This window comes from Cydia amplana, chromosome 8 (assembly GCF_948474715.1).
Source record: "Cydia amplana chromosome 8, ilCydAmpl1.1, whole genome shotgun sequence".
Taxonomy (NCBI): domain Eukaryota; kingdom Metazoa; phylum Arthropoda; class Insecta; order Lepidoptera; family Tortricidae; genus Cydia; species Cydia amplana.
In genome coordinates this window covers 1,655,637-1,908,766 of record NC_086076.1, presented here as the reverse complement: position 1 = coordinate 1,908,766, position 253,130 = coordinate 1,655,637, and the positions used below count along the sequence as shown (strand labels likewise).

Sequence of the window (253,130 nt, the reverse complement as noted above, 5' to 3'; positions counted from 1 at the left end):
GTGCTAAGTACGGAACCCTTAGGGCGCGAGTTTGCTTCGTTCTTGGCCGGATTTTATTTTTCATCATGCCAACTTTTATTTCATCGCATTATTCTTCATTAACCGTAACCGGAAAGTGGATATTGAAAAAAAAAACTACAATTTGCGTTAGGCCCTTCCTAAAGATCAAGGAAAAAATACAACATCGTGAGAACACGTAATGGTACGGAATGCTACGAGTGCGACTCCAATTCAGACTTGTCCGGTTTTTTAGAAATCGACGTTTAATGTCCCCTGCAGCTGCCTCCAATATATCTGCATTTTACGAACATTAGTTTCGCAGTTGGCAACGAGAGGTCCTATAAAGGTTATAAAGTGAGGACATAATGGGAAATTTATTGAACGCTTTGGATATTCGGAGTTCTAATAACGAAAAGTTTCATTTCGCTGCCGATTTTGAAATGAAATTTCGGGAAAAAATATATAGTAGCTTCCATTTAGTTCCGAATGTTCGTTCGTAGTTGTGTAACTTTTTACAGTGAATTTTAACGGGAGCCACTTTTGGGGGGTAAAAAAGTTAAAAAATAAAATTTTATACACTATATCGTGTTATATATCAAATGAAAATAATGAATGATGAATTTTGAGAATTTCGAATATATATTTTTTTATAATTTTATTTCCGAAACTTCTAGGTCTAAAATTTTGAATAAAAATACAAAAAATAGTTCTTTACATAGCTGACAGAAAAACTTATTAGAAATGTGCAGTCAAGCGTGAGTCGGACTTAATGTACGGAACCCTTGGAACGCGAGTCCGACTTGTAGTATGCCTGTTTTCCATTAATTATAATATATATACATTATGGTTGTACCCTTCAATTATTTTTAAGGTAAGCTTCATTCTAGATCCGTGTTTTTACAAACTTAATGTCGAGCCCTGTCTACTAGTGTGCCCCACCACCCACCACTCATAACAACATTAAGTATCATTAGAAAACTGTTTGAATTTGGAATTTACTGCACAAAAATACGGCAAACAATTGAAGGGATGTTTACAAAAACAACATAACTGCTTAGAGCGGTTGACACTTTTTTAAGAACATTGTTAATCGTTTCAGGTGTCAACCAGTGTAGTCAGTTATGTTGTTTTTGTAAACATCCCTTCAATTGAATTAATGTATGCAAGAGAAGTCTCGCCTTCATCTTGAAGATTGTTTGTTTCTCTAATTATGTTGTTTGCTAATAAAACAAACAATAGAATTGTGAATTTGTCACCGGTCCCAATTAAGCAGTCAATGCTAATTTTGATATCTTGGTTTGAATAATAGCTTTCTGAACAAAATATAAATCAAAGGCTACTTTAAAAATATTTTTTCTACTCCAGTACATTTATTTGTCATTTAAAGGGTCGTGCACACACCTATAAAACCCTACTTTATAGTTGTCAAGACAAGTCTTTAGTCTATTCTCCAAAAAAGTATTTGAGAATGCACGCAGTACCTTTATGGCACTTTTTCGATACTTCTTCGTGTAATTACCACTTAAAAAATATTGAATGAAATACATTGTTGCCAACCTTACTTTAAATGTCATCTCTGACAAATAAGTGAACGATAGACATGTTTTTTTAATTTCATTCGTTCTTTTTCCGCCCGTACCCTCCATTTTTGCTACTTCTTGAATGAAAAATATTTGTTAAATTTACAATTTTATTTCAAAGTAAGTGCTTGGTCGTAGAAAAAGTATTGTATGCAACGTTGTTTAACTGAGTCAAAAAATACTCGTGGCGTCTTTATTAAAAATTTTCGGCTTCGCCTCAAATTGTTACTCACGCCACTCGCCTTTTTTGACAACGGTTGCATAAAATACTATTGAAGAGTAGACATTCATAAATGATTTATAGTTAATATCTACATATAAGTTACGTATTAAATATAAGGTTCTTATTGTCTGCAGTCCCTAAAATTAATTCATATAAGTAAAATTATTTCAATAATTTCATTTTAGTACACTCTAAGAATATGCAAGTTTAAATTATAGAACCTTACAGTCAGCGGATCAGACAACGCGAAATATATGAAACCTTTATACTTTGTGTACTGTAGCACGGTAGCAAACAATAATACGGCCCGACTGATGCTAAGTATTCACCGTAGCCTATAAACACCTGCAACATCAGAGTTGTTACATGCGCGTTACCCTTTAAAAACCTGTAAGTACACTTCTTTTTTGAAGAACCCCATACCGCAGGCCCTCGGGATAACCTCAGAATATTGTATCATAGGTGTTCAACCGTGTGTTATTAATACTTCATTAACATCTCATTAAAAGCGCTTACAATGCCTGTCTTTTCCAGGGCATGATTCGCCATATAGCTTAATGGCATAATTTTGTTCTAAAGCGTTTTAGATTAGCATAATTATAGGGGATCGTGTTTTTGCCTTTGAATTCATAATGTTGGACTGTAAATTTATACATTCGATTAGTATCAAACATAAGAGGATGGTAATGGACAAACATCGGATTATTGAGGGCAACATTAAATGTCAGGGAGCTTTTATTAATAGAATGAGACGTTCGCTGTAATGGCACTACTAGGCATATAACTACTAATAGAATTGAAAACGAGTGGTCAGTACCACTCGATTCTAAATTTCTATCACTCGTATTTTAAAAATTAGCATTTCGCCGTTTTCCACCGATTTTCGAGTGACGAAATCGGGCGGTCGAAATTCAAAAATCGGCCCCCTGAAGTCAGAACTTCAGAGCCCTTATTTATAAATTTTGAAAAGCTTAGACTGTTGAAAGTGGTGTTTTTGTATTATTTATATCATGTCGTTTATCTTTAATAGACTATATATTTGTGTTATAATATGATATTGAACAAGAGTAAATTAAAGTTAGACTAAATCAATTTTCACCAGAAATTACTTCAAAACAAGTGGCAATTTCTCGTGAAAATCGACTCAATTTCAACGTAATTTTGATACTTAGACAATGAACAACATTTCTTAAAACTGTTATTATAAAAAATTTTGTATAATTCAGCACCAAACATTTTTGATGAATTTTTAAAAACTGCCCCTTTTCGTCATATATTACCGGTGACGCACGCTCGCGACCGCATTACTAAAAGGCAAGATGAGAAGACGTGTTAAAAGAAACCAAAACTTTTTATTTAGATATCGCAAGCACGGACTTCTGGCCGAAGGGTGTGGTGTTTCGACGGTTTCGGGGCAGCCTGCCGAACCCTACACCAAGTCAGACGACGCAACGGAGCCACGCTGTTATGTCGTCGACCAAATTTAACATTTAATTTGTTTTTCTTGTATTCTTGTTTTGTAGTTTCACAGTGCATTGGTTTTACTGTAATGCTGTGTCACTTATTTGAGTAATAAATAATAATTACGTAACAAAAGGTGTTTTCAACGACTAAATCTGTCAAATTTACATTTTTGCTCTAAAATCGATAACGGGCTCTTAAGTACGTTTAGGTAATGTTATTAATTACTAAAAGAAATTAAAAACTAGCTTAAATCTAAAATAGGCCCTTGAGGCATTGTACCAAGGATGCTGGCGACATTTCCTCGCTGTATCGCAATGCTGATACGTTGTGCGAGGTAGCCGCCAGCTCTTCGGTCACCAGTTACGTCAACCAGACGCTTCGCGATTTCTGCGAACAACTTATGCGCGCTGGGACCCCATGGACCTAGAGTTTCAACTCCAAATGGTACAAAATGGTACTCTCTACCGAGGCTCTTATATTTGTTACGTTTTAAAATTTCGGCGCTTTCCGCCGCCCCGCCCGCTTTTACATTAGTCCGTTGGAGGTGGGACGGTGCCAGCGTGTCTACGCAGGTAGCATCCCACACTAACATCCGTCCCAAGCTCCAAGGAACTAAGGACACCCCATCGGGCCTCTTGCCATCGTCTCTGAAAATGCCAGTCGGCTCAAGAAGAGCAGGCACATTGATGGTGGCAAGAGACCGATGGATTATGTCATTAAGCGACGCATGTCTCGAAAAGCGTCCTGCACATTTTTGACAAGATAATCCATGGTGTCCTAGTCGGTCTACGTCCGTGCCACAAGAGCATATGTGTGGCGTACACACCGAAACCCCAAGTCGCAAACCAGTCGCCAGTCTAAGGGAGGCCGGATCCAACCTGGTACTTACCAGTATTGGGCGAAGGATGGGCATGTAGCCAGTAACCGGCTTCCCGGGCTCCGACCGCCAATACTCTTTGACATCCCCTTGTCACCTTTTTGTGATGGCAAAAAATCCTTAGTATTTTATAAAATCAACATGGTTTTCCCTTAAAGGATTCAATCTAAGTATTTATATTTGAAAAAGTAAATATAAAAAGGATTTCCATTTTCAGTTATTCATAGAAATATTCGTGTGTTCCTTTGAATAAAGCGGCAATTTATCTTCAAGCGCGTCATGAAGGGATCAGATGTAAATAGAGAAGTCAATTGTGTCTTAGAAATTTGATAAGGTTTTGATACAACTTGAGGCTGCATTAAACGATTATGATTACTTAATTGCGACCGAGATGCCTTTATGAGACGACACCTGATTGCATTTCGTCAGCACTGTAGGTACCTAAGTAAGTATATCGTCTAGGTAGGTACCTATACCTATATCATGAGCACTGTAAAAGTAGCATAGTTTACGTTGTCACTTTTTCTTTAATATATTTATGACATTAATTTCAGTTTTTAATCTTATCGAATTCTCGAAACAGAATTGGCCCCCGGATGTAAATAAAGTCATTCAATCGTTTATCTCTATTTGCCGTCACGTCATATTTGTAGTGTTTATAATGTCAATATACTTCACAATACGGAATAAATTCAGTTAAAAGTGTTTGTTTTTTATGCCTAAACTAGCGCCCCGCCCCGGCTTCGCACGGATTAACAAATTATACACAAACGTTTCTCTTGAATCACTCTATCTATTTAAAAAAACCGCATCAAACCCGTTGCGTAGTTTTAAAGATCTAAGCATACATATGGACAGACAGACCGCGGGAAGCGACTTTGTTTTATATCTCACAATAGATACAGAATAAAATATCTGGTAACCGTACGAAGAAATTTTTCAGTTAAGCTGGAGGCGTATTCTGATTGTTAAAAGGTTATGAATTTGATTCGGGTTTGTTATGGATATTATGTTCTGTCATTGTCAAAAGTGACGTTTCTGGTTGAATTTATTTGGTGACGACCTAATTTGTCAAAGAAAGCTGGACTGACTCCCCAAGTCAGGGGTCTTTTTTATTGGAATAGGTGTTATTATTTTTATTTTTATTTTATTTATTAGGCACACAAAACAGATAACATTTGTTACATGAAATAATTATTTTCAGTACAGGTTTTGGTTGGGAATGCCATCCAAAGCATGTATGCACATCATGAAAACATATTGGAGCGAAAACTACAACTATGCTAAGGCTACAGCTAACTAACTTAATTACACAGTAAAGCAATTTTTGACACAAAACATAATAATTCACATCAAGAAAAGAGTGAAAATAAAGCAAAGAACTTTAGTATAAACACACATTAAAGGCAATAGAAAATTAAAAAGTGATTAACGAAACTTAACCTAAAGGTGTTCAATGGCAAAGAACTTCCATAACCTGCTTCCGAAAGATTGCAAAATTCGAGTTGAATATATCAATATGGCTATGCTTAGATACTAGGTCGTTGTACAGACGGCACATTCTTACAATGGGGTTGAAAAATGAAGTATTATTTCTATATACTTGAAGAGCAAACGTCTTTGGGGCACGGGACCTGAACCGGGGGGTATTAAATGTAACGAGGGACAATATATTCGGGGATACAATTTTGGAGTGGAGAACTTTGTGGAGAAATAGCATGTCATGAAGAAGACGACGCGATTCAAGGGAGTAAACATTGAGTGCACGCAATCGTTCTACATAATCCTTGCGTATAAGATCACGGTTGTAACGGTATGACAGAAGCTTGAGACATCTCTTCTGAACTTTCTCGATATTATTGGAGTGCAATGCGTAGTACGGTGACCACACATTGCACCCGTATTCAAGAACGCTACGGACAAGACTTTGAAACAGTGTTAGCAAGCTTTTTGGTTTTTTAAAGTCTTTGGTGATCCGGAGAATAAATCCAAGCATTTGGTTAGCTTTTTTTGTAATGTACTCGTAATGATATTTAAAGTTTAACTGTTCGTCAAACCAAATACCGAGATCTTTAGCTAACTCTCTACGTGAAAGTTTTTGATCGGCTATGGTGTAATCGTAGTATATTTTTTGTTTTTTCTTCGAAAAAGTTATCGCGAAGCATTTATCCACATTTAGAACCATACGATTATTAGCGCACCAGTTGGAAATAACATTTAAGTCGTCCTGCAGCAGTAAACAGTCTGTGGTGCTGTTTATTGTTTTGTATATTTTCAGATCATCTGCGTATAATAGAGAGGGGCAAGACAATAGTTCTGTCAGATCATTTATAAAAACAATAAACAGCAACGGCCCCAAGTGTGAGCCTTGAGGTACTCCTGAGGTTAAAGGCACAGGAGCAGATAAAGATCCGTTGACAGCTACAAGTTGGCTCCTGTTATTCAAGTAGGAACACATCCACCTGAACAAATTACCATGTATACCGTATAGTGCGAGCTTGTGACAAAGGATATTATGGTCCACTTTATCAAAAGCTTTAGAAAAATCCGTATATATGGTATCAACCTGACCTCTATCCGCAAAGCTAGTACATAGATAATTTTTGTATTCCAATAAATTTGTTACTGTAGACTTATTTTTTACGAACCCGTGTTGCTTATCAGATATGACTGTTCTAAAGTGGCTATATAAGTTTACATAGACAATGGATTCAAAGAGCTTAGCCATACACGAAAGAATACTAATGGGCCTATAGTTTTCACAACACGACTTGTCTCCCGATTTGTGAATTGGAACGATATAAGCAGTCTTCCACACTAGAGGAAAAGTACCTAATTGTAAAGATTTGTTAAATATTAAAGACAGTGGTAAACAGAGCTCCCTGCAGCAAGATTTTACAAACGAGGGGGGTATGCCATCTGGGCCCGAACCCTTATTGCCATCCAGCAACTTAATTTTCTCAGCAATTATATCAGTGGAAATAGAAACATTATTTAAACATTCGTTACTTAGTATATTATTGCTTAAAGATGAGGCAACAGCACCAGGAAACAATGCTGTAGGGGGCTCAAACACTGATCCAAAATAAGACGAAAACAGATTACAAATGCCCGACGGTATTAGAACCAATGACCTTTTAGAACTCTATATTTTTTTCACAGTAACTTGTGCAGTTTCTTTCAGGAAAAGATATTTGGTCAAATGAATGATGAAAGATATACACTGTTTCGTGAAAATTTTGATTATTTGTTATTTTACTAAAAATAGCAAAGCTAAGTTCACCGATGACGCCATTTTTAACAAAATTATCAATTATTTCAAGATTTCGTCAGAAAACTTTCGTTATTCCTTGGGACTAAAGTACCTACTGAAGGACTTTTTACGTAGTTCCAACACCCAATACCTGTGAATTATTTTAATTGGGTACCTAATGTACCTATTCACTGGTTCTGAAGGTAAATAATATCTATCTTTATGTTAATTTGGGTCCCGTTTACAGGATATTGAGTGTAAATAATGATGTCAATGTATATAAGTCCTCCAGTAAATGGAATGAAAGCCAGCCTAATGAGTTCCGTGCCTAGAACCTTCTAACCTTAATAAAACCTATTTTTTAGAAAGAAAGAAAATACATTTATTTAACGCCACAACATATTACATATAGAAATGAAAACATACAGGCATAAAAAAAACATTGGACGCTAAAATAGGACCCCCACTCAGAATAATGCCGCGGCAATCCGTGGCGCTGGTTTTCAGTGGGGGCCTGACTTAAAACTATGAGACGACACATAGGCCAACGACACTCAAAAAAACAGACATAAAAAGAGTAAGTAGAGTTTTAAAACTTCCTTTATGTTGCTAAAAAAATGGAAGTAATTTTGCAATATTTGTGGAATAAGAAAGGAAAATCGGTAACTTATAATATAATTTAAGAATAGAAGCCTCTGACAGAGATTAATGTCCGACCAAAACCGAAATATTTATTTTTTTCAGCTTAGAGAGCTTTTACTCTTCTAAATTTATTTTTCCTATAATTATTACTGAGTAGGGTACTATTATATGTCAAGTCGTTGTGCAGGTGATAGAAAAATATTTATAATTCCACAGGCCCCAATACATAGCTTTTATAGATTACAAAAAAGTTTTCGACTCAATATCACATAAAAGCATATGGAAAGCTTTGGAATCCCTAAACATGAAAAAAAAGTATACATAGCTGGTCAACCAAATCTTGTCAGTAAAAAAAGGCGCGAAATTCAAATTTTCTATGGGACGATATCCCTTTGCGCCTACATTTTTCAAATTTGCCGCCTTTTTCTACTGTTAAGATCTGGTTGACCAAGTATAGGTATTGAATAATATTTACAGCAACAGTACAATTAGAGTCAAACTAGATAGAGTTGGTATATTCTGTGTTTTTTCTGAAGTCCTTTATATCGTCTCCATGTTAAAGCCTTCTTGCAGAATAATTGTTCCTATTTTGTTTACTTAAACAAGTAAGTGTTTACGAGTCCAGCGGTATCAAGTACTTGTAATTAATCTCAATTAAACCCCCAGGCCACGACCCTCCCGTAAGGAGTATTACACAAATTGAATTAAGTGTTACAATAAAAGAAGCCTCGGTCAAAGTTATCCGAGATGTCTTTTTACCAAAATAATACAGTCAAATACAGACCTTACTATTTAAACAAGAAGATTCAAATTATAATGGCAGTGTTCGGAAAATTTCTTCATCTCAAAAAAATCAGGCAAACAATCCAGCCAACAAGTCTTAAGTTTTTTTTGCCTGAAATTTAATAAAGACTTCAAAAGCGGGATTGTGTCGGATTTCTGGTTTATTTTTAAGTCTTTTGCAATTTGCTTTGAGTTGTTACTTGCAAATTTCTTTTTGGTTCAATTTAAGGTTTGGGTTACAGTCTTTTGATTGATAATTTTCGGGTTCTTTATCAAGGAAGTAAATAGGTACGATTTGTTTGTGACAGCCAATTCGTTCCAACAATCACGTTTGTGGTTATATAACGCGTGACTGCAGGAAATCTTCATATGGTGTTTTACACTAAAAAGCCTCCAAATAAACATACCGAATTATAATTAATTATTATATTTCCAAGGGTCATACATGGATTGATTGTAATGTAGGTACTTTTTCCGTACCGATAATTTGTAAACATTGGTAAAAAAATGTTGACAAATTTTGTGTAGGTATATCCAAAACTTAAATCTCGAAACTGAAACGTACCTACATAAACGTACATTTCTATGGGAGGAAACTATTAAAAAGGCATTTTTCAGGCTTCGAATCTGGGACGGTCAATACTGAGATAGATTGCCAGGCTTACATTGCCGTAATTCAACACCGTGACACTGATAAGTAAATTTACCTATTCTGAAAGACATTTGTACACTTTTAACAGGCGGATTTTAGAGAACGTTCCTATTAAGATATTTTTTCTACTCCAGCACTTAAATGTGTCAATTAAATGACTGACAGTGATATCTAAAGCAATGTCATTTGAATGATTTGTCTATAGGCTCATAAGATGACTGCTAGCAGTCATCTTATGAGTATAATACAACTGCTTTATTTTTTTTAAAGATACAAGTTCCGATCATCTTGATTGAAAGAGGTATGTTTTCATTTACAATAATAACTCTTTTTTTTTAAATAATAACTCAATTTTTTTTAAATAATAACTCTTTTTTTTTAATAATAACTCTTTTTTTTTGCTGCAGCTGTCATAGAAAAAGTAATGTATGCAACAGCTCATAATTGGTTCTTAAAATTCTCGGGTCTTTTTTTACAAAACTCGACTACGTCTCGTTTTGTAACTTCGACCCTTGAATTTTAAGAACCCTTATTATATCACTGTTGCATAAACTACTATTAAAGATGCCTGAGTGGTAGGATTGGAGAACTAAAAAAAAAACTTTTGGCACCGGATGAGTTTTACGAAACATAGTGGATAAATCTATGTTGTTTTTAGGGTTCCGTACCCAAAGGGTAAAAATGGGACCCTATTACTAAGACTCCGCTGTCCGTCCGTCCGTCCGTCCGTCCGTCTGTCACCAGGCTGTATCTCACGAACCGTGATAGCTAGACAGTTGAAATTTTCACAGATGATGTATTTCTGTTGCCGCTATAACAACAAATAATAAAAACAGAATAAAATAAAGATTTAAGTGGGGCTCGTGATTTTTGACCGAAGTTAAGCAACGTCAGGCGGGGTCAGTACTTGGATGGGTGACCGTTTTTTTGCTTGTTTTGCTCTATTTTTTGTTGATGGTACGGAACCCTCCGTGCGCGAGTCCGACTCGCACTTGGCCGGTTTTTTTTTATAATTCGACATTTAGAGACTTTATACATCTCTATGTAATACTTTAGTTTGTTTTGATATTTGCGGCTTAGATGTACCTATTTTATAATTGCTGATGTTTTTTTTTGCTTGTATGTAAATTCCATGTTGACGTGTAAAAGTGCCCTAGTGGCCTGTTTGCTAAATAAATGTTAATGTTTGATGTTTGAATTGACAGTCTGGTAGAATTTATATGTATATGTACGGTGGAAAAAAAGCAAGATATCAATTGTATATCAATAAACGCTAAATGAAAAGAAAAATGTCCCTTTAATATTTATTTATAGATAAATAAAGTTTCGATTGGTGTTTCTTTGAACGATTATTTTCTTGGCTAGGCCCCCAGACGTGTTTCCGGATAGATCTCTTGCAGATATTTATATCACTAGATTTTGTATGGTAAACTATAGTGAAAGGTATATAAGAAACTATTCTATAGAGCTGTAATTGAAATAAGAAAAATGCTGCATAAAATACACAAAGTCTATGAATATGATTACGTAGAATGTAGATACGAAATAGGTTGCTAGAAAAAATACGTAGGTTTTTCTTTGAACTCCCTCTAGGCTTAGATACTTCAACAACATCTATTAGACAATACAAATAGGTATGTATAACAAGAAAAACAGAATAAACTTACGGTTCACAAAGGAAATCCTTATAATCTACAAAACACAAAATTCTAACTTAAATCCCTAACTCACACTATCTAACCCCTAACATTCCTATTTAGGAAAATAACTTTGAATTGTCCTAATTCGCGCCCGTGTTAAGAAAACTTAAGAGAAATGATACGAGTACGGAAATTGTGGTATTTACACTCGAGCTCGGGGGAGACAACTTACGCTACGCTTGTTTGAACGGGCATGCGTGAAATACTAGGTTTGGAATTACACGAGTATTTTGTAACAGTGACTTGCACTTATTTAAACGGGCATGGTGCGTGAAGTACTAGGTTAGAATACAGTAAATTTATACATTTAGCATTTGCGTCAAATCCGGTAGTTCTGATATTTTGCAGACTTGTATGCAGACTTATTATGTTGGCTTAATGAATAATCCAAGTTATAGATTTCGAGTGCCGAACGCAACTTTGTCAAAAATCGAAGAAACCGCGAAATTTTCGGGTATATTTTAGTTTTGGGCGATTCTGGAACTATACGAGTATTTTGTAACAGTGATATCAGTGATATGTAATGATGGTGATACGAAATTTTTGGAAAGCCATCAAGAAAGTTGAAGTCAAGAAGTATGACCAGAATGGCTTTGAGTAAAGGATGGTATGATCGAGCCTCTCTGTTTTGCTCGATTTGGCAGATATAAATGTTGAAAAAGAAAACCTGTTTTTAGTGTTAGAGCTATACATTTTGAAATATGAAATATGAATATTTATTTATCACAGGAATCGACCTAAGTATTTAGTCCTACAGTAAGTTCAACAACGCTTAAGACTACGATAACGTTACCTAAATTATAGCTATAATTAATGTATTTATTAGTGGAAACGTAGATAAAGTAAACTTTCTAGTACTCGACATATTAATGCCCAATACATGACAATGTGCTGACCTTTTAGTTTTGTACTGTTTCTTTAAATAAAAAATATCTGGGTAACCGAGCTTCGGAAAACGTATAAAAAACTCGAAAATGCGCGTTTTCCCAGAGATAAGACCTAGCTAGATCGATTTTTCGCCCCCGAAAACCCCCATATAGCAAATTTCATTGAAATCGTTAGAGCCGTTTCCGAGATCCCCGAAATATATATATATATATATATATATATATATATATAAATAAATAAATAAATAAATAAACAAGAATTGCTCGTTTAAAGGTATTAGATACCGAGTATTTGTTCCACACCAGCACACCACAATAGCAGGATAAGCATCACCTACCCTATATTTACGGACTAATAAACTAAGTACTTATCTGCGCACATTTAACATAAAATTGCACTTAGCCAAGTAAATTACTAGGAGTATGTAGTACATCTTACAAACGACTTTAGTTTACAAACTTGTTACAGCCGGCTTTGCTTTCACGACTTAATTTACACTTCTTATTACAAAGATGCTTTAAGTCATACTTACATACAACACAGTTACAAATATATAATACAGAGTTAGCGTCGAGTTTCTTTTTAGTAGTTTATGGTTTGGCCAGATATAATGCACCTACTATTTTTAGAATACCAATGACCAAAAAAAGTCCCGTTTTTAACATTGATAGATAATTCTAATTTTTAACAAGCAGAAACGTCTGCGAACGATGCTATTAAGCTTAGAATAAATTTAAAAGTGGAAAAATGACTGTCTTGGGTGAGACTTGAACTCACGGCCTCTGGTCGCAGACGTTTCTGCTTGTTAAAATTAAAAAAATAGTATTCTGACCCTCACTAACTAGTTCTTTCGGTTCAGCCCATGGTTGACTTGACTGGTAGAGAATGCCTTCTGGCATTAAGTCCGCCATTTGTACTCTTCGTGTATTGTGCAATGAAGTTTAAATAAATAAATAGAGATTAAGTAAAAGAATAACTCCTTTTCCCCATATAACATAGGTATATAGGTTGTCTGGAAGAGATCGCTCTTTAACGATAAGACCGCCTGATGTTACCTCTGTCTTTATGTATTATGTGTGTCTCTCTGTAAATGTTTTATTGAGGTTGCGCAATAAAGAGGATTTGTATTGTATTGTAACATAATTTTGCCCTAATACGTTACCAAAACAAACAAACACAAGTTATCGAATATCACACACCTACACACTACGTAAGAACAGAAACAATCAATTATATTAACCAAAACTAGGTGATCCGTGCATTGGGGTTCAGTAGGCACGAAATTAGAGCCGCCCGCGCGGAACCCCCATGAGTGCGATTGTTATTCCACAAAGGAATCTCGGGATCGCCAAATATTGTAGGGCTCTATTTTCACAAACGCGAAATCTAACAGAAATATTTTGGTTAACTACGGACTTTAGGACAGATACCCGAGACAGAGGCAGACCAAAAATGAGATGGCGAAACAACCTGGACTCATTTTGTGGCGACTGGCTAGCATGCACAAAGCCGTGACGAGTGGCGAAAGACAGGGGAGGCCTTTGCCCAGCAGTGGGGACACAATATAGGCTATAAAAAAAAGGATTTTAGGAAGCTATATAATCACAATACCACCAAGCAAGCTATACACAACAACTAAAAGCAAAGGCAAATGTCGTGTCTTACAGGGACCTAAAGAACCTGGCCGAGGACAAAGAAAACTGGCGCATACTCAACCAACAAGAGCCATGCATTAAATTATGATGATGATAATCACAATATCATGATATAAAGGTATTTATAAAAAAATTGGCATCATAAAATAAATTAAAAACAAGTAACTGTCATTAAAAAAAATACACCATTTTATTGCTGACTTCTTTTCATTTGGATGTCAATCGACTTCTTAAGATCTTTCTAATGAGTCTTGATGTGTTTGTGTTCTTCCATCGAGGAGTTCCTTCGGGTACCTTCCGACTGCGTGACGTTGACGCTTTTATAATGGATTAAATATATATAGACTATTAGCGACCCGCCTCGGCTTCGCACGGGTTAACAAACTATACATAAACCTTCCTCTTGAATCACTATCTATTAAAAAAAACCGCATCAAAATGCGTTGCGTAGCTTTAAAGATCTAAGCATACATAGGGACAGACAGACAGCGGGAAGCGACTTTGTTTTATACTATGATGATATGAAGTGATTGTTTATTTGTCCGTAGATTTGTGTGTGTGAATAGAAGCCCCGATCGACTCCAAATATCTGGGAATACCCGCGTTATGGCAAAATACCGATGTAAGACAAACTATTGTTAGTCCCGCACTTCACTTGGCCGTACTTGTCGACTATTGGTATCGGATTCCTTTCTTCCCATAGAGAGTAAAACAGAAGATGTTTGCCACATATTTCTGAAGTGCGTGCCTGGGGTATTGTGTGTTCTTGACAAAGAAAGTGTGGAATTGCAATACAAATAAATGGAAATCTACGAAATCTTGGGACGCCAACGGTCTATGAAATTTCCCATGTGTATGCTTAAATTTGCAGATAGGTTTTTATAATATGGTTTGTTACACTTAGTATATGGTATTTGAGTTTGCTGATGACATTACAGAGTCATGTACCTACTTAATTTGTGTTTTAACCCTTTATGTTTTTTTCCCAATACATACCTAAGTGAAAATTGGCTACTTTCCTACTAGTCAAATCTGCAGCTTCTCTTTTAGAACTGTCAAAACGATTTGCTAATTTTTATTAGACCATGGCTAATATAGAATTTATATGAAAACGTGTGTAGTGACGTCACAGTCAACTCACCTACTTTACTTCCATCCGATTTATTAAATAGATATTGTGTTTAAAAATAACTGCTATCTATGTTTTTCTTATAATTATCTGGTGCTTTATTTCGTGCACGGTGTGAAATAATTTATTTTAAGTAGAGGAAAGTATAAGAAGTTATGTAGGTAATAACATTGCATTTTCTGGTCTAAAACGTGTTTAGCCAAAGCAAGCTAGTAATCTAAAAAAATATATCAGTGTGCACGTTGTGTGCTATTCTTCTTAGTTTCCACCATAATCCTACAATCCTTATAATAAACTCGTTCCTGAGCCGGCATCTAAGCATAGTGTTGTAGGAACTAAAGTCTTTTAAATCCTTTGAGGAACTCGACTCGTTTTCCGAGTCTTTTAAGTCCCAAGTCTTTTATTAAGTCTTTTAAGCGCAATTTATAAGGACTCGAGCCTTCGAATTAGGTAATGCCCCCGGTACTGAGTTTGTATGGCGAGAACCGGGAATTCCCGGTTCCGGTACTTCATTTGTATAGAAAACCAGTATCGGGAGCACTTCCTACTTCGAATGAAGACTTCGTCAAACATTTTATAGGTTTTATTAAAGGAAGACTAAGCGCCACTAGCACCATTCCACTAACCCGGGGTTAACCGGTTTTAAACCTGGAGTTATCATTGTTACCAGTATAATTTGACACTGGGTTAACGGTTTAAACGCTTAACCCCGGATTACTGGGATGGTGCAAGTAGCGCTTAGTCCAATGCGTTTTAGAAAACATTTGTACCTTATTCGAGAGTTCTCTTTTGTTGATATAGGGGGCAAACGAGGCGACGAATTGTCTGATGGTAAGCGATTACCGTCGCCCATGGACACCCGCAACACCAGAGGGGTTGTAAGTACCCTGCCGGATTTAAGATGGGAGTACCTATTTTCTTGAAGATTTGAAGGTCATACGGGCCGGTAATACCAGTTTAGTTTAAATAACTCAAGTCTTTACAAAATAACTTAAGTTTCGGCTTCATGACTAGAGTACGTATGAAAAACTAAGTCGAGTCTTAAAGCAGAGCCTTAACCAACACTACTGACACATCGCGGCTATACATCAGGAGTTTAACTCAAACAAACGCAAGGCAATTTTATATCGTAAGGTGGTAGTCACTTCTCTTTATAAATACTAGTGTATTTTTTTCAGTCTAGTAGAAATTAAGTGCTGGAGCGCTAGCCAAGTGAGAATCGTTTATAGACAACACCAATTAAAAAAAAGAACATAAAATGTTGATACTTATTTAAATTATATTCTTATTACTTGCTCATGCTCAAGTAATAGTATTTTATACAATCGTGATATAATGGAGAGCTTTTCAGTCGAGTACCGTGTTTAGGCAACGAAGCTTGCTGAGTTGCCTAAGGAAGGTACGAGATTGAAAAGCTTGATTATATCACTATTGTATACAATACTTTTTCTACGAGTCAACAAAAAAAATACTTAAAAGTAGTAGAAGAATCATATATGTAGGTAAAAAAACCAAAAGTATACAGCTAAGATGCGCGAGCAGCCGCGATACCTTCATAGGCGGATTAGACTCTCGCGCGAGCCACGAGACGAGCCGCGAGCCGCGCCACGAGACGCGAGTGTAAGCGGTGGGCTCGCGGCTCGTCTCGTGGCTCGCAAGCTCGTCGAGCTAATATAATTTAAACACTAACGGCACGGCATAAGGTTTATAACCGAATGACAAGCCGAACGCGAGTGTAAGCGGTGGACTCGCGTCTCGTGGCGCGGCTCACGGCTCGTCTCGTGGCTCGCGCGAGAGTCTAATCCGCGTATCATACTCGTACGCGACCCGGCCCCCGCGCCCCGCGCCCTCCGGCCGGTTGGTCAACGACACCTTCTCGTAACTCATGAGGCCCTGGTACTTGCTCCGCGCTTTCGATTGGTCGAAATCGAGACTGCAATGTTTTTAACTTTTTAATTTTTTGAATGACCATAAACTACGCACTTCGCGACCTGTTTTTTAACCGGCAACCTCGACTTTGCCGTCCATTTTTGAGAAAATATTCTTTATTGTGCACCATACAGTTAAAAATACACAGAAAATGAAATACAGTTAAAATATAGGTAACAACAGGCTATCTTATCGCTAAAAAGCGGTTTCTTTCAGACAACCTTAACTTAGGCTTGAGAAAATAAAATTATTCATGACATAAGAACATACATTTTGCTTAAAATTTACTTACTTACACGACACGCTGCTAAAGCCAAATGCAAAATGGCTGGCAAATATGGGAATTCCTATCGTTGCCATCAACAATCTCATCTCGCCTGGAGTATGCGATGCAACTTAGGAAAATATGGAGTAGAATAAATAGCGAAATTGTTGAGATTTTCCAGTATAAAATGATATGAATTGCTGGGTACACTACTGGAGCGTTAAGGATGACACGCTAGACCGGGTTGGGGCCGGGCCGGAGCTACCGGCGCTTCGTTTTCTATGGAAAGCACCACGTGATAGCCAATCATCCATCATAGAAAATGACATGTCGGACGCGTCGGCCCGGGCACGGCCCGGTCTAACGTGAGTAGGTCCGTTATGCGATAACCGGTTATACATGTACCAACTATTTGTACGATAACCGGTTATACATGTACCAACTATTTGGTAGTTACAGAAATGTTTATTTATTCTTACAGACATAATCATGTGTTGCCTCATGATCCTATGTAACATCTATACACCCATCTCGTTCTGTCGCATAAGCACCTTTTTAGGGTTCCGTACCACAAATGGAAAAACTGAACCCTTATAGGATCACTCGTGCGTCTGTCTATCTGTCCCCTTTATCTCCGAAACTGCTGGGTCTAAAATTTTGAAAAAAAAAACATAATAGTTCTTTACCTATAGATGACAGGAAAACCTATTAGAAATGTGCAGTCAAGCGTGAGTCGGACTTAATGTACGGAACCCTTGGAGCGCGAGTCCCACTCGCACTTGGCCGTTTTTTTATCCATCATAAAGAAAGTTCACTTAAATACCGAAAGGCATATATAATTGAACTTGAAATAACCTCCACCAAGGCGTGAAAGTCGTTACATTATGTTCAAAGTACCTTTATAAATTCAATATACGGCGTAGTGCCTTTATTGGAGCCTAGACGTGATGAGACTGAGAGAAACGTAGCTCGTAGCCGTAGCCGTAGCCGTAGCCGTAGCCGTAGGACCAGACACGTAAAGCTGGGTCTAAAAAAGCCACGTGCCACGTAGGTACTTAGCTAAAAACAGCATATAGTCATCGATAAGAGCGTCGGTTACTAACTTTATTTTCTTTTTAGGGTTCCGTACCCAAAGGGTAAAAACGGGACCCTATTGAAGATAAAGATAAAACATACCTAGTTTATTCAAGTATAGGCATATTGCAATGCGCTTATGAACGTTAAATAAAGCTACACCGACACAACAAATCAAAGTTATTACAAAGACTCAGCTGTCCGTCTGTCTGTCTGTCCGTCTGTCCGTCTGTCCGTCTGTCTCTCTGTGTTTCTGTTTGTCACCAGGCTGTAACTCATGAACCGTGATAGCTAGACAGTTGAAATTTCCACAGTTGATGTATTTCTGTTGCCGCTATAACAACAAATACTTAAAACAAAATAAAATAAATATTTAAGTGGGGCTCCCACACAACAAACGTACGTACGTTTTTTGCCGTTCTTGCGTAATGGTACGGAACCCTTCGTGCGCGTTCCGACTCGCAAAAATTGGTCGGTTTTATTTTGAAATATTTTTTTGATCTTGTCTTTCATTTGTGGTGCAGTAAACAATATTTACACGTGTCTTTCAGTATCGTAGGTAACACAAATTTCCCTTTGAAATTATAATGAATTGTTTATTAGTCATTGTGTATACACGGAACGTGTAGGCAAAAGCGGAAGTCAATTAGAAGTATTAATTAGAGATAAGTTGCAGCAACAAGTTTCAGATCTTGTTTGATTAGTTTCAGAAGTGTGTTATAAGAAGTGTTAGTATAAGAAGTGAGGGATAATAGTTATTTTCGATACAAGTGCGTAAAAGAGGAAATTCGAAACGAGTGGCGATAAATTAAAACACGACCGAAGGGAGTGTTTTAAATCGACACGAGTTGCGAATTACCTATTCGCACGTGTATCGAACAACGTTTTACAGTACATATGGCACTTTAAAGTTTCGACATACGCACGAAAAGTGCTATTTTACGCACTAGTGCGGAAAAGTAGCCCCATATGTACTGTAAAGAACTTTACACGCTTTGTTCGATACACGTGCGAATAGGTAATTCGCAACTCGTGTCGATTTAAAACACTCCCTTCGGTCGTGTTTTAATTTATCGCCACTCGTTTCGAATTTCCTCTTTTTCGCACTTGTATCGAAAATAACTATTATAACTTTATCGTTTACGGAGAAAATATACAGATCGCCAATTATTATTTTGACGAGTTAACCATAAACACATTACGATACAAGTGCGAAAAATAGGAAATTCGCAACGAATGGCGATAAATTAAAACACGACCGAAGGGAGTGTTCTAAATCGACACGAGTAGTGTGTAAAGGGGCCCACTGATTACCAGTCCGCCGGACGATGTCGGCCTGTCAGTTGTTCGGAACTGTCAACTTTTTGTTCTAACTGGCAGGTTCTATCGTCCGGCGGACTGTTAATCAGTGGGCCCCTTAAAACTGTAGCATGCATGCATGCATGCAAGTATACCTGACAATTAAACACACCTAATTCAAACTGTAAAACATCTAAAGTGTACTTTTTTCTTCAAAAACAACCTACAATTGTAAAAAAGTAATCAAATAAAAATTTTACATTAGTTTTATCAGTGAACCTAGCTTTGATCAGCAATAGGGCGTTTTTTTTGTTGTCCCCCCTACACTTTTTTTCAAATTTGGGATTTTTTATGTTATTTATACTCAGAATCACGAGCTCTTTCAATCCTAATAGGAGAAAAAAAGTGTCCCAAAATTTCCATACATTTATCGATCTTTCCATTCCGCGGCCGCCATACAGTCTATGAAAAATGGTGACGTAATGGAAATAAAAACCTTAGGACACTTTTTTTTTCCTATTAGGATAGAAAGAGCTCGTGATTCTGAGTAGAAATAACATAAAAAATCCCAAATTTGAAAAAAAAGTGTAGGGGACAACAAAAAAAAAACGCCCAATAACGCGTTTGCCGACATCTAAACACGTGTAAATTTAATTCGATAGCGTGCCGTGACGTACGCGTTTGCGTTAAGTGTCATTTTATATAGGATTTTGGGTTCCCAAAACGTCCCGCTTGGCGCGCTGTTCAAAATCCCACACAAAAATAGACATAACGCAAACGCGAACGCTCGTCACGCTATCGAATGAAATTTACACTAGGGGTTCAGGCGGCCTAGCCAAGGTGACGATCGCTTGCGCTTCGCTATCGAATCGCTTTGTCTTTATCACTCATCCATATTAGTGCGACAGCGACAGTTGCGTTTCGATCGTTACGGAGTGTAAGCGATTGGCATGTTGGCTACGGACTGGCATTTAGCCGGTGCTATCCGTCGAAATGCCAGCTTGCTTTAAATTAATTACCCCGTCTAATGGCGTCATGGTGACTCGATTGGATGTTTTATGCGATTGATGTGATGCGTTCAAATCATTTAATTTCGGTACCATTTTGTACCTTTTCACAGTCACAATCAAAATGAAAGTCGCTAGGTCATACTATTGTCACTGTGACAAGGTACGAAATGGTACTGATCACAGAACAAGTAGAATGGCGATGCGAGCAGGGTACGTGTCGCCGCCGGTTATGAGCAAACGCTCGCATGCTAGTACTCGCCTGCGCTGACCGAAAAACGTAAACATGCCTTTTGCGCCACAATAACGTTCAGATTAAGAAGCCAGACATCAAATCTGTCTAAAGGGGGCGTATCCATTCACCAGGCACACAAGTTTTTACTACCGTTGCGCGAGAAATGTGGAAATGTGGAGAGGAACGAGCGGCGACACCGGTTCCGATACTAACTGCGCGCGATAGCCATTCTAACCTCTTTAATATGTTCTGTGGTACTGATATCAAATTCCTTAACCGTACGTTGTATGTACATATGTGATGTACCATAGAAAACATTGTCTATTAAGCCGAATTGTATGAACCACATTTTGTATCGCATAAGCCAACAGGTACCTATATTATATTATAATAATAATAATAATAAAAAGCCTCTTTATTTTCTTATCAACTACTTACAAACGTATCATTTAGGTACATAGAATAAATGAAAAATTTAATTCATTAATATAACTACTTCTAAGTATGTACTATGTTTACCTTTTTATTTTAACTTATTTTAATTATACTTAATTTAATGTTTATGCGTTTAATAATTAAATGTTGATAGGAACCCCATTTTATTGGGTATAGGCCTCCTCCAATTTGTTCCATTCGTCTCTGTCTTTTGCCTTATTTAGCCATTTTTGACTATATTATATTATTAATTTTTAACAAGCAGAAACGTCTGCGATCGATGCTATTAGGTATATTATATGTTATAGGTATCATTTATATGTTGCTAGTTTTTAGTCAGTTCCTTCAGTTATAAATGACAGGAAAACCTAGAAGAAATGTGCAGTCAAGTGTGAGTCGGACTTAATGTACGGAACCCTTAGAACGCGAGTCCGTCTCGCACTTGGCCGGTTTTTTTAAATTCTGCGTTTGTGTTTTTATTGTTCGATAAATAGTTTACTTAATATGTTTATGTCTAGTTAATAAGTAGTAACCTAAAAATTATTAAATATTTTATTTTATTAGGTTACCCATTGTTACTAACATAATATACCTAAATATATATTTATTTTTTAGTTGTCCTAGAATGATTTAATCCTAACTTTTCTAATCATATTCTGATAACATAGGAGGAAGGCCCATAACTACGGACGGCATATAGTGCCGGACACGCGTCCTATTATTTTTGCTGAATGTCGTAAAAAAATATGTGACGTTATCTATGAAAAGGGACCTTGTTGTCAATGGCGCTTACGCCATAATTAACGATGCTCCGATATAAATAGGCGGCCACGCGACGCCGTGCGGCGTAAGCGCCATCGACAATAAGGTCCCTTTTCATAGATAATGCCCCATATTACGCCTTGTGATGTTTGTGGAGCGGCCAAGATGCTCACAAATATCTGAAGACACCTCTATTTACAAAGCGTTAAAGAACGTTAAAGTGCATGTTCCGATATTTTTGAGCACTTTGGCCGCTTCGATATATCTGATGGCGACTGTACCTACTTAGAGCGTGAGATTGTCGGGAAAATGTGTCACGAGACTTGAGAACTTGAGACTCGAGTAAATAAAAATATAGTACATTCCTTTCCTCTTATATTTTTAAATTTTCTTTTATAACGCCTTACCAAGAAAAGCACTTACAATAGCGGCTGACATTAATATCATACACAAGGAAAATTCATATTTTTCAAGCTTACATCTCTAAGAAAAAATGATTGACTGCCTGTCACCTCTGGGTCACAATTTTATTACGCCTTATTAGGTACTCGTATTAAATTTAAGGTCGCAACTCGTGGTTATAATAGGTAGGTAATATTTTCTTATCTGCTATATGTTTATTTTTTTGGTATAATAAAAAAAAGCGGTGGTGGCCGAGTGGATATGACGCAATATACTTTCAATCCCCAGGTCGCGGATTCAAATCCTGGCTCGTACCAATGAGTTTTTCGGAACTTATGTACGGAATATCATTTGATATTTACCACGAGCTTTTCGGTGAAGAAAAACATCGTGAGGAAACCTGCATACATCTGAGAAGAAATTCAAAAGGTGTATGTGAAGTCCCCAATCCGCATTGGGCTAGCGGGGTCTATATCTGAATCCCTAAAGTCTTTTCTCCTATCTTTGCATTCCCTAATATTGTTTGTCATAATGATCAGTTGTCCTGACACTAAAAACCCTAATTTTGGTTTTCCTAATTGTTGATTGCTTATCCTAATGTTATTAAGCATATTTTCATTTTTACGAGGGTCGGCGTTTCTAACCCTAACCTAACCCACTTTTAAGGCAGTAAGTTCTAAAACCTAACCATTTTTCAGAACCTTACATTATGGAAAATAATCGTTATGACAATTTATCGTTAGGGCATGTGCCCATTAGGACAAACCAGTTAGGGCAAGTGACTTTAGGACAAACGTTGTTAGGGATTCAGAATGACACCCGGGCTAGCGTATGAGAGAATATTAGGGAATGCAAAGATAGGAGAAAAGACTTTAGGGATTCAGATATAGATCCGAGGCTTGTGCCCAGCAGTGGGACGTATATAGGCTGAATTATTATACAGTCATGTAACTGAACGAAAAGCAATTACTGAAACCCGTTAATGTTTAGGTCATACTAAGCAACTTTTACTTTTACTACCCCGAAATCGCGAATAAAAAATTGTTTCAGCATAGTAAATTTCAACATCAGACCAGCAAAATGTATGAAACATCCAAATTTTACTCCGCGCTTTCGGGGTGGGACCCATAGTAAAAGTTGCTCAGTATGACCTAAACATTAACGGGTTTGAGTAATTGCTTTTCGTTCTGTTACATATTGTACCTATACTATATTAAAAAAAAACAAGTATGTACATTCAAAATACATGAACAATTTCTTAATACATATCTAAAATTTCAATCTATAACTTTAAAATGATTATTAAAATTTTAGTGGCTATTTTTAGCTCCTTGCACTACTATTAACTCACATTTATTCTAAAGCGTAATTTATTTATTTAGCCGCGACCATGACCAGTGAAACCTGTGTCCAAACGTCGGTAAATAAAGGTATGTGAATAAATTTCGCGTTAGACCCGTCTATAAATGTGAGTTAATATGTGTTCAAAACGCGAAAGTTTTAAATATTATCCTTGCACTACTGTTGACTTTTGACATGGTTCATTTCTTAATTCCCCGATTCCCAAAGATTATTTGGAAGAGAACGCTCATAGTGATAAGACCACCTGTTGTTACATATGTAGTTATATTTTACATGTGAAATGTATTGTTATTGGTGCAATAAATAATATTTACTAACGTACTTATTATAACTCCCGAGAGAGTCGAAAATACATTATTTTTGAACATGTTATCGCTTTATTTTAATACCTACTTTAGGTAAAGTTGTACAAATATTTACCTATGTTCAACATCAAAGGTACCTATTACTTACCTACTTAAATTAATATTTGATTTTGCCTTTAAAACGACATATACACGATTGATAAAATATTGTATGTAGGTAAGTATCTACCTATATTGCAAACCTCTTCAAATTTTAGGGTAATTTGTAGACTTAAATTCGGTGAATCCTGGTTAATTGGGACCTGGATAAATAAAAAGCCTCAAAAATGGTCAAAGGATGACTCGACCTAGACCGGACCGTGCCCGGGCCGAAGCGTCTGACATGTCATTTTCTATGACAGCTGATCGGTGATCACGTGGCGCTTTCTATAGAAAACGAAGCGCCGGAAGCTCCGGCCCGGCCCCGGCCCGGTCTAGCGTGAGTCATCCATAAATGAGAGACCTCAATGCAATGGTCCGGTCCCGGTCTCTTGGTAACAATCATGGATGTAATCAAAATTATGAAACCTCCTTAAATGAACCACATTTTTTTGTGCTTTTATCAATTTTGACATTGTATTTAAACACATCGCATCCAAGACCCTTACAATAAAACAACCGTTATTTTAGTAATTTTTACTACCAATATATTTTATGACTCTTCTCTTAACGCTCAGACTCTAATGAGAACTTCTATTATTGAGACATATTTATTTTATCCTGGTTATTTGATATGTACTTATTGTACCAACCTGTAGGGCTAAGATGGCCGGCTCTTTATCACTTGTCACCATGGCTGTCACGTTCTAACAAATATGTAAGTGCGAAAGTGACGCATGGCATGACAGGTGATAAACATGCGACCATAATAGCTGGTCTGGATAACTGACACAAAACTGCCGGTCCCTTGAAATTTCAATTATCCAGGTTTCCCTTTATTTCCCGTTTAAACTGTCAAATGATCACAATTAATAGCGAGTGGGGTCCGACAGCTGATTGGGATCCTGGGGTTTGAAGGATCACGAATAAGTGCCGATTGAATTGAACCAAAACCCTCTTGGATGTCAATTAAAAACTAAAAATAGATTTAAAAAAAAACTAGTGAACAAAAGCTGTTTGAGGACACTCGTTGATGAATCATAATTTTTTTTAGATGTTGATAAACATAAATACAGTGAAACCTGGATAAGTGAAACTTCAAGGGACGAGCAGATTTGTCTCACTTAAAGAGGTATTTCACTTACCCAGGCTCTCAGTTAGCCAGGTACAAATAAATGTCTGTCTCATTTACAGAGGGTCCCATTAATAGAGGTGAGAATAGAGGATATAATTTCAGTTATAGAGGTGGTTAATAAGTTATTTTGTAATTATCTTTAAAAATAAATAAGGTAAAATAATCCTTGTCCCTAAATATTTTTTAAGTCTGTTTAAATATTTCTTTGAATTTATTTTGAATGATTCTCCAAAGGACAGATTTTTTCAATTAAATTTGATACGGACTTCATTGCGTCTTAGAAATGTATTAAATGAAAATCTGTTTATTCGTGTTACTTATCGAAATTTCAGCTTTCGTTTTGATAGTTTTAACTACATAAAGTAACTAAATTAAACTTGAAGTCGTTTAGACACAATTAAGCAAATGCGGAATTTGTGCATAGACTAAGAGTTAGTAAGAATACGGAAATTGATCAATAAAGTCCAAGTTAGAGAGGTCATAGATTGACGTTATCTCAGATACAGAGGTCAATTCCTATACAATTCTAAAAAAACAATTAGGAAAATGTAATCTTATAAATATAGTCTCAGTAAAAGAGGTAAAATACACTCTCTGTCTCACTTATAGAGGTAAATGTGACTATAAAATCACAACAGCTAATCCCAGTTATAGAGGTTCGTTTTATCTCACTAACAGAGGTAATTCAGTGCTAAAGTGTCGGGACCGCACCATGAGTCCCAGCTATAGAGGTTTCTCACTTATCCAGGTCCCACTTAACCAGGTTTCACTGTAGTTGGCAATATTAAAGAGATTGCCAAAAATAATCGAACATGCGTTTAACAGCGTTTGCGTTTAGAATATTGTTAATAAATGCGTTACTCATTGTGGTTGTTAATTATTTGGTTATATTGATCAATATTTTATGAAAATAATCCTCGTGTGAAATTTTTTAAACTTAAAAATTAACTGAGGGTACACGTACGTCAATTTTTGGGATTAATTGCCATGCGGACCCCAGGCTCCTATGAGCCGTGGTAAAAAGTCGGGATCACGCAAGGAAGATGATGAAAAATAAATGAGGGTACATAAAATATTTAACTACCTACTTAATTGCTACATTTAACGTTGCGTTAATCGACCATAATAAAAAAATAAACAAAACCCGGACACCTAATTTAACAAGTACTTACAAAATGAGGAAGGTTTATTTTTACACAAGTTCCCCATTATCCAAGATTTAGAGCTTAACTTCAGACCAAAAGGGTATCACAATATTCTGGATCATTACCTTTTCATTATTTGCTGCTTTTGTCTGCGGTCAAATTGCTGGCTATAAATATCACTCCAGCTATGTATATTCTGAAATGCGAATTTGACGTAACCAAATGATATCCAAAATGGGTTGGTTGGTGCGTGCGGTCGCACCCGCTAGGCACTATTAGCACAGTCGCCATCAGATATATCGGAGCATCCTAGTGCTTACTAATAGCTGAACACACCTCTATTGTCAAGGCATTAGTGTGCGTGTTTAGATATTTTTGAGCACCTCAGCCGCTCCTGTATATCTGAAGGTAACTACACGCGTATCCTTGAAGCTTTAGTGATTATACAATGACATTTACAATACCTAGGACAAAGGACTAAATTCACAAGAAATTGACAGAGGATTTATAGCCTTGGTTGTAACCAAAGCTAGGTATATAATTAAGCTAGACAAATTTTGACGGACATTGAAAAAGGAGTCGCTACTACAAGAAAAAAATCACAGTCTGGTTGTAGTATTAAACCTTTTTACTTGTTTTTACGTGTAAATATGTCTTACGTTTATCTCATTGCCGAGCAAAGATTACATTTTGATGTGATAACGTCTTATAAATCGATGAACACAAAAAGTGTCACGTTGTGGACAGATCTCCATGGTAACGTATAAAAGTACTTACCTATGCAATTTTTCATCAATGTTTTCTTATGACGTTATCACGTAAAATTATCGTCCGTAAACCGACTTTACAGACAACCATATTTTTTTCTATTCCAGAATCGCTTCGTCTTTCAGATAACTTTCCACATTGAATTGATATAAGATGGTAATTCAATTTAGATTTCGGAACACGAATCGGTATGTTGTTGCCAAGCGATGCTATCGTAGAATGAATACTTGAAATATTTGTCTCAACGTGAATTTTTGTAAGTAATAAAATAATTTTCTTATCCGTTGTCTGGATACTTTGTAGTTTTGGCAACGACTATGGGTTTTTAATTGGCTTGTTCCTTAGTTCTAAAGTTTATATGAAGAAAAATGTTTGTAAACAGAATAGAACGTATATTCTAGCCAATCCATTTTTTTGGATAGGTACATAGCAGAATGTCCAAGTCGCAAAATGAGCACTAGTGCAAATCGCAGAAGGTGTAGGTAGTAAAACGTGCAGATCGTAAAACGAGCAGGTCGCGAAAAGTGCAAATAGTACAAAGTGCAGGTCGCGAAATGTGCAAATCGTAAAAAGTGCAGGCCGCATAATGTGCAAATCATAAAAAGCGCAGGTCGCCAAATGTGCAAATCGTAAAAAGTGCAGGTCGCGAAAGGTGCATATCGTAATGTCGTTTGCTTTGTGTGTCGTTCCTAACTGCTTAACTGCTTGGTAGAAAGGCCGACGGGCATATTTCAAAGCTCTGCCTCATAAATTATTTGCTCATAAAACAAGGTATCAAAATAATAAAAAAGATACCAGGTTTGTTTCAAAATATTTTAACATTCGGTAATCAACAAAAGCCTTATTGGCAACGATTACGCTTTTCGGACCTGTAGAATACGAGCTCTATTTCAAAATCTACACATTTGCGACCTGCTCATTATGCGATCTACTTGCACATTTTGCGATCTGCTCATTTTACGTAGCCTGCACATTTTGCGACTTGGACATTCCGCTATGTATCCATTCTTTTGACTAAACTTAGACAGGCAATAAGAAATTGTTAGTACGTATTTAATTTTAGTTAACTTTAGTAATTCAACTTGCGTTAAAAAAATATCTTTAAAAAAAGTTAAACCGACTTGAAAAAGGATAAAATAGAAAATATTATCCCGTTTTGTATATGCTAGCAACTGAAACGTTTGAAGCCGGTGTCAAGCCAAATATGTAGTTACAATACTGGTTATATAATGGTTCTTTCTTTCTTATCAAACTACACCAGTAGGGCTATGATGGTCGGCTCTTTATCATTTGTCATCATGCCTGTCACGTTCTAACAAATATATAAGTACGAAAGTGACGCATGACAGGTGATAAAAATGCGACCGTGACAACGCTGCAGGGTGTGTTGACGCTTTTAAAATTTCGCATCCATCTATTTCAGTTTATGATTATAAATATTGTTAATTGTGGCGTGGCCTTTATACATCGTCTGTAAGTCATATCTGTATAAAATATACGATTGCCAGACAGTATCAGTAAATCTTTGGTCGTGAAGAGGTGATAAATTGCACTCAAATGCATCTTACTAGAATGAAATTCCTTTTGTATGGAAAGGTGACATTATATGTACGCTTGTTTGATGCAAATAAACATTCCCTCATTCATTCATTCATGCATTCATTCGGCCGAGCTTGCTGCGGAGTGCGGACTCTTAAACCGTATAATTAGCTTAATGTTGGTATAACTCACGACATCATCATCTTCCCGTTGTCCCGACATTTTGCCACGGCTCACGGGAGCCTGGGGTCCGCTTGACAACTAATCCCAGGAATTGGCGTGGGCACTTTACGAAAGCAACTACCATCTGACCTTCCAACCCAGTTAAACTAGGCCTTATTGGGATTAGTCCGGTTTCCTCACGATGTTTTCCTTCACCGAAAAGTGACTGATAAATTTCGTACATAAATTACGAAAAACTCATTGGTACGAGCCGGGGTTAAAATAACCCGCGACCTCCGAATTGCAAGTCGCACGCTCTTACCGCTAGGCCACCAGCGCTTGAACCCCTTGAAGTTTAAATTAAATAATACCTACTTATACCTATTCGTTGAAAGCAAGCCTATCTTACATCTTACCCTATACCTAATGTCATAATATATTTTAACCTCACAGACTGATGGACATAATGGCTTTCCATTCACCCTTTGGTCCCATCTAGATTGAAGCAGCTTTTCTTCTGAATAGCTTTAATAGTGGTTTTCATTCATTCGCACGCCGCCCTAGACGAATTTGTTAAATTAAATTTGCTACTTTTGGAATATACTAAGGAGTTCTCTACGCAATATATAATATATATACTGTGTAGAGAACATTATTATCTATGTCTCTATACTCTATATCTACGTATCTGTGCTCTCCACAGTTATCTTAGTGGGTATTAGTCTGTTTATTAAAACTATGAAGTATTGCCCGTAGGAAATACGATAGTATATGGGAACACTCATTTGTTTCTTGCAAGGAAAATCTATGACGTGGTACTATATTGATACACAAGCAAACAAGCAACAACGGTTGCACTCCGGGAGTGCCGATAGAAGTGAAAACTCACCTCACTATGTTACCGACGCCCGGTAACAAGATACATACGTTTAGCGGAGGTATTCTATTTATTTATTATCTAATACCTTTAAACGAGCAATTCTTGTTTATTTATATATTTATTTATTTATATATAGATATATATTTCGGGGATCTCGGAAACGGCTCTAACGATTTCGATGAAATTTACTATATGGGGGTTTTCGGGGGCGAGAAATCGATCTAGCTAGGTCTTATCTCTGGGAAAACGCGCATTTTCGAGTTTTTATATGTTTTCCGAGCGAAAACATGTGTGTTTTTTATCATTCTCAAATAAGATCACACTTTTTCATTGACATGTTTATTTACATACTGCCATGACAACGTCAAATTATTTGAACATAGGTAGAGTCTTGAAAAGGAGTCCGCAGTCCGCAACATAAATGTCAAATAACATTGAGTTTTTCTTTGTTGATTTGAATGCCATCTAAATTATGAGTGGCCACCTTACGCCCCTTACGGTCACGTGATCGCCTTACGCGGTCTCGAGTTTATCATTTTTTCCCCACCTCAAAAAGTGCCCAGCGCCGTTAAAGAAGTTTTCATTTCAAAAATTTCAAAATACATAACCTCGAAACGGAATCTTGAGCATTGCGAGGTTTTCAAGGCACGACCGGTTAAGCAAACATTACCGCTGAGTAGGGTTTGCACGACGGATCCGAAATGTATGGGAGTATCCGCGGATCCGGATCCAGATCCGGATAATATCATACATTCCGGATCCGGGTTGTAAACCCTACCGCTGAGTGAAACACAAAAACTGTTCACCACACCAACGTGAGGAAACTTATTATAAAACATTACAAATTAAATCCAAAAGAACGATATTTAAATATTTATCATTCAGAATCATCACTTAAAAAGTAAATTCTACTAGCCAAAACGAGAAAACAACTCAGAATTAACTTGCACCAAATTAGGTACTTTGCCACTCTTGTGTATAAAATGCAACTTTCACGTCAGGTTTTGAAGGATAAAGAGATCCTTTACCAGCTGAGGCGGTGAAAACATTATAATTGTATTGTGGATTTTTTAGTTTTCTTGAATTTGAATTAAATTATCCTGTTTGCTTCGTCTTCTAGATTAGAAATAAACACAATGTAGTTTCAGAATTTGGGAAAATGAAAAAAAAAAAAAAAACGTATATTGACATGTGACATGACCATCATTCACAATGTTCAGTGCTAAACCTGTACACACGTTCTATAATAAACAGTTTTATTTTTCAGCTAGAAATACATTTTATTACTAACCAATCATAACGTACAATGGGTTTATTTATTTATAATCTATTCGACGAAGAAACTCGGATAATTTTGATAGATCTTCACATAACTTAGTTCGTTTAATTATTAATTCATAATCTCAAGAGACACGAAGGGTTTGCAAGTTTATACTGAAGTGCGAGTAAATTATATTGACGATCATAATAAAAAATCGCGTAGATTAGTTAAGGATAATTCATTTTGTTTATAACTCTATATGCAGAAAAATCACGTGCTAAAAATTCAGGAAAAAATGTAATAAAATCATAATTTTAAATACTTTACTTATATGTAAGTATTCCAACATTTTTATACTACTAAAATAATTCCGTTCAAGTATATCCTAATTAAATTATAGAATTAATACGATTGTTCCTTACCAATTCCATTTCGATATGTTTATAAATATTCATAAATTCAAAAACCACCTATTTCATAGTTTTTATTTACTTATTGTTTAGGCATAAAATTGATATACATATAATGATGTTTTACTGATATTATTATGACGATTATTCCTGCCAACATTTTTAATAAAACATAATATAGCCTACGGCCATATAGTTCCAGCAGTTACTCACTTGCGTCAAAACTTTTTTAATCTTCGCCTTCCGTAAGAGAAGTTTCACAGCAGTCCAAACATCACTAATCGTCTTACCAAGTCACTTACCACTTTATCTCAAACTGTAGTCCGTTAATAAACCGTCATATTTAAAATTGGAACTGTTTTTCCGAACAGCGAACTTCGAAATTCGAAATAAAAGACGATCGTTGCCGAAACGAAAGCGTCTCTCGTGAAAGTCGGGCGATCACTGGCGCGCTGAAAAGCGCTGGGTACAGTCAGCAGCAATAGGTGCTGAGCGGGCGAGGTGTCCAAAATGATCTTGACGCGACTTTATTGTTAAGAGAATAAGAGCGCGTCAAGGTAATTTTGAACACCTTGCCCGCTCACCAACTTCTGCTGCTGACTGTACTGGAAAATGTAACCATGCGATAATATGTTATACACAATGTTTGATTGTTAATGTCGATATATCACTGGGTTCGAATCCCCTTAATGGAAATTATTTGTAGGTTTATCAGGAAGAGGTGGAGTTGGCACTCGTTGGGTTTTTAGACGGTAGTAGGTCTCGCCCTTTAGTCCGTCATACCCGTCTTGCTCCCCTCGAGACGGGATGCATAAAAGCATTTTCCCAACGTAAAAAAAAAAAAAAAGGTCGATCTGTGTAAGATTTCCCCCAAATAAAATAAAAACATATAGGATGTTTTTTTAATTTGTTCCCGTGTGTTATTTATTGATGTCATGCATGTAGTAAAGTATTTATCCGGAGATTCCTATACGTTCCTAATATAAATAGCTTATTGCGGGACTGTATTGATTTGTGTAAGATTGTTCCATAGGTAAAATTTATGTATTTATTTATAACCAAAGGGATGTTTATGTATCTTTGGCATAGTATACAATATAACTTTACTTTTGCACTAATGTCTCTGACGCATGCTAACGAAATTACAACTAAGCCGAGAATATTTCAATTTGTCAAAGAATCTGTGGTGAAAATTGAATGAGTTTAAAAATACCTTCCTATCTAACAAAAAACCAGTCAAGTGCGAGTCTGAGTCGCGTTCCAAGGGTTCCGTACATTATCCAATTTTCAACAATGTATTTTTTATGTGGAACGTGAATAAAAAGTCTTTAAAAAACCCGTATGGGTCGGATCAAAAACTACGTAATTAAGTCCGATTCACGCTTGACTGCACATTTCTAATAGCTTTTCCTGACATCTATAGGTAGAGAATTATTTTGTGTATTTTATTCAAAATTTTAGACCCAGAAGTTTCGGAGATAACGAGGGGGGGGGGGGGCACGAGTGATCTTATTCCGTTTTTCCTTTTGAGGAACGGAACCCTAAAAAAAGCTTAAAAACAAACATAGAGTGAACTTATACCTAGATTATTGTTTTATCAATTTTACATTTTATTTCTCTTCACTCAAAATCCGCTTCATAACATCACTGTTCAGAAACATCTGGACTCCAATTCAAATCAATGTGACAAAGTCCTATCCGCCTCACACTGTTCGTGAGTTGAAACTTTGTATCAGTGGATGAAATGCTAATTGATCCCCGTCTGAACCTGATTGGATTCTGATTTAATTACGAGTGATAAAGATTAAGCTGTCAGGGTGTTGCATTTAGTTGGCGAGAATGTGTCTATATCAGACCATATATGGATCTACCTGCCAGCCTAGCCAAAGTGACAATCGCTATCGCTTCGACAACGAAACGCTTTCTGCCTCTTTATCACTGTTTCGTATTAGTGAGACAGTGACAGTTGCGTTTCGATCGCTACGGAGCGTAAGTGATTGGCATCTTGGCTACGTGGCCTGTTCTTAGCCTCCTAAGGGTGGAATCACATCTGTCAGCATCGAGCCGCATTTTATATATGAGAAATCGCTCGTTAGTATGAAGATGCGTATGCATCGGAAAGCTGAAAGCATGCGTACGCATCTTCATACTAACGAGCAATTTCTCATATATAAAATGCGGCTCGATGCTGACAGATGTGATTCCACACTAAGCCTGCTTTTCCACTGACGGCTTTCCGTTGGCTTGTTGGGTGCACCACATTCGGAAGATTTGAGTCACTTCAGGGGCCCATTTGTCGATCGGTATTAGACTAATATTATTATAGTCCACGAACTGTCCAGTCGTACATCAATGAGTTACCATGGCAACACACTCATAATACCAGTCTAATACCGTTCGAGAAATGGGCCCCTGGAGTAAGACTAGCTGCGGACCGGGACAAGTGGCGTAAACTAGAAGTGAGGTCTATGCTCAGCATTGGGCTTTAAGAGCCAACAGGAGTGGTAATTTCTCCATACAAACGTACTCGACTGTTTCCTCCGTGGGTTTTGAAGCTAGAGCAATTGTTTTTTCAACACAGATTAATATTGTCAATACCTGTGTCGGACCGTTTTGCTTTTTTTGATATTTTTGTTTTTTAAGGCGCTAGAGCCCTTCAAAAATGGCCAAAATGGCCTAATTGACTATGCCGCAATGAGAGGCGTGCTATTCAAAACTGACATCAATTAGTCAAAAAAGCAAAAGGGTCCGACATAGATAATGTCATAATCATTTAGATTTCCAAATTTGGTTACGATTGGTTAAGTTTTGGAGGAAGAAACAGTCGAGTACGAAACCTCGATTTTTGATATTTTTACGCAGGATTTTTCGCCTTGTCCTTATCGCACTAGTTTTAGGAGCCGCTTCCGTTAGCGAGACGGGTATATTTACCTAAAATATTTAAATCTTAGCTCCTGTTGGCTCTTATGAATGTTTTTCTGAACTTTTGGTTGGATAATAAAAAGGTGTCCAAGCATCTTTCCTCTTCCATCCGAGAGCTCGCTCAGCGATATATTTAACATCCTTGGACATTGGAAATTGTTTCCTTAAGCTGTTTTGTCTTAATTCCTAAAACGGCATATGTCTGAAGGAGATCTACAGCCAACTATTCTTTTTATTGCAGTCGTATCTTTGTTTAGACAGTTATATTTAGAAACAGTTGGAGACAGTAGGTATTTAGATTATTTTTATCTCCCAGTTGCAATTGAATGCTGGGCATTCAAAAATGCGGCATTCGATTTAACAAATAAAAGTTATTAGTAAGTAATAACACTGATAGTATAAAACAAAAAAAAAATTGAGTGGTTCAAGAGAAAGGTTTATGTATGTATGTATGTATGTAGGGGGCGGGTCGCTAGTAAGTAATAAAAAAAAAAGATTATTGTGAACGTGATAAATGATAAATCTGAGTCATAATTTTACGTTACGTAATTGTTATTAAAGGGATAGCGGTCTATTTTGTTATTGGGTCTCTAAAATATTGCTAAAATGGAGATTAATTGGAATTTATATTGCAAACGGCTTACGAAATTCAGCAGAAATGATAAATACACTAAAATGTCTACAAAATAAAGGAATGTAATAATTTGGGACGCAGCTTAATTAATTAAAGATACCGTAGAACCTCGATAGCTTGAATCTCAAGGGAAACTTCAAAAAGTCCATCTTATTGAGGTCTCGACTTAGAAAAGTTTCACAGGTTTCTGTTCGTCTTAAAGATATTTCGAGTTATGGGGGTAAAATGAATGCAGCATTCTCGGAGGTAAGATCGCCAAGGTTACTCGTATATAAAAACCAGATCAAAAACATAACAAATTGTTGAATTGGAATCGAGCTGCGGTAGAAATTTCCTCATAGCTATTAAAAAGCTTTTCATCTCAAAAATTATTTAACCACAACTTTAACCTTCAGAATCTTGAAGGTCAACCAAATTTCTGTCTTTTCTTAGCCCTTATTCGGTAAAGTGCCTACTTGAGCTGCACTGATTAAAGTGTCACGAGTCGCGAGTTATCTAAATGAAATAGGGCCCGTATCACGAGATTCGACAATGATTTGATGGCTTTTGCTAACAGCTTTAATTTTAAACTGAAATGGATGTCATATATTAAAGAAAAAGTGACGAAGCCCTCCAGTGGTGAAGGCCGGAGTGGTATATAGTAGTGTGACTACTTGAACAAAAACACAAATCAAAATATTTAAATAGTAAAATAAGTAAGTGTAACAATTATTAATCTAATACGATCATTTATACCTATTCTTCAGCTTTCATAAACAATAGTTACTGATTTTCAAAAAGCGTTTTTCAATTAAAAGTAATTCTAATATATATTTATTACATTAAATAATACAAATAATACAACACGGTGGAAAGAAGAGAAATCTAATCTTCAAGGATGGGTATTCCACAGCCGTCTTCAGATCCAAATCTTTCTATCCTTCTTCTTGTTCCTCTAATTCTTAGAGAGACCGCTCTGATGATTGATATTTGTATTTTGACTTTGAAAATAAGTAAGCTATTTTTTCCCGTGTTTGAGATCGAGCATGTGAAAGGTTTCTATACTTACTTACCTACTTTTAGAAGCGCGATCATATTGACCTCGCAGCAAAATCTAATTTTGCTCATTGTTTTTAAGCTCCAAAGCTGCTGAAGTCAAAAGAATATATTTTCGAAAATATTTTTCACCTCAGCAGCTCGAACTTACGAGGGTACTTTGATTCTTAAAAACAGTGAGCAAAATCGCATTTTGCTCACTGAGTGAGACAAAATGACATTCAAGTGACCTTTATAGTCAAATGTCATTTCAACATGCAGGGTCTAATAAAAGTTCGAAATACTTGGGTTCTATTATCTTTGTCCCTTTCACACTGTTAGCAAAAAGAAACAGACAAAAAAAAGTTAAAACGACATTCAACAGTATATTCACGGTTTATAATAGACCCCCGAAAAGTTCAGACCGCATCGTTCCAAACCACGTACCAGTATGAATTCTTAATAATTAATAAATAAAAATAAAGTTTAAGATTTGATAAAAACTGATAAAATACTATATTTTAGGTATGTTATTGTAAGTACAATTAAAATAACGAACTCAAAAAATACACAGATCATCACGCAAAATTAATTATTTTACTTTTAAGAATTTCTACCATAGTTGACAAATAGTACGTATGCGCAATTCGGACCGTATCTTACAAAGATTTTTTTTTTAAAGTTGTCGATTGAAGTGTCAGTTAATGTTTGTTATTTCTATATTATTTTAATTGAATTTATTATTACGTTTTGTTTTTGTGTTCCATTGCGGTAATTAAACTTAATTGTTTGTATATCTTAAGAAAACATGAGTGCAGGTATTAAGTGATGAAGAAGGATTACATTTTTCAAGTTGTCTAATAGGTATGTTCTCACTGCGCTGAGGTGAAAAATGTTGTGTACTACACGAGATCAAAGTTATTTACATCTCGTGCGCTTTGGAGTCCCTTACTACGCTCAAGATTCTATAGAATCTTTCGCTTGCACGGGACTCAAAATAAGCACTCGAAGAAATATCAAACTTTGATCACTTGTTGTACAAATAACTATTGCATAGGTAGCGTAGAACCAAGGTTAGGTTAAGTTTCTTTGAGGTTAGGTTAGAAATGTTAATAGTTTCAGCACAACAGCAATATGCGAAATGAGTTTTATGCGTAACATTACATTAGGAAAATCAATTATTATGCGACCCGATATGGACCCTAAATAAAGGCATTGAGAAATAAGGACCCCTTACATCATTATGTAAATAATATTCCGCAATTTCAAGGCCGGAAAACCAATTTCTCCGCAATACGCAGCCATGCATGCTTCAATACTAGGGTGTCCTTTATTCTACGAGTTTTAGAAATCAAACCTTTGAACGCCACGTCTAGAGTCTGTCCGGAAAGAGAAGAGTCGTGGAATGTATGGGGCCCAATACATTCCACGACTCTTCTCTTTCCGAACAGACTCTATCGTGTGCGGCGCGCCATCGTGAACCTTGTCGGAATGCATGAAGGTTGATATTGGGCTGAAGCCGCGCGTGTCAGTTGAGGTCTTTAATTGGCAGTCAAAGGGTAAAGCGCCCCCCTAAATAGGTTTTGATTACCCCAAGATAGTGTGAAAATATATTTCAGAACATTTCTCTTCTTCTTTCTCCGTGCCTCTTCCCATTTCATTTGGGGTCGGCCCTCTGAATATGCTTCCGCCATTTGGCTCTGTCATAGTAGGTTGCTGGTATTTTTAGCGACTGTTTCTCCAGGTTTCTCCACCAGGTGGCTTTTGGGCGTCCTGATAGTTGTTTGCCTATGTCAATTTCAAGAGCAATTTTTACCGGGTGATCTTTTTCTCGACGCATTAGGTACATGTCCGTACCATCGGAGTTGGCTTTCGTGGAGTTTGTCTGAGATTGGCGTGACTTTAAAACTGCCTCTAACATGTACATTTTTAATTCTATCTAGCCTGGTGACTCCGCCAGCCCATCTGAGCATTTTCATCTCAGCGGCATGCATATTGGCCTCGTGCGCACAAGTCGTAGTCCAACACTCTGCGCCGTAAAGTAATACAGGTCTGACACAGGTTTTGTACACTTTTCCCTTGGTTCTAATGGGCATTCTACGGTCGCAGGGGACACCTGACAAAGATCGCCATTTCATCCAACCGGCATTTACTCTGTGCAGTACATCGGCGTCGCATTTGGCAGTTTCGTGCAGAATGGAACCATCAAGATATTTAAATTTCAGAACATTCCTGTAACTGCAAATTCGATTCTCCCGGCTGTCATGCGATTCACCCATACAATGTATGAAAAAGTCAATTTTTTTTTCATATCGACTGAATATACTACTTACTGCTGTATAATAGTATTTTATACAATCTTGATATAATGGAGAGCTTTTCAGTCGAGTACCGTGCCTAAGTAAGGTACGAGATTGAAAGGATTGATTATATCACTATTGTATACAATATACTTTTTCTACGAGTCAACAAAAAAAATACTTAAAACTAGTAGAAAAATCATATAAATAAACCAAAAGTATACAGCTAAGATGCGCGAGCAGCCGCGATACCTTCATACTCATACGCGACCCGGCCCCGCGCCCCGCGCCCCCGGCCGGTTGGTCAACGACACCTTCTCGTAACTTATGAGGCCCTGGTACTTGCTCCGCGCTTTCGATTGGTCAATTTCATTATAGTTGACATCGAAATTAATATTATATTATCGAAAAAGAGGAAATTTGAAACGAGTAGCGATAAATTAAAACACGACCGAAGGGAGTGTTTTAAATCCACACGAGTTGCGAATTACCTATTCGCACGTGTATCGAAGAACGTTTTACAGTAGGTACATATGGCACTTTAAAGTTTCGACATCGCACGAAAAGTGCTATTTTACGCACTAGTGCGGAAAAGTAGCCCCATATGTACTGTAATGAATATTATAGTTGAGTTGGGGTCCCATAGTCAAAAAAGTATGCGATTTCACTTTGGTATACGAAGTCTTAATTCAAGCATTGCAGTCGACGAGTAGAAAAACAATATTTCACAAAAAATCTCGATGCGAACTGAAAATGAAATATTTTTCGGGCTGTTTTTCGATAGTAAATTATCAGTAATATATTGAAGGGCGACCACGATGTAAAATATTACAATCGCAAAATAAGGGACACCCTATATACAAACACGAGTGTACTTTATATAGCCTTTATACAGCTAAATATGTTCTATTAGTTGCGGTGAAATAAGCTCAGTATTTCTTGTGTCGGAATGGGATAATTAGAACGTATTGTAAACTACAAAGCTGTTATTCCGCTAAAGTAAGCCTTTTGGTATTTCTCCTGCTCTGGAGAGGGTTTTAGGTTATGAAATACAATGTCGCGGTTAACTTAACGGAGTGCCGACTTGGGAGCTACGATCGCAAAGCTTTTGCTCACAGAAGCTTATGAAAAATGTGATGTTGAGAGCTTCCGTCAAATTAGTGGTGAAAGTTTTATAACTGGTGACTTATTCAGATCTCCCTTTAGTGTGATAACCGCCTTGAAATCGATCTAGAGACATCTGACACAATTTGTATTGAAATAGCAGGTTATTTGGCGCATTTTTTGCGCAAACACTCGGCCTCACTGCGCAGTGGGGGAACGCGGCCAGTGTCCTGAGGGGCTACCGGGAAAACCGAAATTCGCAAATTGCGGAGATCTTTCTCTTTTACTCCAATGAAGGCGTAATAAGAGTGACAGAGGAAAATACCCGCAATTTGCGGAACTTCTATTTTCGCGGTATTAACCCTGGGAACAATGCGTCAGGCAAATTTAGGTTTAGACTTATGATCATTTTTAGGGTTCCGTACCCAAAGGGTAAAAACGGGACCCTATTACTAAGACTCCGCTATCCGTCCGTCCGTCCGTCCGTCCGTCCGTCACCAGGCTGTATCTCACGAACCGTGATAGCTAGACAGCTGAAATTTTCACAGATGATGTATTTCTATTGCCGCTATAACAACAAATACTAAAAACTGAATAAAATAAAGATTTAAGTGGGGCTCCCATACAACAAACGTGACCGAAGTTAAGCAACCTCGGGCGGGGTCAGTACTTGGATGGGTGACCGTTTTTTTGCTTGTTTTGCTCTATTTTTTGTTGATGGTGCGGAACCCTCCGTGCGCGAGTCCGACTCGCACTTGGCCGGTTTTTTATTTAATCTCTGTTCTAATAAATAAATCATTTCATTAAGAGGAAAATAAATAGTAGGTAAATTTAGAAGACCGAAAACGTCTGTACAATACAAAATCTCGTAATCGTGCATCGTGGACACTAACACGGTGTTAGGCTTCGTTCGATTAAGATTATTAATGCAGTCGGCTGCATTACTGCAGGCAGTGTTGCAGCGCGACGCTGCTGACTGTTTTACTGCCGCAAATGTACCTAAATTCGATTTTGGTGATCGGATTTTTGACAATTGCAATACAGTCTGAGTTCGACCGATACCTTTACTGGATTTCCGATGTCACATACGGTTGTTATGAATCGCAGTGCCCAGCATAATGAACATATAAAAGATGGTGATGTGATATGATGAATATCACTAACTAGGTTACCTACGTAAGTACTAATCTTGAAAACTTAATAAAAACGGGATAGCACCAAACCAAATAAATGAAACATTGCTCTCATTCAGTTTTAAGACGTAATAAACCAAAGTTCATCTTGTAAGACAATAGAAAGTTTATTGAGAGGGGTTTTAACTTTTACTGGTCTGTTGACCGGCAATCCTGATTTCCTGGACTATGTTAGTATCATTGTAACAGAGTAAAAATAAAATGTGTGTCGTTAAGTAAATAAATTTTTGGTAGATAAGTATACAAGATTTTCTCGCTGATTGTACTGAATTCTAAAAACGTCAAACACAATATTAGGTTGCGTTGTTTCATCATAGATTTCCTATGGCCGCCAAAGCATTTATGTCCAGCTGGACAAAAATGCTTTTGTACCTATGTCCGGATGTTCTCTTCTAAAGTGTCATTCTATAGAACTTGCTAACTATGTAAACAAACCGCCATATAGAAACTGACAAAAAACATGAATTTACTAGTGAATTTTGTTTACCTACATATTTGCCAGTTCCATAAAATGACACTTTACGGGTCGCAATTCTCAACTGATTCTCGTGAAAGTTTGCGAGCAGGTTCGATGATTAAATAGATTTTTTTGTCGATTCTACTATTTTAATTTTTTTCAAAATGGCGAAACCATCAGGGTTCGCGAGGTCTACAGCTCACAGAGAGTCACTAGCTGAACATAATTCAATGGGGTTGGCAACTGTCAAATGTTTCCATAGATGGCACCATCATAGCTTGCCCCTTTTATTACGAGATTTGGCTTAAAGGGCTGGCATGATGGCATCCAGGGCATTAAAAAAACAAAAATTTGACACAATTCTATTCTAGCAAGCTATGATGGCGCCATCTGCTAAATAGTTCGACCGGCCAACCCCATTGGAACCTATGTATGAAATGTAGGTACTGGATCCAATAAGCTCCCGTTTCTACTGACCGAGCAATAGCCTCCGGGCTCGCTCGGTCGCTACCAATATTAAATTTCCACGGAGCTGAGGGGCTGCCGCGAAAACCAAAATTTGTAATTGCGGGGATCTTTCTCTCTTACTCCAATATTTATTGACAAATCCTTAGAGTGACAGAGAAAAATCCCCGCAATTTGCGAATTTCGATTTTCGCGGTTATAACCCTGATTGCAAACCTAAACCCTATCGAAGAAAAGAAAACTCGTCCAAGTGCGAGTTGGACTCGCGCACGAAGGGTTCCGTACCATTACGCAAAAACGGCAGAAAAATCACGTTTGTTGTATAGGAGCCCCACTTAAATATTTATTTTATTCTGTTTTGAGTATTTTGTTGCTATAGCGGCAACAGAGATACATCATCTGTGAAAATTTGAACGGAAAGAAAATTTCGAGTTGTCACGGTTCATGAGATACAGCCTGGTGACAGATAGACAGACAGACAGACGGACAGTGGAGTCTTACAGCCATATTCGAACTTTAAGATACGTCAAATATAAGTTATATAAGATATTGAAACGATATGGATCGGATATGCCGTATTGTGTGTCAAACAATAAGTGTCAAAAGTGACTTTCTTGAAACAAATACGTTTTTACCCTTTGGGTACCTACGGGACCCGTTTTTAACCTTTGAGTACGGAAACCTAAAAATGAATGTAACATATAATAAATTTTACAAACTGGCGTAAGTATTAACTAAAACACATTGAGCGGAAATTCCAATATTCCGTTTACAAAAAGTATACAGACTAAAACAGAGAGTCGACTGAAGCCAACGCATAAACACTTATTCAACAGAGCCGCACAGAGACATTCCATGTAATGGAACATCGAGCATATGCCAATAATGCTGGAAAAGAAACAAGGAAAAGATTACCATCCATTAGATTCTGCATTATCAAATAACATATTTAATATACTCGTAGGTAAAGAAACCCGACGTAGAAAATAAGTTTCTACTCGTATGCAGGGGGGTAAATTATATCTGTAGTTTACTGTACAAATGTCATTTTTATTTATTGAATTTTAATTGGACAATTTAAGAAAGTACCTACAAACGGCGGACTACTCGTACGTGCCTTTGTGCTTGAGTTTCTTGCACCGGTATCATCTCGGGGCTGTGATGTGGAGTTAAAACCGGTATTCGTTTTTGACATAGATCTTACATTAATTTATTTTCATGTATCTGTGTTTTTTTTATATTATTATTATAGTTTTTTTTTATGTAATTCGACATTAAAGACCTCATATATCTCTAAGTAATTGTAATACGTTAGTCTAGTTCGATTTGGTAGTTGCAGTTAGTTGTATTTTATAATTGTTGATGTTTTTTTTTGCTTGTATGTAATTGTTAATTCAATGTTGACGTATAAAAGTGCCCTAGTGGCCTATTCGCTGAATAAATGTTGAAGTTGTAGTTGAAGTTGAATTCAAAAGTGTATTGTAATGTGTCTAAATTGAAGAATAAAGACTTTCACTTCCACTAAGTTATAAACGCGACTATAATATTTTATATGTTCTACCTAGTAGCAAGTAATCTCTGAAATAAGCAAAGCAAATGCATTAGATGACGTCACGGTTGCCGGCTAAATTCAAAAAGCGGTACGGTTATCATTTTCTGAGACGCAGACTGTCTTTTCCTGTAGACGGTACTATGATAACGAGTAATATCTGTTCCTTACATGGGAGGTATTATGTATAATAGATGATCTAGCTAGGTTTGATCAGTAATCTTGTAATACCTACTCAGAAGCTAGAAAACATTTTGAATGTATAAGGTGGTATAAGTAACCAGTGACCCGCTCCGGTCGCACGGGTTAACAAATTATACATGAACCTTCCTCTTGGCATCTATCAAAAAAAAACCACATCAAAATCCGTTGCGTAGTTTTAAATATATAAGCATACATAGGGACAGATTAACAGCGGGAAGCGACTTTGTTTGATGTACTAGGTATGTACGAGGGGCGTTCAAAATATTCTCGGTATTGATATCTTACGACCTCTTCTAAAATTTCTTTCGTTACTGGCCGCTAAGGTTTATTCATTGACATTAAAAAAAAGTATAATTCGAACCGAGATAGTCTTTTGTTTTTCTGCAATTGCTGAACAAACATGAACATCCTGTGCGAATTGACAATGTTAACTAAATTAGAACATCGATGCGTGATAAAATTCTTGACAAAACAGGGTAAAAATCAAAAAACCATAAAAGAGGAAATGGATTGTGTTTACCGTGAGTCTGCTCCTTCTTTATCTACCATTCAAAAGTGGTCAAGCGAGTTTAAACGCGGAAGGGAGAGTATTGAAGATGACCCTAGACCTGGCCGGCCTGTAGTAGCTACTTCACAAGAAAATATTGATAAAGTGGAAAAACTTATATTGGAAGATGGTCGAGTGAAGGTAAAATCTATAGCACAAGTAACCAATCTCTCTATTGGTACCGTACATGATATTATACATGACCATCTTAATATGTCAAAAGTAAGTGCAAGATGGGTTCCGCGAATGCTGACTCGGCTTCAAAAAGACATGCGTGTAGCTTGTTGTTTCGATTTTATTGACCTGTGCGGTGAAAATCCTGATGAGGTGCTGCAAAGAATAGTTACTGGAGATGAAACCTGGGTTCATCATTATGACCCAGAGAGTAAACAAGAGTCCATGCAGTGGCACATTAAGGGTTCAGCTCATCCCAAGAAGTTGAAGGTCATCCCTTCAGCTGGCAAGGTCATGGCCACGATATTTTGGGATTGTGAAGGAGTATTACTAATCGATTATAAAGAAAAAGGTGTAAATATCACAAGACAGTACTACGCTAACATTCTACGTCAATTAAAGGATGTAATTAAAGAAAAGAGGCGAGGAAAGTTAACCAAAGGTATTCTGCTTCTGCATGACAACGCCCCCGTCCATACTGCTCATATTGCCAAGGCAGCTATTGTTGAACGTGGGTTTAAAACTGTTACTCACCCACCGTATAGTCCGGACTTAGCCCCCAGCGACTTCTTTTTGCTCCCCAATCTTAAAAAGGATCTGCGTGGAAATAAATTTTCTGACGATGAAGCATTGAAGGCGGCAGTGGAGGAGCATTTTTACACGAAAGATAAAAAATATTTTTACGAGGGATTAAAAAAAATAATTGATCGATCTTTTAAGTGTATGAACATAGGGGGGGAGTATATTGAAAAATAAAAATATCAAACTTTTCGTACTTGTTTGTTTTCATTCTCATACCGAGAATATTTTGAATACCCCTCGTAGTGATGTGTCGTATTTTCGAGCCTACCTAGGGATAGAAACATCCTTTTTAGGGTTCCGTAGCCAAAGGGTAAAAACGCGACTTTATTATTAACACTCCTCTGTCCATCTGTCTGTCTGTCACCAACCGTGTCAACCGTGATAGCCAGACAGTTGAAATTTTCATAGATGATATGATGTATTATTTCTGTTGCCGCTATAACAATAAATATAATAGGTACCTAGGTACTAAAAACAGAATAAAATAAATATTTAAGTGAAGCACCCATACAACAAACGTGATTTTTTTGCCGTTTTTTTGCGTAATGGTACGGAACCCTTCGTGCGCGAGTCCGACTCGCACTTGGCCGGTTTTCCAGTATTGTAAGTAAATCGGCTAACAGATAAACTATTTACTTTGAAACTACTTTATTTTAGTACAGTCGCCATCAAATACATTGTAGCGGCCAAGGCGCTCACAGATATCTGAACACGTATCTATTGTCAAAGCGTTAGAGTGCGTGTTCATATATTTTCGAGCACTTTTGCCGCTCCGATATATCTGATGGCGACTGTCTGTACCTACATACTGCCACCATAATAAAAGCGGCAACTTTTATAGGTATGTTCCACTTTGTCCCAAAAGCTCGATAAACTTGCCATTTCTGTCAGTTATAATGCGAATGCGGGTGTCATAAAATACGTCATGACCATGACAAAGGGTTCACTGACCCCTAATAGTCATGACAAACGAATAGACGTGATAACTGCCGTTTTATTGACAGTGCGAGTGCGTGTTGCATTCGTAATGCTAGTTTTATGACGGACTTTGACATTTGAGATCATTTTGATTGTTCAAGTGGATAGAAGGCATCTATATGTGCATACATAATAATATATTAGGTATAATAACGCCTATTACTCGGGACGTAGGTAGAAATCACGGATTAATAATTGTCGAGCTTTGTAACACGTCTAAGGTCAATATAGGCACAGTACACTAAGAACAGTAGTGAGTCTAAGGCCGCTCGGCAAGTTATTTACCTACTCTTGCGTTGGCGCTTAGGGTTGTCACTTTTATTTTTAGTTAAATATTATTTGCGTATGTAGCACTAGGTTTCTATTTATATAATATAATGAAATGTTCTATCAATTCATAAATGAGGTATAAATTAAGGCCGGCAAGAGCAGGCAAATGCGAGCGTACTCGAATGCGCACGATCACAGCCGCGGTACGGACGGCCCACACTGCCGCCACCGTATTCCCCCGTATATTATGCGAATGTGTGCGTGGCAGCGCGTGCGTACACGGCGCCCGGCGCGCACACACACATTCAAGCCGGCAGCGGCACATTTCTATGAGGATTCACTACTGTTCTTGTACTGTGATATAGGTAAGTGTGGCATAGTGGCAAGGATGACTCACGTTAGACCGGGCCGTGTCCGGGCCGGAGCTTCCAGCGCTTCGTTTTCTATGGAAAGCATCACGTGATCACCGGTCGTCTGTCATAGAAAAGTAAGCGCCGGAAGCTCCGGCCCGGACACGGCCCGGTCGGCCCGGTCTAAAGTGAGTCACCCTTGTGTGGCCAGCGAGTTCATATGGTCATTTGCTACTTGCTAATTGCGTTTAGTGGAAAATGTATGAACTCGAAATAAAAACAAATCAATTTGTAAACTGTCCCCAATGCGAAGGCCAGCCACACTTACCTGCAGCCACACTTATTCATTTACTAGCTTTTGCCCGCGACTTCGTCTGCGTGGAGTTAGTAATTTGGGTAGCTTATTTTTACCCAATCTGCTTTTTAATGATTCCCCATACAAACTTCCACCCCCATTTTCAACCCCTTAAAGGGAGATTTTGGGATAAAAACTACCCTATGATCTTCCCCGGGACTCAAGCTATCTTCATACCAAATTTCAACTAAATCGGTTCAGCGGTTTAAGCGTGAAGAGGTAACAGACAGACAGACAGACAGACAGACACACTTTCGCATTTATAATATTAAGTATGGATTAAAACGTACATTTGGCGCAAACATAAATAACAAGGAAAATGCAGCTATATGCATTAAGGGAGCTTTCTTTTTCGTGTCACCAACACATTTCCCGTCGACACTGTATTTTATACCGGAAAAATGTTAGATTACAACGAATATAACACGAGTGCATGCGAAAATGAACTCTATTTTCAGCGTGTGTAGGGACTTCATGTGTGCTGATATATTTTGGCGTTCATCGCTCACATTGGTCGTCACTTAGTCGTGAGTTGTTAAAAGTTTGATTTATTATTTTGGGTTTATAATAAAAACAACGTGTGTATTTCTTTCTTCAATTTCAGATAAATGGATTTAATAACGCAAATAATTATTTTAAGTAAAGTATTGTTCTTACCATTTCTGTACGACAGTTTATTTCATATGTTGAGACACTTGAGACTTACTAACTCAAATGAACCTCAATAAGAAGATTCACTGGCGTAGAGCGCGCTGCGGTAGCTTAGTTGATTCAAAAGCTACCCTTAGGCCCGAGATACACTTGTAATTTTTACTCGTGTAAGTAGGGATAAAGCTATTTGTTAGATAGTTGTGTCCCTACGTGTATCTCAGGCCTAATAAGCTATAGCTTATGGTAAATATACCGTTAACAAAAATAATTAGAGCATGGCTATTTAGTAAGTACCTATTAGTTATAATTTATCATTTAATCTGCGTAGCTTAACCAAAATTATGTCTATTTTTCTCCATATATCAACAAACTTATAATATTCAAACCCAAACACATTCACATTTCATCTAAAACATTCCTTTACGCCAGTCACTCGGATTATAATTGTCATTATTAACCCACCATCATAACACGACACCTCCCATTCTATTCAACTTACTAAATTTATAAGTCCGAAAAGAAAACCGAGAGGTCTTCTAGAGCCGGTTGGCTGTACGAACTTGTAGCTATATTTGGCCCGTTTCCAACAAAACAGTGCTGCCACAACACAATTTATTGTACGGAAAGTAAAGTACCGTCATTTATACAGTAATTTGATATGATTGTTGGTGGGAAGTTGACAACATTCGTCGGTATTAGTTTGGGTGTAAGGGACCTTTTACTTAACCTGAATTTAGGTCATGTCATCTAATCTATACTTGGTCAAGAAAAACTTGTAAGTAGAAAAAGGCGGTAAATTTGAAAAATCGCGGGTTATTAGCAACACTACGTTTGAATTGTTCGAAAATCGCGTGTCATTTGTATCTTATTTGTGGAACTGTTTTGTTTACATTTCATCGTTATTCGATGTGCATTGCTGTTTTTTTTTTGGTTTCCTAAGGATACCATACTTTAGTTTGCTTTACATTGCTACTGACATATCCACCTTGACAGACTATATATAAGTCATTTTGTTAAGGCACCAAATATTTGAGGGATGATTTCTGTGATTAAAACTGTCCTATTTCATTCATTCATGTGATCAGGCGGACCCAGGATATATTTTTGCATAGGTAAATGAAATAAGAAATAAGTATTACGGTATCGTAGCTTTCAGTAAGTACAAGTTTTTAAAGAGTCGGCAACGCGTATGTAACATCCCTGGAGTTACAATCGTCCATACGCTACGGTGACCACTTACGATCAGGTGGGCCGTAAGCTTGTTTGCCAGCGATGTGGTAAAAAAAGCGTTGTAAGGATAGCTACGTATTAAATGAACTCTCTAAATTGACTCCGTTCTCTATAGAAACAAGTATTAAACCTATTTTTTGCTGAAAACAATCTTGCCAAGACTGGCTTGGCTTTAAATCTGCCTAATGACCCGTGGGACGGTCTTTGCGTTTATTTTTACAGTACATTAATTTGATTTTATAACGTTCGTTATTAAACTTTTGGCTACAAGTACCTACCTTGCATTATAAATTTAATCTATAGGTACTTAATATTATTTATAATAAATAAACTAGCGACCCGCCCCGGCTTCGCACGGGTTAACAAATTATACATAAGCCTTCCCCTTGAATCACTCTATCTATATAAAAACCGCGTCAAACTCCGTTGCGTAGTTTTAAAGATCTAAGCATAATACATACATAGGGACAGACTGACAGCGAGAAACGACTTTGTTTTATACTATATAGTGATGAGAAAGCAACTCTGTCTGTCTGTTACCTCTTCCAATTAAACTGCTGAACTGATTTAGATGAAATTTGGTACACATACACACACACACACATACAGACACCCCAATTCCAACAGAATTTCTGATAGAAACATCTTTATTGCAGATAAAGCATAAGGACCCTTTTCTTTGAAAATCCACATATTTTCATCATTCCTGATTCCATAATTAATAGCAGGCTTACGTAGTGATCCAAAGTAATATCTACAAAAATAATGAGCGTCGTTGAATGAAGATTATCAATTTTTACTTTCCTTTGAATAAGTAGTTAGGTATCAATCAAAAAAATAATTTTTCCGGGAACTTTTAGAAACCATCTAGCATAGCTTCCATAATAATACAGCTACGTACATAAAATTCTAAAAGAAAAAGAGTAGGTATACTAAGTTTGATTGTGATTGATTCGATCGCAAATCTAGAATCCGTCACAAAATAAGAAATCTAAAGCTTTCCCTGTAATGCGACCTAAAGATTTATCATGGATTGTATCGGCGCGCCAAAATGTGAGACATTGCCACCCACCGTTTTCTGGTTGGTTCCACTTGATTTCTTTTATTTTCGTTACGAATGCTATCTCCAGAAATGTTTCAATTGCTTGACGTGACATGTGCTCTTCGACGTCGATACATTTTTACAAAATTTCGATTTATTGGATCGTCTACCGCTCCCCTTGTCACGCCTTTTCCTATCTCTTTAACACGTACCTAACGTCACATTTGCTATGACCCCAAAACTGTTGCTGTGACGTAATATGAGGATAAACCCTTCTAGATAGTAAAAAGCCTACCATCACTCAAAATTTGTAAGAGGACAATATTACTGAATGAAACCTTCTAGCGAATGAAACGTCTCACACAACATTACAGCTCACTGGTACTCTCCAATCGTCCGCTCTCGAACACTTTTCAATATTTTTTTTAGTTTTTTCACCTAACTGCGACTTATTTGCCGACAAACATCATAAACTTTATAAAGATTTTTTACGTTTTTGTGAATCAACATAGTCATCTATAGCTTAATTAATTGTCATATTCATCATATAAATTTATTAATTTAGCTTTACTATCTATAATATATTTAATTTTACAGCGCCTGGCTGTAATGCTGTAAAATTACCCCTGAATAAATATCAATATCAATATCAATTACTGACCTACCACCACACAGCTGTGATACTGATTACCATTGGAACAGTCTATTTGACTTTGTAATTTGCTTTGAGAGAATATTGTTCGACACTTTCAGGACATCTAAATTTCTAAACTGGTTCCGTGGAGGCAAGTGATCCGTACAATATGAACAGTCCAGTTTTATGTATTCCTAGGGCTCCGATCGTAAGCCAGGCAACAATTTTGACAATACGCTGCCGTTATTGCTTTTGCTGGAATTGGAATTTTCTGTATCAAAACATTTTTTCAATGAAAACTGATAACAAGATTGGAGTCAATGGATTGGAATTTAATTGAGTTGATATTTCTTGTTGAGCTTAAAAATAGACTTACTTCGTTAACTTTCTGACTGTTATCCTTCTTAGGTATTACGTAGGTCTACTATCTACTTAACTCAGATGGTTTGTGTAAAATATTACGCGTATGTTGTATCGATACCAAATTTCTATAAATGTATTAGGCTCAAAAGTAAAAGCCATAATGCAATTAATGCATATGCGAGTGCGTAAAATATATTGGAGATGCACCCGCACATATCACGCAAACGGTGTGCCATCCCTCTTAAGGATCTGGTATATTACAACGCGCACAGTGTAGGCGTTTGTACTTTATACTGCACAATTTTCTTTGTGGATAGATAAAAGCTAACAAAAGCCATAAACCAGTGACATTTAAACTGTAACAGGATGACTAAAATAAACTTTTATCACCAAACTTCAGAAAAACATCCAAACATAACCTAAAAACTTATGTCACCGCACACTCAAAGACTAAGAGCTAACAGTCCAACAACGATTTACCAAGCACTTTAGACGGAACCGGCCGCATAAAACACGTTTTACTGTCCAACTTTCCTTACTTAATCCAACTAGGTACTAAAGTATTGTTAATCCTAGCATCTAGTCACAATGTGTGGTTAGTACACACCGTTGTGCTAGGAAGGTCGCAGTTACAATCCTATTTTGTGCTAATGGGTTTTCGGAATTATGGTAAATAGGTAGCTGGGGATATACTTAGAGACGTATCCTTTAGAATAGCTCTTAAAGAGCAATATATTTTGCAATTTGGTATTAACTACGTAAATATACTTAGGTAAGTACCTTTACTTATTTAAGCTGGTTTCATTTGATACGCCACATGTCTATGTGCGTTACATAGTTTGGATGCAATATTGACTTTCGCACGCCGGCATTTTGATGACGTCATTACGCGGGAGCCTCGCTATTGTTTCCCGGCAGTTTAAAGAATCCCAACATTATGCCCAACAACATACTGGTAGTCTGTGCGGAAAGAGAAGAGTCGTGAAATTTATTAGTTCCCGTATATTCTCTTTTCTTATCTTCTCTAAAGATAATGATGGTTACCGTATCTGAACTATATCTTCGACCATTTCCCGAAAGGCAAAAGACTGTTGCTTGACCGATGATGATACAAATCTACACCAAACTGACATCGCATCTCAGCAAATTGCATCAGAATAACAACCCCCTATCTTATTGAAACGGTCTTGCTTATAGGAAAAGTCGTTTTTCCCTAACCCTAAGGAAGAGCGCAGTAAAAAGGGCATAAAACCTGTTGGTTGACTTTGATAGGAAGTCAAGGGCGCCCAAGGTCAGCTTGAGGCGGTCGGTAAACAGCGGCGTTGGGACGGTTTTATGTGGGCATGGACCCGGGAACAGATAAGCAGAGGTACTTATAGATTTGTTAGGTTTGTAAATATGATATATAGCCATTTTGGTAAAACTTTTTTTTTTGTTGCTATTTAACTCCTTTTTTAAAAATGGACCTCGTGGTTGAGAAAGAATTTTCCTTTTCCGGGAACAGATAAGCAGAGGTACTTATAGATTTGTTAGGTTTGTGAATATGATTAATAGCCATTTTGGTAAAACTTTTTTTTTGTTGATAACTAACTCCTTTTTTAAAAATGGACCTCGTGGTTGAGAAATAATTTTCCTCGACCGAAACGATTTTATTTAAATATTTAGATAAAAAAACAAACACCTTTAACCTATTTCTTTATTAATGAGCACGAAAAAGCCTTTGACGTGGTTATTTGATCTGCATGACGTGAACAACCGGAAGTGATTAAATTTTCCATAATGAATAAGATTAAAGACTTCACTTTTAGCCATCGTTAATGACGTCAAAATTTTCATTTACGCATTTTACAGGGGAAAATCCAAGGCAAACGAAAACGTGGAAGAAGACATACCTCGTGGCTCAAAACCCTCAGGTGCTGGTTCAAGATCAGCACCAGATCGCTGTTTCGAGCTGCAGCGTCTAAAGTGAAAATACCCCTAATGATAGCCAACCTCCGGTAGGAGACGGCACTATAAGAAGAAGAAGAAGAATAATAAGACATTTTGACACAAATAGACTACCACCACACTATTATGTTCATTAGGATTGAAGAATGTAAGAAGGAGATTAGTATTTCTATAGTCAATATTTAAGAGTTACTCCGACCAGCCAAAATGCCGCTCCCATACAATTGAAGTTACGCTCTGGCGATCAGCAGCTAGGTTTTTGTGACCCTTTAGCGTTAAAATGATGCCATTTATCTGAAACACATTATTTATTTTACAAATTTAAATAATCTTTAACAAGCTGTTCGTTTTAACCACTTAATCCAAATACAAAAGTGGGACTTTGCTTCTTAAATATCATATATATGTATTCTTTTTACTGGTTTGTAACTGGTTATGAGAAAAGAGTAAATTTTCTTATTTTGTATCTGGTTACAAAACTCGGTTACATACGCGGCCGAAAGGGGCCGGGCCATAATATCTATCATGCTATAACATAGCTACACAAATTTAATACCTTTTAGGGCTGTAATAAAGATCTCATTAATTTAACAACTACCAACCCCTATTCTCCTAATCTCTATAAAAGCCAACATGTGTAACGTGTCTCAAAGACAAAAAGCTTTGTCCCAAGTAACATTATTATTAGATAACAATAGCAGTTATTTCAAGCTAAATTGTGGGACACCTTCATTCCGACATTAGCGGGCGTAGGATAAAGCCCTTACAAACATATTTATGTGCCTATATACGAGGGGGTTTTTGTTATGTCTGACGGGCAGACGAACCGCGTAATAAAAAAACAACGGGTGCACTCCAGTACGGATATGATGGTCGTTCTTGTCTACGTGACAGCGTGATAAAACGGTGTCCGTCACTTTCTTTCCCACGGTGTTAAACAGTGACAGTTATTTTATCACGTGGATAAAGATGGATAAAGCTATCCATAATAGGCTGGCAGGAGTGCCGACAGAAGTGAAAACTCAATGACTAGTCCAAAATGTCTGCGGCACTATGTATAATTGACCCATCCTCCTTTCTATTGAAAAACTTTAGTTCCGAAAATGCTGGCCAGTGACTCCAGTGAGCTTAAACTTGTAGCGTTAATTGTTTAAAATTCGAATAGAAATTGTAAAGTTACCTTGCAGACCTCGCATCAAAATATATTTGGTCATGATATTTTGAGTTTTATTCACCAGTACTAGAGTTCACTTTTATTAGCGATTTCATCAAGATGTAGCTTTATTGAATTATATTAGAGTGATATAATTATAAAGTTAGAATGTAACTGTGAGATCCTCGTATTTCAGCCCGTACAAGATTAGAACATTGAGCTTTATTGCTTAATATAAAAGTCCAGTTTTAAATAATTGACCTGATTATGATACGATATGACTAAAGTTCTTTGATGAATAAAAACGAAACATCAGGCTCAGGCATACATTTTTGCCGCGCGGTAGAAAGAGAGGGTTACGTCTTACGTCTTACGCTGTCTCGAGTTTAACATTTTTCCCCACCTCAAAAAGTGCACAGCGCCACTAAAGAAGTTTTCACTTCAAAAAAATATTATAGGACATTATCACACAAATTGACTGTCCCACAGTAAGCTCAATAAAGCTTGTGTTGTATTCAGTCACAGGCATAGACCAGTGATACAATATGGTTTAAGGTGCGTTGGGGTAAGTTGGAAAGGGTTTTTCATGAGGGGTAAGACAAAACATCGTCCGTATGCCGAAGCGTTACAGGCGACTTTTTTTACCCCTCATGAAAAACCCATTCAATCTTATCTCAACGTACCTTAATTAATCTAACGCACGACGTGTGGTTACTCGTGCGTATCGTATACAGGCTGTGGTTAAACCCGACCTGAGTAATTATACAGGGTGTATCTTTGTGTCAAGCCTTTCAATAAGTGTAAATGGCGCACCTAATAGAATACGACTTTGTCGCATGTCAGTAGGGTGTTGAATAATAGTGCCGTATAAATATTGCTTAATAGACTAACAGCGTTATTCATAAACGTCTGCTAAGTTAATCAACTGATGATCGTCGTTTGTCCCCTTTTGTCCCTCTCTATGGCATAACGACAGATAGGGACAAACGACGATCGTTAGCAGCCGTTTATGAATAACGCCATTATAGTTTAAGTGAGCTATTTAGGAGATGTTCAAAGATTCTACGCGCCATTTACTTGTCATAAGTATTAGGGCGCGTGTACACGGTGCCGCCTCCGCGACGCCGCCGCACCTTCGCGCCCGGTGCGCGGCGGCGGGCTATACGTGTCTCGTGTACATAGCGCAAAGGTGCGGCGGCGGCGCGGAGGCGGCACCGTATACACGCGCCCTAATGTTCTTCTAATTTACGGTTATAGACGCTTTATTCTCATAAGAATCACAAATTCTTGGTATGAACAAGGGCTTTTATGAGCTTAGATCGGAAAATTAGTGTAAACACAACTTCAAACTAGAATACAACGAATATCATTTATTACGTGTGTTTCACATCTAGCATGAAGATAGATTATTGCATGGTATGTATAGTAGCCTGGTATTAAAACGCGAACACGTAGTACCCTGCTGGCGCCGCATTGCATAACACCATTCCCTTATCCAACCTAAAGCAAACCAGTATACGCTTGGACCTTTATTACATACCATTGTAACGATGAGAGAGCTCACATTTAAAGTGGTTTTATAAATTCTTAGTGATGTAAAAATCCAGTATATCTTGGTCTGTGATTACGCATAGTTTTAATAGATGTAGAGGTCAAATTAAATTGGTGTTTCATTGTTGTACAAGAGGACTAATATTGCGAATGTAAGACGCGTCCCCATTCGTCGGTGGCGTGAAGGAAATATTTAAATGCTGGTTCACTTTTGCATATCCGTGGAAGTGCAATTTTATAGCTATAAGGAAATGAATAAGTAATAGAGTCAATTCAATTATAAACGTGAACTTCGCTTTACTGGAGCAAAACTTGTAAAATGCCGTTTTCATAATGAGTACAGAAAATTAGGCTCACCTATAATAATTGCCGACTACTTATTCCCAAACTAATGTAAGTTAAGAGAATACTTCTTCTCCATACAGACATAATCCCAATTTTTCTCCCTATTAAAAAATCTAAAAAAATCAAACATAGGGTGCATAGTTTTGACGACCGGTTTGGCCTAGTGGGTAGTGACCCTGCCTGTGAAGCCGCGGTCCTGGGTTCGAATCCCAGTAAGGGCATTTATTTGTGTGATGAGCACAGATATTTGTTCCCGAGTCATGGTTGTTTTCTATGTATTTAAGTACTCGTATTTGTACATTGTATATATCGTTGCTGAGTACCCACAACACAAGCTTTCTTGAGCTTACCGTGGGACTTAGTCAATTTGTGTATAATAATGTCCTATAATATTTATTTATTTATTTATTATTATTTATAGTTGTGAATAATATTCATCAATCACTGACAGATGTTTTTCATTTTATTACCTACTGTCAAATTTAATTTATATGTATATTAGACATAATTCGTTTTTTAAACCATATCAGCACGTGGTGGCAAACAACTCGCGAACATTAATCTGAACATTTTCACCGCCAGCGACCGCTAGGCGGGTTCCCTTCTCTGTCCGGCGCTTTTCGCTACATACGGGTTTTCCTGTTATCGGCTACGCTCGTAGCGCGTAGCTCGCGCTGGCACTGACAGCCGTATTCGAACTTTAAGATTCGACAAGAGTTAAAACTGGCGTTTCTTCAAACAAAAAAGTCACTTTTGACACTTGTTTGACATTGATAAATCCGATCCATATCGTTTCTATATCTAATAATTGATGTATCTTAAAGTTCTAATATGGCTGTGAGTGTGTTAAAAAAAATCTTGCAGTGGTCGTAAACCTTGACAATTAATATAGCCGGCCATATTACTGTTAATAAAGTTCAGCGTCGAGATCTTAGCGTTGCGGCAAATCTCCTAAGTGTAAGAGAACCAGCGAAATTTTTATAGACTCGTAAAAGTTCAGTAATAAATCGCCCAAGTTCACTGCTCTGTAATTTATTAACAACTTTACGGCTGAACCATATTTTTGGCCTCATTATCGTTGTCATTAAACGTAATGAAACAGCTGCGCGAGATTAAACTATGCTATAGCACAGGGCGGACACGCCATACATCAAAAATGATTTGCGTTTATATGTGTGCGCGGCACGTCTGTACACGCGTCATTGTGTATCTGACGGACTTCTGGCATGCTCTAAGTAGAGCGACTTAGGCACACATTCATGTCGCGGCCAGCCGCGGGGCGAGGTAATCCGAGTCAGGGTGGGGCGGTGCGTGTCCGTTCTGTATGATAATACTATTACTTATTCTGTGGCTATAGTTTCTTGTTAAAGAAAAAATAATACTCTAAGAGCCACTTGCACGATTCACTAACCCGGTGTTAACCGGTTAAACCTGGATTCACCATGGTTACCAGACCCCGTAGACAACATGCCAATCGCTAACGCTCCGTAGCGAACGAAACGCAACTGTCACTGTCACACTAATATGGAAGAGTGATAGAGAGGCAAAGCGATTCGATGGCGAAGCGATAGCGATTGTCACTTTGGCTAGGCCGCCAGTACAATTTGACACTGGGTTAACGGTTTAACCGGTTAACCCCAGGTTAGTGGGTGGTTCAAGTGGCGCTAAAACATATAGCTAGGAATGTGGACGACATGCTAAAAAATAATCTTAGCATTTTCAGGCTTGACATTGTAACAGCGAGAAAAACCAACAATTATCTAATATACTTAAAGCTAACTAGGTTATTAAAACTCAAAACAGTAATTTCAAACTATTTACGTAACTACTTAGATGTTGGCAATCAGCTTTTAATTAAATTTAAAACTAATTTCTATTCGTAACTGAAAATTCATCAAAGCTGTTTAATTTGTGTCAACCACGTAGTTATCTCACACGTATTATAAATTGGAGAGTTGCGAATTAATGAAACTGAATAGGGTCCTATTTAGTATTAGACCGAGCGTTAGCGAAGGTCTCAGCTTGGGAAACAAAATGCTTTCGTATACTATCCGGATGTTATCTACAGGTCGCAATTTTCAACCAATTCTCGTGAAATTTTGTGGGCAGTTTCGATGATTAAATAGATTTTTTCGTCTATTCAGTTTATGGAAAATATCCTTCAAAACGTCGTAGAGTTGCACTATTAAGAAAGGATATTTTAAAATTAAATCTCTAAGAATAAGGAAAAAAAAAGAAAAGAAAAAAGGAATAAGAAAGGAAAGAAAGAAATAAGGTTTAAAGTTTTTGGGTACTTCTACGCAAACAAAGTCGCAGGCGGAATCTAGTTTAAGGGTATAATATTCCAAAGCTTGTACACACGTGGACATACTGGACATGTAAACCTACGGAGATTCCGAATAGGTACAGGGCAGCTTCGGATGTCGTCCTGAATAATTCATGTTCTGGATTTTGTTACTGCCAGTCCGACTTACAGGTTATCTACCCGTATTTAATGAGCAGTTTCTGTGGTTTCCTAAGATTATTTACCTGGAAAATATAAAAAAGTAATTTACTGTCGCAAAGAAAACTTAAAACAACAATTAAAAAAAAAACAATGGATTGCACTTAGGGAGTGCAGACAGAAGTGAAAACTCAACCACTATTGCAAAATGTCTGCAGCACTATGTATAATTGAGGTTAACGCCATCTAGCGTTATTTCGTCGCATTACTTGAAACCCCTAAGCACATCACTGTTAGTACTCGAGTTATATTAATACCAGTTAGAGCGAAACTCACTAGATGGCATTTAAATCAATAAAGAAAAACTCAATGACATTGAAGTATTAACAGTTTTTCGATCAGGTCACGTGTCCGTCTTACGGTCACGTGACACCTCTCGCGAGTTTAACATTTTTCCCCATCACAAAAAATGCACAGCGCCGCTAAAGAAGTTTTCACTTCAAAAAGAAAAAAGAAACAATAAGCACTTATAGGTTTTAAGTCGAATTAAATAGGGTTGTGTTTTGATACAGTTGCTCAAACATACCTACCTACCAATTTTATTTCTCTGTACGTATCTGTTTAGGTTTTGTTTTTATATGAGCCTAAGACTGCTGGATGAAGGCCTCATCCCTTTCCACGTATCGTCGGTGCGAATAAAAAAATCGCTACGTGTTTTTTTACGATTTTTTGATTTTCGCATATACTAATTCCTTTTTTAATTTCCCGTCGACCTATATCAATATTTTTTTATATCTATATTAGTTTTGAAAATAACTAACAAAATTTGTACAAAAAAATAGCTATGTGATTTTTATTGCACATAACGAAATTAAATGCCTTGTTTTCCGTCGAGGGTGATGGCGATAATATTGCACATGGCGATTTATTGACTCTAAATCCGCTATGTATCATTTCTCGTGCTACTTTGGCAACAAATCGCTATGTGTAAACATGCCGATTTTAATTGAACCAAATTTAAGTCGCTATGTAGCAAAATTCTGGTTAAAATAATTTATATTGTAAAAATTTACGAAAAAAACTGTTTATTTTCTGCATAAGTATCATGTAAAAACCATTGATCTACCAAAAAAAAAATACAGGTGCAACAAATATATTACAAACAGGAAAATAAACAGTTTTTTTTTGTCTCCTGTAAAGTAGCTAAAAAATACATGTCGATTTTTTTATTCGCACCGACGGTATCCCGGTCTTGACCCGCTCCCATACCTGTCAAAGGCGTCGAGGTCATCTCGCCAACCCCGTCGAGGTTTCCCGCGACCTCGGGTTCGATTTTGTGGGGCCCAATTGGTGATTGATTTAGCCCACAAGTCATCTGGCATACGGAAAACGTGTCCCGCCCAGTCCCACTGCAGTTTTTTTTTAATCATAGGGTTCCTATGACCATCTCTTGTATCCATCAGTAGATCAGCGCGATGCTAATATTCGAGTTAATGCATTATCCCAACTTACATACGTGAAGTTTTAGCTCAATCGTAATGTAGCTTGCAAGTTTTGACCCAAACATACATAATTAGGTATTAGTACATTGCTTGACATTTAATATATTATTTTCGGTTGACATCATATTATAATTAGTGCATGGTCCATCTCTTCTGATTTTATATTTGTATGCCAAATGGCAAAACATAGTGGAACGTAAGCTATTGTATAAGATCTTTATTTAACCTATGTTTACAAATAAATAAATTTTGATTTGATTTTGATTTTGATTTTAGTTAAATACAAACATGTAAATTTAGGCTTACAAAGCCTTTAACTTTAGGGTAAATCTACAATAGAAACGTGCAACCCTCATATCTTTACAGAACCCTAGTGTACAGTACTTTACAGAACGTGCGTTCGCGTTTGCATCATGTCTATTTTTGTATAGGATTTTGAACAGCGCGCCAAGCGGGACGTTTTGGAAACTCAAAATCCCATACAAAATTACACTTAACGCAAACGCGTACGTCACATCACGCTATCGGATGAAATTTACACTAGGGGTACACAATAGTTAAAGTAACCCTTCTTCCTCGCGTTATCCCGGCATTTTGCCACGGCTCATGGGAGCCTGGGGTCCGCTTAACAACTGATCCCAAGAATTAACGTAGGTTCTAGTTTTTACGAAAGCGACTGTCATCTAACCTTCCAACCCAGAGGGGACACTAGGCCTTATTGAGATTAGTCCGGTTTCCTCACGATGTTTTCCTTCACCGAAAAGCAACTGGTAAATATCAAATGATATTTCGTAGGTACATAAGTTCCGAAAAACTCATTGGTACGAGCCGGGGTTTGAACCCCCGACCTCCGGATTGAAAGTCGCACGCTCTTACCGCTAGGCCACCAGAGCTTAGTAGTTAAAGTTAACCGTTAACATTTTTTTATCGTCCGACGTCTATTTTCCACTCTATCACTCCTCCATAAACTTTTCCCTTCAATTACCGCCGACGCGTCACTTTAACGGCTCCTTCATTAACTCGCCAATCAAACTACTTAATAAAAACTTTACGAGCCTTGTTAACCGGTAATATTTCGCTTCCCCCCCTAGGAGGAAAAGACTTACTTTACTACTTTATTTATATCAAATACGGCGTTTTCACGTTACGGTTCCTACGTGTCATAATATCGGTGGTTAACCCCGATTGGCTCAATAAAGGGCGGCCGACACGTGACGATGGCTTGAAGCGCCGTTTGGCCCACAAACTCTCTACGTAGGCCATGTGAAAGAGCCATTTCTGGGACTAAATGTGTCATAGCTCAGCAAGTCCTAAAAGTCTGAACTTTGGGGAAATTTAAGTACATATACTCGTAATGCCAGAGACAGAGACATATAGTCGTTTGTTTAAAATTCTTTGTCTACTATATATCATATATAATTCCCTTTCAAACTATCTGCATCCTAAATTTTCCCCGTATTATGTACCTACCTACTTGTTTTGTGCAATAAAGTGTTTACTACAGGTCACATACCTCCAACAAGATAGAATGACATTAAAAAGATTGCCCACTCTGAAGGGGAGAAGCAGCAAATCGGGCTACTTGGAGGAGATTTTGAGAGGCGTATGCCCAACAGTGGACGCATACTCGCTGAGGAAGAAGAAGAAAAGACTACTAAATTTTATCTTCATCGGTTCAGCAACTATAGCGTGAAGAGTTAACAGACAAGACTTAAGTACAGATAACCACTAGAAACAGTACAAATTCCCACACTACGTGGTACTTCTAATAACCATGTCACAGCGAATAGCGGAACTATGCGAGACATCGATAACGGGAGGTAGCTCTAATCTCATATTTGTGAGTTTGTGAATAGGCTTAGGTACTCTTTTAACCTCAATTCGGAAGAGCTTTGCTTGGTACCCTTAGCACGGTCGTGTCTAGGGTTTGCACGACGGATCCGAAATGTATGGGAAGATCTGCGGATCCGGATCCAGATGCGGATAATTTCATACATTTCGGATCCGGATTGCAAACCCTAGTCGTGTCATAAGTTTTTTTCTGCCATAAAATATATTTGTTATCTTTATAGTTCTTTGGTTTTGTTCCTCAAGACGCGTAAAAGATTGACAAATATGTATAATATTACCTATAAATATCAAGAAACGTAGTGATTCTACTTAAAGTTACACGAATCATAATATTTATCAAAATATACTTTGATTTATTTCCTACCGAGCTCCTATTGACCGACCGAAAGGTTCGGATAGACAGAAAATTTGAGAATACGAACTTTACTGTATTGTTATAATACATAAAAACTATGTTTTCAAATAAAATGAATAACATAAAACTAAATAGTAAACACAATCTTCTTATTTATCTTAATGCAAAGAATTAAACCTTCAAAATACACCCATTAAAATATTCTATTCGTGTTTATACACAAGTAAACACCAAGTCGTAAAATTCATACAAAGCCACAGATTTATCTTTAACATCATGTTTCAAGTCGTAAAAGTCACAAAACATTAAAATAAGTTTAAAATTAAAGATTATCAGACGTTATTAAATAGTTTGTCAAGTCGACAGCGAGACGAAATTTATCTTTTCCCAGACAGTCTTTTTGCTAAATTTTCTAGAACCTGATTCTCATTTAACAATTTGATAAGTATTTCACCCTATTTTGATACGACCTTGACCTTGATCACAAATCAGCGTTAGCGGCTCACTCTGCTGATTGGTGATAACGAAATGCATAAGGCTAGTTTTAGTGTCACGCGGACCGTCCGTGCGGATCGCTCCGCACCGTCAAATTCTCCCTGAACTTAATACATATTGGTCTGGTGCGGAGCGATCCGCACGGACGGTCCGCGTGACACTAAAACCAGCCATAAGGGTTCGTCTCTTAACCTCTTGGGGTTCAATGTCCTAATACGTCAGCCACTTGCGAGCACACCAGAGACAGCAACGGAGTTGAAGCAGTCGCCGTGGCCAAATCGGCCGTGGAGTCATTATTATTATTAGTAAATAAATGGAACAGAGTTGTTTTCGTTTTGTTTCGTCAACGTTATTAATATAGAATCGGCCCCCTAGACATTTGAATATCTACAATTTGTGTAGACTAGGATCACAGACTTGTTGAAGGGATAAACTGGCTAAGACTCGCATAATAATAAATTTGACTTGTAGGAAGTGGAATAAAAAGTTTTTCATAGGCCTTTTGCGAAGTTTAGTTGCTTTTCAAAACATAAATGGATTCTCGAGAGACGATTTACTTTGTTAAAGTAACTTTAATACTCATACATTTTATTAGAATGTGATGATAAACTTAGGAAAATATGAAAAACATTTTTACTATCTTCTGAAAGACCTGAGCCCGTACCATGAGTCACTGACAGTGTCAAAACTGACATTTACGCTATCGAGAACGTATTTTACTTTCTATACATCTCGTTTGCACTAATATGCCAGTACGAGTGAGATGTATAGAAAGTAAATTACGTTCTCGACGGCGTTTATGTCAGTGACAAACTAATGGTAGCCGTACTGTTGTAAATTGTATATTTAATGCAAAACAGCGATAACAACCATTTGAAAACAAGTTCTAGAATTTAAAATTTACTAGCGACCCGCCCCGGCATCGCAGGGGTTAACAAATTATACATAAACCTTCCTCTCGAATCACTCTATCTATTAAAAAGACCGCATCAAAATCCGTTGCGTAGTTTTAAAGATCTTAGCATACATAGGGACAGACAGACAGCGGGAAGCGACTTTATAGTAGTGATTCCACGAAAATATTGCGATTGGCATCATAAAAGTATTTCGAACGATGGTTAATCGCATCATTACTTATAACTCCCCACAAGACTGTATCTTTCATACCGTAAAATGGGGTGAGTAGGGTCAAAACTGAAATTCAAACCTCGATAACATTATATTTTTACATATGAAAACTGAATGGTGTATATAATAAGTGTTCCGGACGTTTGTATTTTAGTTTTTATTTTATTTTGGGTAGTTCCATTTCAAGAGGAAAAACCACCTCACCCCGTAGTACCTCGTATTTGAGGTGAGAGGGGTTTTCATACAAAGGTGATTTTGGAAGATTGTTGGATCGATTTTCTTTTATTATGCGTATTACTATTGCTCCATTTTAAATTGAAATACATTATTTTTGTAGCAGTAGGCTTAATCCCTTCTCACCCCCCTCTCAAACCTTCTCTCCCCATTCATAACCCACCTCTCCCCGCGAAACCTACTCACCCCGTTTTACGGTACCCGACAAATAATTATAGCGGATGTATCTTCGGAATTAATGATCCATCAAGATATCAATATTCATATTGCTCGCATATGCGATTATCTATAAATACATTTTTGCAAGAAATACTTCAGTAGGTAGTGATGGGATGATTGACTGGGCTAATATTTTTACACAACTTTATTTATAAAGTCCGTCTAAGCTAACTGTGCACCGATTTGAAAAACAAAGTTGGGAGTGTCATTAAAAACGTAATATTTTCATTATAAAACCGGCCAAGTGCGAGTCGGAATCGCGTTCCAAGGGTTCCGTACATTGAGCAGGACATGAATAAAGTATAATTTGAACTTTAAACTTTAAGTCCAACTCACGCTTGACTGCACATTTGTAATGGGTGTTCCTGTCATCTATAGGTAAAGAACTGTGTATTGTATTCAAAATTTTAGATAGAGTTGTTACGGAAATAAAGGAGGAGGGGGGGGGGTTCGGACAGACAGACAGACACAGACAGACAGGCAGACGCACGAGTGATCCTATAAGGGTTCCGTTTTTTCCTTTTGAGGTACGGAAGCCTAAAACATGATAAATTTCGATTAATACGTCTGTAACACTGTTTGGCGTGACGCCAGCGTTTGGTGTTTGGGGCCTGTAGATATGTTACCTATTCTGGTTCTTTATTAATAAAAATTTTCAAGAACCTACTGATAACTGGACGGAAATTCATATCTTAATAAGTTGATTTGATAGGTATTATTACTTGCAGGTATTTAATACATTTACAACCCGAGCCAATCAAACCTAACAGTCAAGTGTAAGCATACCTACTTAAAAACACTTACTATGGAATATATGTGACGTTATCTATGAAAAAGCCCTTATTGTCAATGGCGCTTACTAACCTTTTTACACTTGACTATACGAGCGAAGTCCACTGATACTAATATCAAATCGAATTTTTGAACAGTTTCTAGATTATTACGTTTTTTTTTACCCATTCCTTACCATAACGCCATAACGGCGCTGAAAATGAAACCCTCGAAAGTCACGGAACCATAACCGATCTGTAATTCTGACTTGGCCAACTTTCTAACACACAAATACTTAATGTTTATGTGCAATTACGTCAGAATTATGGCCACTGGCTGCATTTTTTCCACATAGAAATATCAAATAATCCCTTGTTAGTGTGGTGTAAATTATAGTTTCGTTATTTTATGAGGTGACGAATAGTTCCTTTTATCTTTTTATAGTTTTTCTTTTTTCTTAAGTAGTTTTTGATATATGTTATTATGTTCCTCATAAGTGTGTCTTTAGTTGTCATAAATCATTCTTTTCCTTGCTTGCTACTTTTTTTTTAAATATCTCTGACCGGATTTTTATGAAGAATGTTTTACTTGTCTTCTTTGTATACATATAGAAAAGTATGTACTTCCCTAGCTATGCTATTCTCATATTAAAATTATACTGCATACCATATTACTATAAAATATGTAGGTACTTAGTTATATAGCCGAAGGAGCATGCGATTGAATTGAAATGATTTTCATTTATTTTAATAAAAGTTATATTTCGATCGAGGAGGAACTTATTATAAAAAATCTCAAGGTTATTTCACCCTTGTTCGTTTTGAAAACAACTTGCTTGCGCTCGTGTGAACAATAACCAGTAGGTATAATTTATTACCTGGGCCTATTCGAACCTACATTTTGATGATAATTTGATTTCATTCATCATATTTAAGGAACTTTCCAAAAGAATAGCAGACGCCGCCGGTGATCGTACAGCTGGCAGCTTCATTGCACATGAAATAAATCAAGAATTATCACATGGATCTAGGTAACATTCGGATTAATACGTCACTGCTGCAGTATTGCGGCACGACATTGCCAATAGGCTACATGACTAATTTTTTTTTATGGTATCAATCGATCGGGTTTGTTTTTAGGATCAAATGTCTATATGGGACCCATTGCATTAAAGTAACACAAAAGTCAGAAATTGTAGTCAAAGGCCGACAGTCGCACTTCACTCGCGAAACGCCCTATACAAAACGGCCAGAGGCCGTGACGTCATCGCCCATCTTGTAGTATGGACAAAACAAGAAAATTGCGTTTTTGTCGGTGAAATATTGCGTTTATGTATATAGTTGCTATACAATATTTTATTGCATGAAATGTAAAGAATCGAATGGTACCCTTACTTTTATCGTTTTTGGAAGTTAAAAAAAACTGAAATTTTGAAACTTTCAGGTCCTGTATTTTTGTAATTTTTCAATATTTTATTTTAAAATCCACATTATTGTGATAAATTGCTCGTTTGCTATCTATTTTACTAGATTTTGTTATAAAATTCAACATGTGTCATCATCCCTATTGCGGCAAGGAAACGTTAAAGTCAATTTTATCGAGACATTTACCTGCAGTAAGGTCCTGAGGTCGGCTGCAGTACTGCGGTGCGACGTTGTTGCCAACTGCATTGCCACAGCAAATGTTCACATCGCGAGTAATGAGAAAATATCTGGGAGACCGAGCTTTGCTCGGAAAACATATAAAATTTCAAAAATTTGCGTTTTCCCAGAGATAAGACCTAGCTAGATCGATTTTTCGCCCCCGAAACCACCATACCAAATTTCATCGAAATCGTTAGAGCCGTTTCCGAGATCCCCGAAATATATTTGCTATATGGGGGTTTTCGGGGGCGAAAAATTGATCTAGCTAGGTCTTATCTCTGGGAAAACGCGCATTTTCGAGTTTTTATGTGTTTTCCGAGCGAAGCTCGGTCACCCAGATATAAATAAATATACAAGAATTGCTCGTTTAAAGGTATTAGATGTTCGTGAGTAATAAATATCCATACCAAATCAATGACAGATTCTTATTACAGTCGAAAGCCACTGTTTATTTTCGTAGTCTGATTTTTCTGGAGTGCCTATCAACTTATACAAGCTTATTAACATTCTTGGAATAATGCTCCTATTTCTCAGAATTTCTTTGATGTCTGTGCGTAGACGACTTATATTAATACCTACTTATATTTGTGTGTGTGTGCGGAAACCTGTGTAATTTCTTTCATGTGTAGATTTTATATGAAAGTGTATAAATTAGGTTAGATCCTTATATGGGTCAGTGACGGCGGCGACTAATGTCATTATTTATTTAATAAAGAAATACATTTTAAAAATAATTTATTTTTACATCAATACCTGAATGAAAGATGTTTTTTAACCGCAACAACCTGAACGCTTTGATGCATAAAAACTCGAGCCCAAGTAGGTACTCGTTTCTTTAGTCTTGAATAAATACTAAATAAATGACCATATAATCTTCGACGTATATGTATAACAAATTGCCTCGGATATAATGGTTGCCCTTGTTATACCGTACAAGTCTAAAACTTTGAAGAAAGTGTAACTGTATTCTGTAACTACTTTTAAGTATTTCACATTTACTGAACTGTGACGCGGTGGGCAAAGTTATGTTAAAGGGCAAGTAGTATTGCTCTCTAGTTTCAAAATGTTGTCAGTCTACTTTCCTTTCTGGATATCACTGTGTATTACCTATATAAACGTTATAAATTCTGTTTTCAAACTAATAATATACCTAATATATCTCGAGTGGAATAGTTTCGAGTCTGCGATATACCCAGCTGTCAGCACGTACCAGTTATTTATAGGAATCCACTTTATTGCGGACGTTAAAACTTTACAATGGAATAAGTTTAGTAATTTAATATGAATTTTCTGGGCCGCCACTGGTATTATAAAATTGTAGACAAGGATGACTTACGTTAGACCGGGCCGTGTCTGGGCCGGAGCTTCCGGCGCTTACTTTTCTATGACAGATGACAGGTGATCACGTGATGCTTTCCATAGAAAACGAAGCTCCGGAAGCTCCGGCCCGGACACGGCCCGGTCTAACGTGATCCTTTAAACCAGCATTTGAAGATTAAGAATGGGCTTGCATTTGGATATTGATTTGACGTTAGTGCAGCTGGCTTGTATAAATATATTCCTACTAATATATAATATTATAAATGCGAAAATGTGTATGTCTGTCTGTTACATCTTCACGCTTAAATCGCTGAACCGATTTTGTTGAAATTTGGTACATAATAGTATGAGTCCCGGGGAATGACATAATTTTTTTTATCCCGAAAATCATCCATTAAGGGGGGGGGGGGGGGGGAAATCATCTCACTTCTATCCCGAAAGTGAGATAATGTATGCATCGCCTGATAATTACATTTTATCAAGACGTTATTATTATTGTCTGACAAATAAGGTAGTTTGTATAGGGAATCAATAGGAAGCAGATTGGATAAAAAATAAGCTACATAAATTACTAATTCCACGTAGACGAAGTCGCGGGCAAAAGCTAGCAAGCTAGCTAGTTACTAAACTCTGTCTATCTGTCTGTTCCCTCTTCACGCTGACACCGCTGAACCGATTTAGATGACAGGACCATCGGTTTTACAGGCAGGGTCACTATGGGTAGGCCAGACCGGTCGTCAAATCTATACAGTTCGCGTTCAAATGTATCTTAGGTACCTAGTCTAATCAAAATTATTTATTAAACCAACATAACAATAACAGCATAGGTACCTTCAGATCCACAGCGCAGGCTTCGTCATCATACAGAAAGCTCATCCACCTCGGGTTTCGTCAAAATAAAATGCACTTTTTCACATATGTCATCCGCAACACGCATCGTCAAATTATAAAGGAAAATTGTTCTAGTCTAATTGTTCTACATATAGAGACATATATCTTTATGTTAAGCTATTAGAGAATGGTAGGTACTTTAGACTCGTAGTCAGATCTTTTTATGCTGACTGTAAGTCGTGCAATATGGTTAAATGGTTGCCCGCGGCGTCGCGATATCGCGTAAGCGCTTTGGGTCGCGCAAGGTCAAGATCCCGTAGATACTGCGTAGTTTTGGTGCACATACTTTGATTGTATTTAGGAATTGGCTTAGTATTTTGAAATGAAAATATTCCAAGTTTAAGTTGTCTCATAATAGGGTAATATCTGGGAGACCGAGCTTTGCTCGGAAAACATGTAAAAACTCAAAAATGCGCGTTTTCCCAGAGATAAGACCTAGCTAGATCGACATCGAAATCGTTAGAGCCGTTTCCGAAATATATAAATTAAATATAATATATACCTACATAAACACACATAAACACACATATACAGCTTTGTAGTCGTTTTAAGATTTTTGCTTGCTAGTACAACCTGTATAGTACAAATAGCAGAATAAGCAACCAATTGTCACTTACCACCTAAGACACTATTGTACCTACTTATTCTTTGCAAATAAATACTTACTTACTTACTTACTTAAATAAATAAATCAACAAACAAGAATTGCTCGTTTAAAGGTATTAGATTTGACCACTAGTCAAATCAGTTTCTTTTTTCAAACTGTCAAAACGATTTTGCTAATATGGAATTTATATGAAACACTAGTAGGTACGTGACGTCACAATCAAAATAACCTACTTACGCTTTTCAGTTTTATACGGGTTATAAAATATAAATTGTGTCTAAAAATAACTGCTGTCTACGTTTCTGTATTAATCTTCTGGTACTTTATTTCATGCATGGTGGAAAATAATTTATTTTAAATACAGTCAAATACAATACAATACAAATACTCTTTATTGCACACCTCATTACAGAAAACAATACAAAGAATACAGAAAAGAAGAGGGTAAACAACAGGCGGTCTTATCGCTAAAATGCGATCTCTTCCAGACAACCTTTAGGTGTTTAGGTATACCCTATTGTGAGCGAGTGATGTGAGACTGATTGTCACGGAAAAAGGCACTAAGCGCCACTTGCACCTTGCACCATCCTACTAACCCGTGGTTAACCAGTTAAACCTAGCTGGAGCTACCATCATTACCATCCCACTAACCCGGGGTTAAGCGATTAAACCGTTAACCCAGTGTCAAATTGTACTGGTAACGGTTAATGAAATGGTGCAAGAGGCCCTAAGACAGTCGCCATCAGATACATCAGAGCGGCCAAGGCGTTCACAATATCTGAACAAGCACTCTAACGCCTTGACAATAGAGGTGTGCTCAGATATTTGTGAGCGCCTTGGCCGCTCCGATATATCTGATGGCGACTGTACGAACCCACAAAACAATATCCCAATTTGGCAATAACCGAACTCGTAATATCGAATGTAGGGTCACAAGTAAGATCAGGAGCTTATCGTTTGTCTCAAACAAATAAGTGATATGGGTCCGTTGAGGTCAATGCCCTGGCTTAAGGGTGATAGGGGTTCAGTGGACTATAGTTGTATTTGAACTCTAAGTCTAAGGCCTGAGTGGACGCTCCGAGCGGAGCGTTCGGCGGGGCGTGCAGCGTAGCGTCGGGCTTACAAGTGATTTGAGCAGCGTGCACTAAGGCCGCTCCTATACGTTTGCATTTGTTTAACATGCACGCTGCACGCCCCGCCCCGCTGCACGCCCAACTCGAGCGTCCACTCAGGCCTTACACTAATACTACGGCTGTAGACTCGAGTCTTTTGAGTCCTCTGCTTTAACAGCCATATTTTAACTTTAAGATACGTCAAATATTACTTATTATCTTGTTTGTAAATAAATGATTTTATTTCATAAAAAAAAATTAGATACCTATCTATTAGACATCACCAAGATATATCAGTGTCAAATAAGTGTCAAAAGTGACGTTTCTTCAAACAAATACGTCACTATTGACACTTGTTTGACACTGAAATATCTTGGTGATGTCTAATAGATATCTAATAGATATATACATGTATTATCTAGTTCACAATCCGAATCGGGCCCCAAGACTCGACTCAGTTATTCAGACTCTTATAATAAAGTCTAAACACGAGTTCTTTTCAATTTGATAGGGCTCTGAGTCTTTTGTAGAGACTTGAGTCCTTTTCAGACAACTTTACTTGAAAATAAAAATTATCCAGTCTTCAAATGGTACTCTAGTCAAATTAATGTTGTTAAGTGGGGCGATGCAATGTCTGATGAATATGGCCTTGACTGTGGGGTGAGACAGGGGGGGTTAAGTTCCCCTAAATTGTTTAACATATATATAAATGCACTTATCGAGAGGCTCAGCAGCATGCATGTTGGTTGTCGCATACAAGACACTAGTTTCAATAACATTAGCTATGCGGACGATATGGTGCTGCTGAGCCCCTCGGTAGGAGGGCTTAGGAAACTGCTGAGTGTATGTGAGCATTATGCTGCTAGTCATGGCCTTAAGTATAACTGTACCAAAAGTGAATTTATAATTTTTAAGCCTAGTAATAAATTTTATATTAAAGGAAAAAATGGAAAAATTATGCTTCCGGCAGGACTTGAACCCGCAACCTCCGCAATCCGTGCGTTAGTTCTGCCAATTGAGCTACGGAAGCCTACCAGAATCTTGCGAATTTTTCCATTCCTTCCCTCATGCACACGCCTTTGGGGTGGCGTATAGCGACATCTACCGAAAAACGATTACATCTTTTTATCGGCACCGGAGTCTCAAGTTGCATTGAGAATTCACCAGTGACAATGTGCTAACCCGTACTAAATCAATTTTTAACATGCAGATTACGTCTGCGAGCGATATTCCAAATTTTATATTAAAGGATGTCGCTATACGCCACCCCAAAGGCGTGTGCATGAGGGAAGGAATGGAAAAATTCGCAAGATTCTGGTAGGCTTCCGTAGCTCAATTGGCAGAGCTAACGCACGGATTGCGGAGGTTGCGGGTTCAAGTCCTGCCGGAAGCGTAATTTTTCCATTTTTTCCTTTAATATAAAATTTGGAATATCGCTCGCAGACGTAATCTGCATGTTAAAAATTGATCTAGTAATAAATGTTCAGATGACTTTCCCCCAGTATTGCTTAATGGCGTGCCTTTAAAACGGGTGTCTGTATTTAAGTACCTAGGACATGTAGTGTGTGATAACATGAGGGATGACGAGGATATAAAAAGGGAGCGTAGGGCGTTGGCGACTAGAGCGAATATGCTGGCACATAGATTTAGGCGCTGCACCACGCCGGTAAAGATAACCTTGTTTCGAGCCTTTTGCACGACTTTCTATGCATGTGCACTATGGACCAGCTATACGCAAAGGTCGCTAAACGACCTACGCATCCAATACAACAATGCCTTCAGGGCACTGTTGCGGCTGCCTCGCTGGTGCAGCGCGTCCGGGATGTTCGCGGATGCGCGCGTGAACCGGGAACCCGGCCATCATGCGCGCGCGCTGCGCGGCTGCACTACGGCGCCTGCGGGACAGTCGCAACAGTCTCCTGACTGTTATAGCGGACAGGATGGACAGTCAGCTTCTTGCACACTGGGCCGGGGTACACTCGGTGGTGGCTACATACACATGAGTGTATGTAGTTACTAGCTGTTGCCCGCGACTTCGTACGCGTGGATTTGTATATTGGTGGTTATATATTCTACATTAGCTTAGAACATTATGCAGCAAGAGATTGCGGTAGGACGGTTAATCATTTGTTAATTATTAATATTATACAACGCATGAGACTTTGTCTTTCACAACCTACGAAGTTTCAAGCCCCTAACTGAATAAAATTGTCCTCGATATAATTCCTCTAAACCCCCTTAGAAGATTTTCATGTCCTCTATTTAATAAAACCTACTACCTAACTACCTATTTACGAAGTTTGAAGTTCCTAGCTTTAAATAAAATTTGAACCCTATACAAACTTTCAACCCCTTTTTAACCATTTTAGGGGATGATTTATTAAAAGCTGAAATTATTTTTCTTGTATTCTAATAATATGCCTTTATACAACGATTCAAGTCCCGCAACTAAGAAAATGTTTGGCCTCCATACAAATTTTCAACCCCTTTTTCACCACCTCGGGGGATGAATTATCAAAATCTCTGACATTCGTTTTCTTCTCTTTTGATAAAATACATTTTTACGAAGTTTCAAGTGTGTAGCTTTATTAAATGAAATTTGAACCCTATACAAACTTTCAACCCCCTTTTTAACCCTGTTAGGGGATGAATTTTACAAAACGCTAAAATAACTTTTCCTGTCTTCTAATAATATCCCCAAATAGAAAGATTCAAGTCGCGCGTTCGAAACAATGTTTGATATCCATACAAATTTCCAACCCCTTTTTCACCACCTTAGGGGATAATCAGAAATCAGAAATCAGAAATATTTATTGTAAATGATTATGATTGATAAATTTTCAAAAACGCTGAAATTAGTTTTCTTGTATCTTAATTTAATACCTGTTTGCAAAGTTTCAAGTTCCTAGCTTAAAATAAAATTTGCACCCCAGGACAAAGTTTCATCCCCTTTTTTACCCCCTTAGGGGTTGAATTACCTAAAACGTCGCAATTCCTTTTTTTTGTCATCGGCTATTATGTCTTTCTAAGAAGTTTCAAAGCATTTGTAATGGATTCAAACGTTCAACCCCTTTTTAACCCTGTTAGGGGATGAATTTTCAAAAACGCTGAAATTACTTTTCCCGTCTTATAATAATATCCCCATATACAAAGTTTCAAGTCCAACACTCACAAAAATATTTGATCTCCATACAAACTTTCAACCCCTTTTTCACTACCTTGGGGGATGAATTTTCGAAAACGCAGAAATTAGTTTTCTTGTTTTTTAATATAGTACATTTTTACAAAGTTTCAAATTCCTAGCTTAAAATAAAACTTGCACCCCATACAACCTTTCATCCCCTTTTTAACCCCCTTAGGGGTTGAATTTTTCAAAATCGCTTCTTATCTCTTGTACACTTTATAAATTTAACCTAGTGTGCAAATTTCAACTTTCTAGCTTTTGTAGTTTCGGCTCTGCGTTGATGAATCAGTCAGTCAGTCAGTCAGGACACTTGCATTTATATATATAGATAGATTACCGGTGTATGTGCCTGGCTCCTGTCAAACACTATTTATAGTCTAGCTCATATTATTAGTGTTCCGTACAAAACTTTGTTTTTAAGTTAAATTTAGTTTGTAGTTAGTTGTAAGTGTATGGACTCAAGGTCTGAAATAAATGATTTTTATTTTTATTTTATTTTTTATTTTTTTAAATGTAATTATCAAATGTAAGTAAATTTCGTCCGGATTTATTTACCAATTTTATCTTTAAATTTCGTTTAATCAAACATCAACATTTATTCAGCAAATAGGCCACAAGGGCACTTTTACACGTCAACATGGAATTTAAACCAAGCAATTGTGAACTTTAAATAAATGTCATATACTAAGAAAAAGTGACCAAGGCCTCCAGTGCCCCAGGCTGGAATCGAACTGGAGGCCTTGGTCACTTTTTCTTAGTATATGACATTTATTTAAAGTTTATAATTTATATAGTAGTGTGTCTAGTTGAAATAAAAACAAATTAAAATATTTTCTGAAAATAATAACAAGCAATTGTGGTTAAATCTAGAAAGAAATAAAGAAAATACGTAATAACATTAAGTTAATAATGAAATAAATCTCCCATCTTTCCTACGTATAAAAAATCACCCTGGAAATCAATGCCTTATATATAACCTCAAATTATGTTAACTTGAACAATTTAGGAAAATTGCGCCCTTATAAAAACGGAGATGAAATTGTCGACTCCTTGACACAAATCGTATTTTATTGCAAAATGAGATTTTTGCTTAAGACGGAAAATTACTTAAGTAACTTTGGCTTTGGGGAAATGCTTCATACCAATTTGAGGTTAATATGGAAATATTGAAGATATTTTAACGGGTCACTCACGCAACTTTGTGTTTCACTTGATAGTTGATACAATGTTTATGAAAATAACTTGAGTGACCACAATGATTCATAAGTCAAGATAGCCCTTATCTTGTCACAAATTGTACAAGTTGCTTTTATTCGCAGCTGGGCAAGCGAGAAATGTGCACGAGCTAACTAGCTCCGGCACACCCAAAGAGAAAGACACAAGCTTACGTTTAACAACGAGTATGACAAATTGGACCCGGGTATGTCCTTAAACTACGTCCAAAAGAGAGGTATGGGCATGGTGAGTGTCATCTCGCTTTGTGTGGTAGGGCGCAGCACAGCGGATGTTATTCCAGATCTAGAGCAGAGCCCAACTGGGGAAGTACCTCCACCTTACAGAAAACCGCAGCCAAATAACACTAGACCCTACTCTTGTGTTGTGTTCCTGCTGGTGAGTAAGGTTGCCAGAGCTCAACGAGGGTGCCGTGTGTTGACGACGGGGGACCTACGGAACTCACGGTACTGTCATTGGTCTGTGTGGACGCGGAGTACAGGTGCGGCTATCAGGGAGACCCGGTGAAACGGCTGTCCGCTGGCCGCCCGCAGGTCAGTAGGGTTCCCGAACCCAGGGATTACTTAATCTCCGCCCTGGGAGGCTGAACCACCAACCTCGCGTAAAATCCTTGATGTAGTAGTCGTGCCGGAGAAGGAGACCGGAGTGGACCCGGCTGCTACACCAGGGGGGGACCGGGGGCCCTTCCGTACGCCGTGCCTGTAAACCGCACTACCCTACATATCCCTTTGGCAGATCTGTTCCGTTCTATTGTCCCTTAAGCCGTCAACACCCCGAACCCTCTTTGTACACTCAACAACACATGGCAAATAAGAGTAGAGAAAGAAATGGTTTCTCGGCGGCATCCCCTTCCACGCAAGTGGACTTCTGCAATATCAGGGGACTGCACTCAAATTTGAGCGCAGTGCATTACCACCTGGAATCTGCGCAGCCGACCATCCTATTTCTAACGGAGACGCAGATATCCTGCCCGGCGGACACTGCATACCTACTATATCCCGGCTATACACTTGAACACAAGTTCATGAGACACGCTGGTGTATGCATGTATGCGCGGCAGGAGGTCTGCTGTCGCCGCCTCCATGCCTTTGAAGACAGGGACCTATCAGTTCTGTGGGTGCGTGTAGACTACAGCGGCCACACTCGTGTCTATGCGTGCCTATACAGGTCTCATAGCGGAAACACGGAGACAACCCGGCTTTTCGAGCACCTACAATTGACGGCTGACAAACTTCTAGAACAGTACCCTTCCGCAGAGCTGGTGATTTTAGGGGACTTCAACGCCCACCACGTTGAGTGGCTTGGTTCCCGGTCCACCGACCACGCGGGGAGGTCTGCTCATGAATTTTCTCTGGCCTATGGACTCTCGCAACTGGTACATTCTCCCACGAGAATACCAGACATTGAGAATCATACGAGCTCTTTACTGGACCTCCTGCTGACCACACGTCCGGACGGATATTCCGTTTCAGTGAATGCTCCTCTCGGTTCGTCCGATCACTGTCTCGTCCGGACTCAGGCACCATGCGCGCGGCCCGATCCACCACGGCCAACTAGCTCGCGACGCGTGTGGCAATATAAGTCAGCAGATTGGGACGGACTGCGTGAATTCTACGCTTCGTACCCGTGGAGGCAGCTCTGCTTCACATCAGAAGATCCTGATCCCTGCGCAGCGAATGTTGCCGAGACAATACTGCTGGGAATGGATTGTTTCATTCCCAACTCGGTAATAGCTGCGGGAGCAAAGCGACGTCCTTGGTTTAATCGGCCCTGTAAAGAAGCTACGATTCGTAAGCAAGCCGCTTACAGGGCTTGGACCAAGGCCGTAGCTAATAACGATCCGAAAGTATCTGATGTGAAACGCAAATTAAACGCTGCCTCGAGGTTCAGTAAAAAAGCCATTGCCAGGGCCAAATACGATTTCGTCGGCAGAATTGGTGAGAAACTAGCGGGTTACCCCACTGGGAGTCGCGCGTTCTGGTCGCTCGCCAAAGCTGCCGAGGGAAATTTTTGTCAGTCGTCTCTACCACCACTGCGGAAAGCTGATGGTGATCTGGCCCACAGTGCAAAAGAGAAAGCCGATCTGCTTGGTACTCTTTTTGCCTCGAACTCGACCCTGAACGACGACGGTAGCGCCGTGCCGCCCACCATCCCGCGGTACGCATACTCCATGCCAGAAATCTCATTCACGCAGAGGGATATTCGGCGGGAGTTGCTATCTCTGAACGTCCATAAGTCGAGCGGGCCAGACGGCATACCAGCTCTTGTGCTTAAGCGGTGTGCTCCTGAGTTGTGTCCCGTGTTGGCGCGTCTTTTCACACTCTCTAGCGACAAACGGCATGTTCCATCTTCGTGGAAGACGGCCCTTGTGCACCCTGTGCCTAAAAAGGGCGATAGATCGGACCCATCGAATTACAGGCCTATCGCTATTACCTCCCTTCTCTCCAAGGTCATGGAGCGTATAATTAACGCAAAGCTCCTGAGATACCTAGAAGAACACGATCTGATCAGCGACCGCCAGTATGGTTTTCGCCACGGTCGCTCGACTGGTGATCTTCTAGTGTATCTCACACACCGCTGGGCTTCGGCCATTGAGAGTCAAGGCGAGGCATTGGCAGTCAGCCTAGATATAGCGAAGGCATTCGATCGGGTCTGGCATCGGGGTCTCCTGTCGAAGTTACCATGTTATGGATTGCCGGAGGGACTGTGCAAGTGGATCGCTAGCTTTTTGTCCGGCAGACGCATACGAGCTGTAGTAGACGGAAGCTGCTCCGATAGCATGGGCATTAACGCTGGCGTCCCGCAAGGTTCTGTGCTATCCCCAACGCTGTTCTTGCTGCACATCAATGACATGTTGTCTATCGACGACATTCATTGCTATGCGGACGACAGTACTGGGGATGCCTTTTACACAGGCCGTGCCAACATCCCTCGTTCTGTGGTGCTTGAGAGTCGTGAAAAGCTTGTGTCGGACATTGAGAACACTCTATCCAGAGTTTCGGTGTGGGGTCGGGACAATTTAGTCCGATTCAACCCCACCAAGACACAAGTTTGCGCCTTCACCGCTAAGAAAACCCCATTTACTGTGGTCCCACAATTCCAAGGCACAGCCCTTACCATGTCAGGGAGTATTGGGATCCTTGGTGTCGACATCTCCAGTGACGTCCAATTCCGTAGCCACCTGGAAGGTAAGGCTAAGCTGGCATCGAAAAAACTCGGTGTGCTCAATAAAGCGAGGCGATACTTTACTCCGGGGCAAAGACTGCTGCTTTATAAATCGCAAGTCAGACCCCATATGGAGTACTGCTGTCACCTTTGGGCAGGAGCACCTGGATGCCAGCTTGGACCCTTCGACTCAATCCAAAGGCGCGCTGTACGAATCGTCGATGATCCCAAACTCACAAGCGGTATTGAACCTTTAAGTCTGAGGAGAGACCTTGCCTCCTTATGTGTGTTCTACCGCTTGTACAATGGGCTGTGCTCTGAAGAATTGTTTGACATGATGCCAACGGCAGCTTTCTATCACCGCACCGCTCGCCATCGGCAGAGTGTTCATCCACACACCCTAGAACCTAAATGGTCGCGTACTGTGCGGTTTAAGAGGAATTTCCTCCCGCGGACGCTCCGGCTGTGGAATGAGCTCCCTTCCGAGGTTTTCCCGAGGGTCTACGATATGGGGTTCTTCAAAAAAGGAGTGTACAGGTTTTTAAAAAAAGGTCGGCAACGCGCATGTAACACCTCTGGAGTTGCAGGCGTCCATAGGCTACGGTGACTGCTTACCATCAGGCGGCCCGTATGCTTGTTTGCCACCTATGTGGTATAAAAAAAAAAAAAAAAAAAAAAAATGGATGGAATGCTAAAATGAATCAAAAATAACAGATTTCTTCGTAGGTACCGAATTAAATATGGAAGTATTTTTTGTGCTCCTCAGGTATGAGTATAACCTTTCTATCCATACTAATATTATAAATGGGAAAGTGTGTCTGTCTGTCTGTCTGTCTGTTACCTCTTCGGGCCCAGCCCGGTCTAACGTGAGTCATCCTTAACTCAAGCTTCGTAAATTACAAATGCAGAATTAAATGGAATATTGCCTAGGGATTAATATTTTAATACTGACCCCTACCTCTCGCCTCTCTTAGAATATTCAATGTTGCCAACGACATAATATATTAGACGACGCTCTCAGTACATTATTATTGTCTTCTAAAAACGGCCCGTATGACTGGCACAAGTATCTGACACATATCACTAAAAGTTATCCTTTCTTATTCATATTTTTTTAGGAATCTAAATTTATACAACATATTAGAACATTTCTCACAAAAGCGGTATCACCGATCCAAGCTTTCTTTGTCATTTAAAAAAATATGTCTGCCGTCTAAGAGGGTATTTGACTGTATTTAAAATAAATTATTTTACCATGCATGAAATAAAGCATCAGAAGATTAATAGAGAAACGTGGACAGCAGTTATTTTTAGACACGATTTCTATTTTAAAACTCATATAAAACTATAAAGAGTAGGTAATTTCATTGTGACGTCACGTTTCGTTGTGTGTTTCGTTAGTGTTTCATTTAAATTCCATAGTAGCAAAATCGTTTTGACAGTTCGAAAAAAGAAACTGATTTGACTAGTAGTGAAATACCCTATTTGCCACGACCCATTCAAAATGTATGAAAGGTGTCGTGACCAACCGCAAACATATTCTAAGAGTATTACCCTTTTAACCTATTATTTATAACTGTGATATTTTTTAAATTTATTTATATTAAAATTCATTGTATTAAACGCAACATTTTCGAAATGTTCACCTCAAAGTGAGATAGGAAGACGGGGCGCGAAAACCTCATTTCCTGAGGCGAAAATTAAAAACCACTTCGGGAGCTCTTTGTACTTAATAGAATCTTAAAGGCTTTATTCAGTTTCTACCGAATTTTCCTGTAAATTCAGGAACAGGGTGATAAGAAAATAAGGTAAATTATTTAAGGTTAAGTATAGCGTACTACACAAATATTTATATAGTGAAACCTTGATAACTGGGACATCGAGGGACCAGCTTTGTCTCACTTAAAGAACAACACTGTGCAGTACTAAAGTAACTAGGTAAGTGACTGTGACTGTGTGTGTGAGTGAGTGGCATCCTGGCAGGGTCGCCATGTGATGTGGGACGTTGAGTGAAACAAGTAGGTTCGAGTAAAGACGTATAATGACTTAAATAACACGTACGCATGTACGCATGTACCCACACACAAGCATAGGCTTAACATATATAAGTGCATACTTATATATGTTAAGCCTATGCTTGTGTGTGGGTGAGGCATAGCGCACACTACATGACTTTATGTTACCTCTTTATGGTAACTGCGGTGTGGATGTACCTTAAGATGGCCGCGGGTTCATAAGTTTCCCTATTTTCAAAATTTCATGCTTTTATTAAGTATAGCGACCCGCCCCGGCTCCGCATGGGTTAACAAATTATACATAAACCTTACTCTTGAATCACTGGAAACCGCATCAAAATCCGTTGCGTAGTTTTAAAGATCTAAGCATACATAGGATAGACAACGGGAAGCGACTTTGTTTTATACTATGTAGTGAAGAAAGAGTTAAAAGTTTAAAACTGTGCGTCCATTTTCGACAATACAATAGACGAAACTGCAAAATCATATTAAAAATAAGAAATAAAAATAACGATGGGCCTTCTTAAGAATGACTCACGTTAGACCGGGCCGTGTCTGGGCCGGAGCTTCGTTTTCTATGGAAAGCATCACGTGATCACCGGTCATCTGTCATAGAAAAGTAAATGCCGGAGCTCCGGCCCGGACACGGCCCGGTCTAACGTGAGTCATCCTTTATGCGCAGCTACCTGGGGCCCGTTTCTCAAAAGCTTGTAACTTGTAATACAAGCTGATGACACTTTTTGACAGCTTTTGTTAGAAAGGGACTTCTACTTAAATAAATATATATTACAGGACATTCTTACACAGATTGACTAAGTGACTGAAACTGTAAGCTTACATTGTGTTCAATAAATAATAATAATAATAAGTCCCACAGTAAGCTCAAGAAGGCTTGTGTTGTGAGTACTTAGACAACGATATATACTCGTATAATATACAATATACATAAATACATAGAAAACACCCAAGACTCAGGAGCAAATATCTGTGCTCATCACACAAATAAATGCCCTTACCGGGGATTCGAACCCAGGACCGCGGATTCACAGGCAGGGTAGACCAGTCGTCACAAGCTTGTATTACAAGTTACAAGCTTTTAAGAAACGGGCCCCTGTACGCGATATAATAAGTTTTAATTAGCTTCACGAGTTATCACAATCAATTAATTTCGGGTTTACTCTTTAATTAAATATTCGACGGTTTCACTCGTTAATACCGTCGCTAGCAAGTACACTCGGCCGAAGTTGAGGGCGACCAACTCAAGAATTTCAATTAAAGTGCACACCTCCTTGGGAGCCGCAGAGTACGTAACGGAAGATGGTGCACTTGGGAATCATTGTACTATAGCGTTTGTAAAGTCCAAAGAAAAATAATAACGGCGTTATTCATAAACGTCTGCTAAGTTAATCAGCTGATGATCGTCGTTTGTCCGTCTCTGTGGCATAACGACAGATACGGATAAACGACGATTATATCAACTTGAGTTGAGGGCGATCAACTCAGGAAATTCAATTAAAGTGTAGTTAGTACCCCTAGACTTGGGAGTCGCAAATCCGTTGCGTAGTTTTAAAGATCTAAGCATACAGACAGACAGGCAGACAGGGAAGCGACTTTGTTTTATACTATGTAGTGATATAGCGTTTGAAGAGTCCAAAGAAAAATAATGAGAGTATTTTGTGTTTTATTTTAATTCATTGATAGTTTTAGTATTTCATCAAGATAGCATAAAAATTTATAACCAGAAACACCCATGTTCATCCATTTTATTTTATACCAAAACCTATATTAAAGTTAACTCCCGGGTCATATGTTTTCTTTCATCAATTATCACTACACCTGTACACCTTATAAAAAAAAGTCTCCCGCCGCGTCTGTCTGTCTGTATGTTCTAGATAAACTCAAAACATATACTGAACGGATTTTCATGCGGTTTAGTTACAACTCGGTGGGGGACTTTGTTTTATAAGCGCATTGTAATTATGCCTACTTGAATAAACTATCTTTTATCTTTATCTTATCTCATCTTAAGGAGTAGTGATAGTGATTCTGTGAACATACGTTAGTGAATTAATGTTTCCAAGTGACTTATCTTCTAATTCCTTGTCTACTCGTATTACTAGCAGACTGTGGAGCTTAAAGCGCCAGACAAGTTTAAATCGCGGTAATATCGCGGCATCCGAATCATTACGCTGAAAATTAATACGCTATTCAAGGTATTTTCTGCAGGCGGCATTCGAAATTTGAGAATTTGATTTAGTCACAGAATAAGTAATAGTATCATCATACAGAACGGTCACGCACCGCCCCGCCCCGACTCGCATTACCTCGCCCCGCGACTGGCCGCGACATGAATCTGGTGGACTTCTGGCGTCCTCTCAGTACAGCGACTTACCCACACATACACAATGACGTGTGTACAGACGTGCCGCGCACACATATAAACGCAAATGATTTTTGATGTATGGCGTGTCCGCCCTGTGATTTAGTTAGTTTTTTACTGGGCATTTTCCACAAGTCGACAGCCATTGTGCCTATTTTGCGTGAAAAACGAGGTAGCTCTACTCTAGGTACCCCAGCTCCTCCATGAAACCTAGCAGTGTCTTCAGGTTGCTAACTGCCTCCTTCAGTGTGAACGGAGTCCCTAGATATTTGCTCCCGTTTACTTCTCCTGTTTACAGTGTAGTGTTTTGCTGTTTCCTCTTCTTCCATGCACGCTCTGTACATGGGGACGTCTGTTTTACCCATATTATGTAGGTGTTTGTTTAGTGTCTTATGTCCTGTAATTAATCTACTATTTTAGAATTGGATTGGACTTTTTTTTGTTGTCGATGTGGGAATGCTGTTACGCATGGTCCCCCTGGCCCCGACGTGGGCCCATAATGGGGGGGTATGTGGGACTCGCACCTCCCAGCTCTTTTCAGTTATGAAAAGAGGGGAGGAGCCTACCCACTAAACCCACACCGGCGTTTCCCACAATATGCCGTTTGGGGAGGCGTCCTGGGATCGCGAACATTCTACCAGGACGCAATTGGATTTACTACTAATTTATTTTATTTATTGGCTTTCTTTTGCTGCAATTTCGTCTGCGTAGAATTAGTAATTTAGATGTTCAACTCAACTGAATTAAACAACGAATTTAATACCTAATGATTAATGATTAAGACACTAAGTTACGAATACATTATAAATAAGTAGAAACAAGTCAAGCATCTATACCTACTCGTAATATATATCTTTTTTTGTATCGATATCAAAATAAAAGCCCTTAATTATTTCATTAAACCTAAATTAATGAGATCCTCAATTTTCCATTCTTTGTCCTATTAATAAAAGCTTTGCACTGTTTACCATAATTCCCCAGTTACTTTCAAAAGCTCATATTTACAAGAATTAAATATCAACTTTAACTTCAAAAGGATAAGGTTGTATTTACAGAGGTGTCCAAGGATTATACGAGGATTATGTAATATTTATACGAATTAGGAAAATAAAGCTGTTGATAACGTGCGCAGCGGTACCTAGCGTGGCGCAATAATTATATGTGACGTTATCTATGAAAAGGGACCTTATTGTCGATGGCGCCTACGCCATTATTAAAGATGCTACGATATAAATATAATGCCGCGCGACGCTGTGCGGCGTAAGCGCCATTGACAATAAGGTCCCTTTTCATAGATAATGCCCCATATTTATTTAATTAAAATTAAGCGCCATATTTCTAATGTTTAATGCGTGTTTGTCATTGTTTGATTTTACAGCTTAATGAACGCAGATATTGAGAATGATTTTAAAACCCGTCCAATTTGAAATAAGGGTATTTGACTACTAGTAAAATCAGTTTCTTTTTTCGAACTGTCAACGATTTTGCTACTATGGAATTTATATGAAACACTAGCATGTGACGTCACAATCAAATTACCTAATCTTTATAGTTTTATATAAGTTTTAAAATAGAAGTTGTGTCTAAAAATAACTGCAGTGTACGTTATTCTATTAATCTTCTGGTGCTTTATTTCATGCATGGTGTAAAATCATTTATTTTAAATACAGGCAAATGTCCTATTACCAGAGATCGGACAAATTTGCGACATTGCTCGCAATAATGTGGACATGACTTCAAAATTGACTAAATAATTAATCATTTAATTATTTTCTTACCTGAGGTTTAATTTTGATTCCTAATCAATAAATAACACAAAGAGTTCTTATAATGTAAATTTATTTAAAAAATAATCAGTATATTTTCCAAATTTTCTGTAGGTACTTATTTTTTAATATCAAAAATATATTTAAGTGCTATTTATTGACTAGGGAACAAAATTAAATCTCAGGTAAAAAATTAATTAAATGATTAATTATTTAATCAAATTTGGAGTCATGTCCACATTATTGCGAGCAATGTCGCAAATTTGTCCGATCTCTGCCTGTTACATAAAGGTATTGTAGAAGAATTGAATTTCGCGCGTTTTTCTATTGCCAAAGTTTGTTTGCCAGAGTACGATTATTAAGTTATATACTTAAGTGGATACGAAAAATTAAGAAGTCCCATAAACGATCCGCCAGAAAACGCCCCAACTGAGAATATACAAAAGTGCTTAAATGGATTGGCCATAATTTTTGCCGTAAATCCGTCCCCGTCATTAAACTTGGAAACTAAACGTGAGGGTTTTTGCTCGTTAAATGGGGCTGGACTCTGCAATAAATTCAATATATAAGTATAATCATCTTGTCCATGTGTAGGTATGTTGATCCTCTTACCGCTGCCCTGACGCGATTTCAATAGGGAATATTACGCGAAACTCAGACGCGAAACGAGCCGAAAGACAAGATTTATTCAATTTTACCAAAACTATAATTTATGTCCTAAACGACCAAAATCTGGTGCTGAAACTTTAGTTTAAAAACTTTGGATTCAAGTTTTCAGATGGCTGAATAAATTTGTCTTTTTTACTACTAAATATAGGTTCCCTTTGAATGCCTTTCGAGTAAAATCATGTAAAATAAACTGCCTGGTAAATCTATCTACCTATCATAGGTGGGTATTTTTACCATATTTCGTTAATTTGTAAGTAGTTTTAATTTTAATGTTTGTTTAGTTTATAGACAGTTTTAATGTTTTTTGTATATATATATATATTAATTTTACGACATAATGTAATAGTCTCAGTCAAGTCTCCAAATACGCCATCATCCCGAAATGTTTTTTGGTAAATTCCGAACACGACAACAAACGTTGACACTACTGACCCAAAGACCTCGCTATCTCCACAAGGAGATCCTATTTAATGGATAATAAGTCTACATTAGTCTAATGGTGCTTGTGGGGCCGGTTATGCCTCGTTTGCAGGGTCGCGTTCAGATTTTACTAAACATGATACCAAAATGACACTCCAGTCTAAAGGGGCCCACTGATTACCAGTCCGCCGGACGATATCGGCCTGTCAGTTGACAGTTCCGAACAACTGACAGGCCTATATCGTCCGGCGGGAACAGTCACACGAGCCTCACGGTCATAAGGGAAAGACCAGCGGCCGTAACACGGTCGCATTTTTATCACCTGTCATCATGCCTGTCACGTTCAAACATGTATGTAAGTGACAGGCATAGTGACAGGCGATAAACGGAACCATGCTGCCACCGCTGAGAGAGATAGAGTCTGTGCGGAAAGAGAAGAACAATAAAATGTATCGTTCCATTATATTCCACGATTCTTCTCTTTCCGCAGACTCTCCTATCATAAAAAAAATATTCTAACATACCAGTCTGTAGATACCATGGCCCGCACTGAGGCCTAGCCTAGCGCGAACACCGCAGTTCGCAAATTGCGGGCATCTTTCACTTTTACTCCACTTAAGGCGTAGTTAGAGTGATAAAGAAAAATGTTCACAATTTGCGAACTTCGGTGTAAGCGGTAGGCCCTCTGTTAACTGTCCACCGGGGGACCTTATTACAAAAGGCATAAGGTTCACCGATGGACAATTAAGAGTGTTGCTGTTTGTACGTATTGCTCTTACTAAGTACTTAATTTTAATTAATTTGGACCAAGGGGCTGCATTCGTGCAACCACCGAAATGGACACACGCAGTCCGCTAATTTTTAAACACGGTTTAAAATGGCCAGCAACATTATACGAAATATGTTTTGTTGTTTACGTTGTTTTTATTTGATATTATTTTATTTTGATAACAGGTGTGCAAAGAATAATCAAATGTGTGGATACTTACTAAAAGTTTTACCTCAGTAGTCGTAGGAATAAATTTCGTATTTTTTTTTAAATCCATATATAATAAAGTCTATTTTTTTTTCATAGACTGAAATGACAGTTTGTATGAACATAAAATGTCATTTCATACTATGAAATGTCATTTTAGTCTACCGAATAAAAAATAGACTTTAGACTAGCTAGTCTGACGACTCTGACGTGCATATGGAAGGATTCAGGTTGATATCAAGTTGGTATAATATTGATGAAATCTGAATATGCCTCCTGTTTTTAAGCCCTCATGGCACCCGATTTTCATTAATTTATGATAGAACATTTATTAACCATGAAAATCGAACCCAGGAAGTAGGTTGACTTAGAAAAGGTTTCCGAGATTTGAGAACTCGCCATTCATTCTGTAATAGGCTACGGTGACTGTTTACCATCTGGCGGGCAGTAGGTATACTTGTTTGCCACCGACGTGGTATTAAAAATAAAAACCGGCCAAGTGCGAGTAGGTAGGACTCGCGTTCCAGGGTTCCGTACATTAAGCCCGACTCACGCTTGACTGCACATTTCTAATAGGTTTTCCTGTCATCTATAGGTAAAGAACTATTTTGTGTATTTTTTCAAAATTTTAGGCCCAGTAGTTTCGGAGATAAAGGGAGGGAAAATGGTCAGACAAACAGACAGACAGACGCACGAGCGATCCTATAAGGGTTCCGTTTTTTCCGATAATATATATTATATAGGTACTATTACAAAAACACGATAATACAAAAACAACGCTCTTAAATAAATTGCAACAGAGGTTTTTCAAAAATCGGAGATGTTTTAGACTTTCTAGAGGATAGGTAATTTATTTTTTGTACGTTTTAGTAATGCCAGATAAAAATCAAAAACTGGGTGGTTTAGAAATATTTTATTCAAGGTGTAACAAAAATAGTGGGGGATCCGTCTAAGGGTAGGTATTCGGTATCGTGTTCTGATTAAGAAAAATTAGAAGAAATGTTTTTTTAATGCGAAACTTTTTTGGCCTTTGTATGAAGGGCTAGCCGACTCTTTTTTTTTCGCGTGAAAATATAACCATACAACTTTTAATAAGTAAAAGGTTGAAACATGCCTAACCCTTTACCGCATACGTAGCCGTATATGGCAGTTATAAATTTCAACTATATTGACAGCCATTAAAGTTCAAATTTAAACGCATATTTTTAAGACATGAACTGATAGGCTAGATTTAAGGGTCCGATTATACATATGTATGTCCTTCGGATATGCGCAACCTTAAGATACAATTTGTTGCTCAATGTTTAGATAAATACTTACCTACTTACTCCATATACCTAAGATGGACTAATTACCTACCTAACCCTTATATTATACCTAAGAACTGATGTAAAAAGTAATGAAATAAATGCATCTGTATTTGTATTTGTACAAAAAATTGACCCAAATATGTATAAGTATGTCAATCTATCATAATTTAATAAATGACTGGCAAGGGACAGATTGTATCTGGCATAATGTTGCTTACTTATTTTATGAGTTTTTGTCAACACAATTATTTTGGCTCACGTAGACCTAATATAACTCTCGTATGTCACGTGGTAAACACCGTTTGGATTTGTACTTTATCGCGGTAGAATACGGTATAGAATCGTATGAGTTTATCAATATAACATACGGCTTTTTGTGGCAGCCTGTACAGTCAAATGTATTATTAATATCGTGAACGTAATAGTGAGCTAGTAAATTGATGAAATGAGTGTCGAGTGGTAACACCCTAAATAATCCTTAAATTTATTTTGGTAGGCCATTGGTCCATACATTTACAACTGAAATGGTTTTAATCATCGTAATAGTTGCACCAAATACTTTATTTATAGGTAACGTCATACAACGTATTTTCTCGAAAACATTCGTATTTTTCATGCTACTTCAGTCAACCTCAGTACTTTTTGTACCGAGACTGACTGAAATAAGAAGACACGTTCGTACGTTTCCGTGAAAATACGGAGGAAAACAATTATGCACTACATACTGCCGTATTCGAACTTCAAGATATTAACAAGAGACGACACGTACTAGATCCATTCTAGATACGTTATAGTTTAGATTTCAACTAGTTCTCTTTTGCAGCGCAATTCGGGCAACCAATGTCACTTTTACGATAGATCGTGTTAGATATATATTAGATGTGAATTAGATCTCTAAGTAATATCTTGTGGAAATCGTTCAAGAGTATCTTCAGAATCGCGGAAATGTCAAATTTGACAGGTTAGAGCTTAAACAAATCGTTATCGTATCTTGGCGATGTCTAATAGATGTTTATTACAAAATCCGAATCGGGCCCCTAGTCTGTATATTTTTTTATTCTGTAAGTTTTGAATTGTTTCATATTTTTCGATAAAAAAAAATGTCTTGAATGGTTCATTATTTCATAGTGTCACTATTCTCAAGGAGCGATTGTACCTATTTCTATATGTAAAAGTTTTTGAAGATGGCTGATACATTTAGTGAGTTGTTCTATCCTGTATCCGCTACTTCCGATGATGATTTTACGTATAAGTTTAATAGCCTTCACTGTAAGTAATAAAGGGCCGGCAAGCTTAGTTATTATATAAGGGCGCATTATATTAGCATAAAAGGGTCTCTTATGAAAGCGTTTTTAACAGGAACGAGATGCCTTTCGCCAATGTTTGATAGCCTGTATATTGTTGACCGAACAGAAGATAAGATATTGTTTAAGAAGGTTATATTTTTCGCTTACTCGGGACTTGAATCAGTCTTCGAAGTGCAAGTGTTATTTAAAACCTCAAACTTCTATGAAATTATGACGTATAAATAACACATGCACTGCGTGTGCTATCAAAATCGTTGCAGACTTATCTTGGTCGTAACTCTATTGCTGTCTTGTTGGAATAAATAACCAATGGTTTTCTGGGCGATGCGGTACGTGTATCAACAGACAGAACCATCAAATCACGCTTTCAGTTTTATTTGTGACGTTATCAATGAAAAGGGACCTTATTGTCGATGGCGTTTACGCCATTATTAACGATGCGCCGATATAAATACAATGCCGCGCGACGCTGTGCGGCGTAAGCGCCATCGACAATAAGGTCCCTTTTCATAGATAATGCCCCATTTTATCCTTCCAAACAAACGGATAACAAAACACATTAAAGTTACACTTTCAGACCCTTTTTCAACGAACGCCTCTGGCATAAAAGCCTTCTTTTTACAACGACTAAACATCAGTGAAACCTTCACATACATATAACGTTTTTCTATAGATATTTCAATATAATTTACCTAAAAACCCTTTTAATTATTTCCGAACCCCTGTCCAGGCGTGACGCGTTTCAACTGTTTATTTCCATGAACATATTTCACCCGATTTTTGAACAAATTTGGCATTTGTGGAGCTGTATTTAGAGCTTCTTTTACACTGACTTGTGTTGGTTACAAGATTGAATAATCAGGGTAAAGATTGTATTAATCAGGATTTGAGTGGAAATCACGTAGTGCTTCAAACATATGCGACCCTCTTTCATCCCATATTGTGACAGGAACAATACTGTTGTAATATGTACAAACATATATGTAAACAAGTACTCACATCTTTCATTGTAAGTAGTTATTTGCTGCATAAAATAGACTAGACGACAAGTTTATATAATTGGCATCAGTCGATCAGCCCTAGTAGCACGGTAGCATTTTTATCGTTTATCACCATGCCTGTCACGTTCTAACAAGTATGTAAGTGCGAAAGTGACGGGAATAGTGATAGTCGATAAAAATGGAAACGTGCTGAGCCCGGAGGTTTTTTTTTAGGATCCAATGTATCGTGGAATGGGTTTCCAAGCAACAGAAATGACAGTCAAAGTCTGACAATCGCGAAACGCCCCTCACTAAATGGTACTTGGTCGTGACCTCGTGACGTCACGATCAAGATGAAACCAAGAAGAAGATGCTGGTTTAATTTTGGACTATTTGCTCGGATATTTAATATTTAGCAAGAAGCGTTAAACAACAACTTTGCCCCCTTGTGAAACAAATATTTCAAATCACTACACCTTATAAAACACAGTCCCCCGCCCCGCGACTGTCTGTTTGTGTCTTTGTGTGTTTGTATGTTCGCGATAATCTCAAAAACTACTGAACGGATTTTCATGCGGCTTTCACTTATCGTAGATTCTTGAGGAAGGTTTGTGTATACTTTGTTAACCCGTGCGAAGGCGAATCCGGGGCGGAACACTACTTATAGTTATAACTATTACAACTATTGCAAATGCAAAGCAGCATTTACGAGTAAATTAGATATTTCAGTCTTCTTTAAATGAAATCACTCGTCATGAAAAGTTGTTTGAAACGTTTTTGCTTCCTGTTTACGTTAAAAATTAGATATCGATAAAATCGAGGAAGTTCTGATATCGGAATGATATACGATGTTTAGTTTAGCCGAGTAATGGTGTAAATGAATGTTTCTCGAACTCTCCTAGCTACATTCAACAATATTCCACCGATACTCATAACCATTCCTATTTTTTATTAGTATTTCAACTGTAACAACAAGCGTTAAGGTACTTTTTTGTAAGACAAATTTGGGTGAGAAGCGAGGTTTTGAGAGTGTCTCTGATGATAATATCATCAGAGACACTCTCAAAACCTACAATACAGAGAAGATTGATGGCCATAAACTGTGGGAGGTGGAAGTGGAACGAAAACATCTGAAATATTTGTTTAAAGTTGATCACTACATTGGTAAGGAAAATGCGCAGGCCTAGAATGTATAAGATTTCCTGTCAAATATCAAAAATATTTTTATACCTAAGGACAATGTGGCTAATTCCGTCATAGGGCCTATTCCGTCTACTAGCGTTTTTCTCTAACAACGATCAAAATTGATAATTTCATCGTCCAAGCAGCCATTACTTTTAGTTTCAACAATCAAAAGTAGATGGGTTGTTTTTCCTGCGATTGAAAATCAAAGAAATATACTCTCATGTACCTAAGTATTTAATTCTGCAATAAATAATTAGTGGTCGCGTAAATTATTTGCTTTTTTAACATTACTACAGTTCGAAATTATAATCACCCACCTACCACCAAAAGTATATTTTTTGCGAAATTCGTGTTTAAAAAAACGTTCGGTAAATTCAGCGTCTTTTCTGTGGACATTACAAAAACTAGCAATTCGGATATATATTTTTAAGACTTTCATTAAATAAATTTAAGTTTAAATTTTTAAATAAATCGCCAATATCACCAATACGGACAAAGGATAACGATTAGGATTTTAACTCCGTTTATTTATGATCTCCACAGAAGCCTCAAAACCATAACTCATACTAAAAAAAGACGGCCAAGTGCGAGTCGGACTCGCGTTCCAAGGGTTTCGTACATTAAGTCCGACTCACGCTTCACTGCACATTTCTAATAGGTTTTCCTGTCATCTATAAGTAAATAACTATTTAGTGTATTTTTTTCTTAATTTTAGACCCAGTGGTTTCGGAGATAAAGGGGCGGAAAATGGTAGGACAGACAGACAGACGCACGAGTGATCCTATAAGGGTTCCGTTTTTTCCTTTTGAGGTACGGAACCCTAAAAAGTTTTTGACCCATATTATTTTACGATTTTTTCGTATTTTGGTAAATTCTTAAATTCCGGTCACTTCATTTAAGGGTCAGGGTGTAGGTAATTCAATTTCGCCAATATCGGCATCCGACGAAATACATTTTCCGTTTCCCTGATTCTGCACAACATCTGTCGCGGCATTCGGAATTTGAAAATCTAATTTTGATCCGTACTGGGGCTTTACTATGATGTCCTCCTTATTACGATTCTGTTTAGGGCCTAAACGGAGTTATGCGACTCAGTTTAGGTCATCAGGACATCATTCTTCTGATTTGATATTATTCTGAGTGCAGCTCGCTTTCAACATATGCAACATTTATACGATTAAAAATACTTATATGTTTTTTTTTCTACTTTCATTTATTCCTAGGCTACGCTCGCTACGTCGTAGCCGATGGCATAATTTTTACAATACGTAGCGAAAACGTGATTTACGAATTGTGGTCCCACAATTAAAACTAAACTAAATCTGAATAATAGAGTTATATATTACTGTCTATTAGGTAGTTAGTCGTAAGTCTATTTGGTTTAAGTAACTAACCCCTGGAGCGCCCCAGAATTACCGTAGTATGGAACTCCTATACTAGTTACTAGCACACGTGTCTTGTTAGGGCGCTCCACGGGCTAATTATGGTCAAAATGGGTAAGATATATAAAATTGTTGGCTAGGAAAGCTATCATAGGGCAAGAACTTTTATATTTGTATGAATACCTACGTACTCTCCGCTCAGACATAGTCAGAACGTGCAGTATGTGATCAACGTAAGAGATTATTATAGACGGTCTTATCTAACAGACGATCTTCCCACATTGGCAGTATAACCTTGCAGTAATACACGTTAAAAACCGTGCACAAGTGCGCGCATGATGGGCGAGTTAAATCAAGATCATATTTTTGAATCTCGAATGTCTCTCCGCAATGGGATTTGTTTCACACCCATGTCACCATGTCTTTTACAAATCGAATACAAAAAATAACCGTCTATGTATCAAATCAAATCACATTTATGAAGTTCGAAGGCCGCTTCTGATCTTCCGCTATGGGATTTGTTTCACACCCATATCACCATGTCTTTTACAAATCGAATACAAAAAATAACCGTCTATGTATCAAATCAAATCACATTTATGAAGTTCGAAGGCCGCTTCTGATGTTCCGCTATGGGATTTGTTTCACACCCATGTCACAATGTCTTTTACAAATCGAATACAAAAAAATAACCGTCTATGTATCAAATCAAATCACATTTATGAAGTTCGAAGGCCGCTTCTGATCTTCCGCTATGGGATTTGTTTCACACCCATGTCACAATGTCTTTTACAAATCGAATACAAAAAAATAACCGTCTATGTATCAAATCAAATCACATTTATGAAGTTCGAAGGCCGCTTCTGATCTTCCGCTATGGGATTTGTTTCACACCCATGTCACCATGTCTTTTACAAATTGAATACAATATTCATTTACCTGTAGGCGATCCTGTGTTCCTTATTACAATATTTGTATGTATCGAATTTCCTGTTTTTCAAGGCGGTTTAATAAGTTCTCCTGTGATTTTACGGTTTCAAAATGTTTATTTGGAATATATCCGAGGCAAAAAAGTAAAAAATGGCTATATCTTCATAACTTTCAGTAGTTTCAGTTTCGTTTAGAAAATGTATATAGGTAAAACCAGAAAACTCTAGTAAAAGTCAGTAATTTGGGTAATTCGACGTAATTTTCTGCAGGTGGTGCGGTCACAGATCTACAATAGGGAATATTTCGCGAAAGTCTGCGTAGGGGGCGCCACTCCCACAATAAGTCACAATCTAAGGGTCTACCGCAAACGAGAGAGTCAAAATTTTGTTATCTAACCCCTCTATCACTCTTGAATACTCGAGCGATAAAGAGGCAGATAGCTGAGTTTCGATTTCGCGTGTCCCGGGTAGGCCCTTTGTAAACAAGCCGCCTTGATGTATCAATGTCATATTTTATTGTCTGTGAAAACTTGTCAAAAACAGTTTATGGTACAGTGTGTATAAATTACTCCATGGTATACTTAAGTCGCGAGTGCTGCACTCTGGCGGCAAAACATTGCAGTAATACTCCCTATTGTACCTAAAAGATTGCCTGTCAAATATCAAAAGTGTGACCAAAATCGAAATGATGGCAACTGTCACCGAAAGTATTGAATTCAGAAATAGTGATTGCGTACTTAATTATTTGCTTAGGGAGCAGTTATTCTAAGATATAATAAAATGTGACGTTCCACGGCAAAAGGTACCTTATGGCACTTGGCGCTTACGTCGCATAGCGCCGCAATAATAATAGCGCGCGGCGGCGGAGCGGCGTTAATTGACCGCAGCGTAGCGTTTAGTTTGTACTCGAGAATGAGTAGCCGAATTTCGTCAGCTTAGCTAAGAACTATCATGGCGCATTTTGTAAACAATCGCTTTTTTTGTTTGCACACAGAAAGTCTGGGTTCGATCCCCAGTAAGACATAACCTTTTGTATTTTATTTTTCACTTAAACTTCGTATTTTTTTTTAATAAATTAAAATCTTTGTATTGTTGATTGATCAAACCGCTGTGTGGCGCTGTCATCGTGCACGGTCCCAATAAGCTATGCTCGCGAGGTCTACAGCTCACAGAGCCACTAGTAATAGCGTAAGGGCCAACGGCCATAAGGTACCTTTACCCGTGGGACGTCACAAATGATTAATAAAGTCCCAAATAAAATGGACTGAAAATATTCGGTTGTAAAAAAAGTAGGTTTGTACAGAGGGAAAAATCTAGATTTCGTATTCTACTCCAACAACTAATAAATGGACCGTATAATGTTTTATTCCAAATAAATCGTAACAACTATCGCATAAATGTACTAAATAAAACGCGTTCATGCGTAACAAGGCTTAATGGAGGCTGTTCCTGGACCGGAAATTGGCCATTTTAGGCACGAATCGTTTGCCCACAGATTTTAGGGCTAACAACGAGTAATATACGGGTACCTAATAGCAAAGAGAAGAGAGTCAATAGAGAGTTACTGTCATGGTAAATTATGTAGCTCCAGTATATTTACTGCCATCTTTGGACAAAAGATTAAAACTGTTAGAACGCCATTTGACTTCATTCATTAATCTTTCACTGATATGCGTTAATTTGTTAAAAATTGAATTTACTGTGGTATGTAGCCACTTACTTTGACAATCCGGCTCTATTTCAAATACTCTTAGCTGATAGCAAAGTAAGTTGCTGCCAAAAATGTCATTTTTAAAAACACACTTACTTATTTTATTTATTAAACTTACGAGCTGATAAATCGCCTGATGATAACCAATTATCGTTGCCCATGGACAACTGCAACCACAGAGGGTTTAAAAATGCGTTGCTGGCCTTTAAGATGCGAGTACGCTCTTTTCATGAAGGTTTGAACGTCACGTATCGGTCCGGAAATACCACAGGCGTCAGTTCATTCCACGGATACTTTCCCTCGCATATGTAAATAACATTATCTACCTATATCTATATACTTATATACCAATAAGACCGCTAGAACGACGCAAGCATTTACATACGTGAAAAAACTGGCCAAGTGCGAATTGGACTCGCGTTCCAAGGGTTCCGTACATTAAGTCCGACTCACTCTGGACTGCACATTTCTAATAGGTTTTCCTGTCATTTATAGGTAAAAACAATTTTTTTTTTCAGAAAAAGAACTATTTTGTCTATTTTTTTCAAAATTTTAGACGCGGTAGTTTCGGAGATAAAGGAAGGGGGGGCATGGTCGGGCAGACAGACACACGAGTGATCCTATAAGGGTTCCGTTTTTTCCTTTTGAGGTACGGAACCCTAAAAAGCGTGAATATATTATGTATTTACACAATTTCCTCTGTATTCAAATGATTCACAGTTGTCTGTTGCAAAAGAAGTATGAAGCGCGAAAGTCTCGAGTCTTATTATAAAGAATTCGGCTTCTATGCATCTCCTGACCCATCTACATACACATTAAAAGTGTTAATAAACGTAATGTCATCCAAATGCAAATGAAGGGTTACATAATCTTCTAATTAATTCTGTTTTCCGGGTTTCACATGTTAATTTTATCTTTTCTACTCGCCATTAGACGCTTTACAGTGATCACCAGCAAAATTTTGCATTTAGAAGAAGAGATAAGGATCATAATCATAATTATGTACAGGTACCTACGGATAAGACTCATTGCTCTACGCGACAGCATTTCCATCTTCAACACTTAGATCTTAGTTAGATGGTTGGCATTCCTCACCTGTGTGTTCCTCCAGAAACTTCCTGCCTCACACAACTTAACACATTCATTGCCACCCAACCAAACAAGGCATCCGGGCCAGGCCACAATTTCTTCATTTCTTCATATAAAGCTGTAGTACCACGATCCCGACTAACGGGGCGTCCGGCCTGGGAACGAAATCATAAAAAAAATAAAAAAAATACCCGATAGTCGGGTTTTTAGCACTGAATGTGTTAACTGTGGAATGATCTGTCGCCTGCGGTATTTTCGGACCATCAAACCTTCAAGAAAAGAGCTTACTCCCATCTTATAACCGGCAACGCACTAACAACCCCTCTGGTGTAACAAATGGTATGATGTAGGTATATCTAATATCATATAAAAAATATATCAGGGTGATGCCCTCTAGTAAGAAGACTCTAAAATGTAAGCTAAGAGGCACAACCGAATTTCAGTTTCATACGGTCCGTAGATAGGTTTCTTTGGTTCTCAACAGATGGCGTTTCAAAGTAATCTTTAAAATTAATTACATTTGTTTACTGTTTGAGTTTTTTTCATATTGTGGGGAAGGATGTGATAGCATTAGGGATTTCTAAATTTAATGGAAGTTAACAAACATTTTATGTAGCGAATTTTATAAATATAATCATTGTTTGTTACATGAATCTAGTATTAAACTGGATTGGGCATGAGTGGTGGGGATAACTGACAGAACGGGATAGTCTTATGTATCTTTCAGTAGGAGTAGCAGCGAAAGCGCTATTATTGTTTGTCCTTGTCACAGTCTCACTTTTTTTTTTATTCCCCCCCGTAAATTAGAATGCATGATTGGTCGAATTGATTTGTTGCCCACCATAACAAATAAATTCGACCAATCATAGCGTCGCATTGCGTATATTTTGTCCCTCACGGAGGCACGCGTAGACCACTTCTATTCTATAGGATGCTACCTTCTATGGTTTGTTAGTTATACAAAAAAGGATCATTTCCTTGTTCTGTACGGATATGATGGTCGTTCTTGTCTACGTGACAGCGTGATAAAACGGTGTCCGTCACTTTCTTTCCCACGGTGTTAAACAGTGACAGTTATTTTATCACGTGGATAAAGATGGATAAAGCTATCCATAATAGGCTGGCTGCGGCGATATCATGGTCGCATTTTTATCACTTGTCATGCGTCACTTTCGCACTTACATACTTGATGATGTTGACAGATGATAAAAAACCGACCATCTTAGCCCTACTGGTTGAATAAAAAACAATTATACACATGTTTTAAACATTTTTATTCCGAAACACATATGATTTTACTATGATAATTTTATGAATACGATTTTTATAAATTACTTTAAATACAATGTTAAATATGTACAATTTCTGATGTTCGTACAAAAATATTAGACGGCTTCTTTATCTCTCTTTATTTAGGCATCTACCAGAAATAATTTTATTTCTAAACTTAAATTATATTTATTTTACGTAGGCGAATTCCTTTTCCGTCAGATGTCGATAAAATTTAGATGATTAGCGTTACAGTAGCATAAGTGTTGTGTTGCTAAAGTAAGATGTGCCTCTGGTTTTATAAAATATTTGACATTTTCAAAATTAACCCGCTTTTGAAGTTATTATTATAAGACCTTAGGTCACGTATTTATTTTCATGTATACAATTAACAATAAACATTAGAACAGGGGCCCGTTTCTCAAAAGCTTGTAACTTGTAATACAAGTGGAAGTCCCTTTCTATCAAAAGCTGTCAAAAAGTGACATCCGCTTGTATTACAAGTTACAAGCTTTTGAGAAACGGGCCCTAGAAATTAGGTAAACATAAGTAGAATAACATTTTCCAGCTAAACTAAGTATAACGATTTTTTTTTATTTGATCATAGCTAGAACCTTAAGGTTTACAATCATAAATCACAATAAATAATTACATAGATTATTTTAACTAGTTTATAAATACAATAAATAAATGCCGTGTTGACTAGCGATAACCATGTAAAAATAAATTATTTTTTTCCCCATTGAAGATCAAAAATTGCCAATTATTCTCATATAAACATTTGTTTTTTTTGCAAATTTTATATATTTAAATTTAGACCTGATATATCAGATCAAGATACATACATACAGTATCATGGAAGCCACTATTTATATGTTTATTTTTTATATATCTCTCATTTTCATCTTTGGTAGAAAATGTATACCAATTAGGTATAATTATTATAAGGTGCCACCTGTTTAGGGTGGTTTTCTACAATTCCGTAAATTTATAGGCTATTATTGTGTTCATTCATTAAAATTAAATTATGATAGACAATGTATTATCTACATTAATGTAATTTTAGTAAACGTAAATTAAATTAATATAGATAACAATTTATCCGTTTTTTCATATAAGTATAGTAAACTAAATATTATGACGCATTACTTATAACACAATCTTGAAAACTAACTGAGAAATTAATTCAAAACTTATATAATTTTACAAGTATTTAGTAGTTTATCTTCAAAATAATGAAAATAGACTGGCACTTAAAAATAATTTTATTTAACCAATAAACAAGGTGTAACTTCATAGAGATTAGATAAATTAAAATTATTAGAACTACATACAATAATGACTGGGTATAATTCTTAATAGGATTAATTATTAATCAATCTTTATTGAATAAATAATTAGTTTTACATTTATATAAAAAAGTACATCGACAAACAACCATAGTATAAAATAATATGAATTTAATGTTCGTTGATAACATATTATTTTTATTTACTATAATAATATGCATTCACATAAGATATGGCAGTCTTACAATGTATTATTTTAGGACATATCTACAAATATTCTTATTTTCAAAATAAATAATTTTTGTATTGTATTACTTATCTAGTGAGACCACAGACAAGACATCCTCTAGACTGAGCATAGTAACGCAACCCCCTCTGCCATTATATACGGTAGTTTTACTCCATCTTCGAGTCAAAGTGTCAGAATCCCGTGCCGTGATTGGTCCGTGTCTTTGAACGGACCAATCACGGCACGGGATTCGCTCACCTCGTCCCTCCGCATCCCGGTATTTTTGGCAGCATCGGTTTCATGAAATAATTGCTCTAAACTCAGTCTAGAGGATTCCTAGTCTATGAGTGAGACTAATATTTTATCCTTTGTTTTTTTTTTTGTTGTCATTACCAAAGGATAGTAAATAGAAAAGACTGGCAACCCCGCTTAGCTAAAGCCGCAAGAATCGTCAATGTTTTAGATGATGCTTCCTAATATTATTTGTACATTTGAGATATTTGTGTATGAATATTGTGTCTAATGACAGCACTGTTGGCGACTGGCTGGCGTGCGACCTCTTTTATACCTTTATAATTTGTATTTTCTAATTCGAATCCTTGTCGATGGCAGTCTGCCTGTCACCGTGATACCGATATCATCTTTGTGTTTGGTTTTATTTTTTTAAATACTCAATTATATATCAATCTACGAGTTACCATCATCTCCATCAATACAGTCCACCCCAGTAGCTATCAAGCACGTTACTGCTTTTTTTTAAATTTCTAAACGTAAATACTGTTTTTTTTCTGGATTTTATGGCCTGTTTACTGACTTGCATGACCGCTGTCATAAGCACAAACACAATATATATTTTTTGCCATTTTTTTAATGCTCCTATTTAGATTTTCTTTTTCTTCTCTAACATCTTTCATTACTCACAAAAGTAAAAATACGAGTTTGCTGTACTATATAAATGAATACATGTCATACCCACTACCTTTTTATGCAGTTCTTAAGTATTATAATGTAGTATTTAAATTTCTAAATAAATAAAATAATTCATTGTTAGTCTAAAACAATACGAAACTTTTTGAAAATTGCAACAGGCGTGTGTGTTTTAAATACATTTTTACATGTTCGAGCATTAAAATGAAAATATTAAATTTTTCGCTTAATTAAAAAAAAATGTAGTATCGTTACCGTATGTCTACCTGCTTGTAAAAAAATATTTTAGATCAGGATTTGTTATGGATATTATTAGTTGATTAGTGTCAAAAGAGAGGTTTCTAATTGAAATGTCACTTTTGACACTGACAGATAATACATTGCAGCTTACTACATAATGTTATCTACAGCATGACGTCATCCGTGTCGGTTAGTCGTCAGTCGCGCACGGTTGTCAGGACGAGCAGCTGCGTGCGCCGGTCGCTGTGGATCGCGCGGGACACGCTACTGCTGCGCGTGCGGTTCAGCGACTGAAACGTCAAATTATTGCAAATCAATCCACAATGTTTGTTTTTAAGCTGCATTCACACCGCCAGTTAACTTTGATGGAGCAACACCGTGCAACAGTAAGTATAGTCCGTAGATTTGAAGCTGGCCTCGAACGGCTAACGGCTTTGTCTATTGTGTAATGTGTTAAGTAAAATGGATGGACACGCTACTGCTGCGCGTGCGGTTCAGCGACTGAAACGTCAAATTATTGCAAATAAATCAAATCAATCCACTATGTTTGTTTTAAGCTGCATTTACACCGCCAGTTAACTTTGATGGAGCAACACCGTGCAACAGTAAGTATAGTTCGTATATTTGAAGCTGGCCCCAAACGGCTTATCCTTTGTCTATTGTTAAGTAAATCGGCACATGCCACTCCCTGCATAAGAAATGGTTCAGTCACTTTAACTGGTTATTGAATTACAAGTCCTGTGGAAATTGCAATAAGATTCAAAATGAACAAAATGGAAAAATAATTTGCAATTTCTTGTGTGGCAGGGCCCACTGAATGCCGGCGAGTCGAACGCTGCAGAACCAGTCTAAAATGTGTTATCGAGATGCGTAACAAAGACGCGTTATCGGAGAGCTCACATATACAGGCTTGTTGAGCGTTGGACTAGCCCGCGCTCAGGTGCCACGTACGATTTTACTTAACACAATAGACAAAGGATTAGCCGTTCGGGGCCAGCTTCAAATCTACGGATTATAACTAGGTAAGTTACCTAATATTACAGTTTTACGCAACATACCTACTAAACTGCACATTTAATTTACTTGCCTTTATAATAACACTTTTATGCAAGTCAAAAAAATATATTTGTTAACAGCTGTTCTTTAGATAACTCTTCCTAATTCTTGATATCAGTATATATTTACTCGCACCATAGCAATAGACTGCGATCTAGGGCCTTGTAATACAAGTGGAAGCCCCCTTCTAACAAAGGCTGTCAAAAAGTGACATCCGCTTGTATTACAAGTTACAAGCTTTTGAGAAACGGGCCCCTCTTCGCATGCGTCGAATGGCTAAGTAGGTCCAATTGGCCATGGAGCCGGACCGTGATCGCAACGTGCGGCGTCCGCGCCGACGACAAGATACAAAGTTGCTCGGAAATTAAATTACTAAGATTTCATTTCACTTGCGATACAGAGAGGTAACGCCGCCAGTGTCATGGGATTCATGCCGCAGACAGATTTGTTGGATGGGGTTTTCTTTTTATAATTGGTTTATAGGTAGTTTGTGTTTTATTTTATTTCATAGGTAGTTTGTGTTTTTTATTTTATTTCTAGTTATCTTATAATTGTAATGTGTTTGTTAGTTTAATAACCTTTTAGTACTTAAATATGTAACTTTATTCATTAAATGATAAGTTACTAAAATTACTAAGAAGTTATTGCCAGTGTACTTGCCATAGCAACAGACTGCGATCTCCTCGCATGCGTCGAATGGCTGAGCAGGTCCGAGTTGGCCGTGGAGTCGGACCGTGATCGCAACGTGCGGCGTCCGCGCCGACGACAAGATACAAAGTTGCTCGGAAATCAAATTACTAAGAAGTTATATTGCCAGTGTACTTTCCATAGCAACAGACTGCGATCTCCTCGCATGCGTCGAATGGCTGAGCAGGTCCGAGTTGGCCGTGGAGTCGGACCGTGATCGCAACGTGCGGCGTCCGCGCCGACGACAAGATACAAAGTTGCTCGGAAATCAAATTACTAAGAAGTTATTGCCAGTGTACTTGCCATAGCAACAGACTGCGATCTCCTCGCATGCGTCGAATGGCTGAGCAGGTCCGAGTTGGCCGTGGAGTCGGACCGTAATCGCAACGTGCGGCGTCCGCGCCGACGACAAGATACAAAGTTGCTCGGAAATCAAATTACTAAGAAGTTATTGCCAGTGTACTTGCCATAGCAACAGACTGCGATCTCCTCGCATGCGTCGAATGGCTGAGCAGGTCCGAGTTGGCCGTGGAGTCGGACCGTGATCGCAACGTGCGGCGTCCGCGCCGACGACAAGATACAAAGTTGCTCGGAAATCAAATTACTAAGAAGTTATTGCCAGTGTACTTGCCATAGCAACAGACTGCGATCTCCTCGCATGCGTCGAATGGCTGAGCAGGTCCGAGTTGGCCGTGGAGTCGGACCGTGATCGCAACGTGCCGCGTCCGCGTCGGCGCCGGCGGCGGCTGCACCACAGCCATTTGTACGGCGGCACCCGTCTGGAATATCGTTGTAATAGGGATGATGACACATGTTGAATTTTATAACAAAATCTAGTAAAATAGAGAGCAAACGAGCAATTTATCACAATAATGTGGATATTAAAATAAAATATTGAAAAATTACAAAAATACAGGACCTGAAAATTTCAAAATTTAAGTTTTTTTTAACTTCCAAAAACGATAAAAGTAAGGGTACCATTCGATTCCTTACATTTCATGCAATAAAATATTGTATAGCAACTATATACATAAACGCAATATTTCACCGACAAAAACGCAATTTTCTTGTTTTGTCCATACTACAAGATGGGCGATGACGTCACGGCCCTTGGCCGTTTTGTATAGGGCGTTTCGCGAGTGAAGTGCGACTTTCGGCCTTTGACTACAATTTCTGACTTTTGTGTTACTTTAATGCAATGGGTCCCATATAGATATTTGATCCTAAAAACAAACCCGATCGATTGATACCATAAAAAAATTAGTCATGTAGCCTATTTGTGATACATGTGCGGAAAGAAAGAAAAATATTAATGGATTAATGATTTAATTTGTAATACAAACAAAATACCTATATTAACTTTAAAGTATTTCATTACAGATAGATATTTATCACTTCAGAAGTTTTTATTCACATAGTTTAGGTATATGTATGTGTCATAATTTACATACAAATTTTAAGAAGTAATATTACGACAATGTACTTAAATAGCTTTATTGGATATTATAGGTACATTTTACACTTAAAATCCATTGTTGGAACAGGGCCGAACTAAATTTAATCATATTATATTAATCCTCGCTAATTAATTTTATTAATTGTAATTGACTGGGTACACATTGAACACACCCTCAAACTTTGCACAAAATTGAATCAATATAGCACAAAGTGAATTGGTAATACACAGATTAATTTAAATACAATTTCCAATTTCATTGTTCCATTTTGAACCCAAAACCATAATACGTAAAGACTAAAGACCAATATTACTTATTCACTTTCTATTCTTGATACCTTTTTGCAATAAGGAGAATGTGATGCTCCTATCCCTGTCTTCAAAGATTTTTAGTAAAACACGCGTTTGACTCGATTTCTAATGAAATTTTCTCTTTCTACTACAAAGTATCAGAAATGGGGAGTATTTTAACCGTTTTTCAAAAGTATAGTGGCGGAAAAGGTTGGCACGTTTCGTGGCATGTTGAAGTTGACAAGTAATTCTGTCAACTTCAACATTTAAAAGCGGGCGGGGCGGCGGAAAGCGCCGAAACTTTAAAACGTAACATATATAAGAACCTCAGTAGAGAGTACCATTTTGTAACATTTGGAGTTGAAACTCTAGGTCCATGGGGTCCCAGCGCGCATAAGTTGTTCGCAGAAATCGCGAAGCGTCTGGTTGACGTAACTGGTGACCGAAGAGCTAACGGCTACCTCGCACAACGTATCAGCATTGCGATACAGCGAGAAAATGTCGCCAGCATCCTTGGTACAATGTCTCAAGGGCCTATTTTAGATTTAAGCTATAGTTTTTAATTTATTTTAGTAATACCACTGTATAATAAAATTATGACAATAAAATGGGTTGTATTACGAAACCACTAGCATAATATTCAGATTTGTGTAGGATGTCCCATAAAAAAATAAATAATAGTACTATAGAGGCCGGCATCCCCGTTTCTCGTCCGAGATTTGTATAGTGCTTTTCTCAAACTTGCAATGAAATATCCATAGGCTACGGTGGCCAAAATCGAGAAAAATCTGTCTAAAAATGTTATTTAGCACTACCCAAGTACCAGGGCCTCATGAGTTACGAGAAGGTGTCGTTGACCAACCCGCCGGGATGCGTACGAGTATGAGAGTATCGCGGGCCGCGACTGCCGTTAAAAACAAAAGAAGGTTGCTTTACATTACAGGCTTAGGTGTGTAAGGCTGTATGAAATTTCTTTACATACTCGTATCATCTTCACTCATCACACCGGATACGTAGTATTTCCGGACCCTATTTGAAGTAAGTCACGTCAACATTTCTTTGCAAGTTTGAGAAAAAGTAGATAATATATCTCCAACTAGCTTACCTAAGGCTCATGTAGATGTGAGGCGAAAACATGCAGCATATCAATGGATTGGCGGCTGAGTTAAGTGGCGCCAAGCTCTGGATCAGCGTGGCGATGGCCATGCTGGTCTGAGTCTGCGGGATGAAGTGGTACACCTGCAGCAGGTCGAAGCCGATGTACGGGAGCCAGCAGAGGACGAACACTGAAAGAAGATATTAATACTAAAACTCGTAATATTTAATAAATATTAAATGCAACTGCTGCCAATTTTCAACCGGTAAAACACAGGAAACTATAAAAAGCGAATTGGCAAACTTTAAAAAAACAGACTATCTCGTTAAAGTATCAAGAGGAAGCACTTAAAATGTTGTCATGGGTGAAACCAGAACCCCTTAGTTTACATTTCATAACATAGCGTGACGTGCGTTCGCGTTTGCGTTATGACTATTTTTGTACGGGATTTTGAACAGCGCACCAAGCGAGACGTTTTGGTAACTCAAAATCCTGTACAAAATTACATTTAACGCAAAGCGTCCGTCCGTCACGCTATCGAATGAAATTTACATTAGGGGTACAGATCCAGATACCAATAAAAAGTAAACGTTATTAGATTTTTTTTTTTGGCTTTGGCTTTTTTAAATTTTTCAAGGTTTTGTAATTTATATTTAGCACTAATTTTATTGGGTTTACTGTTGCTTAGAGTTTCGACCGAGAGTTCGATCAATCAGATCTGCCTGCCTGTCAATGAACTCGCTGAATGTCATGAACTGTAAGAATGTATCTCCTTAGTAAAGTTAACTTGACAAAACGTATGGGCCATTATTTTCACATCAGTTCAGTATAAACAGTCAGCCAGCAATATAAGTAGCAATTAGCAAATGAGCTGACGAGCCGTCTGATGGAAAGCGGTCACCGTCGCCCACGGACAAATGGAGGAGCCTTTTATGTGTGGCCGACCCTTGAGAACTCTAAATACAGCGGGTATTGAAAAATTCCATGTTGTAAATTTTTGAGATATGGGATTAAACCCCAAAAAATCATATAGGTATTTGTAAAGACATAAGATCCTCACCTCACAAGAGGCATAAGAATGTCACTACAGGAGCTTACACATCTCTGCTTCGCTGACGACATCGTGCTAGTTGCCGAAACAGCGAGAAATCTGCAGTACATGATCTCATCACTAAGTACAGCTAGCAAACAAATTGGTCTGGAACTCAATTTACAAAAAACAAAATTGATGACAAACTTCAAGGAAACACCGATTATCATAGAAAACACAGAGATTGAATACGTAAAAAGCTTCGTGTACTTAGGTAAATAATTATCTTTCAACGCATCAAACAACTTAGAAGAGATAGATCGAAGAATTAAGAAAACTTGGAATATGTTTCGGAGTAAAAAAGAAGTTCTAAAGAGCAGTCTCCCACTTAAATTGAAAAAGGTAGTAATAGACTCTTGCCTACTCCCAACTATGACATACGGCAGTCAAACATGGAAATACACCGAAGAAGCAAAAAACAATATTAGATGTTGCCAAAGGGCTATCAACGCAAAATTCTGAAAATAAAACTAAAGGAGAAGATAAGACATAGTGTTATTAGAGATAGGACCAAAATAATAGATGCGTTAGAATACAGTCTAAAGTCCAAATGGAAATGGGCCGGCCATGTAGCTAGAATGCCCGCCAAAAGATGGACAAAAGTGGCCACTTTGTGGAAAGGGCCAGACGGCAAAAGAAGACACGGCAAACCAAACGCCAGGTGGTCAGATGAACTCCGCGACATAGATAAGGATTGGCCCAACACTGCACAAGACAGAAAAAGATGGCAAGAGCTGGAGGAGGCTTTTACCCGTGAGGGGTCCTAACCAAATTTTATAGTTTAGGTATAAATACTAGGTTAAGCGTACAAAATGATTTACTTAAAATATATTTTAATTTACCTACCTTTAAGTTGATATGTTAAGTTAATTAAAATTTTTTTTGGTAATGGAATAAATGGGCTTTTTATTTATTTCTTTATTATTATTATTAAGATCCTCACCGAACACGATGACGAAGGTCATCTTGACGCTTTTAATCTTGGCTCTGGGTATGAGGCCTCGTGAGCTGGCGCGCCTGGAGTCTGGGTCACCTTCCGCATGCCCTGGAAATATAATACAGATATTAAATTGAGTAGAAGCAAAGACATATATATGTAAGTCCGTATAAGATGAATAAAGTCTAAGGAAAAAACGTGCCTCGGAAATAAAAAAAAAGTCATTCTCGGATAGATGGCGCACACACCTTTAGCATGCGGCACCTCGGCTAGATGGCCGTTCATATTTAACAATTTTAACACATAGGTAGGTATCAGTGAAAGAACATGGGTCGAAATGATATAAAATAATAAAATCATTTATCCATTGAATAATTTTACGGTTTAGACTCACTTGTTTTAAGTCACTCGCGCGACATGTTTCGGAGAGCCTAGGTCTCCTTTCTCAAGCACTAACAGTGCGAGCAGCGTGCACTAATAGTGAGTTCGTGCTGTGTATCGCTACAAGTGTTAGGTGACCAAAGCCCAAACACACCACTATGCCCGCCTACAATGACAGCTGAAGACCTCCCCCAACCGGTTTACTCGGCGCGCGCGCAGCGTGCGACGCGGCGGCGTGCCGCAGTACACGATACACGGCCGTCGTGAACGCTGCTCACACTGTTAGTGCTTGAGAAAGGAGACCTAGGCTCTCCGAAACATGTCGCGCGAGTGACTTAAAACAAGTGAGTCTAAACCGTAAAATTATTCAATGTTAGTATGTCTCACAATAGTTTAAATTCGATCATTTATCCATATTATATACATTCTTTATAAAGTTTTAGGTATACATTTTCATTTTGAGTTTTAATCGTGTGTCGATAGATGGCAGTAAATTTACTGTGACTACAAAATTTACTATGACAGGACCCCTCTATACTATCTATTCTCTTTGGTAAAAGTAAACAAACGATTCGGCATAGGTACTAGTTCGAGAGATTGGGTATGAATCAATAAAATATTTTTGAGCTTGCAATGTCGGTCCAAGACCCATTTACCACCAGGAAACCCAAAGGTTCGTAAATTCAGTAGGTAATTACATTTATTTGCGTTAAGGAAACGAAAATAAGTACTCCATTTTTTGTTTCCGTTAAACCCATTTTGTAATAATCTTCCAGACTTCATTATCTGACGTACTTATCCTATTTTCTTTGAGTGCTACAGATAATATCATTCTTTTTAAAGGTGAATTGGGGTTATTGCGTCACATGATAATTCCGACTTTCAAAAAATCTACATTAATCTACATAACTGAAATATATGTCGTAAACGAGAGTAGAAAATTACCAAAACCTCAAGTGCTCTGGGCTGGGATCGAACCAGCGTTAAAATAATGTACAGAGTGGAAAAGTTAAAAATCCGGAAAAAAATGTGATTGTTTCACTATAATACAATGTTTAAATATAATATATTGATCACACTATCTATATGCATAGTAGTGTGACTATTTAGAAAACACAAATCAAAATATATTTAATTAAAAAAGCTACTTAAATTGAGGAACTTAAAAAATGGTACAAGTTTTAAGGACAAAATCATAACTTTTGAGACTAATCGCAAACATTATTCTCGCACAAAAACTTATCGCAATAACCCCAATATGTACCATAAATATTTTGTGGCATGTTAATAAACAGTGTTGATAGTTTTACGACAATGAGATTTAGAAAGAGTTTAATGGTGTAATTGTTGATTTAAATGTTATTGAATAAATAGGTCATAACAGTTGTTTGATCTTGATCTACGAAGAATGTGTATTTACTGCATACCAAAGCAGAAGTGTTACAAGAGAAATACAACTCATATTTAATGGAAAATAACGAATCGGTCTAATTCTACATACTTAATGATTTAAAAGTTAGTAAAATTATACCTAGTTTAAAGATTGGATAACAAAATCTAGCGCTCCTGACAAACTATATAGCCAAATCAAAATACCGATCTGTATTTTATAAAGAAATGCGTGTATGCATAAAAATAAACACACATACATTTATCATAGATATAAATGTGTGTATTTTTTATTTTAATAACTTGTAATTCAATTGAAATCATATCGATTTGTGTGTCCTTAGAAGTATGATCGAAAGCGTCTAGTAAAAGATTGCATATAATGATAACGGGTGTCGTCCCCGTTACAGCGTCTGCCGTGAATGCAGATCCTTAATCGATCCCAGCCTTGATTACTTTTTCTTTCCTATATTTCACTTTATCACTTACCATTATTCATAGTTTTCGTCCTCCTAGAGCTGACAGGGGGACTCGTGACGACCGCTTTGCTCTTCGTCCAGATGGTCATGACTATAACAGCGTAGCACGCCGCTATAGCCAGGGCGGGGAATACGAAGATACTACTACTCACCATTATTCATAGTTTTCGTCCTCCTAGAGCTGACAGGGGGACTCATGACGACCGCTTTGCTCTTCGTCCATATGGTCATGACTATAATAGCGTAGCACGCCGCTATAGCCAGGGCGGGGAACACAAAGATACGACTAACTCACCATTATTCATAGTTTTCGTCCTCCTAGAGCTGACAGGGGGACTCATGACCACCGCTTTGCTCTTCGTCCAGATGGTCATGACTATAACAGCGTAGCACGCCGCTATAGCCAGGGCGGGGAACACGAAAATCATGACAGAGACCAGGGTCATCCAGATCTGCCATCTCTCGGACGAGCCGAGGTCTATCCAGCATTGTTGTTGCCCTATAATTGACAGGAAAGTATTTATAAGTGGTTCCGTTGAAGACAAAGGTCCAGAAAAACTAGTGTTATCTAATTGTACCTACTCGTAATCGATCAGTCAAATATAATTATGGTCTGCATAAAAAAACTTATTTTTATTTATTAAAGATTAAAACAAGTAACAAATAATAAAAACCCTTAAAATAAAAATGATAAATAAAATCAAAAACTAAGCCTAAACTACAAATAAAAAAATTGCCCTAAATCGCCGCCTGTAATGCATAAAAGGTTTTGTTAGGATTAATGATTTTTAAGAATTTAACCAAATTAGCTTATGTCTCATAGATTTCAGATTTCAGATTTCAGATTTTTATTGGTAAAAAAATACAGATTTTTACACGTCATAATACAACATAATTTAATTTAAGTCATAATACCGATTAATCCTGACAACTTTTTCATAAGATAAGAATCGTTCAACCATGTTTATGAGGGCTTTGATTACAAAATAGTATAATAACATTTTGAAAAATACAGCGACTTTTTCAACTTCAGGATAAGGAGTAGATTTAAAAACCGGCCAAGTGCGAGTCGGACTCGCGCACGGAGGGTTCCGCACCATCAACAAAAAATACAGCAAAACAAGCAAAAAAACAGTCACCCATCCAAGTACTGACCCCGCCCGACGTTGCTTAACTTCGGTCAAAAATCACGTTTGTTGTATGGGAGCCCCACTTAAATCTTTATTTTATTCTGTTTTTAGTATTTGTTGTTATAGCGGCAACAGGAATACATCATCTGTGAAAATTTCTACTGTCTTGCTATCACGGTTCGTGAGATACAGCTTGGTGACAGACGGACGGACGGACGGACGGACAGTGGAGTCTTAGTAATAGGGTCCCGTTTTTACCCTTTGGGTACGGAACCCTAAAAACAGTCAACAACGTGCAACGCTTGTTTGCCACTGACGTGGTATTATAACCTCTAGCCGCCCATACGTCAAATTTTGCTTGGGCAAAATGAAATTTTATTTTGTCAACACAAAGTTCAAATTAGAATGGAACAGGAGACGGCTAGAGCTTAAGAAAAGCTTTAGGTACCTTGTACTTCTTTAATTTCGTACAATATCAGAAGTGGGATTGAAAACACAATGCTGATGATCCATGCTGAGGCAATGAGGCCCCTCGCTCGGTTCCCTGAAACAATAAAATAATAATAGTTAAAGTAAACAAATACATAGATATAACCATAGAGAGCCTTGATGTTCATTGTTGTAAGTTATTGGTTTCCTGCTACCCAAAGGTTGTCTGGAAGAGATCGCTTGTCTCGCGATGTCTGTTTTTTTGAGTGTACTTATTTTTTTTCATTATGTGGTGCACAATAAATAATATATTATTATTATTATATTAAAAACAAATGAATTCATAGGTAATGTTGCTAACCCGCGATATTTCAAAGCCGCCCTTTTTGACGGACAAGATTTGCTTGACCAACAAATCTACATAGAAAATTGACCCAAAACTTATTAGCACATTATTGTCGGGGTTCGGAACTTAGCTACTTGCAGGCTGAGGATTCGTTTTAAACGGACGACCTTGGGAGTCCGTTCAATTGAATCCGAAGCCAGCAAGTAGCCTTCCAGCCGAGTCATAATTATATAGTGCTTTTCTCAAAAATGGTGCAAGAAATAGAAATATTTTACAGGAACAACGTTCTAATTTTCACAGAAAAAAGTAAAACCATTAAAAAGATTTGCTTGCCGCCTTTTAAAAAAAAACAGAAGTGTATTTTCTGCTGAAAATACGCCAACGTATTTGAGACACCTAAATAGTCGCGGTACCAACATTATAATAATAAGTGCTGATCATCTGTTTGGCTGTTTAATGGACCTATGCCCTCATTTGATATTGCCATTTTAAAGTTTTAAACAGTTTGGAACTCGTTAAATAATGAAATTTGTAAGCAACATTGCAGTCCCGAAATCGAGTCTGCAATGTTTTTAACTTTTTAATTTTTTGAACGACCATAAACTACGCACTTCGCGACCTATTTTTTAACCGGCAACGTCGACGTTGCCGTCCATTTTTGAGAAAAATATCAAACATTTTCAAGGTTTCAGTGAATATGTAACTAATGAGTGTAAGTACTCTATTCAAATATATTTAAGAAGGCGTGGCTGATATCATAAATATAACATACAATTGAAAAGAAACTGTTCACAAATTGAATAAGCACTAGACTCAAAGAATTTGAAGTATTTTTACATTCTAATTTGTCAAAGAAATACACGTGTAGACGTTTTCTATAATAATATTTCTTACACGTTCTACTTAAAAATGAATGACAAAAAAGATTCGACCTATATACTGTAATTACTGTATACATTGGGATGTAAAAAATAAAATATAGTTGGGAAACTTTTTAGACATTTTGTAAATAACAAAATGGTGAAAGGTTTTCACGAAGGCTTTAATTAAGAGGCTTTGGAAAAGCATTGAATTGTTGACGATCAAAATTTTTAGAAACCTTATTACTATAATAAAATTCTAATACTTTTTTCAAGGAACTACGGATATCAAGCGCGATTGTTTCAAAGTACTTAAATAAAGTGTTGAAGAGAAAATGTAGTACCTATCGAAAGGCTCTTTCTCGTTCATCCTTAAATTGGCCACATAAAATACATACAACCTTACAACAAAATATAAGTGATTTCGACATTAACAACATTCTTACGTATTCTTTGCTTGCCCTTTATACGGACAATTTCATCCATTGATGTACGCAATTTATGGTTGACCCAAAACTTTTGTATTACATTTAGGGACTTATTGTACGATTTGTACCTTCATAAAGTCAGACTTACGGTAATGTTTATTGAAGTAAAAAGAAAATAAGAAAGAAAATACTTAGTAAGAATGAAAAATCTGTTTACAACAAAAATAATAGACCTAAGTATTTTTACTTTATATGTTTTCGGTGAAGGAAAACATCGTGAGGAAACAGGACTAATCCTAATAAGGTCTTCCACATACTGTTTGTGACATTGATTTATGATACCTACCGACGATCGTTCGCGTTTATTTCGGTGGGAGCGAAAGCACTGGAGTGGTGCAATTAGGCAACTCGCGCGCACCAGTAAGTGCGAGTCGTTTCAATTATCATAATTCATAACAATATCATACTTTCAACAAATATTTTAATCTTAATACGCAGTATAAAACAAAGTCGCTTCCCGCTGTCTGTCTGTCCCTATGTATGCTTAGATCTTTAAAACTACGCAACGGATTTTGATGCGGTTTGTGATTCAAGAGGAAGGTTTATGTATAATTTGTTAACCCGTGCGAATCCAGGGAGGGTCGACTGTAATAATAAAATTTAATTTCAATTCGCAAATACTAATACTTCATCGTGGTATTTACTTTTTAGTTTTTTGTAAAGACAACTAATTCCTTATTATGATGAAATGAGTTTGATGAAAAGTCAGCAGCAATAGTTGCGACTTTATTGTTAAGAGAGTAAGAGCGCATCAAGGTAATTTTGGACACCTCGCCCGCTTAGCAACTTCTGCTGCAGACTGTACATGTTTGGTTTCTGATGTCATTTGTGTATCACTGCCCTAAATAATTGGCTCACAGAATATAATTAAATTAATTATTACTCGTGTGTTAATTCACAAGGGAAGTCACCCGTCACGCAAAGGATATTTGACGTCACTTGTCACGAGTGTATACGAGTACCTACGTACAATAATTACAGCAGCGGCAGAAAGAAGAAATAGTTGAATTAAAATAGTAGTTTATGTAACTGCTACATAACGAAATGCATTTAGTGTAGGTTTATGAAACGAGCTAAAAGCGAGCTTCATTAAAAACATCACACGAGTGTTGTAATGCCGAATTTTGTACAGTTACATACACTGCTGACGTGTCCACGAATCGCATGTTACGACCGCCATTGCGGCATTTTATCACAATCAACTTTTAGTGCCGATGACGTCAAACCACACGTACAATGATTTCAAATCATATTTTCGTAAACAATAACTACTTATCAACATCTTTAATTAAACAATATCGCCACTTGAAATGAGCAGTAAGTACCTACATAGTTATGTAGTTACATAACGTCATTTTTGACATTTGACTGACATTGTCATTTAGATTAACAATAAAATTATACTTGTAGGTCCTCGCTGTCAGTACGGGCGGCCTACAACTATCCAACGATATTTTGAGAATCTGCTAAGATAATAGGACAGGGTCACAGAATAAATAATAGTACCTACTAGGTACAGAAGATTCACTCTCTAACAAAACGCGTCTATTACGACAGATATGACCGCTAGGTGGTGCAAGCGCGAGCAGGCGTCAGTTCCGTAGCGGTGCGCTGCAACTGCTATGGCTAGACACCAAAATTGGTGTGGGCCGCATGTATTTGTAGCGACACGACGAAATCGCGGAGTGAGCCACGCCTGACGGTATTATAGTGTCTAAGATGTATGTAGGAAACGAATGGCTTTACTCACAACTGCCTGAGAAGTTCATGGGATTGGTGATGGCGTCACACCGGTCTATGCTCAGTGCGACTAGCACGTACGTGGACGCATACATAACCACGGCCTGCAACAAAAAAAAAAATGGAGAAACACTGTTAAAGTGCCGTGCTCATTCAGACTGCACCAGCGTTACTGCTACGCGCGCTATATCCTCCTAAGACCCAGGTACCTATAGTACTTCTTCAGTTCGATGAAATTTAAACCATATTCAATTGGAACAGAGTTGCATTTCTTATGTTCCGTTATTTCAGACAAATAAAAACCAACTCTATTCCCTGCACTATAGGCTCGAATTTTAGTGGCAAATTTTGGGTTTTGGATTTGTATGGCTGGGCCTTAGCAGGATATTACTGCCGACTGCAGGAAATGACTTGGAACTCCGGTAGCCGTTTAAGAAGTGTAACGCTCTTATGGTAGATGTCGCTAGGGTCCCCTAGACCCATAGGTTGAAAAAATCGCTGGCTTAGGGTGAGATGATCTTGGTGGCTCAGTTGGCAGAGTGCTGGAATATCGATTCTGAGGGCCTACCGCGAACCACGTTCGACGTGTTAACTCCCTGTCACACTTACGTACGAATTTACAAGTGCGACAGAGAGGCAACACATCGAACGTGGTTCGCGGTAGGCGCTCAGAGACCGTGAGTTCAAGTCTCGCTCAAGGCAGTAATTTTTCAATTTATTCTAAACTTAATAGCACCGTTTGCAAACGTTTCTGCTTGTTAACAATTAATTTGCAGGAAAAACCTTTGATCATATTATCATTGCAAGCGTGTTCAATAGAGTTATCCTACCGACAGCGCCAGTCACGTTCACGTCAATGCGGAAATCAGGTTTTTGTCATTTGTGTATCACTTTTGACACTGACAGATCGATATCGTACCGATGTGACTTCTTATATTATAAGAATGTTTGAATCGGGCCGTTAAACTATATAAAGTTAACGTTCGGACTAGAGACTGCAGTCGGTGCTCCAGTCCAGTGAAGATCCTCAAAAACGGATCGGATCGGACTTAATTTGAATTTGGTTTAGAAATATGACCGATGGAAAACTTTCTTACCTGCAGAAATTTAACGAATTTGCACATAAACTCCCCGGCGAGCCACGCTATTGTGTGTTTCTGAACGATGTCTGCAAATACCAGCACGAGGCCCACGAATAGATCTGAGGACAAATAAACATTGTGTAAATTATAAATAAATTAATAAATAAGTATTACAGGAGTATTATTAAGTATTAAATAAATAAATAAAATAAATAATATAATAATTATCCATAAAACAAATCTAAATAAATAAATTTTAAAATTATTTATTTGATAAAAATAATAAAAAATATTCTTACACAGATTGACTAAGTCCCACAGTAAGCTCAAGAAGGCTTGTGTTGTGGTTACTCAGACAACGATGTACGAGTATATAATATACAAATACATAAATACATAGAAGACACCCAAGACTCAAAAACAAATATCTGTGCTCATCACACAAATAAATGCCCTTACCGGGATTTGAACCCAGGACCGCGGGTCACTACCCACTAGGTCAGACCAGTCGTCAATTATAATAGTTTATGACTGCTATATAATGGAACCCCCCCCCCCCCCCTGAGGAACAATTATTGAACTGCGATCCCCAACCCGCATGCCCAGCGTGGGGATTATGCGCATTACCCCCAATGAGTAGACACGCCAAACAAAAATGGCCCCCAGTTCCCGGCCGCCTCGCTATTCCTGGCCATGGCAGCGGCTACGGTAACGACGGGGCAGGGGGTGCTAAGAATCCCCGGGCTACATTAGGCTGCCACTCAGTACAAAATTTGACCCTGGCTAGGTTTAACGGTCGCACTCTGACCGCAATGCTTGAAAACAAAAGTTTTCAATCAGTGCATCCTACCCGTCATGACCTACGGACCCGAGACATGGACTCTCACAGTAGGGTTGGTCCACCAGTTCAAAGTCGCTCAGCGAGCTATGGAGAGAGCTGTGCTCGGGGTTTCTCTGAAGGATAGGATTCGTAACGAATACATCCGACAGAGAACCATAGTTACCGACATAGCTCAAAGAATTAGCAAGCTAAAGTGGCAGTGAGCTGGCCATATCTCACGAAGAACCGACAACCGCTGGGGTAAACGTGTTCTTGAGTGGAGACCGCGACTCGGCAAACGTAGTGTAGGACGCCCTCCGACCAGGTGGGATGACGATCTGCGAAAGACTGCAGGCAGATGCTGGATGCGGCAAGCTGAAGACAGGGCGCTTTGGCGCTCTTTAGGGGAGGGCTATGTCCAGCAGTGGACTAATATAGCCTGATGATGATGATGATGATGATATAATGAAAGGCATTACGAGTAAAATAGGGGTGGGATTATGAATCGAGCTGCAAGCGAGTTTCATAAAAACATCACACGTGTGTTCTAATACGGTTACACGGTTTAATATGTAGCTACACGAGTAAAAGTTTTTTATGTAGAACTTCTAATCGCTCAAATGTATTTTTATTACAGTTTAATTCTAGCATTGAAAACTAAACTAATACCAGACGTATTTAACGCAAATAAAGCTTTACTTAACTTTACTTAGCTTTGCTTTTTTTATAATAATATGTATGCTAGTTTTAAGGTATTTATCTATGGGCCAATAGTTGCCTGAAAATAAAGTTTTACATTTCATTTCATTTTCACTTTACTTTATGTTTTACGTTAAGTTCATGCCACGTTTCATATAATTTAAGCATGTTGTTTGAATATGAGAGCGCAGCTCCGATTGTGGAGCTTTTTGGCGGCTGGTTAGTATCATTAACTCTTAAAAAAGATGAGTTAACTCTCTTATTTTACAAATTATCGTACGAGATGAATGAAATAAGTTTTTGGCAAAAATTTCATTTTTGGTACAGGCTTTTATCGCTGACTGTACTTTTCTTACGACAGACAACTAAAGGTGACAGTCCATTTGCAACCGCAGCTGCACTACTATTCATTTTACTATGGAAATTGACAGTAACAGCGACGCGCTCTAATACTCATCGAGACAATTCTAAAAACCCCTAACACAATTAGGTTGCGTTGTTTCTGTCACCTCCTGTCTCCATCATCAGATCAGTTCGATGGTACAGTCACCAGCAAAAATATATGACTGTGGGCAGCCGTGCAAAAATATCTGATGCTCCATTGGAGGCATAAGTATATGACGACACTACCTCGGTAAAAATATGTGCTGCTTTGTGGCCGGTAAAAACATCGTTAGTCTGTATCCGCATAAATATCGGATCGGGTGGCTTAAAAATATTTGACGACTCATAAAAATTAAAATTATGTGATTACTCTCATCTGGCATAAATATCTTTCCACTGTGAATGCAAATACATGGGATGGCAGACGGGCCGCCTATATATCTGACACGAAATTATGAAATATGTATGTCATCAATCGGCAAAAACGAACCATACCTGGATAGCATAGAGCCTTAAATTGTATGAAGTGATTTGACAATTCACGAAAAGAGTGCAGACTTGTCATTGCATATGTCTGTCTCACGTATTTCATTTCCAATTTTAAATTGTGACATAATTCAGGTAGACTTTTAATAGAAGATGTGTAATAAAACTTATAAACCTCCTTCTTACATAAAAAAGAATGATAAAGAAGTCAACTTGTGGACTATGACAAGGACAAACAATAATAGCGCTTTCGCTGCCACTCCTACTGAATGATACATAAGACTATCCCGTTCGGTCATTTCCCCCACCCCTCATGCCAGATCCAGTTATATACTAGATTCATGATATGATTGCAATACGTTCAAATTTACAAAAAAATTATATCCATTTTATTCCGTCAAATCGATGATAGACCATAATGTGAGACAGACATATACAATAACAAGTCTGCACTCTTTTCGTGAATTGTCAAATCACTTCATACAATTTACGGCTCTATACCAAACATGTATGGTTCGTTTTTGTAGGTCGATAACATATTTATGATTTTCCAATGTGTCAGATATTATAATAGGCGGTCCGTCGTCCATCCGATGTATTTGCTTTCACAGTGGAGAGATATTTATGCCAGATGAGAGCAATCAGATAATTTTGATTTTTATGAGTAATCAAATATTTTTAAGTGACCCGATCCGATATTTATGCGGATACAGACTAACGATATTTTTGCCGGCCACAAAGCATCACATATTTTTACCGAGGTAGTGTCGTCATATACTTATGCCTCCAATGGAGCATCAGATATTTTTGCACGGCTGCCCATAGTAATATATTTATGCTGGTGACTGTACCATAATATTGCATTGTCACCCGACTTACATGTGTATGCAAAATTTCAGCTCAATTCGAAACCGGGAAGTGGATCAAATTTAACTTGCAAGATTTGATTACAGACAGACAACGGGACAGGTGAAACTACATAAAAGCTTGTAAAATACAGGTGTAGTTAAATGTTCATAATTTACTCTTGGATCGACCGTAATTAAACTTTATGAACACGGGTAAGTACAGTCATCAGCAGAAGTTGCTAAGCGGGCGAGGTGTTCAACACTTCAACATGATCTTGACGCGACTTTATTGTTAAGAGTATAAAAGCGTGTCAAGGTAATTTTAAACACCTCGCCCGCTTAGCAACTTTTGCCGTTGACTGTACTGTAATATCCTCTTTATTTTGTTTGCCATTCTTACAAAATTATACACTAACTTTTGTCGTAAACCTTGTAAAAAATAATTCGAGTTTTAACCAAGAATGTCCTTAAATTCTTTACTTTTAAGCCTTTGGCATAAAAATAACCAGAAAATTTATAAAGTTTATTTTGTAGCATGAAAAATAATCTTTCAACAAATATCATTGTTAACTTGCTGTTCGCAGTATCGCTGCATTTGGGCCATTTTTTATTTCACTGTCTTTTTTTTCTCTTCAGAATTAGATAAACTTTGGTGGATATAAAGAGTTCCCTATACTATACAACAGCATTTCCCAAACTATGGTTCGCGTCGCGACCTATGGCCTATTTAAAATCAACGCCACTAGGTAATGACCCGTATAAAAGAAGAAGAATAACGTCGTAAGCCTCTCTCTTCTAGGGACAATTTCTTAACACTGTATTTTTACATGTACCTGTCACCAACGTAAAAATTAGTAGTCTCTGTGCGGAAAGAGACTCCTGAAATGTATAAGGCCCAATACATTCCACGACACTTTCTCTTTCCGAACAGACTACCCTATAAACCTTCCTGCATTTTAAAATATTTATTTTCCTTCTCCGTTGAAATCTCAATCTTATTATGTTATTATACGATACCAAAATCTTAAAGGTTTCAAAGATGGGTGAAAGGGTGGCTGACATATTTTTCCTTTCATCTTATATGTAACAAAGGGCCTTATTAAAACGAAAAGGTTTTGTATTTAATTTATAACCGAAAGCATTGATGTACGTAAAGTAATGTGTGTGTATATCGTACATGTATACATATACATACATACAATGTGCAGTATATACATTCAGGCAACAATAGATTTCCAAATAACAGACTCCGCATCAAGAAACTAAGCTTTTACTGCGCCCGCAGTACCGTAAAATGGGGTGAGTAGAATTCGCGGGGAGAGTTGGGTTATGAATGGGGAGAGAAGGGATGAAAGGGAGTGAGATGGGTTTTTAAGGCTACTGCTACAAAAATAATGTATTCCAATTTAAAATGGAGGTATAGTAATACCTACTCATAATAAAAAAAAATCGATCCAACAATCTTCCAAAATCACCTTTGTATGAAAACTATTGAAAATCTATCTCACCCCAATTACGAGGGACTACGGGGTGAGGTGGGATTTCCTGTTTATCGTCAAAGTTATGAAATGGAACTACCCAAAATAAAAAAAAAACTAAATACCAACGTCCGGAACACTTATTATATACAGCATTCAGTTTGCATATGTAAAAATAAAATGTTATCGAGGTTTAAATGTCAGTTTTGCGCCTACTTCTACCTTTACGGTAACGAACTAGACCGTCTCACTATAGACGTCTCACTAGAACTCAAAAAGACCCCCCGGGAAATGAGCTGCGAGCGACTTAACTGTACTGAGGGGCTACCGCGAAAACCGAATTTCGCAAATTGCGGGGATCTTTCTCTTTTACTCCAATGACCGTAATTAGAATGACAGAGAAAAATGCCCGCAATTTGTAATTCCGCGCTAGAGGAGGAGGTTGACATAATTATATTAAATTATTTTAGTCAGTCAAAACTTTTTTGAGATCGAAAGAGCTCGTGGTTCTGAGTAAATATCATTAAAAAATCCCAAATTATAAAAAAGTTTAGTATAAAACTTTAAATAAAATTGTCCCATCCAATAAGTAATCTATAATTGAGGTATACCAAATACTTTCAAAAAGAAAATGGAGTCCGCCGGAACCCGATTCTGACGCGAACTTTTGATGTGTGACTCAATTGAGTCTCAGGAATGAATCCATTAATCTTATCTTATCGTACGAATTATTTTTTTTTCTTTTTTTTAATACGAGCTCTTATATTCATTTAAAAAAATGTTTACATGACCTTACAGCAGTCTGTAACGTCTGTATCCAATGCGCCATTAAACTTAACATTCACATATAGCAAACAGGTACATATAACTACTCGTATTATAAATAACAATCAGGTACAAACAAACAATTACAAATAATACAATAACAAATCCACAATTACACCTTAACGGATGTAGGCCTCGCATCCATCACCTCACAGAATCTCCGGCATTCATTTCTCACAGACACCCAACGCCAAAACAGGTCGCACTCGGGTGCTGACGGCGTTTTTTTTTTGTTGTCCCCTACACTTTTTTTCAAATACGGGATTTTTTATGTTATTTCTACTCAGAATCACGAGCTCTTTCTATCCTAATAGGAGAAAAAAAGTGTACCAAAAATTCCATACATTTTTCGATCTTTCCATTTCGCGACCGCCGTACAAAGTCTATGAAAAAAGCGGCCAAGTGCGAGTCGGACTCGCTCATGAAGGGTTCCGTATTTAGGGGATTTATGACGTATTCAAAAAAACTACTTACTAGATCTCGTTCAAACCAATTTTCGGTGGAAGTTTGCATGGTAATGTACATCATATATTTTTTTAAGTTTTATCATTCTCTTATTTTAGAAGTTACAGGGGGGGGGGACTCACATTTTACCACTTTGGAAGTGTCTCTCGCGCAAACTATTCAGTTTAGAAAAAAATTATATTAGAAACCTCAATATCATTTTTGAAGACCTATCCATAGATACCCCACATGTATGGGTTTGATGAAAAAAAAAATTGAGTTTCATTTCTAAGTATGGGGATCCCCCAAAATGTATTGTTTTTTTTTTCTATTTTTGTGTGAAAATCTTAATGCGGTTCACAGAATACATCTTCTTACCAAGTTTCAACAGTATAGTTCTTATAGTTTCGGAGAAAAGTGGCTGTGACATACGGACGGACAGACAGACGGACAGACAGACAGACAGACAGACAGACAGACAGACAGACAGACAGACAGACAGACAGACAGACAGACAGACAGACATGTCGAATCCATAAGGGTTCCGTTTTTTGCCATTTGGCTACGGAACTCTAAAAATGGTGACGTAATGGAAATAAAAACCTTAGACACTTTTTTCTCCTATTAGGATAGAAAGAGCTCGTGATTCTGAGTAGAAATAACATAAAAAATCCCAAATTTGAAAAAAAAATGTAGGGGACAACAAAAAACAAACGCCCAGATGCCAAGAGTGCATTCAACTTATTACTTTATCCATAAACAAGCGACCCGCCCCGGCTTCGCACTGGTTAACAAATTATACATAAACCTCTTGAATCACTCTATTTTCAAAAAAACGTATCAAAACACCAACAATACTGGCCTAACCTAGGCACCTGCAGGCAGGCGAAGGAAGCCCTCCCGACACTCAACCCCAATCTGTCACGCAGGCTGCGACAGCTGAAGAGACCACAGCTCCGGCTTATAGCTGGGGTTATAACCGGCCATGCCTCATTTAACAAACACCTACTAACCCTACGTGTTACAGATAGCCCCCTCTGCAGGGCGTGCATGGAGGCAGAGGAGACAGCCGCCCACGTCATTCTCGAATGCCCAGGGGTGGCAGAATACCGGGCACAACACCTCGGCTCACCGGGGTCGCTCCCAGAAGTCGTCGGCAACGTCAAGGGTCTGCTAGGCTTCCTGGTAGAGCTGGGTTGGCAGGAATAGGCCGCCAACCCATCACGCAAAATAGGCGCAATAATATGACGTTGAGTTGCGGAAACCAAGCCCGCGAATACCTATAACCTATATATAACGTATCAAAATCCGTTGCGTTAAGTTTTAAAGATCTAAGCTTAAATACAAACAGAGAGAAAGGGAAGCGACTTTGTTTTATACTATGTAGTGAAGCCGTTATAAAAAAAAATCTATGCAGTAGATAGAACCTCGATAGCACGGAGCTCAAGGAATACGCCAAATATTTCGTGTTAACGAGTTTTCGTGTTATTAGAGGCTAAGTATAACTAAGAGATGTCCTTATAGGTTTTTATTAGAATGAAAGAGATTTATAGTTACAAAGGTAAAACAAATGAATAAATTTATATTAACGAGTTTTCAAAACGTCACGCTTGGCGCGCTGTTCAACATACATAACGCAAACGCGTACGTCACGTCACGCTATCGAATGAAATTTAAGTACACTAGGGGTTCTTAATATAAGTAGTTGACGTAATGATTATTTACATACCGGTTTTAGTTTCTCTTTCCTGTTGACGTCTTGTGTTCTTCCAAACATTATAAAACTCTCATCGCGTAGCACCGCTTCTAAACAATACGTTTATCATAACAAACATGGTACCTATTTTAGTTGTAGAGTATTATTTATAGTTCCTTCCGATAAAAAATTTCAAGAAGTATTTTAGGTTAACGGGACGACTAAGGGCCCGATTCGGATTTTGAACTAGACATCTATTAGATATCTATTAGACATCACCAAGATACGACAACGATATTTTTAAAGATCTAGCCTGTCAACTTTGACATTTCCGCGATTCTGGAGATACTCTTGAATGATTTCCACAATGTCTAAGACGTCTCGTTATGTATTTTTAGATCTCAAAACGATTTTGAAATGATCTTAATACGATAATTTAACGTAAAAGTGACTTTGATTGCCCGAATTGAGCTGCAAAAGATATCTAGTGGAAATCTAAACTAGCAGGTATCTAGTACATATCGTATCGTTCTCTTCTCTAGAACGGATCTTGTTTTCCGAATACCGTGGTAAGAGCACGTTAGAACACGCATAATGGAGAGTTGTGTCAGTTGTGTGACATACGAATGGCAGTAGCAGTAAAGATAAATTGTTTTTGCGGCGTTTTTGTAGCTGACGTTTTTGGTTAAAGAAATGACGCCTTTGACACTGACAGATCAGATCCACTAATCCTGTTACAGATCTAATTCATAACCTATTATTAAAATCAGAATACGCCTCTAGGTAGGACGATTTGGGTGAGATTGTATCCTTATATTTTTATGATAATTATGATCTACTTCGGGTTAACAAATTATACATAAACCTTCCTCTTGAATCACTCTATCTATTTAAAATCCGTTGCGCATCAAAATCCGTTGCGTAGTTTAAAGATCTAAGCATACATAGGGACAGACAGACAGCGTGAAGCGACTTTGTTTTATACTATGTAGATTGCTATGTAGTGATACTATATATACAGATCGCAAGGCGTGTTCGATTATAAAAAAGTTGGTATTTTGTAGATATTCATGGCAGTACCTATACGTATTTATTTAACAATATACTTATTTTATGTTATATCTTTAGGTGTTATAATCTTATAAATATGGCATTGTATCTATTATGCTTGTCAAGCTTTTAAAATAAACCAAGTACCTACCTGAAAAAGTTTTGTATCATTTAGCGCCGAGTATAAACACTTTTATCATCATCACAGTTAATAACACTGTATCATTAAAGTGCAAGTGGGTATCTTAAGAATATTTTTTATTCAAAACACCAACGGAGAATAGCACTTTCTCTCAAAACCCGAAACAACAATGATCCTCCTAACTCCTAAGCCTGTAATTTTAGCAGTGAACTTCCTAATAATATCACTTAGCAGCCTTGAAACTGCCTTCTATTTATATTAGGTGCAAATGGTCAAAGTTAGAAGATGTTGGCCGCAATCAGAGTGGGTTGTTTTCAAGAACAATATGATGGCTGGACGGAACAAAAGTGGGGTCTCATCTTAAAAGTTATCCGATTAAAAATTGTGATTGATTCGGTACTGATATTTATTTTAGGTATTATCATAGAGAAATATAGAGTGCTTCCTGTAACAGGAGCAATAAATTAAACTGTAGGCTGTACTCCTCAAACTGACCAACATTTGTTCAGCAACTTTTGAAAATAACTCGTGTTTTGATTTTTATTACACTTTAAAGTTTATTCTAAGACGCAATGTATTGCAAATTTTGTTATGATTAAAGCGTGACAAGCAACGTCAAACACACTGATGTCAGCGTACATTGAAGGCAATATTTATTTTGTATGAAAAAGAGGAAGTCTAAAGAATTCATAATTTTTAAAAGTTGCTGAACAAATGTTGGTCAGTTTGAGGAGTACAGCCTTTAGTTTAATTTATTGCTCCTGTTACAGGAAGCACCCTGTATAGTAAGAATAGAGTGCTAACTGCATACATCAGTTTTTGCACCAAAAAGACTATTATTTTCATAGTCGACATCTAGCATCGAATAGCGGAATTATCAGTAACCGCTACTTGATACTAGATGTCTCGTGAGTTGCGACTAACGAAAAGTGTATTGAACAACAATTTACCACTACTTAATATTAAACAGAAGGAGTAAAATAAAGTTCCGGCTAATTCGGTTATATTATTAGCTGAAAATTGTTGAGAATTTGACCTTAGGGTCGGTGCAACATCTATTGTCAAGTAGCAGTATTATTATGATTATGATTATGCAGCACTGATAATTCCGCTACTCGATGCTAGATGTCGACTATGAAAATAATAGTCTTTTTGGTACCTAAACTGGTGTATGGAGTGAGCACTCTATGTATTTTTTTCTCTATGGTATTATACAAATAAGTAACACATCATTACAGTTAAACTAAGGCACTGTGAAAGTACGGGGAAAATATTATTGCGTCTACCATACGTCTAGTTGCGTATTTCTAGTCCATTTTCTTCTAACAATATGAATAATAAATCACTCACACGTATAAGCTACGACTATTTCAAACTTTACGAACATTTTAACAACATGTTTAGCGTTGCTATAATGTATCGCATTCTCGTATTTATGAGAAAGTTCATATGTTTTGAAGTATCCGTCGCTCCACCCGCTATTTTTAGGATCACGCGAAAAATGTTAGATTTGAACCAGGGAATAGAATTACTATTTTGCACTGAAGATAAATGGTAGCTCCTAGCTAATAGCTAGTATTGCTGACTGTGCGTTGGTAAAAACCGTTCTTTTTTGTAAAAGTAAAATGTGGTTCCTATATTTGAGTGATATATGTACCTAGTTGTTGCGTTATATGTTATTATAATTATGTTAGTTCTCGGGACCAAAATAACTCGACTATATTTTAATATAATAGCCAGTTCAGTGCTCAGCTTTCACAAGCACTTTGAATGATTAGTTCGCAAAATATCTATTGAAAATCCATAGAAATTAGATTTGATACATCATTTAGTTAGATGAATTAGGTAACCACAATCATAGTAATAGCTTAAGTAAATATATTTATTACCCAAGTAATTTATTTTTGCCTACGTCGCATTATCGTACATTTCTCATTATGATTAAGCCGCGCTTATATATATTACGCTTGGCTGCTAATAATAAGCTTTATTCCGTTCAGTTAACCAGCTAAAATTATTATTATCAATATTATCAAATCGTGATGTCGTGATACATATTTTTATTATCAAGAAAATTGAACTAAATACGTATTTCGAAATAACTAATCACAAACAATTTTTATTAGGTTATCTAGAACAGATCGCTTTTGTAGCATATTCTCTGTTTTTTTTTATTGAGGTATGCATTAATAGATTATTTGTATTGTATTTGTATTCGAACGCATGTCGGACTACTACCTACTTAATTAACAAGCTTTTATTAGGCCGACCTGTATGTAACTATGTAATGGAATCTAAGGTAACTAATTTAACCATCTTCCAAGGATCGTAGCGTCATGAAAATTGGCAGCTGTAGGTATGTATTGTATTATACTTACTGTATTAGGTTTCAAGTAAATAAAGATTATTATTATTATTAAAGATTATTATGTAGTTCTGATGACAGTACAATAATATGGTACTGTCGAACTGATCTGATGATGGAGACAGGAGGTGGCCATAGGAACTCTGTGATGAAACAACGCAACCTAATTGTGTTAGGGGTTTTTAGAATTGTCTCGATGAGTATTAGTTAGTTGTCTGTCGTAAGAAAAGTACAGTCAGCGATAAAAGCTTGTACCAAAAATAAAATTTTTGTCAAAAACTTATTATACCTACAATTTATTTATATTCAAGAAAAAAATAACAAATCGCAATCACCGTTTTGGGCTAGACTCGAACTTGTGATCTTTCGGAACACCGGTCCGATCGCTCTTAACCAACTGAGCTACCAAAGCTTGCCAGAAGCGTGCTAATCTTTAATTCCTTTCTTTTACACGCAACTAAGTAATTATTACTTCACCTCTAACGGCCCAGACATAAAAACTTGCCAAAACAAAAGCAATTTTAATTTGTCAAAGCAAAGATTCAAAATGGAATGGGAGATTTTTATAGGCCTCTGGGCAGCTAGAAGATAAATGATTCCTATAATCACTATTTATTTGGTAGGCTGTTTGGTACAAACGAATAAGTATACTAATAAATATTGTATAAGAATTATATAAGTAATATCATTTGGGCCATAAGATAATATTGCCTTATTTGCTGTATCAATAAGAATGCCAGGAAATTATTAATACTTTCCTAACATTTATTACTTTCCTTGTCCCTTTATCTTCCGCCATTGTTGTTATACTTAGTATGTATTATATTATACATATTATAATGTATTATTATGATATGAGGATTATACATGTGTATGTGTCGTAGTCAGATCGTATAATCCGCCGTATTACATTACGCATTTCAAAACGCCCCTGAGCGCCTACCGCGAACCACGTTCGACGTGTTGCCTCTCTGTCGCACTTGTAAATTCTTACGTAAGTGTGACAGGGAGGTAACACGTCGAACGTGGTTCGCGGTAGGCCCTCTGTTTTGTAAAACGGCTAGCCGTAATGTAATACGGCGGATTATACGATCCGACTGCGACATATGTACCTGGAGCAAATACTCTTTCAAAAGAATATTAATAATTCGGGCTATATATGTCCAATAAACCTTAGAATTTCTTCACAGATGTATGTAGATTTCCTCACGATGTTTTCCTTCACCGAAAAGCTAGTGGTAGTAACTAAATATCAAATGAAATTAATTGGTATGAGCCAAGATTTGAACCCGCTACTCCGGATTGAAAGTCGGAAGTCAGATCCACTAGGCCATCACCGCTATAACCGAATTCATGGTAAGGGACGTAAAAGTACCTAAATATGTCATATTGTTCATCTATAGGCATACCTACCTAGGTATAAATATGCACCAATAATCAAAATCGAACGTTTGTTGTCCCATGACCCACTTAAATCAAAGTTGTCTAAAATTTGCTATTCTAGTAATGTCTTTAACAATAAACAGAATATTTAAATATTTTGCCAGCTTTTGTCAAGCCGCGAAAGTTTTGCTTTGTAAGTGATGCTTCAAGTTCAGTCAGTTAAGTAGTTTTCAAAGGAATCCTTAATGAGTTACACTTGGTTGACTAAGACTGGTAAACTACAACACCTTTGGGTATTAAATTTACTGCTATGAATGATAATATTAGGACAATGTACTGCTGTGAATGATAATATTAGGACAATGTTAATAGCATTTAAGTATATTTGCTAAGTCAGTTGTTTTAAAGATTATTTCTTTGTTGAGTGATAAAGAAAACCTCTAGGCCATTTTTGCCCTAATTTATATTATACAATGCCTACATTTATATTTATTTCGTGACGCTTGTATTTCCATAATGACATTAATAACTGTTGTGAGCTTAAGTAACCTGATCTGGGCTGAAAAACAGCGCTGCGGTGTCACTCATGCTGAGTTGATGCTGTCACAGCAATGATGAAGAAGTTCATCCTGCTCTTCCTGGCGTTGGTGCAGAGGAGTGCTGCTATAACTGACGCGTTCAAGACCACTATTGATATAAAGAGTACCCACATCACTGTGAACTACTCCTGGGGACATTGGTGCAAAGGAGTGCTGCTATGACTGACGCGTTCAGGACCACTATTGATATGAAGAGTACCCACATCACTGTGAACTGCTCCTGGGCACAAAGTGTACTTACCGGCAATAGCCAGCTGCATGATGAAGAAGTTCATCCTGCTCTTCCTGGCGTTGGTGCAAAGGAGTGCTGCTATGACTGACGCGTTCAGGACCACTATTGATATGAAGAGTACCCACATCACTGTGAACTGCTCCTGGGCACAAAGTGTACTTACCGGCAATAGCTAGCTGCATGATGAAGAAGTTCATCCTGCTCTTCCTGGCGTTGGTGCAAAGGAGTGCTGCTATGACTGACGCGTTCAGGACCACTATTGATATGAAGAGTACCCACATAACTGTGAACTGCGCCACCTGGGGACAATATACGGCGTTACGAAATAATCAAAGTTTGTTTTAGTAAGTATAGGTGTCGCTGTCGGCAGGGGAGTTGAGGTAAACATTTCGATAGCTTATAGTGTAACTCCCTTATTCATAAACGCGCTACAAACCTCAATTAGCTAATAATCTGTCATTTTGACTTATGTATTTGTAAGAAAGCGATAAAACATATTGAACTAAATTAGGCCCGTAAAGTTTTATGAATAAGGGGGTAAATATCTAGTCTAAATCTAAAGAAACTTTTTGGTGGTACGAAAAAAGAACACTGACTTCATATACCCATTACATTATACCCGACCTCAACTAGTGCCGACATCTGTATATTATATCCAAATCTACTCATATATGTTTTTTCCTTGTGAAAACGTAATTAGTATATTTATTTTGTGTAGGTTTATTTTACTGCCTAGAACGCTAAAACGTAAGCAGGTAATTATGTACCTACTTCAAACTGATAAAAATGACAAAACATAGGTACACTGAAATCAGTATTGTACATATTGTCCTAGTCCTAGCCCTAAGTATACGATTAAATTATGCCTGAATGAAATGATTATTTTATTTTATTTAAAAACTAAAGTACTGCATTAACAATATTTTGTGTAAATAGAAAATGAAGTAAGCATCTTCGAAACAATTTGCTTTCGTAACTTTATTAAATATTCCAAAAGTCTAAAGTTACTTGACATCTAAACAATAATTGGCGATGGTCCCGGAAGCTGCCGTCATTTTGAGCTTTAAATGTTTTATGAGGATCCAAATACTGAGCAAAGTTCAGTCGCCGTCAGATATATCGGAGCGGCCAAGGTGCTCACAAATATCTTAACCCGCCTCTGTTGTCAAGGCGTTAGAGTGCGTGTTCAGATATTTTTGAGCGCCTTGGCCGCTCCAATATATCTGATGGCGACTGTTCATTCGGCTTATTAGTAAATAATGAAATAATGATCCATGATGAGGATTCTCAAACTGTCTGAAAGTTTTGAACTTAGGTAAGTACTAAGTATAACTTAGGTAACCTTGCACGTTAAATATTTATGGCCATTAAATTATTTTGAATTCATTAAACATAATGTGCTTAATTATCTCGAAACTTGTCTTTTAAAGTTACATAACTCTTAGTGTAAATTTCATTCGTTATCGTGAGGTGGCGTAGGTAGGTACGCGTTTGCTAGTCGGCAGGACATCCCTACTACACATCCACCTTAAGGTCTCTGCCCACTACACCGTATCATACCATGACCGTAATAGGAACATGTCAGGCTAAAAAATATTCTTTGTATTAAAAAGTATGAGACTATGCCCCCTAGCCCGTTCCGTCACCGACCAGCACCGTAGCGTGCCATGCACGGACCGTCAAAAATTGTCGGCGAGGATATTTTGCCGGTGCCGAAACGCTCCGCGCATGGCACGCAACGTTGACAGAACGGTGCGTGCAGGCGGCGAAACGGTGAGCATACGGGTTATAACCGCGTATGGTGACCGTTCTAAGCCCGTTATAAACGCGTTGCCTAATCTGTTCCTCGCTCTTGCCAGTATGATAACCAATCGCTCGCTCTTTCTGACGAGTCTGGCTCTCGCGAATAAAACGCGGGTACTAAGGAGATGAAATGCGGAAGCTACGGGGATTATAGGCGGATGCTATGGGGATGATACGCGGTTACTACGGGCACTAAACCCGATATGTACGGCTATGAAACAATGTCGACACGGTGTAGTGGGCATAGTAGTCCGTATCGCGTTACATTCCGTGCCTGATACATTCATACACGGTCATGGTATGATACGGTGTAGTGGGCAGAGGCCTTTCGTGTAATTTTGTACCGTATACATCATTCAATGGAAAACTATTTCTTGGTTGTTAGAGCAATTAAAATTTGGTATTGTTTCAACTGTCTCCACGAGGGTGGGGTTAGCCTATAGTGTGGCGGTGATAGGTTAAAACAATCCTATGCATTTTTGTTAAATAAATAAAAATTACATAACACTTTAAACTACCGCGTTTTGTACACATATTAAATTACATAAACGGGTTTACCGCGATATAGTTTCAACATTTCAGCTGAGTTGCACCAGCCTGTGGTCGCGGAAAGACTGACGTCCCAGCAAATGTCAACGGAGATATATAACACTATATCGCGATAGACCCGTGTGTGTAATTAAATATAAACATTTTTTTAAATAATATTTTACTTGGGCGAAGTTGGAGACCAACGACGAAGTTAGGGTTCCCTACGTTGTATATTGCCAACCCTGATTTCCAACGAATTAAGGCATTGATAACGAAGTTTGTTAATTAATCAACACATGTCTTCATATCAACTGTCCAAATTTCAGTAGTAGTAAAAGCCTTTCAATCACGATAACCTATCTATATCCTAAAGTTATCACGTATCTACTATGTCCTACAGTTATCGCGAAACTATGTTAAGTGTCCATTACTCGATTAAACCTTTCATGGTTTACGCCGGTGACGCTTTTGGGAGTGTTAGGTGTGTCGATTTCACGCCGCATCTATCTAATGTCTGTCCTTCGTCATTTCATCGAACGTTAGGGACTTGTCACACGTAATTCATCAACAAATATTTAATTTTATTTATCACATATAGGTGTATGATCATGATCAATTGATCACCTATGTCACAGAATAAATAATAGTACTAAGTACAGAAGACTCACTCTCTAACAAAACGTGTCTGTTACGATCAGCACAGATATGGCCGCTAGGTGGCGACAGCGCCACGCGCGGCTTATGGCTTTCCCCAAAATTGGGGTGGAACGAATGTACTTTTAGCTACCTGTAGCAAAGCGACGAAATCGCGGAGTGAGCCACGCCTGCCTATGTATAGACATAGGGTGCTCACTCCATACATCAGTTTTGTTACCAAAACATGTGTACATTCTCGTTATTTTCTTAACAAATAATAAAACGATTATTATTCTCGTAGTCGACGTCTAGCATCAAGTAGCGGATTTATCAGTACGGCTACTTGACACTAGATGTCACGTGTGTCGCGACACTCGCGACTGACGCAAATTGTAGGTATTGCCATTGAGAAAAAAATACATAGAGTGCTCACTCCATACATCAGTTTTAGTACCAAAAAGACTATTAGCATCTAGCATCGAGTAGCGGAACTATCAGTACTGCTACTTGACAATAGATGTAGCACCGACCGGAAAGTCTTATGCTGTTGATATAAGACTTTCCGGTCGGTGCTACATCTATTGTCAAGTAGCAGTACTGATAGTTCCGCTACTCGATGCTAGATGTAGACACTGAAATTAATAGTCTGAACTGATGTATGGAGTGAGCACTCTTGTCTTACTATATTTCTCTATGGTATTGGTCAACAATGTACAACTAATATTAGCAGAAGCAGTTGAAAATAGAGTTCCGGTTAATCCGGTTAAATTATATTAGCTGAAAATTATTGAGCATTACACTTTTCGTTCGTCGCGACATCTGTTGTCGAGTATACTGATAAATCTACGAAAATAATAAGTGTTTTGGTAACGAAACTGATTTATGGATTGAGCACTCTATGCGTACCTACTTATTTATCTATGGTATGATTCACATGACTATCAAAATTAACATAATAACCGAGTAAGAATAGTTACCTATCGAGCATGTAATTTCTATTTACCAAAATTAACCTGAAAAGTGATATTTACTTGAGCGCAGTGTGTACTAATAGTTTGCGAAGTTGCAAACTAGGACACATTCAGTTCGGCGTTGACTACTTGACTAGGTTAGAGCATTTCTAGATATCATATCGCAAAGTTAGGTTAGAGTTTCAAAACTATATCATTGCCTGGATCTCATTCAGAACTATAATAGTTATTTTCGATACAAGTGCGAAAAGGGGAAATTCACAAAAAAAACACGACCGAAGGGAGTGTTTTAAATCGACACGAGTTGCGAATTACCTTTTCGCAAGTGTATCGAACAACGTTTTACAGTACATATGGCACTTTAAAGTTTCGACATACGCACGAAAAGTGCTATTTTACGCACTAGTGCGGAAAAGTAGCCCTGTAAATATAATTTCGGTGTTACATTCTCTAGAGGTTTTTATTGAATTGTTTTTATTAAAGACACACAAATACACATGGAACATTAAATAAAATAATAATATAAATATAAACTATCTATAAATAAAAAACGGCCTCCAAGTCACTGCCGATGGGCAACGTGCCTAGAAGGCTGGCCGCATTGCCACGTTGAATCGCAATGCTAATGCGTTGAGCAAAATATTGGCCAGCCCTCTGGTCCCTTGTGGTTTTTATTTGGGCCATTCTACTTTTCGTTGTACATACGTTTTTGACACTTTTTCGTAAAATGCATATTTTAGAATAATAAAATATAAATAAAATAAATTCTGTTTGTGGTGGATAAAAGACGGAGCCTCCGTTACGCTATCGATCCCTATAGCTTTGTTCAATAAATACTGAAACTATTCTTAATCACAGTAACTCTGTGGTCCTCGATTGTCTCCCGGTTATGTATAAATATGTATGTAATGTACCCTCACTACTATCATGTAAAGTATCAAAAAAAATTGCCAAGTGCGGGTCGGACTCGCGCACGAAGGGTCCCGTACAATTACGCAAAAAACGGCAAAAAAATCAGGTTTAGAACAAACCTTAAATATTTATTAATTCTGTTTTTAGTATTAGTTGTTATAGCGGCAACAAAAATACATCATCTGCGAAAACGTGAACTGCCTAGCTATCACGGTTAAGAGTTACAACTTGGTGACAGACAGACGGACGGACGGACAGACGGACAGCGGAGTCTTAGTAATAGGGTCTCGTTTTTACGGAACCCTAAAAATTGACGGAGAACAATTACCCAGTGGGGAGCAAAGCAGGCACATTCTACGGTACAGTCACCATCAGATATATCGGAGCGGCTGAGACGCTCAAATATATCTGAACACGCACTCTAAAGCCTTGACAATAGAGGCGTCTTCAGATATTTGTGAGCACCTCTGAATTCTATAGTAATTTAAATTGTATTTTTTCCCTTATTTTCTCGTAATGCATGTTAATTATAAGATGTAATTATTTTTGAAAAGATGTGTCCCGCCGAGTTTGTTGCCGGTCCCATATTGGGATACCCTCCTCCAATTGAGGGGGGATTTAAATCTTCTCGGGGCAGAGGTGTAGGGTTGGAGCCGGTCTACCTAGCTTTATTTGACGTTCATAAGCGCATTGTAATTATGCCTACTTGAATAAACTATCTTTTATCTTTATCTTTATCACCTTAGCCACTCCGATATATCTGAAGACGACTGTACTTGAAAAGGTTGATTATATCGTAACCCCTCACCTCATAGAAATAATAATAGTTGATGTCAGTAGCGTTGGTGGTGTTAAATGTCCTGTTGTCGCTCGATAGTACCAGGACCCCAGGAGTGGAGGAGTCCATCTCCTCCATAACCTGCTCTGGATCCATGTTCCTGCAAAAGAAGACTATGTTTTATTTCTGTTAAATAGGGTAGATAATTCGGCAGTAACTGGCCTCCCTAAACTAAAAATGAATTCTATTCACCTATAAACAAATTTCATTTTAGTAGGTATAAGGCGGCTAATTATTGAAGGCTGAAACCTTCAGTCGACTCTTGTTAATTCAAACCTGCGATAATTCGAACCTCTCTATAATTCGAAGTTATCACGAGTTCCCTAGAATATCTCTTTATATTTCGAAATAAATCAATACATTTTTAAGCTCTTGGTAATTCGAACAAAAATAATCAACGCTAAGTAACAAAACGACGCGTTAATTCGAACTCATAGGCGTCAAACATTCTACAATTCGAAGTTATCAGATTGCAAACCTCACAGAGGTAATAATACTTTATAATAGACCGCACATTTTGAGACAAGTTCAAGTTCGTCGTTGCACTGTTTCGTTGGTTATGTGTATCTACATATTAGTGTTAGTTACGAGTCCTAAAAAGTATAAATGTTTGACGATTGCTGAAAAGAAGGAGTTAATCGAAAAAGTGGAGGTAGGTGGGAAGACAAGTGATGTTGCAAAATAATTTTCAGATCAGTGTCAGCAATGTGCATTAAAGTAAACTCATGTTTCAGAGTTCTTCCGAAACTAAGCTTTTATATAGTAAAAAAAATTGCAGTTAATCAGTATTTGAACCTACCTACTCAATCATTCGAACTTTCATATTTTATCTCTCAAAAATTTCGAACCATTTGATATTTCAAACTCTCGATAATTCGTAATATTTTAAAAGTCATTTGAGTTTCGAATTAACGAGAGTCGACTGTACTAAAATGAATTCTGTTTAAATAGGTGAATAGAATTCATTTGGTGGCCAATTACCCTACTAGGATGTTTAATAGTTGATGGCCCGATTGTCATCCTCATCTGCATTACTAAGTTTGTATTGATATGCGGTAGTTCACTATCCTCCTAAACCAGAAAAGGATATTCTTAGCTTTCGGGAATAGAAAAAAAAAACCTTTTTTTTCTCTTCATGGCATTATACCTACGCATGCATTAGGCTTAGCACGCACTGCGGTTTTTTTCTTGCGGTTGCGGTCAAAATGTAGCAAGTTGCGTGCGTGCGCTTATATAGAATGCAGTACGTTACATTTTTTGCGGTAGCGGAACCGCTTTTTAAAAACCGCAGTGCGTGCTAAGCCTAAATGGAGAGCAATTTTGAGTAAGTTGTGCCTAAAATAATATTATTTTGAATGGATAAATCATATTTTTTACGGTGCATATTCAAAAATGATCTCTAGACAACCTCTGGTGAGAAAAACTCTCGAAAAACTTTAGCTGCAACGTTCAACTTGTTAACCTGACTGAAGCTAAAGTAGGTATCTAGTTCTCTCATCTATCAATGTCTTAGGACTCTATTTAGGTCGTGTTTCCAGACAGTTAAAGAAACTTTAACACTAAGCTAGCTTGGCTGTCTGCGTCTCTTAATATAATTATTTTCTTGAATTGTGCCTCCCTCGGAGCATTCGCTATTTTCACTTAAGTACATAAAAATATTCCGTTTTTTTTTTGTTGAAGTATATTTTGGGCCATTTTGTATTATATAGTTGTACTAGCGACCCGCCCCGGCTTCGCATGGGTTAACAAATTATACATAAACCTTCCTCTTGAATCACTCTCTCTATTAAAAATAAACCGCATCTAAATCTGTTGCGTAGTTTAAAAGATCTAAGCATACATACAGACAGACAGACAGCGGGAAGCGACTTTGTTTTATACTATGTAGTGATTGTGTATTTTTTAAGAACCGTTGAAAGAAGCCTATTATTATATAAAATACCGTTAACATGAGTCAATGTGGTTTATAAATAACATGCTTTGTCACAGCGATTAGTGTTAATGTGATGTCATTCTTAAGAGCCAGTGTAAGCTTTGAAAGTGATCATAGTTATAAATGACTTGGCCTGTTAACTAATAGGGTAGACCGAGGCGTATCGGATCACAGGGTGAATTGGATCATGATGAAAAATCCGTTGATATTTGAAATATTGAATTGATAAGTGCACTAAAACACCGCTGTACAGTCAAGTGTAACAAATGAGTGTAGACTCAAAACTTACTCAATTAATATGACAAGCATATTTTTGAGATGATTGGTGCACCTATATTTTTACACTTGACTGTACATGTCTATGACTCCAGTCATAATCAATATTTTCAATATCAATTTTCTTTATTTTGTCCCGCTTTGCCCTGTGATCCTATTTGTATCGATCTTAGTAAGGTCAAGTGAGGTAAATGCAACTATGGGATTATTGCGTCTCTCCGTTCTTTCTCGAATACGATTGGTCGAAACGCCTTCTATTATGCAACGTTTCATTTCCAAGTAGCTCAGGCATGAAACGTTGCATAGTAGAGGGCGTTTCGACCAATCGTATTCGAGAAAGAACGGAGAGACGCAATAATCCCATAGTTGCATTTACCTCACTTGACCTTACATACCTACATAATATAGACGTAGGTAGATGGTCTGTCTAAATAAGTGATGGTTAAGCTTAAGACTCAACTCTCGAGTCCTTTGAATCCTCTGCTTTAAGACTCGACTCAGTTATTCAGTATAACAGCCATATTCGAACTTTAAGAAACGTCAAATACTAGAGATTTAAACGATATGGATTGGTTATGTCAGTGTCAAACATGTGTCAAAAGTACTCAAAAGTGACGCGTTTGTTTGAAGAAACGTCACGTTTGACACTTGTTTGACACTGACATAGGTATCCATTCCATATCGTTCCAATCTCTAGTATTTGACGTATCTTAAAGTTCGAATATGGCCGTAAGAGTCTGAATTAGGTATGATCTTATTTTGTATTGATACGACCTTGAAGGTTTCTCTGGCTGATTGGTACATGCTAAATAAAGTGAAAGCTGTGCGTGACAATTCAGCACTATAACAAATTGTTAAATTAGAATCGACCTAACGGAAATGCTCAAACACAACACCCTTCGGCGAAAACTTGGTCCCCCACGGTCCATATAAATTCAAAACAACATCGCTAACTAGGGTACAAAGTCAAAGTCGAAGTGAGCGTTAAAGCCATTTGGGACAGCAACGGAAAGCGGACTTTGAAAACGCATTAATTCATTTGGGTTTATTGATGGCATTCTTTATTTTCCTTTGGTGAAGTTGAAATGTGAAAGACTATTTCCGGCGGCGCAGAGAAAGGAACGGAGTGGTTTATTGTGTAAACATTTGAATTAAAAGTTTTTTAAATATACCTGATTCTTTAGTGAAATCCTAAGTTTAAAAACAGATTGTTTAATCTAGTAATATTCAAGTTAACTAACGAGTTAAGCCTTCTTCTTCCATTCATGTACGTAGATTTAGGTTCTAATTAACTTTCCTTTTTTGGTCCCGCTTTTTTTCATAGCAGCTGTGGCCGATATAAGTCGCAATCGTGATTAAGACTCCACAATAGTGCTGATATTAAAAATAATTTGGATGTAACTAGAAAAATATTTAAAATTATGGACCGATTTGTATAGAAAATAGTGAAGATGTTCAAAATTATAAGCAGTATAAAATATTGAAACAGTGGACTCTACGAATATTTCTGTTCCTGTACTTGGCTTCGGTTTTCACATAGATGTCTGAGATTAAAGTGAAAGTAATCCGATCCAAATCAAATTCTAATTGAATTAATCGAATCAATTCTAATTATTTCTCTATTGTAGGTACCTACCTACATCACAATGTCAATTTAATCAACATTGGTCAATTTAATCAACATTGGATCAGTCGTGCCTAGCGGTGTCACCTGAGACAAAAGTGCATAATATCGCTAAATAAATTCGATTATTCAATGCATATCGCTTCATAAGTAAATGTCTACATTCACTTTTTTTTTTTTTACTTTATTAGGTACACTAAACAGACATCGTACAATATCATGGGTAATACAATTGGACATTATGGCTTAAATCTAGCACGAGATCCAAAACAAGTGTACACAGCATGTGTACACTTCTCCCAATAACACATACATGGTATAAAAAAACTGGCCAAGTGCGAGTCGGACTTGCCCACGGAGGGTTCCGTACCGTTACGCAAAAAACGGCAAAAAAATCACGTTTGTTGTATGGGAGCCTAACTAAAATACTTATTTTATTTTGTTTTTAGTACCTATTTGCTGTTATATCGGCATCATCTGTGAAAATTTCAACTACTAGATAGTTCACAGTTCATAAGTTACAGCCTGATGACAGACAGACGGATGGACAGACGGACAGCTGAGTCTTAGTAATAGGGTCCCGTTTTTACCCTCTGGGTACGGAACCCTAAAATATACGAACCGACTTTTCCATTTAAGCACGGTTCAATATCAGATAAAAACGTTACGGATAATGAAAAACAGGTTTTCTTAACCCTTTATTAAATCGTAGACCCTTTTGCTAGGTACAAAAACGATCGTAGAAAATTGGCTGTTAGCGTGATGACATCTTATCTTTTACTGTGATTTTTCCCTTTGGAGATAAGATCAAATTGTACTGCCAGTTTTCCGGTGAGCTAATATAGGATATTGCCTATTTTGGTAAGATAGGATAAAAAACGGATACCTAAGCGCTACAGCATCGTAGTTCTATGGAACTATCGCCATGTCTACTTAGCCAGATTTTTTTAGTCATTTGGTAGTTTTTCGCTGTTGTTGATTCACGCGAATACCGGTGGTGATGGTTACCAAGAAGGATGGTAGTGTCAGGTTTTGCGTGGTCTTCAAACTGATCCGAAGAAATTAGAAGCTTTTAGGGATTACCGGTCTGTATCATATCGAGTTTATCTTTGGTTCCAAACTATGTATAATAATTATAAATGATATCGAAATAATAATAACAAACTTTTAACTTTTAACGAACTTTTTTGGGGCTCTGTACACGTTGCTACATTAAAATACCCGACCATATTGTAAATATGTCAGAAAACAATTTAAAAACTATAATAAAAGATACTTCAGTACGGATATGATGGTCGTTCTTGTCTACGTGACAGCGTGATAAAACGGTGTCCGTCACTTTCTTTCCCACGGTGTTAAACAGTGACAGTTATTTTATCACGTGGATAAAGATGGATAAAGCTATCCATAATAGGCTGGCTGTAAAGAAAGGCTATTATAGAATAGACGATTATTTAACAGACAAACACGTATGGTCGGATACCTTATCTACAGTCAAGCGTGGCATTATATTAAGTTATCATTTTAATACACATATATTATATATTCGATGTAAATTATTTTTAATTATTCTCTACAATTTTTTTATCAATCTCTACATGTTCTGTAAGAATCTCTTTTGAATAAAAATATTACGATTATGATAAACAGAGTGTGACTTGTAATTTTGTATTTCTCATGCTTTTTAGGGTTCCGTACCTCAAAAGGAAAAAAAGGATCAGTCGTCTGTCTTTCCGTCCGTCTGTCACAGCCTATTTTCTCCGAAACTACTGGACCAATTAAGTTGAAATTTGGCACACATATGTAAGTTTATGACCCAAAGATGGACGTGTAACGTAAATAAATGAATTTTAAATATGGAGGCCATTTTGGGGGGTAAATGAGGGTATTTACCTATATATGACAGGAAACCCTATTAGAAATGTGCAGTCAAGTCGGACTTAATGCACGGAACCCTTGGAACCCCTATCAGTTATCTAACCTTGTTGTGGTTATAAACAAAACCAGATGGCAAATCCAATAAGATTCTTCGCAATGAATTTCTCTCCAGTTCAGGAAAAAGGTTGAGGCTTATTTGAATAAATAACCAATAAAGTACTGTTGCAATACCGAAATTAAAGAAAATAAGTAGCTTTATTTAGATCAACGTAATATATTTTTGTGTTCGTTTTTTTTTTTACTTGTTTGTATAGGTATTTGATTTCAACTGAAATTCGTTAAAAATAATAACTCTAGAAAACACCAGTGGACAATATTATAATTATATAAGTTAACGACTTTGGTACACATGTGTCCCGTTTTTTATATTTGCGTTTCAAGTACAGATAAAATTGATACAGCCTGTAAAGTTGTAGCGTATAAAATAGCTTTAGATTTCCTTAACTTTGCTATGTCTACAGGAAAGACGCGAACGAGTTAATCAAAATTTAAAATGTGTAAGACCCAGAACTCAAAACTAGAGCAAATTATATTAAAGCACCTGTCTACCAGTCAACATCAAAATAATATATACAATACAATACAAATCCTCTTTATTGCACAACCCTCACCTCTGTCCCTCTTTACCTCTGTCTTCATGTGTTATTTGTGTTTCCATGTACATTTATTCTGAAATAAATGTACATGGAAACACAAATAACACATGAAGACAGAGGTAAACAGGCGGCCTTATCGCTAAAGAGCGATCTCTTCCAGACACCCTATAACCAGAAAATATGTGTTAAGTAATATGTGTAAAATAATTGAAAGATGTATCTCTAAAAGCCTATGGTTTTTAACATCACGTAAGTACATCGGGTCATTTACGTGGCAATCCCGTTCTCGTTCTTAACATTGATATCTTAGAGCCCGATTCACATTTAAAACTCATTATGGTTTTGATAATTCAATTTCACCCGTGAGGTGAGATTGAAGACCAGTGGCTGAACCTAACATAATGGCGGAGTCTAAAGCTCACAGACTCCGTTGGTCGGGCCATCTTGAGAGAATGGATGAAGATCCCGATGAAGGGCCCAGCAGTCCTATCGGACGCCCCAGCCAGCCTATTATGGATAGCTTTATCCATCTTTATCCACGTGATAAAATAACTGTCACTGTTTAACACCGTGGGAAAGAAAGTGACGGACACCGTTTTATCACGCTGTCACGTAGACAAGAACGACCATCATATCCGTACAGGTATCGCTGGTGCGACATGGTGGAGGCGATCCCGGCGAACTTCGGGTCAACAATTGGCGAGAGGTCACACAGGACCGTGAAAAGTGGCGCTGTATAATAGTGTCGGAGGCAAAGTCTCCAACGGAGTAAGTAAGTACGTATAAGTATGGTTTTGATACGACCTTGACAATATTCTTGTTGAATTTCACTTCATTTCAATCCAATCAGCGTGAGCGAACTTCAAGGTCGTATCAAAACAGTTCAAAACCGTTTAAAGTTTTTAAGTCTGAACAGGGCTCCCGTACCCGTACTTAACGTTGATATCCCAAAAAGGTCCGAGCCACGAATAATTGAGTACACTAAGATGTTTCGTATCTTATTTATGAAACTGTCTACGTTTCTGTGGTCATAGCTACTCTATTTATTTTGTACCTTAAGCATTTTTTGGTCTGTCTGGTCTGGCCGCAAGTTAAGTATTACAAAATACATTTGAGGCAACGAGGCATAAGCTGCTATGTTCTTTAAAAGTATTAGAAATATTATTTCATCCATACAAAGCAAATGTATTGTATTGTATAAAGCGGTATTGTACATATAATTTAAGTTTTGATGTAATCCGATTTAATTTTATTGAATTTACTGCAGTTAATGCATGTTAGACACTAAGTAATGTAATGCCAATTAGCACGTAAGGTTTATCTGTAAGTGCTGATTGATTGGATTGAATAAATGAAATGAAAAATGTAGAAATAAATACGTTTAAATAGAAATAAGTTACTTGTTAAATAAAAGAAATAAAATAAATTATCTCTCACTGTTTTAGATCGTGAATTCATCTTGCCCCCCTGTCCCGTTTCAGAGGTCCTTCCTTATATAGTTATAGCTTGGCAAAAAAAGTTAGTCCCGTTTTTCTTAAATTGATTTGAAAGGGACGACATTACAGTATTGCCACTTTTTAATTTCTACTCTAGTTTGCCAGACTGTATGTTATACGATTTGTTAAATGTAAGAATTTGTACGTAATAATTGAGCTAAAGTCCCGAAATAAAGAAAATTAACTAGAGGATGTGTTTATTAAACATGTGGTTTATCCAAATTAACTTTTTGATTGTGTTTAATTTAGGTAAGTACTAAATGAATAACCTACTTAGTTTGTTTAAGAATTGTGGGAGGAATTTATAAAAGTCTGTAATTATTTTGCTAAAATGTTGAAGCCGCTCTATTTCCATTGTCTTTAGGGTTAATTAACTTTTCATGATCATTAAGTGTGATTAAGATAAATTATTTTACGGGAGATAGGTATATTTTGCATTTCAGCATTTGTCGTAGACGCATAAAATATTATAGGTACATAACGAATAATGTCAATGTATTATTTGTTACACTTTTGATTTTGCTTCAATTTAGCACAGAAACAGTTTATGACTCAGCGCAAAACAAAGTCACAGGCAAAATTTAATATTTTGCAACTTGTGTTAATATCCAGAGAGTAAAATGGGGATTACGTTTGTACAGTCGCCATCAGATATATCAGAGCGGCCGAGGTGCTCAAAAATATCTGAACACGCACTCTATAGTCTTGTGGGATGCGTAGCAATGCAGTAATTGTCCTCACTTATCCACTTACTTGCCAACAGTGGCGTGTTCAGATATTTGTGAGCACCTTGACCGCTCCGATATATCTGTTGGCGACTGTATGTAGAAGCGGTGAAGTGACGTGGTCCCTTTTCGCCGTAATGGTTTTAAAGGAACTGTTTTGTTGAGCCAAACCATGTAATGCCTAATCTAATCTTAGTATATTTAATTAACAAGAAACTTTCCCAGTGAACTGCTAGCTATCTTAGTCGGCTCGTATCGGTGGCTCGTAAACATATTTTGACACTCGCCGTTTACTAAACTAAACCAGTGACTGTGAGATGTAGACCTCGCGAATTTTCATTATGTCCCCGCCATAAGGGTCTACCTGGCGGTTTTAATCGATTTTTGACAAGTTTTGAATCGTATCTCCTACATTTGCACTACAGATAGATTTATAAGATAATCGGCTATCGGTTCTTCAATCTTTTATCTCCATTTTTGTCTATCGGATTTTGAAAGAAATGAATACTTACCTACTTATTTTTTTATGATTTTTTTAAACATTGTCTAAAAAACACTTTTTTCGTAACTAGATTGCTGTGAAGGATCTTTATATACGAAATCTACAAATTTGCGTTCGTATTTGACGTCTCGAAAAACTTGTCTACGATTTTAATTTTAAAGTAATTAACATAAAATGTATGGCCAGAAAACCTGTTTTTTTGGCTTACAATTTTACAATTTAGATGCCAAATATCACGAAAACTATGAACTTTGAAGAAAATATGCGATACTATATTGCTTAAGAGTGCTATTACATTTCGGGGATGAGCGAGTTTAGGTATTTTACGCGCTGCGGCAGGCCTCGCGATCTCAGGTCGCCGAACCCTTCCACCGCATTTTCCCTCGGTCGCACTACAATGATGGATTAAACATTCTTGATCCGATCGTGAAGCACATTGAAATCAATCATAACAACACTAACCGTACTTTAATATCAAAGTCCTAAAAATGTTATTTGGTACGAAAATACTAAATCCAGTGCAAATATACATACTTATGTAGGTCATTATTACTAGAAAGAAATTATACGTACTTACTTCGGTACTCGCTTATTTTCATTTTTCGTCATTGCATATGGTATAGGTTGTATAGTGAAACTATTTTAGCTATATAATAAAACCTTTAATTTGTATCTTAAGTTTAGAAACGAGCTGATACTAAGCATCTGATGATGAAGCCTGATGATGATGATGAAGGTGGTCACGGATACCAATCAACCATGTAGTAACATGATTAGGCTCGTTTGATTCGTCTCAACAAGATCTTTGGCACTAGGTGACACTCAGGGTCTGATAATGGAGCTGGAAGGTGGCCACTGTTACCAGTCAACTATGCAATTAAACCACTTCGTGTTTGAGCTCGTTTGATTCGTCTCAACAAGATCTTTGGCACTAGGTGATACTCAGGGTCTGATGATGGAGCTGGAAGGTGGTCACCGGTACCATTCAACCATGCAACTAAACCACTTCGTGTTTGGGCTCGTTTGATTCATTTCAACAAGATTTTTGACATAAGATATGACTCAGGGTCTGATGATGGAGCTGGAAGGTGGTCACCGGTACCAGTCAACCATGCAACTAAACCACTTCGTGTTTGAGCTCGTTTGATTCGTCTCAACAACATCTTGGACACTAGGTGATATTCAGGGTCTGATGATAGAGCTGGAAGGTGCTCACCGGTACCAGTAAACCATGCAACTAAACCACTTCGTGTTTGGGCTCGTTTTATTCATTTCAACAAGATCTTTGACACAAGATAGGACTCAGGGTCTGATGATGAAGCTGGAAGGTGGTCACCGGTACCAGTCAACCATGCAACTAAACCACTTCGTGTTTGAGCTCGTTTGATTCGTCTCAACAAGATCTTTGACACTAGGTGATACTCAGGGTCTGATGATGGAGCTGGAAGATGGTCACCGGTACCAGTCAACCATACAACTAAACCACTTCGTGTTTGTGCTCGTTTGATTCGTCTCAACAAGATCTTGGACACTAGGTGATACTCAGGGTCTGATGATGGAGCTGAATGGTGGTCACCGGTACCAGTCAACCATGCAACTAAACCACTTCGTGTCTGGGATGACAACCTTCCAGCTGCACATCAGACCCTGAGACTTTCCCGAATGAAGGTTGAGGGAGGCGATGGCTGAGATACGCGTCGTACTCGTGAACGGGTGCTGTTTGTGGAGACGGGTCTGTTTAAGCTAACACGAATATATTTAGTAACTTTATTTTTTAATTTAATTGCAGTGAGACGCCTCATTCGGTTCTCGTATGTTTTTTTTTTTCTCGTAATGTGTTAATCATACAGGATTGTGACTCTTGGAGACCCTATACATCTCTAAGGATAATTTGATAAACTATGTTATTTTTTAGTTCTGACACTTAGAGACATTTACACCTCTAAATAAGTTTAGATTTTTTTTCCATGTATCTGTTTTGTTTTTATTTTAATATTATTATTATAGTTTTTTTATGTAATTCGACATTAAGAGACCTTATACATCTCTAAGTAATTGTATTACGTTAGTTTGATTTGGTAGTTGTAGTTGTATTTAATAATTGTTGATGTATAATTATTATTATTTTGCTTTTATGTAAATTCAATGTTGACGTGTAAAAGTGCCCTTGTGGCCTATTTGCTGAATAAATGTTGAAGTTGAAGAAGTTGAAGTTGTGAGTACTATGTTGTGTCAAAGATCTGGTTGAGACAAATCAAACGAGCCCAAACACGAAGTGGTTTAGTTGCATGATTGACTGGTACCAGTGACCACCTTCCAGCTCCATCATCAGACCCTCAGTACTATCTTGTGTCAAAGATCTCATTGAGAGGAATCAAACGATCCCAAACACGAAGTAGTTTAGTTGCATGGTTGACTGGTACTGGTGACCACCGTCCAGCTCCATCATCAGACCCTCAGTACTATCTTGTGTCAAAGATCTTGTTGAGACGAATCAAACGAGCCGAAACACGAAGTGGTTTAGTGGCATGGTTGACTGGTACCGGTGACCACCTTCCAGCTCCATCATCAGACCCTGAGTCCTATCTTGTGACAAAGATCTTGTTGAGACGAATCAAACGAGCCGAAACACGAAGTGGTTTAGTTGCATGGTTGACTGGTACCGTTGACCACCTTCCAGCTCCATCATCAGACCCTCAGTACTATCTTGTGTCAAAGATCTCGTTGAGAGGAATCAAACGAGCCCAAACACAAAGTGGTTTAGTTGCATGGTTGACTGGTACTGGTGACCACCGTCCAGCTCCATCATCAGACCCTCAGTACTATCTTGTGTCAAAGATCTTGTTGAGATGAATCAAACGAGCCCAAACACGAAGTAGTTTAGGTGCATGGTTGACTGGTACCGTTGACCACGTTCCAGCTTCATCGTCAGACCCTGAGTTCTATCTTGTGTCAAAGATCTCGTTGAGAGGAATAAAACGAGCCCAAACACGAAGTGGTTTAGTTGCGTGGTTGACTGGTACCGGTGCCAACCTTCCAGCCCCATCATCAGACCCTCAGTACTATCTTGTGTCAAAGATCTTGTTGAGACGAATCAAACGAGCCGAAACACGAAGTGGTTTAGTTGCATGGTTGACTGGTACCGTTGACCACCTTCCAGCTCCATCATCAGACCCTGAGTCCTATCTTGTGACAAAGATCTTGTTGAGATTGAGACGAATCAAACGAGCCGAAACACGAAGTGGTTTAGTTGCATGGTTGACTGGTACCGTTGACCACCTTCCAGCTCCATCATCAGACCCTCAGTACTATCTTGTGTCAAAGTTCTTGTTGAGACGAATCAAACGAGCCGAAACACGAAGTGGTTTAGTTGCATGGTTGACTGGTACCGTTGACCACCTTCCAGCTTCATCATCAGACCCTGAGTTCTATCTTGTGTCAAAGATCTCGTTGAGAGGAATCAAACGAGCCCAAACACGAAGTGGTTTAGTTGCGTGGTTGACTGGTACCGGTGACCACCTTCCAGCTCCATCATCAGACCCTGAGTCCTATCTTGTGTCAAAGATCTTGTTGAGACGAATCAAACGAGCCGAAACACGAAGTGGTTTAGTTGCATGGTTGACTGGTACCGTTGACCTCCTTCCAGCTCCATCATCAGACCCTGAGTTCTATCTTGTGTCAAAGATCTCGTTGAGAGGAATCAAACGAGCCCAAACACGAAGTGGTTTAGTTGCGTGGTTGACTGGTACCGGTGACCACCTTCCAGCTCCATCATCAGACCCTCAGTACTATCTTGTGTCAAATATCTTGTTGAGACAAATCAAACGAGCCCAAACACGAAGTGGTTTAGTTGCATGGTTGACTGGTACTGGTGACCACCTTCCAGCTCCATCATCAGACCCTCAGTACTATCTTGTGTCAAAGATCTTGTTGAGACGAATCAAACGAGCCCAAACACGAAGTGGTTTAGTTGCGTGGTTGACTGGTACCGGTGCCAACCTTCCAGCTCCATCATCAGACCCTCAGTACTATCTTGTGTCAAAGATCTTGTTGAGACGAATCAAACGAGCCGAAACACGAAGTGGTTTAGTGGCATGGTTGACTGGTACCGTTGACCACCTTCCAGCTTCATCATCAGACCCTGAGTTCTATCTTGTGTCAAAGATCTCGTTGAGAGGAATCAAACGAGCCCAAACACGAAGTGGATTAGTTGCATAGTTGACTGGTACTGGTGACCACCTTCCAGCTTCATCATCAGACCCTGAGTTCTATCTTGTGTCAAAGATCTCGTTGAGAGGAATCAAACGAGCCCAAACACGAAGTGGTTTTGTTGCATGGTTGACTGGTACTGGTGACCACCTTCCAGCTCCATCATCAGACCCTCAGTACTATCTTGTGTCAAAGATCTTGTTAAGACGAATCAAACGAGCCCAAACACGAAGTGGTTTAGGTGCATGGTTGACTGGTACCGTTGACCACGTTCCAGCTTCATCGTCAGACCCTGAGTTCTATCTTGTGTCAAAGATCTCGTTGAGAGGAATAAAACGAGCCCAAACACGAAGTGGTTTAGTTGCGTGGTTGACTGGTACCGGTGCCAACCTTCCAGCTCCATCATCAGACCCTCAGTAATATCTTGTGTCAAAGATCTTGTTGAGACGAATCAAACGAGCCGAAACACGAAGTGGTTTAGTTACATGGTTGACTGGTACCGTTGACCACCTTCCAGCTTCATCATCAGACCCTGAGTTCTATCTTGTGTCAAAGATCTCGTTAAGAGGAATCAAACGAGCCCAAACACGAAGTGGTTTAGTTGCGTGGTTGACTGGTACCGGTGACCACCTTCCAGCTCCATCATCAGACCCTGAGTCCTATCTTGTGTCAAAGATCTTGTTGAGACGAATCAAACGAGCCTAAACACGAAGTGGTTTAGTTGCGTGGTTGACTGGTACCGGTGACCACCTTCCAGCTCCATCATCAGACCCTGAGTCCTATCTTGTGTCAAAGATCTTGTTGAGACGAATCAAACGAGCCGAAACACGAAGTGGTTTAGTTGCATGGTTGATTGGTACCGGTGACCACCTCCCAGCTCCATCATCAGACCTATATATTCTGATTCTGACATGTCATCAAAAGCATTTGTATTCAGCCATTTTTTTATTTAGTACCAATAAAATATCAGATCATTTCAAATATCTTTAATGCTGTCCGGTAGTTACATACTATACTATAAAACCAAATACACAGTACTAGGATCAAAGTTTCTCAGTCGCCGTTTACACGCACACAGTATAGCATTTTACACGGCGCCTGCCGCACACAATGATAAAAAACCTCGTCGTCGCCGTTGAAAACGTGCGGAGCCGACCGACACACGTCCTACCTCTACAAGCTCTGCCGCGGCACTGAGCTCACGACCGCGCGTCATCGGTAATATTAGAGTCGTTTTCAAAAAATTGCCAAAAAATTATAGTAGAATTTCATAAACACTAATGTATACCATCAGTATAAGCAAACGCTGCAGATTGCTTGAGTATGAAAATGACTTCGATATTAAGTAGAATTTCGTAGGAATTGACACTTGTTTCGGAGAGAAAATTGAGTTTGTTTTTCTTCGATTTTCTCTTTCTCAAAGGTATTTAGGAAAAATGTCAAAAGTAATTCCTAATGTACAGGGTATTAGTAATACAAAATAGCCAGCTTTACCAGAGTAAACTTCTCAACATTTCCAAATACGAGCTCACAATTTAGTGCTTCACGTGGTTTTTCGGAAACAACCATCAGAAAAAAAATCATTACTAATTTAATAAGCCCTTTTTCCAATATTTAAAAAGTAATTCCTAAAGATAAGAAGACGCTTTTACCGTAACAAGTACTCATTGTTTCTAATAATGACCCTAAAGTACTGAATGTCATCGAGGAATATCATCAATTTTGCATTATTTTGACTTTTCTTGTTGGAGCGCTCTTAAAACCGTTGCTGTTAATATGATGATAAGCAACAAAAACACTTGAAAACTAAGGGATTCAGATCGAAGATCATTGGCGTGGGGAAGATTTCCAAAAACACATTTATTATCACTTATATAAATACACATTTCATAAAATCAGTTTGGGCCTTTCGTTTTTTTTTGTGCCTGTTATATTTTTATCACTTAAATATTTGTTTAAATTTAAACTTTAATATAATTTCAATAGAGTTCAGTGTTATAACTGCCATTTAAGGCTTCGTATGAACTAGAGTAGCGGTCGGCAACCTTTTAGAGTGTTAACAGACGTCTCAATTCGCCGGGTTATTTTTTACAATAGAACAAAAGCTATCAGACAGCAATCAAATAAAGTACCTACAGAAGGAGTGAAGGAGAAAATCCATGAAACATCATTGTCTATTGACATAAAGCTTAAATTCGTCTGGCTAGTAATAATGTTTACACTCTAACTTATATCGGGATCGGGACTTGATCCTTTTCAAACATTCCGCCGATTCATTCCTCGAACAATCAAGGGATGATTGCCTAACATATTTCAACTTCTTTGTCTTGCCCCTGCACCATTCACTAACTCGGGGTTAACGGGTTAAACCTGGAGTTTCCATGTACAAGTAGAATTTGACACTGGATTAACAGTTTAACCGGTTAACCCGGTTAGTGGGATGGTGCAATTGGCGCTAAGTGTAAGCGGATCTTGTAGGACATTTTTGTAAAAACGTGGGACACTGTCATCACGAAACATGTGTCGACGTTAACCATGTATTGACAGATAAATTGTAATTTTCCATTATTCTCTGGATTGATTTTTGTACTTTGAATATCTTGTTTGTATTGTGGCAAACAAAGAAATGGATTATCTATCTTTTTAACTATCATAAAGTTATCTCGTACATATGCATTTAATTCCGTTATCTACTTTAACTACAGATGTGCAAGTTGCGGAAAGTTTCCATAAAATTCTTTAAATTCTCGGAAATTTCATGAAACTTTCACTAGAAAATATGGGAACTTTAAATTTAAAATTGGAAAGTTTCAATTCTCATACAAAAATGTAAGAAATTTTCCGAATTTTTCCTACGTTAAATTTCCGAAACATTTCGCAATTTTGGAACGTTTCCTTAGGCACATCAGTAACTTTAACCCCATGCATATTCGGTCTACGCCATTGTTGCCAAGGTGCCGGAGTTAACCGAGGCGCATCGCTGTTCTAAATTTGAATAGAAATTTAATAGCGAACACGAGTTACTCGTGTCTTTTGTAGACCTTTAACCTTTAGCGTTTCTGATAGAAAAGATACAGGGAATACATTGTGCATCTGACTGATTAGTATATAGGTAATATATTAAGTATGTACATAAATAACTAGTGGTTCTGTGAGCTGTAGACCTCGCGATTAACATTGATAAGCTTAAAACATGTAAAAACAAAAAATACTTCGCTGCGTTATTATCACAGTGTACTCACAATGGTCTTAAGTGCCATAATAGGTCTTAAGTGACCTTTTGAACATTTTCCAAAAACCGAAACGACAGAAAAATTCTATGACGGGTCAATTTGTTATGATGGTTAACTGATTTTGAATTTTGATACGACCTTGACGATCGTCGTGATGATTGGCGCGCATCTCACGCACGACTTTCACTTCATTTCGTATGCACCAATCAGCGTGAGCGATCTTCAACGGCGTATCAAAATAAGATCAAAAACTTACCAAATTGTTCAATCTGAATCGAGCAGGTCGTTAAACTACAGGCTTGTCTGAGCTTACTCACACACAGTCAAGGACTAATTTATTTGCTCAATATAGCCTGTGGAAACTTAGTACAACGCCTAATGTAGGTACTCTCCTATAATTGTGCCTATGTTTACCTTTGAAACACTAAAGGCTCATTTAGACGGTGCGAGAACTCGCATGCGAGTTTCATTACATTGCGTCATTTGATCGGTCGGCTGAATTGATGTCACTTCAATTGTCCGCAAAGTAACTAAAACCGTATACGAGATACGAGTTCGCGCGCCGTCTAAATGAGTCCTAAGTGTTAGGGCCCTCGCACATGAAACACGTCAGGTGCTTCGGTATATTATTGCTGGCCCCGTAGATTCGTGTTCTTCTCTCATTCTCACTGAGCTTTAGCGTGAGCGAGATCCATGTGCGTGCTCGAGACCGCAGATATCATGTTTTTGAATTTTAATTTGTTGTAAATGTTAATAAATGTTCGCGCATCTTACGCACGGCTGTCCATTCATTCCACATGCACCAATCAGCGTGAACGATGCTCAAGGTCATGTCAAAATAAGATCAAAACTGTAACAAGTTTTTAAATCAGAATTGCCTCCTGGCCTTTAAGCGATAAGCAGAGCGAGTACCCGACATGGGCACTACAAAATCTACAAATAATGTGCGGCCAGCCTTAGACGTGTACGTAGGTTTCATATGTTTCAGCCAAGTTTCAAAAGCAAATGTTTGTAAATACAATGTAGTTAATTGGGTCGACCAAGGTGTGTTGCCTCCGAGGTAGTTTCCAATTGTATACAATATATACAATTCTACTGTCGTTAATAGAAACTTTTGTTTAATTTTGTAGTTAGCAGAGCTAATGAGAATTACAATGTTATAAAATGGGTCTCCAAACTTTTTTACCTCGCTTTGGGTGTCGGCGGGCCGAATTGGAACGCATCGCGGGCCGCATTTGGCCCGCGGGCCGGGGTTTGGAGAGCCCTGTTATAAATAAAGGAATAAAGACTCAGGCGACGCGCGTGTAAGCTCATATAGAACAATTGTAGGGAAATGTAACACTCATGTACACCTTCGGAGTAGCCATTTAGCAGGCGTTCCCCTCTGTCGAAAATAGGCGACCTATTGTCATACACAATGTATGGTCTGACGTTTATCTGACATAGCTATTTTTACGTTACTTATACATCGGCAAAAATCGGTAGACTGTTATGTACAGAAAATTACTGACAAAGCGTCTCCGTTGTGTTATATCCTCCAAGGCTTGTACCGCCGAAACGACCGTTTACGGACAAAAAAAAACGCTAGTCTATAACCGCCCTAAATACTTGCTAGTGACGAGTAGCTTGGTAGCTTATTTGGTTCATGTTTCCGGGGTCAGTTCAGTCATGACCGAGGCAGTTATTTTTAAATTTTTTGCCATAATTATCTTACAACTGGTCTGGCCTAGTGGGTAGTGATAGTGACCCTGTCTGTGAAGCCGCGGTCCTAGGTTCGAATCCCGGTAAGGGCATTTATTTGTGTGATGAGCACAGACATTAGGTACTGAGTCATGGATGTTTTAAATGTATTTAAGTATTTATATATTATTTATATCGTTGTCTGAGTACCCACAACAAGCCTTCTTGAGGGGGTGGGGCTTAGTCAATTTGTGTAAAAATGTCCTATAATATTTATTTATTTATATTGCATAAAACCAGAGATGTACAAAATGGTTTTAAAAAAGCATTTAAATACAAAATGCAAAATACTTTTCAGATTTACTATTTCAAATGCAAAATACCAAATAGTTTTGCGTTTTGTATTTCAAATGCTAAATGCAAAATAGGTATTTTCAAAATGCTTTTTCAAAATAAAATACCTTTTGAAGTTTTGACCAAATCTCAGATATTTTTGTTTATTTTAGGTATTTATCATGAGAATAGCCATAGAATAGATAATGTTTGTCATTTTCGTTTCACATTGACACTAGTCAGACATAATAGTCGGTTTAGACTCTCGTGGCTCGCAAGCTCGTCGAGCTAATATAATTTAAACACTAACGGCACGGCATAAGGTTTATAACCGAATGACAAGCCGAATGCGAGTGTGTCGAGGCGAGCCACGAGCTTTGAGTATATAGCCTAAGGAGATGTGATACACGGGCGACCCCCTCCGGCAAAGTACATTGGTCAACTGTTCAAACACGTTATATAAAACTACTTGAAGTCGCTTCACCGCCATTTTGCATCGTTCCGTGTCGCGAGACGTTTCTCTTAAAAAATGATGACTTGTGCAGTATTATCGTGTAAAAGGCGATCTGATAGCTCAAATTCGCAACAAGATCGCGTTTCCTATCATATATAAGTATTTATACTAACTATAAATGTATATTGAAGTTCAATCTCCATTTAAAGAAAAAACCGTTGCGATACATAAACGACAGAAAAATGTAAACATGAATACAGTGGTACGGGGACGAATCGGTCTTAAGGGATGTGACAAAGTCAAAAAAGCGACTCAACATTTGAATGATTGAATGAATCATTCATTCATTCAATCACTGCAGTTTGTTTAATTTAGCTGATCAAGCAAATAATGTCAGTAAAAAAAAGACGCGAAATTCAAATTTTCTATGGGACGATATCTTTACCTATGTATCAGCCCGGAAAACCCGCGGGCGACAGTTCATTCCACAGTTTAGCTGTGCGTGCTGGCTAAGACACAAAGACACATAAATACAGACAGCCATACATACAAACAATCATTTTATTGGCTACCTAATATCTTCAATGTACAGAATTTTCACTTTTACAATTTTATAATAAATAGTAGTAGTATAAGACAATTCAGTTCATTCATCAAACTGATTTGACTCATTCTTCAGATGTGACCCATCACTATCATGTTCGTATGTATGCTGCATAGTTATGTGAAAACTCTGTCTGTGTGCGTGTAATTTTTGATGTGTTGAACTTTTTTGTAGTGTGCGTTTGTCGCAACAGCATAATCTGTGTCTGTTGAGTTACTTATCTTTTGGTGGTGTGCTGTAGGTGTTTACCTCGCCCCCCGCTAAAAGTGGTGAAAAAATTTGTTCGAAGAGTTTACGTTATCACATCTCCTTAGGCTATATACTCAAAGGCCACGAGACGCGCCGCGAGCCGAGCCGCGAGTCTAAACGGCTATAAGGCGCGCACTCTGACCAAAGAAAAAAAAAGGGCGCGCATGGCTAGCAGACGCCTCTATCGGTCAAATTCGGCAATGCAAGCGTCATTCGTTCATTTCATTTTGTTTGACTGGTAATGTTGGCTAAACTTAATCACAAAGTATTTTGCATTTTGAAATGAATATTAAAAATGCAAAATACATCTCGAAAAGTATTTAAAATAAAATACAAAATGTTTTTTACTAAAAGGCATTTAAATGCAAAATACAAAATAGGTATTTTGCATTTTGTATTTGCATTTTAAATAGAAGTATTTCAAATAAATCGCATCTCTGCATAAAACTCACCTCATTTTATAACTTTAACGTTAATCAGAAGATTCAGAAGTAAACGAACTGACGATGTAGGTTAATAAGACTACTACGCATGAATTTGGTACATGTCCGATCTCATTTCGGTAACGCCTGAACAAAATCAGGTAAGTTCTTTTTTTTTAATTTTTGTTATAGGTTTCATACTTTCGAAATAGTTATCTCATGTTTTCAGCCAAGGAACAAAAGATTTAATTTAACAAGATTTTTTAGTAAAAATTCAGCTTCACTCCGTGTCAGGCAAAGCTCATTGATCACTTCAAATATTTTTAAGAAGAATTTAAAATTGTAACTTTTTTAATGAGATTATGTTTATGTTGGTTGTGTTAATATGTTTTTGTTGAGAAAGGAGACCTAGGCTCTCCGAAACATGTCTCGCGAGTGACTTAAAATAAGTGAGTCTAAACCGTAAAATTATTCAATGTTAGTATGTTTCACAACAGTTTAAATTCGATTATGTTTAAAGTTTACTACAGCTGCTATAGAAAATAACTATAATAAGTTATAAAGAGTATTAGGTTAGCGTGGTATATGGGCATATAATGAGGAGGGATGAATGACATATAAGCAAAAATGTTAGGACTTATGGATGAATGTTGATGGACCTAGCGGATGGTAGACCCAAAAAACGATGGATTGTGTGTAAGAGGATATGAGAAAGAAACAAGTGAGTGCTGAGATCACGCAAGATACAGGAGAATGGAAGAGAAAAACATGTTGTGCCGACCCCATATAACATGGGATAATGATGATGATGACGATAAGAACAAATCATAGACATTACTATAAACTTTCAGATGTACGCCATCAATTGATAAATTGTCAGTTTAAAGCCCAATTGATAAATGCTCTAATCACTTACAAGCGTAACGTTTTGCGTAAACAAAACGCCAGTCATCCGCAACTGTCAAAACTAATCCGACCTCGCAAAACTCAGATTTAGTACAAATTGAGTTATAGAATTTTGATCCGACCGCATTTTACGATCATGTAAATCAGTTGAAAGAATCCGGTGATAGCTGTCTGGTGTTTCAGTTCGTACGAGAATTGTTTTTAAATCGACTGCGAGACTGAAATAGGATTTTAAAATTGGAATGCAGTAATTTGGCAGTGTACTGGTCGATTTACACGAAGTAAGCAGTTTTGATACGTCTTAGTAAAGCAGTTGGTATCTATACGGAAATGGATGATAGGAGTTTTAATAGTATTTCGTGACTAAAATGAGTCATTTATCGTTTTACCGAATAGACGTGAAATTTGTTTATAAAAGTTTAATTTAAACCTAAACGCGATATCATAATACCTTGTATCTTTCCAGATCTCATTTGCACAGTGTAATTTTAACAGAAATAAATATATTTTTCCTCAGTCACCCGTTTACCACGAATGCTGTAAATGGTTCGAATCGTCGGGATGTATTTTAAATTCGTTACCTCTGACCCGATATAATCCGTCTAAATAGTTTTATTTTATATGATTAATAACTATCGCGGTAACCGTAGAAAATATTAAAAACAAAAGTCAACATTCTATTGTAAAACAGATTAAAGCTAGGTAAAGAATTTGGGCCTATACTTAGGTACTTTTTTTCAAACTCGATGGGTAGGGTGACTCCACTTTCCTTTTAAGACAACTTATGTAAATCTCGCTCATTACTCTTACTCGCATTATCATGTATATCACGTATCGGTGTCCCACACGGGTTCTCACGCCACTTTGCATCCCAAATGTTACAGATTTACTTTAAACAAGTCTCATTAGCGTAAAAGTGGTGAAGTTTTACTTGAAAACGATGTTATCTGGAGACGGAGCTTGCCTAAAACTCTTTATCTGATTTCGCAGTTTGAAAATGCCTGTGTAAATAAGTTAGTAATGTTTATAAAATAAAATACTTAAATAAAACCGACTGTTAAACGTATCGCAAGGGAGTTGAGGTTCATTATTAAGTATATTGATCGTACTAGGGACACAGTAGTACACACTGCTAGCTACCTCTACATACCTACTAGGGATTGCAAATATTCGAAACTTTCATGTATTCGAATATTCGACTTTTTCTGGCGACATATACGAATATTCGAATAATTATTCGAATATTATAAAAAATAAGAAAAGGAACGAGAAATCTATTTATTATCGTTTTATTCAAAAGTTTTTTCACATACCTATTGCTAAAACTAATGATATTTTGCAGAAATCCACTTAATTGACTAGATTTTTTCATCCTATGACTATGAAATTAAATTAAATTAAATTAAATTAAAATTTATTTCAGGAAAATACCCATATGTGTTAGTATACATTATTATTATACATTATTCAATCAAATTCGGTTAGTACATAGGAATATAAATATAAATTAAATTAAAAATTAAATAACAGTTACAATAACAAAAAACGAATACAACATTAATATTACAAATAAATTAAATTAAATTACATTACATTGTCCTCTGTCTTATCACTAACTATCATAATTTACAAAGCTGGAGTGCAGACCGATCCACCTACGCATCATCGGTGAGTCCCACCTCCCGGCAAATACCTTCAGGATGCCGCTCGGACTCCCCAGCAGCCTATCGAGCAAGGAGGCACAGCGTTTCCTTATAATCGCATGGAAGCCATCAACACTTGCCTCCGCAAACATGCCCGATGCACTACACCTCCTTCTAAAACCGAGCAACATCCTGAAGGCATCATTATATTGCACTCGAAGAGCGCTGTACGTCCTCTGCGTAAAATTGACCCATAGGTTACATGTGTAGAAGCACTGGCAGTATGCCCTGAATAGAGTTATTTTGACTTCCTTAGTGCACCCTGCAAACCTACGTGCCAACATATTGCAGCAGACGGACAGCGCCCGTCTCTCCCTCTCGATGTCCATGTTGTCACAGAGATCATCAGTTACCCAGTGACCCAGATATTTGAAGTGCCTGACTCTGTTCAGGTTTGTGCCACATAGAGTAATCGGTGGCAGGACCTCATACGTTTTAGCACCCGCTTTGAAAAGTAAGAATTCGCTTTTCTTGGCATTATATTTGAGTCCATGGGTTCCTGCGTATCTCTCACAGACACCGATTAGGGTTTGCAAAGCACCCAGAGATGGCGCCAGCAACACCATGTCGTCTGCATAGCTGAAGTTGTTCATAAAAACACCGTCAACCGAGCATCCGACACTGGCGTTGCTCAGCTCCTCAATCAGTCCGTTGATGTACAGGTTGAATAGCCGAGGAGACGAAATCCCCCCCTGTCTCACGCCGCACTCCAACCTGTACTCCTCCGAACACACACCGACCCATCTCACGCTGTTCTTCTGAGTATGGTACCAGTATTTAATAAGGGAGGTTACCTCACAAGGAAGACCGGCAACTTGCTGCATTTTCCGCCAGAGAACTTTATAGGACACTAGGTCGAAGGCCTTAGATAGATCTAGAAAGCATGCAAATACCGGTGTTTTCCTGGAGGTATAGTACTGGACAGTCTGCTTGAGGCAGAGAACAGCACTTTCCGTGGACAGGCCCGGCCTAAAGCCAAATTGCGCATCGTGTAGACGAACATGCCTGTCGAAATGCCCACATTTTATAAAAACAAGTAAAACGCCAAAATTAGATGTATTAAATATTTCTAGATTTTATTATAAATGCGTCGTTGCGAAAAATAATATAACTTTAACCATCCAAACACCTAGGTATGTAAGATTTTTTTTATTAGGTAATTATTTTCCGATTTAAATTAACTTGTAGTCACTCAGAGGCCTGTAAAAAGGCCTTTAATTCCATTGTATTTTGAATCTTTATTGACTTTATTTGTTTTGGCAAGTTTTTATTCCTAATGGTCGGCTAATTATATAATATTGGAATATTTAAGGGAAACGTTAGTTGACTACTGGGTGGATTATTCGCCAGCTAAAGGTGCATGGTTAGATTACCTAGTTGGACAGGTTTGGTATGATCAAATTTGAGAATTGCGATAAGTGGCAAGGTTTAGACTTAAAAAATTGAATAAACAGAATGACCGTTTAACTTAAAACTTACGCACCGTAAAAATAACATACTTTTAGATTTCGTTTTCTTTCAAATTGAGTTAGGTTTCACTGTATTCACGAAGTCTATCGATAGGAATACAGTAAAAATATTATTTCCTTCGTATTTGGGTACCTACCGTTCCTCATTCACTGTAAATACCCGGAAAACACACAGAAACTGTAACTACAGCGGATAAAATAGATTTTATATTAGTAATAAAAAATATTCGAATATTCGAAACCTGAGCGGCCGAATATTCGAATATCAAAACAGGTCGAATATTCGACAAATTCGAATATTCGAATATTCGAATTGCAAGCCCTAATACCTACACATATTTAATTACACAAACGGGTCTACCGCGATATAGTTTCATTGTTTTTACCTTAAAAGCTGTGTGTGTATGTGCAACTGTGGTCTTTCCGTGACCACAGCTGGTGCAACTCAGCTAAAACGTCGAAATTTAAGGTAAAAACAATGAAACTGTGTCGCAGTAGACCCGTTTGTGTAATTAAATACAAGCCTTATTGAGCTTACTGAGCTGCCACTAAAAAAGCTTAACGCCTTTCTTCGTTGCTTAGAAGAATATTTTTAATATAAGTTCCTGTTGCTGAATGCTCTTTTTTGCTCTCGAAGATGGGGAATAATTTTCTATATCGCTGCAAGCCTTTGTGATCTTTGTGTGCGTAACAATGGAGATTGAAAAAATATTATTAATTAAAAGAAACCACTTCATAAACCAGTTGAAAAAATCACACTTTAGGCATCCTTAAAGAGGGTTTGCAGGGCTACTTAAGCTCAAAAATAATTTAGACATTATCACAAAATCAATAGACAATTACCCTCCAAGTAATATAACTTGCATAAACATAATCTAAGCGACCTTGCGTTTAACAACTCATAATATAACACTTACGCAAAGACTACTCTCACTCACTCCAACACATTCCCTGATTCGTATGAGCGAGACGTAGACCTCAGTGGAACGTGCCTCGGGACTTGATTGGGTTATTAACTTCGCCGCTAGTTAACATAATTATAATCACTTTCGATGCTTATGAAGCGAGGATGGGTGGTGTGTTCAAGCAGATAATAGATGTCGGCTGCTTCGAAAAATTAGGGGCGAAAATATGTAAACGGCCTATACACATACAGGGAGTATTTTTGATGCGACAACAATATCATAATATATCCTATGGGTATAGTATTTTTCAAACTCTATGGGTACGCTGACATGTGTAATTTCACTGCAATATTGCGAAAATTGGCGTTTTTAGGTTATAAATTATATCTGCAGCTGCAGATATTTTGGACTAGTCATTGAGTTTTCACTTCTGTCGGCACTCCCGGAGTACAACCCGTTGTTTTTTTAAATTTATACATTAAGATGGCAACTACAGCTGCATTAAGTTGACATTCGGATGGCAACTGAAGCTGCATTAACGCTGTCACTTCCTTAATAAAATGAGTGACAGATTGAACGTTCTATTTGCGAGAACATGAATATTTTCTCAAAAAACTTGTTAGTGACAACGCCCACGAAATTGAGCAGTTGCGATCCGAATGTCCCCTTAATGCATCCCCCCATGCATGCCATGCATGTCCCCTTAGCTGCAGCTACAGTTGCCATTTGAATCTCACCTTAAGATTACTGATCCTTTGTTGGTCTTTAGTGATGGGTAGGACATCAATTTAAAATGAGTTTGTATGAGTACCTCATTTTCTAAAATGAGGTGTTACAATGTCTTACTTCAAATGAGGTGAGGTACTAGCATATTTTCAGCGTCGACTATTCCATTAATTCCAACGGCGACAAAAATATTTAATGTATATACATATTTATGTATTCATCACTTCCTTTATAAATAAATAAATAGTAACATTTAATTGGAGTGCAATTCTGGAGGTTAAGAATAGAACTTTTAGGAGAAAGATAATTTTAGAATCAAGTAAAATGAATAGAGGAGTGAAGTAAGACATTTTTTCGGTACGAAGTACTGCGACAAATTAACAAAATGAGTGGTACAAATGAGGTGCCTCACGAGTGAGCGACTCAACACTATTGGTCTTGAACAAATAATTAAATTTATTTATTTTTTAATACCTACTACGAATTAATTACGAATATTTGGGCGCTTAAATCCAGTTGGAGACGATTTTTTTACGTTACCTATGTTACGGGTAAATAGATTCAGAGTCAACTTTGAACTACGGATAAAAACCTCCATACACAAAAACTAAATTATTAATGCATTTCGGTTCGCCCACAGATCCCGTTAGACCCGTATGGGTGGGTATCTTTTATATATAAAAAGATCCTTATTGTCGCTCATTCAGAATGTATCCGTCTAAGTTTTGTATTCTGAGGCAAGTGCTACTCAGCAGGGTATGCTGGTAGAGGCAGACTGGCCGACTGACAGCGATCAGCGAGGATCGACTAGCGAATATATGGGCAATTTTATTTACCTAAAGTTATACACAAGTTTTTTTTATGTTACTTCTAATCTAAGAGCTTTTTCAATCGTAATAGGAGAAAAAAAGTTTCTCAATTTTTTATTTGTCGTTATAATTTTTCATAGAATTTGTATGACGGTAACGGAATGGAAGGAATCAAATATGTAGTCTGTGTGGAAAGAAAAGAGTCGTGGAATATATGGGGCCCAATACAATACATTCCACGATTCTTCCCTTTCCGCACCTTAGACGCTACGTAAATTTTGTGATATTTTTTTTTCTTTTATTTATACTTGGTATGCCATTGTGTCTATGCAAGTCAAAAATAGTTCTTCGAGAAGTCGGGAAATATGCAAAGAAAAATTAAGATAAAATATTGAGAAGTTCAAGAACTTGATGCTGGTTAAAGGATGACTCACGTTAGACCGGGCAGTGTCCGGGCCGGAGCTTGCGCAGCTTCGTTTTCTATGGAAAGCATCACGTAACCATCTGTCATAGAAAAGTAAGCGCCGGAAGCTCTGCCCCGGACACGCCCCGGTCACAGCCCGGTCTAACGTGAGTCATCCTTAATTCGATCTCTCGCCGCTGTTTGCCAACAGTCGGACGGCTCCTAAAACACCCATCTCTAAATGATAAGAGGGTCGCTAGTTGAAGGAAGTGGTCGCTCGTGCTCCCGAAAATAAAACTAGGATCTCATTTTTCCGACTACGTAAAAGCCGAAAGGCATCTCCCTTTCCTCCCATTTAGAGCCTGCGTATTTATGTAGGTTGGTTACCTAGGTATATACTTCCGAAGAATTTGGTTCAAATATTTCATTAGCCCAAAACGTTTAATTTCAAAAACCGTCGAGATCAGGGTACCTACAACTAATTTTATATCGACTGTATTTTGGGCATTCTGGCTATAAAATAATAATTTTTGTATTGGAATAAAAACCGTCCGTTTTTGTTAGGACGGTGTACGAGTATTATTATAACTTCATTTCAACTTTGAAATCCATTTAGTTTAGTACTACTTTATATAAGTTATATGGTTTATATTTATGTATATTCTAATTAAGGATACTGTAGGTCTATAAGTTTGATAACCCTTCATTGTAATAATTTATTACTATACCAGACTGTTTATTGTTTCTAAATAAAGAAATAAATAAATAATAGTACCTAGTTTATGTGACTGCTACATAATGAGAGGCATTAAAATACGAGTGTGGGTTTAAGAAACGAACGCTAGTGAGTTTCTTAATAGGATCACACGAGTGTTTAATGCCTAATTATGTACAGTTACATACACTACTTTATCTAAACACATACTTAAAACTAAATTAAAAGATAAACTATGCGTCAAATGGCTGTGAATGAAAACTTTTTTCACGCATGTCACGCATCCGTAGTTTTTTTTAATTCCTAAACAAACGAATGAAGTCCCTATTCTCATGTAACTCGAGATCAAATATCGTGCGGTTTATATTTAAAAAAAAACTGATTTGACGTTTCGTATCGATAACTGTTTTAATATCTATGGATACTAGAATACAGACCCACTTGAGTTTTGACTGCTGTTCCAAATTTAAACTCATAACGTTACAAAAAATCTGTAACGTTATAACATTAAAGTACAGATTTTATCTACTGCCACAGATAAGAAAGTTCTCATAGTAAAATTGGTTGTAATAAAGCTGGTAATTTCCTGCGGTTTCTGAACGTATTATAGAGCACTAATAACATGTGATTAGAAAAATAAATAAAAAGTACAGTCTGCGATAATAGTGCGTACCGAATATAAAAAGTACCTATGAAAAAATAGTCAAAATTTCGATTCTCAATTTGTATTCAAGCCTATGTTCTATTTACTTATAATAGAAATATAAATCTTCTTGCACGAGACTAGTTAGGCTGATCAAAACTGCGAGGCGCATACTAATATTACTAATACAAACCGATAAAGGCCGTGATTTATTGCACTGTATCATTAAAAACGCCTCAAATTCTCCCATCACCAATGCTTTAAAATTCTTATCCATTCCAGATCGATTTCTTAAATTTAAACTTTACGTCAACACAGGAAGAATGATTTTGCAATAGCGTAGTTCAATTAGATAAGAGTTTGTTAAAGCTATTATTTGGTAACGAGAGTTCTAACTTCTAAGTTGGGCTGTTTTATTATTCGACTTTGGGATCCGTTAGTTTGTATTAGCAATGGTAATTTTGCGTTAAAGCGTTCCATAATGATGTTGGATTGAGAATATTGAGATCGTTATTAGCAAAGGATCGTATGAGTAGGTATTTGGAAAATTACTATAGACACCGAATAAATAATAGTACTAAGTACTATCGATTGGTGTAGTGTTTCGTTTATTAACACCACTTAACTATACAAGCCATCCGCGCCAAGCCACAAAAATTTCGTCGTATAAAGCTGTAGTCCCACGATCCCGACTATCGGGTCGTCCGGCCTGGGAACGAAATCGGGTTTTCGGCACTGAATGTGTTAAAAGGGGGCGGCATCGGTGGCAAGCGTGCAATCGTGCATAATCTTCAAACCTAAATATGTATAACCCATTCTGGATTTCTAACAACATAATAAATAAGTCTCAAATAGGTACAGTCAGCAGCAGAAGTTCCTGAGCGGGCGAGGTGTTCAAAATTACTTTAACGCGCTCTTATTCTCCTAACAATAAAGTTGCTTCAAGATCATTTTGAACACCTCGCCCGCTTAGCAACTATTGCTGCTGACTGCAGCATAAAATTTGCAGAGAAGAACCTAATATAATATTCTCAACCGTCAGGAACGTCTATCCACAAAAATGAACTGAAATATTTGAGACGAGTTTAAAATGTCAGTGAGAAACATTCTACTTATCCAATAGAAAATGTTTTTCAATGCCTAAGTAGATTGTAACAATTATATTTTTATAAATATTTAAAACAATATTAATCAAGGTATCATTAGCTTCTCTAGGTTCATAAACCTAATACTTAAAGTTTATTTTTAAAGTATACCAATGCGAGGACAATTCTAAGAGTAAAAAAAAAACCAAATGAAGTTGTCAAAATGATCATATAAAAGTCAATTCTACTAGCCAGCATAAGAAAACAACTCAAAATTTGCATCAGATTATTTTTCTCACATGTGGATAAAATGCTACTTTCTTACCTATCAGTTTTTGAACAACCAAGAGAGCCTTTACCCGTTGGTGTGGTGAAAAATAATTTATGTGCCTATTGACAACCCTAAGTAATATACATTGACAAATATTGATTGAAACGTAGATAATACCTAAGTGTGAAACCAATTTCAACACTTAAACTGAACACTTCATTCTTAATTGATTGCCAAAAACTTAAGCTTCAGTGTCTTTCAGGACTCAATTTGACGATTCATTAAACTCTGGTGACACTTTTTGAAAGGATTTTAAAACTTTTAAATATTCTGATGCCTAATGGACGTCTTATTTGTTTTAAATATTACGGAGAAGTATAATATTTTAACAGCTAGGTACAGTCATCAGCAGAAGTTACTAAGCGGGCGAGGTGTTCAAAATTACCTTAATGCACTCTTATTCTCTTAACCCTTATCTTGGCATTGTAACACCCGTGATACATGGAACTTTAAAAAATCTAGCAGGTCAACTTTATTACCTAACTAAATAATTCTGCCATAAATATGTCGAGCTACCCTCCTTTATTATAGAAAAAAATAATGGAGACAAGTGTCATTGTAAATTAATTAGTAATAATTAACATGGCACCGCGGAAAAAACAAATTTCGTTTCATATTGGATGTTTTGCACTTATTTCTTAGATTAATATGTATTTTCCCATAATCTACATTTTGATGCATTCACTATCCGTTAGTGCATAAATATTTCCATTGCGGTCGAATTTTAAAACATTTAATACACAGAATCTTACATGAAACTGTTATGTATTATATTTGATACATTGCCAAGAACTCAGAAATGTACATGTCAAAAAGATTGTATTACATTTAATACATTGCCAAGTTGTCATCAAAAGAGGTTTACATGTTTTTAAATATTTTTTATATTTGTGGGGTTACAAAACATGTTTCAAATATGTCATATTAGTTATCGTATTATTTAGTTACTGAACTTTGATTTTTTTATAGTACTAGATAAACATCTAAACTTAACTTAAAAAACTTTAACTGTATATTCGTACGCTGTAGCATTATTGCTACGCCGTAGCTCGTAGCGCGGAAAATTTTGTAAATGCCCAAAAATGCCCCCTAAGTAAAAAAAAATGCTTTTTTTAGCTTTTATTTATTTGTTTACTTTTCCTTTTTTACACAACGACTTTTTTGAAACTCTACGGGATCAAATTTTTCTCCCATGTTTTCAGGAATTCGAAGATATAATTTTTTTTTACAGGTGTAATAGTTATCTGATGCTTTAGATTGCGTTTAATAAGCAATAAATGACGATTTCTGTTGCACTACATGTTTTATTTTTATTGAAATCCACATTTTTTTTTTAAAGTAGGTAACTGGTTTGTCGAGGGATTGGCATTGTATCAAATTTTCCGAAACTGGGAAAACTTGGATTTTTTTCCTTATTTTTTTGTAATCTAGTATGCTCAATAGGTGACCAAAATCTAAAAAAAATATTATATTTGAGATATTTTGAGCCTTGCCAAGATAAGGGTTAACAATGCGTGCGTTTGTTCCGTACCTATTTGCCACCTTATGTAACAATTATTATTTAGTTACTGAACTTTGATTTTTTTATAGTACTAGATAAACATCTAAACTTAACTTAAAAAACTTTAACTGTATATTCGTACGCTGTAGCATTATTGCTACGCCGTAGCTCGTAGCGCGGAAAATTTTGTAAATGCCCAAAAATGCCCCCTAAGTAAAAAAAAATGCTTTTTTTAGCTTTTATTTATTTGTTTACTTTTCCTTTTTTACACAACGACTTTTTTGAAACTCTACGGGATCAAATTTTTCTCCCATGTTTTCAGGAATTCGAAGATATAATTTTTTTTTACAGGTGTAATAGTTATCTGATGCTTTAGATTGCGTTTAATAAGCAATAAATGACGATTTCTGTTGCACTACATGTTTTATTTTTATTGAAATCCACATTTTTTTTTTTAAAGTAGGTAACTGGTTTGTCGAGGGATTGGCATTGTATCAAATTTTCCGAAACTGGGAAAACTTGGATTTTTTTCCTTATTTTTTTGTAATCTAGTATGCTCAATAGGTGACCAAAATCTAAAAAAAATATTATATTTGAGATATTTTGAGCCTTGCCAAGATAAGGGTTAACAATGCGTGCGTTTGTTCCGTACCTATTTGCCACCTTATGTAACAATGAAATTACTGCACGAGTAAATATTAATGTAATACTTCTAAAAATAAATTACTTTACGACAAAAATCAATAAAATAAAAAAATACCACAGTTGTTTTTATACCTACCACGTCCGTGACAAAGCAAGCATATGGCTCAACCGGTGGTAAGTGGTCGCCGTAGCCAATGAAGGACTTGAACTTTAGAGGTTACCTGTGCTTTTTCGACCCAATAGAAACCAGTAGGTTTTTTTTAATACACTAAGTACTTTTTTGAAAAATCCCATACTTTTAGTCTCTCGAAAAAGAATCGAGATAATAGATACAGTCGACATCAAAAATACCTACCGTTCCTAATAGCTGAACAAAATAGTAGTTTATGCAACAGTGATATAATAAGGGTTCTTAAAATTCAAGGGTCGAAGTTACAAAACGAGACGTAGTCGAGTTTTGTAAAAAAAGACCCGAGAATTTTAAGAACCAATTATGAGCTGTTGCATACATTACTTTTTCTATGACAGCTGCAGCAAAAAAAAAAAAAAAAAAAAATATTATTAAAAAAAAAGAGTTATTATTTAAAAAAAATTGAGTTATTATTTAAAAAAAAAAGAGTTATTATTGTAAATGAAAACATACCTCTTTCAATCAAGATGATCGGAACTTGTATCTTTAAAAAAAATAAAGCAGTTGTATTATACTCATAGGATGACTGCTAGCAGTCATCTTATGAGCCTATAGACAAATCATTCAAATGACATTGCTTTAGATATCACTGTCAGTCATTTAATTGACACATTTAAGTGCTGGAGTAGAAAAATATATTAAATCCTGTATCTAGAACAAATACTTTAAAACGCGAACTGTAGACATATAGACTTAGAATTTTAAAAGTGGAAAGATGACTGTCTTGGCCATAAAAATGACTGTCTTAATTATTGTCTGTTTGTTTTAAAATTAGTGTCTTGTTTATCCAGAGGCCGTGAGTTGAAGTCTAACCCAAGACAGTATTTTTTCCACTTTTAAATTATTTTAAGCTTAATAGCATCGGTCATCATCGCAGACGTTTCTTCTAGTTAAAAATTATATTTGTAGGCATATAATATACATCTATTTGGAAGACTATTCCAGGGTGGCACTATGGCAGATACTTTTGGAGCATTGTTACATCCGCTACTATTGATGCTGACTATACCTATTATTATACTATTCAAGTATTTTTGAATAATAACAATGTGCTTATTCATGCATAATAGTTGCTGTTCATCAATATAATCACTGAAACGAATGAATCAAAATCATTCTGAATAATACCTATACAAATTTAGCGTTTACGCCAATTAAGCCCGACCAATAACGTAAGGGATTTGATTTGCATAGGCTGATCAATTATTTAATTGCTATATACTTGTGTTAATGGGAAATTTGCTTACTCAACTATCACTACATAGTAGTATAAAACGAAGTCGCTTCCCGCTGTCTGTCTGTCCCTACGTATGCTTAGATCTTTAAAACTACGCAACGGATTAGTGATTCAAGTTTATGTATAATTTGTTAACCCGTGCGAAGCCGGGGCGGGTCGCTAGTAATAGTTATCCTACACTAAAGAAAAAGTCCTTTTTAAAGGAGTGGCCAGACATAGCACTGGACAGAGATTTGTGGAGAAATTGGGGGGAGGCCTTTGCCCAGCAGTGGGACACGACAGGCTCCAAATAATAATAATAATAATAACTGCGGCCCTGACCACCGCAGCTTGGGCCTTGTCCCGCTGCTGGCGGCACCCTAGGTTAGGTTTTTTTATAATATGTGTATAATATTTTTATATTGTTTTTGTAAGTGTTTTTATATTTTAATTTTATATCCATATTGTAATAAAACCTAACTTAAGACGAAAAATGAATAAAGAGAATAATAATAATAAAGAAAAAGTGACCTAGTCCACCGATCGACCGAGTCACAATTTGATTGGTTCCCTAGTTGGAGACATAGATTTTAGTGCTATGAAACGATTCTCAAAGATTTTTTCACCACACCAAAGTTGGTAAATACTCTCTTGTTCAAAAACTGATAGCAAAGTTGCATTTTATTCACATGTGAGGCAAAGTAATCAAATGCAAATTTTGAGTTGTTTTCTTATGTTTGCTGGTACAATTTACTTTTAAATGATGATTTTGTTTGATTTTTTACAGTTAATATTTTCTTCGGGTTGGTGTGGTGAAAATATTTTTATTTTATTTACTCTTAACCATCATAGCATAATTCTAATTTTGAAATAATTGAGAGCTGTAATAATGTATTTCGTAAATCGTGAACATTTGTGACAGTGACGCTGATGTCATTTGTGTAAGTGCGTTTTGACTTAAAACTAAGTAACTACATAGTGATACATTGTGACACGTCACACATAGTGACAGTGACACATAGTGAATTGCTCGCTGAATTATTTATAAGGCAAAGAAAACGCCTTATTTTTTATAAATCCAGAAGTGTGTGTTCACTGAAGCCTGAAACTAACTTCCTTAAGCTTATACGTTCGTATCAAAAATACAGGCTGTTTTCAAATGATAATGGTTTCAGCCAGCAGAGTTTTAGAAAAATTGTGACGCTTTTTTAGATCATAATACGGTTGCAAAAAAATATGAATAGCAAATTTGAGGCCTTCCTCTAGTAACTTCATCGGTTCGAAATCTGATCAAACCACTTTCGCCCAATAAAAAAAAATCATGTAAAAAGGTCTAAATCGCACCTTTAAAACTTTGTAACTACTTTTGCACAAAAGTTAAGAATAGGAAGATTGCTTTTAGAAATGTGCAATTTTATTTTGTATGTTAGTGTGATTGTATTTTGTATGTTATAATAACTTCTTTATTCATTTTTAAATTTTACTTGTATTTTTTTCAGTTGTGTTGTGTCTGAAATTGGATTTATTTTTGATTCAACTAAAAATTCTAAACAATGATGAGTAGAATTTTTGTATAAAAAGCTTCTACACGCTCTAATTTCTTTGCACAATTTCTAGTAAGGTAAATGTGGCTAATTCCGTCATAGGGACTATTCCGTCCACGAGCGTATATTTCTTTGATTTTCAATCGTAGTAAAAAAAACTATTTGCTATTGATTGCTATATATATAAACTAAACGTAATCGTTGCTTTTTGGATGAATTTATCAATTTTGGTCGTTGTTCGAGAAAAACGCTATTGGACGGAATAGCCCTATGACGGAATTAGCCACATACCTTACCTAATGAACAGAAATAGGTAATGGTAGGTACCTACCTGAATGTTTACATCAAATTTCATGTTTAACTAAAATGTAGTTTTTAAATGACAACATAACTTCGACTGTATGGCGGCTAGTTCCTGTGTCAGTTAAAATAGATGTGTTTCATTTAAATACAATAGTAACAATCCATTAGCATTTACTGAATAATATACAGGATTTACGCAACTCTAAATGTGAATCATCTTGTATATTCAATATTTAACTACCCAATGAATGGCACAGTTACAGCTCAATAACAGTAAAAGCCGTTTTACCGCTTGGTTCGCAATAATCTACTCGTTAATTTGGTTTAGTGGTATTCACTAACACCTCATACCTTGATCATTCAGTATAGGTAGTGCTGGCTTAAATATTCGAGTCTATGAGTCTACTTATACTCGTTTCAGATTTGTGAAAGTCTTGAGTCTCGGTGCTTAAAAGTCTTGAGTCTTTTTCCGAGTAATACTTACATCATTTTTTGCATTTAGTTACATTATATATCATAACTTGTGCCCGATCGGATTAATAAAAACTCAGACTCGGATAACAAAATCACTAAATATGCATAGTTTAAGATTTGATAATAATTTCGCAACAAAACAGCACCTATTCCCGCGGGGTTCCCGCTTTAGGCTGCTTTCCCCTACTTACGAGCACGAATATGACATTTCGTCGTTCGTCGTGTCGTTTATGAACTCGAAATAATGGTCGTCGTCAAATATGTGATATATGGCTTTTTTATTTCCTGCCCGAGGTATGTTAAGTACCTATTTTTCTTTTTGACGGAGCCAGAAAGCGGCAGGCTTCGTTCAGCACACCGTGCAGATAGTTGATGCTTTCTGGATGGAGAATAGAAAAAGACTACTACATATATCAGTGTATTCTTAAATAAATACCTACTTTTTAGGGTTCCGTACCCAAAGGGTAAAAACGGGACCCTATTACTAAGACTCCGCTGTCCGTCCGTCCGTCCGTCCGTCCGTCTGTCACCAGGCTGTATCTCACGAACCGTGACAGTTGAAATTTTCACAGATGATGTATTTCTGTTGCCGCTATAACAACAAATACTAAAAACAGAATAAAATAAAGATTTAAGTGGGGCTCCCATACAACAAACGTGATTTTTGTCCGAAGTTAAGCAACGTCGGGCGGGGTCAGTACTTGGATGGGTGACCGTTTTTTTGCTTGTTTTGCTCTATTTTTTGTTGATGGTGCGGAACCCTCCGTGCGCGAGTCCGACTCACACTTGGCCGGTTTTTATTGATATAATAGCTAAGCACAAATCGCATTGTTACAAAATATCGGGTCTCTATTGTTTCCCAAATAGTTTTAAGCCATAATGTATTGTTTGCCCGCATTTTCGTTAGTCATAATTCATTTGGTTCAGAAACGCGTTACTTTTCAGGATTGCCATAAAACAAACCTAACCTAACCTATCTATAGGATAACCTAACGAAAATCCTGAAATTTTAACGGTTTCAGTTTTATGACTAATGATAATATGACAAACATACATTATGACTTTTATGGGAAACAACGGGACCCCCAAAATATCACATCATTATCAAATTAAACAAAAGATCCTTACGTGTTAAATTTCTATAATACTATTATTACAATTAAAAAAAACTAAAAATACACATTACATATACTTATTTAAAACTAACTTAACGAAAACCCGTTCTAAAAATTCTTAAATTGAGATTTCTTTTATTCTTAAATTGAGTCTCAAAGGTAATTTAAATATTCGAGTCTTTAGCTATCCCAGCACTATGCTTCAGACTTCCCGCCGCTAAGCTGTTAAGCCGAACATCAAAGGGTTGTTCCGGGCCCGTATAGAAACAATAAATAGTTAACTATCAATAACGCGTCGGCCTTTCTCATTCCCTTACCGTTATTTCTCATTCCCTTGTCATGAATTTCATTACATTGTCGTTCTTTGGGGTTCCGTACCCAAAGGGTAAAAACGGGACCCTATTATTTACAGCCATATTCGAACTTTAAGATACGTCAAATATTAGATGTCTATTAGACATCACCAACCAAGATGATATATGTCTTGTCTTGTCTTGGTGTCGTGTATAATATATGTCTTGGTGTTGGTTGTCATATCTTGGTGATGTCTAATAGATATGTAGTTCAAAATCCGAATCGGGCCCTAAGACTCCATTGTCCGTCTGTCTGTCACCATGTATCTCATGAACCGTGATAGACGGTTTTAATTTTCACAAGTGATGTATTTCTGTTGCCGCTATAACAAAAAATTCTAAAAAAGTACGGAAACCTCGGTGGGCGAGTTCGAATCGCACTTGTCCGTTTTTTAGGGTTCCGTACCCAAAGGGTAAAAACGGGACCCTATTACTAAGACTCCGCTGTCCGTCCTTCCGTCCGTCCGTCCGTCCGTCTGTCACCAGGCTGTATCTAACGAACCGTGATAGCTAGACAGTTGAAATTTTCACAGATGATGTATTTCTGTTGCCGCTATAACAACAAATACTAAAAACAAAATAAAATAAAGATTTAAGTGGGGCTCCCATACAACAAACGTGATTTTTGACCGAAGTTAAGCAACGTCGGGCGGGGTCAGTACTTGGATGGGTGACCGTTTTTTTGCTTGTTTTGCTCTATTTTTTGTTGATGGTGCGGAACCCTCCGTGCGCGAGTCCGACTCGCACTTGGCCGGTTTTTTTTTCATTCCTCTTGTTGATTTTATCATTGTGTGATAAAATAGAACAGAAGTGATGTCTATATGCGCAGCAAAAAGTCGCCTTATAGACCTAGAACGACCTCAACGTGCTCTGTTAAAAGTCATGTTTTTCAAAAAAATTACATTTCCCACAGACTTATTATTCCAAACCACTGGCCTACTTTCGGTCAGGAAGTTATACATACTACAAATAACACTAAAAACACACAAATTATTACCATATAACCCTAACTACAACTTCACGTACAAGATCGCATTTTGCAAGGTCGCAATTTAACGCAAAGTTTGCCTATTTATATAATAAAATAAATAAAGAATTAGACATCCACTCAAAGTCACACCGAGATATTGCAAAACGCTCCTTACTAAGTGGCTAAAAACGAAATCATACGAGGAAACGGAAAAACTACTAATCTTAGAATACTAAAAAAAGAAATTAAAATAAAATAAAATAATTAAATAATACAATTGGACAGAATAGTCTATCTGTCATATATATATATATATATATATATATATATATATATATATATATATATATACACACACATACACACACACACACACACACCACACACACACACACACTTACATGTTTTTTATACATTTACATTTATTATTATATTTAAGTTACTTACGATAAAATAAGTCTGTTAAAATTTAACACCTAATTATAAGCATGTATCGTGTAAAGCTAATATGTTTCAGTTATTTATGTTTTAAATAAATAGTTGTTAACCTAGGGAAGAGCGGTGCCTCCCAACAGAGGCAATTATTTGCTTACCGGGCGGCTCCATCCCCTAAACCATGGCCATGTGTATTTTAAATAAATAAAGAATTTTGTATTTGTATATACAATAGCTAATTACCAATAATATCTCGGAGCCCGATTCGGAATTAACAACTTGTTATGGTCCAACCTGAGACAATCCAGTTAGAAGGTCGAACCATACTGTTCTACCTTAGAGGTGGCCAGGGGGCGCCATAAGCCTTCAGTATGAAGTGCATATACTTGGAAAAATTCGACCTATGCCGCTGTGGCCCGGTGGCCGAGTGGCAACAGGCACCTGCCGCGTTAGCAGAGGACGCTGGTTCGATTCCAGCCTGGGGCACTGGAGGCTTGGGTCACTTTTTCTTAGTACATATATGACATTTATTTCAGTTTATAACTTGTTATGGTTTTGATCTTATTTTGATACGACCTTGAACGTCGCTCACGCTGATCGGTGCATGCGACGTTATTGCAATGATATAAAACATTTATGATGCTTTAAATGTAATGCAATGCACTTAGTTACAAATTGATCCTCGAGTTAATACATATTTGAACATAGTACGTATAGCTGGTCAACCAAATCTTGTCAGTAAAAAAAGGCGCGAAATTAAAATTTTCTATGGGACGATATCCCTGCGCGCCTACATTTTTCAAATTTGCCGCCTTTTTCTACTGTCAAGATCTGGTTGACCAAGTATATTTTACGTATTTACTATTTACACAACGACGACGTTTTTGAAGTGGAAACTTCTTTAGCGGCGCTGAGCACTTTTAGAGGTGGGGAAAAAATGATAAACTCGAGACAGCGTAAGGCGATCACGTGACCGTAAGGGGCGTAAGGTTTAGATGGCCACTCATAATATAGACGGCATTTAAATCAATAAAGAAAAACTCAATGTTATTTGACATTTATGTTGCGGAATCCTTTTCAAGACTCTTTATACCCATTTTCAAATAATTTGACGTTGTCATGGCAGTATGTAAATAAACATGTCAATGAAAAAGTGTGATCTTATTTGAGAATGATAATAATATATAATAAATAAATAGAATACCTCCGCTAAACGCATGTATCGTGTGGGCGTCGGTAACATAGTGAGGTGAGTTTTCACTTCTATCGGCACTCCCGGAGTGCAACCGTTGTTGCTTGTTTTTGAGATATCATAATTACCTAAGCATATCTTTCTCCATCAAAACTGTCACGATAAAATTACTTTTAGCAAACAAAAATCGGGTACCGTAAATATTCGTCATAAGCTGTTTATGACAGTGAGACACGCTATGTTAATAAACCAGTAATATATCTTCTGATGCGACATTATAATTTGTTAAAGTGCCGTAAACGCGCTTTAGCGTATCGCGGTAAAACATTTTTCAGCGCATATACTGAAAAAAAAAGCCTTATAGGCTAAAGAAACTTCATTTCACATAACAGACTAGAATATTTGAGAATCAGAGATTCGATTCGAAAATTGTTAATAAAGACGCCACGAGTATTTTTTGACTCAGTTAAACAACGTTGCATACAATACTGTTTCTACGACCAAACATTTACTTTGAAAACTAAATAATAGTAAATCAACAGTTATTCCATTGCTTACCGGTGAAATGTTATTCCATCCCTTTTATTATATTTTCTTGTGCTATTGTTGCAACTTTTTAACACGCACGAAGCCATTTTTTTTTTTTAATTTCTGTACACGTATGGCATCTCGTCAGTGGTCGGTGACGTAAGTACTAAAAGCAACAAGTGCATGCACTTCTCTGAGGTGCGGAAACATTTTGTTCGAGATGTCGTCTCTTGTATATACCTCATGGTAGTTGTAGGCCTAGCAACAAGCACGTAAGAATAGTACCTACTTCCAAATACTGTTATAAGTAATCGATGTCAAACTTTTTCTAAACCCTAAGGAATACCCTTTGCCTTAAACTTACTATAAGATAATTGCAATAGATAAGTATGTAAAAAAGCTGAATATCTTATCTGTGGCTGTCCTAGTGAAGTGACTGGGGTCCTACACTATTTAGTTGCTTAGCGAAAATATTGAAACACATGATGAATATTTGTTTTAACTATTTTACAGTTTATTACCTGGAATCAAACTGGCGCTGGTTTTTAAACTGAAAACCTGAAATGAAAAGAAAACCAATATAGGTATTAATTATATAAAAACATTGTCAATTTATTTCGAAATATAATCATCATTAAATACAACTTAAAAGCTAAATTTAAAAATAATGAATACTAAACTTAAAATCATAGAACAAGTAGAATGGCGATGCGAGCAGTGTACGTGTCGCCGCGGGGTTTTGAGCAAACGCTCGCATGCTACTCGCCCGCGCTGACCGAAAATGAAGTAAACATGCCTTTTTGCGCCACAATAACGTTCGGATTAAGAAGCCAGACGTCAAATCTATTTAAAGGAGGCGTATCCATTCACACGCATACAAGGCGCGATACTTCGTGAATTTAAAGTACCCTTATTAAATATGTACCCGTTGCACAAAATACTGTTATTTGTTATTTAACTTTCGACGTCCTCTGCTGAAATTAAGGTTAAAACAGCTTTGCTTTTGAATTTTTCAATCAAGGTTTTAGGATCGTGTCGGTGTAGGATTTCAAATGGAATCTAAAAAGTGCCATTCCGTTTCGTAAAGGAATGTTTCATTATGCTGAACTTCATTGCATTGAAAAACAGTCATTGTTAAATTTTCCTGATACGTTTGTGTTCATTGTGTTTGTGACAATTTTGGAAGAATTACTTGATATAAAAATTTGTGAACTGACTTTTTTTTTAATTATGAATATTTTAATATTTCGGGACAATCTTACACCAAATAGACCTAGTCCTACAGTAAGCTCAATAAGGCTAGTGTTACTTGTGGGTACTGGATGACGGTATAAACACTCATGGACAAATTTTGAGGATAGCAAAAAAAGTTTAATTATTAATTTTGAAATTACTTTAGGTGCTGTAATCCAGTATTTTTTGGTTTCTTATTTTGTCCATGAGTAAGTAAAATATATGTATAATACATATATATGTAAAACATACATATGTATCGGTAAACATTTAAATACATACAAAATATCCATAACTCAGGAGCAAATATTCGAGATAACACACAAATGAATGCCCCTAATGGGATTCGAACCTGATACCTCCTTCTTCGTCATACTCAGGGTCCGATATACCGATCATATACCGACTAGGCTACGGAGACCATTTAACAAAGCATACAGTAGTAGCAGGTTACAGTAGCTAATTAGTAGATTAACCGTACGCTTATTTGCCACAGACGCGCCAAACAAAGTAATTTTATTTTTAAAAGATCTAATCTTCATGTCGTGACCTTTTCCCCTTTCTTTCAGTTAAAACAAACAGAAATACTATTACACTAACGTCTTGAGCCCCACGAACGTGAAATCGCGGGCGAAATGGCTAACAAAATTCAGTTCTAAATGTAAAACCAGAAGATCGTTTGTTGACTGGCAAATTTAGACTAGGCAGCGACTCCAGGGGTTTTAAACGGTCAAATTACACGAAATGAGCATTCACTCAGAATAATTGTTTTTAATTAAAACGAACCGTTTCCGCGCACTTAAGGCGGTTATGTCCAAATTGAGTTTGGCTTAGCCAACTCAGGTCCAAACGCAGATAAATTAGACAATTTACAAACGGCACTTGGCCGTAAATACTTGAAGTTATGCAGGGTTTACACGAGGTTAGTAACTGCCTTGTCACACCATCGATGTAGAATTGTTGGAGCAGGTTGCCATGGGAACTCTGTGATAAAAAAAAACGTAATCTAACTTTGTTTGGGGTTTTTTAGAATTATCTTGCCTGTGGTTACAACAGTCAGCGCTAAAACCTTGTAGCAAAAATGAACAGTGTTTCAACAGTGAAAAAATTGAAATGAATGGACGGCGAAACAAAACCATGCCAAATGTATATACTCGTATTAATAGAACTAAATAGTCGATTAATCGTTGCCGACCACATTATATTCGATGAAAAGTTTATCGACAAAACAAGGAGATACCAAGGCTCGAGTAAACTTAGCTTTAAGTAGTTGTCGAGAATGCGGCAAACTTAATGACTGTGAACTTAGTCGTTAGTTAGTTTTCGCTACACTCTGGTACCATTGTAAATTGTCTGAACAACTACAACGGGAAACAACGGAAGACAACTAGTAGTTTTAATGAAAGAGTTCTTATGATTGAGAGAAAATTACGAGTATTGGCTTCATCGGGAAACCGTATTTTGATAATTGAAAGGGCAATTTAATGGTAAGTTGTCTAACTATTTAAATTTAAGTCAACGTAAAGAGAGACCGAAGCCCTAGGCGTATAATAAGCCCTCTTAGGATAACTCACGTGAGACCGGGCCGGGTCCGGGCCGGAGCTTCCGGCGCTTCGTTTTCAATAGAAAGCGTCACGTGATCACTCTCATCTGTTATGACAGATAAGTAAGAGACGGAAGTTCCGTTTCGGACCCGGGCCGGTCTTACGTGAGTCCTTTAGCATGGTTATCGGAATTACGAAACTACTCAAAATTTAAACGGAATCAGATAAGGTCAATACGGTAAGTGTGGTTGCGGGTTGAGTGACTGGCCTTCACAATGAGTCTGTTTACAGATTGATTAGTATTTATTGCGAGTTCATACATTAGCCACTAAACGCAAGTAACCCTAAGCTAAATAAAGTGTGTAAAAATATCATGAAGTTTCCAAGTGAAAAAACCGATACGTCTAAGTTTCCGTAAAATTTTATTTTCTTTGAAATCCCTCAGCACTGTTTACCCTTACTGTTTGTGTCACATTTACGTAATAACATTTCTTTAACTTTATTAACATTCATTTTATTTTAGTCTTATTCTTGGGAAGCATCTGTTTCAAATGAGGAAAAAGTCTTAAATCCCCGTGGGAGCGGACGAACGGCAAAAATGTGTGGCAGTTTTTTTATATTTTCAGTTATTCAATAGTCGGTGTATAAGTTTATGAAATAAATAAGAATCTACCTGTTATTTCGAATAAAATAATAATTCGAGGATAACAGAATAAAATCAATAGTCGGTGTACAAGTTTATGAATTTTAAAATAATCTAGGTACTTGTTATTTCGAATAAAAGAATAATTCGAGGATAACAGAAAAAATTGGTGAAGCGCATCAAGCACATGTAAGACCGAGTACAATGAAGATTGAATAACATGAATGTTATGAACACAGAACAACCTCTTTAATATGTTCTGTGGTTATGAATGAAGAAGTTTCTTATCTTGACGGGCGAAGAAAACCTAAGACAAAAGCGTGCAGACAATGAGCACGCTATTATTTATGCTAAAAATATTATTTCACATGTAGTTATAACGTTTATATTTTTGAATGAAAACTTCTTTAGCGGCGCTATGCACTTTTTGAGGTGGGGAAAAAATGTTAAACTCGCAAGAGATGACGTGACCGTAAGAAGATCACGTGACCATAAGACGGTCACGTAACCTGATCGAAAAACTGTTACATGTACTGTCATTGAGTTTTTCTTTATTGATTTAAATGCCATCTAGTGAGTTTCGCTCTAACTGGTATTAATGTAACTCGAGTACTAATAGTGATGTGCTTAGGGGTTTCAAGTAATGCGACGAAACAACGCTAGATGGCGTTATCCTCAATTATACATAGTGCATTTTGCACTAGTCATTGAGTTTTCACTTCTGCCGGCACCCCCTGAGTGCAACCCGATGTTTTTTTAAGCGGTCATCGTCGCCTATGGACATAAGCAACATCACAGGAGCCACTTGCGTTGCCGACCCTTGAGAACCTAAATACTTTCTTGAAGAATCCCATGTCGTAGTGCAAAGGAAATACCTCAGGAGGCAACTCATTCCACATATATTTACTTGAAAGGAATATCAATATAACTTTTATCACACTGATTTAAACTTTCACGATTTTTACACAGTATTAAATTGTAAAACGGGACTTAGTCGCGTATTTAAGTTTTAAGATTTACCTCCGACGTTTCGAGGACGGCGTTGTCCCTGTGGTCTCGGAGAAGACTGGCTAAAGTTGACGTCAACATCTTCTAGCCACGCGAGTTTTTCGAACTACCCGCACTAATTACTACTACGCACTATTTACTTTGTTTTATTACCTTCACAGTGTCACGAAGAATATTTAGAAATGTTATATTTCTTGTGGTTGTTCTTGAAAATAACTATAAAACCTGTCATTTCAATAAATAGGCAGTCAAAAACGTTCTGACTTCTTAGCAGTACTTTGCAAAACTGCACTTGCAAATTTAATAATTATGTTCTAGTTTTCGTGTGAATTTTCCCATAGCAAATTAACAATTATACTACTATTTCGTATTAGAGGTAATGAGGAAAATAGCGGTTTTCCTAGTGTGGTATTTACCAACAGTTAACTGCAGCTATTAGGAACACATAAGGCGTTTATCGGAGGCATGGGGTCGTTAACTAAACGCGGAGCCTTAAGTGGCTATTGACCTTCCATAGGGTTCTATTGGAACGGGATCAAACGCCGGAATATTTTAACATTGTGGGTCATGGGAGGCCGAGAAAAGAGGTATACTTACTTAGTATTCTAGGTATTTTGGATATTTTTAGGAAACATATATTACACATGTTTTTTGTATATTCTACTGTAAATTTTGAATATGATTGTATTCCCATACTTAAATCTGTCTTAGGGCCGGTACAGACGGATCCCCGACTGCAACTTGAATGGGAACTGCTCGCCGACGTTTTCAGTTGGTGTGCAGTCGGCATGCAGTTCCCATACAAAATGCAGTCGGGTTGCAGTCCATCTGTTTCGGCCCTTAAGTTAAAACGATTTTTATCTAAAAACTAGCGACCCGCCCCGGCTTCGCCCGGGTTAACAAATTATACATAAACTTTCTCGAATCACTCTTAAGATCTATTAAAAAAAGCGGCCAAGTGCGAGTCGGACTCGCCCATGAAGGGTTCCGTATTTAGGCGATTTATGACGTATAAAAAAAAACTACTTACTAGATCTCGTTCAAACCAATTTTCGGTGGAAGTTTACATGGTAATGTACATCATATATTTTTTTTAGTTTTATCATTCTCTTATTTTAGAAGTTACAGGGGGGGGGACACACATTTTACCACTTTGGAAGTGTCTCTCGCGCAAACTATCCAGTTTAGAAAAAAATGATATTAGAAACCTCAATATCATTTTTGAAGACCTATCCATAGATACCCCACACGTATGGGTTTGATGAAAAAAAAATTTTTGAGTTTCAGTTCGAAGTATGGGGAACCCCAAAAATGTATTGTTTGTTTTCTATTTTTGTGTGAAAATCTTAATGCGGTTCACAGAATACATCTACTTACCAAGTTTCAACAGTATAGTTCTTATAGTTTCGGAGAAAAGTGGCTGTGACATACGGACGGACAGACAGACGGACAGACGGACAGACGGACAGACAGACAGACAGACATGACGAATCTATAAGGGTTCCGTTTTTTGCCATTTGGCTACGGAACCCTAAAAACCGCATCAAAATCCGTTGCGTGGTTTTAAAGATCTAAGGCTATCTAAGCATACATAGGGACAGACGCGGCTTTGTTTTATACTATGTAGTGATAGGTACCTACTACCTACAGGAGTTTTTTTTTCAGTCAAAACTAATTTTTGCTCATATGGTGATCTGTGCATTTTACTATTGCAAAAGGTACTAAAACTAGACGATTTATATAAATTTTATGGCATGAATATAAAATTCTCACAAAAAAGGCAGACTCGAATTTTATAAAGCATTTCCTCACAGTCCCCCGAGCAAAATAGATAAAATTGTAGGCGATATGGCGTATATAGTTATTATGAAGATTGCACTGATTTCAGGCAAATATATTTGTGTATTTTTTTCGGTCAATACCTTTCAAGAAATAAAGAAAGTACTTACTTTAATTATGTATTTTCTTAATAGATAAAAATAAATATACTAGTGTTTCTATGAGCTGTAACCTAGACCTCATGAACCTAAATGGCTCCAACATTTAAAAAAAATGAATCATAATAAAAAATCTATATAACTATTGAACATCACGAGAATCGGTTCTAAAATGTGATCTGCAGACGTGAACATCTACTAGAAAAAATGTTTGCCCAAGCTGAAACGAAGACCTTAGCTTTCGCTCAGTCAAAAGAAATATACACTTCCCGTATTTACCTATTTATACTAGCCTCTTCATAAAATATACCGCCATCTTTATTTCCACGGACTTCATATTATATTAACAATCTTTTTCCCTTAGCTGAAGTCAATAACCTGAATAACCTTATAAAACACCTCACGTCCCTACTCAACGTAGCACCCGCCAGTAATACGGCACCTCGTTCTCAATTTGCTAGATTTACTAGCATATCCTAGGCTATAAATCTTCCTTTGCTCCTTATTTGATTCGTGGCCTGCCAGGGACTAGTAAATATTCTAGACAGACATACAATAGGATATTAAAATTTGACTGTATTTAAAATAAATTATTTTACACCATGCATGAAACAAAGCACCAGGAGATTAATAGAAAAACGTAGACATCAGTTATTTTTAAAAACGATTTCTATTTTAAAACCCGTATAAAACTATAAAGAGTAGGTAATTTGATTGTGACGTCACATGCTAATAATTCATATACGAGGGGTATTCAAAATATTCTCGGTATGAGAATGAAAACAAACAAGTACGAAAAGTTTGATATTTTTATTTTTCAGTATACTCCCCCCCTATGTTCATACACTTAAAAGATCGATCAATTATTTTTTTTAATCCCTCGTAAAAATATTTTTTATCTTTCGTGTAAAAATGCTCCTCCACTGCCGCCTTCAATGCTTCATCGTCAGAAAATTTATTTCCACGCAGATCCTTTTTAAGATTGGGGAGCAAAAAGAAGTCGCTGGGGGCTAAGTCCGGACTATACGGTGGGTGAGTAACAGTTTTAAACCCACGTTCAACAATAGCTGCCTTGGCAATATGAGCAGTATGGACGGGGGCGTTGTCATGCAGAAGCAGAATACCTTTGGTTAACTTTCCTCGCCTCTTTTCTTTAATTACATCCTTTAATTGACGTAGAATGTTAGCGTAGTACTGTCCTGTGATATTTACACCTTTTTCTTTATAATCGATTAGTAATACTCCTTCACAATCCCAAAATATCGTGGCCATGACCTTGCCAGCTGAAGGGATGACCTTCAACTTCTTGGGATGAGCTGAACCCTTAATGTGCCACTGCATGGACTCTTGTTTACTCTCTGGGTCATAATGATGAACCCAGGTTTCATCTCCAGTAACTATTCTTTGCAGCACCTCATCAGGATTTTCACCGCACAGGTCAATAAAATCGGAACAACAAGCTACACGCATGTCTTTTTGAAGCCGAGTCAGCATTCGCGGAACCCATCTTGCACTTACTTTTGACATATTAAGATGGTCATGTATAATATCATGTACGGTACCAATAGAGAGATTGGTTACTTGTGCTATAGATTTTACCTTCACTCGACCATCTTCCAATATAAGTTTTTCCACTTTGTCAATATTTTCTTGTGAAGTAGCTACTACAGGCCGGCCAGGTCTAGGGTCATCTTCAATACTCTCCCTTCCGCGTTTAAACTCGCTTGACCACTTTTGAATGGTAGATAAAGAAGGAGCAGACTCACGGTAAACACAATCCATTTCCTCTTTTATGGTTTTTTGATTTTTACCCTGTTTTGTCAAGAATTTTATCACGCATCGATGTTCTAATTTAGTTAACATTGTCAATTCGCACAGGATGTTCATGTTTGTTCAGCAATTGCAGAAAAACAAAAGACTATCTCGGTTTGAATTATACTTTTTTTTAATGTCAATGAATAAACCTTAGCGGCCAGTAACGAAAGAAATTTTAGAAGAGGTCGTAAGATATCAATACCGAGAATATTTTGAACGCCCCTCGTAAATTCCATAGTAGATAGCATCGGTCGCAGACGTTTCTGCTTGTTAAAAATTAAATTAGGTGATACCTACTTTTTAAATGCCAATAACTAAAATCTAAAATATATAAATAAAGTAAATAAACGACTATATTTAACACTGACGATTCTCGCGGCATCGTATGAGGGTTGTTAGTCTTCTTTATTTACTAGACTCCGGTAGCCGTATAAAAATCCTCAGCAAATTACGTCTTTGAAGAGCTTTGAAGTCATAAAATGCTTCAATTTTAGTTTCATGGTTTTATATTCAAGCCGCTTTGAGCCATAATGGCTCAATGGGAATGGAGTTAAATTTAAATAACATCTGATAAAATATGTCCTGCTTAAGAAAGCGGGTTTTCAGGTTTTTGAAAAATGTATATTACTTATAGATTATAGGTATCTGGTTCAATAGTATTTCATACAATCGTGATATAATGGAGAGCTTTTAAGTCGAGTACCATACCCAGCAAGCTTCGTTGCCTAAGTAAGGTACGAGATTGAAAAGCTTGATTATATCACTATTGTATACAATAATTTTTCTACGAGTCAACAAAAAAAAATACTTAAAACTAGTAGAAGAATCATACATACATGTAGGTAAAAAAACCAAAAGTATACAGCTAAGATGCGCGAGCAACCGCGATACCTTCATACTCTTACGCGACCCGGCCCCCGCGCCCCCGGCCGGTTGGTCAACGACACCTTCTCGTAACTCATGAGGCCCTGGTACTTGCTCCGCACTAAATTCAATTTTTAGACAGCTTTCGATTGGTCAATTTCATTATAGTTGACTAAACTGTATCGAAATTAATATTATAGTTGATTATTAAACTGTATCGAAATGAATATTATAGTTGACTAAACTGTATCGAAATTAATATTATAGTTGAGTTGGGGTCCCATAGTGAGAAAAGTATGCGATTTCACATTGGTAATTTGGTATACGAAGTCTTAATTCAAGCATTGCAGTCGACGAGTAGAAAAGCATATTTCGATGACCGCTCTGGCCTTGTCGGTAGTGACCCTGCCTATGAAGCCGATGTTCCCGAATTGGAATCCCGGTAAGGGAATTTGTGTGATGAGCACAAATATTTGTTTCTGAATTATGGGTGTTTTCTATGTATTTAGGTATTTGTAGTGTATTAAAGTGACCCAAAACAGAAGCCTTCTTGAGCTTATTTGGGGCTTAGTCAATTTGTGCGAAGAATATATATTTAAAAAAACCGGCCAAGTGCGAGTCGGACTCGCGCACGGAGGGTTCCGCACCATCAACAAAAAATAGAGCAAAACAAGCAAAAAAACGGTCACCCATCCAAGCACAAGCACAGGTCAAAAATCACGTTTGTTGTATGGGAGCCCCACTTAAATCTTTATTTTATTCTGTTTTTAGTATTTGTTGTTACAGCGGCAACAGAAATACATTATCTGTGAAAATTTCAATTGTCTAGCTATCACGATTCGTGAGATACAGCCTGGTGACAGACGGACGGACGGATGGACGGACGGACAGCAGAGTCTTAGTAATAGGGTCCCGTTTTTACCCTTTGGGTACGGAACCCTAAAAACAATTATTTTCTACATAGAGGACTTTTTAAATAGTTCAGTAAGGTATTAATTACATTAATACTACATTAATACACGTACTTTTTAATTTTTGGTATTAAAGTTGATCAATCCAATTTGTCAGTAAATGAGAACCAAAAAAAAACTATACTTACTCATCCTTTTCTTTTGGGTGCTAGTACTAGTGTAAGACAAAGATAGTATGATTCTCTCTGTCTATGTTTGAAATGAGACAGTCCTTGACAAACTATAGTAACTTTTACACATAGATTCGAACATGGAACGATATGAAACAGTTAATACCACTATTTGCCAGTTGCAAAGCCATTTGCAAGGCTAAAGCAGGGATGTTGCGAACATCCGCATCCGCATCCGCAACCGCGGAACTTCCGCATTATTTTCAACATCCGCATCTGCATCCGCATCCGCATAAAATCGATGCGGAGCTTATGCGGATGCGGATGTCAAACAAGTCGGTACAGGAACGTCTTAGCGGCGGCGTAAGTGCTAGGTAATTTCGTCATTACCTATAACGAAATCGTCTAGATCCAGAAAAGTCGGCCAAGTTACTGTTTATAAATATAACGCACCTATATTCTTGCTCAAATACTAAACGTTTCGTTTTTTTTTTAATAAAAAAATACTAAAAATGTAATATTTGACGTTTTCTAAGTACCTAATCTTGACATCCGCATCCGCATCCGCATCCGCGTATGTTAGCCTTTAAATATCCGCATCCGCATCCGCGGATGTCAAAAAATCTGCATCCGCAACATCCCTGGGCTAAAGAGAGGACTTGGCAGCTTTGTTGTCGTCTCAATACTGTCGCTGACTCTAAAGTCTAAATGTGTCGTTATCTAAGAAAAGGGACCTTATTGTCGATGGCGTAACCGCCATTATCAAAAAAATCAAAATCAAAATACATTTATTTCAGATAACTATGATCCATAAGTACATGATAAATTTAAATAAAATTACAAAAACAATAATAATCACACATTTAAAAATTAAAATAAATAAAATAAAATAAAATTAAAACAGTTAAAATTAATAAATTAAGCACATCAACACTAATTCATTTTTTTTAAACATAAAACAAAGATTAAAATCACAGTAGGTATAATATCTTAAAAACTATTTGTCATATGATACACACCCCTTGAGACTGTCTACCCACTGTTTCTGTATTTGACAGCTACACATTCTATCAGCAATGACTTTTAGAATGCTGTTGTGACTATCTCTCAATCGCCTCTGCATCGACGCGTACTTTTTGCGCATTATGGCGTGAAAACCATCAACGCGCGCGCCTACGAACATACCTGAGGCGCTGCATCTGCGGGGCAGTCCCATCAGCATTCTAAAAGCATTGTTATAGAGGACACGCAGGGCGTCGTATGCTCGCCGCGTGTATCTAGCCCATAGGCTACCCGTGTAGAAGATCTGACAAAAGGCTTTAAAAAGAGTTATTTTAACTTCCTGAGTGCTACGGGCAAACCTACGGGCCAGCATGTTGCTTCTCACAGCCAACGCCCTGCGCTCTCTCTCAATGTCAGGGTCATCAGACAAAGTCTCAGTGATGATGTGCCCTAGATATTTAAACTGCTTAACTATGCTCAGCTCAGAACCATTCAGTACAACCGGAGGAATATTGGAAGGCTGAAAATTTCTTTCCGTTTTAAAAACCATTACCTCACTCTTCTTACAGTTGTACTGTAAGCCATGCGCTTGAGCATAGTTTTCACACGTACGGACTAGCTCACGCAACGCTCCGACCGAAGGGCTCAGCAGCACCATATCATCAGCATAACTAAGATTATTAACACAGGTACCGTTAATGTGGCATCCGGCATGCATGCTGCTGAGCTCAACGATCAGATCGTTCACGTACAAGTTAAATAATTTAGGTGACGTTAGTCCGCCTTGTCTTACACCACATTGTAACTTGTACTCGCTAGATAGCACGTCCGACCATTTAACCTGGTTTACTTGGTTTCCATACCAATACTGGAACAACCTAACGCACTCCTCGGGCACACCCGCCTCCACCAGCTTCTTCCATAGCAACTCGTATACAACACGATCAAAAGCTTTGGAAAGGTCTAAAAAGCAAGCGTATACGGGTGTTTTGCGCTCGGTGTATTGCGCAACCGTGTGTTTTAGACATAATATTGCGCTTTCCGTTGATTCACCAGCTCTGAATCCAAACTGTGCATCATGAAGTTTGAGGTGCATCTCGAGGCGTGCGTCCAGTAAACTGTCCAGTACCTTTGCCAGAACTGTAGCTAAAGAAATCGGCCTATAATTTGAAACATCCGATACGTCTCCTGTTCTGTCCTTTTAACGATGACGACATTACGACGACATTATTAACGATGCTCCGATATAAATACAATGCCGCGCGACGCTGTGCGGCGTAAGCGCCATCGACAATAAGGTCCCTTTTCATAGATAATGCCCCAAATAATTTAATTTAACAAGATACAGAGTAAATGCTACGGAATTGTAGTAAAGTGAACTTTCCGACGTTTGTTTTGTACAGTCAGCAGCAGAAGTTGCTAAGCGGGTCAGGTGTTCAAAATGATCTTGACGCGACTTTTTTTTAAAGAGAATAAGAGCGTGCAAGGTAATTTTGAACACCGCTTAGCAACTTTTGCTGCTGAATGTACAGTCATCAAGGTATTAAATATCGATACGGACAAAATTCCAAATATATGTATACACGACCTTATTGCCCATACATTAAGGTAGTGGGTACTAGACGACGATATGTATAAATAGATAGAAATAGAAAAATTCTTAAATAGGTACCTAAATATTGGTTCAGTGGTTCACATGCGTCGGAACTAGGGTTTGCTCCCGGGAAATACCGGTACCGAAAGTACCGGGAATTCCCGGGATTTAGAGCATAGCAAAGAACCGGGATTTCAAAATTAAAATCCCGGTACTCCCGGGATTTTCGGGACTAAAATTTCCGGTACAATATTTGACTGCTTTCTGTTACTTAGCATGAAATATCATGTTTTATAAAGAAAATAAATATATTTTATCAATCTAAGGCTGATGGTAATACTTTTACGGCTGACCACTACATTAATATAAATTAAAAAAAAAGTCAATGGGTTTGACAATGCCGACAATATAAAATTGCGTAATTTGATATTTTAAGGGCATAAATGTTTGTACGATAAATAATTTTATACGAACAATTAGTTATTTCATATTTCTGGCTGAATAATTTCTTGATTTGTCGTAGGTATTGATAGTTCTGTTATTATATGTTCGAAGGTCCACAGCCCATTTTGAACGCATGCGAAAATTATCATTTAAGTATCCTTTTTCACAAAACGTCTTACATATTTAAAAAACCGGCCAAGTGCGAGTCGGACCATCAACAAAAATTAGAGCAAAACAAGCAAAAAAACGGTCACCCATCCAAGTACTGACCCCGCCCGACGTTGCTTAACTTCGGTCAAAAATCACGTTTGTTGTATGGGAGCCCCACTTAAATGTTTATTTTATTCTGTTTTTAGTATTTGTTGTTATAGCGGCAACAGAAATACATCATCTGTGAAAATTTCAACTGTCTAGCTATCACGGTTCGTGAGATACAGCCTGGTGACAGACGGACGGACGGACCGACGGACGGACGGACAGCGGAGTCTTAGTAATAGGGTCCCGTTTTTACCCTTTGGGTACGGAACCCTAAAAAAATGATGATATTACTGAGCCACAATTAAGTTTTTGCCAAATGCCAATCAACAAAGATAGTAAAAATATCATGTAGTTTAGGAAAAAATAAAACAAATTATATTAATGATTGTGTGACTTAAGACACATATTATGGTACAAAAGAAGTGTGTACCTTCACTGTGCTACTTTTTTATTGTTTTAAGAAAGATTCGTGGTCATTTTACGTTTTTTTTTACTGAAAATTGATGTGAAAACTGATTTTTGAAGGCAGTCCCGAAAGTACCGAAAATACCGGGAAATCCCGGTTCCATTTTTGCCCGGTACCGAAAATCCCGGTTCTTTTAAACAGTACCGGTTCTGCAATCCCTAGTCGGAACTAGTACCTATAGTGTCAATTACTACTGATTTTTAGGGTTCCGTACCCAAAGGGTAAAAACGGGACCCTATTACTAAGACTCCTCTGTCCGTCCGTTTGTATGTCTTTCACCGGCTGTATCTCATGAACCGTGATAGCTAATAGACAGTTGTAATTTTGACAGATGATGAATTTCTGTTGCCGCGATAACAACAAGTACTAAAAAGTACGGAACCCTCGACGGGCGAGTCCGATTCGCACTTGTCCGGTTTTAATGTAAAAAATTTGGCTATATTTAAATTTAAAACTTCGACCTTGACACTGCCTCACAAGTCTCACAACAGTCACAACAGTCTGAAATAGTTTCATTCTTGTTTTATTTATTTTATTATCTCGAGGCATTGTGAGCGGGCGGCGATACGCACTTTACGACGGCGTTAAATTATAAACAAACGTATCATACAAAAGGCAAATGGTCATTTGCTAAAATGTTTTGACGTTGCAGGAAAATCCAAGGAATCTCCTTGCAAAAAGTTTTTGGCAAAATTTCATTTTTGATACCTACAAGCTTTTATCGCTGACTGTACTTTTCTTACGACAGACGACTAATACTCATCGACAGAGCCGGATTAACCCTAAGGCAGAGTAGGCAACTGCCTATGGGCCCCGCCTCGGCTAGGGGGCCCCGCCTTGGCTAGGGGGCCCTGGCGGCCCCGCGCGCGCCAAAAAAATATTTGTTTCATATTGGCCAAACTTAAAAAATAAATAAAAAATGGTACCTACTTATACCTAATGTCCAACATCAGTTTCTCAGACACTCAATCATTAGATGATTAATGTTAACTATGTTATTTTATAGCTTTTAAAGTTTGTAATGTCGAGCTCGAAATTCAGACTCCTAGGGCCTAAAACCTCATCAATGGAACTTGGCCCTCCGAGTAACTCTTGTACATATAGTCATATTTCTACTATTTTTCAATTTTGACCTCAATATTATTTAGACACGGGAATCAGCTTTTTTTATATTAATTGTAATTTTAAAATGTATCCTAATTTTAAATTTTAAGTCTTTCGTCTTGACCTCAATTTTAATTTTAAACGTTTTCCAATTTTAATCCGACATGTAAATAAGCTTTGTTTTAATTTTCGATTGATTGTATATATAATTTTAAGTTTAAGTGTAAGTGTATAATTTATTTGACATGTAAATTGGCTTTATGAATAAACGAGTATGAGTATGAGTATGAGTATGAGTATGGCACATATTATTGTTCAGTAACATTTGACAATTAGTTCGTGTCAGAGAGCTGCTTTCTTACAACTCGACGTTCGGTCTCGCTTTTTAATACAATGGACATTGGTTGGCTCTGGCGTCTGTGCTCTAGCTGAGCTTATCCTGAAGCACGGTTTTGACCTCGCATGAAAGCTCGCCTCACTGGTGAACTTCGGATTTTTAGGCCCGGCACGGCCTTTTTAACACGCTTTCACAATTTTTACATAAAAAATTTCGCGCTCGCTGCGCTCGCGTTTTTTGCTGGTTGACCCTGTACCTACATGGTAATTTGACTGGTCAATAAATAGTGATTTAAACCTCATAGAAAATCTTTATTATTAGGTTAGTTTTAATCATGTGGCTCAGCGTATGGTCTTATGATCAGATAATCACTGTTCAGCCTCGCAATAGTACATTATACACCTAGGGAGGTGAATTCGTAAATGCTCCAGATCGCAAGTGTTTGTAGCCCGCCCGAACCGAAGGTGAGGGTCATAAATATGCGATCTGGGGCTTTACGAATTACCGCCCGTGGTTTGTGTAAAGTTTTACGTCTTGCCTTGGCCAGGAAGTGAGATTTTCTTCTCATGTAGCGTGCGGTTGACGTAAAATATTTAACTACCTATTGAGAAAAACAGGGCTCTCCCCACACTTGACGGAAAAAGGAATCGGCAAAAACTAATAGAAAAGCTTTATATCCACGCAATAAGAGCGGTAAAGACTTCGCTCGGCATGTTAGGATCGGCTCAACCAACATTGGAAGGTTGAAATTAAAACCGCAAACTTACTTTCCTGTACTGAACAACTGAACATTATGTATGCAGAATTTACTGTAAGGGGGCCCGAGCATTGCACTGCCTAGGGGCCCCGACATGCTTAATCCGGTCCTGCTCATCGAGACAATTCTAAAAACCCCTAACACAATTAGGTTGCGTTGTTTCATCTCAGAGTTCCTATGGCCAATTGGCCACCTCCTGTCTCCATCATCAGATCAGCTCTGTCATAATAATATTGCATTGTCATCCGATTCATACATGCATGTAAAATTTCAGCTCAATCGGAAACCGGTAAGTGGATCAAAATTAACTTGCAAGATTTGATTACAGACAGACAACGGGACATGTGAAACTAAATAAAAGCTTGTAAAATTTAATGAATTCCTTTTTGGTAAGAAGGAAAGAGCAGCCGGCCTAGACAAAGTGAGGTGATCGCTTGCGCGTCTTCCTTGTCGTAACCTCATGGCCGAGGGACCTGACGATTGTAGGCACTCTTCACCAGCGCTCTCCAGGCCGCTCTGTCCTGGGCCCAGTCACAGAATAAATAATAGTACTAAGTACAGAAGACTCACTCTCTAACAAAACGCATCTGTTACGGTCAGCAAAGATATGGCCGTTAAGTGGCGACAGCGCCACGCGCGGCTTATGACTTTCCCCAAAATTGGGGCGGAACGGATGTCCTTTTAGCTACCTGTAGCAAAGCAACGAAATCGCGGAGTGAGCCACGCCTGGCCCAGTACATGCTAGCCTGCAGTGTGGCGTTTGTCACCAACGTTATTCTGTCCGCCCAACGTGTGGCCATCCGTCTATCCCTACGCTTCCTTGCCATGCGGCCAGTCATAATGAGCTTTTCCAAGCTATCTGGCCCTGTCCTGATCAGATGGCGGAAGAAGCCAAGTACATCGTTGGGAGCAAAAAGTGGAGCCTCGTTTTTTTATTCAGTTCGTCGAGAATAAATGCATTTGTACGGCGTTCAGTCCATGAGATCCGGCGCATTCTCCGCCAGCACCAAGGCATCTATCCTACGACGCTACCGCTTGCGCTACGACAGCGGTTCTCAATCTTTTTTTTTGACGGAACCCTTTTGGAAAGCGAAATACTTGATGGAACCCTACAATACGGTGGCGGCATAGTAAAAAAATTCGAGGCGACTAAAGCATAGTGTTCTAAATTCTTGCGGAACCCCTGCAGGGGTGTCGCGGAACCCTAGGGTTCTGCGGAACACACTTAGAGTATGGCTGCGCTACAACAACGAAAGTTAACGCAACGTTTTGTGTCTCTCTATCACTCTTAGGCCCACTTGCACCATTCCACTAACCCAGGGTTAACCGGCTAAACATGAATTTACCATGGATACCAGTACAATTTGACACTACGTTAACGGTTTAACCGCTTAACCACGGGTTAGTGGGATGGTGCAAGTGGGCCTTAGTTCGCTACGGATGAGCGATTTGCGGGTCTCTAATTGTTTCCCAAAGTTTTAAGTCATAATGTATTGTTTGCCCGCATTTTCGTTCTTCTTCCTCGCGTTGTCCCGGCATTTTGCCACGGCTCATGGGAGCCTGGGGTCCGCTTGGTACCTAATCCCAGTAATTGGCGTGGGCACTAGTTTTACGAAAGCGACTGCCATCTGACCTTCCAACCCAGAGGGTATTAAACTAGGCCCGTATCGGGATTAGTCCGGTTTCCTCACGATTTTTTCCTTCACCGAAAAGCGACTGGTAAATATCAAATGATATTTCGTACATTAGTTCCGAAAAACTCATTGGTACGAGCCGGGGTTCGAACCCGCGACCTCCGGATTGCAAGTCGCACGCTCTTACCGTTAGGCCACCAGCGCTTAGTAGTTAAAGTTAACCGTTATCATTTTTAGGGTTCCGTAGCCAAATGGCAAAAAACGGAACCCTTATAGATTCGTCATGTCTGTCTGTCTGTCCGTCTGTCTGTCCGTCCGTATGTCACAGTCACTTTTCTCCGAAACTATAAGAACTATACTGTTGAAACTTGGTAAGTAGATGTATTCTGTGAACCGCATTAAGATTTTCACACAAAAATAGAAAAAAAAAACAATAAATTTTGGGGTTCCCCATACTTCGAACTGAAACTCGAAATTTTTTTTTTCATCAAACCCATACGTGTGGGGTATCTATGGATAGGTCTTCAAAAATGATATTGAGGTTTCTAATATCATTTTTTTCTAAACTGAATAGTTTGCGCGAGAGACACTTCCAAAGTGGTAAAATGTGTGTCCCCCCCCCCCCCCCCCTGTAACTTCTAAAATAAGAGAATGATAAAACTAAAAAAAATATATGATGTACATTACCATGTAAACTTCCACCGAAAATTGGTTTGAACGAGATCTAGTAAGTAGTTTTTTTTTTATACGTCATAAATCGCCTAAATACGGAACCCTTCATGGGCGAGTCCGACTCGCACTTGGCCGCTTTTTTTATGTATTGTTTGCAAGCATTTTCGTTAGTCAAATATAATTCATTTGGTTCAGAAACGCGTCACTTTTCAGGATTTCCATAAAACAAACCTAACCTAACCTATCTATAGAATAACCTTACGAAAATCCTGAAACAATGACGGTATCAGTTTTATGACTAATGATAATATGACAAACAATATATTTATGACTTAAAACTTTATGGGAAACAAGGGACCCCGCGATTTGCATATTGGCTACGCGGCCAGGGGGCCAATAAAAACCGGGTTGATAAAAACCGCCATTCGGAACTTAAATAATGCAAAGAGACATTTACGTGACCTTTCGTACCACCCGACATCCCGATAATTTTTTTCTTTTTGTTTGGCGTTTGCCGATGTACGATTGTCATTTTTTACAAAGTACCGTAGAGTTTCGTATCTTTGCCTGGGCTCCCTATTTTCGCCTACTTTGACAAAAGTTGCCATTAACAAAATGTTTCTAATGTAAGCCTTACATAAAACTACTAAATACATAGTATTTTTTACGGGTGTCAACATTCTTCGAACAATCTGCGGCTAACTTCACACAGTTTACGTTCAGTGAGGTTTTTTCGCGACGCCGACCACACGTTTTTTTAAGCCAGTGTTTGAACTTCGGTTTTTAACAGTGATACAGACCAGGTAATGTTAAACTCTTTACATGATTATATACTATAACTATTTCTTTTTCATATGAAACTATTATTTAATGGCTAGCTTACGTTTAGAAGTCACAATTGGATAAAACATTGGTGAAGGTACTTTGCGTCCATCTTGTTGCCAAATTTCGCCTACCCCTAGGGTTGTCAAATTTGTTTTACCACATTAATAGGGTATTTGACTGTAAGTATTTCAAATAAATTATTTTACACTATGCATGAAATAAGGCATCATAAGGTCATAAGGTTAATAGAGAAACGTAGACAGCAGTTATTTTTTAGACACAATTTATATTTTAAAACCGGTATAAAACTATAAACAATAGGTAACTTGATTGTGACGTCACATGCTAATGTTACATAATAAACCCCATAGTAGCAAAATCGTTTTGACAGTTCGAATAAAGAAACTGATTTGACTAGTAGTCAAATACCCTATTGGTGGTGGATGGCATTACTTGTTTCCAAATTTAAATATTTTTGTACAGTCAGCAACAGAAGTTGCTCAGCGAGCCAGGTTTAAATATTAAATATTTTTGTTAAAAATTATAATTTTTTTACTTATAACCATTACTCCCCTTTATTTGGCATGTTGGTTAATTTTTGGCAGCCCTAGCTTCGTTATAGAAAATGTATGAAACCAACTTCAGACTGTTACCAAACTTCGCCTACTACACCGTTTTTTTTAAATATGGCTAGTCTGGTGTAATTAAGGTTCATAGTATAGTAGCACAATCCAAATAGATACGACTTAACATGTGTTAGTCACAGAAAAGTGTATTATTAGCGGTAAAGCATGCCGTAGGCGAAGATTGGGAAAAATACCCAAACATCGCCTATTGCCTTTGAGGCCATTTTTTACCAACTTAACCAATGAAATTCAAAGTTTCAATTGTGAATACTGATAGTTAGGAACACTAAAAAACGTTTTTTCGCCTTAACGGATTAAAATGCTTTCAAATTTGAGAGATTTTTTAGGAAAAGTGTCAAAACCCAGGTGAAGATAGGAAACTCTACGGTACCTAAAGTTTCCTTGAAAATTAGGGCTTGTTTTATTTTTTCGTGTGCGTGAAAATTCTAGATTTCCCAGGAGTGAAACTCCTTATACTAGACCAATTTGTTATCTTTACCGCCTAAGATGGTAATTATAGAAGGCAAAGATGAAACGTTGAACAGGCTATGTTATTACAAAAAGCTACAGGTAATTTACGCTAGTAAGTTACGCTTGTTTGAACAATTATATCATCGGTTACAGTAAGTATATCTACCGTTTTTAGGGTTCCGTACCCAAAGGGTAAAAAACGGGACCCTATTACTAAGACTTCGCTGTCCGTCCGTCCGTCCGTCCGTCTGTCACCAGGCTGTATCTCATGAACCGCAATAGCTAGACAGTTGAAATTTTCACAAATGTATATCTCTTTTGCCGCTATAACAACAAATACTAAAAATAAAATAAATATTTAAGGGGGACTCCCATACAACAAACACGATTTATTTGCTCTATTTTTTGTTAATGGTGCGGAACCCTCCGTGCGCGAGTCCGACTCGCACTTGGCCGGTTTTTTTATAACAAGTCGTGGCTTTCCCTTCCACCCTTATCCCTTTATTTCCATAAATATACCCCGCCCGAGGCTATGAATATTATTGCAAAAAAATACACCATTCCCCCAAAAGTTGTGATTGGTCAATAAAATTTTTGATTGACTAAAATAAATTCTATATAGGTATCAAACCTCTTGAGCGTTACAATATTTGATGTTGTCAACATGTGCGCAGTACAATTGAGTTACTCGCTGCATAATAGGGAATAATAGGGGACTTGTGGCGTAGGGGGCGCCACTCCCACAATAAGTTACAATCTAAGGGTCTACCACAAACGAGAGCGATAAAGAGGCAGATAGCTGAGTTTCGATCTCGCGTTTCACGTTAGACCCTTTGTAAACAAACCGCCTTGATGTATTAATGTCATATATTATTGTCTGTGTAAACTTGTCAAAAAACAGTTTAAGGTACAGTGTAGTGTGTATAAGTTACTCCATGGTTTACTAAAGGCGCTAGTGCTAGACTCTGGCGGCAAAACATTGCAATAATACTCCCTATTCCCATGGGGTCATTATTGCGCTCTAGCAGACTTCTATAGGTATTCTAGTTCGTTAAGCCAGATAGAAACAACGACATGGAATAGAACTGCCTATCGATTGTTCAAAAAAAAAAAAATAGAAGCATAGGCAACCCAATGACCAGCAGTAGTTAGTATTCAGTGAGCTGTAGATTGTTTTATTTTTGCCGGAACTGCAAGCTCTGTTGGGAGTGAAATAGGTACTGTTCCCATTCCATTTATACTAAAGTAATAGTTTTTTAGAACTGTCAAAACTATTTGCTAATATGAAATTTATGTGAAACATTACATCGTGACGTCACGGTCCACTCACTAACACCACACAACTACTTTTTATATATCTATCCGGTTTATTAAATAGAACTTGTGTTTAAAAATAATTTCTATCTGTGTTTTTCTAATACTTATCTGGTGATTTATTTCATGCATGATGTAAAATAATTTATTTTAAATACAGTAGGTATAATACCCTATTGACAAAAACACTCAAGTTTGACCCCACAAAACCCACGCGAAGGATACAATCAAGATCTCTTATTTGTTTAGAATAATCCACATTTTCATTAAAAATAATCAGTACCTATATATTTTTTCCGTTATTTTCACTCACTTAGGATTTTGTAAGTGCTACGTTTGATTTTTAAGTGCTTGGAAAGCTTTCCTAACTGGTGTAGACTCAGCCAAACCACGTCCAGAAGTGAAGTGAAGCGTAAATCAGATGATAGGTGTCACGTGCCAAAATGGTTTTCAATTACGTTTACCAGGTCTTGGATGGGACCCAACGGCAGCAGACATTTTGAAATATTACGTAAAAGGTATTATACTCCACTAGCCGTTATTCTCTCAAAGTCGTCCGTATACAATACAATAAGTACAATACAAATACCTACTCTTCATTGCACACCTCATTACAGAAAACAAACTAAACTAAATACTCACAAATCCATTTGCAGGCCTGAGTATTACTAAATACTAAATACTCAGGCCTGCAAATGGATTCCTGCCTGGGCAATAATATACTATAAATTAGCAAATATATTTTAGAATACTTATACTGTTATAAAAACAAATGATTTAATGCAATCACATATTCTTTCCGAATTTAATACTTCCAAATGACACTCGACATCATGCCGATTTTGGTCTCACGTTTGATATTATTTGACAGGCAATCTTGTATATTGTGATGATGATGATGATGATATTTCATACCTACTTCAAAAATAATATATCATGAATGAAAGGAATTCATAATTATGTATTATCGATGTTTCGCAACTCATATCCGGTGTTGGGAGGCGCTTATCTTGTTCAAGTGACCGCTACCGGAGTAGGAGCTAAATATATCTCAACGAACAAGTTCATGGGTATGTAAGATATATCTTATGATAATAAAATTATATAATTAAAAATTAAAAAAACACGACTGCAGGTTAAAAGCGAACTGAAAAGCTAAAAATAATTTTTAGTTATGTTAGGTACTCAACTTAATGAATGTAAAATATAATATATAGGTAAGTGTTCTGTCAGGGTCGTAAACAGCAAACGGAAAAGTTTAGGCTCATTTAGGATCGTGACTGTACCTGTATATTTTATTTCGATTGCAGTCGGGGACCTTGATATATTGAATTTTTCCCATTCACAGGTCCCCGACTGCATCGAAATAAAATATACAGGTACAGTCACGATCCTAAATGAGCCAAAATTTTTCCGTTTGCTGTTTACGACCCTGACAGAACACTTACCTATATATTATATTTTACATTCATTAAGTTGAGTACCTAACATAACTAAAAATTATTTTTAGCTTTTCAGTTCGCTTTTAACCTGCAGTCGTGTTTTTTTAATTTTTAATTATATAATTTTATTTTATACATTTTAGTGACCATACAAACCAACCACATTTTTTATATGATTTAAGGCACTTAAGTTGCTTCAAGGAGCTTTCATCATGTTAATATTTTGATATGTTAGCATAAAACGTGCTTAAAAACCTAAATAGGTCGAACCCAAAAACCAGACGTACTTATTGAAAAGTGCTATGGCTTAATATCTCTGCAACTACATAATTATTGGCTTTCGGCCTTCGCAATTAAGATACTTAGGGAAGCTGCAGAAAGCATGCACCTTTCTTAAGTTCCGGGCCTTCGGCCCTACGCGAAGCTCGGCCTTCGGCCTTTGTAATTAAGAATCTTGAGGAAGCTACAGAAAACGTGCACCTTTCTTACGCTCTGGGCCTTCTGCCCTACGCGAAGGTCGGCCTTCGGCAATTAAGAAACTTGGAAAAGCTGCAGAAAGCGTGCACGTTTCTTACGCTCCGGGCCTTCGGCCCTACGCGGAGCTCGGCCTTCGGCCTTCGCAATTAAGATACTTCGAGCTGCAGAAAGCGTGCACCTTTCTTACGCTCCGGGCCTTCGGCCCTACGCAAAGCTCGGCCTTCGGCCTTTGCAATTAAGATTCTTGGGGAAGCTACAGAAAGCGTGCACCTTTCTTACGCTCTGGGCCTTCGGCCCTACGCGAAGGTCGGCCTTCGGCCTTCGCAATTAAGAAACTTGGAAAAGCTGCAGAAAACGTGCACCTTTCTCACGCTCCGGGCCTTCGGCCCTACGCGAAGCTCAGCCTTCGGCCTTCGCAATTAAGATACTTCGAGCTGCAGAAAGCGTGCACCTTTCTTACGCTCCGGGCCTTCGGCCCTATGCGAAGCTCGGCATTCGGCCTTCGCAATTAAGATTCTTGGGGAAGCTGCAAAAAACGTGCACCTTTCTTACGCTTCGGGCCTTCGGCCCTACGCGAACCTTCGGCCTTCGCAATTAAGATACTTGGGGAAGCTGCAGAAAGCATGCACCTCTCTTACGCTCCGAGCCTTCGGCCCTACGCTAAGCTCGGCCTTCGGTATTTACAATTAAGAAACTTGGGGAAACTGCAAAAAGCGTGCACCTTTCTTAGGCTTTGGGCCTTCGGCCCTACGCGGAGCTCGGCCTTCGGCCTTCGCAATTAAGATACTTGGGGAATTTACTGGAAGCACGCACCTGCCTTACGCTTCGGAGCGTTGACCCTATGCGGAGTTCGGCCTTCGGCTTTCGTTATTAAAATACTCGTGGAAGTTGCAGGAAGAGCCCATCTGTCTTAAGCTCCCAGTCTTTGCTTCTCGTAAAATATTGTTTCACAACAGTAGCACGTGTGCCCCGGGATTTGCAAAATTTGTCGTGCAAAATAAAATCATCATCAAAGACCTGCCTTCTACAGTCATGACAATAGTGTCTTCTATTCAAAGTCTCAAGTTAAATCTTATAATACAACAGCACAATAATGTTTATTCAGAGTAGAGCAGAATTTGTAAATTTCGATCACATCTTAGTTTTCTATAAAAATTGGTATGCTGGTATTAAAGTACATGAAGCTGAACAATTTCCACCATATTTCCCAAAATGTCCAAGAAAATTTGTATGAAACATTCCTTTTTTGTTACCAAATGTGTAAGGAAACCTGGTAACAAAAAAGGATATTTTTTTTTTTGAGAAATGCTTACCTAGTCAATCGTTCAAACTGTTCCTTTCGTATTTGACACTTTCGCAATTGAAAATAACGTAAGCGCCACGTATGACGTTGTCGTATATAGCTGCAAAGAGAAATGTCATTAGCGCGATGTAGAACATTTCGTATTTTCTCTCCAACGATACAATTAAACATATAACTTATATATATTCGTATGATCGCCTTAAAAAATCCTTTCTTTTAATATCCCATTCAATAGATTTACACAATTCATTTATCTTTGCGTTATACTTATATTTTGTAAAATCTTGTCCTACCAAATAAATAGTTTAAACCATATTTTGTGTACAGTTTTAGAATCGTCTTTCAAAATCCTTTATTTTAATACCCAACTCGATAGGTTTATAAGTTTTATTTTTGTTTCGGTTGCACAATTGGTAGTGCATAACCCGCCATATTGGTTTTGTGATGACGTCACATAGCCTATGTTACTCGGGATGACGTAAGGATTCCAATGATATCTCAAACACCTAAATCGGTTCAGGCACTTAGCTGTTACGGTGTAACAAAGAAACTTACATACCCACATACAAACATGAACCCTGAAAAAAACAATACACTCTTTTTTTGGGGCAGTCGTGTAAAAATATATCCTGTAGTGATGCTATATTGTATAATATAGCACAGCAACTCTCGCTTGTCTACCATCCTCCCACACGGTCTTATCGTTCTACTGTCCATTTATAAATATAAAAGTACCTATATATCCCAAGATTCCCAAGTCTTTTAAAAAATCTCGCTTGCACCAATAAATCCAACTAATTCAATCCAAGTAATATATAGAGTGTATTTGTAGAGTCTGTGCTGAAAAAGTAAGAGTCGTGGATTGTATTGGGCCCCATACATTCCACGACTCTTCTCTTTCCGCACAGATACTAAGTTCAAATCACCATCTAGTAACGGACTAGTACCTACTTATCTGTATGGAATAGGTAAAAAAGTCCTGTTTTTTTTGTCCATCATTCTTCTTTTATTTATAAATAAACATATATGTAACTTATAACTTATAGTTTATACCTACCTATTATTGTATAAATACTCTCTGAAAGACAAAACACATGTATTTAAGATACAAGCAGTAAACATACACACAAACAATCAAACACAAAAACAAAACACAAATCAAAATATGAAAAGTGGCTTTTAGTAATGCGAGGTCCGAAACTAAAACTGTAGTTTAAAACTGCCATTTTTCAATCATCCCTCAGCGGTTCAAACAGCCGTGCATTTTTCCAAATAAAAAGAACTCTTTGACAAATTCCTGCCTATAAATTGTCTTTGTTCGAATATGTTCATAACCCCTTTGTTCTATTGAAACGTGAAACAAGGAGAACAAACCAATAAATACCTAACTTTTTCTATTTTTTAGGTCCAAGAGATATCCCAAGAGATATTTAAAGTGACGTTCCGATGTAAACTGCAGCTTTACTGTTGCAGCGGCGTTGTTGCATCAGTTTATCTGTTAAACCTTGATAAAATAAGTGACGTTCACCGCCGCATTACTACCGCGATTATGACGTTCAATCCGTCACTCATTTTATGAAGGAACTTGACATATACAGCTGCGGCAACAATGATGCCGCAACGGTACAGCTGCAGTTGACATCAACTTTAAAACAAACAAACAAAAGTTGACTGTTTTTTTCTTAGAATATGGTCAAATTACAATAGGTGCGTCATATTTTTATACGTACGTAAGGTCCTATAGAAGTGGTATACGCGTGCCTCCGTGAGGGACAAAAGATACGCTATGCGACACTATCATTGGTCGAATTTATTTGTTGCCCCCCATAATACCCATCTAAAATCTTCAACTTGCCTTTTATACGCCGACGATAAAAAGATACTGAAACTTGTTAAGAGCTTAAGTGATTGTCAAGTTTTACAGGAAGACTTAACCCGACTGCATGTATATTGTCAATTGAATCATTTGCACTTAAATATAAATAAGTGTAACATAATTACGTTCAGTAGAAAAAAGCAAACTATTTACTACGACTACCATATAAACAATGTGCCATTATGTAGAGTTTCTAGCATTAAGGACTTAGGTATTCATTTGGATAGCAAGTTATTATTCTGCGACCACACTGAAAGCATAATAAATAGGGCCTTTAGTTTACTTGGGTTCATCTTGAGAACTTGTAAAGAATTCAAAGAAGCTATCACCTTGCTGACACTCTTCAACTCACTAGTCAGGCCAATTCTGGAATATGGATCTACAGTTTGGAACCCTAACTATAAATGTTATATTCATAGTATTGAAAGAATTCAAAAGAAGCTCGTCAAACATTTAAAGTATAAAAACCTTCGGTCAGCTCAATCGCTTAACCTGGATAAACTAGTGTCGCTCGAAAGCCGGCGCACATTAAAAGATCAAGTATTTTTGTATAAAGTATTAAGAAATTTAATAGACTCCCCTTATTTGTTAAGTAGACTTTGCTTTAAAACTCCCCGCTTGAACACACGACGTCGTGATAAATTATTCCATATTCCTTTTACTAAAAAGAAATACAAATCAAACTCCTTTCTGATAAGAGCTTGTAGATTCAACAATGATATTTTTTCAAAAATTGATATATTTAATGACTCCTTGACTAAATTTAAACATCAAGTACTTTTGGTTTTAAATGAACAAACGAATTAAAGACACTGTAACTTTACACTTTAATTGCGTATTTAATGTATAAAAATAGTTATATCTCATTAATTTAAGCCCTTGTCCTAATTTGACTGTTGTTGTTAATTTTTAAAATCTAGCTATCCCGAATTTTGTTTTTCTTGAATGAGCTAGTAAGTGGTGGCAACTGTATTGGTTTATGAATTATGTATAGACATTAGTTAGAAGAAACATGTACCGTTTGTGCCCAAATAAACATTAAAACATTAAAACATTAAAACATAATCCATACTAATTTACGGTGGGGAATAAAAAAAATGTGAGACTGTAACAAGGACGAACAATAATAGCGCTTTCGCTGCTACTCCTACTGCAAGATACATAAGACTATCCCGTTCGGTCATTTCCCCCCACCCCTCATGCCTGATCCAGTTAAAATACTAGATTCATGATTTGTATGTTATTTTAAAGCTTACCACGAATAAAATTATATCACTTATGATTTTTACTGTTCCGTTCAAATCAAAGTTCAAATCATATGTATATCACTTATGATTTGAACTTTGTTCACGGAACACTTACGGTATCACTTCGGCCTTGCAAATTAGTTAATGTTAGAACTAAGTACTTGTACAATATTCCAAATAACAAGTCATACGTGGCATGCATGACGGATGAAAATTTCACGCAGATACAAACTACTTAATGCTACAAATAAAATCACATAGAGACCTTATTATAAACTACCTAGCTCCAGAGCTTATAGGTTAGCCCTATCTACTGTATGCCAGTTGGGACATTAATATAAAATATAGATGGCCTAGCTTACTCGTATATTCCTAAGACTCATGAATCACGCGTAAACCTTACTTACTTATGTGCAAGAACACTCTTAAAAAAGAGTCACATGCAACCGAAGTTAAGCTCTCATTACAAGCTTTTACTTAACTTGCATTGCATGTACCTATGTAACTATGCATGTTTAACGGGTCAAATCTCGCACGTTAAATTTGACCCTCTTCTCGGATTCCGATGAAGCTGAAAATTTGCATACGTGTAGAAGTCGGGTGACAATGCAATATTATGGTACCATGAAGCTGATCTGATGATGGAGACAGGAGGTGGCCATAGGGAGTATAGGAACTCTGTGATAAAACAACGCAACCTAATTGTGTTTGGGGTTTATGAATCGTCTCGATGAGTATTACTTGTCCGTGGAAAGAAAAACACAGTAAGCGATAAAAGCTTATACCAAAAATGTCATTTTTTTCCAAAACCTTATTTTAAAATGATAATGAAATAAAATGAATTTGACATGAACATCCAAGTAACAGACACATTTCTACTCGCTTTAGTTTCTAGTTATGTACCAGACATAGAAATAAAGTAGAATTTTACTTATGCTGTAATGCGACATGCTAAATACGGACGAAAACATTTGAGGCGATAGAATAAAAGATTCACTTTAAAATAACTATCTTCTCTTCAGTCAATTCATCCGAGTATGCTGACGCAATGTTAAGAATAAATACACTCGCTAATATACATTTGTTCCTTTAAACTCTTTGTAGAACTATAAATCTCTTAAACCAGTAGGGTTGATGTGTTTACGATACCAGTCGTTGTTTACATATCGCCATCCATCAATGCTCCTTTATAGTGTTTAAACTCGGATTTGTTAGGAAATTCATGGGAAATATTAACGATCGACGTTTTTAACAAGTGTTAAATGAAATTCCGTGAAATAAAATTCAAGCTTTTTTTGGATGTTTTATGTTTTTCATATTGTTTACTTGGTAAAGTCAATTAAGTGGGTCTGTTCGTACATTCGCCATCAGATATATCGAAGTGGCTAAGGCGCTCACAAGTATCTGAACACGCCTCTATTGTCAGGGCGTTAGAGTGCGTGTTCAGATGTTGTGAACACCTTGGCCGCTCCGATATATCTGATGGCGACTGTACATTTTTACACCTCGATATACTTGCGGTGAATGGCAAAGTATGAACTCGCAATAAACACCAATTATTGTACAATATTAATTGACCATATGCTTTTTTAAGCATTTATATAACAGGACAATTGTGACTGTGAGTTAGAGACTGGCTTTTTGTTATCCTTGCAAGGGCCGAGCTAAGTATAAGTAATTTTTAAATCGAAACTAAAGACTATTTATACAAGCAATACCTACTCGTAAATTGACGTGGCACTTTTAAATCTTCTGATTTGAATAAAGTTAATAACAAAATTGTCTAAATATGGCATTCTTCAGTCAGGGCTATCTATACCTAACAGCAAACACCGAAGTTTCTGTTTATCTCTGTAACTAGACGGCAGAACTTTGACGATTAGAGTAGATTGCATTAAAATAACCAGTGATTACTTTAGTTTTGAAAATCCTTTTTAACTTCCGAAAGTCCCACCCCACTCTGAAGAAATCTTTGTTGAAAATTCTTTTGTCAATAATCACAGAGTGACTTTAATTATATAATGTACGAGTCTCTGAATACCTTTACTGCCCGAGGTATGTAGGTAATATACTATTGTTTTTGTTATGCAAACATTTCTTTCAGTGCACTAAACGTAACCAGGCCGCGTAGCCAACGTGTCAATCGCTAACGCTCCGTAGCGATCGAAACGCAACTGTCACTGTCGCACTAATATGGAAGAGTGATAGAGAGACACAAAGCGTTTCGCTTTCGAAGCGATAGCGATTGTAACCTTGGCTAGGCCGGCAGGCGTGGCTCACTCCGCGATTTCGTCGCGTCGCTACAAGTACATGCGGCCCACACCAATTTTGGTGTCTAGCCATAGTAGTTGCCGCGCACCGCTACGGATTGGATGCCTGCTCGCGCTTGTGCCACCTAGCGGTCATATCTGTCGTAATAGACGCGTTTTGTTAGAGAGTGAATCTTCTGTACCTAGTAGGTACTATTATTTATTCTGTGACGTAACCGAAAACGTTGCACTTCCAATATCAAAATAGCCTGTTATCCGAAAGCACGCGATTGGCATTAGCCCGAGCACTCGACATGCCGCTGCATGGCGCCGACGCCATCATACTTGATTTACTATTTCGACTCGCACGTGTAAAAAGCAGCTGAAAGGCATTCCTTTCAGTACGTCCAATTACGATCGTACTTAAAAAGTATAGATGCATTTTTCTACTTATGCATCGGTATACTCGATATTCGACGGAGGGGGCGAGGCGAGGTACTACCTATTCTGAAGTCGTGAGTTCGAGTCTCGCCCGAGACAGTGCAATATGTCAATTTTTTCCTTTATTTCTAAACTTCACAGACACCTTTTCAAAGAAAAACGCTTACTTTACGAGATATTGTTACCTAATTTATTACCTAAAATCCATTATTTATGAAACGTGGCTAAATCCTTTTAAATAACCTAATTTTATATTTTCCCTTTCATTTTTATAATAAGCACCTTGTAAAATATGGTTAAGTATAAGTACTTATTCTATTAAATGTTTAACTGTGTATTTGTGTTTATTTAATGCTGTTAACTTTTCATGCCCAACTAACATTGAATGCCTAGCTTTTCTAATATTCAATAATAAACAATAACTATTAAGTTCCATTATTCTTTTAAGCGTAAGCGTGAAGGTTAAATAAGCTTAGGTATATTTGTTTTAATTCAAATTTAAATTAAAGCTTACAGACAATATAGGCGCCAAAGCACTTATATGTTAACACAACATGCATGTTTACGTAGTTAATTGTCAATTGTGACAGTCAATATGAAACAAAACACTTAATAACTAAAGCTAAGGATAGACGTACAATCGTACATACAGATGTGTTGATATATCTGATAAATAGGCCTTGCGAACAGATCTATTACTATCTCACTATATTCACATTGTTCCTTTTTCCTACCGCACTGTTGACAGATTATACTATACCTATCTCTCTCATCGAATGATGGTCCCTATTAAAGTTATTTCACATGTATTTTGGTTGACTTAATTAAGAAATATGTTATGTTTTTCCCGTATTTTTATTACTAAAATGTTATATTTCTAAATCATCTCACATCTTGACTGACATCCATCATTTGACGCGAGAGGTATAAATGGGTGTTTTTTTTTTGTTGTCCCCTACACTTTTTTTTTTCAAATTTGGGATTTTTTATGTTATTTCTACTCAGAATCACGAGCTCTTTTTATCCTAATGAGAGAAAAAAAGTGTCCCAAAACTTCCATACATTTTTCGATTTTTCCATTCCGCGACCGCCATACAGAGTCTATGAAAAATGGTGACGTAATGGAAATAAAAACCTTAGGACACATTTTTTCTCCTATTAGGATAGAAAGAGCTCGTGATTCTGAGTAGAAATAATATAAAAAATCCCAAATTTGAAAAAATGTGTAAGGAACAACAAAAAAAACGCCCAAATAACAAATATGTACTTAACAGTACCTTATATTTATTTTAGCTTGTAAAACATAAATATCGCCCATCAAAAATGTCAAGTATCTGGTGTATTTAATAAGCTAAATAAGACAGAAAACGGGAAATATTTGTTCCGGAATTTCTTTATTCCTTTAGACCCTGCATATTTCAAGAAAATGTATCTGTGACGAAAATGTATCTGAGACTGTAAGAATTCACTTTGAAATTTTCGACACTACATGCAACAAATATTTGCGAGGAGCAGTACCTATTCTTATTCTACAATAGGGTACTTTCCTACTATAGTCTAGGTGCGGGAAGAGAGGAATCGTGATATGTATGGGGCCCAATACATTCCACGACTCTTCTCTTTCCGCACAGACTCTAGTCAAATCAGCTTCTTTTTTAGAACCGTCAAAACGATTTGCTAATATGGAATTTATATGAAACATTACACAGTGACGTCACGGTCAACTTACCTACTTTTTATATTTCTATCCGATTATATTAAATAGAACTTGTGTTTAAAAATAACTGCTATCTATGTTTTTCTAGTAATTATCTGATGCTTTATTTCATGCATGGTTTAAAATAATTTATTTTATCTATATACAGTCAAATACCTATTTGTGAAATTTAAACGACTCGCAAAATTAAATGCTTTTCGCGCACAACAACTTACGATGCTTACTTACTTCTCCTAGTTAAGCATTTTTCCTCTGCTATGGCTATATCTATAATTCTTGACAAATTCCTCCTCTCTCGTAGGTATACTATTAAATAAGATCCGCAATCAAATCAACTATATATAACATCATACCTTTGACAACAACACTTGAATTTCCACCCCTTTCATTTGGAAATCATACATGACAAGTTTAAGTACTATCACTGGCTTACATAATGGTGAAATTTTCAAATGTCGTAAGGGACACACGACAACATGTCCCGTACGACATTTGAAATTTCCACCGTCGATATATTAAATATCAGTTCGAATGTGAACTCTATCGCATGACAATACGGTTTACAATTGAATGAGTTAGATAATGCAGGGTTAGGTTGTTTTAGGAGGGCAGATCTGTGGGTGTCATTAATGGAATATCAACAGTCTGTTAGTCCGTCTGTCATAACAGATCACTTGTATGCTAGATGAACACGAACCTCCACGCCGACATACAATCGAAGTTAAGTACGCTATCAGTTTAAAACGACATAGGTACTGAAATAAAATGAGATTTGGCATGAACGTTTCAATAACGTTAATTCAAGTCATTTGCTAAACATTTGCTAAAAAGAAAATAGAGCGAGTAGACGTTCTGTATGTAAAATGTTTACTAGCTCTAAATGTTTTTGTATTAAAATATCTAGCAACGAAACTTGTACCACGCATAATATCTGGGAGACCGGGCTTTGCTCGGAAAACATATAAAAAGTCAAAAATGCGCGTTTTCCCAGAGATAAGACCCAGCTAGATCGATTCCTGAATCGTGTGCCTCTTAAAGAGCGTTTCTGTCTTTCTATTCATAAACCGAAGTCGTCTATTGTGTTTTAGTCTGTGGTCACACGCCTATCAGTGGTGCTTTGTCAGATCGGGGTCGGGACGTACCTATAGAATATTGATTTTGAAATCTAGTTTTTATACATTCAGCATTAGGTACCTTTATAGAATTAGCATATATATAAAGCTATTAATAAAAGAAATAGGAAAATCCACTGCCGGGTGAGAATTCGCATGACTCCGGGATACCACTGAGCGACCGAGACTTTTGTATCAACAGCGAATATTTCCAGTGTATCTTCATTAAGGCCGTTTTCATATGTCCTTCATTTCAAGCATTGAGGTTTCGTTCGCAGACGTTTCTGCGTAGTACGAAATAAATTTAAACATAGGTAGGTACCTACTTATTACTAAAAGAACTTAATATTTGAACTTGAATGAAAAACGTCGCTCTGAAATGATTTATGAGGGATATTTTTCTTTTAGTCAATTTAATGAGCACCTGAAAGTTTTTAGTTCAGTAAAAACGGCAGAGTTTTTATCGAACAAAATACCCAAGCGTTTCTAAATTACTAGAGTATCTACCTATATGTTTTACTCGACTAAAAGTGAAACCAAAAGTAGTCGATATATGAAACCGGATTATTCAACCAGAAACGTTACCTTTGACACAGACCATATCCATAACATATACAGATCAAATTCATAATCCGTTATTACAACCAGAATACGCCTTCTTGGCTTTGATTTTCCGTAACGCAGCGTAGGTACTACGTAGGCGAACAACACGCGAACGCGAAGCGATGTGGCGCGGAGTGAATCAATCCTTTGATACCTATAGAAGTGTCCTACGTGGGCGATCTCTTTGCGAACACGAACGCCGTGGGCTCGTCGCGTCGCGTCGCGTTCGCGAGTTGTTGGCTTACGTAAGACGCAGCGTTAGACAAACGCCATTTGCGCGCGTCACTGCATTCCGGAATCCGGAAATGTTATTTTCCGCTCATTCGGTTTGGCATCCCGTTGATTTACGGCCCGAACATGATCGGTTTATTCGGGCCCCGTGTTGAGGCCGGGAATGTTGCGAAATGTGCCAATATGTGGTGTGCCGTAGAAAAATATAAGAAGCACTATGCCAGCCATTCTCAAAGTGTGTTCCACGGAACCCTAGGGTTCCGCGACACCCCTGCAGGGGTTCCGCAAGAATTTAGAATAATTTAGAATAATAAAATAAGCATAATTATTATGCTTATTAATAAAAAAATACACTTCTAAAAACTATTGTTTTATTGTAGGGTTCCATCAAGTATTTCGCTTTCCAAAAGGGTTCCGTCAAAAAAAAAGATTGAGAACCGCTGCACTATGCTATGCAAGTGGTAAGTACAACGACTTATTTTCATAGAAGCTTGACGTTAAAAAAATGGGACCGCCCGGGCTATAAAAATCGCTGCGAACTAAGCTTGGTCAGTAACTATACATTAACTAAAAAAACCAGCCAAGTGCGAGTCGGACTCGCGTTCCAAGGGTTCCGTACATTAAATCCGACTCACGCTTGACTGCACATTTCTAATAGATTTTCCTGTGATCTATAGGTAAATGGGGAAGGTTATACATGGTCAGACAGACAGACGTACGAGTGATCCTATAAGGGATCCGTTTTTTCCTTTTGAGGTATACGGTTAGGGTTCTGTGCCTAAAATTAAGTACATTTAGAATAAACTAAAGTCAAAATCCCCAAGTAATGTGTAGGTACGCATATCATTAAGTAGACCTACTTATATGAAGTATAAAGATGCGCGATCGGAAAGCTGAAAGCATACAATAAGCATTTTCATACTAACGAGCGATATCCATGTCAGCGGCCGATCGTAAGATCAGGCATATCGTGAAATTCCTAGGCATATCGTGAAATTCCTAGGCATATCGTGAAAATCTTTGACCCGTTCCCTGAGTCGACGGAGCCCCGCTACGCGCTACATATTTCTAGGCAGTTTGCCCTTCGGGCATCTAAAGCAACCTAACGGACCTATCCTACCTATATATATATTGGTTTAATGTCACTATCGTCAAAACATTACACAGGAACATTACGATCTGCCTGATCTTACGATCGGCCGCCGACATCCATACCAAGACATTGCGCGAGTGACTTTGGCTAAGACGAAAATCATAGGTGGGAACGAAAGGTCCGATCGCTGTGTCTCGATCCAACCTACGGTTGTCACCTTAGCCTAAGCCAGTCGCGCAATGTCGTGGCCAGCGCGTTAGAGTTGGTCAAAGGCGCCGAGCCTTTCAAAGATAGCATACACCAGGGAATTTGGGACGGGTACCGCCGTGGCCGGGTGGTCTAGTGGTCAGGACGTTAGCCGCGTAAGCTGAAGACGCGGGTTCGTTTCCCGCCTCGGTCACCGCGGCACCGGTGGACTTAGTCACGTTTTCTTTAGTGTATGATACTCGTATCTATTTCAGTTTATAATCATCATCATCGCACGCAGACAAAATCGCGGGCAGTAACTAGTTATAAACAATTATACTAAAAATTACTAGAAATCGCCGTCGCTCATATTTTGCGTCATTAAAGTGCTAATAAAAGTACTTTCAAGTACTTTTCGGGAGCCTCTTGTTAGCAACCAACTTCCCGGCTTATATTTTAAAAGAACTTGTTAATTATAACCGAATTGATTTAAAAATGGGTCTTAAATTCTTAATTAGGAATATTTAAGTTTGTTTTAAGAAAAATGCGGTCAAGGAATTTAATTTCAATACATAATATCATTTCGTACAGTCGCAGTCAAAGATATGTTTACACTTTTGCACCTTACTCCTTTGCAATAAGGCGAAAAATGTAAACATATCTTTGACGTACACTGTACCTCGTCACAGTAGCAATAGTGTCTTTAGCGACTTTCAAATTGATTGTCACTATGGTAAGGTAAGACTGCAATTAAATCGTTTGACTGTACGTAGACTATTTGACAACTAGTCAAATCAGTTTCTTTTTTCGAACTGTCAAAACAATTTTGCTATTATGGAATTTATATGAAACACTAGTATGTGACGTCACGATCAAATTACCTACTCTTTATATTTTTATACGGGTTTGAAAATATAAATAATTGTGTCTAAAAATAACTGCTGTCTATGTTTCTCTATAAATCTTCTAGTGCTTTATTTCATGCATGGTGTAAATTAATTTATTTTTATATCAAACTTTTTACATTGTTTACTTCATTGAGTCATCAGAATATTAATTGTCGGTAGAACATATTAAATTTTCATATTAGAACTGGGATTTTGCGACTTAGTATTTCACACGAGAATTAAGCTTGTCGAAATTGATTTTATATTGACGTTGAAAACACCTATTTACGAACAGTATGGCTACCATCAGTTTGGCACTGACATAAACGCCGTCGAGAACGTAATTTACTTTCTATACATCTCGCTCGTACTCGCATATTAGTGCAAACGAGATGTATAGCAAGTAAATTACGTTCTCGATAGCGTAAATGTCAGTTTTGACACTGGTGACACACACTCATGGTGCGGGCTCTGAGTCTGATGAAATATTCGTGTTCGTACCAAAAAATAATGAATCCGAACGTCGCCTTTAAACATTTTTTCTCAATTTAAAATAGGCTTATTATAATTTAAAAACATTGAAGAAATGAGTATTACCTAATATAACTGGATAAGGATATTCCGAATATTTAATCACCGTTTTGCATATTTTTGATAACCCTTTTTTTTCCAAGGAGGATCCACCGAATATTTAATCGCCGTTTTGCATATTTTCGATAAGGAACCCTTTTTTCTGCTACACCGTGTTTGATTTGAACCGATACTTTTTGATCACTACACACATAAATGTGACGTTATCTATGAAAAGGGACCTTATTGTCGACGGCGCTTACGCTATTATTAACGATGCTCCGATATAAATCGGAGGCCACGCGACGCCGTGCGGCGTAAGCGCCATCGACAATAAGGTCCCTTTTCATAGATAATGCCCCAAATTATGAAAGGTTAAACTTTAAATGTGGTATAGGGTATTTGACTGTATTGAGTGTATTATTTATTTAACATTGGTTCGAAACGTGTCCTTTCTGATTTCCATTTTAGGGGATCCGTAGCCATTATGGCATAAACGGAACCCTTAAACTTTCATCATGTCCATCTGCCCGTCCATCCGTTCGTCCGTCTATCTATGATGTCGTACGTCATACACATTTTACTTGGAAACTACAGGGTACATTTTATTAGGTAATCTTGGAACGTAGGTGTATTTTGCAAGCCGCTAATACAGTTTAGAAGTCATAATTATACTCCATATACCTACATTTTCAGTAAAATTCTACATGCGATACATCATTCGATTAGTCATACATAATATTAAGTATACTAAAAGTTTATTTTATTTTATTTAGTGAATACTTTTGGAAATAATCGCTCTAGTACAAAATAATATGTGTCTGCCCTCTAATTTATTGTATGAACGTACGGAACCCTCCATTGTGCATGGTCCGATACGCACTCGGCCGGTTTTTGCTAGAATCTAAATGAAATATTGTTATTTATTCGTCCCGCGACCGTAACAAATCAACGTAAGTAAGCTTTTATTAAAAGCCTACCTGCAATGGCTGAATACTGAATAGGCAGTACTACATAGAAAGTCAAACAAGTACCTTCCCCGTGTAAAATGAATGGAATACATACGTATTCAATAGGGAATATTACTGCAGTTTTGCCGCCAGAGTGCAGCATTAGCGCCTTTAGTAAACCATAGAGTAACACTGATTTAAACTTTCACGATTTTTACACATTATTCAATTGTACAACGGGACTTAATCGCGTATGGTGGTCTTCTCCGAGACCACGGGGACAACGCCGTCCTCGAAACGTCGGAGGTAAATCTTAAAAACTTAGATACGCGATTAAATCCCGTTGTACAATTTAATAACCATAGAGTAACTTACATATCTGTACCTTAAACTGTTTTTTGACAAGATTTCACAGACAAATATAACATTGATACATCAAGGTGGTTTGTTTGCAAAGGGTCTACCGGGAAATGCGAAATCGAAACTCCGATATCTGGCCTTTTATCGCTCGAATATGCAAAAGTGATACAGAGGTAACAGAGGTAATAGATAACAAAATTTCGACTCTCTCGTTTGCGGTAGACCCTTAGATTGTGACTTATTTTGGGAGTGACGCCCCCTACGCAGAGTTTCCCGTAATATTCCCTTATTAAAAAAACCGGCCAAGTGCGAGTCGGACTCGCGCACGGAGGGTTCCGCACCATCAACAAAAAATAGAGCAAAAAATCGTGTTTGTTGTATGGGAGCCCCCCTTAAATATTTATTTTATTTTATTTTTAGTATTTGTTGTTATAGCGGCAACAGAGATATATACATACATCATTTGTGAAAATTTCAACAGTCTACATAGCTATCGCGGTCCATGAGATTCAGCCTGGTGACAGACGGACGGACGGACGGACAGCGAAGTCTTAGTAATAGGGTCCCGTTTTTTACCCTTTGGGTACGGAACCCTAAAAATATCCTGTTGTATTAAGTACGTCCTTCTACTGCTGGACACAGGCCTCCTCTCATACGAGACTAGTCCAACGCGGATTGAGGACTTCACACCTTTGAATTTCTTCGCAGATGTATGCAGGTTTCCTCAAGATGTTTTTTTATACATTTGTGTATACTGAAAAAAAAAATAGTTTATTACAAAACCGGATGATAATTTAACTTTTACGTTACGTTGCAACTTTAGAAATCATGCTACAACATTATCAACATTTTTAGTTTGTACTTAGTTTAATTGTAATTTTAAGTTGTTTTTATTTATTGTTTTTTTTTGTGTTGTTTTTCTTTGGGATGGTGGAAGGGTGGATTTTCTTTTTGGGTCAGTGAGGGCAGCTACCAGATCCCGTGCTGCTACGAGAAAACGGTCTTAGAAGACCTTCCCTCGATTTTAAATTAATAAAGATTGGCTTTTACAGATTTTTGAAAAAACATACAGGGTGCGATAAAAAGGTCATTTTTGACAAACTTTTTTTTTGATGCCAATCGATTCCATTCCTATTGAGGATCAAAAGCTTGTATGGAAGCAAAAAAAAAATTCCGGCTAGAAAAGCCACAAATCGATGAAAACTTTTCCCATACAATTTGTATGAAAATGAAAACTTTTATTTTTCACATGCTATTTTTGTATGCCAATCGATTCCATTCCTTTCAGTATCAATAGTTTCCTAGGGGTCAACTTACAGTAATGTACTAAAAAGCCACAAATTAATAAAAACTGTCTCCATACATTTACTATGGAGAAAATGTGAAATTTTATTTACAATTTTCTACCTCGCCCATCAGTCCTACAGCAATGTCTTCATACAGTATTATGGTTCTTAAATGTAAGAGGACTGATTGGCCAGATAGAAAACTGTGAATTAAATTACACGTTTTCTCCATAGTAAATGTATGGAAAAAGTTTTCTTTAATTTGTGGCTTGTCATAGTCACAGCGACAACCAATATGAAAATCGCTAGAGACCTCATACTATTGTCACTGTGACAAAGTACAAAATGGATAGGAAACCTTACCTACTAGTAAGTACGTCCTGGATAGAGCCATCTTCTAATTATTAACTAGCGACCCGACCAGGCTTTGCACGGAACAAATTATACATAAACCTTCCTCTTGAATCACTCTACATCAGGGATGTTGCGAACATCCGCACACGCATCCGCAACCGCGGAACTTCCGCATTATTTTCAACATCCGCATCTGCATCCGCATCCGCATAAAATCGATGCGGAGCTTATGCGGATGCGGATGTCGAACAATTCGGTACAAGAACGTCTTAGCGGCGGCGTAAGTGCTAGGTAATTTCGTCATTACCTATAACGAAATCGTCTAGATCCAGAAAAGTCGACCAAGTTACTGTTTATTAAATATAACGCACCTATATTCTTGCTCAAATACTAAACGTTTCGTTTTTTTAAATAAAAAAATACTAAAAATTTAATATTGGACGTTTTCTAAGTACCTAATCTTGTCATCCGCATCCGCATCCGCATCCGCGGATGTGAACCTTTAAATATCCGCATCCGCTTCCGCGGATGTCAAAAAATCTGCATCCGCAACATCCCTTCTCTACATATCTATTAAAAATACTGCATCAAAATCCGTTGCGTAGTTTTAAAGATCTAAGCATACATAGGGACAGACAGACAGCGGGAATCGACTTTGTTTTATATTATGTAATGTTAGTGACGAGTTTTTCTACTATCACGTCACAGCAGGATCGTTCATGAATATAAAAAAACTGTATTGTAAACCCGTGGCAGAAAAAGCGGGCAATCTTCATATTGTGTAAGTAAATGTTGACTGTTACCAGATACCTTGGAGCCTTATGAATATTTCAAGTTTGCCCGCGAGCTGAGCATGATGAATTGTTCCGAACAAATCCTTAGGGATCGAGTCTGTGTTTGCAACGAGAATCTGTAGTCATACATATGACATGTGTGTTTGACCCACAGGTTTAGAATGTACAAGATTGCCTTTCGAATTTTTCAAAAGTGCGCCGTACATCATCAATCATCATATACCTACGATAGGTATGTTACGTAAAAGGTTATTCATGGCAAATTTGTATGTTTTATTTAATTTAAGCATGTTGTTTTACATTGAGAACTTCGATTGTAAATATGACTTTTTGGCTCTAAACCTGTCACTCTAAATCTGCTTTATTTAGGTCCCAATTAACCCCATCGATTTATTATAGGTTTAACACCACCTACATAACAATTAACAACCTTGTTAATAATGTAAATATCATGCATAAAATGAAGCGTAGGTACCTACGATGAAAATTAATTGCCAAAACTGCAAACAGCAGTATATTCGCATTTCTCATGCTCTCGCGCCATGGAGACCGGATCGATAGAGGATGCAAATACGGTTGCTAAACCAGGAGTCCGATTCAAATTTCACAATTTGTTATGATTTTAAACTATCCTTGAAAAGAGCTTGACGTTCACTCACGCTGGTGCATGCGAAATGGCCGCTGTAAAAATGATACCTCAACTACGTTTTTATTCAATCTGATCTAAACAACTATATTTATGTAGGTAAACAGGTATCTGAAAAAAACCTTTATCAATCGTAATTTGCTAGATACTCAGACGGAGACGTACCTTTTTGTTATAATTTTATTTTTTATTTTATTTTAGTTATTTATTACACAATAGTTACAACTTTTTTGTTAATGACAAAGCTCCACAAAACTACATTTGTTTGACTGTGGAGTCGCATTATTCTATACTTAAATAAATTTATGTTATAAGTAATAGGCTTACATTGGGAGTTATAATACTAGGTAATGTCATGAATACTCTATAGGGCAACACATTCCCCTATAGTGTATTCAAGAGATACATTTTAAGACTCTTTTTTAATCTACTTTTTTTGGGTTCTTTTACTATGTCTGCGGGCAAAGTATTCAGTAAATAGGGTAACCGTTTCTTAAGTGTCCTATCGCCATAATAATTATACACCCTAGGTACTTCATATTTGCCCGCCGTTAATGCTCTGGTGTTATGACTATGTTTGACTAGATCCCTGTGTTCTTGGCTGCCATGACTGTTTATAGCTAATAAGACTTGTTTCGGTCTATTACCTGTTTCACTATACTTTTCACTCGGTCTCAGGGCTGCCAGATCGTAGAATTGGATACGAAATTCGTATAATGGAATTTTTTTCGTATCTATTTCGTACCTATAGGTGGTCAATCGGTATAATTGGATACGAAAAAAAGCGGCCAAGTGCGAGTCGGACTCGCCCAAGAAGGGTTCCGTATTTAGGCGATTTATGACGTATAAAAAAAAACTACTTACTAGATCTCGTTCAAACCAATTTTCGGTGGAAGTTTACATGGTAATGTACATCATATATTTTTTTTAGTTTTATCATTCTCTTATTTTAGAAGTTACGGGGGGGGGGGGGAACACACATTTTACCACTTTGGAAGTGTCTCTCGCGCAAACTATTCAGTTTAGAAAAAAATGATATTAGAAACCTCAATATCATTTTTGAAGACCTATCCATAGATACCCCACACGTATGGGTTTGATGAAAAAAAAATTTTGAGTTTCAGTTCGAAGTATGGGGAACCCCAAAAATTTATTGTTTTTTTTTCTATTTTTGTGTGAAAATCTTAATGCGGTTCACAGAATACATCTACTTACCAAGTTTCAACAGTATAGTTCTTATAGTTTCGGAGAAAAGTGGCTGTGACATACGGACGGACAGACAGATGGACAGACAGACAGACAGACAGACATGACGAATCTATAAGGGTTCCGTTTTTTGCCATTTGGCTACGGAACCCTAAAAACACCGATGTTAAACTACTGGCAATACTTCAAAAACAGTGTGTCAATACTGTTACAAAATTTAATGGAACCGTACGTCAACGTTAGGGCTATAATTGCAAAAATTGAAGATCACAAATTGCGGGCGTCCCATCTCTGTCACTCTTATTACGCCTTCATAGGAGTAAAAGAGAGTCCCCCGCAATTTGCGAATTTCGGCCTTCGCGGTAAGACCCCAGTTTTTCAAATAATTTAATATTAATCGTTTTTTTTATTGTGTTCTCGTATAATGCAATCGAATTTCGTACTGGCAGCCGCTGCGGCAGCCCTTCGGTCTTATTTCTACGTGAGTACTTTTAGTTGGACCTGTTTTTATCCAAAATCTTTTATGATACGTGTTTTTATCGGCGACTAAACTTTTCTAAAACTACACAACTAAAGCCTGGCACGGTTTTATTTGGCCCTAGGCACAGAATAAATAATAGTACTGGTACAGAAGGTTCACTCTTTAACAAAACGCGTCTTTTACGACAGATATTACCACTAGGTGGCGCAAGCGCGAGCAGGCGTCCGTTCCGTAGCGGTGTGCGGCAACTACTATGGCTAGACACCAAAATTGGTGTGGGCCGCATGTATGAGTATACTTATACTTGTAGCGTCGCGACGAAATCGCGGAGTGAGCCATGCCTGCCCTAGGATATTTGTGTAGATACAAGCAGCTTACATATATGTATAGATAATTTCAGATGAAATATTAACAAAATTCTTCTCTTACGTCTACATTTACGACGAAAAATATACTTTTTTAATGTATTTTTATTTGGCTTTTGTTCTTTTATAATGCTTGAAATATAATAAAGATTTTCTCTAGTAAACGTTGAAAGCATTCGAGGGATAGATATATAAGTTAATGTTTGGCGACATTATAAGAGATAAAATACATTTCGAATTTTTCGACGTAGGTCACATCTTACTTAAAATATCAATTTCTTAATATTTGCTGTTGCTATGTTGTGTAATTTATTTTTTAGAAAGCAATGATATTAAAAATTTTATGATAAATATACATCAGTCATATTAGTTTCAGTAATAAAGGCCAAGTTGGCTTTCAATATTAAATAGGTATATAGTATACTTATGAATATAAAAAGAAAAGGTCATATCCTTGGAGCGACAAATGAAAATTATACTTGCTTCAATAGTCAAACGGTTTTGTGCGGGTTTAGTAAAAAAAGCGACCATTCCTTGACTCAAATAACGCGAGTGACCTGTTTTAATTGCATTCTGCATTTGCCATTGGATTGTGCCGTGGAATTAAAACTTGAATTGATTAAAAATACGTACCTACATAAGTATAACGGGTCAGCACTAATTGACTAGCACGTTAAGGATGACTCACGCAAGACCGGGCCGGGGCAGGGCCGGAGCTTCCGACGCTTCGTTCTCTATGAAAAGCACCACGTGATCACCGATCAGCCATCATTGAAAATGACATGTTGGTCACCTCAGCCCGGGCTCAGCCCGATTTAGAATTAGAATCAGAATCAGAATCAAGTTTTTAATTCATGATAAACTTAAAACTAAAATTACATACAAGAGCGTTTAGCGTGAGTCATCTTTTATTATATCGCAGATTAGCAAAGCAATATCATTGTTTTAATAATTAAATGAACTTTTATTTCAATAATATAAAGGTAGATACTTGTTTTAATTAATTAACATTAGCCCACATAAAAGAAGTTTGTAATTGGTTGCAGTAATTTGTTTTTAATTACAAAATATTATTGCCGACAGTTAAAGTCTGATTGCACTTAGGTATTGCACCCGTTGTGATTAAAATTACTAATTTACTCAATAAGCATTAAATTTTAATAATCAAATTACCAATCTCCAATGTCCAAATGAGAGGAATAATTAGTTTTCAAAATTTAAATCCAATTTAGCAGCCAGGTCTACGGAACCTTTCGCGAGTAGAATCTTGGTTTTAATTGAATTATTAAGTAGCGGTTCACCAAGAATTGACCGGCAAACTCCAAAGGATCGAGGCTCAAAAATTTCAATTATTATTTTATTACTAGTACCTTTATTGTGTTATGAGAGAAAAGCTAGAATCCAAAAAAAACCGGCCAAGTGCGAGTCGGACTCGTGCACGGAGGGTTCCGCACCATCAACAAAAATAGAGCAAAACAAGCAAAAAAACGGTCACCCATCCAAATACTGACCCCGCCCGACGTTGCTTAACTTCGGTCAAAAATCACGTTTGTTGTATGGGAGCCCTACTTAAATCTTTATATTATTCTGTTTTTAGTGTTTGTTGTTATAGCGGCAACAGAAATACATCATCTGTGAAAATTTCAACTGTCTAGCTATCACGGTTCGTGAGATACAGCCTGGTGACAGACGGACGGACGGACGGACGGACGGACGGACAGCGGAGTCTTAGTAATAGGGTCTTTGCAAAAAAGGTCTGGTCAAAAAGCTTTGGAAACTTAGCAAAAGACAACTCCAAATCATAACGGGGGTGTTCACTGGCCATTATGGGGTGAAAGGAATTCTGGCCAAGATGGGACACTCTGACAACACCGATCGTCGTATGTGTGGCGAAGAGGAAGAGACAGTGAAATACTTAATGTTTGAATGTCACGCCCTAGCCAGACAAAGAATGAAGGACTTTGGAGCAGGATATCTGGAACCAAAGGACTTTAAACGCTACCCATGAGCTCCATCATCCGACACATGGATATGGTGGGAAAAGCTCTTGAGTAGCTGACGGATCTTCTCCAGGGGGTAATTGCACAAAAGATCCCTATGGGTCGAAGTGTATCCAAAAGGGCCCCCGAAAATAATAAGATAAGATAAGATAATAGGGTCCCGTTTTTACCCTTTGGGTACGGAACCCTAAAAAGGGTGGGTGTACTCAACTGTACTTATAGGATGTAGATAGATCTCTTTATTTTTGCAGGCAGCGTTGTGTTTTTAACAGCCTATCCCAATACGGGTTGATTTTTAGCCCTTGACCAAATTTTGTAATTTGAATAAGTAAAGTAAGAACGCTGTGTACGAGTTGTCTGTTCTTGTTCCTCCAGTTTTAAAAGGGTTTATCTGAATTAAGGAAATATTTATATAAGTACGCAGTATAGAAAGCATTGCACTAAAACTACTTGGAGTGATTAATGTAGGTACTTAATTGAGAAAACGGATATTGATATTACTCAGAGGCTCTGAGTCAGAGCTAAATGTCTGAAAACTGAAATGGATAAGATAATGGTTGCATTTGGTGCATTTAAGAAATATTCTTAATAGCTTTAATGCATTGCTGATATACAACATATACATATGTACCTACTACTACTAGGCGGATGATCTAGAAATCGTCTTTCGCCTGCTACCGTAAAATGGGGTGAGTAGGGTGAAAACTGAAATTCAAACCTCGATAACATTTTATTTTTACATATGAAAACTGAATGGTGTATATAATAAGTGTTCCGGACGTTTGTATTTTAGTTTTTATTTTATTTTGGGTAGTTCCATTTCATAACTTTAGACGATAAAGAGGAAAACCCACCTCACTCCGTAGTGCCTCGTATTTGGGGTGAGAGGGGTTTTCATACAAAGGTGATTTTGGAAGATTGTTGGATCGTTTTTTTTTATTATGCGTATTACTATAGCTCCATTTTAAATTGGAATACATTATTTTTGTAGCAGTAGCCTTAAAATCCCTTCTCACCCCCCTCTCAAACCTTCTCTCCCCATTCATAACCCACCTCTCCCCGCGAAACCTACTCACCCCGTTTTACGGTACTTATTATATACTGCTTAGAAGATCTCCTCCATAACCTGTGTTGTACGCTGTAAGTACATCTAAAACTTTTCACGCACACTAGGAACAATGCAAATAATTCCCATAATGAGCGTAGGTACAGCCACCTGCAATAATATGTTACACAACGAAGGCCTCAATAATATCTGACACGATATGTAGAGCCATAAGAGCGTGTCACATATTTTTGCGGCCTTCGAAGAGTAGCATATTATTGTAGGTGACTGTACTTAAAATACGATTACTAGGCGTGAAAACTTAGCGTGGTCGCACTCTAGACTCGGACCTAGCTAATGTGGTACTGTCAGCATGAGCGTCCAATTTCTATAAAAAATATGACATTTATTATGGCGGTGTCACACTCACGTCAAAGTCGGTTAACACTTGTCTTTTACTCGAACGAAGCTTAGTAAAATTATTTTTCTGAAAATGAAATTAATGTAAATACTTGGCTGATTTCGTAATAATGAAAGTCATGCATGTCAAAATATTCGTGATATGAAAAATAGTCACACAAAAAAAAGTTTGCTTCGGGGTGAAGTTTGTTCTCATCAAATAACGCTACCTATTCAGGATTTAAATGCTACTTTGAACTTTTTCCCCACATATTTTAAATATAAAAGGTACAGTGAGGTAATATGCGAGGTAAAATTATCTGCGCATTTTCTTACTTCCTTAACAATAACTTCGTGCTCAGATGATTACTTTGAACACCTGGGGCCGTAACGCCGCAACACAATCCTAATGTTACCTTAAGGTGCCGTAGGTTCAGAGAGCGGCTCCTGAAAACTCGTAACTCTTTTTTAAATCACAATACTGGTGCCAAAACTTTAGTTAGCAATCTTGAGGGTTTTGTCTAGAGACTTCCTCGATTTGAATCCTGATTTTTTGACTTTCTCTCGATAGAAAAAAACACGAACATAGATCTACGCACTTTAAAAATGTGTAACAATTTATGCACAAAAGCTAATTTACCTAAATTTGAAACTATACATTCGCCTAAGCCCGTACCATGAGTCACTGACAGTGTCAAAACTGACATTATACGCTATCGAGAACGTAATTTACTTTCTATACATCTTGTTTGCACTAATATGCGAGTACGAGCGAGATATATAGAAAGTAAATTACGTTCTCGATGGCGTTTATGTCAGTGCCAAACTGATGGTAGCCGTACTAGGCCCAAAGAAGCCAATCCAAACCTACATTTTGACATCAAAATGATTTTATACATACGGACTAAGTACGAGAGAAATGCATGCGGGAATGACGTCATTTAGATATCAAAATGTACATTCGAATTGGCCTCAAGTCTTCAAATCTCCTCGGACAGCCCAATAAGACTGATAGAAGCCGGATCGTTCGTTTCTTTGATGGATGCGACACATTTCCAATACCACGTTATATTAATAAAGTATATATACCTATCTACCTTTATTTGTCTGTCTGTGATTGATGACATTTATTTATGTAAGTAGTTGGATTAGGAAGTTTGCACCAGAGGTTAACGGCCATCCTACACTAGCGTCTTTTGAGCTTCTTCTAGTCGCCGCTATGGAGAATGGTAGGCCGCCAGTTGCGTCAACGTTGCGTCGAACAGCAGCCATAGAGTTGACTAGACGCCGACGCTCGGGAGACGCTAGTGTTGGGTAGCCCTAAGGGGGAATGATCTTTTTTGCAGCTTTATGGTATCGCATAGACTTTATCCCATAAAGTTATCGTCATTTTGTCAATATTTGAAAGCAGTGACAAGTTTGTGATAAAATGACGATGATGTTTTTGTCAAAGATTTGTTAATCACTCAGATTCTTTTTTTACAACCATCAATACCATTAAAAAGAATTTGACGAAAGGTCAATAAACGGCATATAAAATTTAAAGGACGAAGTCGCGGGCAGGAGCTAGCAATTTATATCAATTAATACATTTTATAGTTAAATTAATGCAGTGTCTATTCAATGAGCACTCATGCATTCACATAGAAATTGAAATTGAAATTAAATCATCGAAATATTAAATTTTAAAATTTGCATAAAGAATTCTAGATTTATTAATTTTATTATGATTGAATTTAAAAACAATAATTGCATTGCAAATCCAGGAGACCAATTGAAATGTACAGTCGCCATCACCATATATCGGAGCGGTCAAGGCGCTCACAAATATCTGAACACGCCTCTATTGTCAAGGCGTTAGAGTGTGTGTTCAGATAGTGTGAACACCTTGGCCGCTCCGATTATAATCTGGGCGACAGTACATTATAATATCTACATAGTTGTCAGTTTGTTATCACTTATCATTAACGTTGTGCATTTCGCTCGTATGTACTTGTCCGTACATGTACCTATTCGCGCGAGCGACGCACGGACAAATGATAACAAACGCACAGACATCATTATGATGTCAAAATTCAAGTTTGAATTGGCCTCCTGTAGCTTTATGTAGTATGTTACTAATATTATTTCGAAGAACTTACTCTGAACTAAATTAATTGTGATATTAATATCAAAGGTATTCTGGGAACGTGTCAGTTACCAACCAGAACGAAGTATCGATCTTTGGTAGGAATTTCGCGGCTTTTCTTCAAGCCTATACCTATTATACATAAACCAAGTATTTGAAAGCGGAAATATTACTTTAACAGCCGAAACCATAATACGTCATACAGGGTGGCCAACTTAGAGGTATACAACTTTTTTTTGCCGCCATTTTATTTTGGCGGTAAATATGACAGTTATTGCATGAAAATTAGTTTGTGTAGATACGGCAAATTTATTATGGAGCGTTTTACGACGGAACAACGTGTTTTAATCATTAAAAACAATAGAAACATTAAAAATAACGTTTCCCGGTCGATTAATTTCGAGAAACGGTGACATTGACTGGCCCCCAAGATCGCCTGATTTAACAGCTCCTGACTTTTTTCTGTGGGGCTATCTAAAGGGACGTGTCTATGCTAATAGGCCAACGAACCTTCAGCAATTAAAACAAAATATTCGAAACACTGTCGCTGAGATAACGCCAGAAATGTGTGAAAAAGTGATGAAAAACGCGATGAAAAGGGTTCGCATCTGCCATGCTGCTAGAGGTGGACATTTGTCTGACATTATTTTCCATGTGTAATTGCTGACCCTACATATTATATTTAACAAAGAATACTTAATATTTTTTATGTTTTATAGAATAAAATTTCAAAAATAAAGTGTATACCTCTTATTTGGCCACCCTGTACCTATATTATGTTGTGGGCTACTTTCCCACTTACACTTATACCTACACTTACACCTACACTTATACTTACACTTCACTTAACTAATATTAATACACTAATATAAAACATAATATTAATATATACACATATTTATTTACATACATTTTATATATTTATTTACATTTACACAATAATAATATACACGTTATATTTACACATCGTCCGTCAATTCTTGACGGTGCCAACAAGTCGGGTGCAATGCAAACGCGCACCGCGATAGCAGTCCTTTGTTCAGAGCGGCCGGTTTTGAGACCCGCTCCGTGCCGGCCGGTCATCGCCGCGCCCCGCCTCAGTCTATGACGCGGCCACAGCACTGACGCGAAACGCATGTCGCTTATGACCGCTAGACGCATTACGTTCGCTATCGCTCTTGCTTTTGTTTACGCTATATTTTCTATTTCTATCTTTCTTCCGTACTGTTACCTTCTGTGTTTCTATCTTCCGAACTTTGGACATTCCTTCTGTGTTGTATATATTATCGACATTATAATATTTATTGGAGAAAGTGGACGTTTGGATTACTGTGGCTGAGATACGTCACGCACCCTATCTACATTCCCCATACTGGTGACCCCTGAAGAACACAGTACCAAGAGGATTTTATCAGAAAACCGTACGTAGAAGTGTCGAGTAAAATAGACAAAGGAAATACCGCTATGTCGCCCATCACACAAGTACCGGCGGAAATGCCTGTTTCCACTGCACCATCCGTCACAACTGCGCCTACCGGTTCCACTACAACAACGACTCCGTCATCCGAAGTTTTTAGAGTCGGAGTTCGACTTCCACCTTTTTGGCCGGAGGAACCCGCGATTTGGTTCTCGCAGGTTGAGAGTCAGTTCGACATAGCCGGCATCACCAATGACCTGACAAAGTTTCATTATGTCGTTAGCCAGTTAGATCGACAGTTTGCAAAGGAGGTCAGGGATATTATCACCAATCCACCGGCAACTGACAAATATGTTAAGCTGAAGAGCGAACTCATCAGTCGACTGAGCGATACTACCGAGCGACAGATCCAGCAACTCCTGCATCATGAAGAGCTGGGAGACCGTAAGCCTTCTCAGTTCCTGCGGCACCTGCAGGCTCTGGCAGCTAAGCGCATATCGGACGACGTTTTACGCATGATGTGGACCAACAGATTACCCGCGAGCATCCAAACCGTCCTCGCAGGGCATCCAGATGCTTCGTTGGACATTATCGCAGACCTTGCTGACAGGGTCCACGACATCGGCCCACGCTGCGCTTGTTCGTCGCAAGTCGCTTCTGCAGGCTCCGAGCAACCAGGCTCCAGCGGTGACGCCTTGGCAAGGGAGATAGCTGCGCTCAGGAGAGAGGTTCGAGCCTTGAAGATGGACCGTGAAGGAGGAAGATCCCGCGCAAGGAATCCCAGCCGCTCCAGAAGGCAGAGTCGTTCCAGCACCAGGTCCCAGTCCAGTTATAGGAAATTTCCCATCTGCTGGTACCATTCTAGACATGGGGAGAACGCTAGCAAGTGCGTACAACCCTGCGACTACAAGAAGTCGGGAAATGCCACGGGCAGTCGGTAATGGCGACTCCTGACCGCCCTGTCACATCGCGTCGCCTGTTTGTCACCGACAGAAGGTCGAAGCTGCAGTTTTTGGTCGACACCGGTAGCGACCTCTGCGTCTTCCCCAAGTCGTTACTGCGCGAGCGTCGAGCACCGACGGGGTACAACCTCTCCGCAGCCAACGGGACACCCATCGAAACCTTCGGTTACGCGCATCTTAACCTGGACCTTGGACTTCGACGCGACTTTCCTTGGCGTTTTGTGGTAGCTATGGTTACTAAACCGATTATAGGGGCGGATTTTCTAGCGCACTATAATTTAATTGTAGATTGTGGTGGTAAGAGGCTAGGTCGTATTATAGATAACATCACTAGTTTATACGTTAATGCCGTTTCTGCTATTAATACTAGTGATATATTTTCTGTAAAGGTCATGAACGGCAGCGATTCCTGCTACCATCAAATATTGTCACAGGAATATCCTGAGATCACCCGACCTGCTGGCATACACCGCACTATACCACACAACACACAACACCACATTCGCACCACTCCAGGTCCCCCGGTATCCTGCGCTCCGAGACGTCTTGCCCCAGACAAGCTGAAGGTGGCGAGACAGGAGTTTGAAGGTATGTTGGCTAGCGGCACGGCACGACCATCAGAGAGCCCTTGGTCTTCACCACTGCACCTGGCGCCTAAAAAAGATAATGGGTGGCGCCCCTGTGGTGATTACCGTCAGCTCAACGCCCGTACCATCCCTGACAAATACCCCATCAGGCATTTGCATGATTTTACCCACAGCATATCTGGTTGTAAGGTCTTTAGTACCATTGACCTCGTAAAGGCTTACAACCAGATACCTGTATGTCCGGAGGACATACCGAAGACGGCCATCACTACACCCTTCGGTATGTTCGAATTTCCGTATATGACATTCGGACTCCGGAACGCAGGCCAGACCTTTCAAAGGTTCGTGGACGAGCTGACACGCGGGCTGGACTTCGTCTACTGCTACTTGGACGACTTCTTGGTGTTTTCCAGAGACGAAGAACAGCACAAACAGCACCTACGTGAAGTTTTTACCAGACTCCGAGACTACGGCATGGTTATCAACGTGTCTAAGTGCGTTTTTGGGGCTCCACAGGTAACTTTTTTAGGTTACCTGATTTCGGAGAGCGGCACCAAACCCTTAGACACGAAAGTCCAAGCCATACGTGACTTTCCACCACCCAAGGACGTCAAGCAGCTGAGGAAATTTTTGGGTATGGCCAACTTTTATAGGCGATTCCTGCCACATGCCGCTCAAATCCAAGCACCTCTCAACGCACTCCTGGGTGGAGCAGTCAAAGGTTCCAAACCCATCAACCTGACCGGCGATGCTCTGAAGGCTTTCAACGAGACTAAGGAAAGCCTATCCAACGCAGCGTTACTTGCTCATCCTGATTGTCGGGCTAAGCTGGCGTTAGTCACAGACGCATCGGACGTGGCACTTGGTGCGGTTTTACAGCAGCAGCTACAGGACCAGGTATGGCAGCCGTTGGCTTTCTTTTCCCGGAAACTGAGTCCATCCCAGACCAAATACTCGCCGTATGATCGTGAACTGCTGGCGATCTACGAGGGTATCAAATACTTCCGACACATGCTAGAGGCGAGGCACTTCACGATCTATACTGACCATAAGCCGATCAGTTTTGCTTTCCACGAGCGGAAACATACCTGTTCGCCTAGGCAGTTTAGGCACTTGGACTACATATCCCAGTTCACAACCGACATAAGGCACATATCTGGCAAAGACAATGTTGTGGCCGACACCTTATCTCGGATTGCAGAACTGGCGATACCACTCGATCTTGCCGACCTAGCTAGATCTCAAGTGTCCGATCCCGAGCTCGCTGAGTACTTGACCTCGTCATCACTGCGCTTGGTAAGAATGCCATTCCCGGGTAGTCCAGAACCCTTGTACTGCGACGTCAGTACGCCGACTCCCCGACCATTCGTTACCAAGCAGTACCGAAAAGCCGTTTTCGACAGTCTCCACTCCTTAAGTCATCCTGGTGCCAACACAAGTGCTAAGATTGTAGCCCAGCGTTTTGTATGGCCCAGCGTAAGGAAGGACTGCCGAGACTGGGCACGAGCTTGTGTGCCATGTCAACGGTCTAAAGTGAGCCGTCATGTGTCTGCACCTCTAGGCACATTTGAACTCCCTCGGGCTCGCTTTCAGCAGGTACATATTGACCTAATCGGTCCTCTCCCTGTTTCACAAGGCTTCCGCTATTGCCTGACGGCCATAGACCGCTTTACGCGGTGGCCAGAGGTCGTACCAATAGCGGACATCACGGCGGAGACGGTGGCCAAGGCTTTATTGGCTGGCTGGATATCCAGGTTTGGATGTCCAGTAGATATTGTCACAGATCGTGGTCGACAATTTGAGTCCACACTGTTTCAGTATCTATCCAAGGCCATCGGCTTCCAGCATAGACGCACGACCGCGTACCATCCAGCATGCAATGGCATTGTGGAACGCTTCCACAGGCAGCTCAAGGCCGCCATTACATGCCATGCTGACGCCAATTGGTCCGAGGTATTGCCTCAAGTGCTTCTCGGCATACGCAGCGCCTTTAAAGAGGACTTACAAGCGTCCTCAGCCGAAATGCTCTACGGCGAGCCGCTGCGACTTCCAGGCGAATTTTTTGATCCAAGCGTACCCGGTACCACTGATGTCACCGATTTTACCGCACGGTTACGCTCATTCGCCTCGAAGTTGAAGCCTACGCCAGCTTCACGCCACAGCAAAGACAAGATCTTTGTGTTCAAAGAGTTAGCGACAGCTGAATACGTCTTCCTCCGCGAAGACGCTTCACGCGCTCCTCTAACGCCTGTATACTCAGGCCCGCACAAAGTTCTGGAGAGAACTGATAAAGTTTTTAAACTCCTCATTAAAGGCAAACCTGTCACCGTGACCATCGACCGATTGAAACCAGCGCATTACCTGTCCCAAGACTTGAAACTCGCTGATCAGGGGTCGACCACACCTGCCGCACCAGAACACATCCTGCGCGGGAGGCAGCATAGTGACCCTGGGCCAAGTCAGGCTAACGTACCTAGAACTACTCGTTCGGGAAGGCAAGTACGTTTCCCAGATTATTATCGCCCTTAACCAGGTCTCTGGGGGGGAGTGATGTGGGCTACTTTCCCACTTACACTTATACCTACACTTACACCTACACTTATACTTACACTTCACTTAACTAATATTAATACACTAATATAAAACATAATATTAATATATACACATATTTATTTACATACATTTTATATATTTATTTACATTTACACAATAATAATATACACGTTATATTTACACATCGTCCGTCAATTCTTGACGGTGCCAACAAGTCGGGTGCAATGCAAACGCGCACCGCGATAGCAGTCCTTTGTTCAGAGCGGCCGGTTTTGAGACCCGCTCCGTGCCGGCCGGTCATCGCCGCGCCCCGCCTCAGTCTATGACGCGGCCACAGCACTGACGCGAAACGCATGTCGCTTATGACCGCTAGACGCATTACGTTCGCTATCGCTCTTGCTTTTGTTTACGCTATATTTTCTATTTCTATCTTTCTTCCGTACTGTTACCTTCTGTGTTTCTATCTTCCGAACTTTGGACATTCCTTCTGTGTTGTATATATTATCGACATTATAATATTTATTGGAGAAAGTGGACGTTTGGATTACTGTGGCTGAGATACGTCACGCACCCTATCTACATTCCCCATAATCATGGACTAACCTATTAGGACTCGCAATCGCCATTTTGAGTAGCGTACCCCGGAAGAAAACATTTTTTTTGTATTAGACTTAGATGGCGTCGGTCATTCAGCGGGCTGTAGGTTGTGTAGCCCATTCCGCAAGAGGGCGCTGCCACTAGAAGAGTTGTAGACGTTGTAGTTGTTAAGGTGTAGTTCTTAGTTTTTCTTAAACGAATGGATAGATGGCGCAATAATTTTAATATTAGGTAGCTGGTCAACCAAATCTTGTCAGTAAAAAAAGGCGCGAAATTCAAATTTTCTATGGGACTACATTTTTCAAATTTGCCGCCTTTTTCTACTGTCAAGATCTGGTTGACCGAGTATACTACCGCATCATTTGCGTTTCTATGTGTGAACAGCGCATCTGTACACGTGTCATTGTGTGAGTTAGTTGTTATTATTATAATTAGGGCTGACTTTCGTTTTTTGTCACAGATAGCAATCAAATGTATATGTTTTAGATAAAAATGGTCTTCACAGCAAGATGTGTTGTCGTTAATTGTGTAAACACTAGCAGAAATAGTGACTGCAAATTTTATAGATTTCCAAAAGTAGTGTGGAAACAAGAACACGCAATAAATGGATAATTGCCGTAAGGAGAAAAAAAGTAAGTCACCTAACCTAACCTCTAAAATCATACCTTCCTTAAATACGCAAAAATTTGATTTATGTTGTAAACGTATCAAGTTTTAACGGTGAATTATTTTGTTATAGTCCCGATGGCACTCAAAACCGGACGACAGAATTTGCAGTGCTTACTTTATTGTTGGTAGAAAGGCTGATGAAAGTGATGAACAAGCCAGTCCCAGCTATGTTCCAAGAATCGAGACAAATCAAGACGGATTGACGAAAATGCGGCAATATCGAGGTTCCAACGTTATATGGAACGAAGAAACGCGAAAAAATAGAAGCTGTTAGTGCTATTAATACAACTAATACAAGTGACTTTGAATTGCTGGAAAATAGTGTTAGTGTGACTTCAAAATATTGATAGTGAATGTCAAGTGGACCTGTATACAGGTGTACAAAATCCAGGAAAGACGTTTACGTGCAACAGGTACATATTTTATGGTAAAAAAACGTGATGCCGAAGTTCAAACAGAAATATGTAGATATCAGTACCAGTGTACGAAGATTATTAAGCATTTTAAAATAACAAAACTCGAAGTCTGTAATACTGCTAAAAGTATTTCTCTGGATCTAGCCACCATAACTGACAGTAAATATTTTGCTGGATTTTAATTTATTAAAACCAACGAACAGGGGCCGATTGCATAACAAACTACAACTAATAATACAACCGGAACTCCTTATTTAATAAGTTAAATTAGAAAAGGAGTTCCGCTTGTAATATTAGTTGTAGCAAGTTGTAATTTGTTATGCAATCGGCCGCAGCTTGTAGATCTTGCAGGTGTTACTCTTAACAACTTCAACTTTTTATTAAAAACTACACAAATAAATTATATGGTGAGCGAAAAAGATAGACTTCTACTTTTCTTGATGAAAATAAAACTTGGTGTCACATTTTCAGCACTCAGTGTTTTGTTCGGTATTCATAGAACAACAGTGTCAAGAATATTCTGCCCGTATGTTGAAGAAGTAGCAGCTGTTACATCAAATTTGGTTTTTTGGCTAGAATGCTTCCGTCCGGAGTATAGTAACACTAGAGTACAGAGTTGCCTATAGTACCTACAGAGCAAGTATAGAAGTACCATCAAGTTTTGCTAATCGTGTGTATTGCTACTCACACTATAAAAAGGGTTTTACCTCAAAAGTGCTTATTGGTATTACTCCAGGGAGGCTTCATATCGTTCAAGTCAAAAGAATGTGGTGGAAGAAAAAGTGTCTCCCAAATAACGAGTCAGGATTAGTAGACTACTTAAAAAATTGGGATATTGTCTTGGCTGATAAGGGATTTCCGGCAATAAAGAATGTAATTGATGAAAGTGGAAAAGAAATTGTTTTTTTAGACTGGAGGAAACCGGCCTGTTTTGAGAAAAGTCGTCGACATCTCTTCTAAATACCTAAAACTGGTATGGATGTGTTCCTCGTGATCTCTAGAATACGAATTGACCGGTTTTGGTTTATGGAGGGGGGGACGGGTCGAAAAAAGGGGGGGGGGGGCAAAGATGTCGGCCGACCATCATTGATATTTGTGCTATTATCTATGAAAAGGGAGCTTATTGCCGATGGCGCTTACGACACTGACATCGATAAGCAAAAAACGTAGTAGTTTAAAATTGGGGATTCTGGCACATGTTTAGTTGTTTTGATTCCCAATTTAGCAATTAAGTTTCTTTGAATACTGGAACATTCAATGTTGCTGTCTATCCAATGCGGAGGTCAATTTATGTTATGTGACGCTGATGGACTGATCAGTCATGTTGTGTTAGAAAACTTAAATCGGATTTAAAGGTCCCTTTGTAGTTTTTTATAAATAACTCTTAGACATAGACATAGAAAAGTTTTATTCAACATCACATGAAGTTGCACGCTTAAACGGTGACCTGTAGCAAAAATGATCTGATACATAAGTAATCTTCATAAAATTTTCTACATTAAATATTCTATACGCTTTTTCGCTAGGATCAATATTTAAAAAAATATTTAAGGGAAAAAGTTAATTATAATCAATTGTTAATATTTTTTGTAAACGGTGGCCTGTAGCAAAAAATGTTCTGATACATAAGTAATCTACATAAAATTTTCTACATTAAATATTCTGTACACTTTTTCGCTGGGATCAATATTTAAAAAAATATAAAAGGGAGAAACTTAATTATAATCAAACAATTAATCAATCAATTTTTTGTTAATAACTCGTAAACGGTGGCCTGTAGCAAAAAATGGTTTGAAACATAAGTAATCTACATCCAATTTTCTACATTAAATATTCTATAAAAAAATTCGGTAGGTTCAATATTTAAAAAAATATTTATGGGAGAAAGTCAATTATAATCAATTGTTAATAATTTTGTAAATAACTCGTAAACGGTGGCCTGTAGCAAAACATGTTCTGATACATAAGTAATCTACATAAAATTTTCTACATTAAATATTCTGTACACTTTTTCGCTGGGATCAATATTTAAAAAAATATTTATGGGAGAAAGTTAATTATAATCAATTGTTAATATTTTTTGTAAATAACTCGTAAACGATGGCCTGTAGCAAAAAATGTTCTGATACATAAGTAATCTACATAAAATTTTCTACATTAAATATTCTGTACACTTTTTCGCTGGGATCAATATTTAAAAAAATATTTAAGGGAGAAAGTTAATTATAATCAATTGTTAATATTTTTTGTAAATAACTCGTAAACAGTGGCCTGTAGCAAAAACTGTTCTGATACATAAGTAATCTACATAAAATTTTCTACATTAAATATTCTGTACACTTTTTCGCTGGGATCAGTATTTAAAAAAATATTTAAGTGAGAAAGTTAATTATAATCAATTGTTAATATTTTTTGTTAATAACTCGTAAACGGTGGCCTGTAGCAAAAAATGTTCCGAAACATAAGTAATCTACATCCAATTTTCTACATTAAATATTCTATAAAAAAATTCGGTAGGTTCAATGTTTAAAAAAAATATTTAAGGGAGAAAGTTAATGGGGAAGTTAGTGCACTGAGTTGTCCCTTTTGTCCCAGGCGATGCCGCTTGACACAATTGTTCCTTTGATCATACTTAATTGATGTGAAGCCTTAACCTGGATATTAACTTTTGGCTTACCCCCAAAAAGGGAGAGGAGAAAAGTGGTTCCGGCTGTACACTGCGCTCTGTTTGATATAAAGCCGCAATCCGATGATTGATTGACATAATTGTTCTCCCAGGAGGTTCGTGGGGTATTTGTCTTTGGTACGGTCGTATAGAGAGCGGCTGGGTGACCTCCAGAAAATTCCGACTTTTGGTCTACCGCTTCCGGTCAGAAAAATGTTTGACGGCCCGGCCAAACGGTCGGACCTAGGTGGGGGGGGTGCTCGACCAAATGTCATAGAGGTACCCTGGCAGTTTTTGACGCCGCCATTTTTTTGTCAAAATGGCAGACTTTTATTTTTTATTTTTTCAAGTTTGTCCTAGCGCGCTGAAATTTTGGTCACGGAAACTTGGGGTCCCCTAGATTATTTGTAAAATGTTTTAATTGCGGAAAAACTGGGCACTTTTATTTTGTATGGTAACTTTTAAACGGTGCGTGATAGGTGGGGGGTGCTCGACCAAATGTCATAGAGGGCCTCGAGGGAAATAAAACTGCATTGAAAAAAATTCAAAATGGCCGACTTTTTTTTAATTTTTTCAAGTTGGTCCGAGCGCTCCGAGATTTGGCATGGCAGGAGATAGAGGCCTCTAGATTCCTATAAAATTTTTTTTTTTTTTTATAAAACCCAAGATGACGGAAAAAATGGTAATTTTTATTTTGTATGGCAGCTTTTAAACGGTGCGAGATGGGTGGGGGGTGCTCGACCAAATGTCATAGAGGGCCTCGAGAAAAATGGAACTGCATTTAAAAATTTTCAAAATGGCCTTTTTTTTTTTAAGTTAGTCCGAGCGCGCTGAGATTTGGATGCGACAAGCCTGGGGGCCCAAGAATACTATGTGAAAAATTTATTTGGAAAAGTCCAACATGGCGGCGGACACGGGCAAAAGTCAAATTTCCAAGTAGGTTAAGCGAGCCCGTAGGGCGAGCTTCAGGCTGGGAGGCCGAAGGCCGACCCCGCGGAGGGCCGTTAGGCCTGGAGCTTCACCCCGAGTGTCCAAGCGTGGCCTACCCCCAGTAATTTTAGGCGAGGCCGAAGGCCAAGCTGCGGGAATGACGAACCAAGCAAAATCCTATACAAAAACTGTGTTAAGCGAGCCCGAAGGGCGAGCTTCAGGCTGGGAGGCCGAAGGCCGACCCCGGCGGAGGGCCAAAGGCCCGGAGCCTTCACACCGACTCCCAAGCGTACAACCCCCAGTAATTTAAAGCGAGGCCGAAAACCGAGCTGCGTGAATGCAGCGCTTCCAAGCGTTCTACCAAGTCAACTGTCTTGATAAGCGAGCGTTGGCGACGCGTCGAGGTTCGCGAAGGCCGAAGGCCGAGCTCCGCGTAGGGCCGAAGACCCGAAGCGTTACACGAGAGGGGGAAGTTGGAGCTTAAACACGACCCAATAGTAAAAGTGGCTTAGACAAGCGAAACGGCGGGCCGAAGGCCGTAGGCCTCCTGCCATGCCAAATCTCGGTGCGCTCGGAGCAACTTGAAATTTAAAAAAAAAAAAGTCGGCCAGTTTGATTTTTTTTCAATGCAGTTTTATTTCCCTCGAGGCCCTCTATGTTATTTGGTCGAGCACCCCCCACCTATCATCCATCGTTTAAAAGTTACCATACAAAATAAAAGTGCCCAGTTTTTCCGCAAATAAACATTTTACAAAAAAAAAAATTTTCATAGGAATCTAGGGGACCCCGACTTTTCGTGACCAAAATTTCGGCGCGCTAGGACAAACTTGAAAAAATAAAAAAATAAAGTCGGCCATTTTGAAAAAAAAAATGGCGGCGTCAAAATCTGCCAGGGTAAAATATGACATTTGGTCGAGCACCTCCCACCTAAATCCGACCGTTTGGCCGGGCCGTCAAACATTTTTCTGACCGGAAGCGGTAGACCAAAAGTCGGAATTTTATGGAGGTGACCCAGCCGCCCTCTATACGACCGTACCAAAGACAAATACCCCACGAACCTGCTTCTGGGAGAACAATTATGTCAATCAATCATCGGATTGCGGTTTTATATCAAACAGAGCGCAGTGTACAGCCGGAACCACTTTTCTCCTCTCCCTTTTTGGGGGGAAGCCAAAAGTTAATATCCAGGTTAAGACTTCAGATCAATTAAGTATGATCCAAGGAACAATTGTGTCAAGCGGCATCGCCTGGGACAAAAGGGACAACTCAGTGCACTAACTTCCCCATTAACTTTCTCCCTTAAATATTTTTTTAAATATTGAACCTACCGAATTTTTTATACAATATTTAATGTAGAAAATTGGATGTAGATTACTTATGTTTCAAAACATTTTTTACTACAGGCCACCGTTTACGAGTTATTAACAAAAAATATTAACAATTGATTATAATTAACTTTCTCCCTTTTATATTTTTTTAAATATTGATCCCAGCGAAAAAGTGTACAGAATATTTAATGTAGAAAATTTTATGTAGATTACTTATGTATCAGAACATTTTTCGCTACAGGCCACCGTTTACGAGTTATTTACAAAAAATATTAACAATTGATTATAATTAACTTTCTCCCTTAAATATTTTTTTAAATATTGATCCTAGCGAAAAAGCGTATAGAATATTTAATGTAGAAAATTTTATGAAGATTACTTATGTATCAGAACATTTTTGCTACAGGCCACCGTTTAAGAGTTAATTATAAAAAACTACAAAGGGACCTTTAAATCCAATTTAAGTTTTCTAACACAACATGACTTCATCAGTTCATCAGCGTCACATAACATAAATTTACCTCCGCATTGGATAGACAGCAACATTGAATGTTCCAGTATTCAAAGAAACTTAATTGCTAAATTGGGAATCAAAACAACTAAACATGTGCCAGAATCCCCAATTTTAAACTACTACGTTTTTTGCTTATCGATGTCAGTGTCGTAAGCGCCATCGGCAATAAAGTCCCTTTTCATAGATAATAGCACATTTGTTCACATCTTGAGTCCTATGCGACCGATCGGTTCGTGTGAGGTGTCGTTTGAAAGAGTATTAAATGTGCTATTATTGTTTCATAATAACTGTAGTCAATTACAAAATATTTTAAAATATTTGAGTTTTTACCGTGCATGGATGGCATAAGTAATGAAATGATTAACTATGCGTCTAACTCAATAAATTACAACTATACCGCAATTATTTTATTACAAAATATACGAGACATTTCATTAGCTTACCAAAAACATAATAGACCCCGAGCCAGGCGCAAATTTCGTCAGTCATCGCCTCCCGGGTGAAAACTCGTATACTGGTTAACGGCCATATATGATGAGCCCTCGTGGACGTCAGCTGCCGCTACGTTATGACTTGGTTATATAATATCATACACCATTAAAACTTATAGACCGCGAGCCACGAACAGGTTTCCATGACCAATTAACGGCTACGTATGATGAATCCTCGTGGACGTCAGCTGCCGCTCCGTTGGTGGGTTGAGGAATGGCAGCCACCGAAACATGTAAAAAAAATTGCGGTAAAGTTATAATTTATTGAGTTAGACGCATGTTTTGTCAGTACTTATGCCATCCATGCACGGTAAAAAATCATATATTTTACAATATTTTGTAAACGACTACAGTTATGACTACGGTTATTATGAAACAATAATACCACGTTTAATACTCTTTCAAACGACATCTCACACGAACCGATCGGTCCCATAGGAGAGCGTTCAAGTATTACGTAACGCAATTTTTGGACATTTTTGACCCCCCCTCCCCCCCATGTAACGCGCCGTAACGTTTTTCTGTAACCCCCCTAAAGGCCACAATTATGTTGCGTAAAGTACCGTAAAGTGGCGAAAAGTTCTGAAGGGTTAAAAAACAATGTTACGTAACGCGTAGTTTAAACCCCCCCTCCCGCCTTTGTAACGCATCGTAACGTTTTACAAGAACCCCCCCACCCCCAAATTCGTTACGTAATACTTGAACGCTCCCTAGGACTCAAGATGTGAACATATCAATGCTGGTCGGCCGCCCACTATCCCCCCTTTTTTTCGACACGTCCCCCCCTCCATAAACTAAAACGGTCAATTCGTATTCTACAGACCACGAGGAACACATCCATACCAGTTTTAGGTATTTAGAAGAGATGTCGACGAAAATCGTGAAGGAGACGACTTTTGTTTAATTTACCTATAGACTATTATTATGCCACCTTTTCTCCAGAATAAAGGTGAATTTACAAGGGAAGTGACCGATGCAACTTATAAAATAGCTCGAGTCAGAATTCATGTCGAAAGAATAATGCAGCACTTAATAATTTATCAGATACTACATAAAATTCCTGTAAATGTATTTTATCATAAACTGAAATAAATGTCATATACTCAGAAAAAAACAGAGACCACCGACCGAGATCGAGAGGTAACAGGCACCTGCCGCGATAGCAGAGGACGCTGGTTCGATTCCAGCCTGGGGCACTAGAGGCTAGGGTCACTTTTTCTGAGTATATGACATTTATTTCAGTTTATAATTTATATAGTAGTGTGACTACTCAAAATAATAACAAATTAAAATATTTTCTAAAAATAATTTAATTTGTTCTAGTATGTTATTTTATCATATTGATGATATATTACATGTTTAACCCTTTAACCGCCAGAGTCTGATATATAAGACATTACATATCCAGCTCATCTCGCCACAGTCTGATGAATAAGATAAAGATCTGATTTGGTTTTTACAGCACATTTATAACTCCCGTAACTATGCCAACCTTACTCTGCGTGGTACAATTACTGTCGGTGGTGACACGAGCACGCTCGATCAAAAATTGCTGACGGTTAAAAGGTTAATTGTTGGGTACTAGTAAACCTGCAACCACCTATATTTTCAAACAAATAAAACAACAGTTATTTTTACAATATTTACATTATTTAAAAAGCTATTAAAACATTGCATTTTTATTTAAATTTGTTTTTATTTCACACATAAAACCTGTAAATATTATGTGACTTTTCATGCCTGAAGGACCCTTATGCACATGGAGCATAAGGAACCACAGGCATTGACCACCACATATTTATAACATGGGCCCGTGGACCTATGAAAATGTGTCAGTCAGGTTAGGGTTTAATATGTCCAAGCACTGGACTGATCAACATTTTTATAAGTCTAATGTACAGTCAAGTCAAGTACAATGGATTAAGGTTAAGAAATGCATACATATTTATGAACTCTACTGTACATACCATTAGTCATATTCCTTTATTTCAGTCACATGCATAAACTTACAGCTAAGGATGCCAAAACGCTTATGTGGTAGGGACAATACATACATCAGAATCAAACATAGTCTAAAGCTAAAGATTATTAAAACAAAACAAAAACAATCAAATAAGGTCAGGTTAATATTTAGGTATGCTAGGATTCTAAGATATAAAAATGTTGAGTTCCTTACTTACAGGCCTTCCAGCTAGGTATGCGTATTGCAAATTTTCACAAAGCGTGATACTGCAATATTCAGCTTTACTATACATATAAAAAAAACAGTAATAAACATTTTGAGTTAACAACATTTAAACATATTATTTTACTTAATACTACTACTACATACTACTATTTGAAAAGTTAATTACCTAACATTGTATTGATTATATTTTTTCTGTAAAACTACGCTTTGGCTGGTTTTTCTCACTCAAAGTTTGGTTTGTTCTTGTAGAATACAAGAGCCGTAGATAATGAGCGAAGTAAAATTATTCACTTATTAAAATTGCTGCTTTAATAAAGTCTTTGTCTCTGTCTACTCTTACTATACAACTACCTTTTGGTGAATATATAAAGAGATCATACATAGTCATACCAGTGACATACATTTGCACTTGGATTTGGGTATAAGTTAATATGGTTTGCTTCTTTTTAATTCTGGTTGATCATTCACAAACTGCGAATATTGCACATTATGACATTACATTTTTGTTTATCAAAATCTGCAATAGGTGGTTTTTACAACATACAGGACATTTAACTTCTACTAACACTGACACATTCATCGCATATAACAACACCATCTACACTAGTGCACAACCAAGGCTGATCTTTGCTAACAATCACTCCGACACAAGAAATTCTTAGTCTCCTCGCCGAGTACCACTCTTCAGACATTGATTGTTCTATTGTGTCACTACAGAATTTAAAAATGTCTTTATCTGCCAACGCAACATTTGCTTCATAAAAGTTTTTCTAATGTTTTTTCTATGACTAAAAAAAATTTTTCTATGACTTTTTAGTCTAGCTTCACTTTTGTACACATCAAACTCTTTTCTAAAAATACTAAATACTAAATAAAGTTTTCAAGACATGTAACACATTCTTCTTTTTTTTTATCAGTCTGTTCTACTAAATTTTCCGACAACCTTGCTAACGGAAATTTCAATATCTTCTGTACAATTTATTTCAGCAACTTCCAGTACACGTTTCAAGGCACAATCTTCCTTTAAATCTGTGACATCGAACTGAAAAGGTTCACACTTGTGTTTCTTTGATGTAGGATACATTTCGTGGAAGTATCTCCCTTTGGAATACTTTTCGTTCGTAAATTGTCGAACACTTGGCTTGCCCCATTTTTGTTCCTGGCTGGTTTAGGTGGAACTCTCTTCATGATTGATGTAGTAAATTAGTGCTGCAATGCTGCTTGAATTTGCCACTTTTGTTATAAACAATCGCATGTTACTCTAGTAACATGACGATTGATATTACGAATTAAGGCTGTCTTATACGCTGTCGCCGTCACAGAGGCTTGACGAACCACTCGGGCTTTGATTATGTAGCTCCTGTCGCCTTGCCAGATGTCTTGCACCTCCAGTACGTGCCGGTAACGACCAAATTTCATGGGTTATGGCACGAAAAACCCTGTTCCCGTCAGAAGCACGTTCATTTTAACTGAAAACCACAATGCTAATGTAATTGTCAATACAGCCGTCGTCCAAATATGTCGAATAATTATACTGTAATATCATTAGATTTCATTGAAATTATTACGATGTTTACTTACTTCACGTTTGAAAGTTTTCTGACAGAATATCTCAAAGTTGCGCTCGCTAGGACAGAGAGTCATACTATCTTTGTCTTACACTAGTACTATCACCCAAAAGAAAAGGATGAGTATAGTTTTTTTTGTTCCTATTTACTGATCTATACCTATATTCGATTTTTCAAAGATATCTTTGATACGTCAAATACGTAAAGGCGTATCCAGATTAGTCAATTTTTCACCAATCTGGAAGGGAAGGGAATCGAATCAGGAGGTGCGGACGCAAACGGCAATTTGGCTCACTGATTCGATTGCCCGATCAAATCAGGAGGTGCGGACACAAAAATGCCAATTTTCGAAGCTAGTATCTATGGAATGCTAGGATCTGTACGTACTTTTTACAATCTGATCAAATTCTCGTGTCGAATCAGGCCGTGCGGACGCAAATACCAATTTGATTCCCCGATCACATCAGCAGGTGCGGACACAAAAATGACAAATTTCATAGTAGAATGCAAATTGGTGATTTAATTTCTGTACGTGTGGACGCTAGGCAAGATAAGATTGGCCAAATATTTTCCTGAACAAATCGACTGATTTGATCAGTCCCGTCTGGATACCCACTAATTGGCCAATCTCATTTAGCATCCACACGTAGGTACACAAATTAAATCACCAATTTGCATTCCATAGATAATTACTGTGAAAATTGGCATTTTTGTGTCCGCACCTGCTTATTTGATCGGGGAATCAAATTGGTATTTGCGTCCGCTCGGCCTGATTCGATCGGAGAATTTTATCAGACTGGCGAAAAATTGACTAGTCTGGATACGCCTTTATGCATTACTTACCTTTTTAGGGTTCCGTACCCAAAGGGTAAAAACGGGACCCTATTACTAAGACTCCGCTGTCCGTCCGTCCGTCTGTCACCAGGCTGTATCTCACGAACCGTGATAGCTAGACAGTTGAAATTTTCACAGATGATGTATTTCTGTTGCCGCTATAACAACAAATACTAAAAACAGAATAAAATAAAGATTTAAGTGGGGCTCCCATACAACAAACGTGATTTTTGACCGAAGTTAAGCAACGTCGGGCGGGGTCAGTACTTGGATGGGTGACCGTTTTTTGCTTGTTTTGCTCTATTTTTAGGGTTCCGTAGCCAAATGGCAAAAAACGGAACCCTTATAGATTCGTCATGTCTGTCTGTCTGTCCGTCTGTTTGTCCGTCCGTATGTCACAGCCACTTTTCTCCGAAACTATAAGAACTATACTGTTGAAACTTGGTAAGTAGATGTATTCTGTGAACCGCATTAAGATTTTCACACAAAAATAGAAAAATAACAATTAATTTTTGGGGTTCCCCATACTTCGAACTGAAACTCAAAAATTTTTTTTTCATCAAACCCATACGTATGGGGTATCTATGGATAGGTCTTCAAAAATGATATTGAGGTTCCTAATATCATTTTTTTCTAAACTGAATAGTTTGCGCGAGAGACACTTCCAAAGTGGTAAAATGTGTGTCCCCCCCCCCCCCCCCTAACTTCTAAAATAAGAGAATGATAAAACTAAAAAAAATATATGATGTACATTACCATGTAAACTTCCACCGAAAATTGGTTTGAACGAGATCTAGCAAGTAGTTTTTTTTTTAATACGTCATAAATCGCCTAAATACGGAACCCTTCATGGGCGAGTCCGACTCGCACTTGGCCGCGTTGATGGTGCGGAACCCTCCGTGCGCGAGTCCAACTCGCACTTGTTACATATGTTGAGTATAATATTTGAGGTTGTCATGGTACCCAGTGTAAATAAATATGTCAATAAAAAAATAGAACTTTATCAAATATATTACAAATAGGTAAAAATACTTTTCTCCAATATGCTCGGAAATGTTCACCTTATTGTAGCAAAAATAGTACGGGAAGATCTTCGTTATTGTCAAACTCTAATTTAAAAAAATCAAACTATCGCTGTCCTTTTCTAGCGGACGGGAAGTAAAAAAACACTACAGTAATAACTTATTACTGTAGTGTTTTTTACTTTTTAAAAATAAAAAACGTAAACAGCCAATTATTATAGCCGCGAGCCGCGTCTACACGACCCGATCAGCTATCATTTCAAGCTATAGGATAGAGTGAGATAGTAAGCCTTTCATGTCTCGTTCTTACAAGACCGTTGTGCTCGTGTCTGATCGTGCGAATACTGCTTAATAAAATCAAAGATTATTTTTATATATTTTTTAAGGATCTAAATCCGTGTTAATATTAAAGCTTTTATAGTTTGTCAAAGGACTATCTCATTTCAAACATAGACAGAGAGAATCATACTATCTTTGTCTTACTCTAGTACTAGCACCCAAAAGAATAGGATGGGTATAGTTTTCCTGGTTCTTACTAACTGACAAATTGGTTTGACCAACTATATTGCACAATTATATTGAATGAACGAATATTGAATGGTACTGAATGGCCGAATAAGTTTGTGCCTTTAACTTTTAAAAATTAATTAGAGGGGAATTGTTTTTGACATTCTTGATGTGAAGGTTCGATTTGAGTGATGCTTGATGCTTAAATAATTATTATTTGAGCTTATTTCCTCGCATGTTTGGAGAAAAGCACTATATATGCCTCGGCAGGAATAGCAATTCGTGGATTCGTCTTCTTTGTCGGACTCCGCTTCGCGTCGTCCGACAAAATCGAAACTCATCCACGAATTGCTCTTTCCCGGCCTCTGCAATAATGTACTATAAATGTAATGTATCGTGTTACCGCGCGTCGGTAACATTAATATTATGTGACAGAAAAATGTATTACGAGTTATTAAAATTAGTAAGACATTGCTAATGCTATTATATTTATATTTTATATGAATGAATATATTTATATTTTTTTAATATCAAACATCCAAAAAAAATGCGTCAAATGAAACGAATTCAGTACGGGGTATGGTCGAAGCGCCATCTCACGAAATATATTATCAACATTGAGGCAAGACGAGAGCATGACGATAGTTGTCATTCCAACCCGTCACATGGCATTGATACAGAATCACACTTATTGCAACATTTGACACTACTAGAGACATCTGCTATACTTTTGGGAACTAAATATAAAGTCACGCTACTCAAAATGGCGATTGCGAGTCCTAATAGGTTAGTCCATGCGAGGCCGAAAACCGAGCTGCGTGAATGCAGCGCTTCCAAGCGTTCTACCAAGTCAACTGTCTTGATAAGCGAGCGTTGGCGACGCGTCGAGGTTCGCGAAGGCCGAAGGCCGAGCTCCGCGTAGGGCCGAAGACCCGAAGCGTTACACGAGAGGGGGAAGTTGGAGCTTAAACACGACCCAATAGTAAAAGTGGCTTAGACAAGCGAAACGGCGGGCCGAAGGCCGTAGGCCTCCTGCCATGCCAAATCTCGGAGCGCTCGGACCAACTTGAAAAAATTAAAAAAAAGTCGGCCATTTTGAATTTTTTTCAATGCAGTTTTATTTCCCTCGAGGCCCTCTATGACATTTGGTCGAGCACCCCCCACCTATCACGCACCGTTTAAAAGTTACCATACAAAATAAAAGTGCCCAGTTTTTCCGCAATTAAAACATTTTACAAATAATCTAGGGGACCCCAAGTTTCCGTGACCAAAATTTCAGCGCGCTAGGACAAACTTGAAAAAATAAAAAATAAAAGTCTGCCATTTTGACAAAAAAATGGCGGCGTCAAAAACTGCCAGGGTACCTCTATGACATTTGGTCGAGCACCCCCCCCACCTAGGTCCGACCGTTTGGCCGGGCCGTCAAACATTTTTCTGACCGGAAGCGGTAGACCAAAAGTCGGAATTTTCTGGAGGTCACCCAGCCGCTCTCTATACGACCGTACCAAAGACAAATACCCCACGAACCTCCTGGGAGAACAATTATGTCAATCAATCATCGGATTGCGGCTTTATATCAAACAGAGCGCAGTGTACAGCCGGAACCACTTTTCTCCTCTCCCTTTTTGGGGGTAAGCCAAAAGTTAATATCCAGGTTAAGGCTTCACATCAATTAAGTATGATCAAAGGAACAATTGTGTCAAGCGGCATCGCCTGGGACAAAAGGGACAACTCAGTGCACTAACTTCCCCATTAACTTTCTCCCTTAAATATTTTTTTTAAACATTGAACCTACCGAATTTTTTTATAGAATATTTAATGTAGAAAATTGGATGTAGATTACTTATGTTTCGGAACATTTTTTGCTACAGGCCACCGTTTACGAGTTATTAACAAAAAATATTAACAATTGATTATAATTAACTTTCTCACTTAAATATTTTTTTAAATACTGATCCCAGCGAAAAAGTGTACAGAATATTTAATGTAGAAAATTTTATGTAGATTACTTATGTATCAGAACAGTTTTTGCTACAGGCCACTGTTTACGAGTTATTTACAAAAAATATTAACAATTGATTATAATTAACTTTCTCCCTTAAATATTTTTTTAAATATTGATCCCAGCGAAAAAGTGTACAGAATATTTAATGTAGAAAATTTTATGTAGATTACTTATGTATCAGAACATTTTTTGCTACAGGCCATCGTTTACGAGTTATTTACAAAAAATATTAACAATTGATTATAATTAACTTTCTCCCATAAATATTTTTTTAAATATTGATCCCAGCGAAAAAGTGTACAGAATATTTAATGTAGAAAATTTTATGTAGATTACTTATGTATCAGAACATGTTTTGCTACAGGCCACCGTTTACGAGTTATTTACAAAATTATTAACAATTGATTATAATTGACTTTCTCCCATAAATATTTTTTTAAATATTGAACCTACCGAATTTTTTTATAGAATATTTAATGTAGAAAATTGGATGTAGATTACTTATGTTTCAAACCATTTTTTGCTACAGGCCACCGTTTACGAGTTATTAACAAAAAATTGATTGATTAATTGTTTGATTATAATTAAGTTTCTCCCTTTTATATTTTTTTAAATATTGATCCCAGCGAAAAAGTGTACAGAATATTTAATGTAGAAAATTTTATGTAGATTACTTATGTATCAGAACATTTTTTGCTACAGGCCACCGTTTACAAAAAATATTAACAATTGATTATAATTAACTTTTTCCCTTAAATATTTTTTTAAATATTGATCCTAGCGAAAAAGCGTATAGAATATTTAATGTAGAAAATTTTATGAAGATTACTTATGTATCAGATCATTTTTGCTACAGGTCACCGTTTAAGCGTGCAACTTCATGTGATGTTGAATAAAACTTTTCTATGTCTATGTCTAAGAGTTATTTATAAAAAACTACAAAGGGACCTTTAAATCCGATTTAAGTTTTCTAACACAACATGACTGATCAGTCCATCAGCGTCACATAACATAAATTGACCTCCGCATTGGATAGACAGCAACATTGAATGTTCCAGTATTCAAAGAAACTTAATTGCTAAATTGGGAATCAAAACAACTAAACATGTGCCAGAATCCCCAATTTTAAACTACTACGTTTTTTGCTTATCGATGTCAGTGTCGTAAGCGCCATCGGCAATAAGCTCCCTTTTCATAGATAATAGCACAAATATCAATGATGGTCGGCCGACATCTTTGCCCCCCCCCCCCCTTTTTTCGACCCGTCCCCCCCTCCATAAACCAAAACCGGTCAATTCGTATTCTAGAGATCACGAGGAACACATCCATACCAGTTTTAGGTATTTAGAAGAGATGTCGACGACTTTTCTCAAAACAGGCCGGTTTCCTCCAGTCTAAAAAAACAATTTCTTTTCCACTTTCATCAATTACATTCTTTATTGCCGGAAATCCCTTATCAGCCAAGACAATATCCCAATTTTTTAAGTAGTCTACTAATCCTGACTCGTTATTTGGGAGACACTTTTTCTTCCACCACATTCTTTTGACTTGAACGATATGAAGCCTCCCTGGAGTAATACCAATAAGCACTTTTGAGGTAAAACCCTTTTTATAGTGTGAGTAGCAATACACACGATTAGCAAAACTTGATGGTACTTCTATACTTGCTCTGTAGGTACTATAGGCAACTCTGTACTCTAGTGTTACTATACTCCGGACGGAAGCATTCTAGCCAAAAAACCAAATTTGATGTAACAGCTGCTACTTCTTCAACATACGGGCAGAATATTCTTGACACTGTTGTTCTATGAATACCGAACAAAACACTGAGTGCTGAAAATGTGACACCAAGTTTTATTTTCATCAAGAAAAGTAGAAGTCTATCTTTTTCGCTCACCATATAATTTATTTGTGTAGTTTTTAATAAAAAGTTGAAGTTGTTAAGAGTAACACCTGCAAGATCTACAAGCTGCGGCCGATTGCATAACAAATTACAACTTGCTACAACTAATATTACAAGCGGAACTCCTTTTCTAATTTAACTTATTAAATAAGGAGTTCCGGTTGTATTATTAGTTGTAGTTTGTTATGCAATCGGCCCCTGTTCGTTGGTTTTAATAAATTAAAATCCAGCAAAATATTTACTGTCAGTTATGGTGGCTAGATCCAGAGAAATACTTTTAGCAGTATTACAGACTTCGAGTTTTGTTATTTTAAAATGCTTAATAATCTTCGTACACTGGTACTGATATCTACATATTTCTGTTTGAACTTCGGCATCACGTTTTTTTACCATAAAATATGTACCTGTTGCACGTAAACGTCTTTCCTGGATTTTGTACACCTGTATACAGGTCCACTTGACATTCACTATCAATATTTTGAAGTCACACTAACACTATTTTCCAGCAATTCAAAGTCACTTGTATTAGTTGTATTAATAGCACTAACAGCTTCTATTTTTTCGCGTTTCTTCGTTCCATATAACGTTGGAACCTCGATATTGCCGCATTTTCGTCAATCCGTCTTGATTTGTCTCGATTCTTGGAACATAGCTGGGACTGGCTTGTTCATCACTTTCATCAGCCTTTCTACCAACAATAAAGTAAGCACTGCAAATTCTGTCGTCCGGTTTTGAGTGCCATCGGGACTATAACAAAATAATTCACCGTTAAAACTTGATACGTTTACAACATAAATCAAATTTTTGCGTATTTAAGGAAGGTATGATTTTAGAGGTTAGGTTAGGTGACTTACTTTTTTTCTCCTTACGGCAATTATCCATTTATTGCGTGTTCTTGTTTCCACACTACTTTTGGAAATCTATAAAATTTGCAGTCACTATTTCTGCTAGTGTTTACACAATTAACGACAACACATCTTGCTGTGAAGACCATTTTTATCTAAAACATATACATTTGATTGCTATCTGTGACAAAAAACGAAAGTCAGCCCTAATTATAATAATAACAACTAACTCACACAATGACACGTGTACAGATGCGCTGTTCACACATAGAAACGCAAATGATGCGGTAGTATACTCGGTCAACCAGATCTTGACAGTAGAAAAAGGCGGCAAATTTGAAAAATGTAGTCCCATAGAAAATTTGAATTTCGCGCCTTTTTTTACTGACAAGATTTGGTTGACCAGCTACCTAATATTAAAATTATTGCGCCATCTATCCATTCGTTTAAGAAAAACTAAGAACTACACCTTAACAACTACAACGTCTACAACTCTTCTAGTGGCAGCGCCCTCTTGCGGAATGGGCTACACAACCTACAGCCCGCTGAATGACCGACGCCATCTAAGTCTAATACAAAAAAAATGTTTTCTTCCGGGGTACGCTACTCAAAATGGCGATTGCGAGTCCTAATAGGTTAGTCCATGCCGGAGGTGATTTGTACAGTCAGCAGCAGAAGTTGCTAAGCGGGCCAGGTGTTCAAAGTGATATTGACACGACTTTATTGTTAAAAGAATAAGAGCGTGTCAAGGTAATGTTGAACACCTCGCCCGCTTAGCAACTTCTGCTGCTGGCTGTACCATCGCCCACACTGTTAACTGTACATCGGTGGACCTTATGCCTTTTGTAATAAGGTCCACCGATGTACAGTTGGGAGTGTTGCTGTTTGTTTGTTCACTGAACACTTACAATACCTACTTACTGTTAGATTATTTTTTTCGAATAGCGATGGTGACTCATGTTGAATTTTATATCGAAAACTAGTTTATTTATTTAATCGTATGGCGAATTGGCGATATGGTCACATAGGCAAAAATTGTATACAAAGTATTTTTATTTATAATTATAAGGCAACATCCAAGTTTTGCAACCACTGCACGCCACAGCATCGGGCGTCAAGTCTAGAAGTTCATCCGGGCTACCCGAGTATCGAAAACTAGTTTAATAGATAGAAAATGAGTAATTCAGGAAGGAAAAGTGGCGCCATTTCAACCATCAGCCCCTTAAATTTCCCACTCACAATTGTCATACATGCGAATGAATACATGTGCGAATGCGAATGTCGAACAAAATAACACTGTTTTCACAAATAGGACTTAATGGGGCTAACTCTTAGCGTAATTGCACTACCTAATTAAAATAAGTATACATTGAAAGTACGTTTACCTTTACAATGACATATTTTGGTATCGTCTTGGGTCGTCCCATTAGTTTTTCGTCAAGTTCTTAAATTAGTCCTATTCTGCTTTCGTCACCCATTCTACATTCGTCACAATCGTCGGTGGCTTTCAATGTAGAATGCGTGACGAAAGCAGAATAGGACTAAATTAAGAACTTGACGAAAAACGAATGGGACGACCCAAGACGATACCCATATTTTGTGTTTGCATTTTAACTGGTATAGCTCCAGTAGTTTCTATTATTGATGATAATTTTCTGGCTTGAGTTATGAAACGTGCATTAAACACATTTATTTTCTAACATCTGTTAAGTGCATAAGTATTATCCTGACCATTTTCAGGCGGTTTTTACCATAACGGAGACGCTTTAGAAATGAGCATAACGCGCCACCCTTCAAACAATTATTTTCATGGTTTTTTTCAAACATCTTAAACGTTGGAGGCCAACCGCGGTATTCGGAAAACAAGATCCGTTCTAGACTAGAGAACGATACGATATGTACTAGATACGTTGTAGATTAGATTTCAACTAGTTGTCTTTTGCAGCTCAATTCGGGCAACAAATGTTTTACATCGTAATAATAATTATATCGTTCTAATAGATCGATCGCAACGCCGGGCCGTGCTCGTTGACATCACCATCCCCCATGATGAGAATCTCGTGAAAGCCGAGAAGGACAAGTCCAGTAAGTACCTAGACATGGCTCACGAGATAACCGCCATGTGGGATGTTGATTCGACGATCATTGTCCCGATAGTTGTTTCAGCGAACGGTCTAATAGCGAAGAGTCTCGACCAACATCTTGAGAGACTCTCGCTAGGTGGTTGGATCAAGGGCCAGATGCAGAAGGCGGTGATCTTGGACACGGCGCGGATAGTCCGCCGGTTCCTCTCTCTGCGGCCCTGACCACCGGCAGCTTGGGCCTTGCCCCGCTGCTGGCGGCACCCTAGGTTAGGTTTTTTTATAATATGTTTATAAGTATTTTGTATTGTTTTTGTAAGTGTTTTTGTATTTTATTTTTATATCCATATTATAAATTAACCTAACTTAAGATGATAAATAAATGAAGAGAATAATTATATCGTTCAAGAGTATCTCCAGAATAGCGGAAGTGTCAAATTTGACAGGCTAGATCTTAAAAATATCGTTGTCGTCTCTTGGTGATGTCTAATAGACACCTAATAGATATCTAGTTCAAAATCCGAATTGGGCCCCAAGACTCATTTTGGGTAATCGCGCCAGCTAAGTAAGTAAGTAAATACGCTAAGATCTAGACCCACATAAGTCCTATTTGTGAAAAAAGTTCAATTTTTTCGACAGCGAATGTATGAGAATTGTAAGGGGGAAATTCGAAACGGCACTACTTTTCTAGCCCGGCAACATCAACAGCCATATTCGAACTTTAAGATACGTCAAATACTAGAGATTGAAACGATATAGATTGGATATGTCAGTGTCAAACAAGTGTCAAAAGTGACGCGTTTGTTTGAAGAAACATCACTTTTGACACTTGTTTGACACTGGCATATCCAATCCATATCGTTTCAATCTCTAGTATTTGACGTATCTTAAAGTTCAAATATGGCCGCAAGTTCCTTGAAGCCTAGGAAGTTCCTAGTAGGAACACCATTACAAGCATCGGAAGTCAAACTGCGATCTAATAATTATGCATACGACACAGTTTTAGAGTTCTAAAAGGTTATTTAATTTCATACTCGTTTACAATTTATTACCGCTATGACGCAATGTAGGTGTACTAATCTCTCATCAGTCTCATTCACCATTATAATTCCACGAATTCACCGAAATGTATTACCTACTTACCTACGTCAAATCAAATTGTCGGAAACATTCATACCGCGTTCGATTAAGTACCCAATATGCTGAAGAGCGTTGGAAATGGGTAAATTTCTGTGAATTACCATTACAAAATGATTTGAACTCCGAGTGTAAAAAGCATTTTTCGATTTTTTGCCGAAATTGACTTTTTGTGATATTCGTAATGTACAGATTGAGCTGCATCGACCACTCTGGCCCGTTTTCCGATATGTGCCTTAGTTTTTGAGAAAAAAATCGTAAAAAGGCCGTATTTGCACTAATTTTCCAAGTCTAGTCTAAAAATCGGCTAAAAAGATTTTAGTGTAATTTTTGGTTCGAATTTATTGGGATAACAATTAGTACTGCCTACTCGTTGTCTTATTCGTGACATACAGGTTTTAGTAAAAACGTCAATAAAGGCATAAAAAAATAAAAGTACTTAAACTAAAATATGCTTAATTTATTTATCCTGCCAGCCTATTATGGATAGCTTTATCCATCTTTATCCACGTGATAAAATAACTGTCACTGTTTAACACCGTGGGAAAGAAAGTGACGGACACCGTTTTATCACGCTGTCACGTAGACAAGAACGACCATCATATCCGTACTGAAGTTGTTATTTTTTTATTGATTTATTTGTTATAAAATGGTATATTTTATTAAATACCTATAGATATTACGTAAAATGGCATCATTATAGGTAATTCGTATTATTATAAATTTTTAATCTAGTAAAGTCATTAAACATATTAGACATTTTGACACAAAATATCACAATACTTACCTAAATTAATTTTATTTGTTATAACTTTTAGTTCGCAGTTAAAAACTTGTGTTAAAAACTTATTTTACTTTTATGATCCCCTTAAGAAAATAAAAAAAGGATTTAGAGATAATTTAGAAATAAAACTAAAAATAATTACACTAAACATACCTTAAGCATAAACCACAAATTTAAAAAAGAACATTTACCTACCAAAAGTTTTAAATAGTTAACCAACTAAGTGCAAAAGAATTGAGATTCCAAACTTTGTTTATTCAAATACTTTCTTATGAAGTTTTCCTAAGTTCGTAACTCTTTTCGCAACTCAATTTCACTAACACGTTTTTATGATTATATGTTTTCGACACGCCATAATTATTATAATAGGTATCTGCGCCTATTAATGAACGAAACATCTTGGTTAAAGTGCGCCTAGCTATCGTAATTTTATTTTGTTGACAATTTACCGTTACACCATAATTATCTAAGTACCGGCCATAATAACAACTTAAGTATCATAAACCAAGGCGTTCATATAATAAATAACGTATAAAATGCATAGAAAATTGCCAATATAATTACTTACCAACTAGTTCAATGTCTCCTTGGCTCCGAGAATTATCGGATAATTTAAATAATTATCACCAAGTCACATTACACAAAACACAGTCACTGAAGTAACCGTTAAATTGTCTATCGTTCAAGTCACCTCGTGTGACATTTTAACTTTTTAAATGTTTTGTTTTTAAATTCGTGCGCGGCGATCGTGGGCGGCGGCGGGCACGGGCGCGGGCGGCCCCAGACGCGTTCGAATCACGAGTGAGAACTGAATGGGAACATCGTTGCACAGTAGGAATCACGGGAAATCTGATTGACTAGATTGTCTTTTTAAAAATGGAGAAATGATACTCTGAAAATGTGCAGTGGCGAAATAGTTACCTACTATGTATAAGAGTACGATAAGTGAGCTGCGAAATTGCATGGAGAAATTATGAATGAATTGATTGATAAAATCGCCATGCGCTTTTACGGCTGATGGTACGTTGTGATTCATTTTCTAATGCATCTGCATAAATATGTCGAAATAAAAAACCCCAATATGTACTTTTAATTAAAGAGAGAACTCTCATTAAACGTATAATATCGGGAGACCGACGAGCTTTGCTCTAAAAACATATAAAAACTCATGCAATAATGCGTATTTTCTAAGTAGATCGTTTTCTCGCCCCCGAAAACCCCCATATAGCAAATTTCATCGAAATCGTTAAAGACGTTTCCGAGATCCCCGAAATATATAAACATACAAGAATTGCTCATTTAAAATGATAAGATACACGGACAAATATCAGATCAAATATCATTATTATTATTATTTTTACGGATATGACGACCGGTTGCGGGTAGTGTCCTGCCTATAAAGCCGATGGTCCCAGGTTCAAATCCCGGTAAGGGCATTTATTTGTGTGATGACACTACAGATATTGTTCCTGAGTCAGGGTTGTTTTCTGTGTATTTATAAATTATAATATACAAAATACCTACATCGTTGTCTGAGTACCCACAACACAAGCCTTCTTGAGCTTACCTTGGGGCTTAGTCAATTTGTGTAAAAAAATGTCCTATAAAGTTTATTTATTATTATTGATGTATGACCTAAATATATATAATATTATATATATAGCCAGTTATTGTATTATAATAATAAAAAAATCTCAAGCATAAATATTCCTATGGAAAAAATTGTTTTAGCAAAACTCTTACGCATATTCTTTCTGCTTGATCGACCGTTGTAAAACATAAATAATTCAACAGGTGCACTTGAGTGCATCAACAGCCCAATATTTCCACGCTTTTGTATTGTTTTTGGTACGTGTTGTTCTGTAGCGCGGATATAAATATTATTGCTGCTGAAATTATTCATTTGTAATCTATATATATAAACATGAAAGACCTGA

The 253,130-nt window shown here is 37.6% G+C and overlaps 2 protein-coding genes and 1 non-coding gene across 3 annotated transcripts; 2 read left to right on the top strand and 1 right to left on the bottom strand.

The window, feature by feature from the left end:
* Window positions 1–99,753: 99,753 nt before the first annotated feature.
* LOC134649989 (cardioacceleratory peptide receptor-like) lies at window positions 99,754–251,948 on the bottom strand. Its single transcript, XM_063504805.1, has 11 exons — window positions 251,762–251,948; window positions 133,649–133,778; window positions 128,151–128,286; window positions 114,552–114,655; window positions 113,465–113,558; window positions 110,040–110,135; window positions 108,757–108,960; window positions 106,219–106,320; window positions 104,195–104,375; window positions 101,974–102,121; window positions 99,754–99,889 (listed from the first exon to the last, which is right to left on the bottom strand). Exons 2-11 carry the CDS (start codon window positions 133,772–133,774, stop codon window positions 99,797–99,799), a joined length of 1,284 nt encoding a protein of 427 aa, XP_063360875.1. The 5' UTR covers window positions 133,775–133,778; window positions 251,762–251,948; the 3' UTR covers window positions 99,754–99,796.
* Trnat-cgu (transfer RNA threonine (anticodon CGU)) lies at window positions 209,862–209,933 on the top strand. Its single transcript has one exon. It is a non-coding gene; the product is annotated as a tRNA-Thr (tRNA).
* LOC134650397 (uncharacterized) lies at window positions 224,655–225,548 on the top strand. Its single transcript, XM_063505352.1, has one exon. The coding sequence runs from the start codon at window positions 224,655–224,657 to the stop codon at window positions 225,546–225,548; it is 894 nt and encodes a 297-aa protein (XP_063361422.1).
* Window positions 251,949–253,130: the final 1,182 nt, after the last annotated feature.

What these genes read in the sequence shown, in the direction of transcription:
- LOC134649989 (XM_063504805.1), bottom strand. Translation starts at nt 133,774, where the DNA reads ATGGATCCAGAGCAGGTTATGGAGGAGATGGACTCCTCCACTCCTGGG. An exon ending in CATGCAGCTAGCTATTGCCG is followed by an intron (nt 114,656 to 128,150) that starts GTAAGTACACTT and finishes ATTTGTCCTCAG; the next exon opens with ATCTATTCGTGGGCCTCGTG. An exon ending in AATTCGTTAAATTTCTGCAG is followed by an intron (nt 113,559 to 114,551) that starts GTAAGAAAGTTT and finishes TTTTTGTTGCAG; the next exon opens with GCCGTGGTTATGTATGCGTC.
- LOC134650397 (XM_063505352.1), top strand. Translation starts at nt 224,655, where the DNA reads ATGTCGCCCATCACACAAGTACCGGCGGAAATGCCTGTTTCCACTGCA.